Source organism: Lynx canadensis, chromosome D3, assembly GCF_007474595.2.
Source record: "Lynx canadensis isolate LIC74 chromosome D3, mLynCan4.pri.v2, whole genome shotgun sequence".
Classification (NCBI taxonomy): domain Eukaryota; kingdom Metazoa; phylum Chordata; class Mammalia; order Carnivora; family Felidae; genus Lynx; species Lynx canadensis.
This window is the reverse complement of record NC_044314.2, coordinates 76,077,675-76,304,481: the sequence shown is the minus strand read 5'-3', so window position 1 is coordinate 76,304,481 and position 226,807 is coordinate 76,077,675. Positions and strand designations below refer to the sequence as shown.

General features: G+C 50.0%; 3 protein-coding genes and 2 long non-coding RNA genes across 16 annotated transcripts; 1 reads left to right on the top strand and 4 right to left on the bottom strand.

Annotated features, from left to right (window-relative positions):
* Positions 1-8,181: 8,181 nt before the first annotated feature.
* TMEM119 (transmembrane protein 119) lies at positions 8,182-44,532 on the bottom strand. 7 transcript variants are annotated; one of them, XM_030292528.1, is made up of 5 exons: positions 44,428-44,532; positions 43,852-44,099; positions 43,343-43,488; positions 39,961-40,025; positions 8,182-10,347 (listed from the first exon to the last, which is right to left on the bottom strand). In XM_030292528.1, exons 2-5 carry the CDS (start codon positions 44,043-44,045, stop codon positions 9,496-9,498), a joined length of 1,257 nt encoding a protein of 418 aa, XP_030148388.1. In that variant the 5' UTR covers positions 44,046-44,099; positions 44,428-44,532; the 3' UTR covers positions 8,182-9,495. The 7 variants fall into 7 exon arrangements, with proteins under 7 accessions (XP_030148388.1, XP_030148392.1, XP_032451252.1 ...); XM_030292532.1 differs by lacking the exons at positions 43,343-43,488; positions 43,852-44,099; positions 44,428-44,532 and adding exons at positions 20,327-20,422; positions 20,517-20,695 and having other exon boundaries at positions 39,961-40,009; XM_032595361.1 differs by lacking the exons at positions 43,343-43,488; positions 43,852-44,099; positions 44,428-44,532 and adding an exon at positions 20,517-20,695 and having other exon boundaries at positions 39,961-40,009.
* Positions 44,533-51,979: 7,447 nt separating this feature from the next.
* On the top strand, positions 51,980-53,871 carry LOC115498830. The gene is made up of 2 exons (XR_003963966.1): positions 51,980-52,583; positions 52,778-53,871. It is a non-coding gene; the product is annotated as an uncharacterized LOC115498830 (long non-coding RNA).
* A 2,540-nt stretch (positions 53,872-56,411) lies between these two features.
* Positions 56,412-133,014, bottom strand: CORO1C (coronin 1C). 2 transcript variants are annotated; one of them, XM_030292537.2, is made up of 11 exons: positions 132,908-133,014; positions 105,283-105,482; positions 85,336-85,458; positions 70,729-70,858; positions 67,590-67,771; positions 66,203-66,322; positions 65,006-65,110; positions 62,913-63,058; positions 60,419-60,476; positions 60,072-60,317; positions 56,412-58,893 (listed from the first exon to the last, which is right to left on the bottom strand). In XM_030292537.2, the coding sequence occupies exons 2-11, from the start codon at positions 105,475-105,477 to the stop codon at positions 58,774-58,776; spliced, it is 1,425 nt and encodes a 474-aa protein (XP_030148397.1). In that variant the 5' UTR covers positions 105,478-105,482; positions 132,908-133,014; the 3' UTR covers positions 56,412-58,773. The 2 variants fall into 2 exon arrangements, with proteins under 2 accessions (XP_030148397.1, XP_030148396.1); XM_030292536.2 differs by lacking the exon at positions 105,283-105,482 and having other exon boundaries at positions 132,908-132,994.
* Positions 133,015-158,292: 25,278 nt separating this feature from the next.
* On the bottom strand, positions 158,293-160,137 carry LOC116738407. The gene is made up of 3 exons (XR_004344312.1): positions 159,812-160,137; positions 159,594-159,693; positions 158,293-158,569 (listed from the first exon to the last, which is right to left on the bottom strand). It is a non-coding gene; the product is annotated as an uncharacterized LOC116738407 (long non-coding RNA).
* A 1,461-nt stretch (positions 160,138-161,598) lies between these two features.
* SSH1 (slingshot protein phosphatase 1) lies at positions 161,599-226,351 on the bottom strand. Of its 5 annotated transcripts, none has more exons than XM_030292518.1 (15): positions 226,241-226,351; positions 221,728-221,768; positions 196,451-196,554; positions 192,003-192,067; positions 191,429-191,550; positions 186,739-186,807; positions 185,548-185,613; positions 182,515-182,709; positions 181,201-181,294; positions 179,393-179,521; positions 176,643-176,689; positions 175,097-175,243; positions 173,320-173,520; positions 170,447-171,014; positions 161,599-167,655 (listed from the first exon to the last, which is right to left on the bottom strand). In XM_030292518.1, the coding sequence occupies exons 1-15, from the start codon at positions 226,307-226,309 to the stop codon at positions 166,417-166,419; spliced, it is 3,156 nt and encodes a 1,051-aa protein (XP_030148378.1). In that variant the 5' UTR covers positions 226,310-226,351; the 3' UTR covers positions 161,599-166,416. The 5 variants fall into 5 exon arrangements, with proteins under 5 accessions (XP_030148378.1, XP_030148379.1, XP_030148380.1 ...); XM_030292519.1 differs by lacking the exon at positions 226,241-226,351 and adding an exon at positions 224,731-226,098; XM_030292520.1 differs by lacking the exons at positions 196,451-196,554; positions 226,241-226,351 and having other exon boundaries at positions 221,728-222,501.
* Between the last annotated feature and the right edge of the window lie 456 nt (positions 226,352-226,807).

Here is a 226,807-nt window from a genome sequence, read left to right as displayed (position 1 = left end):
TCACTTGACAGGAGCACCGGCTAGAACTCTGCCACACCAGTGGGCACAGGGACGGCCTCCCTTTTCTCACTTATGAACCATGCGGGCACGGGCATCCTGGCAGGCCCATCTCAGGGCCCACACGCAGGCACTTCTGTAGGCCGGCTCCGGGTAAGAGCTTCTGGGGCTAAAGGCAAGGACATGATGCCATATGACCCTCGGAGAGGGCCGTATATCTGCACTCCGGTCCACTCAAAACCACACCGCGCGAAGATCTGATCTGCACAAAGACAAGCCGTTCTTATCTTACGAGAGGTCACGGGAAAAATTCAAAAGTGTTTCTAACTGGCTCCCCGATGGCTGGCCCCGTCCTTCCAGCCAGAGCTCTGCGGTCGTGGGGAAAGCGGCCCTCAGGCCCAGCCCGTCCAACTTAGGTGTGATGGAAGGAAGGACTTCCTAACAGCGAGGAGTTTTCAGATGCTGGAGACGACAGAAGTTGCTGGAAGGATTCCTCTAGGGGTCTCTCAAGATGGGAGGCCAGAGGTGGTTTGAGCTCTCCGGTGGGAAGAAGCCAGGTTCTCCCAAGACCTTCTTGTCCAAGAACCGAGCGCCTCAGGGGAAAATGGCATCCAGCCACCCTTCCCCCCAGATGCCGGCAAGAACGCCTCATACAAGGGCGCAGGGCTTGGGGGCCCACCAGCTGTCTGAAATTCAGAGCACTGCCTTCTTCCCTTTGCCAGAGACGTGGTCGAGGCCCAGAGAGGGCAAGCGACTTGCTCCAGGCAACACAGCCAGGGAGGGTGTAGAGTTGCACCCCTCCCCCCCCATAACCCCGGAGCACCAGACCGGGGACCAGTGCCCATCCAGGGCCCCCCCGCCTGCAAGTTCACGTCTCAGGAGAGCCGCGGGGCCGTGGGCTCGGCCTCCAGACGCGGTGGACTCTTGGCGTCCCCGCACGTGCGCAGCATCTTGGGTAGATCCAAGGCGCTGGGGTCCCAAGGCCAGCTGGTCCTTCCCCGCCACGTGACCTCAGGCCAGCCCCGACGGCGCACTCGGGAACGTGGGGACACCCTGTCCGCAGGGCCGTGCTGCCAGAGGCTGGGGCACCCGCTCCACCAGCAAGAGAGAGCGCCCGCCCTGCAGGTGCGCGCATGCGCCGTGGGCGAGGCGGAAGGGCCTGACGCGCGGCGGGCTGGGGTCAGAGGCCTCTTTGTGCCTTTCCACCTGCAGACCCGCGCGCCGCGGCACCTCTTGCTGCCCCAGCTGAGCTGCAGGGGTGTGGGCACAATGGACGTGGGCCTCTCCTCCAACCCTGCTTGCCCTGCATTCACGCACTGATTCATGCATTCATTCCTTCGGGAACAGGATTGCAGAAGTGTGACCTTGGGCAAGTCACTTCACCTCTCTGAGTTTCCGTGCCTTCCTCTGTGAAACGGTGGATAATACCCGTGCCTCCCTCAGCTTTGTGAGGACCCAATGCATAGAAAGCGCTTAGCGCCGTGCCTGCTGTGCCCCGGGTACTCAAGCAGTGACGGAAAGTGGACCCGACAGGGGGATTTCAACACTGACAAAGGATACAAGTAGGAGATCTGGGGGCCAAAGGGGTCTCTCTCGGAGAGCCTCGTCCCACAACCTTCCCCAGGGCAGGTGCAGGAGAGGTGTCCCACCTCCCCACGTCACTCTTCCTCTCCGCTCCTCCTTCAGAGAGCAACTTGAAGGGATTCATTGGGCTCAGCATGCATTGAGCACCTACTGGATACCCAGCTCTGCACTGGGCTCTGACCTGCAGTGCAGCTGGGCAGGGAAGCCACAGAATCTCAGAGATCAGAACTGCCTGCCGTGCCCTCTCTGGAGCTTCCTGGCAGCAGGAGCAACAAAGATAATCAGAAACGGAGCCCTTTCTCCCTCCCAGGCCCCAGGCCATGAGCTCTAGGAGCATTTTCTCATCTGAGCCTGGCGACAGGGCAGGATCTGTGGTTTCACAGGTGAGGCGCTGAGGCTCCAAAAGGGGGCGGAAACTGCCTAAGGTCACACAGCCTGGAAGTGGAATTCGAACTCGGGTTTGGATCCAAGTCTTGTGGGATGCAGACACCTTAAGTCCTTCCCCCACTGCTCCTGAAGGAGTGTCCTGCCCAGAGTCAGTGCTGATAAGTATTTGGCTTGTTTTATAGACGGGAACACAACAGAGAGGGGAGGGGTGATATTCCAGGTCACCCGGCAGCTAATCCAGCTGGATACCACCCCTCCCCAACCTTTCCAACCCCCCAGAGATGGCCTTGGCACCTGCCCCAGATGGGCCCAAGTTCCTGGGCTCCCCTACCCCTGTTGTCAGCCGCGTCTCCAGCCGCACTTGCCCAGACAATATCTAAGCCCTAACTGGGGTCACCGCACCTCGGAGGGAGACAGGGAACAGCTGTCACATGACCCCTGGCCCCCGCCAGGCGCCAGACCCCTGCAGAGGGGCACACGGGGTTGCGGGGTCCTTCCCCAAAGGGCGGCACGAGCCTGCCTCTTCTCTCTGGCCACATCCTTCACCCCCTCCTCGGAGTTCACGGGACTTCCCTGGCTGCTGGCTCTGCTCTGCTCTGCTCTCACCGGACACTTCCAGGCCCCTCTGCCCTGCCCCCAACCCAAGAAAAGACGTTATAACGCCAAAGTTTCAAGCGTCTGAGAATCGCTGATCTTGTGATTCTGGAGCTTCTAAACCTAGATCTGGAAAGAAGAGGTGACTCTCAGAACAGCTGGACACTTAGAGACAGAAGTTTCCGCCCTTTTCTCTGGGCACAACACTTCACAGTCGACAGCTAACGGAAGCTCACATTCACTGAGCACCCGTGGGGGGCCTGCTCTAAGCATTTTAAGTGAATGACCCCAACTCCCACCACCGCCCCTCTGAGGTAAGGGCCACCATTATTCCCATCTCACAGCTGAGGAAACTCAGGCTCGGAGAGGTTTAGTGACTTGCCCGAGGTCACACAGCCGGGTGGTGGCAGAGCTGAGATTGGAACCCAGGTCATGGGAAGCCTGTACCCCTAAGCAGCAGGCTCCACTGTCCCACACGCTGTAAGGTGCGTTCACGTCTATTAACCTTGCAGCATTCTGGCGGGTGGGGGAGCCAGGGCAAAGGCTGTGGTCCAGGGGCTTTACAAGAGAAGAAGCCATAGCTCAAAGAGGTAAGCTGACTTGCCCAAGGCCATGCAGGTAGAAGGGGCCTGACTGGGTCTCCAGGTTCCTTATTTCCGCATCCCACTACGTCCCCCTCCCCTTGCAGTCCCCAGTCCTCCACCCCGGTACAATCCCAGTCTCTCTTTTTCCCCCTCCAGACCCCCTGGCTGAGCCTGGCTCCCCAAAGCCTAAGGCAGAGGTCCCAGGTGGCCACCCATAGACCTGGACCCTCCATCCTTCCAGGGCACCCTTAGGTGGCCCCTGCAGGGCCCCAGCGGGTGGTGGGATGCCCATGCCCGGCACCGCAGAGGCCTCTGGCATCAGGGACCCCGGCAAGAGCAGATTTACGAGCAGGACTATTTTATACTTTGCAGCTGCCGCTATAAACCCTGGACCCATTTGGCTGGGGGGGGGGGCGGGGAGCAGCTGCAGAGGAACCCCCCCAGGGCCCTGGAGCCCCTGCCAGATCCTCCAGGCTTTTTCTGGGCAGCCAGAGAAATCCTGAAATTAAAACCTCCTGAAAACATGGCAAATCCCTGTCTTGCTCCACACAGGCCTGCTTCTTCCCCGACACCAGCTGAAGAGCCGGAGACGAGGCAGGGCAGAGACGGACGCAACAGAGACCCGGGTCCCCGGTCGGCTCTGGGTGGGTCCCAGCCCCTGTCTGGTCCACAGATGCCCACGCACGACATGGGCGTGCTGGTCTGGTTCAGGGTTTCTGAGACTGTCTGGACTTCAGAAGTTCCCTACAGTAACTTAGTTCAAACCGTCCCACTGTAAGAGTCTGTGCTCCAACTACTTACTGGCTGTGTGACCTTGGACAAGTAACTTGACCTCTCCGAGTCTGTTGTTTTCATCTGTAAAATGGGGAGAAATGACAACCATCTCATTAAGAAGGCTGTAAAGAAGGAATAGAATACACCAGGAGTTCCCAGCAGCTTTATTTGTAATAGCCAAAAGCTGGAAAACCACCCAAACGTCCATCAGCAGGTGAACGGATAAACAAATTATAGTACATCCATACAAGGGAATACTACTCAGCTATAAAAAGCAGGGAAGCATCGGGGCGCCTGGGTGGCTCAGTCGGTTGAGCATCCAACTGTCGATTTCGGCTCAGGTCACGATCCCAGGGTCACGGGATCGAGTCCCAAGTTGGTCTCCACGCTGAGGGTAGGATCTCTCTCTCTCTCCCTCTGCCCCTCCCCCCAGATCGTGCACAATTTCTCTCTCTACAAAAAATAATAAAATCAAAAATAAAGAAAAGAAGAGTATATGGTTCCAGTTATAGAAAATTCCAGAAAACAAAAATGGATCCTAGTGACATAAACAGATCAATAGTTGTCTAGGGATTGAGGTGGGGAGAAGCGGTCAGCAGAGACCACAAAGGGGTATGAAGAAACTTTCAGAGGTGACGGATACGTCCATTACCCTGATTGTGGTGATGGCTTTAAGAGTATACACCTACACCTATGTCAAAATTATCAAATTGCACGTTTTTAAAAATGTGCATTTTATCGTGCGTCGCTTATACCTCTGCAAACCGGCAAGAATGAATATGTATCAGTCAAGCGCCAGAGATGCGTGGAACAGTCCATTTGTAAATGGCGGCCATTCCTGTTATTAACCATTGTGGTCGCATCTAGAGGATTCTTTGAGTCATTTTCATCTCCTCCCCGGGCTGCCTGGGTGGCTCAGTCGGTTAAGCATTTTCACCTCCTCCCCTAGAATATAGCCTCAGGTCTGTTGTGCCAATGGAGTGTCCTCAGTACCTGGCACACAGTAGGTGCTCATGAAAGAGTTGCGGTTGGAAAACGAAAAGTCGATGACCCTGGCAGTTGCTTCTTGGCCACCTTGGAACCTGGAAAGCTGATGGATCCCCTTGGGGGCAGACTCAATGATTCCAAACCTCTAGGAATGAGAACCAAGACAGGCAGGACCCACGGCACTGGCCAGTCACCGTCAGCACCCCAGGGGTGGGGTGGCGTCAAAACAAGGACTGGGGACCCACGATGAAATGCAGCGGACACAAAACGGGATTCCCCACCCCAGCATCAGAAGGGCTCCGCTTCTGGGCCCACAAGCGAGTTCTAAGATGAAGTAGGAGGCTCAGGGCTGAGGACCCTGGATTGAGGAGTCAGACGGACGGTTCAAATCCCAGCCACGCCTGTCCGTGTGACACAGGACGAGCCTCTTCACCCTCCGCTTCCTCGTCTGTAAAAGGGAGGCGATGATGTTGCTCGTCTCTCTGTGGGGAGTGTGGTGAGGGTTAAGTGGTGTGATGGATGCTCACGTGTGCCTTCCTTCAGCCTTATACGCGTGCACCTGTGTGCCCGGAGTGCTGGGGAGACACTGGGGACAGGCCCGCAGGCAGAGACAGTTGCCCAGCCACACCCTCAGACACTCTGATTTCATTGGTCTGGGTCGGGGGACGCCTGGCTGGCTCGGTCAGTGGAGCATCTGACTTCGGCTCGGGTCACGATCTCCTTGTTCGTGAGTTCGAGCCCCACATCAGGCTCACTGCTGTCAGCGAGGAGCCTGCTTCGGATCATCTGTCCCCACCCCCCCCCCCACCTCTCCCCTGCTCAGGCGCTCACGCTCTCTCTCTCTCAAAAATAAATCAACATATAAAAAAAAACTTTAAAAAATCTGAGTGGGGCCTGAGTGGGGTTATGATTTTAAAAAGCTCTCAGATAATCTCCATGTGCAGGTTGAGACCCCTGCCGGGTAGGGCAGGATCATCTCCTCTTCATACACATGGAGACGAAAGCCCAGATGGCCGAGGCCACACAGCCGAGAAAGGACGGAGGTGGCATGGACACAGGCAGATCTCATCCTAGGGGCCCAAACCTCCTTAATCACCCCAAGAAGATTACAGATGATGCACCCAGGGCAGAGCCCCTGGAAGATGGGACTTCTGCCCCTCCCGCTCTTGCCTTGACACGACCCCCAGCCAGGGGTTACCCAGACCCTCGGGCTGGTCGGAGAAACGCAGGGCCTGGGGACGAGGGCTCTCCAGCAGCCCCGCCCCTACCCCCACCACACTGCACCGGCAGCCCCCATTCCCACACTGAGCTGGGGGCCGTGTCTTGGGGTGGTTTTGCTGTCCCTCCCCCTCTCTCTGTACAGCAGCGGCAGCAAGCCCAGCCCCCAGACAGACTCCCAGCCTGGGGGCAGCTGTGCGGTTTTATAAGCCCCGGGACAGTGGGGGCCTGTTCGGGCCCTGGCAGATTCCTGGATCCCTGGGAACAGGGGAACGGCCCACCCCCACCCTCAAGCCCCATTTTCCCCCTCTCCTGGACCCAGCCCACACATGCCCCCAACCACTGTCTGCTCCACAGCCCGCCCTCTGCTGGTGCCTGGCCAGATGTGTGCCCACAAGAGAGGCCCTGCTGGTAACGCCAGCAAACATGTGGGAGCACACTGGAGGGGCTCTAAGCAGAAGTGGGGCCTTGCTCTCTCCTCCCCCAGGGCCTCATTCATTCATTCACTCATTCACCAAAAAAGCTGTAGAGCCCATTTACCGATTCACTCTAGAATCAGACTACGAGGCTGGAATCCCGGCTGTGTGACCCGGGCACCTGACATCACCTCTGTGGGCCTCAGTTTCCTCATCTGTGAAGGGGGAATAACAGCAGTGTCTATCTCATAGGCTTGAGAGTCCCAATAAGCAAATGATGTTCAGTGCTTAGAGCACTGCCTGGTAGGTACAGGTGCTCATTAACTATAAGCAATTATTATTAGCATTGAGCCCAGGGGACTGTGAAAGAAAGGCTGGGCGGGGGGAGGGTGCTGTCAGGAAAGGTGACATCTAAGCTGGAAGCTAAAGAAGGAGGCGGAGTTAGCAAGACAAGTGGGGGGGGAAGGGTGTCATAGGCAGAGGGAATAGTAGCTGTAAAAGCTCAGAGGTAAGAGGGAGGTTGACTTCTGCACTGGGACTCAAACTACCTCCTTAATCCTCACCCCCATCATTCCCGGGAGACACAGGCCATAACTAAGGCCACACATTACCTGTCCTGTGGCAGCTCTAGCTGACGATTCATGGGGGAGCCGCCGTTGACCACGGAGCGGCTGGTTGGAAAACTCATCCCTGCCTGCTCCCCGGGGATCTCTAACATCTACTTCTGTCTTACCGACCCCAGCCCTACCCAATCGCCTAGGACCCCGCAGGAGCTCAGGTGCAAGGAGAGAGCCTGTCACACACGGAGAGGTTGAGTGACTTGGTCAGAGCCACATAGCATGCAGGCATCCATATTGGATTTTCCCTACATTCTTGGGCGGGAGCCTGTCTGGGCTGAGAGAGGGAGGGCCCTTCCCCACTGCGCGAGACAGAGGCCATTGTGTGTTATGAAACCCAAACCCGGCGCCCCTCCGAAGGGATGTGGGGTCAGCGGAGGAGAGGGGCTGGTGGGGGGGGGGGATGGCCTCCCTGCCCCCATCACCCCGGGGATCCAGCACGTGCTCCCAGCCCAGCCACATCTGGATTCCAGCTGGCTGCTCGGGGGGGGGGGGGGTGGCGCAGTGGCAGCAGGAACATGCCATCAAAGGCAAGGAAGAGCCTGGCGGTGAGGAGACAAAGGCTAGGGCTGCCTCCCACCCCAGGCCAAGGGTGCGGTGACCATGGCGCTGGCCATGAGACCGACTCTAGTCGTCGGCCGCTCTGCCAGAGGATGGGAGACTGAAACGTCGGCTGGTAGTGTCTCTACTGCTCATATTTCCAGGGAAAGGAGGGGGGTGGCTCTCCGACAGCCGCAGTAACGAGCAGACCTGCTCACAGAAGCCGGCTGGGTCTGTGTGGCCGCGAGTCCAGGGCTGGTGCCCAGTCTTGGGGGCAAGAACTCCCACCCCCTTCCCATGGGGAACCTGCTCTCCACTCCCTTCCCGGATCTGCTCATTCAGCCTGCCCGCCGTATCTCCCCCAGAAAGCTGCCTCACCCCACGGAACAGCCCAGAAGAAAGGCTCCACCCCCCACCCCCACCAGCAGACTCATCCCCCCCGCCACCCCCAACCCGCCCCGCAGAAAACCAGCGACACTCGGGCCAGAATAAAGGTTTATTGTGCTGGTTTGCTATATCTCAGCACCTAAAAAATTGTGCAGGGGTTGGGGGGGCCCCAGATGAAGGGCTGAGGAAGAGCACCCCCCAGAGCCTCCCCAGATCAGGACGGAGCTCAGTCTCCCTTGTCGAAAGCTAAAGAATGCTGTGGGCACAGGCTGCCAGACAATGCACGTGAACGACGTGGAGGGGGGCCAGGGCCCCCCCGCTCCAGGCTGGGTGTTGGAAACCGCCCCCACCTTCTCAGTCTCCCCCAGAGTGGGGCCCCCTCACACACAGCCCCCCAGCTTCGGGGGCCTGACAAGAAAGCTTTGATGCGTTCATCCCATGCGGGTGGCGGTGACAGGATGAGCAATTCGTCCCCGGGCAGAGATGCTTGGCAGAACTGAGGGGACCCGAGCACCCCCAGACCCCGTACCCCTCACCCTGGACCAACCACAAACTGGGGGGCACCTTCAGGAACATCTGGGGCACTGATTTCCAGAGTGTGCTCTGCAAGATGTTATTCTGTAACTGTAAAATAACAACGACGACGACAAAAAAAAAAAAAAACCCTGTGGTCAAAAAAACCCTGTGGTCAAAAGCAGTTTGAGACAGACCAACCGGGTTCCAACCGGGGCCTTTACTGGAGTATTTGCAGAGCCCTGGGGTGCCCTAAGTGGGGGTGGTGCGGGGAACAGAGAGGCAGTGTTTCCTCAACTCATCGGACCCCAAAAGCCTTTTTCCACAGAGCACCGCAGGGAACGCAGCTTTGGAAATGCTCATTTAGGGACCTGTCGCGATGTGCGCACGGGCCCCCGGAAGCTTCCCGATTCATCAGGCCCACGTCTACGGTAGCTCTAACTGCGCCCGCCCCCGGGGCCTTGTCCCATTCACCCTGGTCCAAAACTCCTAGGTATTCTGACTTTTCTTCCCTACCCCCGGCGAGGTCCGCGCCGTCACAGGGGACCCATGATCTACGTTTCCCAAAGGACATGGCCCGTGTCGTCGGCCGTGCTATCATGAATATAACAGGGATCCTTCCCATCCCCGCCTCCCCGGAGGAGCTGTGTTTGGGGTGCCGCCCTTTGGGGCTGCAGGGGCAAGTGTTCCTGGAACGGGGGTGGGGGGGGGGAGCTTCCCGGGGTAGGCCGGAGACCAGCACCTCTGCCCACTGCAGGGTTGGGACGCACTGGGATTTGCGGCAGGGGGGCGCTGAGGAGAGGGTGTCAGGGAGCGGAAAGGGTCAAGGGCCTTCCCACATCCATGGAGGCGACCACTAGGGGTCCGACAGTCAAGGCCAGCAGCCCCAGAGGCCTGTTAGACCTTGGGGGCGATACCACAAGCGCAGGGGCTCTCGGGGGGACCAGCGGGTCCTCTGGCTTCCTGGGCTGATGAAGGAGCCGCTTCTGACTCGCCTTGGCCTTGGCCGGCCTCCAGAGCCTCCTCCGCCCCCACCGCGCATGGCTCATCTAGCACCTCGGCTTTCTCCACCGGGACCCCACGTCCCTGGGCTTCCTGGCCCCCCTCCCGGCTGCCGCTCTCGTCTTCCTCCGACTTGCCCTCCATCCTGGCTCCGTCTCCACCGCCCAGGGCAGCTCTGGCGGGGGACTTGAGGTTCTGGGTGGCGGCAAGGATGTCAGCCTGGAGCTGCTGGGAGGAATCCAGGGCTTCCTCGGACCGGCCGTCGGGAGCCCGGTCGGGGACCTCGCTGAAGGCGCGGGGGCCCCCGGCCCGGTCACTCTGGTCCACGTACTTCTTCTTGGGGAAAGACGAGGGGTAGTAGGCCGAGGCCTTGTGCTTCTGGCGGGTGATGAGGGCGGCGCAGACGATGAACATCAGCAGGAACACCAGGGAGCCCACCACGGCGATGAGCATCACGTACTGGCGGAAGAAGTCCACGATCCCGTCCAGGAAGTTGGTGGGGGGCCTGGGGCCCGCCAGGGGCGTGGGCCGGGGCCCCAGCGACGTGGGGCTGAGGGCCGGGGTCCGGGGGGGCGGGAGGCTCGGGGAGGAGGCCGATGAGCCCTCGGCCTCCCCGCTGCCCCCTGTGTCCTCCAGGAAGGCGGCCTGCAGGGGCACGGAGTAGGCCACCGCGGGCAGGGTCCTGAGGAGAAGCAGCAGAGACACGAGCAGCCTGGGGACCACGGCGGAAACCATGTCGTCCAGGACCTGCGGGGAAGCGAGGCGGGAGACAGGTCAGGGTGGAACGCCGGGGTCTCGGGAACCACGGCCAGGCGCAGGAAACGGCACGTGTTCCAGAAGGCCGCTTCCCCTGCCCGCCACACAATGGACCCCGTCCGCCCATACGTGGGGGACGTGCCCGCCCCCTCCTTCACTCTGAGATCCCAGAGGGACCCCTGGTGAGTCACCCCACTCCACTCTGAGGTCCTGGAGGGCGGGGACCGAATCTTACTTATCTCGGCACCCTCAGGGTTTCACACCATGTCTGGTATACAGTAAGTGCTCCATAAATGTCTCTTGACCGACCGGGCCGAATGAGTAATAACTTCCCCTTCCACTGCCTGCCATGTGCCAGGTCCTATTTTAAGTTTCTGACACAGAACTTCATTGACTCCTGAGAACCACCCGATGGGAGAAGTACTATTATTACCCCCATTTTGCGGGTGTGAAAAACTGAGGCGCAGAGGGGTTAAGTCATTGCCAGGAGAGGGCGGGGGTTCGGATCCAGGCAGGGAGGGAGAAATGATGGTAAGGCTGAGTAAGTAAGAAACAGAGTCACTGAGGGAGTGAGCCCTTCCTCTTTTGGGGAACCCTCCCCAGCAGCCCCCAGTGACTCTGGGGTCCCGTGAAGCTTCCAGACTCCCTGAGCTCAGCAGAGGGTCTGGATGCCTTCTTGGCTAGCCCTCACCTCAAGGCACAAAGCAGGGCGTGGAGGCCCGGGAGGGGGCGGCGGGACCCCTTGTGCCAGAGACAGCGCTGGAGACTGCGGGATCCCCAGTCCTACGGCCCCCCGTAAACGGGAACCCGATGAACCCCGCACCTCCCTCCTCCCCTGCGGCAAGACTGCTCCCGAGATGAACCCCCAGGCCCCATCCGGCCCAGACAGCCTGGCTGACCAATAAATTCTGCACGGCCTAGGTTTACAGAGGAGACCAGCTCCTGAAACAGGGACTCTCCCGGCCAGCCCAAGGAGGGCTAGGCACTCAGACAAACCCAGGAGCCCCTTTCTGCAGCCCCCTCATGGGCTGCCCCGAGAACCCCTCCTGACCCAACAGAGGGCCCAGGCCCCTGGCACTGGGTGGGGCTAGAAGCCCGAAGAAAAGCCTTAGGAAGCCCTGTCTGCCACCCTGTCTCAGGGGATTGAGATGGGGAACAGGGGCCCAGAGAGGGCGAGGGGCAGGCCCCTGGTCACGGAGCAAGGTCCTGGCCTGGAGGAGGAGGTCAGGTTCCCAGCACCTCGACTGCGTGTCCCCTCGAGTGCCCGGTCCCCAAGTCCTGCTCCGGAAATCGGCTGAGGGGTACCGGGTTAAGTGTGGGGGTGCGGGGAGTGAGGCCTTTGAGCGGCTTCTTCCTAACGACCCGAAGCCTCCCCATTAAGCATCCTTAGTGGAAATTAATTGTACCGACATAAATTTGGACAAACTGCCTCAGGTGGCCAAAAACAAAACAAAAGAAAACAAAAAAGATAATTCCGGGGCATAAAAAGAGGCAAATCTGTTCAGGGGTTTGTTTTGAATAATGAGCTGATGACCCTGGGCTTTCCACTGGGGGGGCGGGGGGGCGGGGGGGAGCCCCGCCCCCTTTGCCCGGGGGCCCCGCCCCAGAGCCACTCTACGGTTCAGCCCTGGGGGCCAACACCTGCCGGCTCTGCCTGACTGGCCCAGGCGACAGTGACTCGCCCAGGGACACACGGAGGGGAGTGTCAGAGCCGGGGTGTTAACCTTCCTCTGTGTGACTCAGACTACACACTCACACACACACTCACACACTCGTATGTGCCCCGGGCCGGCCCCGAAACGAGCCGGCACCCTGGGAGACACCACTTGTGCGCTGCAACAAGGGCCTTCCCAGCACCCCCCGCCCCCGCGCACTTGTTAGCAAAGGTCCCCACGGACACCTTTGATCTCTGGGGTCTCTGTCCACCAGTCACCTCCCTGCCTGAGAGACACCTTTCGTGGTGGCGGCCGAAGCTTCTCACCACAACTACTACCCCCCGGGGGGGTGCCCAGGGGGCTGTCCTGGGAGGGCCTGCCGGCAGCGAAGCGGCCGGAACCCTGGCTCCACCTGGTCGAGCGCTGTGGTCCGATCCCTCCGGGCCTCGCTTTCCCCGTCTGTACAGTGGGCAGGCGGCGGGGAGGTGACCACAGGCCCTAAGGACCGGGTGAGATAACGTGGAGAAGGCAGCTGGCGCAGAGCACCCGGGAAAGGGCGGGCTCCAGAGCAGCCACGTTTCGACCCCAGCAGAGCCCAGGACGAGCGGCGGCATCCTCCAAGCAGGCAAATGATTAAAAATGATTTCCTTACCTGATGTGTAAACTGGCTCACTGCCCCCCCGCCTCCCCCGCCGAGGAAATGATCAACTTTTTTACCCTGTTGAGTGAAATCTCAGCTCTGGCCACCCAGGAATCCAGGGCGCATGCGCGTGCAGACACGCATGCACACACGCGCGCGCGCGCACACACACACACACACACACACACACACACACACACAGCACCCAGCTGGATAGAGGGAAGGGCTCCCCTCCCCCGCAGAACCTTGGGGTCAGGGACAGAGGATAAGGAAAGAGGCCACACAGGCTATCACTGGCCGTTAAAGGCCGAGACCCCGACTCTCGGGTCCCCCACACCCCACAGCCTCGCTCCCCCGGAAAGGTGCAGGCGGTGTGGGAAGCCGGTCGGGCCTCAAAGCAAGGTGTGACCCTATCCGACGAGCCCCTGCCCTCTCTGGGCCTCAGTTTCCCCTCTGTAGAGTGGGAACCGTGGCCTGGACAGCTCTGAACTGATCACTGCCCGCCGGCCGTCCCCACCTCCTTTCTGGGAGAAGGTGAGCCTAGCTTCCTGAGTCCTCATTTTTTTCCGTGGCTCGGAAACTCAGCTCCCGGCCATTGGGAGCTGGCGTCAGGCCAACCCCTGTCATTTTACCCAAGAGGAAATTCGCCCCCGAGGCTGGGAATGGCCTGCCCAGGATCACACCACCAGTTGAGGCAGAGCCCTGAAGGGAAGCGGGTCCGAACACCCCCAGAGGAGGCCGCTCACTGCCCAGCTATGTGTCCCGGAGTCGGGCATGTCACCTCTGTGAGCCTCGGTGTCCCCATCTGTATGATGGGGATAAGGGCCACCTCTCGGGTCTATTGTCCACGGCGGTGCCAGATGAGAAGCGGGTTATCAGTTAATTAGTGGGGGCCTCATGGTGGTGCAGGACCCCCAGCAGGACCCCCAGCTTGGAGCAGGGCCTCCTCCAGGGCCAATCTCACTGGGGCTCGGCCTTAATTGTGCCTGGGGGATACACGGGAGCTGCAAATCCCCCCCTAGGGTCTGGGTACCTGAGGCTGGGAGGCGAGTCACTGCCCCACCCCCACCCAGAGACTCGTGGCCAGAGGGGGAGGGGCAGCCCACAAAAACCTGGCTTCAATTAGTGGCTGTTGGGGGAGGGGTCTGGCCGAATCGCTAGGCGCCCCCGCCCCAGGCCCCGGGGCAGCCGAGGACAGGGGCTTGGGTCCCTTGGAAGGGAGGCCGGGACAGGGAAGGGGAGTCCTGAGGCTCAAAAGACACACGCACACGGAGCAGCAGCGCGGACACACAACATACGGACGCACAACGCAGACACACACACACTACAACGCACACGCACAGCAGCGGGGACACACATACGCCCAGACACCCCAGAAAGTTTGCACGGCCCCCCCGGCGCGGATGCACACAGGGCGCACGACAGCCCCACGCCGGGCCGCCCGTCCGGCCCCGAGAGCGCATACCCAGCCCCCGGGCACGCGCTGGCTCCCCCACAGACGGGACAGGCCGGTCCGCACTAGCCCGCCGCTGACCCTGGGCCGCCCGCCCCCGCGCCCACTGGTGGGGAACACATCCCCCCGCGGGGAGGCCACAACCGCACACACGCAGCCCCGCCGGCCCGGCAGCGCCCGCGGGACACCGCGACGGCGCACCCGCGTTCCGCCACGCCAGCCCGTCGCGCAGGTCCCGCGGGCGCGCGGCCTCCAACGCACCCTCCGAATGCACGCGGACTTAGAGACGCGCCCCAAAGTGCTCGCGCCGGCACTCCCGTCCCCGAACCCCCGGCCACCGCCAGGCTCCCGGACCGAGGGGACGCGGGGACTCACCCGTCCCTCCGCGCACGCAGGCCTGGGTGCTCCCGCCAGGTGGAGCGTCGGGGAGTGCCAGCTGCCGCCGCTGCTCCGGGCCCGGCGCCGCCCGCCCCCTGCCCCCGCCTCCTTCCTCCCGCCCCGCGGCCGCGGGGCCAGCTTGATTCCATTAGGCGGCTTTGGGGTGGGGACAGGGGAGGGGCGGGGCTGCGCTGGCCCCACACGGTCCCCCCTCGCTCACAGCTTGCACTCCCCCAGGCGCCCCTCCAGCTCTGAGGAGCACCAGATGGGGCATTTCCTCCTTGACTCGGGGGGGGGGGGGGTAGGTCCCCAGGACCGGCCCCCCGGGGCGGACAGACGGACACACAGGGCTGGCCTGCAGCGCTCCCCCAGAACAGCGAGCTGGGGGCCTGCCTCCCTTCCAAAGGGGACGAGGTCAGGGAGGTTCAGGGGCCCCTGGAAGCGAGGAGGAAAATTCCCCGTCCTGGTCCTCGATTCCAGCTGTGACTCAGGTTTTCCGAGGCTCGGGGTGCAGGGTGGGAGCAGAGTGTGTTTAAGGGAGAGCCCGAGCGGAGGCCTGATGGAGGGTCCAGGTCTGCAGCAGGGAGCCGAGTTCTGGCACCCACTGTCTGGCCCTGGTTGGGCTCTTCCCTTCTCCAGGCCTCAGTTTCCTTATTTGCCAGGGTGGGCGGGAAGCTTCCTGGGCTCCCTCTGGCTCCCACGTTGGAAGATCTGTGGCCTTCCAGTACCCCAAATGGAGGGGCCCCTGGGTGGCTCAGTCGGTTAAGCGTCTGACTTCAGCTCAGGTCACGATCTCGCCGTCCGTGAGTTCGAGTCCCGCGTCGGGCTCTGTGCTGACGGCTCGGAGCCTGGAGCCTGCTTCAGATTCTGCGTCTCCCTCGCTCTCTGCCCCTCCCCGCCTCATGCTCTGTCTCGCTTTCTCTCAAAAATAAACATTAAACACACACACACACACACAATACCCCAAATGGAGTAGCTGGAGTAGGAATCGGGACCCCATTTCACAGGTGGGAAAAGTGAGGCAGGAAACTGAGGCAAGTCAATAGTAGACCCTGCAACTGCGATCTCTGGCTGACGTGAGGACTCCGGTGGGTCAGTGGCCCTTGATTCCATTCATTCACGTACCCATTCGTTCATTCATTCATTCACAAGTGCTCGCTGAGCATGTGCCAGGCACGTTGCCCATCAGGTCTCAGAGGGAAATCCCACACAACCCAGCCCTCTGGAGAAGTCCAGGGAGAAGGACGCATATGTGAATTACTTTTACACAAAATGGAAAAGGGATCTGTAGAAGGAGAGAGGTCAGGCCAAGAGCTCGGGGAACCCCAGGGCAGGGAGAGGTGCCCTGAGAGAAAGAGGCGGGAAGTCGTCCAGGAGGACAGCAGCCAGCCTGCACAAGAGACCCTGGAGAGGCATCCTGGCAGGAGGACCAGCATGGATAAAGGCACAGTGACTGGAAAGCCGCACCGTAATTAGATCAGGCTGGAGCGTGAGGCAGAGAAAAGGGAGGTGCAGGTAATGAGGGTCGAAGTCAGCAAGAGCCAGGTTAAAGCGTCACTCATCCAGGAGGCAGTAGGGAGCCACAGAAGGTGTGGGACAGGGGGAGTGCATGAGTTAACAATTCCTGTCCACCCTTTAGGGACCAGGACTCTAGATTACGATCACCTCTTCTGATGGTCCCCGCAATCCCTACTCACCTCCAAAACGGGGGAGAGCAGTTGTTTGTTTGGAAAAAACCCCAGAGAAGATCCCATTATCTCTTCGGGTCACCCCCAAACCTTGCGTCCCAAGGAAACGGATGACTGCCCGCCAGTGGACGCTCGTAGATGCACACGCCCCCAGGCGCAAGTGGCCGCCCACAGACGTGATGCAGCAGGGGCACCCACCTTCAAGACGACCAGGGGGCATCCCAGGGCCCGCTACCCCGGGGAGGAGCCCCTGCCGGCAAAGCCTGAGGGCTGCAGGGAATCTGACCCCGAGACATCAAGAGGCAGGGGTGCAACCAGCCCAAACAGGACCTGACTCCAGTTCGGATGGCCCGGATGCCCCCGCCTAAGTCAGGGTCCTGTCCTGTGCTCCTGCTCTGGTACCAGAATGGCAGAGCCCGGACCCACAGGCAGACGGACCTGGGTTCAAATTCTACCTCCGCCTCTGTTTCGTCATCTGGAAACTGAGGACAGAGACTGTCTGCTGCTCACAAGGCTTCTGGGAAAAGTCAGAGGAGCTGGAGGGCAGGAACGAGCATTGCTTAGATGCCAAGTGTATGAGTTTCCTACAGCCGCCATAGCAAATGACCACAAACTTCAGTGGCTTAAACAGCACACATCTGTTATTCACGGTACTGGCAGCCAGAAGTCAGAAATGGGTCTCACCGGGTGAAAAGCACGGTGTCGGCGGGGCTCCGTTCATCCCGGAGGATTCGGGGGAGGGATCTAGAAGCCGCCTGAGTCCCCCTGCTTATGGGCTCTTTCTCCGTCTTCACGGCCAGCTGCCATGGGCTAGGTTCTCACACTACATCCCCCTGGCTCTCTTCCAAACCTCTCTCCCAATTTCAAGGACCCTTGGGATGACATTGGGCTCACCCAGATAGCCCAGGATGACCTCCCCACCTCCTGTCCTTAACCTAATCCCATCCGCAAAGCCCTTTGCCATGCCGGGTGACACATTCCCATCTGTAGGTTCCAGGGCTCGGGATGTGGACATCTCTGGGGGAGGGGCCTCATTCTGCCTCCCACACTGAGAGCGAATGTTATTACTTGCTTCCTGCAAAGTTGAGTCAGCCACCCTCCAAAGTACCGGGCGTCCCTCCCCTCCATGGAGCCCACCGCTGTGCCTCAAGCCCAGCAGGCTCCGTAAGTGCCTGGGGGAGAGGCGGATGGATAAGCACATCCCATTTGGCAGATGTGGAAACTGAGGTTCACAGCAGCGTGACCTAGCTCCAGCAGCGTGTGGCGATCAGAGCCCTTGTTTCTTCGCCAGCCCCTGTGTCTCACCAACTGTGGGGGGGCTGGGCAAATCGCCGCCCCTCTCTGGGCTGCAGCTAAATGGGCTTGGGCCAGATCTCTGCCACGAGCCTGCCAACACTGAGGTCCCGACGCTCTCACACTCCGCCCTTCGTTCGTTCTACAAACATCTCTTGACGTTTACTTTACACCCAGCTGGTGTCAGGCTCTGGGAGACAGTGATGAGCAAACACGGGCACAGAGCTCACAGCGTAGAAGGGAGACCTGACATAAACAAGTAAAAAAACGAATGAGTATCTAACTGCAAACCGGGCTAAGAGCTGGGCTGGGGCAGTTCGGGCATTGTAGGGGGCTAGTCTGGTCCCAGAGCTCCTGGGGCCCTCCATGAGGAGCTAATAGCAGAGTTGCTCATGGAGATGAGGAGGAGGTATTTAGGAAGGCAAGGAGGCAGGAGGATCCCCAGCAGCAAGAACAGCACGTGCAAAGGCCCCGAGGTAGCTGGAAACCAGCACCTTCAGAGCGGTTCCGGAAGGTTATTCTCCTTTAAGAATAGATGAGCCATGGGGCGCCTGGGTGGCTTAGTCCATTAAAGCGTCTGACTTTAGCTCAGCTCATGATCTCACAGCTTGTGAGTTCAAGCCCTGCATCGGGCTCTCTGCTGTCAGCACAGAGCCCGCTTCAGATCCTCGGTCCGTTCTCTCTCTGGCCCTCCCCCACTGGTTCCTTCTGTCTCTCTCTCTCTCTCTCTCCCTCTCTTTCAAAATAAATAATTAAACTTCAACCAAACAGAGTAGATGAGCCAGGTCCGTTTTGTGCACTTCCATAACGCCAGCATCTAGGACAGCGCCTGGCACACAGTAGGCGCTCCGTAAATGCTTGTCGCTGTGCGAATGAGCATTCTGACCGCCGCTCCTGCACTCCCAGGTTTTGACAACCTCGTGCTCCGAGACTTTGCCCCAGCCAGTCTTCGTCTACCGGAAGGTCTCACATTCTTCACTCTCCAGCCCCAGGGCCGGTTGCGGGGCCCGGCCCAGCTGACCCCCAGGGCCCGCACCGCCATGGCTCCGAGGTGAGCGGGCAGGCCTGGGGCACGGAGCAGCCCAGGCCACTCGCTTGCAACCTATAATCCCGGCCTTGAAGCAATTCCGAGACCCCGCCCGGTGCCCCCCGTACAATTACCAGCTGTGCGCCCGCCCCGCTGAACAGCCGTGGCCGAGGAGGCGGAGAAGGGGAGGGGACCCCCCCACACCCCGCGGCTCGGCCAAGGTCCTCCCCGGTTGAGCCTGGGGCAGCCCGGCCCACCGCAGTCCCCAGCTCCGGCCTCTGGTGGGTTCGGTGCCGCCTCTAATTACACGGCCCTCGGGCCACTGGGACCTGCCCTCCTGGCAAAAATATCCCAAGCCTTTTATGTGGCTGGAGAGGCCTGGGCTGTGGCCCCATCACAGTGTAGTCCTGGCCTTCAGAGGGACACCCATGGAGTGGCCTCCTGGCCGGGGGGGGGGGGGGGGGCTCCAAGGAGGCAGAATGGGCAGGCCAGAGCTCTAGGTGTGCTGTGAAACCCCCCTGGGCCTCAGTTTCCCCACCTATAAACTCGAGAGTTTCACTTGCTCCCCAGCTGTGTACCGAGCACCTGTCAACAGGATCTGTGCTGTCGATGGGCCAGAAACGGCCAGCTTTGCGCCGCCGTCCCTGCTCCCCTGCACATCGTCGCTCAGTCATCGCCACCTCCAGGAAGCCCTCCCCGACCCCATCTGGAGAGGGATGTCAGCAGCCTCCTCCGTGCTCCCAGCGGGCTCCCCGTTCAGAGGGCTCGAGCACGCCGGGCTCTCGTGGTCTCTCGACATATGACTCTAGACTGTCAGCTTCTCGGGTCCAGAATCAGAGCCTTTCTGTTAAGGCATCCCCACTCTACCAGCTCCTGGACACGGCAGGGGCTCCATAAATGCCGCCCACCGGCATTTAGCCCCATCGATGCATGTCACAGATGTGGAAACGGAGGCCCAGGGAGGGGCTGTACAATGACGTTATTTCGCTGTGCAGCAGCTCCTGTCCGGGAACAAGGCAGACCAGGGCCCGGCCTCAGGGAGCTCCTAGTAGGGGACACGGATGAGAAACAAGTCAAGTGGCAAATCGGGAAGATAATCCAACACTGCAAAATGCTGTCAAGGAGATAAAAAGGATAAAAGATAGCTTAGAAGTAAGCGGGGGCGGGGGGCAGGTGCCTGGGCAGTTATTTTAGCAACCGTGGTCAGGGACAGCCTGTCTGAAGATGTTTCTGAACTGAGGCCTGCAGGATAAGAGACACTAGGCACTCGAGGAGCAGGAGGAAGAGCTCCCGGACCAAGGGAACAGCAGGTGCAAAGGCCCTGAGGTAGGAAAGGGCTCGGCATGAGGCCTCTTCCAGGAAAACAAGACAGCGCGTTGATCCGCTAAGACCCTGGGGTAGTTAAAAGCTTGGACATTAGGGGACCTGCGTTAGCTCCTGGCTCTGCTCCTCACACACTGCGTGGCCCCGAGCCTCGGTTTCCCTTCCTGCATCAGGAGGGGTCAGCGGAGGCTCCTCCAAGCTCTGTCGCTCAGTGATCCTAAGTAAATTTTCCACGCGTTTCCATTCACTTGTCGTCGCCACGCTCACCCACGATGGACGGGAGAGCAAAACAGCACAGCCACTTTGGAAAACGGTCTGGCAGCCCCCACAAAGTTAGCCGTCCACTTCCCGGATGGTCCAGCAACCTCCTTCGAAGGTATCTACCCAAGAGAAATAAAAACACACATCCACACAGAGACGAAAATATCCACGACCGCGTTAATCTACAAGGGCAGAAAACACTGGAAGAACCCCAATGTCCACCAACAGAAAAACGGGTGAACAGACTGGTACCTCGATGCAGGAGAGCGCTTCTCAGCAGCGAAAGGAAGAGGCCGGGGGCATACGGCGTGGATAAGTCCCATCAACACGCCCAGCGAAAGAATGGACCTGGGAGAACACACACTGGGTGATGCCATTTACACGAAGTTCTAGAACAAATGCAAAACGAAGCTACGGGAACAGAAGTCAGAGGAGCAGCTACCTTGGCAGGGGGTGGTGGTGGTGTTGGCCGGAAAGAGGCACAGAGGGACCTTCTAGGGCCGGAAGCGTATGCTATCTAGACCCGGGTGGCGGTTACACGGGCGCGTGCGTAGGGAAGAATCAAGATGCACCCTTGAGAGTCGTGTGTTTTACGTAGGTTATGACTCGATGAAAAGTTTTCTGGAAAAAAAAAGGAACTCTGCATCGCCCTCTTTTTTTGGAGGGGGGCACAGGAGCCGGTAGGATCCCTGGCTTCCCGTGGCTCTGGTGGCCCGGCCAGCTGCGCGCTGCCTTGTAAACATTTACATTCCCCGCGGCCTGGCCGGTGCAAGGAGCGCTTCGCTAGCCCCGCACGGAAGCCATCTGGGAGGGCAGGAATGTAAACACCGCGGACCTGGCCTCACCCTCCCCATCTGGCCCTGCCCACTGGGTGCCCTCGGGCACGTCGTGCCCCCGCGGTCTCCACTGCCCCCGCCCCACCCGCTACCCCATCGTGGGACGGAATCAGATGGTGCTTCTGAATTCCTTTGCAGCCCTATTGGGAAGGGGGTGGGGTGCCTGACTTTGAGCAGAGGGCTGCTGGCCGAGAGCGAGAAGTGGGGAGCTTATATTCTAGTGGAACAAGGAAGATGGTTAAAGTGACAACTTAGTGATATATAAGTCAGGAAAAGGTCAGGGAAAAAGGGACACTCCAGCGAAGCCCTGAAGGCTGTGAGAGAGTGAGTGAGAGAGATGATCAGAGGAAGAGCATTCCAGGCGGCGAGAAGAGCAGGTGCAAAGGTCCTGCGGTAGGGGGAGCCTGGCATTTTCGAGGAGAGGAAAAGAAGTATCTGGCGTGGTTGGAACAGAGTGAGTGAGGGGACAGTGGGAGGTTAGAGGGCACCGGGGCCAGACTGTGCAGGGCCTCTGTGGGCGTTGGCAGGGATCTGGGCTTTTACTGTAGGTGAAGAAGGCCAATCATGGGTCCCCGTGTGGGCAAACCCTCCACCATATCTCTCCTTGTGTCAAGGCTTTCTCCTCTTTTCCCACCCCCAACAGACACACACACACACACACACACACACACACACACACACTCTTTCTCTCCAGGACTCTGACCAAGAGATGGCTCTGGGTCCCATCTCTGGGGAGAAGGGGCTCTGTATGAGGCCCTCACAAAAGCCACACGATTCCCAGCCTCCCCGTGGTTCCTTCCACCCTGACCACCAGCTCCTGACTCAGCTGGGACAGAAACTTGGCTTGTGGGGGTTCCAGCTGCCTGCTGGGCCCAGGGACATCCTTGCAGAGAGCTCCTTCCATGACATCCAGACCCACCCACCACATGGAAAAGGGCCACATGGGGGGTGACAACAGAGAAGTAAAACCCACCCAGGAGGAGCCAAGACTACCTGCCCTTCGAGGACCTCTGGGTTCTGTTGCTTTGGAGCTGGGGGCCCTTGGGTTAGGTTACTCCACCGCCCTGGGCCTCGATTTCCTCATCTGTAAAATGGGAGTAATAATAACCCCCACACCCCTGGGTTATCGTGAGAAATCAATGAACCTTGGCACCTGGCATTAAATAAATATGCTAATAATAATAATAATAATAATATCAGCAACCAAACGACACCTGGGACTGAGAATGCTTGTCTCACCATCTGGACAGCGGCGAACACAGAAGCCTGGCATACAGCAGGCACTCCATAATGCTACCGGATGGAAAGGGGCAGAGCGATTAGGCCCGGTGGCCGGCACCCGCCAGCAGGTCAGTCGGCAGGGGGCGCCCCCATCCTTGAAGGGGGGTGTGCCTGCGGGCCTGGGGCTCCCCTCCACACCCCTGCATCCGCCACGCAGCCAGGGCTCCTGAGTGTGGCCAGCGGGCCGCTCTCCCCCGGGGATAATTCAGACCTCCTGGAGCTGGGACACACGCGGGCGCGGGCCGGGGGGGGTGGGGGGATGGGCCCCGACAGCTGGAAACATCTGGTTTGAATTGTCGGTTGGAAGCACCGGCCAGGCAGCCAAGGAATTTGTGAGCTAATTTTAGGCCAAAAGACAGAGAGCTCAGCAGGGCGGGGGTTTGCTCCCCAAACCGCAGGGGCGGAGCTTTGAGGTTCGGACCGGGGAGGCCTCCGCGGTGCCGCTCAGGTGGTCCGTGTCTGCCCGGAAGCCAGGGACCATCTCTCCCCAGATGGGCAGTAACCAGGCGCCTCCGGTGTGCCAGCCACGCGCACGGTCGTGGCCTCTCCCGTGGCCTTAGGATCAGCAAGGACTCCTCTCCCCATTTCGCAGGCGTGGAAGCTGAGGCTCCCAGAGGTTAGCGGGTTGTGCACCATCCTGCAACTGGTAAGCAGGGGAGCCGGGATTCGAACCAGGTCTGCCGGACTCCAAGCCTTACACCTAAGGTTCCCTTGGTCTCCGCCCGCCCCGTGCTGACGGCTTTTGTTAATTCCGTCACTGCTCTGCCTCCCTCCCACGCCCGTGCACAGCCTCCCTTGCTCGTTAGTTCATTCAGTAAATGCTCCCTGAACCTCTACTGTGCGCCAGGCACAGTGACGAGGGGAGAGGGAACATGAGGAACAGGGGCCCCGCCCTTGCACAACAAAATGCATTATCTCCACCTCGCTCCAGATGGTTATCAGTGCTGGAACCGAAAAGGGGGTTGTGGGAAAGGAGACCCAAGGGCAGGGCTGCAGAGAAGACCTCTCAGAAGAGGGGACAGCAAGCTGAGGCCAAAAGGGTGAGACAAGGCCAGCGGGGCAGACATCTGGGAAGACAACATCAGATACAGGAAACAGCAAGTGCAAAGGGCCTGAGGCAGGAGCACGTGAAGAAGAAAGAGCAAGAAGGCTCATGGGGCCAGAAGGCAGTAAGAGGGAGAATATTGTCCTGTGTGTTCATTTGCTCCCAGTGATTTGCTGAGGCACCGCTGAAACTCTGTAGGAAATCACTTGAAGCCTGTCCCTCCTGGGGGCCCAGAGCCTGGACAGCAGGGTCTCTGGAAAGAATGAACCCAAGGGAGTGGGGAGCAGCTTGGAACGAACGCCGAGACTGGAGGGGAGTGTGGTTCCCTGTGCTCATGACTCCCCTGGCAGGGTTCGTGTGCCTCGGAAAGGGGACTGTGTCAGTGCCACTTTGGCGCTCTGGTCTGTCATGAGGCCCAGAGAGGGCATTCTCGTTTTGCCAACCTCGGGCATGGGCATGCGGCTCTCCAGCCTCCCCCGGCAGCTGTGGCTACAGCCTTCCGGCCACCAGCCTCCCCCGGCAGGCGGAAGCCCATCTGGGTCCCTGAGAACCTCTGGGAAGGGGAGCTCTGTGGGTCTCTCACTGCCGAGTGAGGATAGCAGGGCTTCTTCACCTCGGCACCCTTGACCTCTTGGACCAGACACTTCCCCCCCATTGCGGGGGAGGGGGGGGGAGGCTGCCCTGTGCACTGCAGGGTGGTTAGCAGCCACCCCGACCACCTACTGGATGCCAGGGGTACAACCAAAAATATTCGCAGATGTGGCAATGTCCCCTGGAGGGCAATGTCACCCCCAGGTGAAGACCACGGGCTCACAGCCTTCCTGTGAGCACAGCAGGAAGTCTAGGACGACGGTTTACTCACCAGCCAAGGAGGTTGGGGACCCCCGATGCCCTGGCACTTATGGTTTTATTCTGTTTGTTGAGAAACACGAGGAAGACAGAAGTCGAAAGAAGCAAATGAAGCTTACTTAACGCCCGCTGGGCGGTGAACCGCTCAACAGCATGGTGTACTGCCTTCCAGTCTCCTTCCCACATCCAATGATCCCAACAGCTGTGATTTATCGGGCACGCGCTTACTCTCTTCCCGGCTCGTCTCCTTCACCCCTCCCCCAACACCCCCGCGGGGCGACACTGTGATCATCCCATTTCACAGGGGAGGAAACTGAGGCTCAGAGTCCACGTAACATTCCAGGACGGGCATTGTTCCGTGTTGTCCTTCCAAAACGCTTTTGTGCCTACTCCCAGCTGTTGGAATATTCCACGGACACCGCCCAGTCACCTGCTTGGTGCCGGGACCGTTCTAGAGGCAGAGTCGCAGTCCCTGCCCCACAAGCCTGCGGCAACCCGTGGCCCGGGACTGCGTGTGCAGGGAGCACAGGAGCAGAGGCTGAGGCTGAAGCCCCGCCGTTAGGGCCACCCAGAGGGGCACGCAGCACACCTGTCCTCCAAGCCAACCACCTTTGGACCTTGAACCCACACACCGCCTCGCCTCGCACGCGGCTTCGTTTCAACTTTTGTGAAGTGTCTCTGGGCACAGCGGGGCTACCTATGGGGTGGGGCTACTTATGGGGCGGGGCTCCTATGAGGGTGGGGCTACCTATGGGGGCGGGGCTCCTATGAGGGGGGCTACCTATGGGGGTGGGGCTACCTATGGGGCGGGGCTACCTACGGGGCGGGGCTACCTATGGGGCGGGGCTCCTATGAGGGCGGGGGTACCTATGGGGCGAGCTACCTATGCGGCCGGCCTCCTGTGAGGGCGGGGCTACCTATGGGGCGGGGCTACCTATTGGATGGGGCTCCTATGAGGGCGGGGCTACCTATGGGGGCGGGGCTATCTATGGGGCGGGGCTACCTTGAGGGCGGGGCTACCTATGGGGAAACGCAAGAGCCACAGGCTGTTTGTCATGACGTTTTCTACCCCGGGGGATGGAAGCGTGCCCCCTCTGTGGGGATTGAGAACACCCGGACCGGGCCGTTACTAAGAGGAGCCCTGTTGGGTGAGGACCACACTCTCTTATTCCCCCCCATGGCTTCAGGTCCCACCTCCAGGAGGACCTTCTCGCAATCCTGCCTCCAGACTTTCGCTGGCTCCCAAGCTGCCATCCCATGCTGCCTGGTGGGTGCCCTGGCTGCCCACCATATCCTCCCTGTCGGCTCCTCCCAGTTCTGCTGCCTGCCCCGTGGTGGTGTTGTCCCTCCAGCAGGAGCTAGTGTAGATACTCCCATCCTACAGAAGGGAAAATTGGGACCCGAGAGGGTGCTGGCAGGCCCAAGGTCTCACAGAGTTGAGTCTGGGGTGGTTGAATTAGGGAATACCTCTGCCCTACAGTACTCTCTGGCATCACCCCTGGCACTTCGTGGGCACCAAGGATGGGCAGAGCCCAACGGCCGCCTCCCAGCACCTCCCGCCCTCCACCGTGGGCTGGCGTGGGCACAGAACAGCCTCCGGGGAGGACTCTGCTCTGTGTGTCGGAGGGACAGTCGGGCCGAGGGTGTGGCTTTGAGCCCTGGGGATTTGGGGGAATATCCAGCCCTTCCTCAAGAAGCCAGCCTTTGGTGGCTGGTGTCCCCCTGCCCCCCAGCAAGTCCCAGATCTGTGTGGCCTCAGGCAAGTCATTCAACCTCTCTGAACCTCAGTGTGTCCATCTGTAAAAGGGAGTTACAAAGAGGACCCGTCTCACAAGGCGAGGATGAAATGAGAAAACACAGGCGACCAATTTAGCACAGAGTAAACTCCTGACTGGCACACAGGGGTGAGCTTCTAGTGCCATTGTTAAGGTTAACAGATGCACAAGACCCTGCCTCGGGCGGCTCACCCGAGTGGAAGGAACAGGTGAGTGAAGAGTGGAATGGCATGACGGTGGCATGAGCAGACACACGGACACCCATTTTACAGATGGAGAGATCGAGGCCCGGAGTGGAGGAGAACACACTGGAGTTATCTGTTGGTCAGCCAGGCTCGGGGCAAAGAACCAGAAAGAGGAGGAACGAGCCAACAGGGAGACCAGAGGCATGGCTGGATCCGTTCGGAGCTCAGAAAGGGCTCGGGGCCTGGGGGAGCTGACCTCAGAGAGAGGTAGTGGAAGGGGGTGATGGATGAGAGGCAGGAAGCACGTGTGAGGAGTGAGGAGTCCAGTCCGTCCAGACCATGACGCATTTAGGTCAATGCCCAGCAAGTGACAAGACTGGACACGTTTTTTGTACTTGGGTACTAGGGAGTCATGGATGGTGTTGGGCACAGGAGCAGCCACTGAAGGAAAGAAGGGTTGCATCTACACAGGACATGGGTGGGACAGCCCCAGGAGCCGTGGCCTCCTCCCGCCTCCCGGGGCCAGGTTTCCAAGCCCTCGACCCTCACCCACGCTCCTTCACCCGAGCGGACCCGCAGGCGTGCCCAGCCGGACTCACGAACGCACCTGCCCGCTCGTTCGTTGGCTTGCACTCGAGACGCACTTTCCACACTGTGAAATGCACCAGTCAGGCGAGAACAGTTGGGGGGGGGGGGGCTTCGGGAAGTGACAATCTCGTGTGACCACCACGCAGACCAAGATCAGGCATGTTCCCATCATCCTGGAAGGCTCCTTCCAGCCCCTCCTTCCAGCTCCTTCCAGCCTCCTCCTCCCCGGCAAGGGTAACCACCGATCTGATTTCCACCGCCATAGCTCAGTTTGGCCTGTTCTCGCCCTGCCTGTTGTTGAAGCCGCGAAATAGACAAACAGCCCCGTGTGTGAGATTCATCCACGTTGTGCATCGATCAACCGTCTGCGCCCTTTTAGTCTGAGTGGTGTCCTATCATCCACGTACCCATTCACCAGATGGTGGATCTTTGGATTGTTTCCAGCCTTGGGGCTATTAATAATAAAGCTGCCAAAAGTGTTATCTACAGGTCTTTGTAGGCACATGTGGCTTCATTCTCTTGCAGAAATACCTAGGAAAGGGCTTGCAAAGTTGCCTGGATGCGCCACCTGGTGCAAATATGCCAAATGGTGAATATGCGTCCAACGTTGTAAGAAACCGCCACACTGCTGTGCAAAGCGGCTGTGCCCTGGTGCATTTGCGGGAGCGACGCGGGAGCGTTCTGGCTTCTCTGCGTCCTCGCCAGCACTTGGTATTGTCGGTCTTCAGTTTTAGTCCTTCCGGTGGCACAAAGTGACATCTCGGGAGGCTTTCATTTGCATTTCCCTGATGGCCAGTGACGTTGAGCCTGTTTTCCAGGAGCCTTCTGGACACCTCCGCCTGGAGGTTGACCAGACCCTGCAGACGCGATGTGGCGGAAGCCCAACCCACCGCCCCACCTGCTTCCTCCATGAATGATACCCAAGTAGCAAACGAGATTTCACTTCCTTCCCTCTCCTCCTCATCCTGCCAATCCATCACCGACTCCTCCCCTTCCTCCTTCCCAGTTATCCCTCGATTCCTCACCTTCTCGCACCCCTTCTCCGGCCCAGGCCCCCCCCCATCCTCGCACAGCCTCGCCCTCCTCCCTGAAGCCATTCTGCCTCCTTCCCACCACCCCAGCCTCGTCCATTCTCCCAATGTCCCCACCCTGTTCTCTACGCTGTCCTCAGTGGCTGGACACATTCTCCTCCCTGCACCCACCCTCCACAACTCTGCACCTTTCCAGCCTCATACCATTTTCTGACTCCTTTCCACCCCACCCCCAAAGTCTGGCTACATCGCACATGCCCAGCAACCCCACGCCCACCCCCACCCCCACCTTTGGGCTCCGGGCCCAGCCACAATCTTATCGTTTTCTGGGCGACCATTTGACAAATCTCTTACTCCCTCCAGGCCATGAGCCCCAGTGGGCATCCCATGTCTTAACCACATGGCATCCCCGGGGACATAGCACAGAGTGGACATGCCCTGACATTCGAGTTATGTGGCTCAGCAGAGCGGCACATGGGGAGGGATATGGAGGGCAAGCTTGACGAGCCTCTGCCCAGATCAGCTTCCAGAAGAACCACCGCAAGGCTGACCCCCCCGCCCCCATTTCCTGATTTCCTGTCTACCCTCCTTCCTTCCCCACCGCCAGAGCTGAAGTCAATACAGTCTGCTTTCTTAGCAGAGCAACCTGCCGGAGCAAGTGATCCAGCTTTCTGAGCCTTAGTTTCCCCAGCAGTAAAATGGGATAATAATTGTGTGTTCCCAGCAGTAAAATGGGATAATAATTGTACCCACATCATGGGGTGGTTGTGAGGTCTGGTAGGTCATGCAGGTGACGTGTTTGCATGGGGTTGCACGTGCACTGACTGCCCAGTCGATGTCCCCGGCCACCTCTCTTTGTCTTAGACCCCAGCATGGCTGTGTCCTGCTGTCTGCAAGGTGGGAGCTGGCTTCGGGCTTGTCACCCTCCCAAGTACCAGCGCCTTCCCTCAGCAGCCAGGAGCCACAAGGGTGACTGATGGGGACTTCCAGGCACCAGGACAGGTCAGCAGGGGTGAGAGCTCGGGGCATGGCATTCCCCCAGAACCCCACCGCGACCTCAAGAATAACATGGCACTGTGGTAGGAACGTGGCTTTCGGATTCAGGCTTGAGTTCCGGTCCCAGATCCTATGGGTGACCTGAGACAGGTGACTTCGCCTGTCTGAGCCTCAGTTTCCTCTTCTGTAAAATGAGAATACGAGTTCCTCCTTCCCAGGCTGTTTGAGGGGACTCATGGAGATACTGCAGATGTTCTGTGCTCAGAATATATTTGCTGAATAGATGGTTGGGGTGATTCAGGTGGTGATGTTCAAGGCCAAGGGGAGGTCCGGGCAGGAGGAGGGCACAGTGGGACGTAGGAGCCAGCCTATAGCAGTCTCCGAGGGCCAACTGTTAGAGTTTCAGAATTTTGTAAGCCAGTTGTTTAATAAGTTAAATTATAAAAAACCAAGGTCCGGGGCACCTGGGTGGCTCAGTCGGCTAAGTGTCCGACTCTTGATTTTGGCTCCGCTCACGGTCTCACAGTGAGTTCTAGCCCCGCATCGGGCTCTGTGCTGACGGCGCGAGCCTGCTTGGGCTTCTCCGTCTCCCTCTCTGCCCCTTCCCGTTCTCACTCAAAAATAAATAAACACAAAACACAACAAAAACCCAAGGTCCTCCAGTACTCAAACCTCACCACTTCCTAATTATTTTACTACATTCTACTCTTCTATGTTCTTGAGATTATTTGCATTTATTGTACCATTTACTATATACATAGTTGGTTGCTCCAAATCAGCCAAGGGGGTATTTACACCAAGGAAATTGGCAAGCATCGCAAATCATGGCTGGGATACAAATCCACCCAAGGGGCTGGAGGTTAAACACTCACCAGCACTCTCCCGGGTTCGCAGCGCTCCTGGCCCAGCAATCCCTGCTGCTCCTTTGTCCTCTGGGAAGCTCCCGGCTTTCAAGAGCTCCAAGAGCCGGTGGTGGCGGGTGCCGCCTGGTGGCTGCTTCAAGCACCTGTCGTCCCCAGACTTCAATTCTGCGCCTTGGAGAGAGCCAGACAGCCGCCAAGGGGAGCCCTCTGCGGTCACAGTGTCCTCCAGTGGGGGCGGGGGGACGTGGAGACCTGCTCCCTACCCAGGAGGACAGGGTGACAAGACCCCAGAGGGACGCTTGCCCCCCAAGTCCTTCAGCCTCTGTGTCCCCAGCTCCACGATATCAAGTCCCCCACATGATTTTTCTCATCGCTCCCAAAGGGCAAGTAAACCCACGTTTCCCCTAAGGCACAATTCTGCCTTTTCCAGGGTGAGCTGCCCCGGCCCAGGGTGGGCACCCCTCCCCCACCAAAGTGCCCGGAACACCTTGGGTGTCACACTTGTTCTAGAGCGTCAGGGGGCGGGGCAGACAGCCCTCCACTTCTCACTAACTCTGCCCCCACTGCCCCTGGCCCGCCATCTTCCCTCCTGTCTGTCCCTGGTCTCTCCCACCCCCTTTTCAGCTTCAGCCAATACCCCCCAGACTCCACCCTGTCTTTGAACTCTCTCTCACCCTGAAGGGTCCGGCACTCCCAAAGAAGCCGCCGGAGGTATTTTTCTAGAAGAGAAAAAGTCCACCAAAACGAGTTGTAGTCCTCCCCCAGAAGGTAGAACCGGGGCTCAAAGCAGGAGTCCCTTCTGATCAAAAAGCATCAAGAGACAGAAGAACCCAGGTCTGAATCCTGGCTCAGCCACTGGTTTGGGGGGTTTTTTGTTTGTTTTTGTTTTGTTTTTGAGAGAGAGAGCGCGCACAAGCAGAGGAGGGGCAGAGAGAGAGGGAGACACAGAATCCGAAGCAGGCTCCGGGCTCCGAGCTGTCAGCACAGAGCCCGACGCGGGGCTCGAACTCATGAACTGTGGGATCACGACCAGATCCGAAGTCCGACGTTTAACCGACTGAGCTCCCCCAGGCGCCCCCGGGCTCAGCTACTGTTGAAGCCACTGTGGAAGCCTTGGCTTTCTTATCCGACCCTCGGGGTCAGCGTGGGTCCGAATGTGGTAACACACACACACGGTGAGTGTTGCTTAAATAGGGCAGCCAACTTCTTGATTTGCTGGGGCTGAGCAGTTTCCCCCAACGTAGGGCTCCCGGTGCTACATTCACCAAAGTCCCACGCAAACCGGGCCAGCTGCTCACCCGATGCTCAGATCAGTGGTCAGCGAACACGGAGCCAAATCCAGCCTGCCGCTTTGTTTGTAAATAAAGTTTTATTAGAATGCAGCCAACCCTATTCATTTGTGACACATCGTCAATGACCACACACAATCTACGAGGACCAAGGATGGAACTGACGAGTTGCAACGGGGACCGCGCGGTCTGCAAAACGTCACATATTTTTGGTCTGGCCATTGAAGAAAAAAGTTTGCTGGCCCCAAATTTTGTTCGAAAACCTTGGAGGCCGCAGCTGTGCTCAGCCCTGTGAGGAGTGGGTGTTAAATGGGAGACAGGCCACCCCCCCCTCCCCGGGAGAGGTCAGGGTGAGTTTCTGGGGAGGATGGCACTGACGTTGAGAGGACGCGTTTGTCTGAGAGTTGGGGCGGGAACCAAATTCTGTATGCCAGAACTGGGTCATGGGGGGGGGGAGTTGAATAAAGTGGATTCGGGGACCAGTTTCCCCATCCCCCCAACGGTCTACAACCTTCCCGGCTGCCCAAGGATGTACCAAGACGCCCCCAGTGTCCAAGAGACAATACTGAAAACTTAAGGCACAGACCGGGGGTTTGGGGGGGTTTCTGGAGCGGGCCGGGGCCGGGGTGAACAGCAAGGAACCAAAGCCCCAGCAGGAGACACCTTGACGCCCTGAAACAGCCACCATTAGTTCATCGAATATTTATTGAGCACCTGCGCTATCCCGGGCAGCAGGCTGGGGAGTGGGATATTTCAGTGAACAATGACCCACACAGCCCCAAAGAAAGGTATGGCCCTGGGCTCTCCAAGCCCGCCCCAGCCCTCCTGGGCCAGGATCTCACCCTGGGCTCCCTGGGGAGATGCCCAAGAAAACCCAAGCTGCCCCAAGTCGGAGAGGAGCAGGGAATGGCCTTCAGAATCCAGCACTCCTGCCCCCAAAATGCCCCCTTTCCTGTGTGGTGACCATGGCAACCAGAAGAAAATGGGCGTGAGGGCGGGGGCTTCACCGGGTGCTTGGGGATGAGGCTCCAGCCGTGGAAGGCCTCAGAGGGAGCCCAGACAGGTGGGAGACAGGGAGGTGGAGGGATCTCCCCGGGCCCCCCCGGAGGCAGGAGGGAGGATGCGGTGGCTTGCCCACAGTCCTGCTTTGGCTGCAAGAGTTCAGCTGCTCTCCTTCCTGTGGGGCACCTGGGGGCTCTGTCCTAGAGATCCCCATCCCTAGGGGCCCCAAGGAAGCCCGGACCCGTGGAACAGAGCCGGGGTGCTCAGTGGTGGCCCAGCGGGCCTTGGAGGGAGCAGGGAGGCGAGGGTCCTGTTCAGATGGATGAGCAGGTGAGGGGTGGGGGTTAAGGGAGGAAACTCTGCAAGGTGAGGTCATCCCCATCTCGGCCCTCCCTCGGCCCCGCCTTTAGGCCCTGGCTCTTGGCATTGGGCAGGTCCCCGTTGGCCGTGGCCGAGGGCGCTTCGCCCCCCTCAGGCAGCAGGGACGAGATGCAGACCATCTCAGTGGGGGAATAATTGCGCACAGGGTACATGTGATTCTTGCGAGAGAGGCGGACAGCCAGCACCACTGTGCACACGAGGAAGATAGTGGCCACCAGGGCCAGGACGAGGATGGCCAGCAGGCACTGCTTCACAGGGATGCGGTCCAGAGCCTCTGTGGGGCTGGGGGCCACGGAGCTCTGGGGGGCAAGATTCTGATTATTTTTCCATTGTTTGATGAAGCCATCAGATGAATTGCCTACTGCCACGGTGGTGCTGTTGTAAGGATCAGAGGGCACAAGCAGGGCCATGGTTAGGCTCCTTGTGGTCGCAGGACCTGTGGATGGGACCTTCGTGGTGGCGGGATCTGTGGACAAGGCCTCTGTGGCAGTGGGCTCCGTGGATGTGGACAGGGCATCCGTGGCTTCTGGTCCCGTGGACGGGGCCTCTGTGGCCGCAGGTTGTGTGGTCAGGGCCTCTGTGGCTGCCGGCCCCGTGGACGGGGCCTCTGTGGCCGCAGGTTGTGTGGTCAGGGCCTCTGTGGCTGCCGGCCCCGTGGACGGGGCCTCTGTGGCCACAGGTTGTGTGGTCAGGGCCTCTGTGGCTGCCGGCCCCGTGGACGGGGCCTCTGTGGCCGCAGGTTGTGTGGTCAGGGCCTCTGTGGCTGCCGGCCCCGTGGACGGGGCCTCTGTGGCCGCAGGTTGTGTGGTCAGTGCCTCTGTGGCTGCCGGCTCCGTGGACAGGGCCTCAATGGTGGCCAGCTCTGTGGATGGAGCCCCCTCTGTGGATGAAGCCTCTGTGATGGGAGGTAACGCAGTGACCTGTTCTTTGCTCAGAGGGCCCAGCGTGACGGGAACCCCCTGCGTGGCCACTTCCATGCTCAGATCCCCCATGGCCATCCCTCTTGCGTCCAGGCCAACGGAGTCCCCTCTGGCTATCACCAGAGTGGCTTGTTCAGGAGTTCCGGAATCCTTCTGCCCCAATGTTGCCGTCTCAGCTAGAAATGTCCAGGTCAGGGACACAGGCCCAGGTCTATTTGTAAAAAGCGTCTCTGGAGGGTCCGTGCCAATATAGTCATACATGTCCTGTTCTGGGTCCTCCTCCACTTGTTTCTGGCCCTGCACAAGCAGGGGGTCCGGGGCCTCAATGGTTCCATTCTCCCATGTCTCCCGCAGCTGCAGGCTGCTGTCAGAGCCCAGCAAAATCAGAAGCAGGAGGACTTGCAGAGGCATGGCACCTGGAGGCAGACACAGACAGAGGGACATCAGGACAGGCTCACCCCTGGGCCTGCCGAGCACCCTCTACTGCAACCCCGGACAGCCTCAGCTAGGAGGGTGTCTGACCTGGGGCAGGCACCTAGCGTCCTTGAAACCCGGCATTTACCTGGTACGCGGTAGCCCCCCAGCAAATAGCGGCCATCGTTATTTATCACCATTAACTCCTTTTTTTAGGTTTACTAATTTTGAGAGGGAGAGAGGAAGCGCGAGAGGGGGAGGGGCAGAGAGAGAGAGGAGGGAGCGAGAATCCCAGGCAGGCTCCTCCGCATGGTCAGCATGGAGCCCGACGTGGGGCTCGAACTCACAAACCATGAGATCACGCCCTGAGGCAAAGTCCAACACGTAACCGACTTAACTCCCTGCCTTTCTGATTAAAACTTTAAAATTGTGGGCAAGACCGCCCACCGGGGTATAGAAAGGAAATATTAGAGCTTCCAGTTATATAGTTATGTCATCCACTTTGTAATTTCTATTTTTGTGCATAATTCATAGATCAACGCATCCGTATTATCCACTGATGGGGTTCGTGAGCAGAAGTTTGGAGACCACAGGTGTGCAGGATAAAGCTGCTTGTTTGGACCCTTGAGGCCTTTTTTTTTTTTTTTGAGGAGACGGTTCCTGATACGTCTCTCTGTGTCCCTCTGTTCCATTCTCCTTTGTCTTGGCTCCCACCCTACGTAGCCCAGGCCTGTTCTTCAGATTCTCAGTTTTTCCCCCTCCTTTCTCAGTGTCTCAGCTTGGTCTGGTTCCCTTCTGTCCTCACGTCCACATTTTGGGAGGACAGTACCTACCTCGTGGCTTATAGTGAGGATGAAACAGGCCCTACAAAGCCCTTAGCACTCGGTTCCCATGACAAGCTCCCGGAAAGGGCGGCTACTTTGCCTCCATCAGTAAGCCGATCCTGTAAGTCCTCAAGGGCCCAGAGCCATCAACGGTACTATCTGGGGCCAGGAGAAAACACATCTTTTTGGAACAGTCCTGCCCTCAGGCAGCTGATAGTCATTTCACTTGCCTGGGGGCCCATTCTGCTGTGACCCTTCAGCCCCCTGACCAGTGGCCAAAAAGGGCAATGCCTCTGCTTTTGACCGTCTCATTGGTCTTTCTTCCCAGCATTGTGAACACCCATATATATAAAGTTTAAGCTTGTTTATTTCTGAGAGAGAGAGACAGACAGACAGAATATCCCAAGCAGGCTCCATGCTGTCAGCACGGAGCCTAACCCAGGGCTCGATCTCAGGAACCGTGAGATCATGACCTGAGCTGAAATCAAGAGTCGGATGCTCAACCAACTGAGCCACCCAGGCGCCCCTGAACTTGCTTTCTTGATTGCTCTCTCTCCCTTTATGCTTCCCCTGGCACGGGCTGTTGTTTATGGGATTCGGGGTCATGCACTTGAGAATCCTGTGGCTAGGGACAGCTGTGTCCTGGGCCAGGATTCAGGTATTCCTGGTTTCCTTGGATACAATACCTTCAGCAGTGTGCAATCCCAAGCACTGTGCCTGGGGCAGAGCCTGGGTCAGTTCCAATACTTTTCCTTGTCCTTCACATAATTTAGAGCAGAGACCAGTTGCTCATCATTCCTTGAGTGACTATAACGTACTCCTAGGCCCCTCAGCTCCCAGGCTCCACTTGACCTCCTCCACTTGTTACTTAGAATTATGTTGGTTTCCAAAATGGCAGCCTGGGGGCACCTGGGCGGCTCGATCGGTTAAGCCGATTGAGCTTGGGAGTCTCTCTCTCCCTCTCTGCCTCTCTTCCACTCACGCTCTCTCTCTGTCTCTCAAAATAAATAAACTTAAAGAAAAAAAAAGTCCTTCAGGTGCCTGGGTGGCTCAGTTGATTAAAAGTGTGACTCCTGACTTCGGCTCAGGTCACGATCTCATGGTTTGTGGGATGGAGCTTCACATCGGGCTCTGTGCTGACGGCACAGAGCCTGCTTAGGATTCTCTCTCTCTCTCTCTCTCTCTGCCCCTTCCCAGAGCACACATGGGCTCTCTCTCTGTCTCTCAAAATAAATAAACATTAAAAAAAAGTACTGACATTTAAAAAAATAAATTAAAAAAATCGTGTCTTAAAATAATTTCTTAAACCAGGGCGCCTGGGTGGCTCGGTCGGTTAAGCGTCCGACTTCAGCTCAGGTCATGATCTCACAGTTCGTGGGTTCGAGCCCCATGTGGGGCTCTGTGCTGTCAGCGTAGAGCCCACTCTAGGTCCTCTGTCTCTTTCTCTCTCTCTCTGCCCGTCCCCCGCTCTTGCTCTATCCCAAAACTAAACGCTAAAAAAAGTTCACAAATAAAATAAAATAATTTCTCAAACCAAACTTCATGATATTTGCACCAGACACATCAGGCCCTCAAGCTGAGGGCAAAGTACAAGCTAGGGCACGCGCACGCACGCACACACGCGCACGTGCACCTGTACACACGCGGACACACACACCAGCCCCAGGTGGGATATTCCTCAGGTACTGCTTCCCGCCCAAGGTCAAAGGAAAGGACAGAAGACAAACGGCTAGCTGATACAGGTCACAGTCATGCAGGACATGAGTCTCCGTCAGTTGACAAATATCTGAGTAAATTACAAGAAAAAGGTAATCTTAGGGGCCCCTGGGGGGCTCAGTCGGTTGAACATCCACCTTCAGCTCAGGTCATGATCTCACAGCTTGTGAGTTCGAGCCCCGCATCGGGCTCTGTGCTGACAGCTCGAAGCCTGGAGTCTGCTTCTGACTCTGTGTTTCCCTCTCTCTCTGCCCCTCTGCTGCTCACACTCTGTCTCTCTCTCAAAAATAAAGGAAGAGTAAATAAGTTTTAAAAAGAGAGAAACTTCATCTTGACTTTACCTCCCCCCACTCCATAGCATAAACCAGTAACCCTTCACAACCCCGGTGCAGCTCTTCCTGCCCACGGGTCCCGGCCCCATGCTTTAAGAAAATCACTTTTTTTTTGCACCAAAGACGTCTTCAAGAATTCTTTCTTGGGGCACCTGGGTGGCTCAGTCGGTTGGGCGGCCGACTTCAGCTCAGGTCAAGATCTCGCCGTCTGTGAGTTCGAGCCCCGCGTCGGGCTCTGTGCTGACTGCTCAGAGCCTGGAGCCTGTTTCAGATTCTGTGTCTCCCTCTCTCTGACCCTCCCCCGTTCATGCTCTGTCTCTCTCTGTCTCAAAAATAAATAAACGTTAAAAAAAAAAATTTTTTTTAAAAAAGAATTCTTTCTTGGCCGTCAGCTCCGAACCCCACCATCACTCCAAAACCTCATCACTCACAATTATCTTCATTTTACCGTGGAGAGATGAAGCTCTACCTCAGAGAGGTAAAGCAACTTGCCCAAAGGCACACAGCTGCCAGAGATCAGACTGGAACCCAGTGAAGATTCGGGAAGGCTTGGTGGAGAAAGCTGACCTAGCTGAGGGGGCAGAAGGACCAAAGGCTTGGAAGAGACCTTAGCTTGTTGTATCTATGGCCGGGGTTGGGGACCCAGCTGAGGGAAGGAGGGCAGACTAAGAATAAGGAGACCTTGAAGGCCATCTCACCCAGAAAGGTCAGCCCCATATGTCCCGAGGGCTATGCAGGGCACAGCATTGAGAGAACAGGCTATGGGGGGGAGAGAAAAAGATGTTCCGGTCTCAGTTCTGTCCCATAGAAGCTGTAGGACCTTGAATTGCTGAGCCTCAGTTTTCTCATCTGCAAAATGGGGATAACAAACCACATCTATCTCATCGAGCTATTAAAGGAATACAACAAGAGAATGGATTCAAAAGTTCCAGGCTCCCACTAGGATGAGGGGCCATAAAGCAAGTTGAGGGCCAAGCACAAGCTAGCACACACCCCCTCCCTAGGCGGGATGTGTGCGATAGTCCTCAGGTACCCTTGGCTGCCCAAGAACAAAGGAAAGGAAAGATAACAAATGGTTAGCTGATAGAGATCAGTCTTGCAGGACCTGAGTCTCTCTCTCTCCGTTTACAAATGTCTTGGTAAATTACAAGAAAAAGGCAATCTATCAATAGCCTAATCTCCAGAAACCTCTAGACTCAGTTTCCTGGAGCCCCAACATCACCCTCTCCTCCACAGCGATGTGGGGAACAAAGGTAAGAAGGAAATGGCGGGTAAGATTAAGTGTATTTATAACCTGCAGCCCATTGACGAATACTTGAGGCAAAACAGAACAGAACCGTTTCTCCAGGAATCCCCTGCCGTCCTATTGTTAATGCCTCACTAGAGGGAAAACCACCTTAGCTTGACAACCGCAAGGCCTCAGGTATCTTAGGAGCCCTCTTTAGCACATCAAAGTCCTTCTGGAGGCTTCCCTTTTGTCTTCACCTCCCCCAACTCCAGAGCTTACAGCCCCAGGGCAACTCTTCCTGCCCCCCCCCTCCTAGCCCCGAGCCTTAACAAAATCACCTTTTTGCACCAAAGATGTCTTCAAGAAACCTTTCTTGGCTGTCAGTTCCAGACTCCCATCATTCCAAAACCCCATCAAGTAGGTGCTTACTAAACGTATCCCCCCCCTACACACACACCCACACACCCACACACACATATTCTTTGTCTCCCTCTTCAGGAGGCGGTTTCTTTGCACAAGGGTGGAGCTCCTGCTTGGGGGTACAGGACAGGGCCTGATCTTGGCCCCGCTTTCCTGGGGTGGGGCGGGGGAGGGGGACTTTAGGAAGAAGCCACCAGCTTGGATAGTGTTTCAAAATTACGAAGACTTGTACCCTTCACCCCCCACTCGGGCAGCTCTCGGTTCCTGGAAGGCAGAGCTCTCAGCCACTTCCTGGAAGCAGAGAGGCTAGGAACAAAAAAAAAAAAAAAAAAAAAAAAAAAAGGCCCCACCCGCTGTTCCTGCGTGGAGGGTGGAGGGGGCTCTCGCCCTCCCCTGCCCTCTCCCTGCGCCCATCCCCACCTCCCCTGCATGCAGAGACAACTTGGGGTGGAGGAGAGACCGCTCAGCAGCCGTGTCACCTGAGCCTCGTTCCACCCTCTCTGAGCCTCAGTGTCCTAATCTGTAAAACGGGCGACCTCGCTTCAAAGAATGGTCCTGAGAATCTAATAGCATGCTGCAGGGAAGGTCCCTGAAGCTGGCATCCAGCAGGGAGTGTTTTACTGGGAGAGCCTCTTGGGGGCTGTGCCCGGAGGGGCAGAGGAAACAGGAATCTCAGAGTCAGGGAAGGTACGGATACGGCGGCCTCCCCACCTCCGCCATGGGCAGTGAGGGAGGCCTTGGGTCCAGCGTGAGAGCAGAGGCCTCCCTGTGTGTTGAGATGAGACAGAGCACACCGGGAAATCTCCCATCTCCCAGCCCAGGTCTAATTAGGGCCAACATCCTCGTCCAGGATTCCTGATGTTAGTGCTGAAGATCATCCCCTTATCCCTCATCCTGTGGCCTCAGTCCCAGGCAAGCTGGGGTGGCCGGTCACCCCAGCCTGCCGCCTGCCATCCCACAGACCTCAAGGGACGGGGACCATGGACATCACAGCCGCGAGCCAGGCTGTGGCTGGGCAGGCATCAGCCCATTCGACAGGGAAAAAAAAATCCCGGCTCCTGGGGGTCCTGTGACTCCGAGGGGGCCGTGCAGGTAGCGAGGAGAGGAGCGCTGTGTCTGGCAGGGGGGATACTAACTTTACTTGAAGTTAAATGCATGGTGATATAAGGACGATGGTTTTCCAGAAGGCCCCACTGCGGCTGGACCATTTCATCACCCTACTCACTCCACCCTGGCACTGGCCTTTGCGAATCCCATTACACAGATTAGGACAGCCAAGGCTCAGGAGAGTGAAGTCCGTTCCTCAGAGCGGTGAAGCCCCCACCTTCCACCTTTCTCCCCCGGAGGCAGGAAAACGGTCACTCGCCACAGGAGGGGGGCTCTGAGAGAGGGGCAGACTTGTCACACCCTTGTCACACTCTTCCTGCTTGCCTAACAGAGTAGGTCAGATACGGCCCGTTTCCTGTCTTTCACCCTAAAACCAGGGTGCTCTGCCCGAGCCCCACCCAGGCTGTGGAGGGGCAGGCTGCTGGCGGGGGGCCCACACCCTGCTCCAGGCGTGGGGAAGACGCCAGGGCGCCGTGAGAAGCTTGGGACTTTGCATTCAGAATCTTGGATCCCGGGAATCCCAGCGCTCAGGAGTTTGGAACCTTAAGATGTGAAAGACTGAGCATCTCAGGGTGTGGGTGAAACAGCCGCCAAGAGAAGGGAAGGCTCCAGATCAACGAGTGGGTCAAACCGAGGCCCAGGTGCCCTCCCCCTCACACCTCAGGGCATTTCTCAGGGCTGGCGGACAGGATAGGCCCCGGCCCAGCCCGGCCCCTGCTCCGATCAGGATCTGATCCAGTCAAACCAGATCCAGTCCCGGCTCTGGCACTTACAAGCTGCGTGACCTTGGGCAACCGAACTCACCTCTCTGAGCCACAGGCTCCTCGTCTGGAATGCGAAGACAGTGACGACAGCACGGAGCGGGGTGGTTGTGGGTTGAAGTGAGCTGGCTCAGGCTGAGGGTTTAGCACACATTAAGTGCTCAACAATGGCCAGCTGTTGTCCTTGTCATTCTGCATTTGGGGCCATCTCCCGGAAATATGCCCAAAGGCATAGCTTTGACATCCCTACCTCTGATCTTGGCGGAGAGGGCCGGGACGGGGAGCCCTAGAAACCTGTCTCCACAGCAAGCCCTGGCCCATGCCTGGTTTGCAAAGCACATGTGTCAAGTGTAGACAAGGTTCCAGGCACTGGTTTGAGAGCTATTCGTGAATTACTAGCTCACTCAGGCCCTACAACCTCCTCTATTAATCCCATGTGAGGGATTAATAATCCCATCTATTCTCCAGAGTTGAGCAAATGGCACCTTCTCCAAGAAGCCATCCTGGATTGCTCAGGCATAGTCATTCCCATTGTTTAAACCATTTAAAATGTTTGCTTACTTGAGGCTCCTGGGTGGCTCAGTCGGTTAAGCATCTGACTCTTGATTTCAGCTCATGATCTCATGGTCGCGAGATCAAGAGCCCCACGTCGGGCTCCACACTGGGCTTGGAGCCTGTTTAACATTCTTTCACTCTCTCCCTCTGCCCCTCCCCTACTCATCGTGCTCTCTCTTTCTCTCTCTCTCGAAAAAATAAATAGGGGCGCCTGAGTGGCTCAATTAAGTCTCCAACTTCGGCTCAGGTCATGATCTCGCTGTTTGTGGGTTCGAGCCCCGCGTCGGGCTCTGTGCTGGCAGCTCGGGGCCTGGAGCCTGCTTCGGATTCTGTGTCTCCCAAGCTCTCTGCTCCTCCCCCGCTCATGCTCTCTCTCTCTCTCTCAAAAATAAATAAACATTAAAAAAAATTAAAAATAAAACAGTAAAAAATAAATAAAATGTTTACTGTCTAAAACTCCATTCCCACTGGCCCATAAACTCCAAGGGGACAGGAGAGATGTCGCCGTTCACACCACATGCGCAGGGCTCAGCAGGCACCGTGACACCTGCCCATCGGCACGGGCACCGTGGCTGCCCCACTGCCTCCGCCAGATCACAAGCTCTTGCAGGGCAGTCTCCGCTGGGTCCCCAGCACCGACAGGCCTGGCCTCCTGGGGGTCATTAAACGCCCGCTGCAGGGGTGGTGCGTGAATGGGACAGAGGCCACCAGCAGGCAGGTGCACAGGACATGTGCCCTCGGGCTTCCCGCACGGTGCCTGCACTTCCCCACCTTTTCTCAGCATCTCCCCCGCCCCCAGCAAGGAGCCCTTTCAGACTTTCTTCCCCTTAAATTTTTTTTTCCTTCAGTGCATCTGAACTCGCGACCCTGAGATCAAGACCTGAGCTGATGCCCAACCGACTGGGCCCCCCAGGCGCCCCCCCCCCCCATGCATTTTAATACCACAGATACACCTGTTTACTGTTCCGTAGCCTTTGCGGGAACACAAGCCACAGTGACGGCGAAGACTTTGGGGTTTTGCCCACCTACCAAAAAACCTAACTTTCCCCTTTCGGACCCTGAATTGGCTAGCCTGGTCCAGAGGAGGTGAGCTGTTTTGCACACGTGAATTCAAAGAGACCTACCCCTGGTCTTAGTTTAACAACCGATGGCTGGCTGAAGACCTGTGTCGACAGCCAGGTGGACAAGCGCACAGACGCACAGACACGCTCCAGCCATGCTGTCTCCTTCTCGCCTGAGTCTCGTGCCCCGCCCCACCCCCACCATCTTCTTGCTCAAGGTCAGCAAAGGAGACTGAGAAGCCAGGGCCGGGGTCGCCGGGGGCTCCGCGAGGGTCCTGCAGCCAGATGGGGCCGCGGTCCGTCCAAGCCCGGCCACCTCCCAGCCAGGCCACCGTGGGCAGCCGCTTGTCCCCTCTGAGGGTTTCCCATCTGCACAAAGGGGGCACAGCATGCCTGGACGATTCCCCGGGCCCTCCGAAGCCCCTGCTCCAGCCTGGCCGAGCTTCCCCAGAGGCGCTCAGCCCAACAGCCCGGTCCCTTCCGCTATCCGCGTTTCAATCTCCCTTGGCTGCCGGCCTAGCCTGGTGAGGAAGGCATAGACCATTTTGGGTGTGGCCAGGCAGGCCCCAAAGGAAGCCACCAACGCGTCTGGGCCTGGGGGGGGGTCACCTCCTGAGCCCCTTGCCCAGTGAGAGGCCTGCTCTCGGGGGACTCGAAGTCAGAGATGGGAGAGGAGGAAAACGAGAGGGTCCAGGAGGGAAGGAAGAGAACTCCCGGCGCCTGGAGCCCTAGATCATTGTCTATGGTGTGTGTGTGTGTGTGTGTGTGTGTGTGTGTGTGTATGTGTGTGTGTGTGTGTGTGTGTGTGTGTGTGTGTGTGTGTGTGTGTGTGTGTCAGGGGCCATAGCTTTAGGTACTACCCCCCCACCACTCTCCTTTACGCCCCTAAAGCACCCCAAATACAAATACCTAAGAGCATTCAAATTCTGATGATTACTTTCTCTTTTGCTAGCGATATTAGCGTCCTAATTCTAATATTTTCATACTTTTTCGTATTTTTTGTTTCGTATTTTTTCAACAATTTTTCCAACGTCATAACAAGTGAAAGTGGAAAGAACGCAGTTTTGGAGGGGAGCCTGGATGGCTCAGTTGGTTAAGTCCCCGACTCTTGATTTCGGCTCAGGTCATGATCTCATGGTTCGTTCGTGAGTCTGAACCTTGCGTCGGGCTCCGCGTTGACAATGCGGAGCCTGCTTGGGATTCTCAATCTCTGCCCCTCCCCTGATTGCACTCTCTCTCAAATAAATAAATAAACATAAATAAATAAATAAATAAATAAATAGATAGATAGATAAATAAATAGATAAATAAATAAATAAAGTGAGGGAAAAACAAAAAAAGAATGCAGCTTTGGAGACAATATTTTTATGGATCCAGAGCCTCAGAAGCTTCCAGACAGGCCCTGCACCTGCTCCCCCTTTCTGGAATCACCCAGCCCTAACCCCAGCTCTGCTCTGAGCAAATCCCTTCACCTCCCCATGCCTTGTAGGAAAGGAGGGGTAGCATGATTTTTAGAGAAATGCTCCTGATTTTTCGGACTTTTTCTATTAAGAAACCTCACCCTCTCCGAGCCAGCAGCTGCTGGCAGTCCCGATGGGAAGGTTGGGATAGAAGTTGAGGATCTGGAAGAGACTGTGTAATAAGGCCACGACCTCGATCCTGAGCCCCTCTCCCCTCACCCCGAGCCCAAGCTCTGGTTCGGAGCTCAGGTCCTGCCCCGGGATTGCCCTCGGCTGTCAGGCAGTCCAGGCCTGCCGGTCCCACAGCTCCCCCCAGCCACTCCCTATGGTTTTGTGAGCTGGCACTTACCCTGCTCAGCAGAGCATGGGACAGCTGCCTCGTGAGCCGGGGAGAAGCCGCTTCTCTGCCTCAGTGATGGGGACCGAGCCCACACTGCCAGGGCACTGCTGTGGCACCCGGGGCTGTGGTCCCAGACCCTGCCAACCTTCAACGGCCTGTGTGAAAGAAGGAAGCGAGAATGTGGTTACTCAGACAGGGCCACGTGACGGCCCACACCCCCTTGTTTGTGACAGTTTTGGTGACAATGTTGATTGAGACTGGGTGGGTGGTGACGGACTGGGACCTGCCGAGCCCGGGAGCACTCTGGGGTTCTGGTAGGTATGAAAACATCAAGAAGCTTCTAGAAGATTTCTGGGGAGGGCTGGTTGAGGAGACCCCAGCGCGACCCCACGGTGATGGAGAGTAGGGGTGGGGCGACCCTGCCCTGGAGGGAAGGCAGTGACCAGACGCAAATAAGGATGGTTCTAGACTCCTGTCCAAGAAGGGAGCCGGGGTGGGAGAAACCACAGAACGCACACCTTCCTGAGGTTTGCAAATACGATGCAGTCATTCCTTCCAGAGTCATCTCTAGATGCACAGGTGGTCCTTTTAGCTCCAATCGGTAACTTCTCTGAGGAGCTAGATGGCAAAGTCCATCAGGGCAAGACATGCTTATTTTATTTCTCCATCCGGACTCGCTCATTTGGCCACGTCTGGCACACCAAGGCTGCATGCTCGGAGGTCCAAAAGCAAGCAGTTCTGGGCTCTGGCTCCAGAAGCTCTTCGTCTGGTGGGGAAGCCAGCAGGTGAACCAGTAAACAGACCATTACACTCAGTATTGTCACCCTGCGGTGAGCGAGGGAGGGGCCCCTAAACCACCCTGGCCAAGGGAGGGGCTGTCAGGGGAGTCTTCCAAGAAGTGGTGCAGGGATGAGAAGTAGGGGTGGGCTGGGTGGGCACCCCAGGCAGAGAGCACAGCGTGGCCAATGGCCAGGAGACCTAAGAGAGCACAGAACTCTCAAGGGAGTGAAGGAAAGCATCATCTCCCGGGGTCTGGCCTGTGGCTTTGTATAGGTGGGATGCAGGACGTATGCAGTCAGGGGTTCTTACCCTACCTTACACACAGGCAGTTTTAAAATGGAAACCGGGGGCGCCTGGGGGGCTCAGCGAGTTGGGCGGCCAACTTCGGCTCAGGTCATGATCTCACGGTTCGTGGGTTCGAGCCCCGCGTCAGGCTCGGGGCTGATGGCTCGGAGCCTGGAGCCTGCTTCGCATTCTGTGTCTTCCTCTCTCTCTCTCTCTCTCTCTCTCAAAAATAAATAAACATTAAAAAAATTTTTTTAATGGAAACTGGAAACCCAGTGGGTATTCACCACTGGGGCCTCCATCCTGGAAGGGACCAAAAACTCCCCCGGTCTGCAGAGACAGGGAAACTGAGGCCCCAAAAGGGGAGGTAAGAATGTTAGAACTTCCCACCCTTCCCCAGCAGGTTTGGAAGTAGCCAGCCCTCAGGAACAGGGACTGAGAAGCTCGAAACAGACCCACGTCGGGGCTGGAGGCCACTCTCAGGTTATAGGAGTTCCAGATCAGTGTTTTAGCCCGAGTTCACAAGCACGTCAGACACAGGACAGCCCCTCCTCTGGGAACAGCCTTGGGTCCCCACCCCTCAGACCAGCTCATCCTGAACCAGAATCGATTACCAGATCCACAGTTCTGACACCAGCAGTGAGGTCCTGAAGACGCAGAGGACAAGAGGAGGGCGGTCTCCCTTCCTGGTCTGCCAGAGACCGACCGGGTTCTGGGGATGCAGAACTTTCAGGCTTAAAGCTGGGTATGTCCCTGGCCCCTTCCAGGCCAGGGGGCCAGGAGAGCCGGCCGTTTGCTAAACTCTGAATGGGCTATCAGAGGCTGTTACCCCCACCCGCGGCTCTGGGGTGGAAGGACTGGCCAAGGGGGCAGGGTCGGGGGGGGCAGATGCAGACCCCCACACTCCCCAGATGTATCCCTTCCTCCCCCTCCCAGATGCAGCCACACGCTGCTTCTCTGGAGGGTCGGGCACAGCTGGGGAAAAGGAAACTACCTGGTCCTTTATGCCATCTGTGAGCTTTGCAAACCATCTGGGAGCAGGGCCCTACAGGGGGACAACTCGCAAGGCTGGGGAGCGGGGCGGATAACTGGCCTCGTACGACCTGTGTGACCTTAGGCAAGTCACTTCTCTCGAGCCTCGGCTGCCTCACCTGCAAAGCCGAGCAGTACAAACGCTTACCATGGTCCTTGGCCTCTGCCACAGGCCAGACGCTGCTGCGCATCGTATCGGCTCACGTACTGCCCAGAGCCATCTTTGGAGGTGGGGAAACTGAGGCTCAAAGCGAGGCCGTGCCTCGCTCCAGGTCACACAGCGTCGGTGGCAGACCCAGGTCCGGGCAGCCGGAAGAAAGCCCAGCCCTCTGTCTCGGCGCCTGGCCTGTGATCGTGCTGGCTGAAGCGCTCTGTGTAAAAAGGGAATAAAAGGGGGGCCGGCAAACCCTTTCAAGGGAAGACTCGCCCAGCTGAATGGACCTCGCAGAGGAACAGACATTGCTAAGAGCGCTCCGGATCGCGCGGTCTGTGCGGAGCCCATAAAGCCACAACTCATGGCACCTGACACCTGTGAGATCCAAGCATTCACAGTGAGCAGGTTTCCACTCTTGCAAGTGGGGCCCCGAAAAACACGCCCCAAAAATGCCTTCCAAGACGGGAGCAATTACACTTAAGGTGAGAGAAACGGTGGGAAAAAGCAGACCAGTCCCAAACTCACGGAAGCCTGCCCCCTGATGAAGCGTGAGGCAGGTGTTCAAGTCACGCCGTGCAAAGCGCTCACGCCTCGTTAGTGGAAAAGCAGGGGTGAAGGTGTATAAAGAGCAGAGTCGCAGCAGAGGGCGGGTGCTCAGCGGAGGCACTGAAAGAAATGCAGGGCTCATCTCTGACTGGCCCAGCGATGGGTGGCTCTCCTCTTGCCCATAAACCTTCCTTCCCTATATTTTTAAACAGAAAAATATACATAACAATCTACATGTTGACCTTGTTATCAAGAAACAGAGATTTTAAGCAAGGCAAGGACTTCACAGACACCCTAGATTTCAGAATGACTAGACGGTTGCTGCCTTGGTCTGTCTCCACCCTTCTGGGGTATTCTGGGGACGGCCCTTTCCACGCCCCAGCCCTGTGTTTCTCGAGGCTTCCAACCGTGGTTTCCTAAGGCCCCTTGGCTGCAGCAATGGGCCAGTCAAGTCACTTCCTCTTATGCTCCTCAGCCTGACTCTGAAGGATTCTCTAGAAGGGGTTAGAAACCCACTTAGACATCATAGACTAACCGCCCCCGTCCAGAGGGCAACTCCTTTCCCTAGAACAGGAGCAAGGGGCTTTTTCTGTAAAGGGCCAGAGGCGAAATCTTTTCAGCTTTGTGGATCCGTCTCAAATATTCAACTCTGTGGTGGTAAACATGGAAAGAGCCGGTCCGTATGTAATGAATGGGCGTGGCCGTGCGCCAGTAAAATTTTCTTTGCAAAATCAGGTGGAGAGCCAGATTTGTCCCACCGGCTGATCCCCGACCTAGAGAAATGAAGAGACACTGGCTATGGGGAGAACCAAACTGGAATAAGAAGTGACCCACCAGGTCCCCACGGATGGACAGAATGAAACACGGGTCCCCCTCAAGACTAGGCTGCTGGCTTTCTCGGCGCAGGGCACATTTATTGAGCCCTGACAAGTGCCAGGCACCGGAATGAGCCACACCTAAGACACATGCTATCCTTGCCTTCTGGGGGCCTCCAGCTTCGTGGCCAGGCCAAAAGCCACAATCCAGGGTCACTGAATATAGCCAGGTGGAGAGCACAGGTCTGAGAATGAGAATTGGGTCCTTTAAGCTTGTTGCGTGGCTTTAGGCAATTCGCTTGAGCTCTCTGAAAAACGGTCTCATCTGGAAAACGGAGGCGCGAATGCTTAGTGCAAAACAATGCAAGGAATCAGTGAAAGTCCAAGAGCATGTTTATTTTATTTTTTTTTACTTTTTTTTATTTTTTTTTTCAACGTTTATTTATTTTGGGACAGAGAGAGACAGAGCATGAACGGGGGAGGGGCAGAGAGAGAGGGAGACACAGAATCGGAAACAGGCTCCAGGCTCCGAGCCATCAGCCCAGAGCCCGACGCGGGGCTCGAACTCACGGACCGCGAGATCGTGACCTGAGCTGAAGTCGGACGCTTAACCGACTGAGCCACCCAGGCGCCCCTCAAGAGCATGTTTATTGGGCTGCACATATAGGCAGAGCCCAATCGCCTCGTCTCTGACTCCCTGAGTCTCTCCATCTTAAAACTTCAGAGCGGCTACAGGTCTCAGGCCCCCAGTCCTCAATGGAAAATCCTTGCTCCAAGTTCAAGAACAACTCTCTGCCTGTGCAGGATTCAATGGCTCCCATTGCTTTTAGAATAAAGACTTAAATCCCTGACATAGTAGACAATGCCTTGCCCCCCCCCTTCCTCTCCAGTTCATCTCATCCACATGCCGCCTTGTTCCAGCACCTTCTTCTAGTTCCTCTCATGTTTCCTCCTGACACAGGACCTTTGCACGTACAGTTCCTTCTGCCTGGAGCATTCCTTACTGCTCATCACCTGAGTAACTCCTACTCACAATTCAGACCCAGTTCATGTGCCATTTCCTCAGAAAAAGCCTTTCCTGACCGCCGGCCCCACTCTGTGATCTCACAACACTGTGCCCCTCCCCAACGCACATGTGGTGACTTGATACATCTCTCTGTCTCTGGAAAGCTCCAGAAGAAACCCAGGCCTCTTTTGGCCACTGTCGCACCTCCTGGGCCAAGCACAGTGCCCGTCGTATAAGCATAACAACGGCTAACATTTATCAGGTGCTTCTTCATGCCAGGCACTGTCCTAGGCGCTTGACGTATTTGTCACAATGACGCAAATTGACAGTTTAATTTGTCCCAATTGCCTCACGAGGTAGGTAGTATTAGCATTCCCATGTTTGGATGGGGGGAAAAAAAACCCAAAGCCCAGAGAGGTTAAGTAACTTGCCTGAGGCCAAACAGCTAGGAAGCGAAGCAGGAGAGCCAGGGTTTAAACGCAGGCTCTCTGACTACTGAGCCAGCGTTCAATCACAGTGGAATAAATATACAAATTATCACAGCCCCTCCTGGCAGACTCTGCCTGTTGTGATTGGTCCCCACCACTTTACAACACCATGTGATCTGCTGGGGTGTGAAGGAGCTGCAGGTCAGCAAAGCCAGCAGGTGTGAGGTTCCTCTCGACACAGACCCCGTGGTGGGACTAGCCTGGGGACCAAGGGCCATTTGTGGGGGGGGGGGGTTGGAAATGTGCTGCAGGGGGTTAACTAACCCATTACCGCTGGAGCAACCCCATCTTAAAGCTCACTGGGTCCCGACTTGGACGACAACAACAGACTGGATATCCAAGCAGCCTACAGCCTCCTTATTACTTGGACGCCCCCTAAGCGGCTGTCCGTGCACGAAGGGCAATTTTGCCTACATTAGCCGCTGCGTGAAAATGCTCGTAGCCGCCACGTGATGGTGTTTCCCATCAGCTTCGCGGTGGCCTATCCGGGTTGCACTTTGCTCCTCTCTTCTATCTGGGCGGGGAGTGGAGCAGGGAGGGGACTGTGCACATTAGTGACAAGTTCACGGCGACGACGGTTAAGTTCTAGAGACACAGAGGGAGGTGCAGGTGACCAAAGCCAGCAACGCTTAGCTTCGACCTGGTATTTACCAGGTGTAGGCTGGTCAACTGTGCGCTCAGCTAGCGAGGAAAATGAGGAAAAAAAAAAATTAAACACTCGTGGAATCCTGAAATTTCATGGATGGGCACGGACTGCACCTGACAGGTATAGCCGAGATCCGAAAAGCCATTTGGAATTTGCTGGGAACTCACCGTGGGCACCCTCCGTCCCCCAAAGATGCCCATTTCCCTGAAAATGGGGAAAACCGCGGGCAAGGTGGGGCCGCAGCTCTCCTAGAATCATGCCTGCCTTCTCAAGTGGCCATTCTGCCTCCTAGGAAGCTGAGGCTCGGGGAGGGGGCCCGGGCGGATTTGAGCCCAGGTTGGCCAGACCAGACCACAAAGCCTGCAGCTTCCTACTAAAGCATCCAGCTGGCTGTGTAGCCTGACCTCTCTGGGCAGCACCGGGAAATTACCCGTCATGGGATCCTTTGTTCAAATGAAAGCAAAGATCTGAGAGAACAGAGCTGCTCTAAGGAAAGGCGGGGGCGGGGGCGGGAGGGGCCACCCTCAACTACCTGCCCGCCCCCCCCCCCCACTTCCCCAACACACACATCCTCTTTGATTGAAGGGAGGGCTCACAGCTGTGATTTGAACCATCTAAAAGGGAAATGGCCACTTGGGGGGCCCACCGCAGCTGGGATGCAATTCCCCTTCTCAAACGGTGGCAGATTTTGGGGAGCCCGGGATTCTGGCTGTCACTCTGGGCAGCTCCGGGATGAAAGGCTGCAGAGTGAAGCTATTCCTCCAGAGAGAAGAAGAACAGGCGTTCCCCAGGGTTCAGTGGGTCAGCTTTGGTGCCAGAGGGTGGTCAGCGCAGGGGCTGTTCCCAGACCCGGAAGGCCAGAGGGTAATCAAGCCTAGAAATGTGCTCCAAACTCAGGGATTTTTTCCAACAGTAGTCGCTGAAGGGATCAATGCCTCCAGCACCCACCCCAAGCACGGGGCAGGGAGGTACAGTGATGGAGAACTCCGGACTCAGACCTCACGGGGCTCTGATGATGGAGAAATACCGCCACGAGGAAGGAGTCTTGGCTGCAAACTCCTCCCTAACTGGCTTCAATGGCAATAGGATTCCTGGGATAGCTGGTGGCACTTAAGGTTAGAAATGTAGCTGGATCTTATGCGTGGATTTAGGGAACTCAAGGGACCCAGAAGCCCCTTGTCCATCATCACCACACACCTGCTCTGACTGCTTGCTCCCTCACATCCCCAAATCCCAGGCCTCTGTGAAGGGAAACGTGGATTTGGCACCGATGGAGGTGGCTCCAAAGGCGGCGGGGGGGGGGGGGGGGGGGGGAGGGGCTTTGGCCCAGCCAGGGGTCAGCGGTGCTCAGGGGAGGGTCATATCCTGGAAGCAAAGTACTGCCATGCGGACAATCCAATAGATGCCCCCGCCCCAGAACGCGTCCCTAGTTTCATTCATTTATTGAGCAAATATTTCTTAATACAATATGCCAGGTTCCAGGGATAACAGTGAACGAAAGGTGTTCCTGTCCTGGGGGAGTTTACATTCGTTTCAGGGGAGACGATCTGATCTGATCCGATCTGATCCGATCCGAGTCTCCACCAAAGGTGCTAGGTCTTCGTGGAAATAAGGTGTTATGGGGAGGGGGGCAGGGGAGGGAGAGCAGTGGTGAGCCTTGCAGACACTGGGGTGGGGGGAGGATGGGTGGTCTGGAGAGAGCAGTATGTGGGAAGCTCAAAGGCAGGGGGTCTCCTGAAAACCAGGGGACATCATCAGAGGAGGTCGGGGAGGCGATGGGGCCAGCCGAATGTGGGGATCTCAGCTTTTGTCCCGAGAGGAGAAGCCATGGAGGGTTTTGACTCCATAAATACGGGGATCAGCAAGCTTTTTCTTAGTGGGGCGGATGGTAAACATTTTAGGGTTTGTAGCCAGTCTCTGGTTGCAACTAATTTCCGAGGGTGTAAGGCAAAAGCAGCCGTTAGATGTGGCTTAAACAAATGGGCGCGGCTGTGTTCCCATGAACTTTATGGACATTACAACGTGAGTTTCATGCGCCTTTTACTTGCCACTATTCTTTTTTAAAGTCCCCCCCCCCCAATCATTTAAAAATGTAAAGACTATTTTTCCCTTGTGGGCTATCACAGAAACTTTCAGAGGGTTGGATTTGGTCTGTGGACCTTACTTTGTCCTCATCTGCCTAATACCTTAAAAGGTTATTCTGGCCACTGTGTGGAAGACAGACTTATTAAAGCAGGGAACAGGAAGCTTGGTTTAGAAGCTCTGACAGTTTATGTTCATTTTACTGGGCCAATGGGGGTACCTAGATTATTTGGTCAAATATTCTGGGTGTATCTGTAAGGGGTTTCCAGATATTAACATGTGAATCTCCAGATTGAGGAAAGCAGACTGGCCTCCACCGTATGGGTGGGCATCACCCAATCAGGCGAAGGCCTGGATAGACCAGACAAGGAGAGTAAGGGAGATCCCCTTGCCCGACTACCTTTGAGCGATGATTTTTTGTTGCCTTTGGACTCAAATGGAAATATCAGGCCTCCTGGGTCTCCAGTTTGCTGACAGGAGACTTTGGGACTCGTCAGCCTTCAAAATGTGAGCCAGTTCCTTATAACGAACCTTTTTCTTTCTGTATATGTACACATCCTATTGGTTCTCTCTCGAGAACCCTAACGCAGAAGCTCGGTCCACATCAGGGATGACAGGGCCACGGACTAGCGGGTTAACAGTGGCAGTGTGAGAAGCAGCTGGAATATGGACGTATTCTAAAGCTACAGCCAACACGAGTAGCTGGCGGAACGTGTATGGGATACGAGAGGAGACAGGAATCAGGTGGGGTGGGAGGCAGGGGGCAAGTCAAGGGAGCTCTCATAGACGACGCTAAAGAGCATGACTTCATCCTAGAGACAAGGGGAACCACTTGCGTCCCCCTCAGAGATCTTGACAGATTCTGTTTTAGAAAACATCACTCTGGAAACAAAAAAGGGAACAGGTGGGTGGTGTTAGAGGAACCAGTTACGAGGCTGTTCCTACAATGGTCTGGTCTCTCTACAACGGGAAGTTTCTGGCAGGTGCACAGATGCCTACAAGGGATTCTCCACCTTGCCATTTTCTATGGCACTTGAATCCACTGCCCCTTGTGGAAAGCGGCCAGGGTGCCAAGAACTCACTTTACTGTCTTGGGGGATGCGTGTAGTTGAGCGTGGCCAGAAGCAGCCCAGCAGTTTCTTAACCGTGAGGTGCCTTTTCTATCTTCTGTGACCCAAGTATCATCTCGGCGAGGAAATGAACCTGCAACAACTTCCTGTTATTTATGGGGCAACTTCCCAGTTCTCAGACCTATCTCCACACAGCCCAAAAGCTTGGATTTTGTTGCTGAAATACTGATGGTTGAGGTCTTGACCCTCAGGGCACCGAGCTGTGGTCCGAACACCGAACAGCTGGACCACTTGGTCATTTGCTCAACTACAATTTCCTCTGGACCTTTACACCCTCACTGGAAAAGTAAGTATTCGCCCAGTGAATGTCAAGACAAACAGAACCACGTCTAGTTGGCGGCGGGGGCGGGGGAGGGGGGGCGCGGTTTGTAAGTAATGAGAAGACAGCAGGTCTGTGAGGAAGGCGGGGCCTGCTGCCGGGGACCAGAGGGGCCCCCAGGGGAAGTGAGGCTCAGCAAGTCTGGAAACCCACCCTCTCAGCTTCTGCAGCCCCTCAGGGCCCCCCCGGCGTCCTGTGCGGGGTCCCCTTGCCACTGTGATCTATCGGCATCACCTGAACGAGCCGGCAGCTCACAGCACAGGCACGTGAGCCTCTGCAACACCGATGACTGCTGGACCCTCAACCCGGAGCCTTCCCGACACCGGCAGCCGCCCGCTGGGCTTCTGTCTGAGTCATTTCTCTCCAGCGCTGCTGCAGACCCCCACGTCATCCTTTCCAAAAATATTCAGTCTTTGAGACCCGTGTGAGGAAGCCTCTCCATTTAAAACAAAAAACGCACCCAGTGGTTTTGGTAACAGAAGAGATCTTCCTTCCCAAGCTCCCGAGTCGAGCAAGCTGCAGTGGATTCGAACTTTCCAGTCACCGGAGCCGTGTTCCTCATCCAACACCACGCCCCCACCCCCCACTCCCCGTGTACTAGCCCTGGCTCTTAAAATCAGTTGTCTTACCTGGCTGCGTTTCCACACAATAAAGGAAAACTACACTGAATTGCAAAGATTTCAGCAGCTTGTCTAAACTCACCTTCCTCCACATTTCCACCGACCTAACCAACTTAGCGGCCACCTGACCCTCGAGGACCACTGGATCTGGAGCAGTCTGTCCCTTCATCTCTGTCCCACCTTTTCCAGAAACTTGCAATTGGGGGAACAAAGCTCACTGTGCCTAGTGACTCCTAGCACTGTCTGTCCTTCCACCCCTGGTTCTGATAAACCACTTGCTGACAGACTCAATTCCTAGGGGCCAGGAAGGAATGCTACGGGCGCATCAGCACAGATCACCCCCTTCGCAAACAGAGACAGGGGCTGGATCTGAGATCAAGCATATTACACGAAATATATTAGATACATTAGATGGAAATATACTTCATTATCTTACTGGTTGAAAATATATTTCCCAGGTTCCATGACCTTCATTTTTTTGTTGACATATCGAAGTCTTATGTAATTTCACTTTAACAGAGCCAACGTTATCTTTTCCTTTGTGATTTAAAACGTTTCCCCCCCAGACAGAAGTCTGGGTGGAAAAGGGCTTATTTTTTCTTCTAAACTTGAAAATAAAGTTTCCTTCCGTTTAACTACTGACTCTATCAGGAATATACACTGGTATCGTCGGGTGGCTCTGAGGAGTCCCTGTCTCCAGAACTGGTTATGGCACGCCATCATTTCCTGCCCCACCCCCCGCCCCTGTTGATTTAGGATGTTTAGGATCCCTGTTTCCACGGATTACAAATTCATCACTCATACATTAAAAAAAATTTTTTTAAGTTTGAGAGAGAGAGAGAGCTTGCGTGCAAGTGGGGGAAGGGCAGACAGCAAGGGAGAGAGAGAATCCCAAGAAGGCTCTGCGTGGTCGGCACAGAGCTGACAGGGTGGGGGTGGGGCTCGATCTCACAAATCATGAGATCATGACCTGAGCCGAAGTCAAGAGCCAGACACTTAACTGACTGAGCCACCCCGGCAGCCCATACATTAATTTTAATAACTTGTTTTTTATGTCTTAATGTTTATTTTTGACACAAGAGACGGAGTGCGAGCAGGGGAGGGGCAGAGAGAGGAGACACAATCCAAAGCTGGTTCCAGGCTCTGAGCTGTCAGCGCAGAGCCCGATGTGGGGCTCGAACCCACAAACCGTGAGATCATGACCTGAGCCGAAGCCGGACGCTTCACCGACTGAGCCAGCCAGGCACCCCTTGAATGTTTTTTTTTAATGTTTATTTTTGAGAGGGAGAGACTGAGCATGAGTTGGGGAGGGGCAGAGAGTTGGGGGGGGAGACACAGAATCCGGAACAGGCTCCAGGCTCTGACCCATCAGCACAGAGCCCGACGTGGGGCTCGAACTCACAAACAGCAAGATCATGACCTGAGCTGAAGTCGGACACTTAATCAATTGGCCACCCAGGCACCCCTACTTTTTAAAATTTTTTTTTTCCAACGTTTTTATTTATTTTTAAGACAGAGAGAGACAGAGCATGAACGGGGGAGGGGCAGAGAGAGAGGGAGACACAGAATCGGAAACAGGCTCCAGGCTCCGAGCCATCAGCCCAGAGCCTGACGCGGGGCTCGAACTCCCGGACCGCGAGATCGTGACCTGGCTGAAGTCGGACGCTTAACCGACTGCGCCACCCAGGCGCCCCGGCACCCCTACTTTTAATGACTTCTGTCTGGGAGTAAAGACATTTGTGTGAGACAGAAAATTCAGGAAAATCTAATTAAGTCAAAACTACCCACCGCTGGTACCTCCACATAGAAACAAGAAAACTTGGGTTTATTCTACATGTAAATACACACTGTACATGCGTACGGCCTCAGGAGGGCTTGTGGAGAGCAATCGGTCCTGGGTGGTTAAAGTTAACTAACCCTGCTAGACTAATCTTCCCTCTTCTCGTTCCTGAAGAGTTCTTCTACCAGTTTCCTTGGGGCACAATTCCCAGAGGTGAAGACCCTGGGCCAAAAGGTAAGGACATTCAAGACTCCAGACGGACCTTGTCACACCGCCCTCCGGAAAGGTTGCACCAATGTGCAAATACCCCCTTCAGTCTTGCAGGAAAATGTGCGTGTCCGTGGCCACGACTCACGGTCGAGTCCAGTGACGGCTTCGGGACGTTCTAATGTACTAGCAGAAGAGAAGGGCCACTTAGAGTTAACAGATTCTTAAGAGCCAAGAAAAAGCTTTTCTGGACACACAACGCCGAGACCAGCAAGGGAAGTAGCCTTTCAAAAAACGGAAGTTCTCCCTTGATGGGGCCTGGCTGGACGTCTGGGGCGGACATGGTAACCTTTAGGTCTCTGACCAAGAGGCAAGGCAGCCAAAACGAGAGAACGTCGGTCGTAAACACCTCCCAGCACGCGTCTGCCCCCTGACCGTGGGCACCAAGGGGCACAGACAGCATCTGTCGTCGCTGCTTCCTGCAGCCACACGAGCTGACCACGAACCTGGCTGCTGTTCTCACCGACTGCAGCAACTTTAGGAGAATGTATTGGGGGCGGGGGGGTATCTTCACGCCAATTATTCATCATGTTTACAAACCTCTGGAAAACCCAAACGGTGGGAAACTCTTTGCTAAGATCACTGAAATGTCCTGAGACGATATCCTGGTGTAAAAAGGGAAGCTGCCAAAGGCCACGAGATTCAAAGGACCCTGAAAACCTCCCACTGGAATAAAAGTCACAGCTAAGCCGAGAGGACCGTACTCCACCGAAGAGCACGCTTCCAAAAGCGCCGCCAGGGAAACAAGAGAAAGCAGCAGCCACTCGGCGAGGGCTCTTCGTGTGGCCGGGCCCAGGTAGCTCCCTTCCAAACCACGCGGAAGCCTACGTCCCTCCTTCAAAGCAGGAAAAGGGATGCCTTGAGATTAGGAGGTGTGCCCCAGATCCCCCCTCTGGTAAAGGCCGGAGGCAGGATTCAAACACGCAGGCCCGTGGGGGTCTGGCAGGCAGCACGCTCTCCGCTCTACCCCACTCGACGTCCCCGCTTTACCGGGGCTGAGTGGCTCACCCACACTTCCCCTGTACTCACCCTCAGAGAGGAGACGGTCGCCCGGCCAGTTCCACGGAGTCAGAGGAGCTGTGCGCTGCCCCAAAGACAGCCGAAGGTGCGAAATAAACACGGACACCGTTTTGTAATCAATGACTTTTTTATCTTTGAAAATGGAAGCAAGTGTTTTGACAGAATACTATGGCCGCTCTATAAGAGCCGATCTAGGAGCAATTCACTGGTTTTCCTCTGGGATAGCACGGCTTTGAAAAGAAGAAGGAAAAAAAAAAAAGACAAAACAGGAAAAATAATCCACAAAGCTTCAGGCGCCGACTCTGAGCCTGGCTGGGCATTCGTTCATTAAATAAGTCATAAGCTAAAATCACTAAAATCAGGGTAATTTCTCCTTGCCCTCTGTCTTCTCTTTGAACCACGTTCCCTATGGTGTTCCACCACTATCAACAATTTTGTTTACTTAATTTGTCAGAACCTTACAACACTTCTCAATTTAAAAAATGAAGGTCCTCAGCAGATTACGTCGATAAAGAAACATGTACAGGTTTGACTAGAAGTCACTGTAATTATTGTTTTCTTTACATCTCATTATTCACTCCAATATTAAACACACACACATACACACACAAAACCACACCAAACATTCAGATGCCCTGAAACTGTGGAGACAGTGATCCCAATTCTGGGTAAAAACACGGTACCTTTCCTACGCAGACGTTAGCCCCAGCTCGACTGCGCGTTCCAACCCAGTGTCGCCACACTCCGCCTCCATCCCGGCTCCCTGTTACAGATGCTCCCAGCCAGTTCGTCCCCACACCGGCGGGAGCATGCGCAAGAGCCCCCGGGCGGTCCCAATGGCACTCCACGTTTCATGTTCGACCACAGACACTCAGTCTTTCCCAGAGATTCTTTAAATCTTGTTCCTCAAGCATGCAAAATGAGAACATGGAAATGGAGAAGTTCTAGCTAACCTAGGAATGGAACAGGTATTCAGAGCTCAGTCGCTGGCCCCTGAATCCGGGGGAACCTCTGTGCTTTGACACAGCCTCTGTGTGAGCTGGAGGGGCAGAGCAGGCTGGTTTGTGTGGAGGGTGCAAAGGGACAAGTTCGTACACATTAAAGCTACAGCAGAGGCCCGTGCTCCTGGTCTTGCTTCATTCTAGACTGTTCTCAGTCTCAATAGTCAATAGCACCCTCTGGCCTTCATCTCAGCTGACTGTGGAGAGGGCCGAGGCAGGAAAAACAGAAGGACTGTCTGGGGGAGCCCTGAGAGAGATGGCTGCGTCTGTGACACAGAGGGGAGGGCAGGGGCTCTGGGGTGCAGAGAGAGCCATTTCCGCCTCCAGCACAGCACAGGGTCGGCATGCGATGTGCTGGGAGAGCAGAGGGTCCCGTGGGGGCACACTCCCCCCTGCAGGTTCACTCGGCCTACAGTCCCCTACTGCACTCAGGAGCAAGACAGGCTGCTGAAATGGGCAAGAAGGAACACTCCACAGTGGCTTCTGTGGCCTCCTGTCCCGGGCACCCTTGTCAAGTATTGACCGAAACCTGAACTATGACGTTTAAAGTGATCAATGCAATAGATTCTACGTGTATAACAAAACTGCGGAAACACACGCTAGTTTAGGTTAGATTATAATCATCTGAAGCACAGGATAACCAAGAAGTGAAATTCCATTCTGGTACAACCACCCAGTTTCTAGAAAAGAGAAAGGAAAGAAAAGAGACGATACAATAGGAGCTTTTTTGATCAGAAGACTCCGTGAAAGGAGAGGGGTGGTGACGTGAACCCACGTGATTTTTCAAGTCTTCCTTCTGTACAGTCATGAGGATGACCGGGTTTTGTGCTGCAAACGAGCCAGCACCATGAGGCTACTGCTCTGATTGTTCTCGGATGAACGTGTATACAAAATAATATCTTATCTTCATTTAGTTTATAAACATACACAGTGCTGTCCCTTTCAAATTAAGGAGGAAAAAAAAAAAAACCACACACAAATACTGCAAAGTAGCAAAATACAAGGGCGGCGGGCGGGGGAGCTACTTTTGGTTTTGGCAACGTTAAAAAAAAAAAAAAAAGAAATATAAAAAGCAATGTGGCATTGGTCCCTGTTTATAAAAAAAAAAAGAAAAAAGGTACTTGGGCACAACACTGAATCAGAATTGGTCGGTTTTCTAAAATTCAGAATATCTGGGATTTTAAAAGTAGCACTTTTGTCTTTTAAAAGTTCGACAAGTCACGTAACACTTAAAACATCAAAAAAGCTTTCTGATAAAAAGCTCAGCTTTTAAATCACATTTTGTTTCTGCAAATTTGGGAGACGAATTGAGTTCTGACTGGAATGCGGCCCATGGCTGGTTGACACGGGCCGCTGACACGGAAGGTCCCCAAATGGCAGTGCCTCCCTTCCGCCCTCCCTGGGACCACGCCCACAACCGGCTACCACGAAGAGTTCCTGCTCCCATTTTGGGGGTGGGGGGTGGACCTTCAGGCGGCGATCTTCGCCATCTGCTGTTCTAACTTGGAAATGCGCTCGTCTTGATTGCAGATTGTATCTTTTATAGATTTGATCTCTTTTAAAATCTCATCCAGCTTGGCTTCATTTTGCTAAGAAAACCAAAAAGGGGGGAGAGGGTAAGAGTTTGACTAAAATGCACTCAACGAAGTTCACCACGGTTGAGAATGTATAGGTTGCGCAGTCTCATTTTCCACTTTGGATGTGGCCAGGCACCGCCACCAAGTTGGGCCATAGGAGAGTCCCGGCTGCTGGTCAGCCCACCTGCCGCCCCACAGCAGAGCCACAGTCCTGCAGCGCTGCTCCTCATGCCCGTGCACTTACCCGGACTCAGTCTCAAGACAGAAACTGTGGGAAGGGACCGGTCCCTTCACGGCTGTGCCACAGCCTGGCCACCCGGTGCAATACCATCAGGAGTAATGTCTACGTGACCTTCTGGAGGCTGCCGAGCCCCTGCCATCACCTGGGGAGGGCCCTTCTTAGGAGCTAAAGCCCTTGCCCTGCTTGCTAACTCTTCTAAAGAGGCCTCAGCCTCTCCCACGTGGAATGGATCCTGTCGGAAACCCTGCAGTCCACGGCATCCGACGTGGCTTCCCTAATTATGGCCAAAGTGCCAGCTCCTCCGGGCGCTTGGCCTCTTCGTCCCACTTACCTTCTCACTGACAGTTCACCGACCTCCCTCTGGCCCCTGGGATCCCGTTCCACGCCCGCCAAGTCCCCTTGCCGCCTCCTCCCTGGCTAGACCCTGCTCTCCTAGCAGCAGCATCCCCAGTGGCCGTGCGGGCCCCCAGTGTCAGGCTTTGGCTCCCACCGCTCCACTCAGATGGTTCTTGCCAAGAGGCCCAAGATCATCTTCGCTAAGCTGCACTCGTCGCCACACGCCTGTGTCTCTGGAACACTCAGCAACATCTGGACCCTCGCACCACTCTCTCCCCCTCCCAGGACCCCCTCTTCTCGGTATCTGTGGCCCCACGCTCTCTTGCTTCATTTCCACCCCAATCAAAGATGGACGTGAACGGTCTGGGGAGACACACTTAAGAAAACACCCAAGCAGCTCCTGTGCACTCTCTTAAAAATGGTCGTAGACTGACTTCTCTGGTGGTCATTACAAAAAAACGAAAACAAAAACCCCAAAAACAGCTCATGGAGCCAAACTCAAAAATGTTATGTGGCCAAGGAGGTTCTTAGAAATAGTCATGTTTTCATTCACTGAAAGAGAGCCCTGAGCCAGCCAAGTGCACCGCACCCCTCAACCTCAGGGGGTCCTTACCACACTGGCTGTGTCCGGGGTTTTCTTGGGGATGTTGATCAGGTCACACTTCTTATTTGCAGTGGGCTTGCTATCCAGAATGTTCTTCTTGACCACTTTGAGATCCCGGTTTTTGCCAGGAATGTATCCATGCTTTAAGGAGATGAGGACTGGATCTGCATTCTTCCCCTCAAACCACTCCTCTGCCTCCAGCGCCGCTTCGGGCCCTGCTGTGTCAGGATACAGGTCATCCTGGAAAAGGTCCGACTACAAGAGACAGTTTGGGAAAACCCTCAGTTAAAGAAGAAGAAAGGCCTGACGTGTGAAAGTCTTTGAAACACAATTTGCCTAAGAAACTGGGCACTTACTTTCCTTGGAACAGTCATGATAATGGGCTCACACTTTCTCTCATGAAGTTTGAAGAATCTTCAAGGGGGAAATAAAGGCAAAGTTGTATTAAGTGAAATAAGAGGCCAAGTCACAGGCTTCATAGCAGTTACTCTCCTGCATGGGATACGACATGCTCCGCCTATCACCGCGGCTGATCCACCCCGGGGAGCAGGTACAATCTGTGTTCCCATTTTCCAGATGAGAAAACAGAAGCCAAGAGGAGCTATGCTAGGAAATGGTGGACTAGAAACAGGAACCAGGAGTTGAGGTCTATGCTGCTGGGCCAGTCAAACCCCCATCTTCAGGGCTGAGCAGCCGTGGTGGAAACGCCACCACCGCCGACGATTCACTTCTGGAACAGTGACCAGGTCAACAGACAGGAGAGGACAAACACCTGACATGAGATTAGCATCCACGATTTGGATGTCAGGTCTTCTGCCAACTAGAAGTGGCTGAACATTTGTTGGCATAAATAGGATTTTTAAAAAGGAAAAGAAGATAGGCGCCTGGGTGGCTCAGCTGGTTGAGCGTATGACTTTGGCTCAGGTCATGATCTCGCAGTTCGTAAGTTCAAGCCCCGTGTCAGGCTCTGTGCTGACAGCTTGGAGCCTGGAGCCTGCTTCGGATTCTGTGTCTCCCTGTCTCTATCCCTCCCCCACTCATGTTCTGTCTCTCTCTGTCTCTCAAAGATGAATAAAAGGAAAAGAAGATAATCCTAGGATTACAATTTTGGCATCTATGCAAACCGCATCATATTTGACACTCAAGAAAAATTTGAAATTATCCAAAATGTGGAAAGACCAGGAACATAAAGCACAAAACCTCTGCAGTCAGCAGAGTGGTAAAAAACAAAAACAAAAACAAAAACAAAAACAAAAACAAAAACAAAAACAAAAACCAACCAAACTGGCCTGGGTTTGACGTCCAGCTCAAGTACTCAATGTATTAATAAATGCTCAGTAAACATTTAATAAGTAGGAGGTATCCTGAATGATTATGCTTACAGGTTTTTGACTTTTAGATGACAGTAAAATAAATGCTTTCCCAAGTACCAGAAGCACTCTCAAGTTTGGATTCAATCTATTTTGAACCACATTTTGATGAGTTTGGTTTAAGCTATAATTTTGAATTATCTTTCTTTCACTACTCCAGCTATAGAGAATTAAGTATATTTAAAAATGAAACTTATAGTAATTAACTTAAAAGATGTGCTCGTTATTTAACTGTATGACCAAAACAACAGAGGTAGGCAGATGTCCACAGAAATGTAGTGTTGTACAAATGTGCGGTACGGTCACCGGCCCAATAGCGTGGCGCTAGTCATCCTGTTGCTCAAAACGGCCAGTTATTCATGGGGCACCCGGGTGGCTCAGTCGGTTGAGCGCCCGACTCGGTTTCGGCTCGGGGCATGATCTCACGGTTTGTGGGTTTGAGCCCCGCATCAGGTTCTGTGCTGACAGTACGGAGCCTGCTGGGGATTCTCTGTCTCCCTCTCTCTCTGCCCCTCCCCTGCTCCCGTGCGTTGGCTTTCTATCTCCCCCTACCCCTCTCTATCCAAAATAAATAAATAAAGCTTAAGAAAAAAGTTTTTAAATTTTTTTTTTCAACGTTTATTTATTTTTGGGACAGAGAGAGACAGAGCATGAACGGGGGAGGGGCAGAGAGAGAGGGAGACACAGAATCGGAAACAGGCTCCAGGCTCTGAGCCATCAGCCCAGAGCCTGACGCGGGGCTCGAACTCCCGGACCGCGAGATCGTGACCCGGCTGAAGTCAGACGCCCAACCGGCTGCGCCACCCAGGCGCCCCAAGAAAAAAGTTTTTAAATGGCCAGTCATTCGTGAGTCTCACAGAGTATCTCCTGTTGACTAGGAGGAGAAAAAAGCCTACCCTTTGGGAAGACCACTGGCATTATGCAATATAAAATTTTTAAAAAATCCCTAGTAGTACAGACAGGCAGGAATTCTATAACATAGTTGCATTTCCTAAATCAAGCTAACCCAACACCCAGCTACTGGTCTCTGCCTTCTCTAATCTAGGGTCCGTGAGGTCCACGATCCAGTTTGGAACATGTTTGTCCCCACGGCGGGCAGGAAAACCATCTATTCGGTCCATCTCAGGGGCAGGCTCGCCCCCGCTTGCCTCCCAGCGGACACTGGCCACAGCCTCGGCCTGAAGACGAGAGATGGAGGCTTTGCTAGGTCAGTACGTGTGCAGTGCGCCTTGGCTGAGCCATGTCACTGGTGCTTCGGGCCACACAGTCTGAAGCACGGTTCCATGACACGATTTTGCAAGTTCTTTCCTGCTCTAAAACTCTGTGTTCCTCAGTGTGGACAGGAAATGAGAAACCAATTCCGCAGTGCAACGGAGGGGAGACAAGACTGCGGCCCTAGGGCATTACCGGCAGCTGTATCGCTCTGGTGTAACACGCGGGGCACAAACAACCTGCGTATCTTCCGGTACCGGCTCTTTACCTGGCGATCTCACATTTGTTAACGTCAAGTCCCCTCTTGGGCATGTAGCCCATCCCTCTCTGAGGCTCCTTGCTGCTGAATGTGTTGAGGTAGTGGACATACGGGGATTCATCTGTGATCTCAAAATAGCGGATACTGCTGTCACCCTACAAGAAATCAGAGAAAACTTCGCATTGAACGTTACCTGAAGCAGCTGGATGAGGTGGTGTCTCTCTCCCCTGTCAACCCAGCACTGACTGGGACTTGGCCTCAGTGGCCAACCTTCGCTTCCTCTCCAGAGGGAGAGGATCTGATGGTTGCCCTTCCTGGCAAAGCCCTCACTCATCAAATGCTAGCATGTCTTTTAAATGGTCTCCTCCGCCTCCTACTGGAGTCTCTCCACTGAGCCCGGACGCCAAGTCAAGAGTCAGGGCAAAAACGTTAACGCCTCCGGCCCAGCAACTGCATCGCAATTCAACTTCAAAAGACAGACAAAGTCTAGGAGGACCACGGAGAGGGCAAAGACTGGCACAGAACGGTGTCCTTTGCAGACCTGAGGGCGCCAACCCCGGACAATCAAGCAATAATAAAAAGTAAGATTTGTAGAAGAATGAAGTATTAAGAACAAAGAGTTTTTAATCATCCTTAATTAATAATTAATTCACAATTCATAATAATTCTTCATTCATAATGAAGAAACTCACTAAAACATGAGTATTCCTTAACTTCAGAAGACAGCGCTGTCTTGTTGCAATGTATCAAATTCTAGGATAATTTTTCTTAGGTCAGATAGTTTTGGAGGTCGGAAGCATAAGCGAGTGTCTCTAAGCAGAACTAGCTGTCCCACAGTTATGCCACCTTGAGCGGCAAAGGCAATGCTGCCTGCTGGAGGGGAAATGTGTGTGTATATGCGATCGTGCCCTTCCAAGTGTCTCAGTTCTCATGATTTCCACTTGTTTCGATAACGTAAATATCTAAAGTGATGGTAAACAAGCTAAACACAGACTGTTTCCTGTGTACCGAAAATAACTTTCCACCTAGTGTTGCTAACATCTGGGTAATCGCTCCCGTTACTGGTTTTGATGCAGTCTATGGCAGCTGTGAACATCTGCAAATGACTCTCAAGGAAACAGACAAGATCCCGGGTTCGAAGCAGCTGATGGTAGGACAACGTGAAGCAGAGCTCAGTCAACTATGAGAACCGAAACATGTCTGGCTTTACTCAGCAAGGGGCTATCTACACAGGTTTGGGGGAAATACAGCAACAGCTTCAATTTTATTAATTCATTTATTTCAGCTACAGAAAGTCTAAGAAAAATTGAATCTACAAAAGACTAAGGAACATTAAGGTTACTGCCCACTAAAAATAAAAATAAAAAATAATAATAATAATAAAGCTAGCAAACACTGTAGTTAGGTGGAGATAAGGCAGGAGGTACGCTTTTTGATTTCAGTGTGGGGTCTTCCTATAAGAACTGTCACCTCCTGACACTTTAGTCAGGCCACATACTTTCAAGCCCAGGGCCCTAATGCTGAACTCCAGGAACAAGAACCCCCTGGACAGTCTCTGAGGCCTTTAAAAGCTCCTATCCAAAAAGCGCTATTCTCTTTACAGGTCCATGGCACGTGGTAATAAACACCTAATGCCACTCCAGGGCTACCCAGTGGATTTCAGCATCAGATGCGGCCAACTGGCTACTTGTTCCTGATACCATTAGAGAGGATCTAAAATCCTCAACCACACAGCACCAGAGGTGAAGAGACACCGGGGTGTCCTCTTTCTCTCACTAGAGTGCCCAAGGGAAGACATTCCTGCCAGTGTTCACCCCAACACCCGAGCCCCATCCCTGCTGTCCTCAGGGATGCGTACTCAGGAGTCCTAAACATGGTGTGCTATCACCACACAAATGACAGGCTCAAAGGGTCTAGGCTCAAGACCTAAAACACACCAAAACACACATCCGTCCTTATTTTAGTTTAAGACACATACACAAATCATCTAAATTAGACTATTAATATGATACAATGCATTGCCCGGCAACTAAATCTCTGAAGGATAAACTTCTCCTCTTACAAGATTAAACTGAATATAAAACATTAAAATGACTGTTTACCTTTCCACATAAGTAAATGATACTGGTGTCGGGGTCATAGAAGGGCAGCAACACCCCATTGCTAGTGTCCATTTCATGAAGAGCGATTGGTTCCTGCATATTTTTCTGGGAAGAAAATACAAATATCTGTATCTATCTATATACTTGTATATTCACCCATATTTTTACAAGATGAATCATTATTTTATTAAGTGAGCCATTTCCTAGAATAACGCAAGTCTGAACGATGCACATATATAATATTCATACATGTAAATACCAAAGGGATACTAAATGGTATCCAACCCACTGAAAATTGTGCCCATTTGACAACCTAATCAACGCACACATCTGTGATTCCATGACAAAGAGGAGACAGTTCTCTTTTGTGACTATTTTCTGTTTTAAAAGAAATTTTTCTGGGGCACATGGGTGGTTCAGTAGGTTGAGCGTCCAACTTCGGCTCAGGTCATGATCTCGTGGTCTGTGGGTTCAAGCCCCGCATCGGGCTCTGTGCTGACAGCTCAGAGCTTGGAGGCCTGCTTCGGATTCTGTCTGTCTGTCTGTCTGTCTCTCTCTCTCTCTGCCCCTCCCCCACTCACACTTTCTCTCAAAAATAAACATGAAAAATGTTTTAACATTTTTTTTCTTAACATAAATATGTGCTCTTTAGTTAAAGTTACAGAAACACTGTAATAATCATCCCATATTCCACAATCCCACAATCCCACAATCCAGTGGGTGGCAGAAACAATTGCCATTTTGGTCTGCTTCCTTACACACACACACACACACACACACACACACACACACACACACGCATGCGCACTGAGATTGTACCATATATACAGTTTATTTTTCACTTATGCTATTAATGTTTTCCTAAGCATGACTGTTCTGATTTCAACATTCGGTCATACTCTTTATAAAATAAAGCTCAGAACTTGGTTCCCAAGTCCAAAACACCGTTTCTTCGTGCATTCTTTGTAAAAAATACAGCCAACATAGACTACTTTGGAGTGTCAGGGATGCATTTTAGTAATACATTTAGCAATAAGTCTCTAGTGAGGATGAGCATGTCACATCCAATTTAAGACAGACAAGAGTTCAGAAAACTACACTAAGAATCCTATAATCTACTTACCCCCCTCCAAAGACCTGCTCAGAAAGAGAAAGCTCAGTGTAATAAGCCAGTGGGAAGGCTGGGAAGGGGCATACCGGATTCCAGAGAGCCAGCTGCCGCTCACTCATGCGGCTGAAACCAGTGGTGAAGACATTCCCGTCAGCCAGAAAGATGGCTCTCATGGGTCTTGCTCCTTCGTGTGCTTTCTCCTTCTCCTGGGAGGCAAAGAGCAAGAGGCACATTATATTCAAAGAGCGAGAAAGAAAGGCGGAGTGGGGGCTTATACGCGGAATCCAACCCATGCCGCCATGCCATTCATCCTGATTGCCAGGTGTGTGTGTGTGTGTGTGTGTGTGTGTGTGAGAGAGAGAGAGAGAGAGAGAGGAGAGAGAGAGAGGAGAGAGAGAGAGAGAGAGAGGAGAGAGAGAGAGAGGGGAGAGAGAGAGAGAGAGAGAGAGAGAGAGAGAGAGAGAGAGAGAGAGAAAATTAACCACTGCTCCTCCCAAAATGAGGAAATAAAGAGACACTATGTAAGCTGGCCAAGGTCCCTCAGCTAGTGAGCAAGCAGACTGCCAGGAGTTGACTCAAAAGCCTCACTCTTTCCACCATGCCCTGCTGCCAACCCAAGTCCACGCTGCAAAAATAAAACACATGAAAGGACTCTACCAGATGTCTGTTTCTCCAGGGGATAACCTGAAGATTGGGTATACCCTATGGTTTCCACCAATTTCGCAGGACACAGCGAAGTCTAGTTCAGTGAACCCCTTCCTTTATTCATTTGTTCCTTGAGAGTGCACTAGTGGTGAGCCCTGAAAGGTTCTAGTGGAGAAAGCACTTTGCACAGGGCCAGGCAAGTCCCCAGTGCTCGACAAGTACGAGCTGTGGCTGTCACCCAACTTAAGAAGTAATACTGCCAAAGGACCAGCACATCCCAGAGAAGGGGAGACGCAGGACATTCTGGGGTCCAGCTCCTACAGCTTCAACCCCAGCTTAAGTCCCAAAGTGTTCTGTCATGACAGGTGACTTGTTGAGGCCTAGTCTGGGTGGAAGAAACTAAGACACTGAGCTGATAAGATACCCGTGGCGTCTCTGTAACGTGGTCTGACAATGGTTGCAGGAAGGGGCGGGGATCAATGAAGCAATCAATACTCAGTGCTAAGCCAGAAACGCAGTGAACTATCTGGGTTAGCTGATCTAGACTGGTAAATTCTTAAGGATTCTAGTGAACCGATAAAAACTTTGTTTCTTTGTGGAAAATGGTCACCAAGGGAGAGGTACGGCTTGTGTAAATTGTGGGATACACAACTCTGAAGTGTGACCGGGAGGAAGAAGCCTGTAGAAGCCTGTGCGGATTCACGGTCCGGCGTCTGCAGTTAGGCTCCACGGAGCGGGCGCGAGGCCTCTGCCGCCTGCCTTAACAAGCAAAGCTCGCCCTCGCCCAAGTGCGACAAACACGGGCGGCTCTGCCCTTCGCATACTCACAGCAACAATCTCTTGCTTCCTAGGATCGATCACTCTCACTTTCTTGTCTTTGGAAGCTGTGCAGATCAGACTGCCGTTCCGGTTCCAGCTTACATTGTAAATCATGTCCGAGTGCATATCGTCCAGGTTTATGAGGGCTTCCCCCGTCCCCACATTCCAGATGATGATGGCATTGTCACAGCCTGAAAGCAAACAAAACCATGCTCCTCAGAGATGAGAAACACCCATACAGCAGCGCGCTTGTGAAAACTAGGAATACAGCAGGGAGACACAGACACAGGAAGATGCTGATCGCGGGGAGGCCCTACTTTATTTTACTTTTATTTTTTTTAATGTTTATTTTTGAGTGAGTGAGAGAGAGAGAGAGCGCGCCAGAGAGTGGTGGGGAGTGGGGGCAGAGAGAGAAGGAGACACAGAATCTGAAGGAGGCTCCAGGCTCTGAGCTGTCAGCACAGAGCCCGATGCGGGGCCTGAACTCACAGACCTCGAGATCATGACCTGAGCCAAAGTCAGACGCTCAACCTACTGAGCTGCCCAGGCGCCCCGGGAGGCCCTACTTTATTGGCCGCTAATTAAAAACCAAAGTGACAAAGAAAAAACACATGTATATAAAAGAAATGTATTAAAGGAAAAACATGGTTTGCTCCATTTGGTTTCATATGAAACACACAAAAAGTAACAGCCAAACAAAGAACTCTAAGAAAACAGAATCCTATGTTTTTTAAGAGCTAACGGGCTGATGGACCCCGAGTGATCGTGTGTTTCCTTTTCTAGTAAAACCAACATCAGAATGAATACGACTTATTTCTTTTCCGGAGGAAATAAAAATGAAGAGTTTAAATGACTGTCTAGAGTACTCAACAAAAATGTGACACAGCACGTTATTCAAATCAACGATGCTGTAAAACATGGCCTCACGTTGAAGGATGACCTAACCATGTGCTCACAACATATCTTTATCTTTAAAAGGGGAGAAAAATAGGTCAAGGCTGGGCTGATCTGAGAAGCCCAAACTATAATCAAGTAGGCATGTGGATTTGGAAGCTGATCCCCAAAGAGGCCACAATGCTGGCTCAGCCACACCCCTCTGTTCATCAATTCCACATTCCTTCAAGCATCTGCCCCAAGGACCCTGTAATAAGTGGCACCATTTGTTGCTTCCAGGACATTAGTTCAAGGATGAAGTAAATAAGGGATGGATATCCTGAAGATAAATTCTTGCCAATAAGCCAATTTTACAAGCACTTCAGAAAAATTAGCCACTGATATCCAGGCACCCAAGCTGTCTAAGGGCCGGAAGTAGAAGACTGGAAACAAACTTGTACGACAGTAAAGCTGGAGCTAAACCCTAGGGTGAGACTTGACTCTCCTCTGTCTTGCACACCACAGGCAAACAGGTAACTTCAGCCACCATGGATAGATCACGTAGTCTTAAAATATGCACAACACAGCAATTAGCCATTCTCCTCTGCTTGTAAAAGGCAGAATGGGGAGAGTCTGCTGACAGTACCCTATATTTGACCTCAATGAGAAGGGCAGCAGGAAATTTTCCATGATTGACTTCCATCTTTACAACTGTTTTTTCTCCTTACTGGGCTGAGTTGAATATGAGGAGAGTTCCCAGGTATAGTCACTTGTGACTTAAAAAAGGAGAGAATTCTAAGTAGCATCTGTTTTGAAATGGAGTCCTTGGTTTCAACAGGTACACGTGGTATTTTTTAAATTTATTATATGATAAACACCCTGTATTCCCAGTTAAAAACTCAACTGCCCCCTTCCTTTGTACTGGTGAGGGGAAAGATTTTAAAAATTCTACCATTCACATTAGTATTTCTTTTTTTGTAAGTCAATTTTATGAAAGTATGATTTATATACAATCCAACGCCCCCATTTTTAGTATACATGTGCTAAATTTTGACAAGTGTATATATTCATATGTGTGGCCATCATCACAATCAAAATATAGAACTTTTCCGTCATCCCATGACACTCCCTTGTGACCTTTGTATGGCTTCTATAAAAGACAAAATCTCAAACTGGAGACAAAGAGATTCCTGCAGGGTAAAACGTGGAAACCACTCAAGTGGCAAACCAAGAACGCTAGATCCTGGTTCGGGGGTTCACTGTAGTGCTGTCCAGCAGCATAAAAACACAAGCCAAAACCTCCATGTCCAGAAATAGGGGACTGATTACATAAATGAAGATGTCTAGACAATGGACTATCACTGAGGTCGTTAAAAATATGATAGGAAAGGGGGAGCCTGGGTAGCTCAGTCAGCTGAGCGCCGGACTCTGGATTTTGGTTCGGGTCAGGATCTCACGGTTCGTGAGATCAAGCCCCACGTCCACTTCTGTGCCTGCTAGGGATTCTCTCTCTCTCTCCCTTTTCTGTCCTTCCCCCACTGATACTTGCCCTTTCTCAAAATAAATAAATAAACATTTAAAAAAATATATCAGAGGAAGAACCTTCAATGGCACATGGAGAGGACTACAGTGTACCACTAAGTGCAAAAAGCAAGTCACAAGTAAAGTGTCTGAACCTATCTTTGCGGGAGACATCACTCAGGTATGTGCAAAAAAGTACCCTGTGGAGCGAAACACGGACATGGTAATGATGTTCCCTCTGGGCGGGTGGCAGGAATACAACTGATTTTTATTTTCTCCTTTCGTTTCTGTATATTTTCTATAACATACATGTACTACTTGTATAAGGAGAAAAATGAAAGTATCTTTTTAAAGGAAGGAGGATATTTGCCTCACAGGACCACCCCAAAGTTGGCAACAACATCAGAGCTGGCACCCAGGGCTCCCACCAGGGATCCTCCTGCTCTATCAAGAATAACTAAAACTGTGGTCCATGAAGGGCCCCAGCAGGAGCCGTGCATCTGCTGGATTTATAGGTAAGCATGTATCTGTTCATTTCTCTAAGCGAGAAGTCTTGAGTCAGACTGCCAATGCAGCCTTCACACACACACACACACACACACACACACACACACGCACACAGGTGTGCAGGCAGGCTAGAGAACTGCTGCATCTCAGCACCTCAGCATGGATTCCTAATGAGCTGCTTCAAAGCTGTGGAGCACACATCAAAACGCACTGGCTACTGCCCCCTCCCCCACTGCTCGGCTCCCACCTGCGCTAAGAAGGACGTTGCGAGCAGTCGGATGCCAGGCCACGATGCCAACTCTCTTCGAGTGGCCCTCTAAAATCACCACAGGTTCGGTCAGGGAAAGGGTGAGTCCATTTTCTGGGATCTGCCACACCTGTTGGGAAAGGAAGCGAGAGGATCCACGTGAGGTAGGACCTTTCACGATCACCCTCCCTTGACCATCCGGTCTGCAGACGTGCTCTGCAGAACACACACTGGTCTTTGGATGAAACGTGGAATACTGCACGTCGACTCTATGCAGCTGTTTGTAAGATGGAGTACGATATTAAAGATCAGAACATCTACCAGGCCTCCAAAATGCTGCGTCCCCACTTTTATTTAACAGTAGTTGACATTTTATTCTAAATTCTCTGTTAAATTCAAAACTCTCTGACTAGAAGCATATAGAAATACTTAAAAGAAAGAGGGAGAACGACCAAGGCCCCCATGAGAGGCAGCACTGGGGTGATGAGCCCTCGTGGAGCCCACGGGTTTTGAGGGGAGAGACGCCACCCACCAGAGCTCTTGGGATGGTGCAGTGTTTAAAACATCATGATTTCTCTAGTTTTACGTTTGGAAAATAAAAATACACGTAATAATTCTGTAACATCTACTACAGAAAAACCTTACAAAGAAACAAAAGATAAATTTGGCCTCATGGAAATTTAAAGCTTTGTGTTTCGAAGGACATGGAAAGAAAAGCTATAAAGAACTCTTACAAATCAACAATAAAAGTAAAACAACCCAATTTTTAAAATGGGCAAAGAATCTGGACATTTCTTCAAGAAAGATACACAACTAGTTTTAAGGCACATGAAAACACGCTCGGTATTATTTAGTCATTAGGGAAACGCAAATCTAAACCACAATAAAGCATCAGTTCACGCCCACGGGCGGCTATGATCAAAAGGCAGATACCGAGTGCCGACAAGGATGTGGGACAGTCAGGGCCCCCACACACTGCTGGTGGGGATATAAAATGGTGCAGCCGCTTTGGAAACAAGTCTGACAGCTCTCAAGTGATTAAACACGAGAGTTTATACGGCTTAGCAACATCACTCCTAAGGTAACCCAAGAGCAATGAAAATATATGTCTACACAAAAACTCGTATGTGAATGTTCACAGCAACATTACTCATAAAGGCCACAATGTGGAAACAGCCCAAACGCCCAGCAACTGAGAAATGGATAAACAAAATATGATAGATCTATATACAATGGAGTATTACTTGTCCACAAAAAGGAATTAAGTACTGATTCATGCTACAATATGGATGAAGCTCAAAAATATTACGCGAAGTAAAAAAAAACTAGGTCCACATATCATAGGATTCTGTGTATATGAAATGTCGGGACAGAAAAATACACAGAGACAGAAAGTTGATTAGTGGCTGCTTAGCGCCGGGGACTTCGGGACAGTGATAGTGAATGGGTACACGGTTTCCTTCTGGGGTGATGAAAAAATGTTCGCAAATGGTCTCTGGGGATGGTTGTACGTATCTGTGAATAAATCGAGACCACTGAATTGTACACTTTAGATGGGTGAACGGTATGTGAGCTGTAGCTCAATGAAGCAGTTTAAAAAATGCTTCTGACTGGTGAAGACACACAGGATATTCACCATATCTTAAATGGGGATGTGCCTGCATGGTAGAGGGGGTCGGGGATGGGAAGAACATCAGACGGAAGGGATAATAAGACACTACGACAGAGGAAGACATGAGTTTGAAAGGATTAAGAGAAACCCTCTATGAAGGAAGAACCGAGTAACAACTAAGCCGAACAGCACCAAGAATCCTGTAGAAAACCAGACATTAAGTAATACTTACGTTTGTGAAAAGGTTCAGGTTTAAAGTAATTATCTTTTTACATACAGAGAGTAAAACACATTAAATATGTTAATATATTTTAAATTGTTTGTATATTTAAAATATATTAAAATATTAAAATGTATTAAATAAGTATTGATGTATTCAAATAAGTAAATTCACCACCAAAAAAGATTTTAAGGAACTAGTTCACGAAAAATTTAGAACTTGCCAGTGAAAAATCATGCTCAACAGTGGAACAAGTGAGAAACAGAATTTTCCTTTGTTGGGGATTTTTAAGGAGGAGACAAACAATGTCTGTTTTCAACTGCTTAGCGGAAGGCAAAGATCTGGATTAGATGGGTGTTTAAGGTTCAGCTCAGTTCTGCTGTCCCGCAAAAAATTAGAAGAAAAAGTTTGCCATCCTGAAGAATGGGAAAAAGGCATGAATTAAGTGATCGTTCATTCTTACGGCTAAATTCTGCCCAGGCTAACTACAACCCCTTACGCCAATCACGGCAAAATAAACCTGGCCTTTTGAGGGCCTGAGTTGAGGATGTCACCTAATTTCCCCTGAACCCTCACCATTCAGCAAATTGTCAACAGTGCAGTTGTGAACGAGCACAGAAAGCAGAAGGAAAACCTACCTTGCCCCTCTTCTCCACCAAACAAACCTGAGCCATGGCCCCCTCCCCCGGAGAATGTGGGTATCTGCTGAACACACCCAGCACTATAGGTTGCTTTCATCCCATACACATTACTTTATAATCAAAGGTTTATGATTGGTAAAACAGCTCCAAATTGAACTTAGCTATCTGAATGCAGAGCAGGTCTTGTGTTTTGTTGCCGTTTTTTAACATAAGGAACAGAAAACAACTGCTGATTTGATCAAAGCATGAAGTCAGAGAAACAATTACGAAATGGGACTTTAGTGACTCAACAGGAAATGCATTCTCCAAGATGAATTCCGACCCGGGCTTAGAACTGGAAGAGTGGCAATACCACCTGCCGTCTCCAGATGGCACCACAACCACGGGCTGCTGGTTTTCTTGCAAGGTCTGCGACACCTCTGTACCCCGCTCTGACCACAATTAAATAGTGTGTTCTCTAAATCCCGAATGGGGCATGGAGTGACGGAAGGCTTTGTTTAGAGCCAGCATTTCCAATCTTAAACATGAAGGTGGAAGCGGGGCCCACGATGGGACTTTACCTTCTCCTGTCTCTAGCTTCTCCCTCGTTCAGGTTTTCCTTGGACGGCAAGGAAATTTTAATGATGGGGCAAAACACTTATATAATTTGTAAAATGAAGAAACTATTCCTTTTTTAATTTCACCTTTAGAAGATTCAATGGTTCCTAACCCACTTTACCACCTTGGGCGCTCATTCACACAACACAGCTCTTGAGTAGCCATGATAAGGCAGGCTCATTACCACGCAAGGGGGAAAAAAGGGTGACCACACACGGGCCCTGCTCTCAAGGGGTGTACAGTCTAACAGAAAGCAGAGACTTCTAGGAGACCAAAAATCAAACATAACTGGTGTGATGTGGGGGCTTGGAGCATGGGCTCCAGAGCCAAATAGACCCTGGTCCAAACCCTGCCTGGGCCACTTACACTGATGGTCCTGGGCAAACTTTCTAGGGCTGCTGTGAGGATGAAATGAGTTCATAAGCCCCAGAACAGTGCCTGGCATACAACCTGTGCCCCCCAAATGCAGAGACAGAACAATGCAATGCTTAAGAACGTGGGTCCCAGAACTAAAACAGATTGTTCAATTCCTGATTCTGCCCGGTATCACCTGCATAACCTTGGAGACCTGCACCTACACTTGCTGGGCCTTAAGTTTTCCTCACCTCTAAAATGGGAATAACAATGAATCTGCTTTCATCAGGGCTGTCTGGAGGACAAATGTGGTGATACGAAACTAAAGTGTTTAGAGCGATGCCTGTCGTGAGGCAGGCTCTTCGTGAGTGTCAGCTGCTGCTGGCCCTTGTCTTGTGCACCAGGAAACCACAAGGTGTATGGAAGCAACGCTACGCTGCCGTAAGCCAAGTGCTGAGCGAAAATGCAGGCGTCGTGAGGTTGCTTTCTTGCTCTCCCCGGCTGGTACGTTCAGGAAGGCCCTCTGAGGGAATGACCTCTCGTAGCGACCAGGACTCAGAGGAAAGAAGGGAGGGGTAACACAGGCATGAGGATTTACAGCGGGAGGAGACAGTGGCTGGAAAAGTCTATGCAACTAAAATGAGGAGACGACGGAACCCTTGCCTCCGCTGGTAAGTAAAGGTGGTGGCGTCGCGCACTGCGGGCTGCGGCAAAGAGCTGGAGACCCGTGAGCTTTTCTCCATCAAGCGAGCACGCCCCCCTGGCTGGTGCCCACTAGCCCTACTCACAGGCTGTCCTTACATGGCTCTCTGCCCTTTTTAGGGTTGTCCGCAGCTTCCAAGCAGTGGCCTTCCAGTCCAGACTGAAGAGGTCTCACCACCGGCAGGGCAGGGACAACAAAGCAGAAGGCCCGCTCGGTACATGTTTAGTCTTCTTGTGTGTAATGTGGGACGCGGGCTGGTGCGGAGAAAGGACGCCGGCCTGGCTCCTGTCACAGCTGGGACGCTAACTGGCTGTGTTAGCATTAAGCAGGGGTTTCACTTCTGGAAGCTTCAATTTCCTTGCTTGATACGGGGCCAGGATCCGCTTACAGGCGTTACTGGAAGCATCAAACGAGCTAAACCACCTTGCATACCCAAAGCATTCCCCTAATGTGAAACAGCGCAAAAAGGGTGACCTTCGACAGACCAGTTACTGCCTGGACTGGTGTTTCCTAAGCTTTAAAATGGGACATACTCTTGCCTTACTGTGCTGTTATAATGATTAAATATAATCATTGCACATAAGGGCTTATGAAACAGGGCTTGACCAAAAAAATGCTTATTGTATGTTCGTGGTTATTTTTCTTGCTGTTACTATGACCCCTGCATATATTTTCAGGGTGTGAACATCAGGATTTCCTTCAAGAACCTTGTCTTCAAATTAATTCAGCACTTTCTAATTTACATCCAAGGTATTATGTGCGAAAGCTCTAATACGTGCCTAGGCCAATTAGCACAAATGAGAACAGCTCTGATCTCTATGCAGGTCTATTAGCATCTGTTACCGTGGCTAAAGCTAGTACTCCAAAACCAATCAGCTTTTTCAAAAACACGTCAGTGAGCAGAGAGGAAAACAGGAGTCAACCACCCTCTCTCTGCTGTGCCCAGACTGAGCATTTCAGCACGGCAGGGACAAGCTATCTCTTTCCTCCACTTGATTTTTTTGCTTTGTTTTGTTTTTCAAATAATACTGTGTATTCCTGAGATTTTCTATTTGGACTGGACATTGCTATGGCAATGTTTCGTTCTGGGGGGAAAAAAAACCATAATCAGTCCCAAGGGCTTCCATATGAAAAAGTGAATCAATCAGTAAAAACCCATTGTGGTTCTGGAAAAAAAAAAAAAAAACAAAAAAAAAAAACAACTTTTAAGTGCATGTTCAGGAACTAATGTATCACTGGAATCCTTTTCAACATGTGGAATTCTGAAAATGGAAAAAGGACAGCTCAAGAGAACAGCTCTAAGAAAAAAGTGATGAATGGGGTGCCTGGCTGACTCAATCAGTGGAGCGTACGACTCGATCTCAGGGCTGTGGGCTCAAGCCCCACGTTGAGTGTAGGGATTATTTAAAATCTTAAAAAAAAGGGGCGCCTGGGTGGCGCAGTCGGTTAAGCGTCCGACTTCAGCCAGGTCATGATCTCACGGTCCGTGGGTTCAAGCCCCGCATCGGGCTCTGGGCTGATGGCCCAGAGCCTGGAGCCTGTTTCCGATTCTGTGTCTCCCTCTCTCTCTGCCCCTCCCCCGTTCATGCTCTGTCTCGCTCTGTCCCAAAAATAAATAAAAAACGTTGAAAAAAAAAATTAAAAAAAAATCTTAAAAAAAAAAGAAAAAGAAAAAAGTGATGAAAATGAAACGTGGGTTTCTCTCAAGGAGTAATTTTAAAGTGCAATTTGTTTGATGGTTTTGTTAAATCTCAAACAGTGCAAAATGTAAACGTTACGGGAAGCGTTTCCAGACACCTCTTCCCTATTTCAATCCCCCATTCTGAACTTGCTACTGGTCTAGGCACTAGGGCTACAGCCATAAAAAGGGCTATCCCCCCAAAAGGCTATATTTTTAAGTGCGAAGGAAACCAATTCCAAAGAGAAAATGAAGAAAAGAGATGAGAGGAGACGGGAGGAGGCTCGCAGATTCTACAGCAGTTGCAGGATCCCCGACAGAGGCTGCCTATCCAATACCCACGGGGCAGCATGTAAGGAGTCAGGATGTGCCTCAGTGAACCATGACGTTAAGAACAACATTAGTTTTGGCAAAATCAAGAACTGAGAGCTGGGCTCTGATCTGCCCAGGTTACAATACCCACTAGCAAATGGCCCAGATGCCATCTGCCGAATGACCAAGGGGTCAGAAATCTTGAGGAATTCACTCTCATCACCAACTACAATATCGCTTCCATTTTTATTTCAAGGCAAAAACTGTATTAGGAAAATTTATAACAGAAGCAACAACGTATAAAACAGGGAGTTTATCTTTGCTGATTTCCACCCAAGTGTAAAATTGATTTGGGAGAAGGGAAAAATGTCCACTTAAACTTCATTTGGGATGGGCTAGACACAAATAAGACAAATACTCCACAAGATCTTTCCCTCTCCCTGACTCTGGAAAAAACAATTATGCAACCCACTGTGTGAATCAGCCATTTTTTGCATTTGTGTTTGATTACTACCCTGCAGATAAGCAACAGCACTGAATCGAGATCATTCACTAAACTTAACTTGGCTGCTCTTTGTGCTATGGAAAGCAGTAATATTTTCTTAGAGCTAAACTCTTCCCAAGTAAAATACTCAGCAGCCACAATCTTTAAAACTCTCCGTGAGAACACACTGTTGGAGAAAAGAACTCACGGTATGAAAAGTCTGGAAAACCTAGGAGCACAGTCTAATTTCTGGGAGGAGGATTTGTAGAATTCCTTTTTGCCGGTATAAAACACAGCTTCAAAAAGTAGTACAAGAAAGGTAAACTACGCCAATATAATTCGCTTTTGGGGCTGCTTAAAGAAGCCATCTGTAAAACATGAAGGAATGTGCCATCAGCCTGGCATTCCTTTTCCTAAACCTGCGATCAAAGGGACATCACTGTCATTGAATCAATGCTTTTGCCACATTAACAAATCAGTGCCTAACTGCTCAGTGGAATTAGACTATTAATACAAAAAGCGGGGGGGGGGGGGGGAGGTTCTAAATATTTTTTAACGTTTTTTTTTTTTTTTTTTTTTAACATTTATTTATTTTTGAGACAGAGAGAGACAGAGCATGAACGGGGGAGGGTCAGAGAGAGAGGGAGACACAGAATCTGAAACAGGCTCCAGGCTCCGAGCTGTCAGCACAGAGCCCGATGCGGGGCTCGAACTCATAGACCGTGAGATCATGACCTGAGCCGAAGTCGGACGCTTAACCGACCAAGCCACCCAGGCGCCCCGAACGTTTATTTTTTGAGAGAGAGACAGAGTGTGATCAGGGGAGGGGCAGAGAGAAAGGGAGACACAGAATCTGAAACAGGCTCCAGGCTCTGAGCTGTCAGCACAGAGCCCGATGCGGGGCCCAAATCCACAAACTGTGACATCATGACCTGAGCTGAAGTCAGATGCTTAACCGACTGAGCCACCCAGAAGCCCCAATACAAAAAGCAGTTTTAAAAATTAACCTAATTCTTTTACAGTTCATTTGACAAAGTGGTTCTATTGTACTTTTTTTTTTTTTACTGAATATTTACTAAAGATATTCTCATTGCTATGAATCTGCTATAGCTACACTGTAAAAAATAGTAACTCACTATGTATTCATAGCTTCCTCGTTGGTGTTGTTATTGTTGTTGTTATTTTACGTGTAAGGCAACTGAGGCTGAGAGCATTTAAGTGGCCTATACACATGCTCCCAATTCTCCATCTTGAGCTTTTCTCAGTATTCTTCCCCTGCTATAATGAGGCTTTGTTACACTATCTACTATTTGTAGCTCTGGGTTACCACCAACAGCCTAGGCTTGGGAAACTAAAGAAAGCTTTTCTGTTTAAAAAAAAAAAAAAATGGTGTCGGAGCGCTTGGCTGGCTCAATCAGTAAGTATGCGACTCTTGATTTCAGGTTGTTGAGTCCGAGCTCTATGTTGGGCACAGAGATTGCTTAAAATATAAAGTAAACATAAAATGTTAAAATGGTTTTGTTTGAAACTGTCTGATCTATCATACAGTGTTCTTTTACCTTTAGGAGAGCAAAGTGGAAAATGAGGTATTAAGAGGTGGGGTAGGAGACAATCAACTATTTCTTCAAAATTTCATTTCAACTGCTAAGCTACAAAAGCTTCTTGTAATTGCCCCAATAATAAAAACAAATTATTTGGGGGACCTTAAACGATTAAAATATCAGTGCCATTCTTAAGAGCTTAAAAAAATAAACTAGGGGGAGGATTTACCTCAAAGCATGACTCAATTTACAAAATGTTTAGTCTGGCAATACCAATAAAAAAGGGCAACAAAGAAAATTCTGGAAGGATGGTGGTGTTAGCGGCAAGCACAGTTTTGGGATCTTCCCAAATCTCTCCATAAAAACACAGAGCAAGCAGATAACAAAACAAAAACCCAGAACTAGGTGATAATCCCCAAATGCAAGTGGGAGGAGGAAACCACCAATAGCCACGTGACCTGTGTATTATCTATCGGTCTCTGTGTGGAAAAGTCATGGGACAGCAATGTGGTGCTTCACAGACCTGACACCAGTAGGCCCCTATGACACTAGCAATGGAAACTGGGAAGGTTTTTGTCCTCTCCAATAGCAGGTGAGGACGGGGACCTGAATACAAAGGTCTGAAGGGGCTGGAGCAATCTAGACTTCAGTCCAGACCCCGTACTCCACAGGTCAACCAGAAAGGGCTCCTTTCTGAGACAGGCCCCACAGTGAGAAATTCCAAGGAATGGAAACAAATCTGAGAAAGACAGAAGTCAGAGGGGCAAAGGAATGACAAAAACAAAGAAAGGCAGGCTAGGAAATCTAAGAAAGCAAGCCACCATGATTCTGAACGCCCCCTGGAAAGGACAGACGGGGGGAGCTCTGTGAAGTTAGGTTGGCTATGTGCACTAAGCCACCTCCGAATGACTCTAAATGCACATGAAAATAAGAAGGGACGCCTGGGTGGCTCAGTCGGTTAAGCGGCCAACTTTGGCTCAGGTCATGATCTTGCGGTTCGTGGGTTTGAGCCCTGCATCAGGCTCTGTGCTGATAGCTCAGAGCCTGGAGCCTGCTTCGGATTCTGTCTCCCTCTTTCTCTGCCCCTCCCCTCCTCACGTTCTCTCTCTCTCTCTCTCTCTCTCTCTCTCTCTCAAAAATAAACATAAGAAATTTAAAAGGAAAAAAAAGCCAAGGCCCCCCAAATTACTATAAGAAACAAAGAGAATAAGGCATAGAATAGCATTCCTATAAACAATAAAAGAATGCTAAGAAAGGAGGCACCAGGGTGGCTCAGTCGGTTGAGCGGCCGACTTCGCTCAGGTCGTCATCTCACGGTTTGTGATTTCGAGCCTGGCTGGGATCTATGCTGACAACTCAGAGCCTGGAGCCTGCTTCAAATTCTGTGTCTCCCTCTCTCTCTGCCCCTCCCCTGTGCATGTTCTGCCTCTCAAAAAAAAAAAAATAAACACTAAAAAAAAAAAAAAAAATTAAAGAAAGAATGCTAAGAAGGTATGCTCAAAAGGAGGTAAAAACCATCACATACTATTTCAAAACAAAATAAAATCCAGGGGACACATAAATCAGAACTTGAAAAACTCAAAAGTAAGGTAGCAAAATTTTTTCAAAATTAGAAATAAGGTTGGGAGAAAAACTAAACAATACTGGAGACAGGTAAAGAAGACAAAGCATATGGATTAACAGGAGTCCCTGAAGAAGAAAACCAAGGCAGGAAAACAGAACAAATACAAAGACTGTAACTGAAGAAAACATTCCTGGGAGGGGGAAAAAGACCTGAAACCTTATACTGAAAGAACGTACCATAGGGCGCCTGGGTGGCTCACAGTTAGTTAAGCATCCAACTCTTGATTTTGGCTCAGGTCGTAATCCCAGGATCATGGGATTGGGCCTCAAGTCAGGCTCCACACTGGGTGTGAAGCCTGCTTGGGATTTTCTTCCCTCTCTCTCTCCTCCCCTCTCACCACCCTACCTCCCCCCGCCCCCAGCTCGTGGGCACATGCTCCAGCTCTCTCTTCAAAAAACAAAGCCAAACCAAACCCAAAAACACACCACAAACCATGGAATGCCAACTCAGAATAACCAACAATATTCTAGCAAGATTACTATTATATTAAAAAAGGTTTTTTTTAATGTTTATTTATTTTTGAGAGAGAGCAGAGCATCAGCAGGGGAGGGGCAGAGGGAGGAGACACAGAATCTGAAGCAGGCTTCAGGCTCTGAGCTGTCAGCACAGAGTCCAACACAGGGCTCGAACCCACGAACCGTAGATTACGACCTGAGCTGAAATCGCATGCTTGCTTAACTGACTGAGCCAGCCAGCCCCATAGATTACTATGTTCTAAGAAAAAAAATCTTATGAACATCTAGGCAAAAAGAATATATGGTTTACAAGGGAGAAAGAATTAGATTATCTGACTTCTTTTGACAACAACACTTTATGACAAAAAAAAAAAAAATGGAATAATATATTTACATACTTGAGTAAGGACTGTGAACCAAAGATTTTATATCCAGAAAAACTCACCTTCAAATTTGTAAAGATCACAGACCAGCCATTATCTATGTAGAAGAACTTAGAAAATATTGTTCCCATGAGCCTTTTCTTTTGATTCCATTCTTGAGAATTTCTCCTCAGTGTGGGGCCTGCCCAGAGGCGAGCACTCTCTGGTTGGGTTCTAGTGTACTGAGGTCTAGAATCTACCTGGGAAGGAGCTTCAGATGGTCTAAGTGACTAGAAAGAGGTCGACATAAGAACCTATGGAGAGCACTAAATACGGATGCTTACAGAACTAAGGAGAGGCTGTTAAATATAATGGCTATGTGATCTTGGAATTACAGAGCACCTCATTTTATTTTTATTTATTTATTTTTATTTTAGAGACAGCAAGAGTGGAGTTCGTGCAAGCTGGGAGAGAAGGAGAGGGAGAGGGAGAGGGAGAGGGAGGGGGAGAATCTTAAGCAGGCTCCATGCTCAGCAGAGCCTCTTGTGGGGCTCAGTCCCACAACCATGAGATCATGGCCTAAGCCAAAGGACACTCAACCAACTAAGCCACCCAAGCACCCCCAGAGTATATCAGTACATCATTTTTTTAAAAACAAATTTAATGCTTATTTATTTTTGAGAGACAGAGTGTGAGCAGGGGAGGGGCAGAGAGAGAGGGAGACACAGAACCCGAAGCAGGCTCCAGGCTCTGAGCTGTCAGCACAGAGCCTGATGCGGGGCTCGAACCCGCGAACCGTGAAATGATGACCTGGGCCAAAGCTGGACGTTTAACCGACTGAGCCGCCCAGGCGCCCCCATCAGTACATCATTTTTAAAGAGGGAGAACAGAAATAGCGCAGATTAAAAAGTTGTAGCTTTCCGGGGCTCCTGCTTGGGATTCTCTCTCTCCCTCTCTCTCTGCCCCTCCTCTACTTGGAGGATTTTCTCTCCTTCTCTCTCTCAAAATAAATAAACATTAAAAAAAAAAGTTGTGGAAACTATTTTCAGTAATCATAAACTGATTTATGGTGGTCACAACAGTATTTTTGCTTTGAATCTGTTGTATGTAATAGTAATAAAGCATGAGACATGGGACAGATCAGGGCAGTCTAATTCACCCCTGAGCCCTTCAGACCCCGGATTCTCAGTATGCAAGAAGGTAGAGATGCAATACTGAAGGTTAGATTAAAACTATACAGTCCAGAATTTTAACAGGGAATATTAAAGTGAGGTCACATGGTATCTTATCTTTAAATATATATGTATATTCTAGCCCCATTTACTGCCAAGTCTTTAAAAAGTGATCACCATGGTAACAATGACCATTCCTAGCACCCAGACTGTGATCTAGAAATTCTATTTTCCATTAAAAGAAACCAGAGCAGGGCACCTGGGTGGTTCATTAGGTTAAGCGTCCGACTTCGGCTCAGGTCATGATCTCCCGGTTCGTGGGTTCGAGCCCCGCGTCGGGCTCTGTGCTTACAGCTCGGAGCCTGGAGCCTGCTTCGAATCTGTGTCTCCCTCTCTCTCTCTGCTCCTCCCCCGCTCATGCTATGTCTGTCTGTCTGTCTGTCTGTCTCTCTGTCTCTCTCTCAAAAATAAACATTAAAAATTTAAAAAAAAGAAAAAAGAAAAGAAAAAAAGAAAGAAACCAGAGCTTCGGAGAGAAATGACTGATATGAAGTGTAGGTGAAGAGATGTCCGAGATGAGCACGGAGTGCCTTACCATACCAAATACCAGGGAAGCCATCAAAAACAACCAGGGTATGTCAAAGGACTCAGGAACCTTGAACAAGTTCCTATTAACAAAGAGTGGATGACCTGGGCTTTGAGGTAAGAATTGTAATGAATCAAAACCCACGAAAGATGTTCCAATCCATGAATTCAAAATGACATGAAAGGGGGAAAAACCCTAACTGGTCGTCTTCTGAGGAAGAGAGAGAACCAATTCATTATCTTGAAAACTGAGTAAACAAAAGGAGAGATTCAAGCATCTGTCCTACTTTCCTATATAAACAGTACTACTGGCCAAATGGTAGATAAGAGGGGGCATCCCCTTACAATTTTTACCTGCTAAAAATTGAAAACAAAGTAACACAATTTAATATCACCATTTTGCGACCCCTAAGGATCTGCTGGATCTGGGTGCTGAACATCAACGGCTGCACGAATCATCCTGGTATCACGGGCCTCTTGATCAAAGAACGTAACACTAGCTATCATCTTGCGAAGGGGATCGAGCCTGAACATGATCACACTTCAGGATCCAGCTGCCAATTTATAGGGAATTTAGAGGACAGAGGAATATGTTGAAATGCACCATGCATGTGCAATCATCAGAAACTAAGTTGAAAGATGCAGGTCAAAGGTCGGGCTTCTTCATCAGATTCATTGTCAAGGACAAGAAAACGATGGAAGAGGAGCCAAGAGGTTACAAAAGATGTACCAAGTTCTTTAAAGTGGCAAGACTGAGCTATAGCGTTTAGAAATACATGTTTGGGTGATTAAAACCATGGAGAATGACGAGGGGGAGTAGCAGATACTTTTGGAGGGAGGGAGGTGGGGGGGGTGTTTATGACAGGGAAGGGGCACAGGGAGAGTCTGAGAAGGCTGGCAAAGTTCTATTTCCTGACCTGGGCAGTGGTTACACGGGATTCACTTAACTGAACTCCCTTACCTGTTTATTTAGCGTGTTTTATAATAAAAAGCATTTTTGTTTTGTTTTTGTTTTATTTTTCAGATGAATCAAACTTGCTTCTTCAAGAGAAGTTAATACTCTCAGTTTAAGATTTGGGCATCAAGGGTCTAAACAATGTTCCTTTCCTTTAGTAAAATGTATCTGCAGCCATAAAAATGATCAATTTAGCAAGGCACACTAAGCAGAACAGTTCCTTTTAACATATTTCCTTAATATGATTTGGCTGCCAAAATTAGGACATCACAGGAGGAGCTCTCCTCAGCCAAAAGTCCATGAGGAAAAATGAGTAAATGTTTAAATGACACAGTTCAGGCATTAATTTGTTTATGTCAAATAATTTTAATTAATAAAAAAGCCTTCCAAACACGGTTTCTAAGTCTGGCTCGGTCCACAGAAAATGAAGAGGGAAATAAGAGTGGTCTCCAAGCTCTGCACCTGACACGCGTGAGATCGCCTGTAACTGACGCAGGCACGGCCTTCACTTAGCTCAGCTCTTAATGCATTACTCCCCATCTGTGACTATGTTAACCTTTCAACATATTTGGGGCTAGGATTAAAAACTGATCCAAACCCACAATTACATTTCAAGGCTAAGAAGAACATAATCAAGAACAAGATGCTTGACATTAAAAAGCATCCCAAAGCCTGGTTTCACACATAATCTGCTTTTGGAATCTAAATGGGGGAATGTAAAGAACTTACTTTAAAATTCTTTCATATTGTTTGTCTACCTGAATAAGAAGGAATTTCTTAACCAGGGTCAAACTAGACAGAACACACCTTCTGACGTTAGCTTGAAAATAAGCACTTTACTTATCGCAAAACTTTTCAATTTCCCAATATATGCGATATGTCCCATTTTATATGTATAACTTTTGGCATCTTATTTCACTATAAAGTTTCCATTCATGTTGGTAGTTTCTTTCCTTTTGGGGGAGGGAGAGGAGTTATGTGGTCCAATGGCATTCACAGAATTACTGGAAGGTCATTTTACTGTCCTCAAAATCTTCCCATGGAGCAGACGTGACAACAGCCAATAAGCACGTCCACATGCACGCTCATACAAAAGAAGAAGAAAAACAATAGAGTACAACCTCTTTGATAGAAGGGCTTATAAAAGGCTTGGCTACAGTTGTCCTTTCATCTCACTAAATCATGGTATAATCCAATGGACAATCAAAACTGCTATGACTTTCTGCTTTTCAAGCCTCTGCACACACATGCTTTTTGAAAGTCGTAGGTAGGTCTCACTGGCCTGTGTGCATGCCACCCCCTGGGAGCTTACCATAACCGTGCAGTCCTCTGAACCGCTGGCAATGACCTGATCGTTGTGTGGGCACCAGTCTATGTCGAGCACCGGTCCCGTGTGGCCACATACTGTAGGGTAGGATTTGTCAATTCGACCAGTCTGAAAGAAGAGAGAAACAAACGTACTGTGTAACACCAACACCACAGAGTTTGTAGGTTTGCTCAGAATCATTTTTCCTTTATTACCTCCACCCCAAACTCTCAAGTATCTATATATCATGGTCAATGTCAACTAGTAAGAACTGTCAAGTTTTATGTCCAGAAATAGCTACTGCCAAGGACATGCCACCAAATTACAAGGATCCAAATTTCTAGAACCACAAAGATTTTTATTTAATCAACTGCATTAGCAGACATAGTGAACGAGAATGCTAAATCTTTTCACCAAAATACAATTTGTAAATTACAGGTGTGTTTTTACTGTTAAAAAAAAAAAACAAAAAACTTGGTGTTACTCAAAATGTTAAATACAACTCTTAGTAAAATTAACTAATACCCTTGAATATACAAATCACTAGTTCTGGAAATGAATGGCACTGTGAGCACACAAAGTTAGGGTAATAAAAAGAAAAGCTTTAGCTAATGCTTAGGGGCTCAATCTGTATAAGACTGTCTCAGTCTCTTTACTGTCTTTGATCAACAGAAGAGTCAGCCAGACCAACTCATTAACACTAGCTTAGATCTCACCCGTTATCTAGTCCACGTCTCATTGAGAATACAATATTCAGGGGCGCCTGGGTGGTTCAGTTGGTTAAGTGTCCAACTCTTGATTTCGGCTCGGGTCATGATCTCATGGTTGGTGCAATCAAGCCCCACATCAGGCTCCATGCACAGCGTGGAGTCTGCCTGGGATTCTCTCTCTGCCCCTCCCTCACTCGTGGATGCTCTCTCTCTCTCAACGTAAACAAACATTAAAAAAGCATTTTTCAATGCTGATCATAAGTAACCATCACGATATACTCACGTGACACATCTGAATCTAAAAGTCAATCTGGCTTATCAAGCCAATTTTGTGTTGACCAAGACAAATGCTATTGTAACAGGTACACAAAAGCTATTTCCTTTCTTAAACATGTTGGTGCAATCCATGCCGAGGTCCTGTATGCTCTAAAAGCGAGCGTACAACAAGGAATCATGGCCAAGCAAAACTGAACCTATTTTGTTGTTGTGTTATTCTCCTGTTAAGACAAGTCAGTACAACACTGGGGCAAGGCTTCCCAGAAAATTTTCAAGATCAAGGAATTCTGTGATTTCTCCACTGTGATTCAACTGTGGAAATGTCCCGAGAAGCAATTATGCTAAACACAAAGACCACAGTACTGAGAGTCAGACAGATATGGGTTCAAATCCAGGCTCTACTGTTCAAACAGTGGCTGGCCTTAGGCAAGTCATGTAATCTGAGCTTCAGCCCATCATCTGTGAAAGGAGTGACAATAATACTCATCTCCCAGGATTACCGTAGGATTAAATGAAATAAAGTTTTTAGGCAAATCATAACTTGGTATTACAACTATCTGTATATGGTATGTAAAAAATTTAATTTCAGATATATCTCAGAGATATGGCAGGCTCTGGTACATATCAGTGCAATTAAAGTGAGTCAAATGAAGTTTTCAATTTTACTGTGTACACAAAAGTTGTATTTATACCATACGGTAGTCTATTAACTGTGCGACAGCATGATGTCTAAAAAAACACAATGCATGAACCTTAATTAGGAAGTACTTTATTGCTGAAGAATGCTAGCCATCATGTGAGCTTTCACTGAGTCATGACCACTGATCACATATAAACCATAAATGTAACAGCAACGAAAAAGTCTGAAATATTCCAAGAACGAACAAAATGTAATAGAGGCACAAAGTGAGCAAATGCTGTTGGGAAAATGGCATCGACAGACTTCCTCGATGGGGGATCGCCACAAACCTGGTTTGGGAAAAAAGAGTATCTGTGAAGTGCAATAAATGAGGTAAGCCTGTATGGTGCCTGGAATATAGTAAATACTCAATATAAAACTATTTTTATTACTAGTTCTTCTAGTTTAATACATTAATTTACTCTATCATTAAGAAGGACAAACACGTGTCACTTATGAACTCTCATGGGGCCCAGACGCTGTGCTGAGTATTAGAGACAGAGAAGTAAACATGGCAGCCCTGTCCTGGCGGGACGAAGAGGCCGTGTCAACCACCAAATACGGTGCAGCAGAAGACATGCGCCACAGGACAAGCACAGGTGGCAGGAACACAGAAGAAGGGCATTCCGCCAGGCCTGTGGGGATCACAGTCTTCAGGGAGGTTTTCTTTCTTCTCTTTTAAGCTTATTTATTTTTAGAGAGAAGGACAGTTCAAGAGTGTGGGGGGAGGGGCAGAGAGACAGAGAGGGAGAGAGAATCTCAAGCAGGCTATATGCTGTTGGCACAGAGCCTGACGCGTGATCTCACGCACCATGAGCCAGATGCTTAACCGACTGAGCCACCCAGGCACAGAAAGGTTCTCTGCCGAGAAAAGAAGCAATTCTAAATTGAGGTGTGAAGATGGCCCTGTCCACAGACCTAAAGCCTAGGTTTTTTCACACGCTCGTTTTCTCTTGTAAATCTAACTAAACTCAGTTTGGACCTGTGGAATTGCATCACCAGAAAAGGAATCCTAAAAGAAAGTGCCAATGAACACAGAACCTGGGTGTTATAAGGAGGGCCACACGGGTCATTTACAGGCAGCAAAGCACAGATGGCTGAGAAGCAGACTGCCTGGGCTGGCGTCACGACTCTGTCAGGTTCCAGCTCTGATGCCCTGGCCAAAATGACTTCACCTCTCCACCTCATCTCCTCATCTGTAAACTGAGAATGTCGTGATTCCTTCTATACGAGCTGATGTGAAGACAAATTGAAGATAATCCAGGTAAAGTACTTTCCCAGCACCTGCAGGGCTCAATAAACGTCACCCCAAATTCAACAACTGCTGGAATCCACTCTGTCATATCCCTGATCCCACCTCTCCTTAAAGAAGCAACTGCTGCTGAGGCCTCCAGCCAGGTTGTTTTCCCTATTTTCCGTACTGCATCCTCACAAAAACCGTGTGAGTGACCCAGCCCGGAAGCTACTACTCCCTGTAATATTCTATTTCTCATGCAGGTGGCGGTGGACTCGCAGGTGTTCATTTTACAGTAATACTGTGATATACGTAATATGTAATTGTAGTATCAACATCTTGAACCCACCAGCTAAAAGACAGCATGTCTCAGATTTGATTACAACCAGCTACAAGACATATTTTAAAAGTAATAAAGGAACTAAGTTAAAAAATAAAAAGGTAGGGGTGCCTGGGTGGCTCAGAGTGTCCAACTCTTGATTTCGGCTCAGGACATGATTCCCAGGGTTGTGGGACCGAGCCCCAAGTCGGGCTCTGCACTGCGCACGGAGCCTGCTTGGGATTCTCTCCTCCCCCCCATCCGCCCCTCTCCCCCGCTCATGCTCCCTCTCTCTAAAACAAACAAAAAACAAGAAAACTAAAAAGTAATTAAAGCAGGGGAAGGCCGTAAAAATATATGCCAAATAGCTGAGTGAGGACAGACTTTAAGGTAGAATGCACTATTAAAGATTAATGTCACTGTATAATATTGAAATAATTCACTGGGATGCTAAAGGCACTAGGAAGTCTAATTCCTCTAACTGCACAAATTCAAAATATTTATAGCAAAAGCTGAGAGAACTATGAAGAGAAAATGACAAAGCCATAATCTTAAGAGATTTTAACAAAGACTCACTCTCAAGGAAACAGACAAAAATTAGTATGAATATAGAAGACTTTAACAAAAGTCACAGGCTTTGGGGCTCCTGGGTGGCTCAGTCGGTTAAGCCTCTAACTTTAGCTCGGGTCACGATCTCACGGTTCATGGGTTAGAGCCCTGCGTTGGGCTCTGTGCTGACAGCTCGGAACCTGGAGCCTGCTTCGGATTCTGTGTCTGTCTGTCTCTCTCTCTCAAAACCAAATAAACACTGGGGGAAAAAAAGTAACAAGATTTATCTAATGGATATATCTAGCCTTGGAGCCAATATTTAAAAATGAACATTTTTTTTCAAGCACACATTAAACATTACCTTTTTTAAATGACCAACTAGGATACCACAAAGCAAATCTCACAAAATGCCAAGAAATCAATACCTCATAGTGCATGTTCAGAGTACAACGCAATTCAATTAAAAATTAATAGAAAAAATATGAACCAAAAATCCCTAAGGCATCTGAAAATTTTTTAAATTTACTAAATAATTCACATAGAAAGTCATAATGGCCAATAGAAATGTTAAAACTGATCAATAAATACATGACGTTTCATAACTTGTGGGAGAGGGCTAAAACAGATCTTAACGGTAAATCAATTAGCTTTAAATGCACATATACAGAAAGTCTGAAAATTAAGGAACTGATAATAAGCACATGAAAAGGTTGCCGTATTTTTATATAGAGCACACCCAAAGAATGTAAAATTATGAAAAGAAATTAACAAGAAAGAAAATAAATAATAAGCCACATCAACACAATAGGATAGATTAAGAAAGAAGAGAAAGCACAAATACCAGGAATTTAACAAGGGACATAACTTACAAATATGGTGTAAATTCACATAATATGAAAATACTAGGAATAACATCTGATAATAAATTTTAAAACACCAAATGAAAGAGGCAATCTCCTAGAAAAAAACATATCAAAAAATTGTCAATAAATAAAAAACCTGAATAGACCAATAGCCATAAAAGACCAGTAACAAAAGTCCACATACTACCTACCTCCCCATGAATCTAATCACGTAATACCAAAGGCCACTAGGCCCACGTGGTTTTACAGGAGAGCTTTACCAAACACTCAAGGAAGAGATCGGCTCAGACAAAACTTCCCAGAGAACAGAAAAGAGGAGTACCGCTCAACCCCTCACTTAAGGACTGTACCACCCTGATAACAAAGGACGGTATGACAAAGAGAAACTGAAGCCTACATGACAAACACTGTTGCGAACTCCCCTCAAGAACAACAAAAAAACATAAGCAGAGTGCAGACAAGTTGCAGACAGAGACAATACATATGCAACATCCATATCCAACAAAGTCAACAAACAACCTAACAGAATGATGGCAAATGACAGGAGCACAGGAGCACTGAATTCACGGAGAAGTAAACTTGAAAAGCCCATACAGATGTATGAAAAGATACTTGGTCTCACTCAGTGAACTAGAAATTAAAATGCTATGGTAACATCTTATACCTATTAAAACTGGCAACAATTTAGAAGCCTAATTACAAGTGTTGGCAAGGATGTCAGGAAAGAGGAATTCCAAACAACCGTTCACCGAAGGCTCCTGCTCCGATTCTTTTTGACAGCAATCTGGAAACAGGTAGAGGTGAAGCTGCCCACCCCTGAGCAATACCATTTGAGGTGGTCTGTGGGAAAGAAAGGTTCCCGTATTTGCACAGAAAGAATATTAACCGCAGCATCACTGGGAATGGTGAAAAAAGCAGAAGCAATTTAACTGTCCTTGGTATGGAAATAAATACCACTTACACAAAAGTTTAACACACACAAAAATCAGTCTATGTACAGATACATACACATGTAGCAAAAGTACACAAATAGAATACATACCAACTTCGAGGAAATGATTACCTCTGGTGAAGGAGAAGAGGAAAAAAGGGGAATGGTATTTTAGTTACATCTGTTATGCTTTATTGTTTTTTAAAAAATGGGAGATAGGAAACAAACATGGTAAAATATTAACATCTGTTTAATCTTGTGGGTGAGTACATGAGTGTCCTAGTATTTTGTTTCCTATCTTAAAAAATAATTTAAAAAATAAAAAAACTTTACTCCCAAGGGAAAAAAGTTTTTGTATCTGAATTGTTTTATCTTTGCATTCTTAGGCTCTGCCCAGCAAACCACGTCTGGCATCTTTGATGGCAAAGTACAGTTACTAAACTCTGAGCTTCCAAGGACATCAAATAATTTTTTCTAATACAAGTTCTTAATTATACTGTGAAACTTACTAAATGACTTTTTTTTTAGGTTAAAATTACACAATCGTGGCTTAAAGATACCGTTCAGTCAAGTCAGACATTTGAGAATAGTAAGTAGTAAGCCTCTCTTCCACTCTCAGCTCAGTGCTGACAAGTCCAGAGCATCAAAGTATTAAAGAGCCGAATGTTTTCGCAGGAACTTGAATCCCATTGAGAGGGCAACTGCTACCAACTGCCCTCCTTCCCATCAAAGCCAAATAAGAAGAAAACTTGCGAACCCTTTCAGAATGCTTATGTTACATGGTAGGAACCGTACGAAGACCTTTCTATCTTCATTCTCACCAAGCTGCTTCATGATATAGCATCTTTACTGTCCCCATTTTCTAAATAAAGAAATGGAGTGAAGCAGCACAGACCTAAAGCATCAGTGACGATCCATCTGTACTAGATTTCCATAGGGCAGGAAAATTCCCACTAGGCCATGGGTTGTGAAAAAGGCACAACAGTAATGTTAAAACTATTGGCAGCTGGTCATCAGAAATAGAGCTCATAAAAATGATATCCTGCCACCAGCTGTTTCCTCTGGTTGTAAACATCATCACAAAGCCTTACAACAAATAAAACAGGGAAAGTGGCATCATATTGCAGCAGAACAAAAAGGCCATCGACTACATGTCTGATAGTGATAAAGGAACAAAAAAGGAAGAAAGTGTGAGAAGAACTGGCATCTTAATGGCACACTTGGGGCACCTGGATGGCTCAGTTGGTGCAGTGTCCAACTCTTGATTTCGGCTCAGGTCATGATCTCAGGGGCTCAGCTTGAGCCCCACTTTGACTACTTGCTGGGCATGGAGCCTGCGCTCTCTTTCTAAAAAGAAAAAAAATTTTTTGAAAAAATTTTGAAAAAAATAAATGTGCCCTAATCGTTTTACATACAGGATGTATGTAAATCAATCAAGGGTCAGCGATCACGATTTCAAGGGCTTATACTTGAGTATCTTCTTACCCATAATAAAATCAATTAAGAGAAAAGCACAACATATTTTACCCTATGAGTATATGTTATTAAAAGGGCAGAGCTGGGCACTTATAGACTGCTGAGAGCTCGGTACAAGGAAACTGAAAGAAACCATACAACAGTGGCCGTATATGGTAAAGATGTGGACGCACCGTTCTGAGAAACATTTTGCACTAGCATTTAATGAGAATGTATTTCTCATTCCTACCCATGACGCATCCTCATTCGTCATCCGGTCAACGAACCGAGGCATCCATGTCTAATTGCTGGCGTGTGGGGGGCCATTCAAAAGAGACACCCACTGTAAGTCAGGCTGGCAACATGGCTCACCTGAGCTTCTAAGCAGCAAATGTAAATAAATGCAGAGGCTGGAAAGAAGAGTTACAAGAATTTAATGCCAGCCCCCCCCCCCCCTTTTCTTTTTAACTAAATGGTGGTTCATTTTAAGAACTACCTATCAATTTTCCAAGGCTCCTATAGAGAGTAATTTCATTTACTAACAAATCAGGTCACTGTCTCATTAAGGATGTGTCACACCTCAGCTGCATCATCTAGAATATTCCCACTTTTCTAGCATGGAATTGAAAGTTTAGCTGAGAATAGTCTGTCACTCTTTAGACTCCCTGCTTTAAATAATGTGTACAAATTCATTGATTACTTACTAGTCCCAGCCACTTGCCATGAGAGAACTCTATGTACACCTCTCTAGCTAAAACTCCAAGTGGTGGGAATTGCCAGCAAGTCAACTCAAGGGGCAAAAAATGACCCAGGTTACCAAAGGCTCTGGCCCCGAGCCTCGTTCACACACTTGGGGAATACTAGTGGACTAGGTCAGGGCACCGAGTTATGCACTATCATTATCTGAAAGATCCTTTGGCCTGCCCGGGGCCCAGCAACATGAGCCCCAGGGAAAATTCAGCCTCCAAAGTGCGTGTACAGCTGGCACAAGGCAGAGGTGTGACAGCACAATTTCCATGTGGCTGGCCCGAGCTGAGGCTGATGGCTTTGACATGTTCCAGCCACCAATCCGCATCGTGGCAGAAAACCACCTAGACACCAGCATTATCATTTACTCTGGGTTTGGGGAAAGTTCTCAAAAATTTCAAAGCAGCCACAAAACTCAAAAGAGCTCCTGGAAAACTGATGCTTCAACTAAACCCAAAGTTAGGCAACACTTTCCTCCAACAGGCATGTTTGGAGAGGGGAAAGTGAAATCAAAATTTAAGCACCAGTAAATGTATTCTCTAACTGCTCTAAGAAGGAACACTTGTAATTTTAAATAACTTTGCAAACACATTCCTCCTGAGGTATACAAAATGCAGTGTAACTCTTATGACATGATAGTCCCGGTTGTTCAAGACATTTCCCATCCATTTCAATGGGAAACCGTAACTGTCCCACCTACATCTACCAGTGCACCTTACTTCTCACACCTCATGTCAAAAAGGAACCCCCACTGGGGCACTTGGGTGCCTCGGGTCAGTTAAGAATCCAACGATTTCAGCTCAGGTTATGATCTCACAGTTTGTGGGACTGAGCCGTGCATGTTGGGCTCTGCACTGACAGCACGGAGCCTGCTTGGGGTTTCTCTCTCTCACTCTGCCCCTCTCTCTCAAAAGAAATACATAAAAACTTTAAAATATACACACACAAAGGAATCCATACTTAAGAAGTGAACTCATCCTACATGCTAAGGGCAGTACTGAGCAACCAAAACGCTCTAAATATCTATGGATAAATATGTACAGTAGTCCTCTTGCATATTTGTTCCTATAAAGGAGCTCCACTCTGGGATGTGTCTTTAAAGGAGCTAATGGTGGCTCAGTCCGTGAAGTGTCCGACTTTGGCTCAGGTCATGATCTCACAGTTCATGAGTTTGAGCCCCCACGTAGGGCTCCGTGCTGACAGCGCAGAGACTGCTTCAGATCTTCTGTCTCTCTCTGTCCGTCCCTTCCCCACTCTCTCTCTAGTTCATAAATAAATAAATAAATAATAAATAAATAAATAAATAAATAAATAAATAAATAAATAAAGGAGCTAATGGTATAGCTCAGATGAACCAGCAGACATTTTCACCCTCCCAAACTCCAAAGTCAACAGTAGGAAGCTGCCAACATGACCTCTGCATTCTATAAAAGATCATTCAGAATAACTGTTTCTTGATGTAACAACGACCCCTCACATGATAACCATTTTCAATCCACACATTAGCTTGCTCGCTCTGGGAGCATCTAACGGATGGCTCTTTCAAAATGTTACCATTCGGTACAGCTACCCAGCACTTTGCCCAGCAGGCTCATTCTCATGATAACACAGGTTTCCAAAAAGTTAATAAACTCCCACGGTGTTAAAAAGTGACGCGTTGGGGCACCTGGGTGGCTCAGTCGGTTAGGCGTCCGACTTCGGCTCAGGTCATGATCTTGCGGTCCGTGAGTTCGAGCCCCGCGTCAGGCTCTGTGCTGACAGCTTAGAGCCTGGAGCCTGTTTCAGATTCTGTGTCTCCCTCTCTCTCTCTGACCCTCCCCCGTTCATGCTCTGTCTCTAGCTCAAAAATAAATAAACGTTAAAAAAATAAAAAATAAATTAAAAAAAAGTGACACGTTAATTTTATCAGTCAAATCAAGCATTCCCCCGTAAGACGCTCCTTCCGCATACGACATCTTTCCAGCTGACGTCCTGGCATTCAGCAATGCGGACACCCACACTGTTCCAGGGTGCTGGCTTCTGAGAACAGTCCACACCATCCCTCTTGGCTGGTCCGGCACGGCAGCTTCCCAGCGCCTTTCCAGCTTCGGACCTACAGTCATCTTATCCAGCCACTTTATGACCCATCATTATAATCTGTGCTTATTATCCAGACGGGCTATTCCACCCTCGGATGTAAGGGTCTAACACAACCACTACCCTATCCTGAATCAAGGAACAAGAGACAAAGATTTTGCAAACTGTCCGTCCCTACTTTATCTTCACATAAGTTTTTATTTTAGGAAAAAATGTTAATCAAAATCACTTTATATGCCCAAAGTTCAATAACTTTGTCATTCCGTCCATACATTTGAGGATCTTTTTTGTAAGGCACTGACAATAACTCCTTGCTGGCCTTGGAGGGACACACTGAGAACTCCCCAACTCCGTAAGGAGGACGGGAAGTCAAGCAAATGCTCAGAAGCTAAGGAAAAGTTTTCTGTCAGGCAGAAGGGTTCCATACACACCGTGTGGAGTTCAAAGGAGTCCAAAAAGGATGTCTATTAAAGTGGGCTTTCTGGTTTTTCAACTACCTTTCTCTGGTATCAGTATTCTTTACGTAGATACACGCTCTGCTGAAATCTCTTCAGGCCCTGCTGCTTCACACGAAGATAGCTGGGGAGAGGCACAGGTGATGAGACAGGGACTTCCACGGCAGACTGGAAAGCCTGAGGCACACGATATCTGACTTGTGGACAAGCTGGTCACCAAGAGGGATAGCTCCTGACCCAGGAGTAGTACATTCGGAGGAGGTTTTACTTTAAGAGAACCAAAAACACCAACCTTGAGGGTAAGCGGAGGTGCCCTGGAATAAAACACACAGATTGGGTTACCCAGTCCTGGAAAGTAAGCCAGACACTCGAGCTGCCAGGGAGAGGCAGGGCGCTTCTGCAGAGGCCTCACCTGCCTGTGAGTGAAAAACAACAGTCTTCACGGGTACGAGAGAAAATGCCAAACAGATTATTTTGGTTATCACGGGCCCTCTTTGAAACCTGGGTCTAATACTGCATAGACCATTTTAAAAGTCCTCATTAAGAATCTGAGGGAAGTTACTGTAAAACTATTGATTTCATTATCAGAAAGCAAAAACAGTGGAAGTGAACGTCTCCTTACTCAACTGCACCCAAATATGTAATCGGGAATAGACACGGTATTTCCTAACAAAAAATCTGTAAAGTGAAAACTTCATCACTACAGACATGTAATTCCAAACACTTCTGGTCTGAGAACAAACAAAAAACTAGGAACCCCAGATGAGGTGGAATCTAGTCAAAATAAAATTCAGCTTGAAAGCAGAAGGTGAAAAGCAAAATAACTATTGATATAACTGCAAATCGAGGAAATTAAACCATTCAGTATCAAACCAGAAAGCAGAGTAATCGCTTGCTTGTACTAAGCAAATGACACTGGAGGGGTCTCCCCCAGGACCCTCTGTGAATGACGAAGCGTTCCAGAGCTACCACCCCTTTCGATCCCAGCTCTGCACGGGTTTACATACAAGCTTCAGAATAAAAATCCACCCTCCCTGAAGTAAGTAGGGATGAAAACCAGAAAAATAGTGTAAGTTGTTTTTTGGGTTTTTTTTTTAAGGTAAATGCCTTGGGTTCCATGGCAGAGGCAGTTCACACCTTGCAGCAGTTACAAACACGCAGGACAGGAGGACAGACCCAATTCAGCAGACTGTATCATTTACTCATGACTTACAAAGCTCAGCCAGAAAAGAAACCCAAGTCACCGTTCCTCTAAGAGAGCCAACACGTGCTCCATCACTCACCCCTCCCAGCTCAGCCTCCCCTGGACTCAACTCAGGTCCCACCCCTAACGAGCACAGATATTCAACTCGGCAGCAGGAAATTTGCTGCACATGGTTGTAAGGAGGCTTCTGGACAAATCAGGACTGCAGATGTTTGTCCACTAAACCCTGGGTCTATTTCAGAGTAATCTGAGTTCAGAAACCTTTTCTTTGCCTCTTCCCCAGACTTAGGTTATAACGTTTGGACACCGAGGGCTTCTGCAGGCAGCACTGGCCCGTGTGCTCAGCCCAGATTCACGCTCCAAAAAACCAGCAAAGAGTTAAATGTTCTTTGCACTTGACTCAGTGGCTTCCCTTCACCACACACTCCCAGATCCCACCATTCTGTGAGCCACCAAGCAGCCAATCAAAGCACAGGAAGGAAATTATCCTGGCCGGCTGACAGCCCCAGAGCTCTGATGGCCATATATGGTAAAAACCACTGTCAGAGCCCTGTCAGGCCTGCGGGCCGGCTGCTGTGGACAGATCAGTGAACTGCAGCGGCAGGAGAAGCCGGCCAAGGAAATGTACAAAGGACTGGCTGCCTGCTCATCTCCAGGGGAGGAGGATGGGGAGGGGAGGGGGGAAGCCGTCATCTGCCAGGGCACACTCTGAGTCACAGCCACTCACTGTAATCAAAAATAGCCCCGGGGTACATTGTGAGGTTCCTTCTGCCAGGATTCTGTGCTCCGTTGTTAACTGGGGGTGAGCAGTGTATCCCCCCGCCATGAGCCCCTATAGCAAGACTGTGGCAAACAGTCACTGGGAGAAAATGAAAGGGCCCTTCTGTGGCACTTCATGTGGTAATGAGGCCGTACAGTGCTCGTGTGGCTGGCGGCTCGTGACATAATTTGGAAGTCATTGTTCTGCACCTGGTGCCCTTCCCCTGCATCCTCCTCCCCCCACCCCTGCCTCCCAGCCTTTCAAGGCCCATACAATCGACAGTTTTAAGGTGCTCAGGGCATCAGACAGCGTCTATTTCAGGAGGCATGAATGGGCATCCCATGACACATCAGGATACTGGCACTGAATAAAATTATTCCCTGCCCGTGACACCAAAGCTACCATGTGCCAAACGTCCACATCTGTACAAAGGGCTACTGGCGTCGCTACCCTTGTCCAAAACGGATCACTGTTATTTGTGGGAATGGAAATTGCCTGTCAGCCGTGTACAGTAAGGGGGAGACGCAGCCAATGCAAATCCAGCAGGTGCTGGCAGTGACTGGGGGTCATGGAGAAAAGCACCATCAGGAGACTGGCGTCCCTTTGGAACTAGCCCGTGAAAGAAGGCACTTATCAGCACTGTGCCTGGCGCTTAAAGGACACCCTCAGTAATGTGAAGTGCTGCGAGATCTCCTCGCTGTGGCCGTGTCCTCGAGGCACGGTACAGACCCAGTATTTTCCAAACCCTAAGACAATTCTCTGAACTGACAGAACCAAAGCCCTGACGAGCAAGCGTTTTGTTATTAAGCCTTCTAACCCCAGAGAAAGAATGCAAAGGATTAAGTATCAATTAGACCACAGTTTCTATATCAAAACAAAAACAAAAACAAAAAAATCTTTCGCACTCAGTGGGGGAAAATGTTCATCAAAAATATACATGATATACATGTACCAATCAAATAAAGACTCAGAGACCCAGGTTCTAATCCACAAAAGACCCCACAGCTCTGGGCAATCACTCAATCTGAGTTTTGATTTCCGCAACTGCAGAACACAGGGATGAAAGCCACCCTAACCAGTGCAAAAACTAAGACACCATGTACGAAGGGGACCCTCCAAGCACATTCTGATGTCACACCCGAGTCTCATTTTTATGAATATGACATGACGTCACTGCCTTCTCCTGAGGAAGAAACAGGAACGATGCTGTGTTGATCCAGTTATGACAATCCTAAAATGGAGAACGGTGCTGCTTATTTTCTGGTTCTTGTCCATATGATGATTAAGGAAAACACCAATTTTGCACTATTTACACTGGAAGTGACAGACAAAAAGAATGAAAGAATTGGTGTTTCTGCCAAAAAGCTACCTGTCACCTCCTCTTAATCCCTCTGATGGAACATCCCATTTCACCAGTTTCACCAAACACCCACCTCCACTCCCCAAGATCCAGGAATCTGAGGGAGAATGTGGCTCCCACCTCATTCTCTGTCCTTTTGGGAACAGAGCACCTCTTCAAACTCATCAGTTTAGCGAATTGGCTGGGCTCCTCTTCTGTTTCATCCCTGGTTCCTACACACAGGAGAAACCTGAATTCCAGTAGAACCTTCTCTGTGATGTCTTCCTTGATTTAGGAGCCTCAGCTGGAACTCATCTCTCATCACTGTGTCAGACAACTTTATGGGCACACAAAGCTCCCCACTGGAGAGATCAAGGTCAACCATTACCAAAGCTTTTTAAGAGCAAGAGCCCAGCAAAGGTCCTGGCGTTGAGCAGGTACTCAAACGTCTAAGGACTGAGTATGAATAGGTGGACGAATAAATAAGATTTTTTTAAGGTATTGCTTTAAAGAGACTCTTAAAAACTGAAAACAAACTGAGGGTTGATGGGGGTGGGAGGGAGGGGAGGGTGGGTGATAGGTATTGAGGAGGGCATCTGTTGGGATGAGCACTGGGTGTTGTATGGAAACCAATTTGACAATAAATTTCATATGTAAAAAAAATAATAATAAAATAAACATTTTTAAAAAATAAATAAAAAGAGCCTTTAAAAAAGCAAAAAAAAAAAAGGTACTGCTTTAGACTTCACTCAAGCTTAAAGAACAATGAACTCTTCATATATGTTCTGATAGTATTACTGGTAATACTTTTAGAAATAACCTTTACCTATAATAAGTTCATTGTAAAATATTTTGAAAAAATACAGGTAATTATAAAGTAAAAAATAAAAATCACCTTCAGTCCCACCATCAATGTTAACATTCCTGACTCTTCCCCAAAACCAATAACATAATTTGAAGTTACACACAGGACAGTGACTATGACGTTCCAACACATTTTTTAGGTTATATGATAATATCGTGGAACACAGGATAACCAAATCTTGCCATATAATTTTCTCGACACTGTACAGAATCCCTCAATTATTCATTTAAGATTTATTTAAGAATGTTATATACCTGAATCTATCTACGTATCTACATAAATATGTGGAAAGAGTGCCTAAAACTACCAAAAGGCCTTTTAGGTCGCTACTAGTAACTCATTTATTCACACATTGTGTGACCTAACATTATGAGTCAAGTGCTCCGCTGTATTTGAAGAATACATGTATTAGTTATCAACCACTGCTTAGTAAGTTACCCTGAAACCTACCTATTTAATTTTTTTTTTTTCAACGCTTTTTATTTATTTTTGGGACAGAGAGAGACAGAGCATGAACGGGGGAGGGGCAGAGAGAGAGGGAGACACAGAATCGGAAACAGGCTCCAGGCTCCGAGTCAGCCCGGAGCCTGACGCGGGGCTCGAACTCACGGACCGCGAGATCGTGACCTGGCTGAAGTCGGACGCTTAACCGACTGCGCCACCCAGGCGCCCCTGAAACCTACCTATTTAAAACAGTCAACATTTATTCTCTCATAGTTTGAGGGTTAGGAGTCCCAAAGCACCTTATTTGAGTGGTTCTGGTTCAGAGTTCTCATGAGTCAGTATGTCAGTCAGGGCTGCACGATCCACTTCCAAGACCACTCACTCACATGGTTGGTCAGCTGGTGTGGACTACGGGTAGGAGGTCCCATGACCCCTCCAGAGAACTGTTGAAGTGTCCTCGAGACATGGTGCTTCCCAAAGGGACAAAGTGGAAGCCAGTAAGTTTTCATGACCTAGTCTCAGAAGTCACATGCCATCAATTCTACCATATCCCAGTGGTTACACGTTCAGCCCTATTTACTGTGTGTGTGTGGGGGGGGGGGGGTGGAGTTGGGGGGGGCCACAGGACACCACGAATACGAGGGCAGAATGACTGGAGGACATCCTGTAGGTCCACCACAATGGATTAAGGCCAGATTCTGGAGAACCTCTACCAAGGGCTACTGTACAAACAGCCATCCAGTTTGCATCCTCCATCCAAGTGACTGTCAAAGAGATCAAGAGGCTGTAATTATAATCATCCTCCCCTTATCTGTGAGGTGGCTAAGAAAATAATTCTAGTACAATGTGACGGTGCAGGCTGTGGTACTAGTGGCACAGACAAGCAGCTAAGGGAACCCAGAGGAGATCTTCCCCTGACTCTGAGTCAGAGAGAACACTTGAGTTGCATACTAGACAGTGAGAAGAGGTACTTAGGATACTGACCGAAATGAATCAAGATTTCTTCCTCAATCGTTATGAAAGAAAAACACTCTAAAGCAACCCTTGTCAACCCAGGCTCTGTGAGAAAATTAAGTCCTGATGCTCTAAGGCAACACGTGTATGTGACGAATTAATTTCTCTCGTATGCATCTAGAAGGCATAGCATGTCCCATCCTTGAGAGAACCAAGAAAATATTACTGAAATTATTTTCTGTTGGACTGAATTCTTTCACACAACCCTAGTTGATAAAGACTACAAAAGGAGTTGAAAAGATAGCTCAGAGACATAAATAAAGCAATGTCGCAAATATCCCCACACACAGTTCCTACAACAAATGGGAGAAACATCACTGTGTGTAAGAAGGTACCGCACAGCTATTCCAGAGAACCAGGAGAGGAGACAGTGACCCAAAAGGTTAACAGAGGCCTGGCCCCACACCCAGCCCACCATGGCCCAGAGCTCAACTTCCTTAGAGGCAATTACCGGAAGGATGAAATTAGCCACCACCCCAAAAACCTCAAGTCGGAAGGGTCCAGGGAGGAAGGGAGAAAGCAATTAGGGGAGATAGGAGCCCTCCAATTTGCATCCTCCACTTAAGTGAACGTTAAGAGATCAAGAGCATATTAGTCTAACAGCTCCCCCCCCACCCTTGTTTTAAGTCAGGATTTAGATTCACTGTGATCTGAAGTTTCAGTGTGTAGGTGCACGCACACACATGTACCGTCCCACAAACACCGGTGTTTTGAGCCACCACAGCTCACGACAGGGATGGGAATGCCCCATCCCGCATCACCAGTGCGGCTGCCCCACAACAGCAGAGGCTTGTTCATGCCCACGTGATACAGCACACGGGGAGCTGAAACCTGTATGCTCTTGATACAAGGCAGCTTGTGTAACCGAGCGGGGGGGGGGGGGGGGGCATCCCTACGGTCAAAACCACAAAGCCAACTTCTGTTCTGCAAGACTGCTATTATTCATCCTCTGAAAGACCAAATCCTAAGAAAATGTATTAAGCCACACCTTGCAAGTCATGACAGCACGGCATGCCACAGCTTGAGAGGAACATTACAAAAGAGATCCTGAACCATGCGTGCTAATCGAAATCACTCCACCTCAGGGCTGAGTACTTTCTGTAGTCCTCTAGCAGTGACCTCCTACGATCCCACTCTCCCTAATACAACCTTCTTAACAAAAACATCAGAAACTATACACTTAAAATAAATCTACATTCATTCCTAAGTTTGCCTCTTGCTATGTATGTGTTTTACTGTCTTTGTCTCCGCTACTCTTTCCATTTTAAGTCCCGCAAGACAGAGATCAGGATTTTCCCAGAATCTAACCACAAGCCTCACGAAGTAGCAATAATAAGCCCTATTTACTGCTGACACTAACCAGCTTTGAAGAGAAATTCATGGAAGGCCGTGTTTTTTAACAGGAGCCTTCCTGAAAGAGTCACAATACATCTGAAGATCGATACGTGCATATTCAATATTAACATGCACAGAAAGCCCCAAAGCATCACCAAAACCAACCTGCCTGTCTATAGTCAGAAAGAAGGGGAGGGATGGACATTACTAGAAGTCTCTGAGATGGTCATTAAAAACCATGCCCGTCTCCTACAGTTCACGTTTAGAGTTAATTCCAGACTATCAGCACGCACTGGAGCCCAGCACACACCCAGAGCATCGCTGCCTGCAATCTTGATTTCGGGTATCATTTTGTATTATATGTGAGAATTTGGTTTTTCTTTGCTTTAAACAAAAGCAGCACCTCGTTATAAAACTATCTCAAAGTTGTCAAGACACTGAAACTGCAGGAAGGACAGTGACATATCCGTGTCCCAGTATAAGTCTGCGGTAGAGCCGGGACTGAACCACCCGGCTCCCCAGTTCCGAGACCCGCGCTCTACCTCTATGCCACAGCGACTCTAAGGGCTAAATACAGACACTTTAGGACACAAAAATCCCACATGGTACATGTGAACCCATCGATTACAAAAGTCAGTAACTCCCAAGTACTGACCTCATTTCCAATGGCCAGGCTGTCACCTCCTCCAAAACAAATTAATCTTTGAGGAGCAGAGCCACCCAGACCGTATATTTGTCTGGGAAAAAGACCCTTGAGGCTCCTCCAAAAACTAACACTTCTTCCAAACACGGTAACTTATTCTATCTTAATTCCTACAAAACTGGGAAAGGAACAAAATACCAATGCAAGTGAAAACCAAATCCTAAGATCTAGTTAGCTTAGGAACCACAGGCAGGTCTCCCTTAAGTGGTATTAATGAAGCTCAAAGTTTCCCATGGTTTGTACAAGTAAAGATGGATTCACAGAGCCTTTTGTGGGTGAACTTGAAGAGAACTGTCTCAACTCGGACAAAGATTAGCTATTCAAAAGTTATTTCGGGCTTCTCAATTAGCTTCTTCCATTTCTTTGAAGGAAAAAAAACAACCCAAACATATCCCTCAGTCTATAAAAGGGGGAATAAAAACGCAAACTCCCAAACAGATGGCGGTGGTCTGGTACTGCTGGATCTCGGCTGACAAGCTGAGGTGTCCTCTCATCTGGCCACTGTCAAACCCGCCACACGCGACTGACCATAAATTCAAACTCCCACTCTAGAATCAGGTAAACAGTTATAATACTGTAATGTATTATTTGCCACAAAACAGCCATTTTCTCCACAGAAAGAAAAGTATTCAAGTAGAAAATTAAATTTCAACTTAATGAAAAGATTCTCCTTTAAAATATAATCACCAGCTCTGCCAATAAGGAAGGTACATTTGGAAAACACTTAACAAATTTGTTTCCAAAACGCATCCCTCTCCTATTTCTGTAGTGAGATGGTCCCATTGTGGACTATCGCATCAATCGGGCCACTGAAGTAAAAATCAGGTGTTAAAATGAGTCAGTCATGAGCATCTGAGAGAAAATAAAGTACAGGAGAATTGGAAATTTTCCCAGTGAGAGTTTTCCCAATGAGAAAACACCAAAATGTAATGGGAAATGATACTTTGACAGCAATTCACTTTACTGTAACCACTTTCAGAATCACACGGTCCATTATGAGATGTACCCCTAATATGCATGGCTGAGAGTCAGGGGGACCCAATGTTCTCAGCAGAGTGGAAACAGCTGTAACATGACCCAACACCTGCGTCCTCACCAGTACTGAGCCCTTATCACTAGAGCTCAGGACTCATCAAACTTATTTTCCTCCTAGAAGCCAACTACAAAATGATGCTTTGCAAGCTCTCTCTCTCTCTCTCTCAGCACCCCCCCCCTCCTTATCTGCAATGCTGTGATTTCCTGTTAAAGTAGTACTGAGTTTCATCTATAATATTCAAGAACAGTCAGAAATTCCCAAATCTCCTACCTCCTCCCCATATGGGAGAAGGCTCTCTGGAAGGAGAAAGTCAGGAGACCGGGAAGTGGGGTAAGGTTGAAGGTCACACGTAACAGCTTTCAGTAAAGACCCTTTATTTCTACCACTTATTTGCACTGCTTAGATTCTATGCTAAAACTCAGTCTTGTCCAGACTTGAAACCTGCACTGTTTGGGGACATTTTCTTAAGCTCTCATTCCACTTATCATTCAAAACACCAAAAAGTCTCAAAACTGATCACTCACTACACCTGAGGAGGAGGAGGAGGAGGAGGAGGAAGAGGAGGAGGAGGAGGAAGAGGAGGAGGAGGAGGAAGATTAACTTACAAATTTCTGCTCCTCTTAAAAACTGCACTTTTGAGAAAAACTCCCGCGAGAAGAGGATTATTAACAAAATCATAAGATGCCTGTGCCTGCCCATGCTCACAGCATCATTATAATCTCTTATCCACAGCAGCCACACCCAGAACAGAGTTCACCATTCTGTTTAATGATTCTCTGTTAGAAAAAACTGATGGGATCAGTAAAGTGTGTGGAACTGAGTGTCAATTACATCGGAGCCTAATGGTCTCCGCAAGCACACAAGTCTTAGTGAACTATCAATCCCCAAAGTCAATCTATGACAGAATAAATCGAGATTACCAGAGGGTGTCTCAGAGAATGGAAAGTCAGATTACTTACCTTGTGCAGAGGGAGCACAAGGAACGCCCCGCCCCCACTCGCTTCTATGATTATGGCAACAAATCGGGGATTGACAGCGCAAAAGGAACTATCCCAGGTCACTCGAGAAACCCGGATGTCATCGTAACACTGGTCATTTTTCACCGCTTGTCCAAATACATGCCGAAACTTGCTCTGTCGTACCACTCGCCTCATTGTGTCTGTAGAAGAGCAAAAATTATGTTAAAATCATGCACCTACCTGAAAGCTTTATTTTTACAAATGAGAAACTCCGAGAAAAAAAAAAAGCGAACAAAAGAAAGGAAGAAAGAAATCAGAATGATACGGCATTTTGTCTGCTCTCCTAAGAAGTAGCCAAATGGCAAATACAAATTTCCTTCAGCAGCACATACCCAGAGAAAACTGCAAAATGCGTCAGGGAAAGAACTACAAAGAAATGAAAAATTCCTAATTCAAGATCCAGAAACAGCTCATCAGTTTTAATTTCAGGACAAAGATCAAGGCAAAGAACGAAGGAAAATTAGCCTTTCAGGGTTGGGTGGGAATTGAAAGATAATTCACTCCAACCCTCCCCATTTATAGAAAAGGAAACTCCAGAGTGAATTTACGTGGTGAATTTGAAGCTAAAGAAAAACCTCCAAAAGTTATGACGCTGTGGCTTTTTCCTCAGTCTGCCAAGGTAATTTTTCAGATTTTGAGCATTTTCCCCAGACATCAGCACTCCGCTGAGAACCGTGCCTGCTTACGAGTGTTTCCACAAGACCAGCTATGTGTGGTGGCAAATTCAAGAGACGTAAGCAACCATCCTGGTCTTCAAGAGCCTTCCAATGTAGGAATAATAATCAGAGCAACTTACAACAGAACTCCTGGTGCCAAGTGCCAACAGGACTGTGACTAACACAGCAGACGGGTCAAAAGCCAGGTCTTAGAAAAGAGAAGCAAAGATTTAAATATAAAGTAGTGTAATGAAAGTGCTATTTAGGATGGCAGTAGCATATCAGACGAGGAGAAGCTACAGGCAGTAAACCAGGCCTGAGAAAGATCTGAGACGATCATGGCAGTAGGAGTCAGAGGAAAAGAATAATTCAGGGAGGGGAAACGAAACCAGGTTGGGTTTTCACGTCATTTCACCATAGCCATTTCACCACAGCCATTTCCCAAGTAACCAGGGGACCTGGGAAAGGGGAAGTGACACTGAGCTGGTGTTTCTGGGCTTCCTCAAGGGTCACTTGGGACTCCAAATTCCATCAGGTGTCCCAGAGACATGTGCACTGAAAGCTGCTTTATCAACAGGCCTCACCTGATCAAAGTTTCCTAGACTGCACCCAATATAATTTTCCTGTCTTGCTAATGCAAGACATTCTGTTCCTATTGGCTAGGATAGAAGGAGCCTGGAGAAAACATAAGAGGAAATGGAACATGGTCAAACCTGACAAGTCAGCTGAAAACCAGTACTCCTGACTGCTATGCACAGAGGAAGGTTAACACCTGTCCACTCGTGCCAAATGGGACACATGGTGGGCTGTTGCTAATTCCTTCCCTCTGACGACTCCCTTCCTCATGGCTCTGGGCCCACTGCTAAATGCAGAGGGAGATCATTTATATTTGCCAGAGACTCCTTCTACCCTTCCAAGGCATGTGCAAAAGTGGACTCTTTCCAAGCCTAGGGCATGTGGCTGGGCTGAGGCAACAAACGCTTGGCAGGCAGCTGAGCACCCGTGTTCCTCAGCCCAGCTGTTGTCAGACCTTTCCAGCTGACGACCAGGACCATATATTTAGAGTATTTGGTAGAGGAGATGGCAACTTATTCGCTTCCACTTGGCCAGAGTCTGTCATTTGTGAAACAGTATGAGTAGTTCTCAAGCATGAATAGATAAGACAGCTTCTATGAGGTGGTGAAAACCACAAGAAAATCACATCCATACAAAAGTCAAGGTACAGCCAGCTGGTCTCAGGATCCACTTCCCTATACAACCATCTGTATAAGTTAGCAAAAGCTGGAATCTTCCCCACTATCTTCCAGCAAGTGTTTCGAAAGTAAGTTTACAGAAAAGAAAGGACTGTACCGTTACCATAAGTCAAAGAGGTATCGTTCATATACATATAAAGTTTTTACAAATTCAGAACCTGAAAACCCCAACAGAAAATTTACAAAGGACATGAAGAGGTAATTTACAAAAGAAATACAAACTGCATTTATCTCCACTCCTTCCTGAAATCCTAATAAAATGCTGTAAAGGAATAAAAGTAGGGGGGCGCCTGGGTGGCGCAGTCGGTTAAGCGTCCGACTTCAGCCAGGTCACGATCTCGCGGTCCGTGAGTTCGAGCCCCGCGTCGGGCTCTGGGCTGATGGCTCAGAGCCTGGAGCCTGTTTCCGATTCTGTGTCTCCCTCTCTCTCTGCCCCTCCCCTGTTCATGCTCTGTCTCTCTCTGTCCCAAAAATAAATAAAAAACGTTGAAAAAAAAAATCTAAAAAAAAAGGAATAAAAGTAGGTATAAACACCAAAGGCAAGAAAAAGGACACTGGAAAGCCTACAAAAAAGCAAACGTGGAGGCACCTGGCTGGCTCATTCGGTGGAGCGTGCGACTCTTGATCTCAGGGTTGTGAAAATTCAAGCCCCGTGGTGGGTATAGAGATTACCTAAAAAAAATAAATCTTAGGGCGCCTGGGGGGCTCAGTTGGTTAAGCGTCCGACTTCGGCTCAGGTCATGATCTTGTGATCTGTGAGTTCGAGCCCCGCGTCGGGCTCTGTGCTGACAGCTCAGAGCCTGGAGCCTGCTTCCTATTCTGTCTCCTTCTCTCTCTGCCCCTCCCCCGCTTGTGCTCTCTTTCTGCCAGAAAAATAAATAAACGTTAAAAATTATTTTTTTAACGTTCATTTATTTATTTTGAGAGAGAGAGCATGTGTATGGGGGGAGGAGCAGAGAGAGAGGGAGAGAGAGAATCCCAAGCAGGCTCTACGATGTCAGCACAGAGCCTGACACAGCGCTCAGTCCCATGAACCATGAGACCATGACCTGAGCTGAAATCAGCAGTCAGACACTTAACCCACTGAGCCACCCAGGAGCCCCTAAAAAAAAAAAAAAAAAAAAAAATGTGACAGTGAAATCTAGGAAGACAGAAAGCTATCATGCATGTGTAACGGACTTAAGCATGAATGTTCTCTACTCAGCTGAGTGCCTCAGCGGGAGAATCTCACCAAAACGATGCCCGCCAAGGCCCACTGTGAAAACGCAGAGCACTCAGAAGAAAACTTGTACGCCTCTAAAGATAGGGATGTGGGATACGGCTGTGGAAAAAGTTGACTGAAAGTCTAAAATTAAGAGCAGCTAGACACCCTCCTCCAGCGCTGCACTACCAGGGGACTGCCCCACACCAGCCTCGGCAGAAGCCAGGCTGCGGGCCCTGGACACGACAACGCCCAGCACAGGTGTGAGCACAGGTGTGAGCGGTACGACCGACAACCTGGTTCTGTGGAGTGGAGCCTCCAGCCCTTGTTGGCCCAGACGCCACCCACTCTGCTCTGCAGGAGACCAAATCTAACCTCCCTCCGTGAGTTCCACCACTCAACCAGCCCCGCCACCCACACAAGGCATCAGGTCAGCTTTTTGTGCCTCCTTTGAAATGTGAATGGACGTTTGAGGCCTTCCTCAAGGCCTTTAACTTAAAAAAGAGAGACCCATTTTTCGTCTTTACTCAAATCCACATGAAGTCAGAACGGAGCAGAGCGCTGGCTACATAGCAGAGCAGCGAGAAAAGACCGCGCTTCACGGCACAGTGCTGACTGAGCCCCGCACGTTCAAGTGGAACTTGAAGGGTAGTGTGCACCCATTCACATCCAAGGTCGGACCTGATCTGGGCTCAGCTGTCCACATGTGGCACAGCTGCTTTTGCTGCACACAACAGAGGAAAGCAATTACGACGGCAGGCCCCAGAGTCAGACAGCCTTGTGAGTGAGAAGCACAGCTGTACCATTTACTTTCTGGCCCAGGTTCAGTAGGGCAAGTCACTGAATCTCCTTAGGTGTCAGATTCTCTATGTGAAAATGGGTATGAGATACATAAAACTGAAGTTATTACTAAATGAGCACTTGGTGTTGGGATTGTAGCAGAAGATTAACACGTTAAAGCACCTCGTATGGTTAGAGACACCTAACTAATTATGCAATAAATGTCAGCTATTGTTATCATCCTAGAACTTGACATAAAGTAATTTAGATTAAGATCCCAGTTTTCCCACTTACTAGCAAATTACAAATTACTTAATTTGCCTTTCTGAGCTTCAGCTTCCTCTTCTATACAACGAAGGAATTGGTACTTGTAAGAGTTAAAAACAACATCTGACAAACCCAGGTCCAGATAGATGATTTCACCGCCAAAGCCTATCAAACATCTAAAGAATTAACACCAATTCTTCACAAATTCTTCCAAATAACAGAAGAGGAGGAAACACTTCCAAACTAATTTTAAGAGGCCGGTATTACTCTAATACCAAAATCAAAGACATCACAAGAAAACTACACCAATATGTCTTATGAATAGAGACACAAAAATCCTCACCAAAATACTAGCAAACCAAATCTAGCAACCTATAAAAAGGATTATACACCATGACCAAGTGGGACTTGTCCCAGGAGTGCACAGTCAGGTCAACATCTGAAAATCAATTAGGGTAACATATCAATCGAATAAAAACAAAACTTGTACAATCATCTCACGCAGATAAAGTACCTGACAAAATCCAACACTTTCATGATAAAAACACTCAAGAAACTAGGAATACAAGGAAACTTCCTCAAACTGATTAAAACAAAACAGAAATCCCACAGCTAGCACAATCCTCAATGATGAAAGAGGCTTTCTCTCTTGATCTCCAAGATCGAGAAGCAGATAAGGATGTCTGCTCTTGCCATTTTTATTCAGCAATGTGCTACAGGTTCTAGCCAGGGCAATTAGACAAGAAAAAGAAAGAAAAGGCATTCAAACTGAAAAGGAAGAAGTCAAACTATCTCTGAACATAGATGACATGATCTTACAACCCTAAGAAATCCACTAAAAAATTATGAGAATTAATAAGTTCAGCAAGGTTGCAGGATAAGAGATCAATACACAAAAATCAATTGTATTTCTATATAACTCTTTTCTTTTTAATTTTTTTTTTTTACATTTATTTATTTTTGAGACAGAGAGAGACAGAGCATGAACGGGGGAGGGTCAGAGAGAGAGGGAGACACAGAATCTGAAACAGGCTCCAGGCTCCCAGCTGTCAGCACAGAGCCCGACGCGGGGCTTGAACTCACAGACCGCGAGATCATGACTTGAGCCAAAGTTGGCCGCTTAACCGACTGAGCCACCCAGGCGCCCCTATATAACTCTTGATAAACCATCTGAAAATGAAATTAAGAACACAATTCCATTCACAGTAGTATCAGAAAGAATACAAAACTTGGGAATAAACCCAACCAAGAAGGTGAAAGAAAGACTTGTACACTGAAAACTACAAGAAGACACTGCTGAAAGAAATTAAAGAAGACCACAATTAAATGGAAAGATATCCAGTGTTGATGGATCAGAAGGCTTAACATTAAGATAGCAATATTCCGGGGCACCTGGCTGGCTCAACTGGTAGAGCATGTGACACTGGATCTCAGGGTCATTATTTCAAGCCCCACAGTGGGTATGGAGCATCCTTAAAAAAAAAAAAAAAAAGACAGCAATACTCCCCAAGCTGATCTACAAGTTTACAGCAATCCCTTTCAGAATCTTAGCTGACTTCATAGAAATTAATAAACAGATTCCAAAATTCATATGGAACTGCAAAGGAAACCCCCCAAAAACAAAACCACCTTGAAAAAGAAGAATGAAATTAGGAAGATCGATATTTTTTTATTGCAAAACTTACTACAAAGTAATGAAAATCAAGACAAGGATGAACATGCAGATCAATGGAACAAAATTCAAAGTCTAGAAATACATTCATACATCTTTGGTCAAATGATTTTCAACGAGTGCCAAAACCATTCAATGGGGGAAAAATTGCCTTAACAAAAGGTGCTGGGACCACTGGATAGCCACATACAAAAGAAGCCTGACCCTAACCCACACTATATAAAATAACTAACTCAAAATGGGTAAAGATATAACCCATAAGAGAATTAAAACTATGAAACTCTTAGAAAGAAACATAGAAGTAAATCTTCATGACCTTGGATCTGACAAGGGATTCTTAGACATGACACCACCAAAAGTACAAGCAACAAAATAAAAAGTAGATAAACTGGATCTTATCAAAATTAAAAACCTTTGGCTTCAAAAGATACCATCAAGAAAGGAAAGAAACAACCCATCAGAATGGGAGATTTTTGCAAATCATGTATCTGATAAGGCCTCTGTATCTAGAATATATAAAGAATTCTTACAATTCAGTAAGACACACAATCCAATTTAAAAGGGGGCAAATAACTTGAATAGATATTTTTCCAAAGAAGGTACACAAATGTCCAATAAGCACATGAAAAGATGCTGGACATCATTAGTCACTGCGGAAACGTAAATCAAAACCACATCATGCCCACTAAGATGGCTAGAATCAAAAAGTCAGAGAATAACTTGACAAGGATGAAGTGTTGATGTTGACAAGGATGCAGAGAAGTCAGAACACTCATACCCTGCTAGCAGGAATATGAGATGGTGCTGTTGTTCTGGAAAGCAGTCTGGCAGTTCTTGAAATGATTAAACAGTGACCATATGACCCAGAAATCCACTCCTAGAAATACACCCCAAAGAATTAAAAAGAAGTATTCAAACAAATATTTGTACATGAATGTTCTTAGCAGCTTATTTCACAACAGCCAAAGGGTGGAAACCACCCACTGGTTGCATATCCATCAGACGAATGGGAAAACAAAATGTGATATACTCATACAGTGAAATATTATTTGGCAATAAAAAGGAATGAAGTAGTAATACATGCTACAACTTGGATGAACCTTGAAAATATTATGCTGAGTAAAAAAGGCCAATCATAAAAGTCTACATATTATGATTCCATTCACATGAAAGTCCAGAATAGGCAAATTTACAGCTATAGAAAGTAAATCAGTGGTTGCTGGGGAATGGGGGGGGGGGGGGCTGACAACAGGAGAATAAAAGGTTACAGTTAACAAGTACAGGGTTTCATTCTGAGGCGATGAAAATGTTCTAAAATTGACTGTGGTGATAGTTGCACATATTTGTAAATATGTTTACTAAAAACCATTGAGCTGTATGCTCTAAATGGGTGAACTGTATGGTATGTGAATTACAGGTGACCCCTGAACAACATGGGTTCAAACTGCACAGGTCCACTTGCAGATGTTTTTCAATAAACACTGTACCGGACCGTAAATGTATTTTCTCTTCCTTAAATTTTTCTTAACACTTTCTTTTCTCTAGCTTACTCTATTATAAGAATACAGTATATGATACATGTAATACAAAATATGTGCTAATCCGCTGTATATGTTATCGGTACAGCTCTCAGTCAACAGTAGGCTGTTAGTAAAGTTTTGGGGGAGTCAAAAGTCATGTACAGATTTTTAAGTTTATTTATTGGGGGGGGAGAGAAGATATGAGTGGGGGAGGGGTAGAGGGAAAGGGAAAGAGAGAATCCGAAGCAGGCTCACAGAGCCCGATGCAGGGCTCGATCTCACGAACTGTGAGATCATGACCTGAGCTGAAATCAAGAGTCGGACGCTTAACAGACTGAGCCACCTGGATGCCCCGAAAGTTACTGTGAGTTCTGACTGCACAGGGGGTCAGTTTCCCTAACCTCCATGTTGTTCAAGGGTCAACAGTATATTTCAACAAACCGGTTTTTTAAAATGTCTGCAAAGTACCTAGTACAGAATCTGAAGCATAGTAAGCACTATCCAATGAATGTCAGCAATTATTATTTAAGAGCTCCCTAATAGGTTTCTCTACCTGAAGAGAAAAGATCCAAATCAATTCCCTACTGATTATGGGCCAAGAGTATAATTTTCACATAAGAGAACTAGCATCAGTTATCAAGGACCCTTCACAAAATTTATGTTCTCCTACCTCAGCATGGTATTTACTACACTTCAATTTTCCCCTTAAAGGAAAAAATATGATCTATCTCAAATAGAAAAACCCTCCTCTCAAGAGAAGCTGCTTGCATTATGAAATGGCATTAGTGTTTGACTGCTCTTGTTTTTTTTTTTTTTTTACGTGCTCAGCCATAAATTTCCAAATTGAAATGTATCATCCAATCTTAGTTCTTTTATTAAATAATCTTGTCCCAAATTATAGAACTGAAGTGTCCCCCAATACTAAGATACTTTATAAAGAAATCTAGGGGCGCCTGGGTGGCGCAGTCGGTTAAGCATCCGACTTCAGCCAGGTCACGATCTCGCGGTCCGTGAGTTCGAGCCCCGCGTCAGGCTCTGGGCTGATGGCTCGGAGCCTGGAGCCTGTTTCCGATTCTGTGTCTCCCTCTCTCTCTGCCCCTCCCCCGTTCATGCTCTGTCTCTCTCTGTCCCAAAAATAGATAAAAAACGTTAAAAAAAAAAAAAAAGAAATCTAATGCTCAATTATAGTAAAAAGAGTAAATGAAAAATCCTGAACTAATACAACAGACACAAAGTCCGAAGAAATACTAGGTATAATTTTAAATGTCTTGTCAGAGTTGGCCCCTGGAGATGTCACCTGTTCATTAGGTCTCTCGAGTACAAATTCTTAAAAATCCGTAGGGCTCTTTCTTTGCAATTGTAGGACTGTCACAGCAGTGGAGAAGATGTAGCAATAACTCATTCATTAAGCAAATCAAAGAATTGTTCACAAATTTCAAAATAAATTGACTTTAGATGTGAGAAAAAGCAACGTGGTTTTTAATTTCCACGAAGTGTAAAATTACAAACCTTATCTAAGGCTTTATAATATGAAAGTTTATCATTCTACCCATATTTCTAATAAGACTGGGACTATCCTAAGATGGTTTTCATTATAAAAAAAAACTGAGGTCCTTGAAAGATAATGTGAGAACAGGCTGAGAGCATAGGCTCAACTATGAAATGTCCTCTCTGGGGTTTAGCTGAAACTCTACTTTAGAAACATGGGCAGTCATCTCCTCTGCCCAAATCCCCAGATAATACTGAACGCCAGAAAAAAGGATTAAGAGTTAGGTCTTGACTGTCCAGAGACTATCATAATAAATTTATTTTTTTAAAGTTCTTTACCTTTTCTGTGGTCGCCATGCTGTAAATTACAGCCCCAAGACTTATGTATCTGAACAAAGTCTGTTACCTTTTGATCGCCTTCACACATTTCATCCACCTCACTCCCCCCACTTCTGGCAATCACTGTTCTGTTTCTATGAGTTCTGCTTTGGCTTTTTTAAAAAACGTAAGTGATATCATGCAGTACTTGTCTTTGTCTGACTGATTTCACTTAGCATAATGCCCTCTAGATCCATCCATGTTGCCACAGATGGTATAATTTCCTTCTTTTTTATGGCTGAATAATATTCTAACATATGTATTCTATATACATACATATACATTTATATCTATACGTATGCAATACATACACACGTACCACATTTTCTTTATCGATTCATCTGTTGATTGCACACTTAGATTGTTTCCAAATCTTGGCTATTGTAAATAATGCTACAGTGAACGTGGGAGTGCATATATACCTTTTCAAGATAAAGATTTCATTTCCTTTGGATAAATACCCAGGAGTGGAATTGCCAGGCCATAAGGTAATTCTACTTTTAATTTTTTGAGGAACCTCCGTAATGGATGCACAGATTTACATTCCATTTTCTTTCCATAATGGCTGCACAAATTTATATTTCCACAAAGATTTCTAAACAGTAGATAATATACTTCTGTTTTCGCTTCAAATAAAAATCTAAAAGCTGACTACTGACATTCACAATGCCTAACAGTTCATCTACGGAAACAAAAAAACAATTAAAATTTTCTTCACATGTTGGGTGATCATCTTAACCAAGAACAAGCTGTTAAAAATAAGGTCTATCTCTATGGGTTAAGGACTTATTTTATTTTTTAAAGATTTTATTTTTACGTAATCTCTATACCCAATGTGGGGTGTGAACTCACAATTCCAAGATCAAGAGTCACATGCTCTACCAAATGAGCCAGCCAGGCACCCCAGATAAGTTGTCAGAGGAAAGTTTGCTAAAAATCACTCTCAGAATAAAACTTCGATCTTACGGTCAGTTGATAATCCCCAACCTCGAGGAGAGTGTAAGAAGTCTTATGGTGCTGCCAGGTTATACATAGAAAATTTATTTCATAGGTCATACAAGAAATGTGTTGGATGTGAGGAGGAAAAAATGTAGACAAGACAGGGTGTTTATACTGTAATGGTACCAAATAAAATACACTCAAAACACCTGAATAAATGTTACTACATTTTCTCTATTCTCTGTCTACTTCCATCAATCTCATAAAAAAATGACCACAATTTTGACATTTTCCTGTTTATTGAGAAGTTATCTGTTTAAAGATTCCAGCAGATGTATTTCTACGGTTCATATAAAAGGAAACACATCCTGCTAGGAACACATACAGGAAAACCCCTACTAGTAGCAAAATCCTGCCCAGCACATTTGCTGAGACTGTTCCAGAGCATCAATTACTCAAGGGCTCACAAAATGTTCCCTAGCCAGCAGCAACCACAGGAAGACTCCAGAATGTCCCAACAGGGAAAGAACATGTTCTCTCTAAGTTGTTGCTTTTATGGCAGGCACTTTTTAATGTGGGAGAAATAGGATGCATTATTGAATAGAAAATGCCAAGTGAGACAGCGGATGAGGAAACAAATGTCTGAAAACCAGCTATTTAAATGGCAATACCAACAGTTAAAATTGTTTTTAAGAAGCTGGAAATGGAATATGTAAGCCTACGTAAAATACACATTTAAAGAGAGCAGACACCCAAAGCAAATATGGGAAGTGCTCTGATTAAATACAAAAATTCAACATTCATCAATTCTGGATAGGAGATGGCTCAGCTCTTTTGAATTTTCTTAAACAAAATCTACCAGTGACATTCGAATTCATCCAACAAATAATTTTCATTGCATCCAGTCCCTTAATTAACAGATTCATATGTGACACACTCCAAGAAAAAAATATATGTAATTTGCCTCCTTTAATAGAAGCTGTTTTAACAAGGAAGAAATTCTAAGACCACATGCAACATTTCTTACAAAGCACAACAGACCTCACACACAGCAGCTATGGCTAAAAGAGATCTAGACTCCACTAATGACAATGAGGTGCTGGAAAAGAATGGTTTTTTTCTAAAAAAACTGCTGACCATTTATGACAACTGACTGCAAGCATGGAACAGCCTTGATGTTGGTTCAATCTGTCATGACATGGAGAACAGTAAGAGCAAAGCAGGAAAATTCATCCTCATTACAGCCTCCCAAATAGTTCTATCCCATCATTGTTATCCATCCAGGTCATAGGCAAAATGCCAAGTAATCAGGCATCAATTATAAAGGCACTTTGTTTTGATTCAATAACCCATTATCATTTTACTTTTTAAATGTTTCCAGGAACAACAACAACCAAAACAAACAAACAAACAAATAAATAAAAAATACCCCACAAGATCCACCAAGAAGCATCCAGGCTCAGTCCTCACAGAAGCCCGGAGTGGAAAAGGCTCCAAAGCTCATCAATTCCAGGCCCTTCATTTTCAGTGCGGAAACATTATGTGACTTGTCCAAAGATAAAAGACTTCTGGAGAGACACAATGACCTTGCACCACAAAGTACAGGGCAGTTCAACTTTCCGTCCCCTGAACTTTCATACTTTTTCAATGATAAACTCCCCCTCATACATACAATTTGGCTTTCCCACGTCAGCCTGTAATGCCACTCAGCGCTCTCACTGGGGTGTTGCCTCAGCAGTTCAGGGTTCCACTAGGCCTGTTTGTGCAATTTTTAAATATGAAATTACATTTTGCTCACATTTTATAAAATATAGAAACTGGCTGTACACATCCAAATACAGAGAAACCAAAGAGAGCATTAAGTATGCCAAAGGAGGCAAATCTTTACTTCTGACTGAAAACCCTTAGGCTTAATGCCAGAGGACTATGTACTCAATTGTCCAAGAGAACAGCACGAAAGGACATGCATAAAAAGCCAGAAATCTATATATCAAGGACAATTTCTGAAAGGTGAGGAATAACGAATCGGTTTATATTTTTTAAAGCTTTCTAAGAAAACAATTCTTACTTTTACATTTTGCAATTTTGTACCAATTTAAGAACTTGTTATAGAGAAAAGCTGAGGACAATGGATGGTGACTTAAAGGCTCACTGATGATTTGGACTAGAACGGGAAACTATGAAAATGACTGCTAAAAATGAAGTCAGACAAGATATGAAATGAGCTACAGAACATAAATCAAATCACCACAATACACATTTCAAATATCTTATGATTTTATGTCAACTACACCTCCTAAAGCCAAAATGTAATAAAAGCAATGAAATCAGCATATGGGGGCTCCTGGGTGGCTCATTCGGTTGGGCGTCCGACTTCGGCTCAGGCCATGATCTCACAGCTCATGAGTTCAAGCCCCGCGTGGGGCTCTGTGCTGACAGCTCGGAGCCTGGAGCCTGCTTCGGATTCTGTGTCTCCCTCTTTCTCTGCTCCTCCCCTACTCACACTCTGTGTCTCTCTCAAAAGTAAATAAACATTAAAAAATAAAAATAAAAAAAAGAAAGAAATCAGCATACGAACAGCAAAATAGCAACATATAAAGATCCTAAATGCAAAAAATATGAAAATCTTCAAATTCTCTCACATTTGTATTAAAGAGACCCTTTATCAACTAAAAGATGCCCTAACAGGGCCTATAACTCGCTTAAAATATAACAATAATGACACACATGACAGAAATTTTACAGTTACTAAAACATGAGATTGTGAGGTTTTAGAGGTCATCTCTCACTCTTCAATGACAGAAATATATTTTTTTTTATTGCACTATCAGAATAAGAGCAGATTTTTCCTACAATAATATGCAAGCATGACATGTTTACTATCCCTCACATTCTTCCAATTTGCTGCTTATCGCCAAATCTTCAGAAACACAACCACCTCTACCCATCCCCGGAGCTTTGAAAAAGAACTGTGTAAGAAATCTCCATCACAGAGGCTCTACCTGCCCAGAGAACACTGCGGACCCGACTCAGGGGCTGCACCCCAAGAGACTAGTCTCAGAAGCTGAACTCTGCCTCTTCTCATCAAAGAGCCAAATTAATCCCAAGAGTCCTCGTATCAACTACAGAACTTTCACAGACGTGACTGACCCAGCAATCCCACTTAAAAATTAATGATGAATGTGTTTCCAAATAGTCTTTCTATACCAATGACCTACTTCTCTTATTAACAACTGCTAAAAAGCACACTGTGTATGACTGTTCAAACTCACTAAGTCTGTTTCCACCACTTAGTCAGATGGTGTTACTCTTGGAATGAAATGTTAATAATTCTTTGCCAATATACTTGTACCAGGAAATGAAATTACCGGACTCCCAGATCTTTTGAGGGTTTTTTAAAGGCATTTTTATGAAGACCCTCAAAAGGCTAGAGTCACAGGAGAAACTACCAATGTCAAAAACAAAGTAATCACCTCCCACTGAAGAATTTCAGTCTTCCCTTTTTAATGCCCTATACCCTGGGCTGTGACTAAACATACACACCTGACGAATGTTTCAAGGGAACAGTGAGGTAGAGTAGGAAAACTGTGGCTTAGATGCAAGATGCGAGTTTATCCTGACACAGTCACTTAGCCACTAAATCATTTCTGGTCCTACGGTTGCTGGTTTCTTCATCTATAAAATGGACAAGTAAAATAAGTTATTATTCTATGGTCCTATTTTAACCTGAAGCCTACAAGTCAATACGAAACACTTGTTTCACTGGGATCCAGTCCACACGCCCCCAATAAAAGGCACACAATTCACTGAGAACTCAATTAGTTTTTACAACTCACAGGGGTATACGTACAACGCGTACCCTCAACTGTGAATGCTGAGCAGGTCTTTAGTCCTAGTCATTCATCATTCATTTATTCCACAAATATTTATTGAGCTTTGGTCATGTGCTTGGCATCATGACAGACACGGCAGATGCAGTGGTGAGCAAGGAAGGAGGCCTGGCCCGAGCTCTCATGCAGCTCACAATCTGCTGGAGGAGGACACATCATAATCAAATATTCCCACTGACATTAATGTGCTGCTATGGCAAATACTGGGATGCAGTGCACACAGAAGGACAGAAGGAGTCAACAACCAGGGCAAAGAACCACCTCTTACTAGTAACTCCAAAGAGCCTTCTCTTTACAAGTAGTGTATTTGAAAAGAGAAAAAAAAAAAATAGAGAAAAAATTTCAATCACTTATTGTACCTTTTCACACTGATAACTGGATTCATGGGTTTAAAATTAAGGTACTCCATCCACAGACGTGCCCAGAGCTTGAAGGTAAACATACTGAGCACACAATTTCAAAATTAAACTAACAACTAACACTCTTTAAATCTAAATCTCCCTGTCTCCAGAATGTTCAGACATCCTATAGAAATAGGAAAGTATACCTCTTAAAATCTTACTACACCTCAGGGCAAAACATTTTGTCTGATCCTTTTTGGTAAAAAAATACAAACTACTGGGGTACCTGGGTGGCTCAGTTGGTTAAGCGTCTGACTTTTGATTTTGGCTCCGGTCATGATCTTGTGGTTTGTGGGTTCGAGCCCCACAAAGTCTCGGTGCTGACAGTGAGGAGCCTGCTTGAGATTCTCTTGTCTCCTTCTCTCTCTGCCCTTCCCCTGCCCCCTCTGTCAAAATAAATAAACTTTAAAAAATTACAAATTACTTCCTTATCAGCACACCTCTCTTCAAAAGGAGCAGGGGCAAAGACTCCCACAGAATATCAGTATCTACAACACAATACAAGAAACTAAAGACTGAAAATCCACTGGGGAAAATATAGTTACGACAAATAACTACTTTGCCACCACCCACTACCTTCCGAAGGTCTCCATTCTTCAGGAAAAAACATCATACATCCCATTTCACCAACAAAATGAAAAAACCTCCAGGGAAGTGAGAAAAACAAATAAGGCCCTCTTTGGGGAAGAAATAGTTCAGCTAAGTATTTTGGGAGTGAATATTCCATAGCTTTTAGTAGCCTTGGTTAACAAAACTAACACAACCCCTCCCCGCCAAAATCTACCTTCCTTCCAAACTGTATGAAGACTTGAAAAGAAAATCACAGTCCATTTTTTATGTTAAATTAGACTATAACTAAAAGACAAATTTTATATGCCTTAAAAGAAAGTACAAAGAATCCTCTTTAAAGCACTGTGATTAGGAAACTAGCAGAAAGATCAAGGGGCTTCCCATCCCTAATACTCTCTTAAAAGACTGCATTTATAGCAAAGAGACAAGCAGAAAAACTACATTTATAATTTAGTAACCTCTAAAAACTGCCAGAAATACACACATATACCACACACAAAAACAATTACAAAACAATTCTTTTTTTTTTCTCTATGACCACTGTGGGGCTTGAACTCATGACCACGAGAACAAGAGTCCCATGTTCTACTGACTGAGCCAGCCAGGGGTCCCTACGAAACAATTCTTATGATCTCTTATCACAATTACAATGTTTTTTGTGATCGCTCATCACTAATATGATATAAACCAAAACCTATAGTTTTTGAAATTTTAATACTGCACCAATGAACCCCCAAATGATTCAACAGTTGGAATGGTATACAATTTGCCCGATTTTAATTTGGCCATTTCTTGTCAATTTCTCAAGTCAAATGAATCCAAACGTATTAAAACCTTGGAGCTCCAGGAGCCACTGAAATGAGCTTAGATGCATCAGGTGATTTCTCTGGGGCTGGCCTGGAGGCCCCTCAGGGGCCACCGTGGGCACTCGACAGTCAGTCAACGTGTTGAAGGTTAAGAAACTTAAGAGAAGAACGACAGGAAAGACAAACTCGGTTTTTTCCATAGCTACCTTAACTTTAAATCTTCATCTTGATACAAATAATGGTTCTTCTCATATGTATTTTGACAAAAACTCACAAAATGAAAGCATACTTCCACTCTGATGTTACTTCAATTGTTTCTAAAGTCAAAGTTGCTAACCAGACTACAAAACAAAGACCTAAAAACCCCATGCTACCAATATTTTCAACTTATTCAAGAACTAGGGTAAATTTGCAATGGTGTACCCATAGGTAATGTAACTCTTCTTTTTCATCAGAATTCATGCTTTAAATAAATAACTCCAAAATGTGCTTTACAAATAAAACACGTTTCGGGGCGCCTGGGTGGCGCAGTCGGTTAAGCGTCCGACTTCAGCCAGGTCACGATCTCGCGGTCCGTGAGTTCGAGCCCCGCGTCAGGCTCTGGGCTGATGGCTCAGAGCCTGGAGCCTGTTTCCGATTCTGTGTCTCCCTCTCTCTCTGCCCCTCCCCCATTCATGCTCTGTCTCTCGCTGTCCCAAAAATAAATAAACGTTGAAAAAAAAATTTAAATAAAAACAAATAAAACACGTTTCAATAATTAAATGTGTACATATACACCACGTACTGCTTACAGTATTTATAATAAAAATTATAGGGTTAGATTATCATAAGATAATTTAATAAACAAATGTTTACAATCAGCAATCCTTCTACACCATAGAAAACATCCCCATCAGGACGCCTGGGTGGCTTGGTGGGTTGAATGTCTGACTTTGGCTCAGGTCATGATCTTGGGTTGGTGAGTTGGGGCTCCACGTCAGGCATGCTGCTGTCAGCGCAGAGCTCACTTCAGATCCTCTTTCCCCCTCTCTCCTTGTCCCTCCTCCACTTGTGCTCACTCTCTCTCTCTCTCAAAAATAAACATTAAATAAAGCAAAAGAAAACGTCTCCTTCATTACTTTCATCTTCTAGTAAAATGGGAAGGAAGACTGAAAATCTCTATCACAAGTGTATCACATAAAACTGAAACTCAATTATTCAACTAACGTTTATCGAGCACCTACTGTGTCTCAGGCAACATCCTGGGAAATGGAGGCACAGAAAATGTAAGACGTTCTCTGCCTTCAAGGAACATGGAATATGGTGGTATTAGTGTTCACTTTCACAAACTGAAAATTAATAATTCCACACAGATATTTATTTTTACTTATTTATTTTTTTAATGTTTTTACTTATTTTTTGAGACACAGAGAGACAGAGCACAAGCAGGGGAGGGGCAGAGAGAGAGGGAGACACAGAATCCGAAGCAGGCTCCAGGCTCTGAGCTGTCAGCACAGAGCCTGACATGGGGCTCGAACTCACAGACTCTGAGATCATGACCTGAGCTGAAGTTGGACGCCTAACCAACTGAGCCATCCAGGTGCCCCCAGATATTTATTTTTAAATTTATATCCATTTAACCCAAAATATAATTCACAGTAGTATAGAAATCATTAACATTAGTGACACCCACAAATTATATTTTCATCTACCTTTGTAACTCCCCATCTAAACTCTATTTACATTTTACCTAAATGTGCTGTATAAAAGTATACTCTATTATGACTTCCCACAATCCAGGCCATCTTCTCTATCTACCTTACACTATTCCTCCTCTCTTACACCTGTTCCAAATCAGCCAAGTGCTATTTTGCACACCCTCGGGCAGGACCTCAACCCTGTGTCCCATAGATACTGACCCTCCAATATCTTGCCCTCTCAACTCCCGGGGAGCTCAGTCCCCACACAGAATTTGGTATTAAGAATTATACACTCAAGGGGTGCCTGGCTGGCTCTGTCAGTAAAGCATGCAACTCCTGATCTCGGGCTTGTGAGTTTGAGCTGCACATTAAGCATAGAGACTACTTTTAAAAAGTTTACAAGGAAATGGAAATATAGAGAGATCAATGCCTAGCTCTAGCCAGTATAAGCCAATCCAATTTACAGCCATTACCGTGCCCTGATCCCCTTTTCAAAGGTCAAAGCAACCAAGTCAGTGCTAAAACCTAAGACCCTTTCAAGAGTGGTTCCAAATGGAAAAAACAAAAAAAAAGGGATCATGAGTATTTCGGGAAGGGGGGGGGGGCACGAAAAGCCAAAAAAACACAAAACTTACCAGATTAACTGTTTTAGAGGTAACAGGAAGAACCTTTCAAAAGCGGGCAGGGCTTCTTCCTGATTGCAGGTACCGGGGCCAGCCTCTACATGGGCCATGCCTGATCCCACATGCATCAGTTCAACTTTCCGCTCCAAACCTTGTTACGCTGACTGAATGCCACAATTTCAGAGAGATGATTTATCACAAGGAATCTCCTTTTTAAAAATATTAATATTGTACCCCGGAAAGGGTTGAGGGATGTGAGAAAAATAATATAATGAAAGCCCTTCGTCACCCTGGCACTGATCAACAGTGGTAGTCTAGTTGTAACTGTGGCCACCCAGGAACACATTAGTGAAAATGCATTTGAATCATTTGCTTTACTACTGCTTAAAGGAGATCAGCTTAAACAGGGGAGAAGTTTCAAATTAAGAAAGATGGATGAAGCACACAGAGGACTGCTGGGGCAAGAGGCCACTAGATGTCAACACAGGCTGGTGGGGGAAGAACATGGCTCCTTCCTTCTTTTTCACATGACTCCCAGCTCCCACGATCTAGGATTCCACTATCACCATTAAGAGTTTAAAACCCTGGGGCGCCTGGGTGGCTCAGTCAGTTAAACCATCTGACTCTTGATTTTGACTCAGGTCATGATCTCATGGTTCGTGAGTCTGAGCCCCACATCGGGCTCTGTGTTGACAGTGTGGAGCCTGCCTGGGATTCTCTCTCTCTCCCTCACTTTCTGTCTCTCTCTCTCTCTCTAATAATTAAACTTTAAAAAAAAAAACAAAAAACAAAAAGAGTTGAAAACCCTGTGCTATGAATTAAACAGAATTCTTCAGTCTAGGCTGGAAACTTACCCACCACTTATAATACTGACTCCATACCAAAAATGCCATGCCATCTGAGTTCCAAATAACTGAGTTCAACTTTGGAACACAACCCAGTTCTGGGTTGAGGACTGAATGTATACAGCGCCTACAAAACAGAAACTGCAGCTGGGCTCTCCACAGTTTTAGAAAACCGCGCGGTTCACAACTATCCTTTGCAGGTAATATGCATTATTTGTTCCACTTGACAATGTAATTCAGCCCAGCGCATGCAAGATATCTCTGCACTACATAAGAACAAACTGAAAGTCTCAAGGTATTAAAAACAAAAACAAAAACAAAAAACCTTCCGACTTACCTTTTCCTATAGTAGCACTGTAAGCAGTGGCTCAAATAAGGAAGTCTAAGGTTACTCTATTTCTAAAACAGACAACAAGCATCTTATTAAATACCACCCCAAAGAGCTACGGCCAGCACTTGTTGGCTGAGGCTGCACTCTGGCTTGCCAAGAAAAACTAGGATGACAACGTTAAGCTAAAGACACCACTAACCGCAAAATTAATTCGCCATCTAGCTTGTAAAGTGATGAGTCTCCCAATAAACCCTTCTGCTTAAGGGAGATGATAACTCAAGTTTACATGTGTGTCTCAGTCACCACTCAGGCAGCATTTGAGTTTTTATATTAATAAGTCAGCCTCAATTCTTTAAGTTCCTAAGAATGGAAGGAATTAGAATCTTTAACCAGAAAAGAATGCTTGACCATAATGAAAAGGAATTTAAGTATCTTTCATGTGCAGTAAGCAAACAATAGTGATTAAACATTTGTGCTAAGGAGGGGGTGCTTGTGAATTATTTTCAAGAACCCCTAAAATATCCAGAGTGGAAAATACCCTCTCAAAGGCTTCACTCCCCCTACGCTACTTTCCCACGTGTGTTTATGGCCTTTCATGAAACTGAAAAATGACAGCTTTGTTCATTCAGGATAAAGACCTCAGCAGTTGTCAGAATATGGGGACACACATCTGATTCCACAATGGGGCAAACAAGGCTCTCGCACCAAACTGCCAGGTGCCCAGATTCCCAGAATGTCTCGGTTCTGTGGAGACAGAATGACCGCACTGTGAAGCTGTGGTCAACCGCTAATCCCGAAGAGTTTTCACGCTGCCTGTTACAATCTGTGTAGTTCCAGTACCGGGTGCGTGTTGCCCCTCTCAAAATTAGCATCTTCATCTACACGTGGCCTAGTAGTGCCGATTATTCTGGCAAGACACAAAGCAAAGGCATCTCTGCAATGTTAATTGGCCTTTGAAACTTTTGCGATACTTACAACTACTGCTTACTAATGGTCAGATTAGAAGATTGAAGAAGTAAAAAGGGATTTTTTTTACACTAAAACTAGGAAAATCAAATCTAACAAAGGCTTATCCAAGAGATTCAGTGTATTTTTAAGTTCCCCGAAAACGCATCTTAAAAAACCTGAAAAATCTGGACCAAGCTTCATGTGCAATCTAAAGACATGAGAAAACACACAAACATTGGTACAAACACTGACAGCGGTGATAAACTGGAGAAGTACAACCTCTGTGAGTAGATCTGGCAAGAGACCGTGGTGGAAAGTCAAGAGGGAACTGGTGCATTCAGTCAAGGACTAAAAAGAGAAGGCACACCAGGTTCACAGCGTCTAAAAAAAATTTTTTTTTTCACACAACACTATAAATCAACACCACCAACTCTAAAAATGAATTCACACTACACATGGAAAGAGGTGGAAGACAGCTGGGGGAGGTGGGAAGGGACCGTTAAGTGCCTGATCATGGGCGTATCGCTCATGCTCCTGACCACAATCCCCTCATCTGTAAGATGTGGAATAGACCAGTAAGGTACTTTCCACTCTGGCTGTGATTCAGAGTCACCAGGGAGGACAAGCCCAGGCAGCTGTATTCATAAAGGTCTACAGCTGATCCTCGTGTGCAGTCCAGAATAAGGGCCTCTGGACTTGAGGAATAATCTCCCAAATGCCCCCAAAATGATATATTCTTAAAAAGGTGGTAAGATACTGGTCTATGTATGATCCGTTTTTATCATTTTTAAAAAGTAAATGTAAGGCGATTTCATGACCCTAAAGGGGGAGGACATATATTTGTGAAAGTATTATCTTTAGCCATACAAAATATAAGCCTTCCTACCCCTTTGTATCACAGTTTCTCTCACCCTGACCTTTGTATTGATCTGATTTAATTTCTCTTTACTGTGGCAAACAGGAGGAACTCGTTTCGTTATTAATGTGAGATTCAAATGACAAGCCCCATTTAGCATCCCATGAAACTACTGAGGCTCTTTTCCCACACAGAATGTTACAGTTTATCACAATGCTGCCATTCACATCATAACCAGATGACCATCTATCTCAAGCACCGCAGCACGGTCTCCTTCCAAACCCTAAAAAGATCAGTCTTTTCCAGGAACTAAACCACCTTCCTCAAAATTGACAGAGACTGAATACAAGGGAGGCCTGAGTAAGAGAAGCTTGTCTAATAGACATTTCCAATTCAGATAGAAGGCAAAAACAAAACCAAACCAAACCTGCCTTATCTTTAATATTACCTTCCTACCCTAAAATTAGACTTTTTTTCTCTCTTCAGTAATTCAACTTTGATTTGAAGTCTAAAATGCTGAGGTGGGAGTAGGAATTCATACATTAATAGCTTAGTATCAGAAATTAAATGTATTAAACTTACTCTACTTGATTCTCCCCAGTTCCATTCATTAACAGACATGAAGAGTGAAGACGGAGGGAACACAAACTTATTCACTGTCTACTTGATGACCCAACAAGGCACCATTAGCATCTCCACACCACAGAAGAGGAAACAGGCCCAGGGAGGTGAGGTGATTGGCAGTCACAGCTATTCAAAAGTGGAGCCAAGGGTGAAACCCAGCTCGGTCCAGCTCTAAAGGCCTGCACCTTTCAATTCCTCAGTTTCTTTGTATACAAAACTCTGTGGCAGCTCAACTATATAAGGGAGAGATGAGAGCCCAGTGAGACGAAGAAATTTTTCTTTTCTTTACTCCCTTACCATAAGCCAACCACTTCAATAGAACACGCACACAAAAGAAACGTTCCCAAAAAGTCGACTGGTTTCTCCTAATTTTTTTTTAATGTTTATTTGTTTTTGAGGGGGGGGTGGGCAGAGAGAGAGAGGGAGACAGAGGATGCAAAGCAGGCTCTGTGCTGACAGCAGAGAGCCTGACGCGGGGCTCGAACTCACAAACCCTGAGATCGTGACCTGAGCCAAAGTCGGATGCTTAACCGACTGAGCCACCCAGGAGCCCCTGGTTTCTCCTAATTCTTAAGATGCTAAGTGGAGTCTTTTCAATGAAAGTATTAAAAATGAACATAAGAACACAAAATATAACTAAAGACTACTACCTGAGTCAGATGCTCTGAGAGAAGAGAGCAGGGGAAAAAAGAATGAAAAGCAAGAAAGCGTGTGCCCTGAAAACCCAGTTTACACCTGTTATCAGGTATACACAGAGGTAGTTCCAGTACTGACCGACTCCACACCAGCAGGGCTGGCCTCCATTTGGCGTGGTAAGTCCTACCAAACTAAAAATGTTCCCTGGCCATCTATCCTACTGAGAAGGCTGTCCGCTGGTCATCAAGGGGAGAGAACCTGCGAGGATGTTCTGCCCTTGGACAAATGCTTCAAACGCTTGGTTTTACGTCTGAGCAATTTTTTGGCAACAGCTGGACTTGGGTGCCAGAAAGGCAGAGGGGAAGCACTCCGCATTACTTCAGCCCAGGCCACAAAGACGTGTATAATAATCCGAGACGTGCGCTGACCTCAAGATCTTTCCAATTAACTTCAATCACCCTTCATTCAGCAAACAACCCAACAGGCACTCGAGACCAAGCGGTGAGCAAGGGAACCCGGTCTGCCTTGCAAGTGAACTTCTCTCTCACATCCTGCCTTCTATGGAAGGCGCCTCTCAGACAGGAAGCTCGAGTTCAGGTCCAGCTCCTTGTAGCAGCAGACAGTAGTGATGGATGGAGGATGCACGAAGACAAGGACAATGTCTGCCTGCAGGGATGAGGAAGGAGGCTCCCAAAGGACAACTGGGACTCAGCAGATGGAAGGAATGGGGGGTGCGCAGTAATGAGCTCATCGCGAGAAGATCCGAAGGCTGGGATGTTTGGGGAAGTGGCAGCAACGATGAAAACATAGGTAGGAGAGTAATGAGAGACGAGGCAGGCTGAAATCGGAGACACCTTGATCCACAACCCCACTAAGCCTGAACTTTAACCACAGACGAGGAGGTAGGAAGCCACTGGAGGATTTCCGCAGGGGAATGACATGTTCCTGATGAACGCTTTCTGATCTAGAACTAATTTAATCTTTCCCTGACTCTTTCACATTTGGCTTTTAATTTATACAACCAAGATACTGATGATGAGGTGATTTGGGGTCTAAACAATTTTTAACTCCATTATCAATTCTGACTCAATTATGCATAAATTGAATGTTACCAAAACGTTGTGCTTCAAAGGACACCATCAAAGAAAGTGAAAAGGCAACTCACAGAATTGGAGAAACATTTTGCTCATCATACATCTGATAAGGCACTATATAATCTAAAATATATAAATAACTCATAACAATAAAAACAGAACCCAATTTAAAAATAAGAAAAACATCTGAACAGAGATTTCTCCAAAGAAAATATACAATTGTCTGCTGATGACTTCAGGAGATGCAGGACATCCTTAGCCATCAGAAAATGCAAATCAAAACTACGATGAGATACTGCTTCACACCCACTAGGATGGCCAGAGTCAAAAAGTAAGAGAACAGCTAATGTGACAAGGATGTGGAGAAACTGAAACCTTTATACACTGCTGGTGGAATTGTAAAATGATGCAGCTGCTTTGGAAAACAGCGCCTGGCAGTTCCTCTCATAGTTCAACACAGAGTAACCAGTATGACCCAGCAATTCTCAAGAGAAATGAAAACATGTCCACACAGAAACTTGTACAGGAATGTTCATACGGCAGTATTATTCATAATGACCAAAAAGGGGAAAACACCCAAATGTCCATCAATGGATGAATGGATCAACAAAACACGGTATATCCATACAACAGAATATTATTCGACCGTTAAGAAAAGAATAAAGTACTGATACAGGCTACAACACAAATGTTGAGAACATTATGATTTAAAAAGACAGACACAAAAGACCAGTATGGAATGATTTATATGAAATTTACATGAAATGTCCAAAACAGGCAAATTCATAGTGACAGAAAGTAGACCAGCGGTTGCGTAGGGCAGGGGAGGGATGAGAATGGGGGGGTTGGAAGACCACTAATAAGTCTGGAGTTTCTTTCTGGACTGATGGATACGTTCTAAAATTGTGGGTGAATATAATAAAAACCACTGAACTGTACACTTTAGACAGGTGAATTGTACAGTATGTGAATTCTACCTCAAAAAGCAGTTATAAAGCAAAAAAGATCCTGTTATGCACTATTAAAATACAAACAAGCTCTCAAAAAGGAGTATAGAATCTTGCTCACTCATTTTAAAGGATCCAAACTAGGGCAAAGAAAACCCAGAGAGATTCTATTACTTAAGATTCTTGGTACTAGGTCATACTGAAATATTCATGACGATTTCCATGTTTTAATACAGAAAAGGCATCTTAAGTTGAAAAAGACAGAGAAGTGTCAGAAAACAGTTTTTTTAACTCAGAAACAGGATAACATAGGGAAGTCACCAAATGAAAAACGAACATGTATTTGTACCCTGAATATGCAAGAGGCACCGCAATTTATTATTGTTTCACCTCTGAAAAAGTCAAAGGTAAAACAGCCCAGGTAACAATATCTGTTTCTAAAGTACCAGTTTGTGACAAATCAAAGCATTAAGAAACAATCTGCCATTATAAAGAACTGAATCTCCACATTCCCAGTCACATAACTGAGAACTTATCATTTATCCTTTTGAACATTCCATTTCACAGGCACTGGAGTGACTCTCCTCCTCATGGTTGAAGTGGATCCCAAAAGTGACAGGTGCATTAAGCGTAAAATGTAAATCAAAAAAAGTAAAGTGTTTAAAAACTACTATTTGTCACCCTGAACCTAATTCTAAACCATATATAAATTAATAGACATAAATGCTGATTAGCACAATCTGCAAAGTAACAGATGACCATGCACATTCAATACTATGTGCAGTGCTAGCTCACCGGTACGTGTCTATTAAAATTCATCAGGCTTGGGGCGCCTGGGTGGCTCCGTCGGTTAAGTGTCCGACTTCAGCTCAGGTCATGATCTCACGGTCCGTGAGTTCTAGCCCCGCGTTGGACTCTATGCTGACAGCTCAGAGCCTGGAGCCTGCTTCAGATTCTGCGTCTCCCTCTCTCTCTGACCCTTCCCCATTCATGCTCTGTCTCTCTCTGTCTCAAAAATAAATAAACGTTAAAAAAAAAGTTTAAAAAATTTTAAAAAATTAAAAAGAAATTCATCAGGCTTTAATGTACCTTCCACAAATAATAAAAAACAAATACGGAAAAGGCACCTTCTGGATTTATCAAAAAGGTGTGTACCCGACTTTTATACCAATCTTTGTTCAATCCTCAGTACACAAGACTATCACCTATCACAAAACACTGAACATCAGGCCTAATTTACAACACAATTCCCAGTTTTATTTCATTCCCAGCCTCCACATATTTATGCAACCTCTCAGACCCCAGGGTTACTACTAGTAGACTTCACACCCAACCACCGTGTCTCTGAAATGTACCTCCACTCTGAAAAGAAAATTAGTTTCCTAAAGTTAGTTTTCTGAAATACACAGAATCAAGTCCAAAACAGATTTTTCCCATTTCTTCAGTTTTACAGAGAATGCAGAAAGTGAAGATATATAAACAGATATCTATTTGCCTTCACAAATGAACAGACGGTACAAAACAACTGCTTATACTTAATCATGTTTTTGTCTATTCTAGCAGGCCCTGGTGTCAGGAGAGAGTTCTGCCAGATAAGGACAATGAAATGCATTATTATATGGAGTGACTAAGAGCCCTACAAGTACTGTTTTACAACGTAATCCCAGGCAGGAAGGCTGCGGTAAGAGGGCCTAATATTTTGTGATAACTATTACCGAAACTAAAGACATTCACCACCCAGTACCAGTTTAAAACCTCGCACTATATTCAATTGTTTAAATGTCTTACAGGAAAGAAAGGCCTTTGTATCTTCCTATCCTGGGGGAGACGAACAACTTGCAATTTGCTTCTCACACTGAATCCCACGTTTCCAACATGTAGAGGAAGTACTTTGGACACCACAAAACAAGGGCAGCCTACATTAAGGCCAAATATAGGATGTGATTCTAAACCATGATGCCGTAAAGCCTACGTTTCCTTTTCCAGCGATCAAAAAAAAAAAAAAAAAAAAAACCCTTTGAACGCTCCCAAAAAAGGACCGCAGGGCCAGCGCCTCCCTCCAAGAGGAAGCCCCTTTCTTCTCGGCGCTCCCTTGCAGCCTGCCACTTCCCCCAACACATTCAAATCATTTGGGAGACGGAGAGCTGGTGTGTACGCGCCCGTGCGGACAGGCGGGAGAGCTGGGTTCCTGCATTTCCACCCTCAACATCTGACCTCATCCCCAGTCATTTAGGCGCAGCGGAGCCCCACCTGCACCTCGCTCCTTTTGACTGCGTCCCTCGCCAGCTGCTCCGCTATTGGGGGAGCACATCTCGGAATCACCCAGTTCACTCAGACGCTCCTGGCCCCCGACCCTGCAAGCAGCGTGCCAGCTCCGTTCTTCCTCGAGACCAACACCCCCCACCCCCCGCCAGTCCCAGCCCTCCCGGCCCGCCGCTCCCACCGCCCGGCTCGTCCGCTTCCCAAGCCGCCCCCCACCCACGTTACTCCAGCTCCAGCCGTGCCCCGCCCTTCCCGACCCCGGAGCTAGAGCTTCAGGGCCCGGCGCTGGGCTCGCACCCACCGCCAGCAGTCCTCGGGCCAGACCGCCGCCCTCTACCCCTCCCACGCAGGGCCCCAGCTTGCCCCGGCCCCACGTGAGCCCGGCCCCGGCCAACCCCCCACCCACTGGCTCCCCAGGGCGGCTCAAACCCCGCCCCCAGGCCCGGGGGCCCCCCAGCTGGGCGCCCTGGCCCCGAGCAGCCCCTCCCCACCCCAGGCCCCACCCAGCCAGGCGAGTCCCCAGCCCCTCAAATCCTTCCTCGGGCAGCCCCGTCCCCCCTCAGCCCGCGGCTCCTCACCCGGTCGGGAAGGGTCTGGAGCCCTGAAAGCCTCCCCTGGGCAGCCGCCTCCCAAAGGGATCCCAGTTCTCTCTCTCCCCAGGCCAAGGGGTTCGGTCCCGAACCTCGGCCAGCAGCCCCGGCTGCAACCCGAGACACACCGGCCGGGGGAGCCCCGGCCCAAGGATCCGCGCCCCGCGCGCCCACCACAGCCCACTCCCCTCCACCGGGCCCTGCTCCACGCCCCGCCGGCTCCTGTCAGCCGGCGCCGGCACATGCTGAGAGGGCCGGTCGGCCCGCCGGCTCGCTCCCGAGCGGCCCCGCCCGGCGCGCGCTGCTCACCAGGGCCGAAGTGCCTGAGGCGCCGCCGCCGCCGAAGTCCCCGCTGCAAAGCCCGGCGTAGCCTCCAACCGCTGCCGCCTCCCGCCTGGCACTGAGCGCCTCGCGGGGGAGGGGCGCGGGCAGCCACCGCCGCCACCGCCGCCGCACGCAGGCCCCGCCCCCGCGCCGCGCCGCGCCCAACCAGAGGGTCCTCAGGCTGTCGAGCGCCACGCCCACTTCCGGGAGGGGAAGCCCACTTCCCACCCCTCGTTCCACGCCCCACTCTCCTTAGCGCCCCCTCTGGTCGCGCCGAGGGATGCGGGTGGGCTGCGGGGGAAGGTGGTGCCGAAGCATACGCACCGCCCACTAGTCAACTAGCCGGAGGGCCACGCCCACTGCTCCTCAAAACGGGGAGCCGCATTCTTAGAGCTCCGCCCACTGACCCGCTTGGCTCGGCGGGGCCACATCTTCCAGCTCCTCAAAGGTTCCCAGAGCCTCTCCAAACCGGAACATCAGCTCCTCTGAGCCCCGCCCACTGCCCTAACCAAACCCTTAGCCGGCCCCCGGGCTCCCTAAGCCCGCCTACCCTCTCGTAGCCGCCGAACTGGCCCAGCGGCCCCACGAAACCGCGCCCCGCTTCTAGAAAGCCCCACCCACGGGCCAGCCACCCTAGTCTCAGCATCCCACGGGCCCCGCCCACTGCCTATCTAAACCCGTAAACCTCTAAGCCCCGCCCCGAATTCTCGAACTCGCGCCTCCGGCTTCCGAAGTTCTGTCCTTGCTGCCCTCGCCCCCTCCCACTTCCACTTCTGGGGACTGCCAGCGCTCAGGCCCGCCCTGCACTTTCCATTGTCGCATTCCTAGCACAGGGTGGCTGTCCCTGGACTGGGCCACACCACTACTCAAGGAGGTCCCATCTTGACCCCATTTTGCAGATGAGGAAATAAAAGATACAAGGTCCTTCCCTTCTTTTTCCTGGCCAAAGCCCCTCACCCGTTTGCTTAATAACTGGGCCAGCCAGGCCAAAGGGCAGTGGATTCGAGTCTCATCTTGGCTGCTGTTCAGACGATGTGTCCTAGGTCAGTTCCCTTCGCCTCTTCAGGCCAAAATTTCCTGATCTTTCGCGTGAAGTTGTCCTGTTAGTAGAGTCCCATTCTGAAATACCAAGCTCTGAAATACCAAGATTTGGGGAAACTGGACTGAATCAACAAAGCAAGGCATCTTTGCAATTCGCAGGGAGGGATTTTTCATTTTAGGCATTGGCCTCAGAAATGTGTGTTATGTAAATCACGGTCCACCTTGAACCAAAAGAGCTAGAACCGCAACTTACTTACCCTCTCTAGGCCTCAGTTTCTTTAGCAGTAAAGTGGGGACTGTAGAAGTCACTCCCTGGAAGGATTCCTTGAGCTTAGTAATACATTAGGTAGGGCGCCTAACTTGTGATGAGCCCTCCACAAATGGTACCTGTTGCTGCTACTGCTGTGCCTCAACAAAGTGGAGGGGTGAGTTTCACTTTGCCTTCAAGCAGCCACTAACAGGAGGGACTGAGCATCCCTTCCGCAGCAAGACTTGGCCGCTTACTTCGTCTAAATGAGAAATGATGATAGCAGAGCACCTAGCGCAATGCCAGGCATTTGGTGATGCACAAAAACGCTTGGCTATTATTAGGATTCCTATTTTTAATGAAGCAAGGGCATTGATAGCAGCAGAGCTCTGAGTGGCTTGGGGAAAATGAAGGTTGATGCAGTGCTCTGAGAAGGAACCAGGAAACAAGCTGGCTTACTCTTTGGGAACAGATTATCGCCAACATTTTCCATCGCTTCTATGTGCCAGGGACTATCTGAGTGCTTTGAACACAAAATCCCCTGAAATCCACCCCCCCCCCCAACAATCCTATGGCTACAAAAAACAATTCTTAATCCTCATCAATAGAGGTGAAGAAAATAAGAAGTGGGGCGCCTGGATGGGTCAGTCATTTGAGCAACCGACTCTTGATTTCAGCTCAGGTCATGATGTCACAGTTCCTGAGTTCGAACCCCACGTCGGGCTCTGTGCTGACAGTGCAGAGCCTGCTTGGAATTCTCTCTCTCTGCCCCTCCCTTGCCCCCCCCCTAAAATAAACTAATAAACTTTAAAAAAAAGTTAAATGAATTGCCCCAGATCACACAGCTTGAGCCAGGCAGAGTTAATGATAGAACGCACGTCCCCCTAAAGGCAGAATTTGCACCCTTTGCCAGTTAGCCCTTACACTCAACTGCCTCTATGGCTGCATGAAGGAACAGAGAAAACAGGGACTTTAGATCCTGGCAGACTTGGCCTTACGTTCAAACTCCTCTACTCACCAGTTGTGTGACCTTGGGCAAGTCATTTTCCTTCTCTGAGTCTTACTCTCTTTATTCAGTGGGGCGCATCCAAATGCTTACTTCAGGGAGGGGATTTGAAGATTTCAGGAGTTCAGATTCAATGCATTAAGGTATGGCAAAGCATCCAGTACAGTTGCCTGTCGTACAGCGGTTGTTTAAAACTTGTTGATTCACTTATCCCGGGTCTTTAAATGATTAAATTAGAAGTAAAATCTCCCACGACACCAATTCCCCCCAGATGATAACACCATAGAACAACCATGGAATACAATGAGAAAGAAAGATCTCCAGACCTTCCCCTTCCAGGTGACTGTTTCAGTTCCTGGTTTTATCGCTGGGTTGGGAGAGGTGATTCTTGCACAAGAAACAAGGCCAGAAGCAAGGTCACTTTACCACCCCACCCCGCACCTGCTCTGAATGTGGTCAGGTGAGAGTTCCTACTCCCAGAAACAGCAGGAAAATTGCATAACCCTTTCCTGGGAGAAAACTGCCCCATCCCTGTTCTAGAAACCATAGCAGTCCCTTTGTGAGCCTGAAGGAAATCTTGGTTCTGCCCAAGCCGGCCCTTACATGAAGGGACCCGGATCCGGGTGAGATGCTGGATTTTATTTTATTTTTTAATGCTTATTTATGTACTTTGAGAGTGGGGGAGGGGCAGAGAGAGAGAGAGAGAGAAAAGCAGAGAGAGAATCTCAAGGAAGCTCTGCGCCCAACACCAGCCTCAATCCCACCAACTGTGAGATCGTGACCTGAGCTGGAATCAAGAGTTAGTCGCTTAACCGACTGAGCCACCCAGGTGCCCAAGATGCTGGATTTTAGAGTCTTCTCCAGTTCTCAAAGCCAGTGATCTTTATTTTTAAAAAAAAAAATTTTTTTTAACGTTTATTTATTTTTGAGACAGAGAGAGACAGAGCATGAACCGGGGAGGGGCAGAGAGAGAGGGAGACACAGAATCTGAAACAGGCTCCAGGCTCTGAGCTGTCTGCACAGAGCCCGACACGGGGCTCGAACTCACGGACCGTGAGATGGTGACCTGAGCCGAAGTCGGACGCTTAACCGACCGAGCCACCCAGGCGCCCCGCCAGTGATCTCTAAAGTGACCTGAGACACGTGCTAGATGAAAGGGAACTTAATGATCAGGAAAAATAAGAGTGATTCCAAATCCTACATGACACAGGGGCCAGCTCACGTATGAAGAAGAAAGGATTGTAAAACCTACATTTGGAGGCTCCTTAGCACATGCTTTTCCTGGTTTCTCTTTGTACCCAATGGGGACATTCGTCTTGGGTTGCCAGGGCAACCTGGAAGCTGAGTGAATTAGCCCTGTGGAAGCATTAACAAATAATAATAATATTAAATAAATGAGACTGAAAACCCCTGGAGTAATCTCAGCAGGCAAAACCCCTAATTGAGTGACAGAAGAGGACAAAGCTCCGAGAATATTAAAATTCACACCACATTGATAAATCTTGATCCTCACCGCTCTGAGTGCCTCTTTCTGCAAATGAGGAGTTGGAAATGATTGAGCAGCCACAGAAGGATTGCCTTTTTTTTTTAATTAAACATTTTTTAAATGTTTATTTATTTATTTTGAGAGAGAAAGAGCATGAGTGGGGGAGGGGGAGAGAGAGAGGGAGAGAGAGAATCCCAAGCAGGCTCGGAACTGTCAGCCCAAGGCAGGGCTCTGTCCTAGGAACCGTGAGATCATGACCTGAGCCAAAACTAAGAATCAGATGCTGAACCACCCAGGTGCCCTTTAATTAAATTTTTCATTTTGAGATCATTGTAGATTCACATGCAGGTGTAAGAAACAATACAAAGAGATCATATGAACCCTTTATCTTGGTTCCCCCAATGGTAACATTTTGCAAAATGATAGTACAATATAACAACCCAGATGTTGACATTGATATAGTCAAGATACAGAACACTTCCAAAACCACAAAATCTCGTTGCCTGTTCAGAGCCACACCCACTTCCCTCCTACCTAGCCCCCCCTAACTCTTGGCAACCCCTCATCTGTTCTCAATTTCTCGAATTCAGCCATTTCAAGAATGACAAACAAAATGATATAGAATGCAACTTTTTGGGATTGGCTTTTTTTTTTTTAATGTTCGCTTTTTTATTTTTTAAATTTTTTTTTTTCAACGTTTATTTATTTTTGGGACAGAGAGAGACAGAGCATGAACGGGGGAGGGGCAGAGAGAGAGGGAGACACAGAATCGGAAACAGGCTCCAGGCTCTGAGCCATCAGCCCAGAGCCCGACGCGGGGCTCGAACTCACGGACCGCGAGATCGTGACCTGGCTGAAGTCGGACGCCTAACCGACTGCGCCACCCAGGCGCCCCAGCTTTTTTATTTTTTAGAGAGAGAGCATGAGTGGGACTCAAACTCATGAACTGTGAGATCGTGACCTGAGCCAAAGTCGGACACTCAGTCGACTGAGCCACCCAGGCGCCCCATGGGATTGGCTTTTTTTCACTCAGTTTAAATTTCTGGAGATGTACCCACGTTGTTGCATGTGTGAATAGTTTGTTCTTTATTATTGCTGAGTGGTATTCCATGGCATGGATGTACTACAGTTTAACTATTCAGCCCTTGAAGAGTTGTTTCCAGTCTGGAGTGGTTTATTATATATATATTTTAAAAGCTGCTATAAACATTATAAACACTCACGTACAGATTTATGTGTGAACATACATTTTTATTTTTCTGTTAACAAATAATTTCCCCATAGTACAATGGTTAGGTCATATGGTAATTGTATGTTTAGTATTTTAAGAAACTGCCAAACTATTCACCGGTGTAACTGTACCATTTACATCCCTATCAACCAGTAAGTCATAAGTGATCCAGTTTCTCTGCATCTTCAACAGCATTTGGTGTTGTCATTATTATTTTTTAGCCATTCTGAAAGGTAAATAGTGATATCTTATTGTGGTTTTAATTTGCATTTCTCTGATGGCTAATCATGGTGAAATCTTTTCCTATGGTTATTTGCCATCTCTTCATGTCTTCTGCCCATTTTTTTTATTGAACCATTTGTCGTTTTGATTTTTGAGTTTCAGAGTTCTTTATATATTCTACGTACTAGTCCTCTGTCGGCTATGTGGTTTCCAAAAGTATCTCCCGTTATGTAGTGGTTTTTCATCCTCTTAATGTAGTCTCTCACAAAGAGAATGTTTTTAATTTTATTCAATATGTCGGTTTTCCTTTTAAAAAAATAGTTATTTATTTATTTTGAGAGAGACAGAGAGAATGTGAGCAGGGGAGAGGCAGAGGAAGAGGGAGAGAGAGAATCTGAAGCAAGCTCCTTGCTCAGCTTGGAGCCCAAGGTGGGGCTCGATCTAACAACCATGAGATCATGACCTGAGTTGAAATCAAGAGTCAGATGCTTAACCGACTGAGCCACCAGGCACATCAATTTTTCTTTTTTAGATTATGCTTTTGGTATTAAATCTAAGAAGTCTGTGATCCATATTGCACTATTGTTTATCTTTTTTTTTTTTTTTTTTTTTTTTTTTTTTAGTAATCTCTGTACCCAACGTGGGGTTGGAACTCACAGCCCCAAGATCAAGAATCACATGCTCTTTCAACTGAGTCAACCAGGAGTCCCTTTGTTGAATTAATTTTTGTATAAAGTTTGAGACTTAGGTTGAGGTTAATTTGGGTGTGTGTGTGTTAATGTTTATTTATTGAGAGAGAGAGAGAGAGAGGTAGAGCACACAGGGGAGGGGCAAAGAGACAGGGAGAGAAAGAATCCCAAGCAGCCTCTGCACTGTCAGTGCAGAGCCCAATGTGGGGCTTGATCTCGAGACTGCAAGATCATGACCTGAGCTGAAATCAAGAGTCTGATGCTTAACCTGCTTAACCAACGGAACCACCCAGGGCCCTGAGGTCAATTTTTTTTTTTTTTTTTTTGCCAACAATTGTACAATTGCTCTAGTATCATTTTTTGCAATTGCTATCTTTCCTCCATTGACTTTTAATTTTGCACCTTTGTCAGATATCCATTGGGCATATTTATGTGGGTCTATTTATGGGTTCTCTATTTCTTGCATTGATCTATTTATCTATCTTCTGCCATTAACACACAGTCATGATTACTGAAGTTATATAATAAATCATGAAATTGGGTATACTGTTTCTGTCCACTTTTTTCCCTTTTTAAGAAATGTTTTAGTTATTCTAACTTCATTGCCTTTCCACATAAATTTCAGAATAATCTTGTTTATATCTGCAAAAACGTCTTCCTGAAGTTTTATAGGAATTGTGTTAAACCTGTATATCAGTTTGGGGAGAAGTGACAGTAGCTTTATTGTGCTGTTTTCTAATCCATAACATCATATGTCTGCTTATTTGATTTCTTTCATTGTGTTGTCTGCTTCAGTATATAAGCCCTATACATGTTTTGTGAGATTCACACCTAAGTAATTTTTTTTTAATTGTAAATAGCATTGTATTTTTAAATTTCAGTGTCTGTGAGTTCCTCAGAAGTATATTGAAATATAATTAATTTGTATGTTTAACTTGCATCCTGCAACCTTCTCTTTTTAATTTTTAAAAATTTATTTTTCTTGGGGCGCCTGGGTGGCTCAGTCGGTTAAGCGTCCAACTTCAGCTCACGTCATGATCTCACAGTCTCTGTGCTGACAGCTCGGAGCCCGGAGCCTGCTTCGGATTCTGTGTCTCCCTCTCTCTCTGCCCCTCCCCTGCTCATGCTCTGTCTCTCTCTGTCTCAAAAATAAATAAAAACTTCAAAAAAATATTTATAAAAAATAAAAAAAAATTATTTTTCTTATGTTGGGGGGGGCTGTGAGTGGGGGGAGGGGCAGAGGGAAAGAGAGAGAGCATCTTAAGTAGGTTTCACGCAGAGCCCAATGCAGGGCTCAATCCCACGACCCTGGGATCATGACCTGGCCTGAGATCAAGAGTCAGATGCTCAACCGAGCCACCCAGGCACGCCTCTTGCAAACTTCTTGAACTCACTGATTAGTTCCAGGAGGTATTTTTTAGATTTCTTGGGATTTTCTACGTAGACAATCATGTTATGCATAAATAGGGATAGTTTTATTTCTTCCTTTCTGATCTGTATGCCTTTTGTTCCCTTTTCTTGCCTTATTGCACTGGCTAGAACCTCCAGTACTATGTTGAGTAAATAGTGAGAGCAAACATCCATGACTTTTTCTTGACTTTAGGGGGGAAGCATTCAGTCTTTCATCATTAACTATGAGGTTAGCTATACTCTTTATCAAGTTGTGAAAGTTTCCCCTTTATTCTTATTTTTTTTTTTAATTTTTTTTTCAACGTTTTTTATTTATTTTTGGGACAGAGCATGAACGGGGGAGGGGCAGAGAGAGAGGGAGACACAGAATTGGAAACAGGCTCCAGGCTCTGAGCCGTCAGCCCAGAGCCTGACGCGGGGCTCGAACTCATGGACTGCGAGATCGTGACCTGGCTGAAGTCGGACGCTTAACCGACTGCGCCACCCAGGCGCCCCTATTCTTATTTTTTAAAAGAGTTTTAATCATGAATAGCTGTTGAATATTGTCAAATATTTTTCTACATCAAATGATATGACCATATGATTTTTTTTGGTTTAGCCTATTAATAAGGGAAGTTAGACTGGTTGATTTTTGAATATTGAGCCAGCATTATAAGCCTGGAATAAATTCCACTTGGTCATGGTGTATAATTCTTTTTATATGTTGCTGAATTCTCTTTGCTAATGCATTTTTAAGTATGTTTGTTTCTAAACTAATGAGGGATATGGGTCTATAGTTTTTTTTTGGTACTCTCTGCCTGATTTTGATATCAGAATAACACTGCCTTAATTAAATGAGGTGGGATGTGTTTCCTTCTCTTCTATTTTCTGAAAGAGATTGTGTAGATTGCTATTAATTCTTTAAATGTTTGCTAGACTTTTCTAGTGAAACCATATGGATCTAGAGACTTTTTCTGAGGGGGAGCTGTTAAATTACAAATTCACCTTCCTTAATAGTTATATTGTTCTTCAAATTGTTCCCTATTGAGTGACTTAAGATAGTTTGTGCTTTTTAAGGTATTGGCCCATTTCCTTTAAGTGGTAAGATGTATGTGTATAGAGTTGTTTGTAGAATGTTCTTATCTTTTGATGTCCGCAGGGTTTGTAGCGATAGTTCCTGTTTCATCCTGATACTGGTTAGTTGTGTCTTCTTTTTGTCTTGTTTTCTCGATCATTCTTAGAGATTTGTCACTTTTACCTATTCTTCCAAAGAACTGCTCTTTGTTTCGTTGATTTTCGCTATTGTCTTTCTATTTTCAGTTTAATTGATTTGTGCCCTTTATTATTTCCTTCCTTCTTGCTTTGGATTTATTTTGCACTTCCTGTTCTAGGTGCTTGATGTGGGAACTTAGATTACTGCTGTGAGACTTTAGCTAATCCTATATAATATATAACACTATATAATTCTTTCTCAGTACTGCTTTAGCTTGTGTGACACACATTTTGATATTTGCATTGTTGTTTTCATTCAGTTCAATGTATGTTTAAATGTCCCTGGAGACTGCCTCTTTGACTCATGAATTATTTATAAGTGTGTTGTTTAGTTTCAAAGTGTTTGGAGATTATCCTGTTATGTCTCTGCTATTCTTTTCTAATTTGATTTCCTCATGGTCAGAGAACACATTGTACGATTTCTTTAATTGTTTTAAATTTGTTGAAGTTCCTTTTTAATGGCCCAGGATATAGCCTATGTTGGTATATGTTCAGCGGGTACTTGAAAAGAATGTGTATGCTGTTGTTCAACAGAGTGTTCTACAAATGTCAATCAGATCCTGTTGGTTAATAGCGTCCTTGCTATTGACCAAAAAATACCAATTTTTTTTGTCAAGTTGTTCTTTCGGTTGTTGGAAAAGGAGTGTTGAAATATTAAACTACAAGAATGGATTTGTCCATTTCTCCTTTCAGTTTTGTTTTTTGCTTCATATATTCTGCAGCTCTGATGTTTGCTGTATACACATGTAGGATTATTAGGTCTTCTTGGTGGATTGCCCTTTTATCATTATAAATGTTCCTCTCTGCCTGGTAGTTTTCTTTGCTCCGAAATATACTTTATCTAATATTAACATGGCCACTCTTGAATTCTTTTGATTAATGCTTCCATAATATATCTTTTTTTTCCATCGTTGTACTTTCAACCTGCTTATATTGACATATTTGAAGTGAGTTTTGATCCACTCTCCCAATCTCTACCTTTTAATTAGTGTATTTAGACCCTTTACATTTAAAGTAATTGTTGATTTGTTAAAGCTTGATCTGACGTATTGTTTTGTGATTTATGCTTGTTCTACTTTTCATTTGTCTTGTTCTCTGTTTCCTGCTTTCTCGTGGGTTCCTTGAACATTTTTTAGAATTCCACTTTGATTTATCTCTAGTGGTTTTGAGTGTATCTCTTTGTATAGCTTTTTGAGTGGTGGCTCTAAGTATTACATTATAGATAGGCTAAGCCTATATCATGTTCACAGTCTACTGGGGTCATTTCACCAGTTCAAGTACCGTCTAGCAAACTCATTTCCTTTTATGTCTCCTTTGTTTATCATATAACTGTCTTAAAGATTCCCTCTACATACATTTAGGACTGTATCAGACACTGGTAAAGTCCTGACTCTCTATTTTGCTTCTCTGATGCCACCCTAGAGGAGAGAGATGAACACATCATTTCCTCAGTGGGGGTGGAAATCCAGACTTCTCCTGTGGTCTCCACTGACACCAATGGGCAAAGTCTTCATGACTACCCAGTGGGGATGAAAGTCCCTACTCCACCCCCTACTCAGCCTCCTCTGACACCACCTCGCGACGTGGGAACATCCACGAGAAAACGCATTTCGCGCACTTGGCTCAGGGCCCAGCACATGCTGGGGGCTGAGTCCATGCCTGATGGCCGTGATGGACTGAGCTGATGATGGTAGAAACCCTGGTGTCATGATTGGCCCTGCCACCGGTCCTGGTTCTGTGATTTTGGGTGAACCATGCCACCTTCTCGACGTCTCAGGTCCTTTATCTCTTCAATGGGGAAAAATGATACTGACCTGAGATTCTGTTTGTAAGAGCACCTGCCACAGATGCTTACTACAAATAAATATTATAACAGGACTGGTACTCACTGCTCACCAGGCCCAGTGTTACCAATTTGCCAGATTCTAACTCAAGGAATCTTCATTCTAAGCTGATGAAAAATAATGTGTTTTTTTGTAAATCTCCATTTTACAGAGGAAACTGAGGTTTGTTACGTAATAGGAGGTGACTGATACAACCTCAAAAGAACTCAGAAGGGCTATTCTATGTTAGCTCATAATTCCATTCTCAGAAATTTATCCTGAGGCAATAATCATGGTTACATGCAAAGATACAGTTAATTCTCATTTTTCACTGTTGTTCTATTCTATAATGAAGTCACCACAAACACCGAATACCAAATCCTTGCACCTAGGGGAAATATAGGGTTCGGTTCCAACAGGTTTCCGGTCACAACAATTTCATCAACCAGTGACCATATAACCTTGTTTTATGTGTGTTTCTGTTTAAAGACACCTTTTTTTAGGGACACCTGGCTGACTCAGTTGGTAGAGCATGTGACTCCTGATCTCAGAGTTGTAAATTCAAGCTCCACACTGGGCATAGAGATGACTTTAAAAAATAATAGGGGCGCCTGGGTGGCGCAGTCGGTTAAGCATCCGACTTCAGCCAGGTCACGATCTCGTGGTCCGTGAGTTTGAGCCCCGGGTCAGGCTCTGGGCTGATGGCTCGGAGCCTGGAGCCTGTTTCCGATTCTGTGTCTCCCTCTCTCTCTGCCCCTCCCCCGTTCATGCTCTGTCTCTCTCTGTCCCCCCCCCAAAAAAAAAAAAGTTGAAAAAAAAATAATAATAACAAAATGGGGCTTATTCCGCGGCTCAGTCAGTTAAGCGTCTGACTTCAGCTCCGGTCACAATCTCGTGGTCCGTGAGTTTGAGCCCCTCGGCGGGCTCTACGCTGACAGCTCAGAGCCTGGAGCCTGTTTCTCCCTCTCTCTGCCCCTCCCCCACTTGTGCTCTGTCTCTCTCTCTCTCTGTCTCAAAAATAATAAATAAACATTACAAATATATATATAATTTAAAAAGATAATAAGACACCTTGTTTAATATATACGTTGTTAATTAATGTATATTTATATAGTTGATTCATTAACATTGAACTTACAGCCAATAGCACTATAACTCAGGCCTGAACAAAGCTTATCTAACGCATGCATTTTCTCCCTAAGGCACATCGCCGCCTCCTTGCACTTCCCAATCTCAGACCACACATTAGCACTACAGTTGGGGGCCACTTTAAATAGCCAATCATGGCCCAAATGCCCACAAATGCTAAATATACGGTGAAAGGACACTTTTTTTTTTTTTACATTAGGAGAGCTAAAATAAGGCAGAGCATTGCCTCCTTCCATCTCAGCTGGGATGAGTAACATTTTCTCTGCTGTGTGCACATGCCCCCGAATGACTACAAAAGCAGGGGCTGCAAATAAATCGTAACAAGTAGTTGAATTTGCAAGTACAGAGTCCACAATAATGAGGGTCAGTTGCAGTGCGTAAGGACATTTGTTGCTGTTTGGGATGGAAACAACCCTTGATGAAAACAAGAAGAGTGGATGGGCAAACGCATTCCAGTGTAGTAATTGGAGCGAACACTATAGGTGAGGGATGTGGCCAGAAAGACAGACTGAGGTCAGGCACTGGAAAGAATGAACAGCGGCCAAAAGTGTCTGTGCCTCATCCTAGAGGCAAATGTGACTTCCCAGAATCCAACCTCTGCTCTCCTCCTGCATGAGGTCTGTGGTCTTCAGCCCCCACATGCCCAAGTAACACCTGCAAAGGACGGGTTTGCCACAAACTATGGACTATGGCTTCAGCCTTTCCCCCTTGTGAAGCCTGACTCTTCTCAGTCCACTGGGAGCCACAGGTTTTTAAGCAGGAAATAGAAAAGAATTTAGTGGAAGAAGATTGGTTGCCCATTTCTATGTCCCATTTCTATAAACACACACGCACACAATAATACAAATTATCTCTGAGTGACAGGATTCGAGTTATGAGTGAGTTTCCTTTTCCTATTTCCTGTTCTGTGTTTTCTCACTTTTCTGCAAGGGGCATTCAACGGTTGGAAATTTTGAAATGTCCCCTCTTTGAAGAGGGTGAAGGAATTCTATAAATTCAAGGTGTCCTGTCAAGACCCCCAGGCACCTGTGAAGATTTTTCAAAATTCAAATACGAACCTCGGTACAAAGACTACTCGCTCACCCAGGCAAGTAAATCTCGTTGAGATCATAAGCTTTCCAATTGCCTGTACCATCTGCAGCAGTGTGAGCAACAGCTTCCAAAGTCTAACTTGGCTTTTGCTCCCCTCACAAATCAGATGCCTCAGCCTCACGTGAAAAGGAGATTATTGTTAATTTGTTAATTAATAACAACGATAAAGGCTTAGACCAATGTTTTCTCAACTGAGGGCAATCATACTTCCCATCTCTGCCGCCAAGGGGACATTGGACAATGTCTGGAGACATTCTTGGCTGTCATGACTAGGACAGTGCAATGGGCATCTAGGGAGTAGAGGCCAGGGATGCTGCTAAAAACAATGTACAAGGCGGCCTCCATCTCACCGACGACAAAAGAAGTATTAGGTCTCGGATGGCATCGGTAGCAAGGCTGAGAAACCGGGGCTCAGACATACGGAGCTTTACTAAGTCTTACTGGGCCAGGGGTTTCACAGGAAAGATCTCATTCAATCATCACAGCAATCCTAGGAGAAAGGGCCTATCGCCATGCCCATTTTACAGAAGAGGAAACTGAGGCTTCAGGAGGGGAAGCAACTTGAAATGATATGGCTCCATTTTGCATGTCTCTGACTTCAGAGTCTGCATTCTCCCCTCCCCAGCCTGTCTTTCCAAATTGCTGAGTTACCCTTGTTTGTTTATGAAGGAAACTTTCAGAGATAAGCAAAAGCAAAGAAACCAGTTGAACGGGCCCACGTGTTCCTACTCTCCAGCTTCGGGGCTACACTTGGGACCTCAGAGACATGATGCTCTCCTGGAGAGTCAGAAATGCCTGAACACACCAGGATAAATCACACCAGGCTTGGACCCTTGCGGGGGGGTGGGGGGGTGGGCACATGAGCTCCTCTCCGGTGGTTTGGAATATGTTCCCTTTTTCCTTTACAGGTTTTGACCATAGCCCCCACCAGCCGTTGCCTTTCCCAGCAGAAAAGCTGGGTATAATAAGATCATCTGTTCTCTCCCCAAGGAAGTGCCACCTCCTTTTCTGGAGAGGTGAGAAAATGGCTTTTCCCAGAGGACAGTTCCAACGGGAGAACACCCCTCTAAGACACAGATGCTTTGTACACCAAAACTGTTGGTGGCAGGAAGGTATTGTTTGCAATGTGGGGACCAAAGTGGCTCTCTCTCTCTCTCTCTCTCTCTCTGTCTCTGGGTCTACATGCATTCACAAGTTCTTAGGATGGGAAGACGTGGCAATATCTTTTATTCCAGCAAATGCTCTCCGGTTTCTGCTTTGCGCCAGACTCAACTGCACCCCGGTCCCAGACTACTACAGACAACAAGCAGTAGTCGGCTGGCTTCTTTCAGATGAGGCCAGACCTTCAAGGCAGGGCAGGAGAAACAGGGTTTGTAACCCAGAGAGGGGCCTCTATTAGTCCCTATTCATATTCGAACTGAAATACGTGTGCTGGGAAAACAGCAGGAGGGATGGCTATGAACGTGAGCTTTGGAATCAGACAGCCCTGGGTTCAGCGTCCAGCTGTTTCAAGAATTAGCTGTGTGATGCTAGGCAAGTTATCCATGTCTTCGAACAACAGTTCCCTCACCTGGAAAGTGAGGATTATTCACTCAGTTTGTTTTGAGCCCCTACTGGACGCCAATAAGTGATTTCTGTTAAGTTCATTACTACTGAGAACCGTATCATTTCTCATTTGTTCTTCCCAATATCCCCGCCAGGGATGCTGAGGTGAGATTGTAAAAATGATTATAAACTCTCCTCCTTCCCCTAGCCATGCCCTGTGGAGTTGCTCTCCACGCTGACTCAGGCCTTGACCTTGGGACTGGCTTTGGCCAATGGGACATGAACAAACATGACACATGCAAAGACCTGTGAACTGTTTGTGTGTGGAGCTTACCCTCTCTTGCTCTACTTGGATCCCAGCCACCATGTGAAAAGCCCAGGAAGACGAAGTTAGCCTGATGGATGATGACAGTCGCATGACCCAGACACATCCCGTCACCCCAGCCAGCAGCCACCAACCTCCAGACATACGAGTGAGGACATCCTAGACCATCCAGCCATGATCAACCTTCCATCCGGCCACAGCTGTAAGAGCAAACCCACAGCCAAGTTAGCCCCCCAGTCATGAGCGAAATAATGCATGTTGCTTCAAGCCACTAACACTTTGGAGTGGTTTGTTACACAGCAGTTGGTAACTGATACAAAGCCCTTATCCTCCCATTTTCTAGACAAGGAAATGGAAGCTCACAGAAGCTTGCCCAAGGCCATGGAGCCAAGGCTCACTCTCCTTCTGTGAGGCCCCCTCTGCCATCTCCAAGTCCCTAAAGCAGGGCCACTAATTAATCAGACGGCTGACGAGGTGAGGGCTGTATTCACTGCCTCTGCTCAGTGGCCTGCTGGGAGACCTGGAATTAGCTTCATTAGCCTGGTGGACCTGTAACTGGCTTCTGAGGAGCTCTGTGGAGATATGTCCAGCTCGGAGCACGGCAGGGAGACCCACACAAGGAATTTGAGGATACAGGCTCTTGGAGAACTCAACATTCACTGGGGGGGCCCTCACATGTTCACCAGTCTCCCCTGTGTCCTACCCTGTATATCTGACAGCCAGCGAGGGAAGGGGGTATGTATGACCCTTCTGAAACACGCGTGAATGAGAAAACACCTTCCTTGGAGAAGACCGACTTGCAAAAAATAGCAAAAAATACCAGCAGCCTCCTTTACCGAGCACATCACATATATATTGTAGACCTTGGGTCTACATCGAATTTTATCTTCCCCCAGACCATGTCATGGGGATATAAAGCTGCAGCGTTAAAAAGTTCAGAGCACTGGCCAAGGACCCTGACTGCCTGGGTTTAAAACCCGTCTCAGGGGGCCTGGTGGCTCTCAGTCTGTTAAGCATCCAACTTCGGCTCAGGTCATGATCTTGTGGTTCGTGGGTTCCAGCCCCATGTTGGGCTCTGTGCTGACAGCTCAGAGCCTGGAGCCTGCTTTTCTGCCCCTCCTGCCCCGCCCCCTCAAAAATAAACATCAAAAAAATAAAACAGAAAACAAAAAAAACCCTGTCTCCTGGGGCACCTGGGTGGCTCAGTCGGTTAAGTGTCCGACTTCGGCTCAGGTCATGATCTAGCAGTTTTTGAGTTCAAGCCCCACATCGGGCTCTGTGCTGACAGCTCAGAGCCTGGAGCCTGCTTTGGATTCTGTGTCTCCCTCTTTCTCTGTCCCTCCCCAGCTTGCGCTCTGTCTGTCTGTCTCTCTCTCTCTCTCTCAAATAAACATTAAAAAAAAAAATTAAAACCTGTCTCAGCCACTGACTGGAGAGTGACCTAACTTCCCTGTGCCACACCTTGCCCATCTGTAAGATGGGGATATGATAATAGCACCTACTTCGCGGGGCTGATGTGAAGACTCAGAGAGTTAAAATGAAGGTAAAGTACTTAAAACAAGGTCCGACACATCGCTGGCAGTCAGTGCAGACCAGCTGTCATCATTGACGGTATTTTACAGATGAGGACACTGATGCTCCAAGAGGGGACTGCATTGATTAATTTCACTTGACTAAGTCAATGGCGGAGCCGAAGTTTGGACTCTGGTCCGACAGACCAGACCCTTAATCACAGCTCCACTGCTCCTGGAACTTCCGGGATCACCTGCCCATCACACAGAGTCCCGCCCTCTGCAGCCAGCGTTCCTGCCCCGAAGTCAAAGGAGAACTTGCTCTTTCAGGGTCCTCTTTAAGGTTCTATTACGCAAATGGATCGCAGGCCGGTTCCTCAGAAATCCACACCCCTGTACAGACCTTTGCATTGATCACACTGCATTGCAATGGTTTGTTTTTCTTTCTTTACTTTTTTTTTTTTTTTACGTTTATTTATTTATTTTGAGAGCATGTGAGCACAAGCAGGGGACTGGGGGAGGGGCAGAGAGAGAAGAGAGAATCTCAAGCAGCCTTGACGCCGTTAGCACAGAGCTCGATGCAGGGCTCAAACTCAAACCGTGAGATCATGGCCTGAGCCAAAACCAAGAGTCGGACGCTTAACCGACTGACCCAGCCAGGAGCCCCACAATGGTTTGTTTTTCTAACCATCTTCTTTGCTAATAGAAATATCTACCACATAGGGGCGCCTGGGTGGCTCAGTCGGTTGAGCGTCCAACTTCGGCTCAGGTCACAATCAATCTCACGGTCCGTGAGTTCGAGCCCCGAGTCCCGCTCTGGGCTGATGGCTCAGAGCCTGGAGCCTGCTTCCCATTCTGTGTTTCCCTCTCTCTCTGCCCCTCCCCTGTTCATGCTCTGTCTCTCTCTGTCTCAAAAATAGATAAACGTTAAAAAAAAAATTAAAAAAAAGAAACATCTACCACATATTGTGAGTCTCCTGTGTGTTGAGCATCAAAATGTACACGTTGCCTTTTAATCTGCATGACAACCCAGCAAGGTACATTGATTGGACCATTTCTACAGATCATGGGTAGGAAAAAAAAAAAGCTCACGGGGCACCGTGAGTGTTGGCTCAGTCAGTTGGACATCTGACTTCAGCTCAGGTCATGATCTCGTGGTTTGTGAGTTCGAGCCCGGCATCGGGCTCTGACAGCTCAGAGCCTGGAGCCTGCTTCGGATTCTGTGTCTCCTTCTCTCTCTGCCCCTCCCCTGTTCTCCCTCTGTCTCTCTGTGTCTCTCAAAAATGAATAAACGTTCAAAGAAAGAAAGAAAGAAAGAAAGAAACGCTCAGAGTGGAGAAGACATGTGATGCACACACTTGGGATTCAAATATAGGTCTGTCTTATTTGTGATGCGGGCTTATCTGAAGCATGGTGGGATGTTTCACTACTGAGAATAATACACTCTACAGTAGTTAAACACATGCCATTGTTCTAGGTCCAGTACTAATCGTGTCACATGTGTATCTCCTTTCATCCTCAAAACATTGCAAATAGATTCTGTTGTTATTTTTTCCTTTTAGAAGAGGAAACTGAGGCCCAGAGGGGTATAGAAACCCGTCCAGGGTCACACAGGTAGACGGAATAGTTGGGACTTGAACCGAGTATCAACAACAACATCTATGGACTTTCTACTCTATTTTCGGTCTCTCTGAATGACCTCAAGCACAAAGACCATTATTTCCACTCCTTAGAATGTTCTCAACAGTGTCTGGGGTGCTAAATAAATATTCACTGAACATGTTAATGATTAAATGAATGGAACCCTCAGGGTCTCTCCAAGCACCCATGCAGCTTCCCTGGGTCTGTGCAGCGAGTGGGAGATCTTTGGAGGACGTGAGCCAAGCAAGTGGAAGCTTGGCTTCCTCACCATAACCCTCACGCTGGTTGCATGGCCTCTGATGACATATTCTTCCGTGAGCCAGATGTTTTCGCTTACACTCCTTAAAAAGTTTTTGCGAATCCAGAGAAAGAAAGGGGGCAGTTAACTTATAACAGGATTGGCTTTCTCTGCTGCCTGGCTTGGGCTATTAGATGGCTTAACTGGGCACAGACACAAGCCGGGAACATCTCTCCCTGAAGTGCACATGGCCACAAATCAAAAATCAATCTTCATGTGGGAACAGCGTGCAGAGGGCTATTGCTCACATAGGGGGCTTTCCAAAGCTCTGCATCCCCAGAACTGATAGGAACTCCTATCAGGAAGCCACTTGAGATCATCAGACCAGTTAGTTGCAAGTCAGTGTAAGAGCTGACAATCTGGCAGAATGAAAAGGAAAGAAAGAATGACTCCTGACTCCATGAGGAGTCTTGAAAGTGGTCTGGTCTTCAGCCCAGTCTATGAATTATCCGCGGCTGTAACACAAATCACCCGAAATGTATTAGCTCAACACAAAAAAATCATTTATCATCTCTTGCGGGTTGACAATTTGGGAGCCGCCTCACTGTGTGGCTCGGGAGGAGGGCTCCTTAGAAGGCTGCAGGCAGATGAAAGTCGGGACTGCGGTCCGTGGAAGTCTTCACTGAGACCCCACCCCTGCTTCCAAGTTGGTTCGCCCACATGGCTAACAAGCTGGTGCGGCCGTTGGCGGGAGGCCTCAGTTTCTCGTCAGGTGGGCATCTTCCCTGGCTGTTTGAGGGTCCTCATGACATGGCAGCCGGCTTCCCCAGACTGAGACATTCAAGAGCCCACGGCAGAGGCTGCAATGCCGTTTATGACTGAGCTTTGAAAGTCACACACTGTCATTTATGCCTATGCAGGCCAGCCCTGATTCGATACGGAAGTCAGCTTCCTAAAGACGTGACTACGAGCAAGCGTGGATTGCTGGGGCCCCGTTGGAGATAGGCTACCGTTTCTGAGAATCGGGTCTAAGGAAGGATGGCAGGTGCTACAAACGCATTAGGCATAAAGGTGTTCACCGCAACGTTGTTCAACGGGAAGAAATTGGAAACAACCTATGCGTCCTTCTTTTGAGAAGCCACACAATGGAGTCACGATGATCTGTGTGCATGTGCCGAGAGAAAGAACTGGGAAGGCATCATCAAGACATCATCAGACTCTGAGCCCTGGTGATTTCTGTGGGTGGGCGTCGGATTGCGTAGGATAGGTAGCAGATTGTGGCTCAGGGCGCCCAAATGTGGAACCGACGAGGGAAGGGAGCTGGCTCTTCACGTATAAATCCTTCCTGCTGGGCTGCTCTCTCCACGACACTCCCAGAAAATTGACGCTGAGCATTTTGGTGACTGAGTGCCTGCATGGCTGAGATACGCCTTTCACCAGGCTAGTTTCAAACCGGAGTTTTGGCGGCTGCCTACAGGGTTTGATTCTGGGTAGTAAATGGTCCAGCTAGGCGTCAGGGACTGGTGCTCATCCACCTACACTGATTGGGACACTGAGAATCTTCTGGAGCACCCAGGATAAGGAAGGGCCGCAGAGATATTACCATTTCCTGCTAATTAGAAACAGACGTTTGTCCCCTGCCCCCTTGCCCTCCACCAGCTCAGTGAGAAATGACCAGTCATTCTTCTTGACCCTCAATACATTAGCCATCCAGGGATTGCAAAGAAAATGAGACCATTTCTGGAAGAAATCTATGGCCCCATCTGTCCCTCTTTCCCTGAGGCTCCCAGGACTCAAGCTTTTAAAAGATGCAAATACAGTTTTTTCTTGTCGCCAGATTGCAGCGGCCCCCTGCAGCTGAAACCAAGTCCTTTCCCAGGGCCTGGGACAGTCACATCCCTCAGGGAGAAGACGCTGATGGGGTGAGAGAATTGGATGCTAACCCTTCCTCCGCCTCAGTCAAGCCAGAGGAGATGGAGAAAACGAGCAAGACTTCCTGTTATCATGTTAGCGCCATCGAAGCAGTTTGGCAGATGAGGCTTTGGCATTGAGCAGACCCCTTTTTGATTTCCATCTCTGCCGAGGACATGCTGTGTGGCCTCGGGCAGGTCCCCCTGCCTCTCTGTGCCTCCATTTCCTCACCGCAAAAAGGAGAGCATTGTGGGGCCTACCTCTCATGGTTGCCGTGAGGTCGAACGAGATCCCATTTATTTTTTTTAATTTTTTATTTTTTTAACATTTATTTTTGAGACAGAGAGAGACAGAGCATGAACGGGGGAGGGGCAGAGAGAGAGGGAGACACAGAATGGGAAGCAGGCTCCAGGCTCTGAGCCATCAGCCCAGAGCCCGACGCGGGGCTCGAACTCACGGACCGCGAGATCGTGACCTGGCTGAAGTCGGACGCTTAACCGGCTGCGCCACCCAGGTGCCCCACGAGATCCCATTTAAACGCTTAGCAAGGTATACGGCACACGAGAAAAGCATAGTAAATGGCTGTCAGGATCACACTACCGCAGATTCACAAGGTACCGCATTTGGGAATGGGATAACGGCGAGATACTTGGGCTGTAAATTTGGAAAGACCACAGGAACGTGACCAGCGCCCCGTGCTCCTTTTCTCTGCCTAAATTACTTGCACTTGAGAACTGTGGGGGTTTTGTGTTCTTTTTTTTTAAATCACTTCATGGTTGGTTTTTGTTCGTTTGTTTGTCTTTTTTTTTTTTTTTTTTAATCCCCAAAGGAGGAGAAGTGTGAAGAATGGAGCCTTGGAGTCAGAGCCGAGAGGAATTGGATGCCTGCAGGCGAGACCAGGTCCTGCTGGCCCGGATGGAGCCTTTGTGAAATTAGGAGAGGCTGAATCACTACCATTTCAATTCCTTGTCTCTCCAGCGGGGATAAACAAGACACAGCCAGGCCCACAGGGATGCTGAGGTGAGCCGGGTGATCTGGTGTAGACCGCCAAGCCTGTCTCAAACCCTGCCTGTGGGACCTGATTGTATTCAGTGCACCTGCTCTTTGCCTTGGCCTTCAGCCACGCCCCTCACCCCACTAGACGCGGTGCACCCGGAGGCCCGCAGGCACGCAGGGCCCGCAGCTGGGATGCTTGCACTGGAGGCCGGAGGACTCAGGAGGCGCCGGGCCACGCGTGGTCTCCTCCAGACCGTGTATCGTGGGCCAGGTAGAAGGAGGAAGAGAGTGGTCCCTGGGGTCCCTGGGGGGGGGACCGGGCAGGCGGGCAGGGGAGCATCCTGTGGGCGGGGCTGTAGAAGGCAGCGCTGCCCATAGGCCCCCACCTGGCCCAGAGACCCCCTCCCTGCCTCCTGGGGCTGCAGAAACCATCCGGACACCCTGTTGCCACCCCTGGGAGGCTTCTGGACCCACAGGGGTGGGGACATGAGCGACAGGGGCCCTTCCTTCTTGCACTTTGGGAGCTTCTAATAACATCCCAAGCCCAGAGGCTGCTGACCTCGTGTTTCCCCTTCACCTCCCTATGAGGAAACAAGGACCTCAGCAAAGGGGCTGTTTCTACTGCTCTCTTCCAACCCCTCCCACCCACTCTCTCAGCCTTAGGGAGACCCCTGCCTTGTCTACCCAGAAGCCAGGCCCTGCTGATTGTCTTGCGGCTGAGCAGGGAGAATGGCTAAGGCTAGAGCTGGACCCAGCAAGATGCACGCTCTGTGACCTTGGACAAGTCACTGGCCCTCTCTGGGCCTCAGTTTCCCCGTCTTTGGAGACAGGAGCTATCCTGTAAAAACTGTGGCCCCATCTGCGAGTGCCTTTAGAGAGCGCTTACTGTATGCTCCACAGGTACACTTATAGAGCACTTACTGTATGCTTCACCCTTCACCTGCTTCCCAACAATCCTTTGAGGGCACTAGTGTTACTGACAGTCCGATGTCCAGGAAGTGAGGCTCAGGGAGGTGGGGTGACATGTCCACAGGCACACAGCTAGGAGTAGTGGTGCTCGGCTTGAACCCTGCTCTCCTGTTTGACTAGCTTCGACCTCTTGGGGTGCAGGCCTAACTCTGGAGGGGCTTCCACTGCCACTCCAACCTTCCCTACCTCCTTTCCAGCCTCTGCAGGGAGAGGCTAGCCGGGAGGAGCTGCCATCCCACCTCCACTGGGCTCAGCACAAAGGCTGAGACAGGGCCTTGGCTCCGTCCCCATTTAGTCGGGAAGTGAAGTGGAAAAACACCCGAGAGCCGGCTCCGGGTGGGGAGGGCGTTCTGGGAACTGCTTCGGCTCTCTGGGCCCACAGCCAAACAGCCACAGAAATGAGATTCAGTTCCTTCAGCAATCTCAGCGCCCACCATGTGCCTGGTATGGAGCAAGGCCCTGGGGTAGAGTAGAAAAAGTGGGAGAACTCACCCCAAATCACGGAAGCCCATGTTTATGGGGGACTTACTATGTGGACGCTCATTTAATCCCAACCACACCAACCGATTGGTGCTGTTATTATCCCCAAGTGACAGATCTGGAAAACGAGGCCTGAGAAGGAAAGTGAGTTGTCCGAGGCCACACGGCCAGTCGGTATTGGAGCTCAGATCTGGAACCCTCACCGCCTGACTTTGAACCTGAATTATCTCTCTGCAGTGTTGTTTACTGAACACCTACCCTGTGCAGTCAGTGTAGGTCATCTCCACCCCTCCCCACAGACTGTAACCCTATTTTACAGAGAGGAAAACGGAGGCTCAGAGAGGTTAGGTAATTGGGCCAACGTCACACGGCCAGGAAGCAGCAGAGGAAAGATTCAACGAGATCTACCTGCCTCCCCCAAACCTCTAATGGCCCCAGAGGGGAAGAGGTCAGCCCCATCATTCGTCATTTATTTATTTATCCGTTCATCGAACAAATAGTTATTGAGTGCCTATTATGTCAGGCCCAGGGTGAGCCACAATAAACCTGACTCAGCACCCAACCTAAGGGGCTCACAGTCTTGCACAGGCCAGTGGGGTACTCCGACTAAATACTTCTCTCTTCCAGATGTGGGTGGGGGTAGGGAGTGGGGGGTGGGGAGTGGAGGGCCGGCTGCTGTTAGGGATGGCTTCCTGGAAGAGGTGGTTCTGGAAGTCTGTCTCCCTTCTGGCCGGGCTACCCGGGTAAATCATTCAACTTCTGAGTCTCTTCACCTGAACAATGGTGATGACAAAGCCACCTTGTCTGGTATGGCTCAAGACTTGTCACCTGTTATAACTAACATTATGATCTCAACCTAGCTGCCACTGCAGGGCGGAGAAAGTGGGCGGAGGGAAGAGGCGTGGTACCGCTGAAGTCTGGGCCCCGCGCAGGCCCGGGGAGAGTGCTAAAACTCTTGGAGGGCAGGAACACGGGCAAACAGGGGAGGGCCCAAAGGCCCCAGACAGGGTGTGGCCTTCATAAGTCTAGGGCCAGAACCATGACCTCAGCTGGACCTCTGGGGCTTCCAGCACGAATGAGGTCAGCACTGGGGGCGTGTGGCCTGAAAAAAGGAGTGGACCTGACGAGGTGTTCAAGAAACTAAGAGAAGCAGCAAAGGGCGGGGGTGGTGGGGGTGGTGGAAGATTCTGGGCTTAAAGCTCTCTAGTGTTGGTATAACCTGGATTCAAATCCAGATCAGACACTCACTAGTGACCTCGGGCAGGTCACCTACCTGAGCTTCTGTTTTCTTCCTGTAGAAAATGTGTTAATACCTGCATTCCCAGCTGGACGTTCGGGATCAGATTTTAACAGGTTTTTTTTTTTTTTTTTTTTAACAAATGCATGTATAGCAAGTACCACGGGCCTTTTATGCATGCGTATTTTTAATGAGAGGTATGTGGCTCAGCCGCTGGCTCATGTACCAGGAGCGCAGCTATTGTCGCTGTGGACATCATGTGATTTTGATACAATGACTGTGTTTTACTTTCTAATCAGGAAAAACAACAATAACAACCAGGAAAGCAAATTCCATTTTAGGCGCGGGATGGGGCCTAGGGCAGATCTGGGAGCCCGGCTGTGAGCGAGCTAGACCAGGATGAGAATTCGGGGCAGTCGGGGGGGGGGGGGGGGGGGGGGGGGGGTGAGGAGAGGAGGGGAAGCCCTGCTAAGGCTTCGCGCTGGCCGGCGATCTTCTCCCAGGATCTCCAGCAAGAAAATCGGGAATCGGGAATTCTTCTTCCCTACGGGGCCGAGTCCCTGGAAGCCTCCTAGACACATTGTGCGCATGCGTGTGCGCGCCTGCGCGTGCACGTGTCGCGGGGAGGTGGCGGGGGTGGCGGGGAGGTTTCCCAGATCGCTGTCCGGCTCGAGTCCTGCTCGGTGTCGCGCGCTCTCAGCCCCAGCCTCCCTTGCCCGGCCCCACTGCCAGCCGCCGGCCACAGCCGTTTGTTGTGGCAGATGTTCGGCTGTGCCATGGCAACGCCAGAACAGGATGTACCTCTGGATCGCGGCAGCGACCAGCCCACGCTCACGGGCCGCCCACGCCGTTCCCTTCCCCGGAGGCTTGTTGTGAAGAACCACGCGGGTCCGGGTCGGGGTGGGGGGACGGACGGTGTTTGTATCTGGAGAGAGGCAGAGGCAGGGTCCTCCGAGGGGTCAGGGCGGGGGAGGGGGAGCGTATGTGTGCGCATCCCAGCCGAGTACCTACCCGCTCTGCCCTCCAGAGCCGTGCACAGGAAGCAGGGTGGGGAGGAGAGCCGTCCATCAGCGGCGTCTGATCTGTGGGCGTCTGGCCTGAGACCAGCGTCCTCCCCGCTGGAGGATTACTCTGTGTCGGGGCCCGTGGTAAGTACTTTATGTAACAAATTAACAGTACGATTCGGGGGCACGTACTTTGTGCTCACCTTTTATCACATCACTATGAGGTTATTTTTGTTCTTCGTCTTAAGAAACTTGAGTCCCAGGGAGGTGAAGTCCCTTGCTCCAGGTCACAGAATAGGTGAGTCAGGGAGCTCGTGCTGGGACCCCGGCCTGCCTTGTTCCGAAGCCCTTGGTTGGAAGGGGGATCCTGCCGGGGCTGGCTACATGATTTGCAGGGCCCAACGCAAAATGGAAAGGCCTGGCCTTTGTCGAGGAATTACAGGGATTTCAGAAGAGCGATAGCGGAGATTTAGGCCAATCGCGATGCCCTTGTTAAGTGCAGAGTCCTGTGCCGCCAACCACGAAGCCAGCCCTGGACGCTGCCCTGCCACGCCAGATACTCAGAGGGTGGGCCTGAGCAGCCTGGAGAAGCTCACAGACCAGGGTAGTGAGGCACTGCCATCCGGGATCTCCCTGTCCATTCCCGGGCGGTGCTAGCTCATCAGAGGGGCCCAAAGACCTTCCCCCGCAAAATGTCTGGAACCAGGAGCCTGGGAGGTTGTCCTGCGAATCGTAGCTCAATACAAAAGCATCCTTTCATTAGCTCTTTATGTTTCCCTTTTTAATTTTATTTATTTATTTTTGTAAAAGTTCGTATTTAAGTAATCTCTGTACCCCCAAATGGGGCTCCAATTTGCAACCCTGAGATCAAGAGTCACATGCTTTCTGACTGAGCCAGCCAGGCGCCCCCCCCCCCTTTTTTTAATAAAAGTAACACAACCCTGCTTGCTGCACAGATGTTGGAAAATAGGTAAAAGGAGGAAACAACATAAACCTTGAATCCTACCTGTCCAACTCCCATTTCCGTTAGCAGGTGGTATATTTCCTTCTTGTCTTTTGCAAGAGGGTTTTCTGTCAGGACCCCCCAGGGATGAAACAGATGGTCTCCTCTTTGTCCCCAGGGCATGACACATGGCAGGGGAGCTGAGAATGGGGGAAGAATGCAAGAATGGATGGATGTGATAAAGGGACCTGGCTTGGGTGACCTTTCAGATTCTTTTGGACTCTGAACAACTCAGGATTCTTAGAGTCATAGCTAATGCCCCGTATTGACCTAAGTTTCAGTCAAATGTGCCAAGCCCTTGCTGGGGTCCAGGTTGTGACAGACACTGCCCTTGCCCCGGAGGAACTTGGTTTAGGCAGGCATGGGTGTCCCCAAACTTTTTAGGCCTTGGCGACTGAAACTACGGTTCACTGTCACAGCGTATTTCATTCATGTGCTCACTCGTTCACAGTCATGAGGTATTTATTGAGCACCTGCTATGCTAAGCATTGCACTAAGTACACGGTGGGCTATTCTCTTTGGAGAGAGGGTGGTGGGGTAGAAAGTAGATGAATTAGGAGTCAGACACCCTGGACCTCTGTCCCTTTCTGGCTGTGGGGCTCTGACCCATACTCCCTAACCCTCTGAGCTTCCAACCGTCATTTGTAAAACGGGCTCATATCTGCTGTGCGGACCACCGCTTGTCAGTAGTAGGTGCTCGGTGTACGTTACTTCCTTCCTGCCTCCCTCCCCTCCGTCCCTCCTGCCCAGTACCAACAATAACGGCCACCGTCGATTCGGCGTGGACGGTGTGCCAGGCAAAAGGGGGTTCCGTACATTATCGGCTAATTCTCAAATCACCGGCTCCATGAGGTAGGTAACATTGTTCTTAACCCATCTTGATATCGGGGGATATCAAGGGAGCTCACCACCTCCAACATACCACCTGCAGGAGAACGTGTCTCTTAGCACCAGGGCCCCCTGCATCCTTTTCTGTGCCCGGAGGCTGCTTGTGCCAACACCAACATTTTATCTGCTGGAACCGTGTACAACAAGAGGACCTTTGAGCTGAAATGGGACCCTTTATAGATATACTTCAGGATGCACGAGCAGTTTCCCTTTAAAGGCAAAAAAAACCACCAAAACCCAAAAATGGTGGATACGACTTGGGCAAGAGACACACACCTTACGTTGTCCAAATAGCCTTTGGAGCTGGACGTAGGTCAGATTTCCCAGGGGCAGGAGGGAGGCTTCATTTCTGACTCCTGTGCTTTCTTGCTGACACCTATAGGGAGATCAAGAATGCAGCTTCAGCTTGCTTCTTGGCAAGGTTTTAGGTGGGGAAGAAGCAGTACTGACTGGCTTCGCCGCTTTCCACATGTGACCACGGGCCAATCACTTACGCTCTGCAGGCCCGTCTCTTCACGCGTAAACTGTGGGTAACATCAACAGGGCTGTCTGAAGGACTCAATGGGACTCCTTCCGTGAAGTGCTGGGTACACGGAAGGACCAGTAGAATCTGCTCCCTACCGCTGGGGCGCAGGGTGCGTGGCTGGTCTTTCCTGGGCAGGAGACGTCTTTAGGAAGGGCTTCCCCTCCCACTGCCTTCCGAAATGCCGTTCTCCAAGCTCTGCCTTCTGGAGCCCCCTCCAAGCGTCTTGCCAAGAGGGGCTTCTCTGGGCGTAAACACAAACAGGCAGGAGCGTCCTGGTGTGCAAAACTACCCCCCCCCCCCGGCTGGAGGCGTGATCTGGGATCTCGCTCCACCTCAGGACTGTTACTGTTGAGGGTGAAATCGGGGTAAAGTCAGCCAATGGTAGGAACATTCTGCTAGGGCCCTGGGTAAATGAGTATCTGGTGGGTTTTGGCAACACCCCCGCATTCTGTTAGAGGGATGTGGGTGTTGTCTCTAGAAAGCATGCATGGAATGTGATTGTAACCAGCTAAGTGGAAGCCTGCTCCACTGTGTCACATTCTTATTTTGATGGTGTTTGAACTTGGCCTTTAGAATTCCCAGGGAATCCATCGGGAACATACAGAGTGCTGGGCCCGATCCCTGGGCTCTGATTCATATTTGGAGCCTGAAGAGAATTTATGAGGTGTCTCCAGCCTTGCCAACGAAGACTGTCCTGAACCATGACCCTCGGTGGTTTGATTTCAAAAACATCTTACAGAAAGGACTGCCCCGCAGCTTCCTGGCGTGGCCCATTAGAACCACCTCCCCAAACCTTCTGCTTTGAGTTCATACTCAAGAAGCAATTCCTGACCGTAGTTTGGCTTCAAATGTAGATTCGCCTAGAGGACTCAATGTGCTAATTGGCAAGGGAGGGTAATCTGACCTGCTTGACGGCTAATAATTCTTGTTCTAAAGTAATCAGCTTGCATTCCGGTTTATCCATCTGTCTTCTGGGAGTCCAGGTGACAGACCCAGCAAGCCGGGGTGAACTCAACAAAGTATTTCGCGGATCCACAGGCACTGGAATTCAGTGGTCGCGCCAAGGTCCCTGTGGCAGACGGTGCTGCCCGCCAAGCACGTGTGCCCGCACACCTCCCGGCGGTCTGGACGTGTGATGTATTGCGTCCAAAGGCCGTGAAGAATGAGAGTCCCCATGCTCTTTCCCCCGACTGCACAGCCAGAAGCAAAGAACACCAAGATAGCACAGGGTTTAAAACGCCAAGTAGCTCAGCTTCATGAGTCACCAAGGCTGGAGAGCCACCCAAAGGTCCTGACCTGCCATGGATTGTGACCTGGGCGTGAGATAAGCCTCTGTTGTGTGTAGCAACTGAAGTTCCCTGGGATTCCTGCCTCGGTCGCTAGCGATAATTAGCCTCCACAGTCCCCTCCCCCGTGACGTGTGGCTGGCATAGCTTAGGTGGGTCTGAGGAGCACACGCTAGTTAGCTGTCTTCTGCTTGTGCAAGAAGAGACACCAGCCAGCGTCCAAGTCCCATGACCACCCGCAAGTGGGCCTGTTCTTCCTCACTGACAAAACCAGGAGGAAAACCAGACAATTCCTGGAGGAGCTCACATTTCTGCCCTTGGTTCGTTCTTCGGTCTAACGTGTCTGGGTTTTTCGTACAGGGCTTAGCGCACAGTAGGTGCTCAGTAAAGACTGGCTGTCGGGATGACGCAGCTATGTCTGACTGTCTTGGCAAGGATTGAAGAAGCAGTTTCCTTTTGCACAAGTTCATAGGTCATCAAACACGTATAAAGAAAAAGTTTATTCTCATCACGAGAAGCACACGAACTATTACAGTACGCACCAACAGAAGAAAAAGTGCGTTATGCATCTTCTACTGCAAATTCACAGTACAAAAGATACTGCCTTTTAAATATATGTATATAAAAAAACAAGAAGAAAAACAATATAATAAAAAAAAATCATCGATACCGTAACGCAACACGCTGGAACCCACTGGCAGCTTCTGAAAACCAAAGAACTTATCTTGTAGAGTTCCTGATTTTGCAGGGGGTGGTGCCTGCACCTGCGTTTTGTTGCAGCGAGCTCAGGACACCGGCACGGGGGGAGACAGGGTGGCCTCGGTGGTAAGAGATCTCTATGAGACAAGAGTACAATCGTGTGACGGGGCGGGATGCCACCCCCCAGCTGGCTAGCAAACCAAATTCCGTGCTTTCCTTGCAACTGTGGGGCGCGGCGTGAGCCAGCGCCTGCCTCGCCTGCAGGAACCCCTGATGCTCTTGGACACCTGCAGGTCCCCCCACCCCCACCCCACGCACGACCGCGCAGCAGATGAGCGCATGCGTGGGGCAGGGCGAGCTCCGGCCCGCACGCCAACCACCACCGACAAGGCAAAGGTCCAATCACAGGTGAGAGCTTAACAGTTTCCCATAAATACACAGTATTCGTAAACTATTATTAAGGCACTCAATTGTAAAATAACAATTACAGTGTCGGAAGAGGGGGGAGGAAGCAGCCACCTTCTTGTGTGGCATGGCCAACACAAAGGACCGCGGAGGGCTGGAGGGCTGGTTATAAAGACTCCTATTTAAGAGACTGACTGAGACCAGGGCACCGGCTGCAAGACAAAAGGTGGTCACGTCCAGGTCTGCTGTGGGGACCGCTGCACAGCCCCACTCCAGATGGGTCAAGGTGGTCCGCTTCGGACTCGGGGGACACGGCGTGGATGTGGGTGGGACAGAAGTGGCCCACAGGATGATGTGAGTCAAGCTGTAGATCTATTGATGCGGCGTGAACCCCTACACACGGGGATTCAGTTACGGAACGCACACAGTCAGACCAAGTAGCTGAGCGTGGGGGTCGATCAACTACCTGTGTTTGGCATGCAGCATCGGCAAGAACCTGCGGGGTGGGAGCAGAGCAGGTGAACCTGCACCATGCTGTGTCACAAACTCCTTAGCCTGCCTAGTGCTCCTGTCCTCGCTGTGTCTGCGGGAAGCCCCGCCAGGTGGCAAGCCAGAGGAGCGCTGGGTGAAATGTATTCCAGCACCGGGCATTTCCTGTCAACAGAGGGCACGTCTCTCTTCAGACACCTTGGGTAAGGTTACTTCTATGACCTTGACGATGTAGCATTTCTTCTCACTGGGGAGAAATGGTCCCAGGGGAGCAGGGCGAGTCATGAACCTTCTGGGATCTGGCCGGTGTGGAGAGACAGGGGTGCCTAAGTCCAGGGCTGTCCTGAAGAGGTTAATTCTGTGGCATCCTCTGGGCTTATCCGGGAGGGAAAAGGCTCTAGAAGGGGCTGGAATGGTTTCTGGCGAGAGGTGTTGGGGGGAACAGAAGAGGCTGGCACAGTGCAGCCATCTGTGAGCAGCTAGTGAACGATCTCATGCATGACGGACAGGGTACCGCTACCCACTACCCAGGAGCCTGCTGTTGGGCACCCAGAGCTCGGCATGGGTCCCCACACCGTGAGATCAAAGCAGCAGGGAATGCCAAGAGTGGGCAACTTTGTTCTCAAGTTCACGCGGTGATGGACATTGCTCCAAGGCCCTGCAGTCGCTACCCGGCCAAGAAACTGAAATCGACATTGTCAGATCATGACCAGGGGGTCCTGTGGTTTCTCTCTCCGTGACCAGTTTCCCCCGAATACTTAAAGCTTCACAAGAAGACCCTCCCCACCCCGAATCAATGCAAGATGAACATCTGGGGAAGTTGAGTCTAACTTCTGGCATGCCACAGGAATTAAAGCAAAAGAGAGAGAGGCGAGACAGTATGTGAAAAGCGGTTCAAGGCTCAGGGAGATCATCAAGCTGACTTAGAAAACTTTTGCTCTCTGTTTCAGGAAGGGCGTTCTCCGAAGAGGGTGGTCACCAAAACCAACGACTTTCACAGCAAAGACCCCGCCTCTAACTTGTGCCACCCATGTTCAGAATTCTCGCCATCAGCAAGGAAGACGAGACGGGGCATCGGTCCAGACACGGCATGTCGTGTGGCACAAACTTCCTCTTCCAGGGGCCAGCGTGAGCCTGTCTTTGCCAGGGTGCCCCCAAGCCTGGCGGGGTGTTCTTGCTCCTCTGGGTCTGGGAGAAAAGCTTTGATCCTTTCCTCCAGGCCAGAGTGGTAGCCATTAAATCAAGAGGGCTTCATTTTGCTCTGATAATGGGGACCTGGGCCCTGGTCTGTGTAGACGCTGAAAGGCGAGCCGTGCTTCTGAAGACAAATGGGCAACCGGAAGCCAAAGACTCACTCAAATTCCTAATCCTCCTCCTACACTTTGAAAATTAAAAACATCCGGTTCTCACACACAGACCTGGTCTTAAAAGAGCAACCCAAGCCTGTCAGCGTCAAATCTAAAGGATTATTTTGACACAAAAATTGAGCCACCACATGAAATTTAATTTGGCAAAATGTATTGAACTTGGTATGTTTTTTGAGAATATGTTTCTTTTGGCCAGGGCGGTGGCGGGAGTGGGGGGGGGGGGGGGGGGGGTACCCAAAGGGTTTTCAGGAAGAAGCAGATAATCACCTTTTAAGGTGGTTTGGATTGACAGGTGGGAAAATAAATTCCTATAAAGTAACGTAATGTTAGAAAAAAAAATAATAAAAAATAAAAATAAAAAAGAATGCCAGAGAGGAAAAGTTCCTGGAGAGAGCATTTTTGCACAGACTCTACCCGTTAGTTGGAATGTGGATCACCCTTGTTCCTGAAGATCCTTCCCGGAGTGCTCTCGGGGGGCCCAGGTCTGACCAATGTAAAACGTAAGAGGGCGACTCCTTCGCCCACTTTCGGAGCTTGGCTGGGCCCGGGAGGCTTGTAGTTTCACTGAACCAATCTGGCCGCCAGCGGAGAGCCAGCTATACTCTGGGAATGCTTCGACCAGCAGCGCCCTCGCACCTACACAGCGACCCTACCCTGCGTGAGAGCCGCGCGGGGGGCGGGGGGGGGGGGTTGCTGGCAAGGTCTGGGTCGGGAGAAGGCAAGGGTTTGGCTTGAGGTGTCCAAGAGGCAGGGAGGGCCTTCAGATTCGCCAGTTTTGTTCTGGAGCCCCGAGGTGTCCAATAAAGCCCAGGGTCCGCAAACTTTATAAAGGGCTGGAGGGTGAGTATCTTAAGCTTCGCTGGCTACCTGGCACCTGTTGCGTATTGTTATTTTTTTTGTAACCTCTTAAAAATGTTCTTGGCCCATGGGTCCGTACACCAGTTTTCTGCCTCCTTGGATGAAACCTTTCTGCCTTACCCACCGAGCCTCTTTTCTCTCTCTCCAAAATATTTTAACAGGGGCTCCGCACCACACCTGCGGAGCCCCTCCCCCCCCTCCCCCCCAGCCCAGAGCAGGTGACAGCATGACGTGTGCAGCTCACTGGATTCTGAAAGGGGGCTACCTGGAGCCCAGGCCGGGACTACAGACCTCTCCTCCGCTCCGGCCTCACCGCGAGGAAGAGCCAGAGAGAAACAGGAAGCAGTGTCCTCACCTAAGGAAGGGGCAGCTGTAAACATCTGGGAAGCTTTTCCATCATCTCGTTTCTCTGAGAAGCTGCTGCAGAGTCGCTCCCCAGGAGGGAGACCCCCTCTGCCTCCCCAAACACGCTCCTGTGACCCAAAGAACCCGAGGGCCGGGGCTCCCGGCAGGACGATCGATCCAAGTGGCAGCACCACCGTCCCCACCAGACGCTCAATCACTTCCAAAGCCTCAACACAACCGCACCGGGTCCAGCAGCAGATGAGGGACACGCAGTGCATCGTGGGTCCTCCTCCCCAGGTTGGGGGCAGCTTAAACTTTGCCATTGGCAACAACCAAGGACGTCACGCACGTTCCCGCCCCCTCGCCCCTCGCCCCGGCGCTGACCAGACGCGCATCACTCAGCGGTAACAACACAACCAGGACAAAGAAGTCAACCGTACCGATGATCTCCACGCGCCATAGAGTTGGTTCAACAACGGCACTGGACGACTTCGTGTTCACTTTACCTAGCGGCGCTTGGTGCGGTCGACTTAAAAGTCTTAACACTTTTTGGGGTGGTTTTTTTTTTGGTGGGGACCAAAAAAAAAATTCTCTTTTGGAAAAAACCTTTTCTGACACAGCATCATTCCCCGGAACGAGCCTGGGTCACTACTGTATCTTAAAAACAAAAAGCACAGCAAGAACAGAGGTAGGACTTAATATTGCCATCCAAGGGTTTCCCCGCGAGGGCCCGAATGAGCTAGGAACGTGCGCGTGGCGACGGAGCCATCTCTGCTCCCGTTCTTTCGCACGGTGCCAAGGGAGTACGTGCGATGTGTCTGCACATCTGTATATGCTTTTTTAAAACAGGATTCTTCCTGAAACCACAGGACCTGGGGATCAGGGTTTTGTATCTACTGGCCGACAGCTTCTGGCTCTCCAGGGCCACACAGCTGGCTTCTTCCCCCTTTCTTCTTGGGCTACGTTATTTTTTGTCTCTTCCCCTCCTCTCTGTGGCAAGAGGGGGAAAGTCCGAGCGTCCACTGTTTAGGAGAAATCAAGATACAAGGGGCTGACCAAAACCCCCGGTGAAACGCACGGAGGGATCGCGTGATGGTGTCCGTCCAAATGCAGCAAGAGGCGGGTCAGCTCCTGCTCAGCCACAAGGGGCTTCTCAAGTTTTCCGAAGCAGGTTTCCCTGATGGCGGAGAGGTTGCAGCTGGGTTCCTTGGGTTTGCCCGGGGCTCACACGAGAAGGAAGACTCGCCCAACTTAGCGTCCCGGGAGTCGGCGAGGGTGGACGCGTCCGCCTCACCGGACAGGTCCTCGGTCGAGAAGTTGAGACTTCCGAGCTTGGCCAGAGAGTGTGAGCGTTTCAGCGGGGACGAGACGGTGAGGCCCGCCAGCCGGAGACGGGTCTCGATCTCCTGCGTCCGCTGCTTCACGAGCCCGGGCTTGCCTCGGACGCTGTGGATGCTGTCGCTGCTGGAGCTCCGGGTCAGGTTGGAGCTCATGGAGGAGGAGGTGGGGGTGTAGCAGATCGTCTTCAGGAAGTCTTTTGAGAAATGACTGGTGTGATCCAGGCGGCAGAGGAAGGGGGTGGGACTCTTGAGTGGGGCTCCTTCAAGTGGAGCGGGGAGGGCCTCTGACTTCTCGTCACTCCCAGAGAGGCGAGGCAGCGGCAGGGGCCCCGGCGGAGCGGGGTTCTCCTCGGGGATGCTGGCCTCCAGCCTGCTGGTCGTGCCGTCCCTGGAGGGAGAAGCCGGGTCTGCGGGCGTGCCCTTTAACCTCTCCAGTTCTTTGGTGTGCTTCCGGACCAAGCCCGCCTTCTGCAGCTGAATGATGGATTCCTGGTGCTGCATCAAGTAGCTGTTGGTGGTTGGTTTCTCGGCTTCTTTACTGAACAGAAGCCGCAGGTCCTTGGCTGGCTTCGGATCTTTCTTGGGTGGGGATTCATCCTTCGCCACTTCCATGCTTGGAGGGTTCTTATCACAGTGAGAGTTCTTCAAAAGGAGGGACTTTGGCAGGGCTCTTTGGGTTTCTCTGGAAGGTTCCGAAAGGCTAGCCGGTAGCTCTGGGGCGGCTTCAGCCCCAGAGCCACCACCGTCTGACCTCCTCGAGCCTGCTGGTGGTAGGAAAGGGGGACTTTCGCTTGGGCCAGAGGCCAGTCTCTCTAAAGCTCGGGCCCTGCTGGACGTGTAGGCCACAGGGGAAGACGTGAGGTGGGGCAGGAAGGTTGGCTGGGTACAGATGGCGGGGGCACCGGAGTTCTCGCCCCGCCCCCTGAAGGCCTCAGGAGCCCCGCTGGCTGTAGGGTACATGCAGTCGGCACAGGATTTGTAGGAAGGCTTCACCTTGTTAAGGATCCCGAATATAGCATCGTGCTGAAAGGAGACGAGAATGCGGTGAGTATACGGTAACGGGCCAGCGGCCACGGAACACGAGGAGGGCGTGGGGTGGGGCTGGGGCAGGCACTGGAGAGGGGGCCCCCCGCTTCAGCCAGTGCAGGAACAGAGGCCTCTCAGAACCCCCTGGGCCACGAACAGTGGCGGTGAAGGATGCCGAACCAAACTGTCCAGAAGCTACGTGCCCACGATCCCGGGGAAATCTCCGGCCACACAGCCAGCAGGGCGGTCAGGAGCAGGGCCTGCTCAACCCCACCTCCGCCATCTCACATGGATGCCTCCCCCGTCCTTTCCCTCTCGGAACAAATCTGTGCTTGGGGAGTATGTGGCCTGCAAACGGGGCTCTGCCCTTCTAGCATGAATACAGCACGGCTCCAAAGAACCACCATGTAGCCGTGGACTGTGGTCTTCACAGTGAGGTGGCAAAGGGCAAAAATGGCTTTGGAAAGACCCTCTTAATCTTACCCACCCAAATACGGGTGCCCATAGTCTCGGATGAGGGAGCCAGGCTGAGGTGGTTCTTTTTTTTTGTTTGTTTATTTATTTGGGGGGAGGGGCAGAGAGCGAGGGAGACAGAGGACCGGAAGCGGGCTCTGCACTGCGAGCACAGAGCCTGACACGGGGCTCAAACTCACGAACCACGAGATCAGGACCTGAGCCGAGGTCAGACGCTTAAGGGACTGAGCCACCCAGGCGCCCCTAAGGTGGGTTTTATGTACCAAGGGAGAACACATTTGCGATGTTTTCCGAGGAAAACCACCTGCCTCTAGGTCAGTGTGACCTGTGCCTCCACACTGTGCCCTTCTGATGGGCGGGGCACCTGCTCACCTCCCTCATGTGCCCATAGGGCTGCTCCTATGGGCTGCGGTGGGGGAGGCCGACCCTCACCCCGACAGTGGTTTAGCTGTGAGATTCCCAAGCTGGTCTGAAACAAAGGCTTTTTGGCGAAGGGCTGATACTGTAGGTTTCTCCCTGTGTCCTACCACTGGCCCTGACCGTCAAGGATTAATCCCATCTGGCGTCACAGACGTAGGTCCCCCAAGCTAAGAAGTCACGGGGTAGTCCAGTCCTGGAGGAATCCTAAGGAAACCCAGCCATGATTCCTCGAGGCTGCAGGGGAGCATATGGAGAGCGTGCGGTGAGGGAGGCGGGGGGGGGCCTGGTCTCCCTCGGAATCCTAGCCTACTCAGGACTCCTGGGGCCGGCTTCCAGGTCAACCAGTGAGACCAGATCACTCCCGACCTACAGCCTGAACTTGCAACCCGGAACTCTGACCAAAGTTTTCTTCTAAAACCTTCAGGACCTAACGTTCTAACACGTGGTGAAATGATCCCATGGTGGGAGATTTAAGACCACCTTCGGAGCCCGAGGAGCAACAGGCTGGGAGAGAAGTCACTCGTCCAGCTCCTACTTAGGGAGCACCTGTCACACATCATGAGCTGTATCAGGCGCAGGGGCTGCGAACAAGACATGGTCCCCGCCCTCAGAGGGTCTACTGTCTTCTAGTGAAAACGGACCAGGACGCTGAGTGAAGGCATAGTCTTACAGATGAACCCTCACCAACCTGGAGCCATAGCTCACAAACAAGAGTTGAACAAATGAATGAATGCTTGTGTCTTGGTCCTATTCCCTTGATCACGTCACCCGTTCAATCAAATTCTGGCCAGGGAAGGCAGGCTGTGTCCTTCACGTACCTTCTTACCCAAGCTGCTCGTCTCCTCCATTCTGCGACTCACCCCATGCCCTCTGAGACTGATGGAGGCACTACTGTCCTGGGCAGAGGTCTTATGTCCTCTCTCTTTATGGGTATTTGCTCTTTGAGGGAAGGGGGAGTGGCGGGAGAAATTCCTGAGTCAGGAACATGGCGTCTGGAATGTTTTATCGTTTGGAGGTCGGTGGTGGGTCGGCTCCACTTCATTCGTATTAAAAGGTGGCCAAGGCAAACCCTCTGTACGGGGGATGCTGGCACCTGCCGGCTTCCCGAGTGCTCTCGCCGTGGCGAGCCAGCGCAGAGTGAGGGGGGACGCCGAGAGTGGGCGGCACGGGACACCCCCCACCAACCCATCCTCCGCCCCTGGGCCGCTCAGAGGAGGAAAAAGCCTGGTGGAATTAATGATTTTCTGAGCGAGCGCCAGCTTGCCAAGACCTTGCTGCAGAAACCCACCACACAGGAGAGCCACAGGGGACTGCTGGAGTCGAGCATCCGAACAGTAGTCGGAAGACCAGACCCTTGATGATATGGAACAATTCCCACCGGTTTCTTAGAGGTGATATTGTGGTCGTGTCTCCACCGAAGCGACACATCTGGGATTTGTTTCAAGACAATTCAGAGTGTGGGGAAGGGAGGGAGGGTATGAAATAAGAATGGTCTTGTGTTGATCAACGTGAAGCTGGGTGCTAAGTCTTGCTTTCCATTTTATGTAAGAAAGAAACCGAGGGGCGTCTGGGTGGCTTAGTCAGTTGAGCGTCTGACTTCCTGATCTCAGCTCAGATCGTGACCTCACAGTTTGTGAGCTGGAGCCCCGTACTGGGCCCCACGATGACAGCACAGAGCCTGCTTGAGATTCTCTCTCTACTCTTCCCTGACTTGCTCTCTGTACCTCTCTCAAAATAAATAAAAAAGAAAGGAAAGAAGGAAGTCGAGCTGGAGGCGCAGCCCGAGCTGAGCTGTGACTGAGCGCCCCGCAGACCCCCGACCTGGGCACGCCTGCCCCTCCCCTCCGATGGCGCCCGCTGGCAGGGGGGCAGGACGGGCCAGCCCTGCGCCCACCTCGAAGTCCTCCGGACAGCTCCTCTTGCTGTTGTTGTTGTTCAGGTTTTCCCGGTTAAGCAGGCTTTGGTCCAGCTGGGGCGGGGGCCGCCCCCACCGCCCTGCTCCCGGGGCCTCCTCCCCTTCCATCTCCTCCACTTGGGGCGACCAGCCACTCCGGGCCTTGGGGCTCCCGAACTCCAGCTTCTTCTTCACCTCCTTCTCACAGGGTCCGGAAGCTTCCTGGGGATGTGCGGCCGGCCTGTGTGCTTCAGTCGCCTCGGCTGCTTCCTCCAGGAGGGCGTCCCTCTCCAGGTCCTCCAGGTGGACCATGCTGCGGGTCTCGCCGCTGGGGGGATGCAGGAGGGGGTCTGAGAGTCGCCGGAAGCAGCAGGGAAGGGCGGCTCCTCCTGGGGCCCTGCTGTCTGGGAACCCAGGCTGGGCAGCGTCATCCAGGCAGGGCAGCTGGGCCTCTTGGGTGCCGTCCAGGGTCTCCGGCAAGAAGTCCCCAGACCCTGTGGGGTCCTCCATGGGCGGCTGGAGGCAGGTGTCGCCCTGCTGGCGCCACAGCTTGTTGTGTCGTTGTTTGCTGTGGGGGAGGAAGGGCAGAGGAAAGTCAGAGGGGGCCAGTGCCCGGAGGGTCCCCGGAAGAGGGGTTGCGGGGGGAGCCGGTGAGGGACAGCCCGAGGCCGACAGAGGTATCACGAGGACCCTCAGCCACTGGGGCGCACGTCAGGAGCCTTAACTGGCTTTGTCACACAGGGACTCTGTGGCGGGTAACGTGAAAGCAGTGTAGACCCCAAGGGTCAACACGGTCTTGGGGTCCCGTGTCATTCTGTGAACTTAGCCACTCTACTGTGTGTTTCATCTCCGTCGCGCCATCTGTCAACGAGGATGAGAATCCTCTCCTCCCCACACCGTAGGGAGGCAGTGAGGACGGCAACAGACAGCACATACAGATCTCACGCTGACCTGACTGTGTAACCACAGAATGTGCGCTAACTTGGGGCCATCTGAAAAAACTGGAAATATGCATTTAGGTCAGAAAGATTACATGTGGGCCCCTGGGCGGCTCAGTCAGTTAAGCGTCTGACTCTTGGTTTCGGCTCAGGTCTCGATCTCGCGGTTTATGAGTTCAAGCCCTGCACTGGGCTCTCGGCTGACAGTGTGGAGCCTGCTTCAGATCCTCTGGACCCCGCCCTCCGCCCCTTCCCCACTCGCGTGTACGCGCTCTCTCTCTCAAAAATAAACATTTAAAACTAGGTCTTATAACACTGTAGTAGTATTGTTATAACACATTTTTAAAAAATGTTTACTTTGAGAGAGAGAGAGAGAGAATGTGTGAGTGCAGGGGAGGGGCAGAGACAGTGGAGGGAGAGAGAAATCCCAAGCAGAGCCCGACGTGGGACTCGAGCTCACAAACCGTGAGATCATGACGTGAGCCGAAATCAAGAGCTGGACACTTAACTGACGGAGCCACCCAGGTGCCCCCGTTATAACACATTTTTAATGTAAGGATGAAAAAAAAAAAGAGAAGACAAAAGTTTAATGTGAAATAAGGTAAGTCAGTCACCTCCACGCACCTTAGGGCGACAGTAGCCAACAGCATGCGGGTATGCGGGTTACAGCGAGAGAAGTAAACATAAGAGGACAGCGTGAACTAAGGCCCTGCTGTCCGGCAGTGCACGGGAGCACCAAGGCCATTCGAGACGGCTCTGTGTGCGCATTCGGGCAAGGCCGAGAGGGCCCCCAGATGGGGCTGCGAGTCACGGTCGGTGTCTTGTGGCTGTGAACTCAGCCTGAAGACCCCTGGTGAGGCTGCAAACTCCTGATGGTGCAGCAAGTGACTGAAGGGCCAAGGGAGAGAGCAGGACCACCCACCTCTTTCCCTCCCTCGCCTCCTCCCCCTCCTCCCCCCAAACCCCTCCTCATCGTCCCTGGGCCCTGCCCGGGGATCTGTCCAGCTGCTCCCTGGTTGACAGCAAAGGGACTCCAGAGACGTCTAGGGCTGTCCTCAGACCCCGTTCAACCCTGCCGGAGCACTCCTGCTTTCTCACACGTGGCCAAGAAGCCAGTGGACTCAGTTTGTGGCCTCCTCACAATACCAGTCAGAAATAATCCAGGGAGGCTCCAAACCGCCGGAACAGAAGGGAGTCCCAGAGTCCAGCGGGGATCCACCTTCATGGGGCCTCCCCACACAGGAGCCTTGGGAGCCCACGGACTTGTGGAGTGCTCCCTCCCCTCTGCCGCGTACTCGCACACGTGTGGGACAAGCTAACCTCGTGCACCTGTTCCTCCTCCCTCCCCCCCTCCCCCCCAACATGGGGGATAACCTGTATTCTGCAGACCTTTTCTGGACGGGGGTTAGAGATTTCAAATGTCACCGTGGGCCAGCTATGGCAAAGCACCTGCAAGGGCGAACTTGTGCACTGTTCACACAAATCTCAGAACCCTATCAGGGAGGCTTTAATCCCAAACTCAGAAGAGGACACCGAGGCTCGAGGCTTGGGGAGATGGGCGAGCTCGCCCTGAGGGGCCCAGCTGGTCAGCACCGCGAGTATCTGCTCTGCAGCCCTGGGAACCGCCCCGTGGCGAAGCCTGGCACGCGGCTCGGCGCGAAGCAGATGCTCAGGAAACGGGGACGTCCACGTGCCTGTGCTGCACATGACGTCATGCCTTGGATTAGAAGCTGTGCACCGTTCCCTCCGGCAGCAAAACAGCTTTCTGTGTGTGCCAACAAAATCAAACAGATCCCTCCTGGAAACCACTAATCAAACCCCAAACAATGGTTGTTTTCTCAGACCGGCACCGCACCCCCCCCCCCTACAGAAGCAGGGTTTTAGCTGCGGAGCCCGCTCGGTCCCCTCGATCCTTCTCAGCAGGCGGTCACCCACCTTGCGTCCAAGATGCCTTCATACTCAGACAGCTGCCTCATAAAGCCCGCGTTGGGGCGTGTAATGCTGCGCTTTTGCTTCACGTAGTTGTACGCTTTTTCCAGAGGCCAGCCAAACTCCTTCATCGCGTAGGCTATGACCGTGGAAGCGGATCGGCTGACACCCATCTTGCAATGCACCAGGCACTTGGAATGGTTCCTCCTGCAGGGGTGGGGTGGCGGGGGGGTGGGGGTGGGTGGAGGAGAGAGTCCAGAAATGTCAACGATTTCCTTCTCTCAGGTGTTACCCAGTGGAGTTTTATAAACCCTGAAGTTATCTCCGTGCCCAGACCCCCCCCCTTATGTCCTGATATTTGTGCAGCAGATGGCCACACACCCTCTAAAGGAAATAGCTTCGCTGCAAAATCAATTAGCACACAATGGGAAATCGAGATAAATCTGTCCCTGTCTTGCCAAGCTGTGCAGGGAGAGCTCCCAAACCGGGCGGCCTTCAGGGACGAAGTTGGATCGCTGGGATGGGCCAGGAGATCAGAGGCTCTTTTGCAGGAAGCCAAGGGGCAGCTGAAGGGACATCTGCAAAAGCCACACAGCTGTGACAGCAGATGGAGACAGGGAGCGGGTGACTGCAGACAAACGGGGTCAGCGAACTGAAGGCTGCAAGGCCCTCAGGAGAGCAAGATGTGCATCAGACGGGAGGGTCCAGGAGCCAGAGCGAGGGCAGCAGCACCCTGGACTCAGACGGGGGGGAAGAACCCAGGCGGACTGGTGGTTTGCAGGGAGGCCGTACTGGCCCGGTCGGGGCTGATTTCACGGATACGGCAAAGCCGAGGATGGTGTTTCTCGACACCTCACCTCCTCGAGAATGGAAGGGGCTGGCAGGGTGGCACCTGGAAGCTTTATTTGCACAGCACGTAGACCCACCGGCCTGCCTGTTTACACTGGAAGCAGCTGGCCGGTCAGGTGGGTCCAGGCTCGCTTCCTAGACCCCGGGCTTCAAATTCATCCCCGTTATGTGCATTTTGTTTTGTTGGTTTTTTTTTTTGTTGTTTCACTGCTGGTCTGAAATCTAACCCCCACCAAAAAATGCAAACAAACTGAGATTTGGTAAGGACGTGTTGCATAGCTTTGCCCCTGATGGGGTGCAAAGCAGAAGATGGGGTTTCTCTCGATAGCATCACAGAGGGTTTTCTCTCAGTGAGGCAGAGTTGTTCCATAGGAGAATAAGGGGAGGACTAAAGATGGGGGACACCAGTGACAGGCACGGGGCAACGGGGACCTCTGATGGTCTGCTCCTTTCCATGAATGAATAGGAAAGTTGCATGAACACAGGTGCACAAGCTGGGCCATACCTTGGGGCACCTGCCTGAGCAGCTTTCTTGGCAGACGCAGCCCCAAAAGTGCCCACAGTCCACATATGACCTGGCCCACCCCCCTTCTCCTTTGGCTGAGCGACTCCCCAAAGGCAGAGCCCCCAAGAATGTCCACTTGGTGTCAGATCCTTTTCTGATACCACTTTTGACACCAACGACAAAAGTGGGGTCCCATGTCACAGTCAAGGATGGGGGAAACGAAGGCTCACTGGGGCCCCCACCTTGAGATCAGTGACCGTGTCCCTTTGGTGCTACGGGTCCTGTGGTTTAAAACCAGAGGTCCACCAGACATCAAAGGCTCCACAAACCGGGAGACGGCGGTGTCTGGGATTGCCATTAATTTGTGCCCACCCAGCATCTGCCAGTTTCCTCCTCAGACCAGCTTCTTTCGCTTCTCCACCCACTTACTTTGCTTTGTTTATAAAATGGTACGCCTCGTTCCAGTGGGCAAGAAGGTCTGTTGTTTCCTCGTCATAGACTCGGATGTTATGATATGCAAATAAGCCAGGGAAAAAATTATCTATTTCTCTAGTGACATTTAAAATGTAGTCAACACTGTAATGAGAAAAAAATAAAGGACAAATTTGGAGAATCAGAATGAGGAACTACAAAGAACAAAGTAACAGAAATACTGAGCAAAGAAAAAATTAAATACATGCGCATAAAGGATATGTGTTTATGGTGGGGTTTTTGTTTCTCCTTAATAGTCATTAACACACATTGGTGTGCTTTCTAAATGCCCTCTGTGTGATGAGAACATATTATATTTAAAATAAAAAAAACATATTCCTTTATAAAAAACTCAGGAAAAAGAAAGTTCAAAGCATTGCTAAGCAATATGAATTCTGGAAAGCAGACATGTGTATTACTTAAATACATTTTCAAACGCTCTTGAAGTTTCAAAATTCATTAACTGTTATGAATATACTGAGGCTTTAAAAAAAACAAAGTCTCCACTTTTAAAGAGCTAAAAAAAAATAGACTCTATCCATCCATTATTCATGTACCTAAGAACTGCCTTAAATCCTTCTTGAAACAAGGCAGACTAGAAACAAATAAATTGTTGAGAAGGTCCTCAAATGCTGGTTCTGTAGTTCTTTAAATGTGATACTTCTATTCCCGGAAGACCAAAATAATTTCAGGAGTTAGAAAATACCTCCAATAGGTTTTGTAAGAGAATACTTATAAATGCTGTAAGAAAATACCTTTAAAAATCATTTACGTGTTCCCAGCAAGAGAAGGCATAGATAGTATTGCTGTACATTTGAAGAATATTTTTTTGTCGCAAGAACATATCTTAACCAGTAGTTCTAAAGATATATTTTAAGATTTGTTTAGTCTTGATTTTTAAATGCAGTAATTCGAGAATGCCATCATGTCAGACCCACAGAATGGTGATTTTGTGGCTGTGTTGTTTAAAAAAAAATGTCCAGACATCTGTTCTTGAAGATCTAGATTTAAACATTTTTTTTTTTTTTTAAATTCCTGCTGTTGGGCATTTCTCAGACTGAGACAGGCGTATGTTTCTGGCCAACACTGAGCATTTTAGCCACAAGATTCCCACCAGGACCCAGAGTGGAACGTCCGGTAGAAGCAGGAGTGGTCCTGGGATCAGGGTTGCTGCGTGGTCCCCACCAGGACCGCCGGCAGGCGTGCGGGCAGTGGTGCACGTGAGGGGGCTCGTGGCCTTGTCAGCACCCACGCCGTCCTATGCCACTGGAGTGTGACTGCGAACCGCTCTTGCTGACACACACAATCACACGGAACCCCGTTAAAGTCTAAAACCCGTGAATTATTCAGGAGGTGGCATTCAGAAGCACATCCGTTTAGCCGTGCAAAGCTGCCCAGCCATGGCAGGTGGCTCGGAGACGGGTGCCTGCAGTTATAAGGGCTCGACCTTGAGGGTTTCTAGGCTGCCTGGAAGGACAAGGGAAGATGAGGGGAGCAGACTCACCCTGAGCCCTGCAGCTCCTCCAGATTGGACGCATTCCATTCAGAGCCCTGGGGGACAGATCACACAAACCCCCGTGAGTGTCACATGTCAGCCTCAGAGCTGCTTATGGGATGCACGGCGTGGGCTAGCCCTGACGGGGATGGTCCTTGTGAGGGCCCTTGGCCTTCGACAACGGATAGAACCGAAACAGGCCGGTATTGAAGCAGCTTCCCGAGGCAGTCACAGCGTCATCAGCCTGAGCGTGACGCCCTCTGGCCTTCGGGAAAGAGCAAGTTCAGAAACACCTGCACCCCCTCTTGCCACTTCCTTTCCTAAGTCCCCAGCAGGGTCCTGTCACCAGAGGCAGTGACCTCCGACCTCCCACTCAGGAGAGGGCACTTGTACACACTGCTAATTGAAAGCAAGAGTCGTTTGGGGCGCCTGGGTGGCTCAGCTGGTTAAGCGCCCAACTTCAGCTCAGGTCATGATCTCACGGCTCGTGAGTTCGAGCCCCACATCGGGCTCTGAGCTGCCAACGCAGAGCCCGCTTCGGATTCTGTGTCTCCCTCTCTCTCTGCCCTTCCCCTGCTTGTTCTTGTTCTTGCTCTCTCTCAAAAATAAAGAAACGTTAAAAAAATAATAACGACAAAAAAAAGAAAGCAGGAGTAGGTCTACCTTTCCTGGGAAGTATTTTTAAAAGGTCCCATAGTTCCACATATAAAAGGTTGTCCTGCAGAAACACCCAGAATTTGCACAGAGATTTACGTACAAGGATAGTTATGGTTATTTATAATGACAAACACTGGAAAACAACTCAGAGGTCTGACAAGAAGAAATCAGTAAAATAAACGATGATGAGCCCATATGATAGGGCACTTGAAAAAAATCAGAGTTTATGGTGGTTAGTCAGTGACACAGGGAAACGCCACAGAACGACAACAATTTAAAACAAGAAACAGGATACGGAACTATATAAATAGTATGATTCTTTCCTTTTCTCTCTTTTAAGAAGTTCTATAGACATGAAAAGAAAAAAAAAAAACACAAATGGGAAAATAAATATACCGGAACGTTCACAGTGACTACATCCAGGTTTGTAAAATTGGGAACGCTTTTCATTTTCTTCTTTAGAGTTTCTCTTATTTCCTTACCTTCCATAACATGTTTTGATTTAATACCTTGTAGAGCAGACTAAAACACAAACCCTCCATTTCGGAGAGTATGAGGAACATAGAAGGGGAAGAAAAGCAAAAGAAAAAACTATCACTTCGTTCTTAGGAAATGCAAACAACGTGGAGTCAAAACAGCAAAAGACACTCCCCCCTCCCAAGTCTCCCTAGAAGCTTCTTTTCCCAGGAAGGCAGGCCCCTCAGGACGCAGGGGCTGCAGGGGGACCAGTGAAGCTGGCATCATGTGGGTGCTAGCTGGATTTCTGTGCTGCAGGGAGAGGCTCAAATATAAAAATTCCTTTAGTATCTCTCATGGAAAAAGTGACATAAAGCATCAAACCGCACCGAAAAAATAAAGAGAGCTCCACTAAACGTGTGAGCACCCTCTTGTTGTGATCACCACCTAGTGGAGGGACAGCCTGCCTTCTGTTGTTTTCCACCAGGAAGAACTAGCAGCTTCCCAGGGAGATTAGAGCCCAGCGCTGCCTGACAGCTTTCAAGATACAGGCTTCAAATCCACATATTCACATACGTTTTAATACGAACGTTAAACATATACATATGTAGCGACAGATAAACGAATTCACTAAATACATCCGTATTTAACATATTAAGTATATATCACGACACATGCGTCTGGGGAACTATTAAGAACTTCTTGTGGGCAGAAAGCAAAATCGGTCATGTCTTCAGCAGCCAATGAACTACCTCCACTTTCCCAGGAAGTGACTTCTGCTCTGACAACGGGTCCCATTTCTTAGTGCCTACAGAAACCGCACTTGGTGCTTTATATGCATCTTTTACTTCATCCTCATAATGATCCCTCATGGTACAGAATGAAGGAGAGAAGCCAGAGAGACTCGGTCCTGGTCACACAGCCACTCAGGCTGGGGAGTGGGAACTTGGCCCTGGTGGGTCTGATTTTCATCACACTGCATTGCTTCTCTAATTTTAGCAACATGCCTTCCTCTATAGTCTCTCTGAGAGGCTCTGGGAACTCGCCAGTTGCCTTCTATGGAGATTTACGGCATTAAGAAAATCTGAGCAAGAGACGGAGGTAGGGAGATTCCACCCCGCCCGCGCCCATTCCTTCGGTGGGCCTGGGAGCGGTGCACAGAGCAGGCTTCCGGACAGAGAGGGGAAGCTGGGTTTTGGGTGTTTGGTCTGTTTTCCCTACTGTTTCTCACGTCTCAGGATGCCGAGGCATAATCCTGGGGTTTGGCGAGCATGCTCCCTCTAGTAACTGGGGGTTCTGAGCCCGCACACCGTTTGGAGGGAACTGGGTGGGGCCTCTGTGTTAGTGACTGAACACCAAGGATGGAGAGAGTCTGAAAACTGCTGTCAGTGGACTATGCCAGAGAGCCTTCAAACGACTCCCCATGGCTCAGCTGGGAACCACCCCTCGGACATCTGGCTCGAGTGCAAACTCGTGGAGGCCAGAGTGACGGGGTCTGAGACAGGAGTTTCCAGAAGAGTCAGGACCGAGGTGCCAGTAACTCAAGTTTGCTCCCCTTCTCTGACCTTGCTGCAAACTCCAAACAATCAAGGTCCCGTTGATTTATGTTCCCCCAACCAGACCCTGCCGGGTGCTGTGCCTCTTACGAGATAAAGATGGTCAAAGATGAGGGAGGGTTTGTCCATCTGTCCCAAGATAAGGAGCATCTCGTTGTCTATGAATTCCTTGAATTCTTTCAAGTTACAGTTCATCTGCGTCTCTAATTCATTACGGATCTGTGGAGTGGAAAAGAGTAGGAAAGTGTGTTGTTATAAAACAAAATAAAACAAAACCACAGTTGTCCACCTCCAAAGCAGTAAAGTCACAACTTACACTGTGCTTGTTTTCAGAAATGATCTTTGGTTGTTGGCGAGTTGTTTTGTTTTGATCCCAGAGTAAGCACGCACACACACACACACACACACACACACACACACACACATGCACGCACGCACGCGCGCGCACGCGCAGACACACACACGGGCAGGTGGTGGGAACGCAGGCTACTCAGCCTCAAAGTCAGTCTGACTGGGAAGAGTTGATTATTTTATACAAACAAGCAGATTCCCCTGGGATCTCTTCTTTTTGAGTTTAAGGCACATTTTCACAATTAAGTATCAACTATATCACAGTCAACCCATAAAGTCAGTTTCATCTTGCTCCGGAAGGCATCACGATGTGACTTTTTATGTGTCTTAACTAATAAAACGATGATGCGTGCCTTTTTAAAATGGCCACTTCAACCCTTTCCTTCTGCCTCTTTTAAGCTATTTTTATTATTTTTTTACTGTTTATTTTTTTTTTCTTTTTTTTTTTTAATTTTTTTTTTTTTTCAACGTTTATTTATTTTTGGGACAGAGAGAGACAGAGCATGAACGGGGGAGGGGCAGAGAGAGGGAGACACAGAATCGGAAAGAGGCTCCAGGCTCTGAGCCATCAGCCCAGAGCCCGACGCGGGGCTCGAACTCACGGAGCGCGAGATCGTGACCTGGCTGAAGTCGGACGCTTAACCGACTGCGCCACCCAGGCGCCCCAATGTTTATTTTTGAGGGAGAGAGCGAGGGAGGGGCAAAGAGAGGAACAGAAGATCCGAAGCAGGCTCTGCACTGTCAGCGCAGAGCCCGATGTGGGGCTCGAACTCATGAACTGGGAGATCATGACCTGAGCTGAAGCCAGACGCTTAACTGACTGAGCCACCCAGGTGCCCCTAACCTACTATTATAATTCATCGCATTCCTTGAACAAAAAGCAACCCGAGAAAAAGAAAAAAGTGATCCAAGAAAACATTCAAAGGCAGATGGGAGGCAGTCCAGGGTTTGTAACTCGCTGGTAACTGGTAATCCTGAGATAAGAAACGAGAGTCTGCTGTATCTCAATAAAACACAAGGCAGAGGAGAAGGCCTTAAGAGGGAAATGTTGGGGTGCCTGGGTGGCTCAGTCGGTTAAGCGTCCGACTTCAGCTCAGGTCACGATCTCGCGGTCCGTGAGTTCGAGCCCCGCGTCGGGCTCTGGGCTGATGGCTCAGAGCCTGGAGCCTGCTTCCCATTCTGTGTCTCCCTCTCTCTCTGCCCCTCCCCCATTCATGCTCTGTCTCTCTCTGTCTCAAAAATAAATAAAGGTTAAAAAAATTAAAAAAAAAAAAAAGAGGGAAATGTTTTCTCAGTGCAACCTATGGGTCTTATGGAATTACCATCAAAGGTCTTATAGGTTCAGAGAGGCCAGGAAATTGGTACGCAGCGTGGCTGGACTCGAACTAGAATGGGACTTGAAGGCCTGCGCTCTTTCCGCTAAGCTCCGTGGGAAAAGCCTCTGAGAGCCAGTGAGCAGGTGCCAGACCCGCCTCCGCTATGGTTCGGGCAACAGGACAAACGAACACTGCGTGAGCTCTGGCCTGCAAAGGGAAGAGCTCTCTTACTTCTTTTGAGGTCACGTTTTCCAGATCCTGGCTCATCATGATGCTCCGGAGCTTGGCTTTGATGAGGCGCTCGGTCCTCTCCCCTTCAGTTGGCCTGGAAAGGAAGGACATTTGGTAACACACACAACGAGAGGGGGCCTGAGATCAGCGTTTACAGGAACCCCAGATGCTCCTGGGCCTAACGAGAACATGGCCTGGACTCAGAGAACTACCGTCTCGCTGTGCATGTTTTGGGGGAGGGGGGAAGGGACAGAGAAGTCCGGCTCTGGGTCTAGAACTCCCGTGGGAGTCCACAGAGCGGTGAGCAGATGGAGCGCACAAACGACGGCTGGAAAGCAGATCCTCGCTCAGGTCTGCAGAGAATCACTCTCAAGGCCAGATGCTGGAAGCCCCAGTGTGGCGTCCTGCCCCCCTCTCCCGCCACCCCACTCCCCAACAACCAGACCCTTCTGTCTCTGCTTGAATGTATCTGGGCGTGACGACAGCACTGTGTCCAGAGACAGTCCAGAGTTCCCCTTGTGTCCAGCTCCCGTGATGGCCTTCTAACGTGGAGAATCTACACGTTTCCCGGTAACTTCTACCCATCAGCCCTGGTTCTACACAGACCAGGATAATTCTTCCACAGGACGCCCCTTTATGTATTCAAAGGCAACTAACGTTCTCCCCAAACCTCTCATAATCTGAGGCCTCATGGAATGTGGCTTCTGGTCCTCTCCTCACTCAGGCTGACCTCTCTGTCCATGGCCCTCTTAATGCAGTCCCAGAGGGACATACAACTCAGGGGGAGGACAGTCCTAACCAAGACAGAAGGGCCACTTCCTTCTGGACCCAGACTTCTCATTTAGTGTATGTGGCCTCAGGCCACCTGAGCTCTGTTGGAGGCCACCTGACATAGGCCACTCGATCGTGGCCTCTAAGGCAGGCTGCCCTTGGCCAGTGCTGGTGCAGTTGTATTTTAGGATCCCAGGACAATGGATCTATAATACTCCTAGGAGTACAGGGAAAGGCCAGACCCCAGGGCACTGCCCAAGAGCCAGTGACGCACGTGGGCCGCAAGTTCCTCTGAGAAGCTGACAGGAGTTAGGGAGCTGTGCCCCAGAAATGCATTCACGCTGGAACCCGTCTCTGATGTGAATGGGGGGGGGTGGTCACACCATCGCGGAGCCAAAGACCACCCACGGGCAGCAGGTTAGGGACCCCCGCGCGGAACGCTGGTCCTGGGAGAGGTGGCCCTTGGTCGCCGGACTGCAGGGCAGGTGTCACCTCGTGCAGACTCCGGGTCGGCCGGCGTGGGCAAGGCAGCGCCGCACTTACTTGTCCACAAACAGGGCCGGGGAGTCGGGCCGCGTGGACTCCAGGTCCTGCATGGCATTCCACTCGTTGATGCAGCTCTGATCGGAGCTGATGCAGCTCTCATAGTAGGTGGCCCAGATGAGAGCCACGCCGCCGGGGAAGTAGTTGTGTCTCCGTGCCACTTCGCAGGCCTTGTGAAGGACCTGCAGGGCAGACCTGGGGTGAGGAGGGGGGACAGGGTCAGGCCCGGGGGAGGCACAGGAGTGCTGGGCCTTCCCCTTGACTGGGGGCCGAGATTGGGGCCGAGTAGGGGGCGATCCCTAAAAGACTTCCTACCGGAGTCAACCCTGCCATGTACCGGGTTCCCGGGGGGACACAAGGCAGCCCGAAACCTCCGGATTAACACGCCCAGTCTCCGTGACACAAGCTTTGAACCCAAGAGTGGATGGGACATCCTTTGTCGTGCCCAGCAGGGCAACAGTACAGATGTTGTTATCGCCCGCCCAGGCTGGCTCACGGAGCCCTTCACACTCCATTAACTCCCAAGAATGAAGATTTATTTCTGAGGCTGTGGGGATACCCTGAATTTAGGAGCCACCTCGAAGCCTAGGAGGCTCCAAGCAGGAAGGAGTCTTTAACTAACAGCGGAGACCTTTTACCGCATTCTGAACGATGTACTGTGGAACCCTTTCCCATCAGTGTTATAATCGCTTCAAGGCTTAGGTCTCTCGGGGGAATGAGGTTCTGGAAACTCAGGTTAATACAGGAACGAAATGAAGATGGGGTTCGGGAAGGAGTGGCGTGGAAGGAACAACACGGAAAACGTACACAATAACGGTCAGCTTGGTCCCTTTTCTAAAACTCTTTTTATGAAAATCGAGGCTGAAACTTTCTCAGTGGATGGGGTGAGTTGGGCATTGACGAAGAGTGGAAGCGGGAAGCCCCGGAGGGGAGCGAGAGTCCTCGGAGACGGCACAGAAGCCACCGCCGTCTGGGGCACGCTTCCCAGACACGCCCGTCCCGTCTCCAGGCTGCCTGAGGAGACGGGCTGGAGCCGCACATTTGCTACATTTAGTTTTGCTCCTGAAGTTCTGGAAAAACATGGGGGCCTATTTTGTACTTGCCTGTAGAGAACGAGACAAGAAACGATCCAGGGGCACCAGGAACATCCAGGACATGGAGAGAATTAGGATTTTGTGATTTTCCCCAGAATGATCCTGAATCGGGGGTGGCGTAGAGTAAGGGACGAGGTAAAAACGAAGCACCATATCGATTTGTGGCCCATGGGAGAATTCTGGGTAACTCTTGCTGGCCCAGAGGAAAAAAGTAATGACCCTGAAACACTGGGGCAGAACCCTTCTCCTCAGACCCCACCGGCTTTCTCCTGAGTCTTTTCCAGATTACTGGAGAGAGGCACTGTTGTGTTGAGTCTGCTGCACAAGTGGTTTGTGCAACAACCCCCCCCCCCCCCCCGATGAGGAGGGCTTTCAGATGCCTGCGCCGGGCTGGGAGAAGCGCTGGGCACGACCCGTTTCACCCGGTGCAGACTTTACCCACGGCTATGTCATGCTCCAGGCTAAGCGTGCACGAGGCCCTGCACCCTGCGTCCCAGGGCAGAAAAGGCCCCTGTGAGAACACGCTCCCAGGACTCCCTGGCACAACATGGGACTCTGTCTGTGCTACGGCCACCTCCCTCAATAGACTTTAAACCCCACGAGGACAGGAATTATGTTCTGTTATATGCCCTCCCAGATGCCCGCTGCCTGGCAGAGTGCCGTTCCCTGGATGGCACAAGCCGAGTGTGTGCCAGGCCCGAAGGACAAGCTAATCTGTGCTGGAATGACATTTGGACAGCCGGAACGGCAAAAAGACAACCCCATTCCTAACCGGCTAAAGGGCCTGAATAGACATTTCTCCAAAGAATGCCCAAATGGCCAATAAGCCTACGAAAAGATGCTCAGTAGTAATTAATTAGGCAAATATAAATCAGAGCCATAATGAGATACCACTTCACACCCCCTGAGCGGGCCATCATGAAAAAATAAAATAAAATAAAATAACGGGGCACTGGAGAGGACGTGGAGGAACTGGGACCCTCGTGCACGGCTCAGGGGGGATGCAAAATGGTGTAGTCGCTGTGGAAAACGGTTTTGGTTCCTTAAAAAGTTAAACACGGCATTAATGTGATCTAGAAATCCCACTTCTAGGTACATACTCAAAAGAACTGAAAGCAGGGACTCAAACAGATACTTCGGCAGTAGCCAAAAGGTGGAAATAACCCAAATGCCCATCAATAGATGAAAGGATAAACAGAAAAAATAGTGTCTAACCACAGACGGGAATAATATTCAGCCTTAAAAAGGATTCGGACACGGGGGCACCTGGGTGGCTCAGTTGGTTGAGCATCTGACTCGATTTCAGCTCAGGTCATCATCTCACTGTTCGTGGGTTCGAGCCCCGATGTTGGGATCTGAGGTGACATCGCAGAGCCTGCTCAGGATTCCCTCTCTCTCTGGCCCTCCCTGCTCGTGTGCCTGCTCTCTTAAAATAAATGACCTTAAAAAAAAATTTTTTTTTTTTTTTTTTTGCTACAGTATGGACGAACCTCGTCAACATTTTAAGTGAAATAAACCAGACACAAAAGGACAAAGAGTGTATGATTCCACTTGTAGGAGGGACCTGGGATAGGCAGAGTCAGAGAGACAGAATGTAGAAGAGAGGGTACCAGGGCCTGGGGAGAGAGGGCATGAGTGTTTAATGGGCACAGACTTTCTGTTTGGGATGAAGGAAAAGCTCCAGAAATGGATGGTTATGTTTGCACATCATGGATGTACATTGAATTGCATGCTTAAAATGGTGCATTTTATGTTATGCACATTTTGTGCCACACACACACACACACACACACACACACACTCACTCACTCACACGCACACGCACGCACACACCTAAATGAGCCTTAAAATCGAAGGGGGTCTTTCGATTCATGCTGGCAGCTAAAAAAAAAAAAAAAAAAATTTCAAAGGCGATATAATTCTCTAAAACCACACTTACCACATGGCCTGGACAGACACGGGCTTGAAGACGTGCATCCGTCCCGCTGTACTGACGCTGAACCCACTGAGAAAGACAACCAGAAAAGAACGGAACCGTGGTGAGATACTGGACCCTGTACCCACAGCGAGACGGCGGCTCGAATGGACACCCTGAGGACAAGTGCGTCTTGTGCTTCCTGAGGACAAGTGCGTCTTGTGCTTCCTGATAAGGGACTACCAGCCCACTGCATCCAATAAGGGCAACGGTAGGAACAAAGAAAAAGAAAAAGAAAAACAAAACGAACGTTTGCTTCCAACCCAGCTACGTGAGGTCTGTCAAAAACACAAACCCTGGCAAGGGCAACGATGCCATCTGACGCCATCTCGTTCACGGTCCTGCCACCGTCCCAGCAGCCCACCGCGGCTACTTCCTGCCCCACATGTGCCATCCGTTACTTTTGCAATTGCATGGGAAATATATTCACGGAAGGCAAAAGGTTGAGAAGGAAAAACAGTAGAACCATAATCCTATCTTTTCCCCCGCCCCCCCCCCCAAAAGTCACATTTTACTTTTTCTCCCCGAATGCTAACTGTGAGGCAAGGTAACTTTTACCGTTGGAATCTCAGTGGAGGGATAAACTTCTACTCCGCTCCTTTCCACTCATGGCAGAACCCGCGTATTTCCCTTGGAAGCAAATGTATGTGGGACCCGGATGGCTCTTCGTCTCTTGTTTACCTGCCCAGGCCAAACGGAAGGGTTCCTCCTCTGCAGCCCCCCAGAGAGGCACCTGAAATGCTGCTCCGCCTGCCAGCTGTCTGTCTGTCTTTCCCGGCACCCCCACGGACCGTGGGGCTCCTGCTGTGTCCTTTCCAACTATGAACTTACAGAGACCAGCTCCACCTGGAGGGCACGTGCTGAGTATTCATCTAACACATGCAGGTAAACGTATGAATATCAGCTGCCTGCTGCTCTTGAACTTCATACGCAGCGGACCTCCTGTAAATACCCTCCGTTGCTACTTTGTGACCCAAATGCCCTTATGCAACGCCAAAACGTCCCCTTCCTTGTGTGGCTCACTAAGGGGCATGCTGTTTCTCCCGATGTGATGAGCACATCACACATGTGACCCTGTGGATGATTACCCAACAATGCCCAAAGTAGCTTGGTGTTTCAAAGTCCACAGTGGAAGGATTAAAGACATCTCCTTACCCATCTCCGTCGAGGTGGATTTTCGTGTCGCTCCACAGCCGGAGAACCATCCCGATGGTACAGCTTTTACTACTCGGGAGGAAAGAGCAGATGCCTTGGAGTTAGGATCCACCTGCCCAAGCACGGTCTTCCCTCTCTGTCTTTACCCCGCCTGGCCAGCTGGCAGGGGGAAACCACCACCTGACCTGGGTCTGGCTACTGTATGCGTATCTGGGAGAAGCTCTCAGGCTGTCCGCGTACAGACCGCTTGCCACTGGATTCTAGACGACGGAGCCCGGGATGGGCCCTCACCAGAGGGGGTCACCAGTGACCTCTACTTGGAGATAGTCACAGGGGACTCTGAGCTCACCGAAGTGTGGGTGGAGCACCATAAACACCAGGTCTCAGCTGTGGCTCTCAGGGAGACAGAGAGCAAGCAGTTGACCTCACGCCCATGCTGCCGCAGGGGTGAGGCCGCCAATGGCTGGCACACTCCTGGCACAAGGCCACACGCACTCCAGGGGACGCAGGCGAGTGGTGGCAGCCAGCCGGGCCTCCTGTCCGAGGGTGGCGGGGGTGGGGAGGGTGCCAACACCATTACTGGAGCTCATTTCCGGGCCTCTGTTTCTGTACCTTTGTACAGCTGCGCTTTAAAACCTAGCTTAATCTGCTTTTGTTTTGCTCACCCCACCAGTGAAATGACACTTAATGACTTTGGAGACAGGCGCCGCTGAAAAACACAGAGGGAAAGAAAGGGCTTTATCAGAGGGTCCCCTTGGATTATTATGAAAATTCTTCAGGCGTTTACAAAAGAGTCTGCTCGTGACAGACCGCTGTTGCCGCCAAGGCCAACTCCGACAACCTCCAGGGATCTAGAATGCTCGCCTCTTCTTCCACTTAGTCACTGCCTGGGAGTGACATGATGCTCATGTGACTGCAGACGGGGAGCTCTGAGCTCCCTGAGACCCCTCTTCCCTGGAGCACTGGGGACCGTGTGGACCCCTTTTCCACCCTCTACTTCTCTGTCTTCGGGGAAGGCAGTTTCCAGCCCTTCGTGTCAAATTAGACTAAGCCTTTTGTGTTAGGCAAATTCTCAGGCCCCAGCCCTGCACTCCTACCCGTACCTGATCGGCTAATTATATTTCCTTTGTAGAGCTGCAAAATACAATTTACGCCCAGTCCCGGATGGCCCAGGAGCTACTTGGCTGTATTGGTGCAGACCGGCCCCTCGCAGTCCCAAACCGACATGCGGAAAGCCCAGGGTAGAGGGGGCCCTGGGAACACATGGCCAGGCCCGGAGTCGAAGCAAGGGCAGCATCTAAGCTGGCCTCTCCAAATCACAGAGACGGGGAAGAGCCTAGTGAGTGCTGTGTGCGCGGGGCCAGGTCCATGGAGCACTTGCACTCAGGCTCTTTCCCTACAGTCAAGAGCACGAGCAGGGACCATGACATGACCGTAAAAACTCTGCAAATTCCTTAACATGCCCCGATCTGCTATTCTGTGAGTTCCCAGTCTTACAGGGACAGACAGTCAAATTTCTATAGCAAAGGAGGGCCTGTGCACTTGCATACACGGGAAGTGGGGTCTTAGAGGAAGAATGACCTTGAAGGATAGAGTGGGCGGGGGCAGCTGCCCGAGAAGGCGGTGTCAAGTCCCCGGGGCCCAGCATAGCAGGAACAGAGGAGCCAGCTGGGCCAGTGCGGGAGGAACTCAAGGGAACCGTGGAAGTCCTTCACGAACTGCGCGAGACCAAGGGCAGCATGGCCGGGCGCCCCCACGGCACTCCAAGTGCCCCGGGTCCCAGACAAAACATCATGCATGACGGAACCTGCGGGTGGCCGCTCTGCTCTCCCGAGGGGGCACATGGATGGCTCTGAAAGAGCACTCGGGAGCTGGCAGGGCCGGTCACTACCACGTGTTCTCCCCTCTAACACCGCACCCGCACCAACCCCCCGGGAACCCCCTGCAGGTGCCCCTTGTGGGCAACACCCATCTCTTGCTCTTTTTTTTTTTTTTTTTTTTTTAAGAATAAGGAAGCATAATCTCAAGTCAGGGATTTTAAAAAAAAAAACAGGCGTATCATGCTTTCGGCAGGGCCAAAAGCTCCGGGAAGGACCAGGGCTTTGCTTTCAAGCCAGGATCGAGTCAAAGTGCCTGGTGCTCTGTCAGCGTGGAAGCCGCAGAAAAACGCCCAGTTTCCAGGCCCCGCCTCCACACACCTGGGCGTGCGCGGGGCGGCTGCTCAGGCCCAACCACAGGAAGGCCCACTCGGTGCCCGTCCCCCTCTGACCGCCTGCTCACCCTCTGCAGCCACCCGACCCACCTCCCCGGCCGCAAGGCCCCCCGCACCAGCCTTGGGCAGGCCTGTCTACTCCAGCCGCCAAGGATGACGTGGAAGGGCGTGCGTACGTGTCCAATGCTACCGTCACGGCCTCCAGGCTGTGTGGTCGGAGAGCAGAGGCCGGGGCTCTCTCACCGATGTGGCTCCGGCACCCGGCAGGGCACTGTGCACACGCCAAGTGCTAACAAATACAGATGCGGTTGAGTCTATGAACGAACTCACCAACAACAGGGTGTACAGGAGAGCTGTGGCCTATCGAAGTGTGGGGTCTACACCGCAGGTCTGCAGCAAAAGTCCCAATTCTGAGGCCCTGCTCCCGCCAGGAGGATGGCCTTGGGGTAACCACGTCAACCTCATGAGCTGGATTCCTCACTTGTAAAACATGAATCAGGGCGACCTACCCCACGGGGCAGTTTAATGGTTCGAGGAGACGCTGAGGACGTGTTGTGGCAACTGCACTGTGTTCCCCCACGGAAGCAACAGAGCTGGCTGGCAGGAGGGGCAGACCTGGCAACTCCAGAGGTCTGGGCAGAGATGAGGGGCACATTCCACAGGGAGGCAGGTTCCGGCTCAGGGCTGGAGAGTGTTACTGGAATGGACCACGCATGATGAGGGAAGACCCGGAAGGAACTCGGAAAGGCGGGCATTATAATCGCTGGAGGAGTAAATGTAACTGCAACACCGGGGCGCCTGGGGGGCTCAGTCGGTTAAGTGCCCGACTTCGGCTCAGGTCACGATCTCACAGGTTGTGAGTTCAAGCCCCATGTCGGGCTCTGCACTGACAGCTCAGAGCCTGGAGCCTGCTTCGGATGCTGTGTCTCCCTCTCTCTCTGCTCCTCCCCCCACCTCTCTCCCTCTCTCTCTCTCTCTCTCAAATAAAGAATAATAACCACAATACCATTGGACATGAAACGTCTCTTTGCTTCACCACCTTGCCAACAATGGCCCACAACACAGAGCGCAGCCTGCTTCCGAGAGCACCTGTCTGGGGGTCAGAAGTACCGGGCCGTATGGCCTTCAGGGGGGCTCCTCCCAGCTCAGCTCCTAAGACCCGTCGGGCTACACCTGCTTCCAGATCCAGACTTGCCAACCAGCCCAAGGCCACAGACGCCAGCTCACACTTCTCTCCCAAAGTGTGCCACACAGAACTTCCTCCTAGTGCTATCACGTACCGGGAAGAAGGTCATAGAAGAAAACGCCCTCCGTCTCCATTCGTGTACTTGTTAACAAGCGACAGGGTCCTGGTCACTCTAACGGCAGCTCTCTCAGGGAACAAGATGTGACCGCACAGCTGCCACACCGTTCACTGCTTCTGTGGCTTTTCCCTTCCTCCCATCGAATCTGCCTTCAATGCGCTTCAAACGCGCCCCTGCTTCACCCCGACCCCTGAACCGGCCCTGCTGCCCGCCTGCCCTTGAAGACTCGGTTCGCCATCGCAGGCCGCGGAAGGCCTCTGGCTTGCCCCCTCCGACCCCACCCCTCTCCTGTGTTTCCACAGCCCCCCCCACCCGAAGCATCTCTCTGTCACTGAGCCCACCACCCTGCTTTCTGGTTATGGCTCCTTCCTCCCTAAGCTTCTCGACTCTCTGGGGTGGGGAACTGTGTACGGCTGTTTCTTCACGCATCTGGCCCGTTGCCTCATAAACAGGAGAACGCACGCACTTTCCTTGGTGGGTGAGAAGATTGAAAATGAATAGCGGGAACCCATCTGAGTCCAGTTCTCACAAATCCAGGTTCTACAACGATCTCACACATACTCATTTATCTTAGATGCGAGAAGAGCCGATGACACTCATCGCACACGCATAACAGGGTCTATGATGATACAACTAACCTGGCCTCCGGGTATTGGGAGGCTCCAAACCTCTCTACAAGCTTCTGACCAAGGACCCGTCAACAAGGACTTGGGATTCCACTTGGGATAGTGATACAGGGTGAGGTGCTCGATATGATGCCTTTCACTCCCGCACTTCAACATGGGACCCTCTGGAGGGCACCCTCCCTGCCTCACTGGGCTGGCTCCTGCTTGTCCCTGGGTGTTCACCACAGCTGCCACCTCCTTCAGGAAGCCTTCCTGGCTAAGGTGCTCTCTCCTACAGTACCCGGATAGTACCCGGTGGTAAACCTCTAAGCCCAGTGTAATTTTCCTTAGACCCAGAGCTGAGAGCGGAGGCTGGATCTAGCACGGTGCCCGGCACACAAGAGCTGAATGGTGTGGTCTACGGTTCCACGTGCCTGGTCACCCCCACCGCCCACTGCCCATCACACACCCCACCATCATCTCCATGGATACAGGACCACGGACGCCTTTCTCCAGCAGCAGCCCTTGTCCCCCCACCGCAGAAGGGAAGCAGCACCCACCAGACTCACCTCTCCTTACTGGAAAAGTCGACTCCCAGCAAGATGCTCTCCTCCGTGTCCTGGCGCCCGCTGCTGTCTACCACCACCATGTACCGGACCCGCTCCGCCCAGGCGCTCTCCAAGCGCACGGCCTAGACGGGCAAAGACGCTCTCACTGGCCTGCCTTTCCGGATGGTGGCCCCTTCCGTCACCAAATCAACACCAAGGACTTTTGTGTTCTACCTTTCCCCCTGTGAGTTCAGGAATTAAGATGAGATTCTTAATTCTCGTGCCTTGTTCATATCCATGCACGAGGGACAGTGCTTGGCTCGGAGGAAATCCCTCAAAGTCGCTCAAGTGGGTGAACAGATAAAAGTCCAGAGACTGAAAATCTCAACCCAGCACAGACTGACCCCGACACCTAGTACATCCTTTCTCCGGACGGTGTGGGTGATGGTGAGCAAACCTGGCTTGGGCTTTTGTGAAATATGGGGGGAAGAATTTGCTGCAACACAGAAATGCCCCGCCTCCCACTGCTCGTGAATAATTCCCTACCAAATCGCACGATTAAAAATTAAAACTTGCCACTCTCGTCTCTTCTTACCAGCTTGATCCGATCTTCACAACGCAGGAGGTTGATCATTATTTGAAGATGTTGGGGCAGGTCACCTGTTGGACCAACAAAGAAAGTTTTAAAAGGTCGCCCGCCCACCTGCAGAAACCTGCAAGACGCTGATGATGTTAAGGGCCTGGGAGAAGACGGAGAAGTCAAAATCCCTCCACCTACACCACACGGAACCGTCCCAAAGACTAAGAGGCTCAATTTCTCTTACTCCATTCCTGAATGTTGCTCGATGAGGGTGGGGAGATCTAGCTGACTGCCATGTTTTTAGAAGTTGCTTTTATATTCTAAAATGCTTGCAATACGGGCTCTTTAAATACAAGATGTAAAAAGATACAGACAAGCCTAGAGGGGAAATGTTATCAAGTTCAGGGGCGACTGGGTGGCTCAGTCGGTTAAGCGTCTGACTTTGGCTCAGGTTATGATCTCAGGGTTCGTGGGTTCGAGCCCCGACTTGGGCTAAGCACCGACAGTGCAGAGTCTGCTTGGGATTCTCTCTCCCCTTCTCTCTGCCCCTCCCCTACTCTTGAAATAAAGAGAGAATGAGAAAGAAAGAAAGAAAGATGTTAGCAAGTTCAAACAAACGTTCCTGTGCAGGATGAGGGAGCAGGAACTACAGACAGGGCTGGGGCAGGGGATCTGCTAAGAGTTGGTGTGAAAGAGAAAGGTCTGGAGGTCATTTTTCCTGTTTAATACTCTCCTGCATTTTCCATAAGACAGAGACTCCTTCTACAACCTGGAGAGGAAGCAAGTCAGGTGACTACAGACAGCAGGTACTTGTTGGGTGTCCAGAAAGACAACGTGAATTGACAACGAGCACCGTCACTGTCTCTTCTCATGCTAAAAGTTCTGTCCTTGACAGCTGTTCCCAGCCCTTCTTCCCTGGTGCCCACACTGGCATCCCCCCAACCTATGAGATGCTCAAGGAGGAGCACGAGGTGGCTGCTCGCGGGGCGCCCCAGAGCTAGGCCCCCGTGACGACCACAATGATCAACACCCACAGCAAGACCTCCGTGCCTGACCACACCGTCTGGTCCCTGTGCCGCCTGGGTTTTGTGTCATTCTCCTACTCCCTGAAGTCTGGGGACCAGAGGATGGCAGGTGAGTGAGTGGGGGGCCCAGGCCTTCGTCTCCACTGCCAAGTGCTTGCACATCTGGGCTCTGGTCTTGGGCCTCCTTCTGATCATTACACTCACTGTTGTTTTCGCCCAATGATGATCACCCAGGCGATTTCAGCGATCATTAAAGGTTATGGAGGCTACTAGTGGCTGCCTGTGGCCTGAGGCTGGCACCCGTTTTCGCAGCAGTTTGTATACGCATCACTCACTCTACAACTGAATCCAAGAAAGCGTTATTACTTTATAAAGGCAGTGATCCAGAGCTTCCAGCTTCTCCGAGCAGCCCAGGGCCCAGGTGGTGCCTCCGGGCTGGAGCGGAGGGAGCGAAGACCCTCAGAGCCGGGGAGTCACCACAGAGTCTCCACAGACACAGAGGATCAACACAGCTGAAAACAAGCCGTGTGTTCCAGGCACAGGGCCCCTAACTGAGGTTCATAATCAGTGAGTAGTAAGTGGGACGCTGACACAGCTCTCTTCCCAGCTGGTACATTTCTGTTAATGTTTCTTTCTGAAGGAAAGGCTCATCTGCAAAGATGCTGATCTACCAGAAAGGACGAGTAACTCACAGATCTGTATTAATTCTGATTTGTGCAACATCCTGAGAAACAGAGTTATCTTTAAAAAGAAATTAACCTGTAGGTCACAACCAGAATCCAAGAAGGATCAATACACTGGATTTGTTTCTTTTTTTTTTTTTTTTAATTTTTTTTAACGTTTTATTTTATTTTTGAGAGAGAGAGAGACAGAGACAGAGCATGAGCATGAGCATGAGCAGGGGAGGAGCAGAGAGAGAGGGAGACACAGAATCTGAAACAGGCTCCAGGCTCTGAGCTGTCAGCACAGAGCCCGACGCGGGGCTTGAACTCACAAACGGTGAGATCGTGACCTGAGCCGAAGCCGGACGCTCAAGAAACTGAGCCACCCAGGCGCCCGCACTGGATTCGTTTCTTTTGCAGAAGCATCTTTCACATTGTAGCGCAGGTTGAAACATATGATGTCCGAATCGTACTTCCTTCCTCAGGGAGGACTCAGGTCGTTAGAAGCTTGCCCCCTTCGTCTGCTCTCCCCGTTACAGGACTGTACTGTGTCAAACACCCCACACCGGCACTGCTTTCCATAAGGGTTGACTGGCAGGTGACAGGTCACATTAAAAGAGGACAACGTGCTCCCCATCCCCCTCCGTCTACAACAGCACCCCTGCCTGGCGTGGCCCCCACGCCCCAACGGCACGCAACCACCTCAGCTGGTTCTGGGCTCGCCTGCACCCCAGCACCACCCGCTCTGAGTCACAGCACACAGAGGAAAGCAAAAACAAGCCCCTTTGTCTGACGTGTGCCTAAATGAAAGGGGCATTTTCCACATAGATAGGCTCCTTTCAGCGGGACCTGCCTGTGGAGATGTGGACTTGCTGACCGACAGAACTCCCAGCCGTGGTCTGCCTTCCACACACTGTCTCTATACGCTGAAGTGTTCACTCAGCACTTGCAAAAAGATCAGAGAACATAAGCCTTAAGTATAGGCCCCTCGCAAGTGCCTCAGACTGGGGACCGGCTGACACGACCGGAATGACCTTCGCATGGGCAAAATGAACCATCATTTGTACTCCGCTCTGCGTGATTACTGATGGGATTGTGGGTCTTCCAGGGCACTTGACGGTAATTCTAGAAAAACAGGAATCAACGTCAAGTCCAGTCTGTGCCTGCCCCAGGGTCGTTTACTGAGACAGTCATGGTCCCTCTGCCTTCTTGAGTTCATCGGTCATTCCAGACCTCGGGGGCAGAAGAGCCACCAAGCCTGTGGCTTTCTTTCTACTCTCCTGTACGCTCCAGAGATGCAGGAACCAGCCGGACTTGGGGTTTTTACGTGGCTTTGCACCTCCTTCCCCAAGCCTGCACACAGTACGGAAACACTGTTTGAATCAGAGGATGGAGACATTTTATATGGAGAGTGAACAAAGCGGGAGCATTCGCTCTGTTGTAGGTGTTAAGACACGAACAATGGTTAAATTCCTGACAGGGCAGAACCGTGAGCAGGTTCAAGAAAGAGGGTTCTGTTTGCAGGGTGACCGTCCTTGCTACCGCGGTAGTGACAATCACAGCTCCAGACACAGAGCACCCACAGGGAGGGAAGGATGTCACACGCATACATTTCACATTCCATGCTGTGTGAGTTACCGGTATTTGAGGCCCGTTGTAAAGATCAGGCAACTGAGGGTCAGGAGTCGACCGTGACTGCTCAGTAAGTTGTACAACTGGGATCAGAAGCCAGGTCTATCTGGCTCCAAGACACGTATTCTTGCCCCAAACCATACCGCCTCCTTGCGCAGGACGACTATTTTCTGAGCTTAAAACAGACTCAAATCTTGATTCCGCACATTCGTACGGGGAAAGTACTGACTGGGCCTTGCTGTTTCTGTCAACTGTAAGACACGAAATTCGAACTGAAGCACTTGGATCCAAAATGAGGCTGGAGGACTCGAGGTTGGAGACAAAAGGATCACAGAGACAAGAAAACTGGCTGCAGCTGCTGGCTGCTTTCGAGGCCTTCGCAGACGGCATTGAGGCATGCGCTGCCCGTCCGAGAAGCGCCCAAAGAGGCCGTGGACCTGTTACAAAGATGCACTTGCACGCGGAGGTTTCTGATTCCTCTTTTAAACCGCCTTCGGTTTCAGAGTTAAGTCACCTAAGAAAACCGGTCTTATTGCCATCTAAGCATTTCTTTTTCGTATGCTGTTGCACCTAAATGAATACTGGGTTTGATCCCCACTTTATCACTTCCTGTCTACTTTCAAAAACCAAATCCACTGTTCAATAATAAAGTCTTCTCACCCCCCAGTGCCTTCCAAAGACTCATAAAGAAATCCTCCAAATGAAAGCTTTCCAAATGCTCGGGGAAATGACCAGAGTCCTCCAAGTAGGTACACAGCATCCCAAGGCGGTTATTTCCAAGGGGACAACATCTGGCTATCGCACGCACTGGTGCCCTTGTTAAAAAGTCCTACTGCAACTTGAAATCTGCAGTTAACTGATAAACCGGGAGTGGGAAATCTTTGCATCCAGATGGAACGCGCTGCCGACTGCCTTACTGCTTCCGTAGAAATGCACGGCCAAAGGGTCACTGGCTCCCAGAGCCACCTGGAAAACACGCCTGGCCTGCCCGCTCAAGAAAAGAGCTTCTCCCATGCAGCAGGCGTCATAAGCCTGCGTTCCGCTATTTCTCTGGCCTTGAAAGCCAGCCAAGGGCTCACCACCGTGATGGAAGGTTCCTCCATTTGCACAGAAAGTAAGTTCCAATGTAAGAACCTCAATTTACCTGCATGCTTGTGGGGATGCTGAAGACTTCGCTGGCTTTGAGGGCTGTTTCCCTGTTGTAAGAAGAGGGCCGCTCCTTTCACCATGAAAAAGCTCTCACTTAAGCTGGGAAGAATAAAAGCAGAGCACAGTCAGGCTAGAGTTCAGAGAGGAAAATGGGCAAAGACATGCAGCGGAGGAAAAGCTGTCGTGTGGACGAACGGCGTGTAAGATGCACAGGGGACAAGACCACTTTTATGACCATTTCACATGGCGCTCTTTCCAACCTTGGCTACAAGCCTGCTGCTGAGAGTCTATGTGATGAAATCACGCTTCTGCTAAAAGGCCCAAGGTTCTTTGGGCTCTTGCAAGGCGGAGCGCCCCCTTCCTGCAGGATACGGCGAACCAGCTCCCCGGAACACAAAATCTTCTAAAAACAGAGACCAACTCTCTGATTGAGAGGGGGCGGTTCCCTCTGTGAATTTTTCGCGGTCTTGCTGTGCAATCTTTGTTTGTGACTCCCTGACTTAAGGCAACTTCACTGGTCTTGGTGCCTTCCCTTAACTGAATATAAAGAAGAGGAAATTATACTTTCACCATTTGTTTGCAAGTGGGTGGCTAGTGACCTGTGATTTAACTTAGTCAAGGCGACTGTGTCCCTACTGCTGTAGAAAACCTCTGCTGACACCATGAATGTCTCAGCAGTGGATCATTGATCTTTGCTATTTTAACCAGCAATAACACTTACATTCAACATACAACTCAAAAAGTTACAATTTAAATTTTTAAAATTTCATCTTTGCGATTTGGCGGCTATCAGAAAAAAAATGAACTACTAGTTACTACCAATTGTTAATTGGTAATAACAATAATTGTTAATGCTAAAATTACCCATAAAATACACCAAATTAACTGGTTTTTTTGTGGGGAGGGGGTGGAGGGTGGATCACCTACGATTACCTTCTTTTTATTTCTTAGTATCTTCTGGATTTTCTGTTCTGAGCAAATATTAATGTTTTTGAATGATTATTTTGTATTTGATTTTCAGAGTAATAGAAGACACGTACCACACATTACAATGGAAAAGCACTTTATTTCTATTAATTTGGGGCGCCTGGGTGGCACAGTCGGTTAAGCGTCCGACTTCAGCCAGGTCACGATCTCGCGGTCCGTGGGTTCGGGCCCCGCGTCAGGCTCTGGGCTGATGGCTCAGAGCCTGGAGCCTGTTTCTGATTCTGTGTCTCCCTCTCTCTCTCTGCCCCTCCCCCGTTCATGTTCTGTCTCTCTCTGTCCCAAAAATAAATAAACGTTGAAAAAAAATTATTTCTATTAATTTTGTGAAAGATCAAGTTTCAATTTAGGGAACTGTAAAAATCATTAATTCTCTCTTGAGCAACAATTAACATATAAATGACTTAAAAGGAAACTCTAAGAAAAAGCAGCACTGTGTGTGCGTGTGTGTGTGTGTGTGTGTGTGTGTCTTAACAGAAAGCAGATCGGTTCGTGATAGAAACCTAGGAACGTTTTCCTAAACAGAAAAAAAAACAAGATCACCTTCACCCCAGGTGTCTCATGGAAGTAGTTAAATGTTCTAAACCCTGGAATAAAAAATTCGACTAGGTCTAATATACTAGGTGCTAAGAAAACTCACCACATGGAACTCAGCGGCTCCTGGAATCAGGAAGACAGTGATCTTCCATAATATGAAGTCCACAATAAAATCTGTGACTTTTGCTGGTTGAATTCTCACGCTAAAAATAGCGACTGCTCAAATACCAAACGATAAGGCTGAGTGGGCCGTGGAGTAACTGACAACCGGTTTTGTAGATTTCATAATACCGTTCCTTTACATCCGAGTAACTTCTCTCCACTTACTGTCCCCAAGAGTGTTGCCAAGCTACCCTTTCCACTCTATCAGCTGTATATCTGTGCTGCCAGTTTCAAGAGCTGGGGAGCTCAGGATTATAAACACTGAAAGAAGGGGGCGCCTGGATGACTCAGTAGGTAGAGCACGGGACTCTTGATCTCGGGGTTGTAAGTTCAAACCCCAGGTTAGGCAAAGAGATTATTTTTTTTTTTTTAATTAAAAAAAATTTTTTTTAACGTTTATTTATTTTTGAGACAGAGAGAGACAGAGTGTGAACAGGGGAGGGGCAGAGAGAGAGGGAGACACAGAATCGGAAACAGGCTCCAGGCTCTGAGCTGTCAGCACAGAGCCCGACGCGGGGCTCGAACTCACAGACTGTGAGATCATGACCTGAGCCGAAGTCGGACGCTCAACCGACCGAGCCACCCAGGTGCCCCTAGGCAAAGAGATTATTTAAAAATAAAATCTTAAAAAAAAATAATGAAAGAAACGAGGAGCATCCTTTCCTTAGTTCAGTCTCACCAAGGGAGGCAAAAAGCTCTTCAGTGCCTATCTGGCCAATTTCAAATCCAAGCTCTTAGTTCGGCTGGTTGTGGAATGGCCCAACACTCCCCTACTCCTAAAACTTGTCACCCTCTCCTTCTTAAAAATTTTCCAACCTAGGGGCGCCTGGGTGGCGCAGTCGGTTAAGCGTCCGACTTCAGCCAGGTCACGATCTCGCGGTCCGTGAGTTCGAGCCCCGCGTCGGGCTCTGGGCTGATGGCTCAGAGCCTGGAGCCTGTTTCTGATTCTGTGTCGCCCTCTCTCTGCCCCTCCCCCGTTCATGCTCTGTCTCTCTCTGTCCCAAAAATAAATAAACGTTGAAAAAAAAAATTAAAAAAAAAAATTTCCAACCTTATTTTCAGAACTATTCAGACAGATCTGTTTCAACACAGATCACTTACTACTTATTCTCATCAAAATTTGAAAGGGCTGCCCACGAAACTTACAAAACAACCATCGGTTCACTGAAGGAGCCAGGGAAAATCTTCACAAAGCAAAGCAACATCAACCATTTTTTGTTCATCAATTAAAAAAAAAAAAAAAAAAAAGGAAAAGAAAAAAAATATCCATACTGACCAGAAGCCTTAACACTCTGGAAACAGCCAGCCATTAACAGTGACCTTTGCCTTGGAAATCATGGGCAAAAATTCCCCTGGGATTCCCTTACATTTCCTTTGGGGGGAAAAAAAAGGGAACAATGCAAAAGAACAGGCTGGTTTTATCCCGTGATTGTGATTGCTTACAAGGCCGGTGGTTCTTCAGTGTTCCTGGGACAGATAAAGAATCAGCCTCCCATCTACGAATGAAGTCAGGAGCCTGTGTGGATGGGGGCCCTTGGAACACTGCCTCCATCCTCAGGGCAATCAGGCGCAGGCATTTACCGTAAAGAGCAAGATTTAAAGCGGCGGGGAAGTCCACAAAGCACATTATCTATCCCAGGCCTGTGAGACGGCCGCGGAGACAGTAGACAGAGGCGGCAGGAGGGTAACCGCAGAAGATGACTTCTGGGGCCGAGAGGCTGTGGAGCATGGGCAGTCACAGGATTTATGGAAACAAAATGCAGATATTCTCTGCGACTCTGTTTCCTGTCTTTTGCTCTGAGCTCACTCCAGGCCCTGAGCCTCACGTGCCCTCTGGGTGGCTGATGAGAACACTATTTCCCGCTGCCAGGTCTATGTCGGGTTCTCTGTGCCAGGCTTCTAATACCCAGAAGTGATTTGTGAACCTAAGGCACAGCACTGGGGGTGTCCTTTAAGAAACTCATTTTGGGGGCGCCTGGGTGGCGCAGTCGGTTAAGCGTCCGACTTCAGCCAGGTCACGATCTTGCGGTCCGTGAGTTCGAGCCCCGCGTCGGGCTCTGGGCTGATGGCTCAGAGCCTGGAGCCTGCTTCCGATTCTGTGTCTCCCTCTCTCTCTGCCCCTCCCCCGTTCATGCTCTGTCTCTCTCTGTCCCAAAAATAAATAAACGTTGAAAAAAAAAATTTAAAAAAAAAAAAAGAATAAAAAAAAAAAAAAAAAAAAAAAAACTCATTTTGGAGGGGGACCTGGGTGGCTCTGGGTTCTAGCTCAGGTCATGATTTCACGGTTCGTGAGTTCGAGCCCCACATCGGGCTGTGCACTGACAGTGCAGAGCCTGATTGGGATTCTGTCTCCCTCTCTCTGCCCCTCCCTCGCTTGCTCTCTCTTTCTCAAAAACAAATAATAATAAAAAAAAAAAACTTAAAAAAAAAAGGAAAAAAAAGAAATTCATTTTAGAGGGGCGCCTGGGTGGCTCAGTCGGTTGAGTGTCTGACTTCAGCTCGGGTCATGATCTCACAGCTTGTAAGTTTGAGCCCCACATCTGGCTCGCTGCTGTCAGCACAGGGTCCGCTTCCGATCCTCTGTCCCCCTCTTTCTGTCCCTCCCCCGCCCCCCCTCACAAAAAAAAAAAAAGTGAACAGAATTTCATTTGGGGGATGGCACACCTACTTCAGTGGGTTCTCGGAGTAAGTGCAGACCCACAAAACACCATCACAGCTACAGAAAAACCAATCCTCTCCCCAAAAATGCCGGTGTCCTAGAAAGTATAAGTGAAGTTCCAGAGAGGTCAGACGGTGACAAATAAAACTGAAGTGTTCTCCATCACTTTAAGACAAATCCTGTGGGAGATATTTAAAACAAGTTCAGCCCTGGCCCCTCCCTGCCCAACCCCCACCCCGGTGCTTTTATCTCCACAGTACAAATAATATGTTCTCAAACACTGGTTAACTGCCTGTTTCAGGAGACGATGCAGGATTAGTTTTTCTCCAAGGCACTAAGGACACGCAGGAGGATTAGTTTTCTCCAAGGCACTAAGGACAGACAAAAGCCTCAAACAATGCTCCTCGAAAAACCCCAGCCCTCACAGCATGAACAGCCAGTGTCACCCCGAAACTGATACGTGGTAGGAAGAGATCAGGTGGTGATACGTACTAATTTGGGCTGGAAGCTTCTGAAGAGCGGAGGGTGTGAGCCCGCTGAAGGGAGACGCAGAAGTCAGTGAAATAAAAAAGATTCATGATAGCCTGGTTCACATCTTCGACTGCCTCCAGCTCCTGCCTCGCACTCCCTCCAGAGAAAGGAGAGAGGGAAGGAAGGGGCCAGGAGTCCTTGGTCCGGATGATGTTCCCACCCAGGGGGCAGATGGCTCTTGTGGGACTCTTGTCTTCCCCTGATATTTGGGTTTAAAAAGGCCCTTGTCCCTGCATATCCTGATGAAAGAGGGCCATTCAGAGAGCGCAAAACAGCTGAAGTTCCTGTAATCACTTTCCTCCTACGGCTTTTGTAGGCCTTAGGAACAAGCCGCAGGGTGTGTGTTCGGAATTGTGAGGGGAAACAGCTGGCCGCCAAGTAACAAATCCAGAGCAGCGAGGACCCCTGCTCTGCTCGAAATCGACAGGCTGAGGGACTCCTGTTTCTGTCACATTGCCACCCATTCACCCAATGGTGACCCGTGGGCAGCCGCCACAGTCAGTCCGTGTGGTCACAGCGTCTTACATTCTGAAAATTCTTCAGTCATGCTAACTGCTGCCTGAGGAGGCAAACAGAGGGCTGAGGGGGGAGCACCCAGGTAGAGGGAACCCCGTGTGCACACACAGGCGTTGCTCAGAGAACCGCAGGCCCGGTGCCCAGGGCAGGGCTGCAGAGGTAAAGCAGGCCCAGGTCCCCAAGGGCCTGGCACGGGACCCCGAAACCCGAAACCCGCCCGCAGGAGCCAGCAGGCTCTGTGTGTTTAGCACTTCTTTTGGCCCGTGAAATAAATTAAGGACACGAATAGCCACACTGCAGGGCAGAAGGGGCTAAGCGCCCAAAGACAGGGGTCCTGCTGGTGTTCGAAGAGGGGAGAGGGGAGCCCCTAACTGGTGCTTTGGAACACTCCTGGGGAGGCCTTGTCTGGAAGCTTCCCCTGGCTCCCAGAGGATAAATTAATCGTCATGAGAGAATTAAGTGGGACACACACAATTATGCTGCAGCGGAGGAAACTACAGCCTGCCCAGGGGCATGACATCTTTACGAGTTGGGACTAGACCCCAAGCCCACAGTCGTAAGTCCTATGGTGCCCGTGGTCGCCCACCAGTTCTGAGTGAGAATCAGAGCCATTACCCTGATATCACCTCTGCCCTGGCGGCTTTGGTTCCGCTAAAGCACACATCACAGAAGTCAAGATCTGGTCCGTAGCAATTCTTCCCAGCAGGTGAAAGCTTTGTGCGAAGGAAACAGACAGAAGGTATAATTCAGGGAAACGGGGTCCAGGAGGAGACTCAGGGCCAGAGCTCTCCTACCGGGCCTGGGGGCAAGCAGAAGGCCGAGGGGGGCCACTGCAATCACCCTGCCTGCTGCCACCCACCATCGCCCGGCTGTGGGGTGGGGCCCAGTGCCTGGTCCTTGTGGGCTGAATGGGAATCCGGACAAGGAGCTCTGCGGGCAGCACAGCCCCGCCGGTCGAGAAGCGGCTTTCAGCGCAGGCTTCTTATCAATAGTACTGTCATTTGCTGAGCGCCACCACGTGTGCGTGGCTCCCAGAGCTCTGCAGGGCACGCGTCACCTTTTTCAAACGACAAGTGAAGGTAGTCAGACAAACTCCTCAAATACAGCCTCCGGGGACAATCTCATTTTTAACCAACCCCCTTAGTGATGCTGGGGCACATGGGGGTTAAAGAACAGAAAATGTACTGGTCTGGGGATCCATATTTCAGGGTTCTAATCCTGTTCTACTGTATGTTTGTTCTGCTGGTCACTTACAGGGCTCTGTTCATTCATTCAAATGGCCAAATATTCGCAGACTGAGGAGTACAATGTAAAGCCAAGCTTGCCCTAATGTCGATATTTTAGTATATGTGCTGCCGAAGCGAGCACGCCCTAATGTCGATAAAGGCAGAGATAACACTCCTTTTTAAGGAGCAGGTGTTTGTGTGGGTGGTTCGGGTGTGTGCTAATTTTAAAAAATTAAAAAATAAAATAAAACAAAATAAAATAAATTAAAAGTTCCAGGAGTACTTCTGATGCAGAGCCAGAACCCTGGACTTTAACAGTAACAGAAAACACAGAGAAGAGGGCCTTCCCACACGGGATTGCTAACAGTACCTTACACACTGCAGGTACATGATAAATGTTTTCTGCTGGTAAAAAAATAACACCAATAAAAATGCATGGTCCTCTCAGGAAAGTAACATGACTCAGTGCCATGAGGGGAGGTCACGCCAGGTCAAAGAAAAGAATACCCTCCTTGGAAGCAGACAAACAAGTGACAAAGAAATGCACGTGCCGGTCTTCTACCAAATACGTTCAGTGACAGCGTCCTGGCTTTCGAAAGGCGGCCCTGCGTCACGATATGAAATAACAATTAACAGAAAGACCAGCCCTGTGATCAGCTCTGCTGTGGACAAAGCATTCTGACTAACGTCAGTCACTTGATCTTCAAGAAACTCTTCGAGGGAGACCAGGCAGGCATTCTGACACTCCTCTTCCAGATGAGAACACAGAAGGTTACTTAACTGGTAGGACTTTAGTATTTCCGACGCTACATCTTGCACAAAATCAGAGAATCAGAACCTAAACATAGGCTCTGGAAAGAGTCCCACATTGATCGAACTGGCTGAAACGAAATGAACTACTTGGACATGGATATCAACCCTCAGCTCTGTATGGTGATGGCTGAGCGGACTGTGGTTTGTCTAGCAGACGTGATGACAATTCTAGAAAAAGAAAAAAAAGGAACGAATGTAAAGCTGTCACCACAGAAAAGGTGGGTGCCAATGAACACTCCCAAGAGGAGTTTCCGTTAATTCCATTTCGATGAACGAGTATTTGCTGTGCCTGGGCAGTGCTAAATCCTGGGAATCCAGAAATGAAACAGACACGGTTCCTGCCTCCGAGCGACATTACATTCCAGGGGGTCAGACAGACACAGGACAGTCACTGCAACGTGATGCAGCGGGTTCCACAGTAGAGGGATGTATAGGGTCCTGTGTGTGCATACACATACGCACACATGGATGTATATGGCAGGAGGGACCCCCAGCCCAGCCTGGGGGGTTCAAGGACATCTCCCTGGAGGAAACGAGACCAGGTTGGGCCTCGTAGAATCGGTAAACACGGAAAAGAGGAGCAGGCAGCAGCAGAGTAGGAAGATTACGTTATACATGCCCCATAACGAACAGAGGAAGATTTGGTCTCTTGTAAAAGGCCCTGCTGTGAATTCATAAATGTCTATTCTGGTTTATAGGTCAGTTCCTTGTAACTTTGGTTTGCATAAGTTGGTTTCGCAGAACTTGACCATCCCTGAGCATACTAATAAATTCAAGCTTCGGAAATTGCAAAGTTAAGAACCAAACGTTGGGCCTAAAGTTGAGCCATCAACCTGTCAATGAGTTCTCGGTACCTGAATGCTTATGGGTAAGCCCATGGCACTCAATGTGTGTTATTTTAAATAAATAAATGATACGTTCCACCTGAATGGTGCTCTACAGTTTTCAGAAAGGCGGCCCTGCGTCACGAGATGAAATAACAATTAACAGAAAAGACAGACCAGCCCTGTGATCAGCTGTGCTGTGGACAAAGCACTCTGACTAATGTCAGTTACTTGACCTTCATGAAACTCTTCGAGGGAGACCAGGCAGGCATTCTTACACTCCTCTTCCAGACGAGAACACAGAACGTTACCTAACTGGCAAGAAACCCTTGCCCCTCCATTTTTTCACTTAACCTTAAAATTTAAATCTTCTGATGGAAGAATCAAGACAGAGAAGAGGAATGACTTGTCTGTGGCCACACGTCGAAGAAGGGGCAGAACTCAGCCGAGAGGCTCCAAGTTCGGCACCCTCCCTGCAGGACGCCTGCCTCAGAGGGCAGGGGTGCCCGACCTGCGGCGCCGGAAGCGGTGGGCAAAGCTGGACGGACACAGATCTGCCCGAAAACCTCTGCTGGCGGTGGTCTGGACGGACACAAGACCCTCTTCCCGGCAAAGCCAAGTGTATGAAGACGGAAGGATGGAAAACTTACTATCTGCTCTTCCCCCATTTTGAACTCGTGTTTGAAGGTCACCCCGAAGTTGTACCGAGGCCTTGTTGTTTTCCCTTTGCGCTCCGCAGCGCAGCTTGGCAGGGCCTCGGCCCCAAACAGCATTCTTCAGTGGCTCACCTGCCACACGTACCCGCGAGAGCTCCGAAACCGCTCTCCTCCACAGAATGCTGAGGACAGGGAAATTCCAGCTCGGGGGCGGTCTACTGAGGGAATGGGGTCATGGGCAAGAGGTGCTGGCAGGGCCCAGGACAAACGTCTCTGCTGCCGAGGCCTGTATTGTTTGGCTGGAAGGCGTGGGCTTTTCTCAGAGAGAAGGAATGTCCGAAAGCATTTCAGACAGCAAGAGACATTCTCTGAGGCCAGCTACACAGCTCTCCTTCATGTCAACGGGTAGGAGCGAGCGGCTCCTGCCAGCAATACACCAGCAAGTTCGCAAAAGCAGGATTATTTCCCCCCGCGACCCCTCCCCTTCTCCAGTGTAAGAAAGACTGCAAATGATGCGCCTGGAGCTGGCTCTACAGACCTCAGGATGGGTCCCTCACGGCCCCCCGAGAGCCCTCAGGCCCCGCCCGTGGAAGCTGGAGCTGGTGCTATCTTCCCCTGTACATCTGGGACACCGGGACCTAAGCCCCCTTAGGAGGGCAGAAGATACAAAGGCCGCATTGTGCTGGAAATGCAGTGGCAGCAAAGACAACCTAGCCAGCCAGAAATAACAGGCACCCGGAGGAAATGTTTTTGAAACAACGCAAAAATTCCGAGGACAGATTATCTCAACTGTCCCAGGTCCTTTGCCCTTTCTTTTCGGTACGCAGTCCTGTCCCACGTTCATGGGTTGCTGGGTCCCAACCCTTCCGGAGGTCCCTTCTTCCCCAGTTCCTCAGTTACCACTGCAGTTCTGGCCCCCTGCGTCCCCGCCGAGCCACGCAACATCCGCTGGGGCCCCACTGCACGCCTGACTCTACGCTAGGTACTCAGAGTGTCCCTGACAGAGAACGGACGTGCTCTCTACCCGCATGAGGGAGGCCACCAGCCGTAGGCACCTTCTGAACACTTGAAACGTGGGGAGGGTGACTGACATACTGAGATCTGTCATTTTATTAATTCCAATTGAATTCAAGTTTAATCAGCCACATGTGGTTGGTGGCTATGGTGGAGGGCAGCACAGCTTCAGAAGCTCTCCATCTACTGGGAATCAGGGCAGGGACCTCTGGCTTCTAATCCACTGCACAGATCCCAACCACAGCTCTTATTATGTCATTCCCGGCTCCAGAACTTTCAGTGATGTGACATTATCTGTAGAGTCCCAACAGGCTGGTGCTAGCTTTCTATGGTAGCCACAATTAGCCATTACATGTTGCTAACCTCAGCTTCATTCATCTGATGCTCTTTGACCTCGAGGAGCTCATAAAACAAGTAGGAAAAGGGTTTATAATAAAAACCTTCTTTGTATTACCTCGTACACGATTTCTCCCACACTCCACATATTCTCTGTTTTCTCTCTATGCGGTCTTCCTCAACTCTTCTACCCTGGCCTCTGTTCGCAGCCTTCTCTCTCTCCTGTCTGCTTCCCTACCTCGTGCCCACTTGCTAGCATCCATACCTTCTCCAGGAAGCCCTCCTTCGCTGCCCCTGCTGCGAAAAGCCCTGGCTCTTCCCTTTCAACATCTTATAGCACCTTCTCTCTTCTTGCAGGTGAGGAAGCTGAGGCTTAGAGGCTAAGTCACTCATGCAAGGTCATATACTTCGAAAGTGATAGGGGGCACCTGGGTGGCTCAGTTGGTTAAGTGTCCGACTTCGGCTCAGGTCATGATCTCACGGCTTATGAGTTCGAGCCCCGCGTCGGGCGCTGTGCTGACAGCTTGAAGACTGGAGCCTGCTTTGGATTCTGTGTCTCTCTCTCGTTCTGCCCCCCCCTGCTCATGCTCTGTCTCTCTCAAGAATAAATCAAACATTAAAAAAAAAAGAAAAAAAGAAAGTGATAGGAACCTAAGACCCCTGGTTTCCAAATTGTGTTCCCAGACATACTTACTACTAACTTATGGTGAAGTTACCCTCACGCCAGAGTTTTTGAACTTCACAATGGGACTTGAGGACCAGAGCACACATAATTTCCTAAAGCTCCTTCCTTGCCTGACATACAGTAAATTCTAAGTAAATACTCATAAACAAACTCACAGAGCTGACTTCCTGTTCAGTCTCAAACCACTGCATGACTTACCTTAGTAACCTCTAAGCAGCTGGAACATGGGGTGTTTACAACCCATAGGACGAACTGGACACATAAGACTCACCACATAAATGCCACAAGTGGAGATACAGTCACCTGGCGGTCAGGTCCCCTTGGCCCCCAAACGTACCGAACAATACAGCCACCAGGTTCTCCACATCACCCTGAGGCTCTTGACAGCCAGGACTGTGACTTGTCCATCTCTGGGTCCCTGAGGGCCCAAAAGGCAGTGTGCACTCAATGAATGCAACGCCAATAACGAACACCTCCGCTGAGTGTGGTGCTAAGCAATTTACACATATCAACTAACCTGATCCTCAGCGTCTGTGAGGGAAACGGAGGCTCAGAGAGGCTGAGTGGCTCGCCCGCGTTCACGTGGCCAAGAAGTGGAGGAACCAGGACAGGAAACCAGGAATAGGACTCTGAGCCTCTACTGACCTGACACCTCGGGAAAACAGCATCAAGAATGCTGCCCTCGGGGCGCCTGGGTGGCTCAGTCGGCTGAGCAGCCGTCTTCAGCTCAGGTCATGATCTCGCGGTCCGTGAGTTCGAGCACCGCGTTGGGCTCTGTGCTGACAGCTGGGAGCCTGGAGCCTGCTTCGGATTCTGTGTCTCCCTCTCTCTCTAACCCTCCCCTGTTCATGCTCTGTCTCTCTCTGTCTCAAAAATAAATAAAACACTAAAAAAAATTTTTTTAAAAAAGAACGCTGACCTCTCTGGAGGAGGGGGTGCGGTGAGCAGGGCTAGGAAGGTGTCTATGCAGGTGAGAGTTGGCTGCAGAGACGGGAGGCTGGTTACAGCCAGGGACACCGATCAGACGAGCAAATGCGCTCGGGACAATTTCTCGCAGTCGGAGAAGGGAATCATAAATACGGAGAAGGAGAAAACCGGAACGAACCCTGAGGTGTTGGATCAGAGTGGAAGGTACCGGTCTGAACTCATGGTTCTCAACATTATTTAGATGGACAGGAAAAGAGATGCAGGTGTGTGTGCATGCGTGCATATGTGTGTGTGTGTGTGTGTGTGTGTGTGTGTGCACACCCTTACTCGCATGCCCTAATTCTGCCCACTGAGAGGGCCTGAGGAGGGCAACACCCACACAGTAAGAGGCACATAAATTCCATTCGCCACTAGGGGCGCCTGGGTGGCTCAGTCGGTTAAATGTCTGACTCTAAGTTTTGGCTTGGGTCATGATCTCGCGGTTTTGTGAGTTTGAGCCCCTTGTGCTTGGGATTCTCTCTCTCTCTCTCTCTCTTTCCCCGTCTCTGGCTCTTCCCTGCTCATACTGTCTCTGTCTCTCTCAAAAATAAACTTAAAACAAATTAAAAAAAAAAAAGAATTGGGGCACCTGGGTGGCTCAGTTGGTTAAGCGTCCGACTTCAGCCAGGTCACGATCTCGCGGTCCGTGAGTTCAAGCCCCGCGTCGGGCTCTGGGCTGATGGCTCAGAGCCTGGGGCCTGCTTCCGGTTCTGTGTCTCCCTCTCTCTGCCCCTCCCCCGTTCATGCTCTGTCTCTCTCCGTCTCAAAAATAAATAAAACGTTAAAAAAAAAATTTAAAAAAAATTCCATTTGCCACTAAACAGAACCGGGGCTCCTTGGAGAAATGGCTGATTCCGGATATGGGGTACAGAAAGTACAAGATGAGGCCCCAAAAAAGAGCAAGGCAGTGCTGAAGGATGGCGGGGACATGTCAGGGTCACGGGAGCAGCATGGATGTGACCCCAGTGGCCAAGTCAGGCATAATCTGAACTTTGAAGTCAGTAATACAACCAATGGATTATAAACCGCGGAATGAAACAAACATGAGTCCGTACAGATATAAATAGACAAGTTGATGGGGGGTGGGATTAACATAATTTCCAAGTACTGCCTAAGAAATACCACCCAAATCTAATCTCCGGGAAACACCACGCAAACCTAAACTGAGGGACACTCTACAAGATGATGAGCCTGTCCCCTTCAAAAGTGTCCTGGTCATGAGAGTCAAAGACGGAGGAAATGTCCTAGAATGAAGGAGTCTCAGACAGGACAGCTACAAGCAACGTGCAATCATGAACTGGGCCCTCTATTACCAAGGAGCTTATTGAGTCAAATGGCAGACCTTGAATGGGGTCTGGAGGACCAGACGGTGGTAATGTATCAGTATCAGGGTCAAGGGTCAATGGTCTGGTCTGTAGAGGGTCCCTGCCTGCATTCAAAGGGTGATGGGCTTCAGGCTGGCAACTTTACTCTCAAATGGTCCAGGAAAAAGTTCTTTGTGCTGTCTTTGCTGTAAGTTTTATAAACTTCCCTGTAAGTTTTATATTGTTTCAAAATCTAAAACTTATTTCAAAAATTTCCACTTATTTGGGTGTGGGGAACATATTACTTGTAATTATTCTTTACAGACAGGTGATAAAAGCACTTTTTGTTGTTTGTTATTTTGAGAGGGAGGAGAAGAAAGCGCGGGGAGAGGGAGGGTAAGAAAAAGAGAGGAGAGAACTCCAAGCATGTTCCACGCTGTCAGCACAGAATCCCACGAGGGGCTCGAACCACGAACCATGAGATCATGACCCGAGCCAAAACCGAGAGTGGATGCTCACGACTCAGCCCCTGATAAAAGCTTTTAAGATCACTTTATCAGTCATTTTGCCACTGGCACACTTCACGGCCTTCGTCTTTCATCTTTTGGAGGCTTTTCTACCCTCACGGACGCAGATCTCCGCCTGCCTTGGGATCTTTTTCCCTCCCTGCATTTTCCGGGATGGAGGCAGCCTTGCTTCGGACGCAAGGCAGTGGAGAATGATGGGAAACTTGCTCTTCCAGTCCTCCTGGTCTATGTGTGTCCAGAGTTTGAGGGCCTCGTGCACACACAGCCCTGACCCATGTAAAACCTAATTTAGCATTTCCTGCTTGAGACCACACTTCTGAAACAGCGGGAGGCCAACCTGCCCATGCGAGCCTTCCCATTGTGAAAGGCACATGGAGTCAGGATGCTGCGGGCCCACAGGATGTGACTCAGCATCCTGTTTTCAATGTTTGGAACCAAGCACTGCCGCTGACCTCACCTCTCCAGACCACAAATACCCAGGTTAATTGGTGGGACGGGCCCGCAGCATCAGCTCCCTCTGTGGGCCTCAGGGCCAAAACCTAAGACAACTGCTTATCCGCCACCACATTGGGTCTGGCAGAAGAATTCTTCAGAGAGGAACCGACCTGTGGTAGTTGAGGAATACCATGAATCAAGCAAACGATCTTGTTTCTCTTTTGCTCTGACTACTAGGAAGCTCAACGTCAGATCTGTAGCCACACTCTGGTAACCGTACCAACATCATGCCATGCATTCCACATCCACATCTCCTGGCTTCACCTTCTTTTCCCCCACTGTCTCTATATCTCACTTGCCTCACTAATTTTAAATTATACTGTTTTCTATGAATTTTATTACACGGTTGTTTCAAATCCCCTTTGGACAGAGCTATTAGACATAGCATACACACATTGCCTCTGGAGGTAAGGGTTGTTTTTTTTTGTTTTTAGCAAGACTCCCCAGCATTTAGCACAGAGGATAATATATAGATGCTAATATATATTGCTTGAGATGACAAATAAAGCAAATAACTCAAAAACTGTCTCTGTTACCAGGTTGCCTCGCAAGAGTACTCTCCTCCCACCCTACAAGGTGGGGGTCTGGAAAGGGGTGCTAGGGCCTTAGACAGCAGGCTCCTTAGGGATCCCTCTTGCCGTGTGGTTCAGTGGCCTCAACCCCAGACTTAAAGAGCCACTCCCAAACTGCCAATGCAACAGACCAGGCACAGAACAGGCAGGGCTGGACATAGGAAACGACAAGTGATATCCAGAGGCGGCAGCCGGCCTGGCTGTCTCCAAACCACATCCCTCCCTTGTGGGAATTTCGACTGGACCCAGATTTGAGGAAAACACACCATGAGAACTCTTGCCAAGTATGGGCCAAGCCTTGACTGGGACTTACTTCTGCCAGGGCACGGGGACCCCCAGCAGGGAGAGCATCAGACATTTCCTAATACCAAACAACCATGTTCTTTAAAACAAAGTCTTTTTAAAAATAACTTCAAAAGTAGCCGAAAGGATAGATGGATGGAAGGAAGGAAAGAAGGAAGGAGGAGGAAGGAGGAAGGAAGGAAGGAAGGAAGGAAGGAAGGAAGGAAAGAAGAAAGAAGAAGAGAAGAAAGAAAGAAAGAAAGAAAGAAAAGGAAGGAAAGAAAGAAAGAAAAAGAAAGAAAGAAAGAAAGAAAGAAAGATCTGTAAAAATAAGGGCACACCAGACAGGATGCTTCCCAGATAGGTCTGGTACAAGGTTCAGTGGAACTTGGAAGGGAAACAGGCCAAGTGTTGACTGTTTCTCCTCTCAGATTCCACTTGGTTGACCTTTTGGTCTTTTGTGGTGAAACTGGGCATCAGTGGAGGGGAAGAAGGTCAGGACAGCAGCTGGAGGGGCTGGTACTCACTACCATCAATGAAAACAGCAGCTAAAGAAACAACAACAGAAAGCAGCTCCCATGTGTCCGTCAGTATCCGCAAGGACTCCCCCCCCCCCCCACCCCACACACACGGTACAAGACTCTCCCTAGGCCTCTCGAGGGCCCTGAGAGTGAGGAGGACTTTTCCTCGGTTTCGGGGAGGGCAGGCAGCTGGGTGGCAGGGCCCGTCCCCTGATCCAAAGGCCCTGGGGGACCTCTGCAATCTACATGGCAGCCTGCCATCTCCCTGGGATTCTGGGAGGGCAGCGAGGCTGGCCAGCTGGCTTGCCCATCTTGGCCGCCGTGGGAGTTGTCACAGTACCGACCCCATCTCGAAGTGGGACTCACAGACACACCCCCACCCCAGCCCAATTACTGCCATGCCTTGAAAATGGCTCCTTCTGACTCTGATTAATCCTATTTTGATTAATTCTGTTTTCTTACTGCAGCCTTCCTTGAAACAGAACAACTTGTTTTGGATGTTCTCCTAGTCTTAGGAATTTTCTAATAAGTTGTTCAAATCCAGAGGTCTGTCTACAGCACGACGTACGGGCCAAAGGCGGGTTCTGGAGGCGGGAGTCCTTTCCTTCCAGCCCGCGCGTGACGGCGAAGTGTGGCTCGCCCAGGGCTCTGCTGAGGAGCGGGTGGGTCCAAGCAAAGGGCCTACTTTCTCCCAGAGGCCACGCCGGTGTTCTCCATCTCAGGGTCAACCATGACCCTGACACGGCTAGGCGCCCCACAAATACATGACCTTGCCCTCGGTGCCGGAATGAAGGAGAAAGCGGGCAGTCTGTTACAAGTCTAGAGCGAACGATTAGAAGTACGGAGCACCACGGGACTAGGCCGTACTCTAATCTTGTCTCATCACTTTACCAAGGAGTAAGTGGAGGCCCAGAGATGTTTAGTGACCTAAGGTTGCACAGCAGATGACACATCTCAGGACAGAACCCAGGTTTTCTGACTCCCTCTCAACAGCCGTGTTCCACTTACCGTAAGGGTGGCTGCCAACGCCAGCGTCCGCCACGAAGGAAGAGCTGGCTTGAGCATTCGCAGTGTGCGCACGCGCTCCCGGGTGTGCTCGGCGTGTGGGAAGAATGAGACCAGGGCCCTGTGGCATTCTTTTGAAGTCTAAGTACTGGTGTTTCGAAAGTTTAATGAAACCTCCTAGGCTCTGAGCAAAATTCATTTTAAGTTAACCTTAATAGTAAGTTTAATTAACTTCCAGCAGAATCAAATTACCTCTTTTCCTCTGTCCTCGTTTGTCCCCTCTCGAGGATGAGTTTTCTTTCTTTCTTTTTTTTTAATGTTTACTTATTTATTTTGAGAGAGAGAGAGAGTGAGCATGAGCAGGGAAGGGGGAAGGGGAGAGGGGGAGAGGGGGAGAGATGGAGGGAGGGAGGGAGGGAGGGAGGGAGAGAGAGAGAGAGAGAGAGAGACATCCCAAGCAGGCTCCACACTGTCAGCACAGAGCCCAACACAGGGCTCGAATTCACGAACCGTGAGATCATGACTGAGCTGAAATCAAAAGTCGGACGCTTAACCTACTGAGCCCCCCAGGCGCCCCTCTAGGATGAGTTTTCTAACAGCAACAATTTAACACGTACTGAAGGGCAAATTCTGATTAGAAAATCAAATGTGCCGACACACCAGGAGTAACACCTGAGTTAATCTAAAGGGAAGAGCAGGACAGTATAATGGTCACAGGATTTTAAGTTCGTGTACCCCAGTGTTTAAAACTGGGGGTCAGTGGGAAGCTACCAACTATTAAGCCGGGGGTGGGGTCGGGGGAGGACAGGAAAGGATGTGCTCAACACAAAACTGCCTGACTCCTGTGAGGGACCTGGCGGAGCAGAAAGGGACATGGGATTCTGAGTCACAGAGACCTGCATGCAAACCCTGGTCCCGGACTCCCACTTGCCTTTTCCGAGCGCAGTTTCCTGGTTTCCTAAAGCGGGGCAGCAGCCGCCCCGGAGGCTGTGGTGACAACAAAATAAGGTCCAGTGCACAGGGTTCCAAACCCAGCACCTGCACCCGCCGGCACCCAGTAAACAGAAGCTGGGACTGGTATTCCTCAGGTGCTCTGCCCATCGACCGCCTGGGAAGGGGATTACGTCACAGTTCTCACTCTCAGTGCAGCTCAGGGGGACCTACGACTTGCGAAATAAAGCACACAGCTCATGGTGAGACTGCTAGGGTCCAAGTGGGAAGAAGGGCTACAAAGCCATGGTTCCTCCGGGGAGTGGGGGGGGGGGGGACTCCTTCGTCTCTGCCTCCTGGTGAGAGATCCAAACCACGGGCAGGAGGGCCCGTAGAGATGGCTCCTGAACTTGGGGGTGGAGGACAGGTTTTGAAGGCAGAGAGACAGGGAGCCTGAGGGAGACTCTACCACTCTGTACCGCGTGAAATTAGGCCAGTTAACGTCTCCAAAGCTCTCCCTCCAAACGGGAGACCAAAATGGCGCCTTCCTTACAGGATGTTCGCGAAGATTAAATGACATACTGCACAAAAGGCGACTCGTGGAGTGGAGCGCGTGTGAAGGTTAGCTTCACCTCCGTCCCTGCTTCCTTTTTTCTCCTCAGCACTTACTAACACGCTGGCAACGTGCTAGTTTAACTTACTTCCTGCCTCGTCTGCCCCAACAGAGCGTCGGCCGTGAGGGCAGGGATGGGTCTCGTTCGCTGCTGTATTCCCAGCTCCTCGCACAGGGGTTGGTGCATAGTAGGTGCCCAATAAATATCTGTTGAATGAATGGCTCGTAAGCAGACAGGTTAGGACAGAGGGGTACTGACACTGTACCTAACAGTGCCTGTGTTGCCAAACTGCAGGGGGAAACGGCAGGAAAAATCTCTCTGTCCTTAGTATCCTGCGTGTCACCGAGGCACACTTTGAGTTCCTCCATGTGAAAAAGAACGCAGGAAAGCCAATTTATGAGACTTCGATGGCCCATCCGGCACGTGCCAGGCGCCGTGAGGGTCGAACCCAGGAAGGAAGGCCTTGTGTTGTTCAAGGCCCTGGGCTCAGGCGGGCCTCGCGCTTGGTTAGCTCTGCTCCCACCATCTTGAAATTCTTAACCGTTTTTTAACAAAGGCCTCCACAATTTTCATTCTGTACTGGGATCCACAAATTACGCAGCCGGCTCTGCCAGTGGGGGAACATTTATGTACTTAAGTAAATACACGACCAAGCAAGTCTCAAGTCCCAAGTCCCGAGGAAGTAGAAAGGAGAGAAAAACGCAAGTGGGGAGGAAAAGGAAGGGCCATGAATCTCTTCCTACAGGAGCTGGCCCCTGAAGGAGAGACAGGCAGGGGGCATTTGCACAGTGTCTACGATGGTGAAGAGATTCGTGGAGTTATGACATTTAATTCTGACGACAATCCTACAAGCTGTGGACGATCTGGCCTGCTGCCTAGTGAGGTGACACATGACAGAGGTGGGAACCAAACCCAGGCCTGTCCCCTACAGCCGAAGCTCATGGACAGAGATGCAAGGGTCAGTGCAGTGGTGTTTCAGAGGACGATCATCAAAGTGGAAGTGAATCCAAGAGGTGCCAAGCCTGAAAGCGTGAACAAGCGTGTGGGTGCTGACAGGAAAGGACGTGGCACTCACTGGCGTGGCAGTCGAAGCCTGCGGGCTCACTGGTGCTCCTGGCCCCTTCCCTCGAGGACCGAGCGTCCCTCAGTCGGCATCACCTTGACATAATGCACCCACAGGCCGAGACCAGTGGGTAGAATTCTGAGATGGCCCAAGATCCCAGCCCCTGATGCAGGTGCCCCGGGTGAGCCCCCCTCCTGAGCGTGGCACGACCAGGTAACAGGAGGAGACAGCTGCTCCCGAAATTAGGTTACAACCTACGGCCAAGGTGACGGGGTGGCCACTCCTCTGACTGCATTCCTTTCCGAGATTCCACAGCGGCCAATTCTCTTCGTCGGCCTCGAAGAAGCGAGCCACGGTGACCTCCCATAGCTGCAAGAGCAGGAATCCTGCCAAGGACCACATAAGCTTGGACGAGGACTCATACCTCTGAGGAGACCCCTGGCCCTGGCCGACGCCCTGACTACCGCACGTGAGACGCCACGCAGAGGACCCAGCTGAGGCACGTCCAGGCTCCTGACCCTGGCAACTGCGAGATGAGAACTGGGAATTGTTTTGGACTGCCAGGTGTGGGGCAGCTTGTTACACGGCAACTGTGAACTGATACAGCAACCTGCTACAGAGCCAGGGTGCAGGGGATACTTGACCCCTCTTGGCAGGATTTAACTGGACGGACTATCAACAATAAAGTCCAGGCCAAGAAACGGTGGAGAAAGACAGAGACGAACCCCAAAGGGTGAACACGCATAAAAGACAGGGTGCTGAACGGAGCCGGGGAAGCACGGTCTGCAGAGCGAGGCCACGGCCACCCCCGGATGCTGTGGGCAGGGGGAGGGAAGGTACAACCCTACTCCGGATGGTTATAAGGAGAGTGGGGTCCTCTGGGGAGCTCCGGGTCAAGATCCAACGGGGAAGAAAGCACGCAGGGAAAAGCAGGGGTGCGGGGAGTCTGCAGTTTGCCACGGACACCAGGTAAGACAGAGAAAACGAAGTCCCACTGCCTTGGCCCGAACGTCTGCTTGGGCAGGCAAGAAAACAAAACGAAAAGGACTCCAATGAACACTTTCATACGCTTGGCTTAGAAACGCTGCATGGAAACAACAACAACAAAAAAACATTCACTCCCGATCCACCCTCTGGAAACAACACAACCATATTCTCTCCCTGGGGCCCTGCCTGGCACACAAGCGCTTACGGCTCATGCCAGACTGAGGCAGCTCCCAGGACGGCGAGGGAGCCAGGAGCCGCCGCCAGCAAAGCCATCTGCTCACCAATTCCCACAGTCTGAGCGGCACGGCTTCCAGAAGGATACTGCTGGAGGCCGGCGGCAGCCTGCGCACGCAGAGGGCAGGGGAAAGGACGCAGGGAACTGGGTCTGGGTTGCTCTGCACCAGTCAGCTTCGTTCTGGGCCCGGGGTGAGCCGCTCCTGAGATGTTTCCCGGGAGGCCTTCAGAGAAACTGTCTGAATCACGACACGGATTCTGCAGCAGGTGCCTTCCTATTTGCATCTCACAGGGACTCAGCCGGGTCACAGGGCATCCACGGCGGCGGCCCTCTGAGGGGCCCCGCGCGAACACAGTGGACACCACACCCGCAGGAAGTCAAGCCCTCTAAGTCTGGGCCGTGAACTAACACTGACATGAACAACAGCTCACGAGGACCAAACGTAGTGATGGTTCTTCACGCCCGTCACGAGCCGGGCTCTGCCTGAGAAGCCCCGCACCAGCTACTCCACAACCCTGGAAGGTCGCAGCTGTATGTGTTTTACGGATGGAACAAGAGAGACCCACAGAGGTGTCGTAAAGGTGCGGAGGTAAAGGAGCCTGGCTACCAGGGCAGGAGCCAGGGTCTGAACCTCCGTCTGCCTGACTCCAGACCCCACGCTGTCCCCTCTGCGCCTCGCTCCTGCTCATACAGGTGAGCGATCTACCGCAGGGTCAAAACAGAGCGCACATATTTAAACTGTTGAAATGTCACGCACAGGCTGAGAACTAAGGCCCTGTCCCCAAGGCAAGGGCCACCTACGGCGGGGGACGAGACAAAAGCACACGCACCTGCGATGCAGGGCGGGTGTGGTACCTGCCGGAGTGGGGCAAGCCACACACATCGGGGGTGGGAGCACGGAGCCCGCCGTGAGGACTGTGGCCAACTGGAACCGGCTTCAGGAAGGAGCATGGCCAGGGAGCGGGACAGAGACGCAGCACGTGCGAGCGGGGGGTGGGAGCAGGGGCAGCAGTGGAGGGTGAGGGTGGAAGGCAGCAAAGGTGGGACCAGAGCAAGGAGCCCAGGCCAGGGGTGCTTCGAGATTGTGTCCATCTGACGGCGGGGACGAAAGCCCGAGGGAGGAGGGATGGAGGGGACGACGGTCTGACATAGAGCAGGGGAGGTGTCAGGACCTGAATGATGGTGCCACCAGGGGAAACTGGGGAAGAGGACCAGCTGAGACACAGAAGACCCACCGATGCCATTCAGCCATTTCCTGGTCACGGGTGAGCCGAAGAGAAGTCCATGGATGACCCAAAAGATTAAAACTTTTATACACTTTTTTTTTGTTTGTTTATTTATTCACTTTTGAGAGAGAGAGAGAGACAGCAGGGGAGGGGCAGAGAGAGAGAGGGAGACACAGAATCCGAAGCAAGTTCCAGGCTCCGCACTGTCAGTGCAGAGCCCGACACAGGGCTCGAACTCACGAACCGTGAGATCATGACCTGAGCTGAAGTCAGACGCTCAGGCAACTGAGCCACCCAGGCGCCCCAAAGATGAGAACTTTCGATTAAAGGTAGACAGAGGGGAGGGGAGAGAGGAATATCCCGCTGTCCCCAGTTTTTCTGCCTGCCGGCAACCCTTCAAAACCAACCTGAAGCACAGAGAAATCCCCTCCCGGCCCAGATGAGCAAACACAACTGACTATTCCATTAATTCTTCTAGAAGCCTGAGGAGCAAAGGCTTGAAAATGCAAACGAACACATGGATGTCAATGGGTTTCCATCAGAGCTTAAAGCAGGCCACCACAGCTTCTCCTGTCTGCTACAAGGGTTAGAAAGCAGGATGGAGGGGCGCCTGGGTGGCTCAGGTTAAGCGTCTGACTTTGGCTCGGGTCATGATCTCAAAGTTAGTGGGTTTGAGCCCCGTATCGGGCTCTGTGCTGACAGCTCGGAGCCTGGAGCCTGCTTCGGATTCTGTGTCTCCTTCTCTCTCTGCCCCTCTCCCGCTTGTACTCTCCCCCAACCTGCCTCTCAAAAATAAATAAATAAACATTTAGGGGCGCCTGGGTGGCTCAGTCAGTTGAGCATCTGACTTCAGCTCAGGTCATGATCTCCTGGTTCGGGAATTCGAGTCCCACGATGGGCTCTGTGCTGACAGCTCAGAGCCTGGAGCCCGCTTCAGATTCTGTGTCTCCCTCTCTCTCTGCTCCTCCCCCACTCATGCTCTGTCTTTCTCTGTCTCTCAAAGATGAATAAATGTTAAAAAAAAAAATTAAAAAAGAAAGCAGGATGGAGGGGCGCCTAGGCGGCTCAGTTGGTTTAAGCGTCCGACTCTTGATCTCGGCTCAGGTCACGATCTCACGGTTGGTGGGATCGAGCCCCGCGTCAGGCTCTGTGCTGAGAGCGCAGAGCCTGCTTGGCATTCTCTATCCCCCTCTCTCTATGCCTCGTCCCCACTCACACTCTTTCTCTTGAAATAAATAAATAAATAAACAGTGAAAAAAAAAAAGCCAACAGGATGGAGTCGTTGGCCTGAAAATGGGGAGTGAGGCCAAGGTGGGGGAAGAGCGACTGAGAAGGGAACCAGGAGGACAAGCTCAGAGCCCAGGTCCCCGGCTCCAGGCGAGGGTCCCCCAGGGCTCACAAGGGTGGGTGGCGGGGCCGGCTGGTAACAGCGGTGAGGGATTCCCACGGGCAGCAGACATCCAGGAGGCACCGCCCCAAGTTAGCGGGGCTCCCCGGTCCCGGCCCTGGCAATGCCTCCAACCGGCTGGTGGCAGGCAGGCTCCCTCACCTGGACATCTGACTCCTGGACAGCCGACTCCAGCAAACCACGACACCGGTCTCCGGAAAGGCGGCGTCCTATGGTCAACCCAGGTGTTGGAGGCCACAGAGGCCTCGCTTCAAATACAGTACCTGCCTCGTGCAACCCTGGGCCTCAGGCTCCTCCCCTGTAAACTGGGAAAACCCTCCCAGGGCCGGTGAGAGGATTAAGCATGGCAATGTGCAGAGCGCACTTCCCTTCCCTTCTCGAGGTCCGCTCCAGCTCCAAACCATGCACAGAAAGGGGCCTTTTACTGGCCCCCAGGGCGCACACATCTTCAGATCACCGCTATTTGTGAGTTCTTATGAAGTGAAAGAATTCACGACACTATGCCGTCTGCTAATTAAGGGCGATTTGGAAAAAAAACCCAAAACGAAACAGTAGTTCTTCGTCCCCAAAGACAATCTAAGTGAGAGAGCTAAATACTTTGTCCAGGGCAAGAGCCCCGAAAGAAACGGGAGGGCTCAGGGGTGGAAGACGTTCCGGCTCCAGGTAAGCGCTGCAGGGAGGCTGGGGCAGGAGAGGTGCCCGCACAGGCTTCCGGGCTGCTGGTCTGGCCCCTCTGCCGGCACTTCCTCCCCCAGACAGCCTCCCAAGAGCCACTTGCACTTCTTCCCCTCTTCGCCTCCTGAAGAGAGCCGAGCACGAGTCTGATCCACAACACGGCCCGTTACTGCCCCCAGTTGGGAGTCTGGCTGATTCCAGCCTTGGAGCCCTGACCTCGACCCTGAGCAACCGAACGCCCCGAGTGACAGAGTAAATCTGTCATCGTCCCCCAGGGGAACGTTAAAGTGAGGGCCCAGACACTGAAATAAGACATCTCTGGGTTTTGTAGGCTAATCTTTGGAAATAACGCACGCCACAATAAAAGCGTTTTCTTGCCTTTCGCTCAAAGACACAGAGCCTTCAGAGACAGGTTAAAAGCAGGTTTTTACCACTTCTGCATGTGAGCTTAACCAGAATATCCTGCTCTCCGTAATGAATGGTGGACCCCAGTTTCTGAACACACACTCCCTTTTCCAATTAGTTTTCCTCCTCCTAAGATGAAGCAGACATTTTTTTTTTTTTTTAAAGGCTAATAGCCTTGGAACTCTATTTACTTTTTTAGACTCTGAGAGTCAGAGTTTAAGACTGGCACCTTAGCCTAGAATGCATGATATGATAAGAACACATTACAGAAGGGAGTGCTACATCTTCCGTAAACAGAACACCCAAAAGGCGGCCTTGCTTTTTGGCAAAGAAAAATAAAAATGCTTTTGGGGTCTACCAGGGGATACAGCAGCTGGGGACCACAGCTAGAGGAAGTCTTTAAAAAGAGTGTACTGGGGGCGCCTGGGTGGCGCAGTCGGTTAAACGTCCGACTTCAGCCAGGTCATGATCTCGCGATCCGTGGGTTCGAGCCCCGCGTCAGGCTCTGGGCTGATGGCTCAGAGCCTGGAGCCTGTTTCCGATTCTGTGTCTCCCTCTCTCTCTGCCCCTCCCCCATTCATGCTCTGTCTCTCTCTGTCCCAAAAATAAATAAACGTTGAAAATAAAAAAAAAAAAATTTAAAAAGAGTGTACTGAAAGATTTCTCACAAGCACAAAAAAACCCACCTTGAATTAAACTCAGGGGGTAGGATGCCCGTTTCAAATCAGCAACGTGCTTACCCCAGAAGAACACCTTATCAAAAGCAGGATGGAAAAGTGAGAACATTACCATGACTAGTTTTTTCAAAGGCAGAGGTAAAATCTAGAAGGAAGTTATCTAGAGACGTGCATAACGGTAAAGCAGGAGGGGTAGTGGGATTCTGGCCACGATTTTCCTTCTTTTCTAAACGACGACGTTATTAAAGCTGTTTAGAGTTAAACATCTATACAAAAGTTCAAGCGCTACCTTTGCAACGTGCTTTGGGCATCATTTTTAAAGCTCTACTGAAAAAAGCTGGTGTGTTCTATTTCAAGGGTTCTCTCTTTTGGCAAGGGACGAGAGTATTCAGCCTGCTTGGAAGAAAGACTTAGGAATGAAAATTAAGTCCGCTTACCTGAGGTTTACCTTTCGATCTTCATCGCTGCCAGCCTCCAGCTACAGAGAAAGAAAGAGAACGTCACATCACAGACACCACTGGGCAATGAGCCGCGGACACGAGTCTCACATTTTCTGCTCTGATGTCTGAAAAAGATACAGGTGTCCAGGACACCTGGCTCTTTCTACACGGTCGCACCCTTTCCTTGGCAACCCCGCTCCGCTGTCCCTCTGAGTAACTTCCATGGAGGAATCTTCAGGCTTCCCAATGGTTACCCACATTCCTAACACCCCGTCGTGCATTGATTCCTGTTGATTGGACTATTCCTGCCTGGCGTCGTTCAACACACTCTTCTCAACTTTCCAAGCTTGTTTTGGATCTCACCCTGTTTTTCGAGGGGAGGGGGGGGCTATGTTTTAAGAGCATCTATTTCCTCCTTCAACCCAGGCCATAGCTGAGCGATCAACACCATTTTAAGCCCCAACACATGGGTTTAAAAAAAAAAAAAAGGAAAAACCATTCCAGGCAAGTCTTTCATGACGGAAGGTGGCCAGGAGCAGCCTGTCTGTCTGTGGGTCTCAAAAGCTCTTGGTGGTTCTCAAAAAGGCTTCAATGTTGAATATAAAACTTTCTAGGCTATCGGTTTATTTATATAAACAAGAGAAATGGACATTTGATATTTCCTAAAAGTTTAAAGGCCAGGGGGGTTAGAATCTGAAAGCAATTAGGACTTACGCCCCGATTGACATTTTCCCCTTTCTTGCCTTCAAGGAGAAAACTGAAATAAGCGCCCCCGCCCCACCCTCCAACAACTCTGCACCCCCGGAACCCGCTGACTAGGAACGAGAAACCTGGCAAGCAGTGATGCCCCGGGAGAGATGCAAGGCTGAACGAGGACAGAGACCAGACAGAAGACAGCAGTGATGGGAAAAGAGTACGGAGCTCACGAGACGAAGGGGGCCTGAGTGGCAAGGGACACAGAGCAGAGGTGGTGGTTCCAACAGAGGAGGAGAAAGACACCAGAGAGTCCCGGAGTCCCTAAACTGTATTAAGATCCTGTATGTCCGAAGCGGACACTCGTGGCCAGTTCTCACGCTCCCTACGCCACAGACAAGTGGAAAACTCAGGCAAGCCTTCACTGACCACAGGGCCAGGAGCTTCCGCCCCAGAGCCAAGCGTAAACAACTCACACGCCACCACCACAAACTTAGAAGAGGATGTTGGGTCTAACCCGGTGGTCCTCAACCGGGGACAATTTTTCTCAATTGTCCGGGCAATATCTGGACACCGGGCAACATCTGGAGCCTTTTTTGAGAGGATGCTGCTGGCATCTAGTGGGCGGAGGACCGGGTGACGCGAAACATGCCACGATGCACAAGACATCGAATTTTCTGGCCCCAACGTCAGCAGTGCCAAGGTTGAGAAACCCTGATCCGACGTCCCCACCCCCCCCAAAGAAAAAGAGACTGGAGATCTGCCCATAAATATTAGTCACCTTGAACGCTTGTCAAAAATAACAATGTTACAACCCATTCTTGAAAGTTATTGATTTATCCGCTGTTGTGCCTTTGCTTATTCTCACAGAGGAACGAGATAAGACTGACAGTAAAAATGACATAAATGAGATAACTGAAGATGGGGGGAGGGGGGGGAATTAAGAGAGGAGAACTGCTTTGCCGGTCAGGCTGAGTTCCCCGTTCCCACGCCGAATGGGCTGAGTCAGGAAACGGCCGCTCGGGGAGTCTCTGACTCAGAGGAGGAGTTGCATTTTGAGCAGTAAGGAAGTGATTTAGGGGTACAGACCTCAAAGCCACTTCATTCTCGGTCGTTCTCTGGGATTCCCAGGAGTGAAATGAAGGCGAGGTAAGGTCAGTTATTCCAGAGAAGAAAGCTGTAGGATGTGCCCAGAATACACGTTAAGAGGGAAGCCAGCCCTTTTGCAGGAGCTAAGGCCGAAGGAACGTCAGAGCAGGGGCCCAGCCGGCCTGGACCCGCGTCTCCTGACTCCACGCACACGTGCCTACTCTCTCCGTATCGTCTCTTGCTTCTTTGCGCCTCACTCCATCTGGAAGAAAGCCTCGCCTTCCAGGGAACATCCCAACCTCGGCTAGTTCACTGGGCAATTAAAGCTGCTGCTCTACTAACGGTAAATAAAAGGCGGTTGAGTTTCAGTCTCACGTTTACCGGGTCATTGGCGCTTGGTAAAAAGAACGCTCTGTAGAACAGTTTTAAATGTGTCTCGTGGAGAGGACCCCAATGTCCCACAACACGTGATTCACCCATGCAGTGGAATATTATTTGGCAATAAAAAGGAGTGTAGTATCGACCCATGCCGCAACATGGTTGAACCTTGCGGACGTTACGCTAAGTGACAAGAGTCCAGACACAAAAGGTCACCTTATTGTAGGATTCTACTCATACAAAATGTCCAGAATGGGTGAATCTATGGGGACAACACAAATAATCAGTGGAAACCTAGAATCTGGGGAGAGCAGGGTAAGGGCGGGGAGAGGGGGCCACAGGTGATGGCTACAGGGGGGAGGGTTCTTTTTGGGAGTGATGAAAATTTCTGGCACTTACACAGTGGTGATGGTCGTGCAACCCTGTCAATATACTAAAAGGCGCTAAAATGGTCTGAAATTGTACAGTCTGAAATGGTGAATGGATGATATGTGAATTGTATCTCAGCTAAAAGATAATAAAATTTAAAAACCGTGTCTCAGGGGCACCTGGGTGGCTCAGTCAGTTAAGTGTCCGACTCTCGACTGAGGCTCACGTCATGATCTCAAGATTCACGAGTCTCAGCCCCGTGCTGGGCTCTGTGCTAACAGCGCGGAGCCTGCTTGGGATTCTCCTTCTCCCTCTCTCTCTCTCAAAATAAGTAAGTAAACTTAAAAAAATTTTTTTTAAAAACAAACAAAAAACCGTGTCTCAGACAGGAAGAGGTCAGGAATCGAAACCAAGACTGAGGCTGAGAGGCCTTCTGCGTAATCCCTTACTGAAGCGGAACCCTTCCCTCACCTCATAGTTTTGAGAACATGAGATTAAGTGCTTCGAAGTACTCTGGGAACTGCAAGACGGCATGAATCGGAATGATGGAGGAGAACAGATGTCTGTGTGGGGAGGAGAGAAGTTACTGCTGCCTGAATTCTCAGTGGCAGGCAATTGGCCACCCGTGTTCTTTTCCCTGCGATCGACTTGCAGAATCCTGTCTGCAGACAAGAGAATTCATTAACGGCCTCTCCTGGAGAAGAGGGGGCTATGCATAGGGGTTCGGTCTTGCCCCCTCTCTGAAAATGTTCCCACTGTTCCTGGGGTAACAGGCTGAAGAGCTACCCCCAAACTGGTTCCTCTTCTCTCCTGGTCTCTCGCAAACACACACAAACCTTTCCGTGTTATCAATTTCCTCTACAGAGAAGGGGCTGGAATCGCTCAGCTGCTGGGGAGTCCACTTCCTGGGCCTGCAGGGCTCCTCCAGACTTCTCTCCCTTCTCTAAACAGTCCCCAAACTCCTCCTCCAGCTGCTCTATCTTTAGGCCAACACTCGGCCTGTGCCACGGATAGGAGTGTAGACCAGAGGCTACAGTTCTCCGAGAGAAAGTGGGACAGTAGGGGACAAGAGGGTCAGCCCTGCAGCTGCCGGAGGCCCCAGGCTCAGAGGACCCATTCCCCAATCTACTCCAGGACAAGAAGGAGCCGGCCAACCCAGGCCTGGTGGCACAGGGACACACAGAACCCCGCAGGGTGCCTCGGTGCACTCTCAGCCCCCAGAATGCACCGTGCAACTACAGGAACCCCGGAATCGGCCCCAGCCACACAGCCAGATACACACAAACATGCAGTCCCGAAGGACATTTCAAAAAGGAAAAAAATCCAGACTCAGCCACACACAAAGACAAGACACCCAGTCACACAAGCGCCCTGAGCTCACTCAGTCACTGACACACAGTGACACGGGCCCCAGAGAGACAGACCTCCAGGGGCGTGCAGTCGGGGAAACAATCTCAAACATTCCCAGGGGCACCTCCCCCCACCCTCCCCGGGGGGCCTCTGTCACAGCATCAGGCGGGTGCAGTTTCCCAGCAGACCGGCCACCGTCACACAGTCTCCCATACACAGCCAGGATCGCAGGGTAGGGGCCTAGAACAGCCACAGGGCCACGAATCTCAGAACCAGCATCTCCCAAAGTCGCCAACTAGGAGTCCCAGTGGCACACCCAGTCTGCCACACTGTCACCCCCAGACGGGGATCAGTCACACACACACACAGTCTCACGCAGGGCCACCCCCAGACAGAGGTCACACCCGCACCTACAGTCTCCCTGAAAGTCACCCCCAAACAGAGGTCACGGCTCCACACACAGACGGGGTGACACTCTCGGTCTCCCGCACAGTAACCCGAGGCCGGCTGCCCAGACACGGTCGCACCGCGGGGTCTCCGCAGGGCCCGGGCGCCCTCCGCCCCGCACTCGCGGCCCAGGCCTGGAGCAGCGGCTGCTCGGCCGGGCCGGGGCCGCGGGCCCGGGGCTCACCTCGCTGTTGCTGGCCGAGGAGGAGGCGGCGCTGGGCGTGGGCGAGCGCTGCAGGGTCACCAGGGCCATGGCTGCGGCGCGGCGCACGGGCGCCGCCGAGGCCTCCGGCTAGAGCCGCCGCTGCCGCCGCCGCCCGGGCCGGGCCCGGGGCGCTAGAGCAGCCGCGCGCGGGCGGCCGGGCCGAGCCGGGCCGGGCCGCCCCTCCCCCTCGGCGTCCACCGCCCCCGCCACCCGCCTCCCGCCTCCCGCGCCGGCGCGCGCCGGGCCCGGAGCGCTGCGGCGGGGAGCGGGGGAAGGCGGGGCGCGGGGCGGCGCGCGTGCGCGTGCGCGGCACGGGAGCCCGGAGCGACCGCTGGAGGCCCCGGCAGCCTCCCCCGCGCGCCCGGCACGCACGCCCCCGCCCGCGCGCCCGGCCCTCGGGTCTGGGGACCAGGGCCGCGCGCTTCCGCGGGCACGTCCGCCCCAGGGGGCTCGCCCGCTGAGCAGGCGGGAAAGCGAGGCCCGGCGACTGCGCAGGAGGGGAAGCGCAGGGACCCGGAGATAAAAACCCTCGGCAGTCTGCAGAAA

What these genes read in the sequence shown, in the direction of transcription:
- TMEM119 (XM_030292526.1), bottom strand. Translation starts at nt 33,526, where the DNA reads ATGCCTCTGCAAGTCCTCCTGCTTCTGATTTTGCTGGGCTCTGACAGC.
- CORO1C (XM_030292537.2), bottom strand. Translation starts at nt 105,477, where the DNA reads ATGAGGCGAGTGGTACGACAGAGCAAGTTTCGGCATGTATTTGGACAA. An exon ending in CAGAGGACTGCACGGTTATG is followed by an intron (nt 70,859 to 85,335) that starts GTAAGCTCCCAG and finishes CTTTCCCAACAG; the next exon opens with GTGTGGCAGATCCCAGAAAA. An exon ending in TCATTTACTTATGTGGAAAG is followed by an intron (nt 63,059 to 65,005) that starts GTAAACAGTCAT and finishes GATTTCTTGTAG; the next exon opens with GGTGACAGCAGTATCCGCTA.
- SSH1 (XM_030292518.1), bottom strand. Translation starts at nt 226,309, where the DNA reads ATGGCCCTGGTGACCCTGCAGCGCTCGCCCACGCCCAGCGCCGCCTCC. An exon ending in GCATCCCCACAAGCATGCAG is followed by an intron (nt 192,068 to 196,450) that starts GTAAATTGAGGT and finishes TTGGTCCAACAG; the next exon opens with GTGACCTGCCCCAACATCTT. An exon ending in TCTTTGACCATCTTTATCTC is followed by an intron (nt 176,690 to 179,392) that starts GTAAGAGGCACA and finishes TCTGTCCCCCAG; the next exon opens with GGCTCTGAATGGAATGCGTC.